Source organism: Zootoca vivipara, chromosome 1, assembly GCF_965207765.1.
Source record: "Zootoca vivipara chromosome 1, rZooViv2.hap1.1, whole genome shotgun sequence".
Classification (NCBI taxonomy): domain Eukaryota; kingdom Metazoa; phylum Chordata; class Lepidosauria; order Squamata; family Lacertidae; genus Zootoca; species Zootoca vivipara.
In genome coordinates, this window is record NC_142582.1 from 121,951,868 (window position 1) to 122,240,225 (window position 288,358).

Here is a 288,358-nt window from a genome sequence, read left to right on the forward strand (position 1 = left end):
ATCTGGTGGGAGGGCATTCCACAGGTCGGGTGCCACTACCGAGAAGGCCCTCTGCCTGGTTCCCTACAACTTGGCTTCTTGCAGCGAGGGAACCACCAGAAGGCCCTTGACACTGGACCTCAGTGTCCAGGCAGAGCGATGGAGTATACTTCAGGTATACTGGACCTAGCAGTTCGAAAGCATGTCAAAGTGCAAGTAGATAAATAGGTACTGCTCAAATAGGTTTCCGTGCGCTGCTCTGGTTTTGCCAGAAGCAGCTTAGTCATGCTGGCCACATGACCCGAGAGCTATACGCTGGCTCCCTCGGCCAATAGAGCAAGATGAGCGCCGCAACCACCTTTACCTTTTACCCTTTACTGCATTTTTATTTATGTATCCATTTATTCAAAAAGGTGAAATAAATAAATAAATAATATAAAATTAATAGGGTTGAGCTCAAGCAACCCTTATGAGGATTGGTTGGACATATTTAGCCGGGAAAAGAGGAGACTGAGAGGAGATACGACAGCCATCTTCAAATATCTGAAGGAAGATAGCGCAAGCTTGTTTTCTCCTGCTCTGGAGGGCAGGACCTGAACCAATGGCTTTAACTTACAAGAAAGGAGATTCCAACCAAACACCAGGAAGAGCTTTCTGACAGTAAGAACTGTTTGGCTGTCGACTTTCATTCCTTGGAGGCATCTGTCCTGGATGCTTTCGCTGAGATTCCTGCATTGCAGGGAGTTGGACTAGATCAGGCTTCCTCAACCTCGCCCCTCCAGATGTTTTTGGCCTACAACTCCCATGGTCCCTAGCTAGCAGGACCAGTGGTCAGGGATGATGGGAATTGTAGTCTCAAAACATCTGGAGGGCCGATGTTGAGGAAGCCTGGACTAGATGACTCTTGGGGTCTCTTCCAACTCTACAATTCCATGATTCTGTGACATTACCGATGGAATCATGGCCATCCCATGGCTTCTGCAGGGGTCATCCTAGCCTTAGCAGATGCCTTCACTAAAGCCATCTTGTTTCCATCATCATGGACTGCAGCTGCCGGTCTAGAATGGAGGCTGTTGTACACATCTCAAGGCAGCAAATCTAATTGTTTGCTATGTTACACTCGACAGGGAACAGCAGCCAATCCTGGCTCTCGGATGAGAATAATGGGATGGTGGTGCGTGACTTTGCAAAGACCTCGACTCTCATTCATGTAGATTAGGGCTGGGCAACCTTTGCCCCTATGAGAAGAGAAGAATCCTTGGAAAAGACCCTGATGTTGGGAAAGATTGAGGGCACTAGGAGAAGGGGACGACAGAGGACGAGATGGTTGGACAGTGTTCTCGAAGCTACGAACATGAGTTTGACCAAACTGCGGGAGGCAGTGGAAGACAGGAGTGCCTGGCGTGCTCTGGTCCATGGGGTCACGAAGAGTCGGACACGACTAAACGACTAAGCAACAACAACAACAACCTTTGCCCCTCTGGATTTAACTGTACTACAACTCACATCAGCCCTAGCAAGCATGACCAGGGATGAGTTGCAGTTCAGCAAAGATCTGGAGGGGCCAAAAGTTCCCTTACAGCAGTGTTTCCCAACCTTGTGCCTCCAGATGTTTTTGGACTACAATTCCCATCATTCCTGACCACTGGTCTTGCTAGCTAGGGATGATGGGAGTTGTAGTCCAAAAACATCTGGAGGCACAAGGTTGGGAAACACTGCCTTACAGTACACTTACTCTTAAAATCTAAGAGCAAGGTTTGACGCTTCCCATACAGTCCAATTCTATGTGGGTTTACTCAGAAGTAAGCCTCGTCAGTTTTAGGTATTTATTTATTGCATCTGCATCCCACCTTTATCTCCAAGGAGCCCAAGTTGGCATATATGGGTCTTCCTCTCCTCACTGAATTCCAACAATAGGTTTGGCTGACAGGCATTGACTTCTAAGGTCACCCAGTGAGCTCCACAGCCGAGTGGGGATCTGAACCCCAGGTCCCAGGCTGACACTATAATCACTATACCACACTCACTCCCAAAGAGGAAAAAGCCTGCAGAACCCAGAGGTCTCCCATCCAGGTTCTAACCAGGCCTGACCCTGCTTAGCTTCTGAGAGCAGCCAAGATCAGGCATGTTTAGGGTAGTACTACTGTGATTCTATAGGATTTTCTTCCAAGTAAAGTATGGAAGAGTGCAGCTTTTGTGGGGGACAAAAGGCTAGAGAGTGAATTGCTCCGAGGCTGGCAGCGGCATCTCTTCTTCAGAATGACTTATTGGCAAAAAAAAGGGGGGAGGTTGACTGGCCCCCACTTACCCTTTTTAGTTGTGTTTAGCAACTGGGGGAAGGGGTAGACCCTAAGACACATTGTTGATGGCCGGGCTGGAAGTTTGCAGGGGCTGGGACTCAATGGGAGAGACCCTACCTCCTACTAAGGGTAGCAGTGATAGCATCAACACACCTCCCAACGGCACTGCTTTAAACACTTTCTGACCTGCTGAAACCAAGGGTGGGGAACTTCAGGCCTGGGGAGGGTCAATTGTGGACCCCTGAGTTTATCTAGCCCCTTGGGATGCTCCCCAGTCACACCCCATCTCCCCGGGACACACCCTGCCTGGGCTTGCTCCACACCCTAATTGGGCTACTCGAAATGTGTCCTTGCTTTCTTGGATGGAAGTAGAGAGAGAGAGGGATGTGTTGAATTTGTGCTCAGGCACCAGCCTACCGCATACAGGTGAAATGTCTGCGTCTCGCTCTTCCTGTTTTGCCTCTGGCCCCCAGAAGGAAATATGACCCCTGAGCTGAGAGAGGTCCCCTACCCCCTGCCGGGGGGTCTTATCCATAGAGGCTAGTGGCGCGGGGCGCCAAGTTCTAGACGGCACCAGGGAAGAGGCGGAGGTTGGACGCAGCGCCTTCCGGCATCAGCTCGCCACCCTTGCCCGCCTCCACCATGCCACACCGAAGCAGTGCCGCGCCCGGAGCCTCCGTCTGCCGTGGCCACTGCAGCACAAATAAGAATAACAACAATTTATTATTTATACCCCACCCATCTGGCTGGGTTTCCCCAGCCACTCTGGGCGGCTTCCAACAAAACATTAAAATACAAGGATGGCGATGATTATGGCGGACAATTTTATGGAGGTTGGTATTGGTTTTGTTGGTAAAATAGTAGCTAGCTGTTAGGCGGCTTCCAATGGTGAGACGAATGAGGGGGCTAGCAAGGGTGGGGGCCGTTTTGTTTATAGTTGATGTTGTTGTTCGTGGTGTGTTTAGCAGGACATAGAAGGTTATTTGTATAGTGTAGGGCACTTTTTGCCCTACAAATTGCAAAAAACAACAACAACCTGACTTATAACTACAAAACGATTAAAACACCATGAATTTCCTAATCAACTAGGCTTTTCCTCGCCAGAGGAGCTGCCCTCCAGCCGCTGCCCGCCTCCTCCAGCCCTGCCCTCCTCCCCCCAAAAGCTCTGGGAAACGGGGGGGGGGAGGGGCGGAGGGAGTTTTGCACCACGGCGCCGGATATGCTTAAGACGGCCCTGCCCCCTGCACTAAGCTGAATGAAAATGACTGAACAATTCTTGCTTTGGGGCTTCAGAAGTGGGCATGAGCTCTTGGCAGCCACACAGGAGGCCATGATCTGGGACTGGTGGGCCGCAAGGTGGTTCTACTGGGCAAATGCAGACTTTGGTAGGGCAGTCGTGTTTGTGGCCATCACAGAATTCGGGAGTGTAAATGCACCGAGCACACGAGCTGGGGCAGCTATCTGGGCATGCATGCCTCCCCTCTTTTTATATGCTCACAACTGCAGTTAATACTGGTGCATATGTGGCAAACAACACCATTGTGTTAATAATAATAATAATAATAATAATAATAATAATAATTTATTTACACCCCGTCCATCTGGCTGACTTTCCCTGGCCATTCTGGGTGGCTCCCAACAGAATATTATCAATAATAATAATAATAATAATAATAAAGCGATAAATACATCAAACATTAAAAACTTCCCTAAACAAGGTTGCCTCCAAATGTCTTCTAAAAGTCAGATAGTCGTTTATTTCCTTGACCTCTGTTGGGAAGGTGTTCCACAGGGCGGGTGCCACTACCGAGAAGGCCCTCTGCCTAGTTCCCTGTAACTTGACTTCTCGCAGGGAGGGAACTGCCAGAAGGCCCTCGGAGCTGGACCTCAGTGTCCGGGCAGAATGATGGGGGTGGAGACGCTCCTTCAGGTATACTGGGCCAAGGCCGTTTAGGGCTTTAAAGCAGTGTTTCTCAACCAGTGTGCCTCCAGATGTTTTGGGACTACAACTCCCATCATCCCTAGCTAGCAAGACCAGTGGTCAGGAATGATGGGAGTTGTAGTCCCAAAACATCTGGAGGCACACTGGTTGAGAAACACTGCTTTAAAGGTCAGCATCAATACTTTGAATTGTGCTCGGAAACGTACTGGGAGGCAATGTAGGTCTCACAATGTATTGGAACTAAAATATTGGAGGGTTGGTGCCGGCTAGAGTGGGTTAACGATTTGGATCAGTGTGGGCAGCTTCTTCCTGACCAGGGGATGCTAATCAGATTAATGAATCTGATCTCTTCTACATGGGTATTGTGTTGTATTTTAATATTGTGTTGGAAGCCGCCCAGAGTGGCTGGGGAATCCCAGCCAGATGGTTGGGGTATAAATAATAATAATAAATTATTATTATTATTATTATTATTATTATTATTATTATTATTACCTTAACCCTGCAGTATCAGACCCAGGGTCTATCTTGCCCAGTATCCTGTTTCCAACAGTGGCTAGCCAGATACTTCCAGCATCCAGAGATAGACTACCTCTGAACATGGATGCTCCATTTAGTTCTCATGGATAATAGCTGTTGACAGGCAAATGATTTTAAAACCAGCCATCACGCCGCTTACTCCAATGGAAGCCCCCAATAAATCCGCTGAAAAGCCACAAAGTATGCAGCCAAACCATTAAACGTGGGCCTTCTTAAAAGCAACACCCCCCCCAAAAAACCAAACAAACCCAGAGTGATTCGCCTCGGTTTGGAAGCCAGGAAAGTGCAGAAGGAGGTTTAACTCGGAAGCTTGCTAACCTGAGCCATCTCTCTCTCTCCCCCTAACACTCCTCTCGGTTTCCACGTGCTCCGCTTGCCCATGAACTCAGTACTGTATCCCGTTTCTTGGGAAGCTGGTGGGGTGGGGTGGGGGATGAAGGGGGGGTTAAGTCCCTCCCCCCTCCTCCTCCTCCTCTCCCTCCCCTTTGATGCCGTCTCCTCCCATTCTGAGCTCGCTCCCGGGCTGCTGCTTTAACTTTGCAACCCTGAACTTCCCCCGCTGGTTTTGCCACTATGGGAGGAAACATCGCGTAGCGAGCAACAGGAGTCGGAGCAGAGAGAGTTTTGCAGCAGTTTTTTTTTCTTCAATCAGTGCACGACTTTATTTCGCTTGCACAAAAAAGTGTGTATGCGTGCGGGGGGGAGAGACAGAAGCGAGGCTCCGTTTCTGCAACAGGAATCCTCTGTCCCGGGACGACTTCTTTAAATTTTGGTTCGCGATCATGGGCACGCAGCAGGAGAGCCCGGGGTCGGGAAGCGTCTCCAGCCCGCCGTCATTCTCCTTGTAACTGGGAATCCGCTTGTCTGCAGAGCCCGGGAGAAAGCTGCGCGCTCCCTGGACCGGGCTCTAACATGCCAGTGCTGGGGGTAAGTAAATTTGTGAGTGTGATCTCTCCTTTCCCGATGGGGTCGTTGTTTGCAGCAGCTGGGACCCAGCTCAATGCTCCCTCGGAGAGATCTCGCCGGCCTTGCACGGCTGGAAGTTTGCCCCTTTCGTTCCCGGAGCGGAATTTTGCAATGCGCGTTTTGCAAGAGAGAGAGGAAAAGGGGACCCGCTCCCGGAGCTCTTTTACGCAGGACCCGCCCAGGGCAGCCTCCTGATCGCGTCTCCCGCTTTGCTCTCTCCCACAGGTGGCGGAGGGGAGCCCCCTGCGCGAACCGGCGCCCCTCTCCTTGGACCTCCCGCCGCGGAAGAGGTTCCTGCAGCCCGCCGCCCCCGAAGACCGCTGCGGCAGCCGCCCCGCTCCGGAGGGCGCCGGGGCCGCCTCGGGGGGCGAGCTGGGCCACTTCGAGAGAGCGGCCAAAGGAGGATGGTGCCGAAGCTGCCAAGCCAAGCTGGCCGAGCTCAAGAGGCAAGCGGTGAAACTGGCCTCAGGCTGCAACTCCCTGACCCCGCCGGTAGGTCTGCGCCCGCCTGGGATGGGGTTGGAGAGTGGGGTTGGCCCGGAACCGGGACGCTGGATTGGCTGGTGCTTCTAAATCCCAAGTTTGCAAAGGCCTCTCCAACTTTTTTGCGCAGCGCTAAATGTCCCCTCTTTATCAGTTGCCCAACTACAGGCGCGCACGTTGCTCGAATACTATTATATCCGTGTACATTCCTTGCTTGGTATATCTGTGCCCGTTGCTGCGCACTGGGTGGTATACTTGCTCGGCTAGATCTCCCAACGCTGGCTTGGATGCACTTAACGTTCGTTGCGCTTGCAGCAAGCAGTGTATTCCTCAGCAACCTAAAACTCCCACCCCCTTCCCCGTGCCAGTGAAATGTTGCTGCCTGTAGCCTTGGTAGCTGTGTACATTCCTTGTACACCTCTGTTTCTCTCTGTCTTGCTTCTGTTACATAGTTCCTGCAGGACACCTGGGATTCATAGCTGCAGCTCATTGCACTGTGTAGCCCTCCAAGTTTCACTTTCTTCCACCATGTGCCATATTTTGCCAGCTGAAAAGAAAAGAAAAGAAAAACCCTCAACTGCCCACGTTTCTGAGAATTCTGTGTACACCGTTGCACACTGTGCAGTGCGGTTTATCCATCCACATGGCATAGCGCCCAGATGTGCCCTGTGAACAGTGCTCTGCATTGTGCTGCTTCTCCTTGCACCAAAGTGTTGAATTCTCTGCTGTATGATTTGCACAAAGTGCCCAGCATTTCCTCTACCCAGCTGGTGAGGTGCTGTCTAGATTTCTGGGAGCTGCTTGGTGTCTTGTACGTCATCCTCTGTGCTGCTGCACATGGCTTTGTGCTTAGCTGGCTTGGCAAGAGTTCTTTGTTCAGCCCTGTGTTATACTCAGACCCGTTAACCCCAAAGGATAGATTTGTACACCCCTGGGAGAGTCGCTCAGAACACTCAGATAATCTCCAAACGTTGCCTAATGCCGTGATATGTGTTACACTGCATGATACCTGCATATAATGCTTTGCTTTACTTCTCCATATCTCTGAATGTTGGCATAGGGGGCCCTTTTGTACTCTTGGTCCTCCGTATGCCTATGAATACTTCTCTTTAAAAGCACCAACAGATCGCTGCATATTTGCAGAGAGAGAGGAGCTGCTAGACTTCCAGAGCATGGGACAAATAGCCATAGCTACCTTCGTGCTGGGGATGCGGGTGGCGCTGTGGGTTAAACCAGTGAGCCTAGATCTTGCCGATCAGAAGGTCGGCGGTTTGAATCCATGCGAGGGGGTGAGCTCAGTGCCAGCTCCTGCCAACGTAGAAGCTCGAAAGCACGTCAAAGTGCAAGTAGAAAGCACGTCAAAGTGCACGTCAAAGTGCAAGCGCCACCAGGGACCCAGGTGGCGCTGTGGTTAAACCACTGAGCCTAGAGCTTGCTGATCAGAAGGTGTGCGGTTCGAATCCCTGTGACGGGGTGAGCTCCCGTTGCTCGGTCCCAGCTCCTGCCAACCTAGCAGTTCGAAAGCACGTCAAAAATGCAAGTAGATAAATAGGAACCGCTACAGCGGGAAGGTAAACGGCGTTTCCATGTGCTGCTCTGGTTTGCCAGAAGCGGCTTTGTCATGCTGGCCACATGACCAGGAAGCTATACGCCGGCTCCCTCGGCCAATAATGCGAGATGAGCGCGCAACCCCAGAGTCGGTCACGACTGGACCTAATGGTCAGGGGTCCCTTTACCTTTACCTCCGTGCTGTTGTACACGTTCTTGTTAGAAGGATGGCTACTTGTTTAGAGCACGCTCCATATCTCTGTGTGAATGCTGTGTACAGATCAGTATGAACTGAAACCCTATTGTAGTGCTGGGGAACCTGTGCCACCCACCATAGGATGATGTTGGACATCAGTTCTCATTCATCCAACCAACGTGATCAGTAGTAGTCAAGGATCATAATGAGCTACAGTCCAACAATATCTGGAGCCCCACAGGTTCCCTACACCTGCCTGTGAGGTCTGGGCAGTGAGCAGGTTTTGCCTTCGGCACAGTGTTTCCCCCAGGTTTAGTGTTTGTGTAATAATGATAACGATGATAATAATTTGTACAGTATACAGGCAACCCCCCAATTTTCGTGGGGGTTACGTTCCAGGGAACTGCACGCGCCAGTGAAATTGCGTATACAGTGGTACCTCGGTTTAAGTACACAATTGGTTCCGGAAGTCTGTACTTAACCTGAAGCACACTTAACCTGAAGCGAACTTTCCCACTGAAAGTAATGGAAAGTGGATTAATCCATTCCAGACAGGTCCGCGGAGTACTTAAACCGAAAGTACTCAAACCGAAGCGTACTTAAACCGAGGTATGACTGTATTTGAAACACCATTGGAAAAGCCAGCAAAAACCCTGTTCTGCCCCAGCCCCGCCAGGCCACACCCCTCCCCAGGCCACACCCCTCACCAGCTGCATACTATTTTCCCAGGCCACACCTCATTTCCCCAGCCACACCCCCTCTCCCCAGGCCACACCCCTCACCAGCCCAGCTTCCTATCCCTGGGAAAGCCTGTGGTTTAGTGCTTAATTGCATCAAACGGCAATCAGGTTTTCTGCAGATGGCTGTTTGTTCCGATTTAGGGCTAAAGAGCGGGATTTTTGTGGGAAAGGCAAAACCACTTGGATCGGTGTTTTCTAGGCATGGGACGAGCCCTGAGTGTAGAAACTAGCCTTTCGTACAACAGTAAACTTCACCTCCATTGCCCTGCTTACTTTTGCCCGTGGCCCTGCTCACCCCTGGTATGTGGCCCTCGGTAGGTCGCTCAGAAATGAATGAAGGCCCTTATCTTGAGAAATGGTCCCCGCCCTTGTGGTAGATCTTCATGTGTTCAGCTGAGTGCCTGAAAGAGCCTGCCAAACTGTTTTAAATATTCTTTTTCAACACTTGACAGGAAAGTACGGGAGTCCCATACGCATCCCATGATAAGGTTTGTTGTCTTCACCTGCACTTCAGGTATATTGTAGTAGTTTGCTATTAAAGGTTGTGCTTTGAGCCCAGGGGGGCGTGGTATGAAGGCACACAGTTCAACAAGCGTGATGAATTTAGGGAGGTTGGAGTCTTGTCAGCTCCTGGGGTGGGAGGCGACCTAGGGGCTTACTCTTGTCTGCCACTGTGGGCTCTATGGGAAATATTAGATTTACAGTGGTACCTCTACTTACGAATTTAATGCGTTCCGAACGCACATTCGTAAGTCGAAAAAAATCGAATCCCATAGGGAATGCATTGGGAGAAAAAAATTGTAAGTAGAAGCAACCCTATCTAAGAATTCGTAAGTAGAAAAAATCCTATCTAAACCGCATCCAAGATGGCGGACGGAGCTCCATTCGTAAGTAGAAACATTCGTAAGTAGAGGTACCACTAAATATTTTTTAAATGGAGATTTTTTTTTCAAGCGGCAACTAGGATAGAGATGTGAGCGGCTTCAAGATAAAGTCCCAGAGTGTCTGTGTCAGGGAAGACTCTTGGAAAGCCAGATTTAATTTTTTTTAAACCTACACATAAAAAAAAGTAATTGTTAAACTTTTCAAGTTGAAAAATTAAGTAGTTAAAGTTAAAAGCTGGCCATTTCTTTACGATTGTAACTAGTTGTTCGTTCTAATTTTATCTTGCGGACTGCCCTCAGATCTTGTATATAAATCTATATTTTTTTAAAAGAAATTAATCCCCATGATTGCTGATTTATGCACAGTCAAGAGTCAGTAACTAGTTTATGCCAGATCTTTATCACAAAGTTTCAGTGATGGTTGGACCCCCCCAAGGATGTGAAGAGCCTAGCATTTTATTTTCAAGACGCCCATACAAATGCATTTGAGGTGCTGGGTTTTTTTTTTTAGTAGTAACAGTAATAATTAATAAATAACAGTGGGAGTATATTGTTTTCTAAACAATGCTTATTTGGATATTTGAAAGAATGAGGAGGGAGAGAAAGACGCCCTGGCAGAGGAAGCTAACCCACCCCTGCCCTGACCTTCATTTTCATTCAAAGATTTCCTGTAGGATCATGTAAAATTCCCATGGAATCTAAATATGTGTCTTTAAGTGGGGGGCAGGGGGGGTGCACCTTGCAATCCAGTGTCAGACTGCGGGGATCGGATGTTCGCTGTTTCAGAGTTTGATGCAAAGCCTATTGATATCAGGGACTGGGAGAGCCCTTCTTAGGTTGACTTGATGTGGGCTTCTGTTTCTTCCATGTGAAACAAGAAATGTCAAAGGCAGGACTGTTAGACTTTTGTGTTGTCCGGTCAGTGAATAGGAGGTTAATTTCCTATTGTTCGCGCATAGGGTATAATGGCCTTCCAGAGAACACACAATGCTTAAATGATTCCTGGTTCCTTCCTTGCAGGTAATGGGAGTTTCAGCTATAAACGGGTCTTTGTCAGGGGAATGAAAAGAATAGTACTAACTCCAGAAAGTTAGTGGCTCTTGCTTAGGTGCTCAGGTGAGGCGACCTTCCCTCTCCTCTGGCCTGTCTGTGTGGTCTCCTTTCTCCCCGTCTCAGAGGAACACCCTCTGATAAGTACTTGATGATAAGGGAAATGAATCTCTGCCTCCTTTTCTTCTGGGTCTCAGTAATGCACTAGCTGCCACAAGAGCACCGGAAATTTAACAAGGTTTTTCCAAAGGCAAGATTGCATTCCACTTCCTTCCACTTGCTTCCGAGTATCGACATAAGAAGACCATTGCTGGGTCAGACCAAAGGGTCATCTCGTTCGGCTAGCCTTGTGCTCTGTGAATTTGTCCAATCCCCTTTTAAAGCCATTCAAATTGGTGACCCTGTGGAAGTGAGTTCCGTAGTTTAACCAAGTACTTAACTTTGTCTTTCCTGAATCTTCCAATACAGTTTTCAACTTGGATTGGACAGCTCCAGGTTCTAGGATTAGGGGTGAGGAATACCTGATTTTATAGAATTCTTTCATGCCCCACTTTACTTTTTTCAAACATAGAAGCCCACAAAGTTGTAGACTTCCTTCATAGGGGAATTGCCCCTAGATCATTCTGGCTGCCCTTTTCCACCTCTAGAAATATCCTTTCTGAGGTGAGCTGACCAGAACCGTACACAGTATTCTAAGTGTGGCTGCACCAAATATTTTCATTATGACATTGACTGTTTTATTTTCGATCCCTTTCTTAATGCTCCCTAGCATGAAAGTCACTTTTTTCACAGCCGGGGGTGCTGAGGTCACGTGATGTGTCACGTGATGCCGCCTAGTGTGGGATGCATGGAGGGTGATCTCCACACTGGCTCTTCCCAGCGCCCGCCCGGCTGTTGGGCTACTGGGCTGCAGCTGGGACGAGTGAAGCAAAGATCTTCCCCACTTGTCCCAGCCGCTGCCTGGATCCTGGGCTGCCAGGTTGGGGTACGCGGGGGTGGGGTGGGGTGGCGGCCCCCTCAATTTTCGGTGGAGCGTTGACCCCTACTGGGCGCCGCTGTTCACAGCTGTCACTCACTAGGTTGGGATCTGCGTCAAGTCATTCTCTGCCACGCAAATGTCTTGCTCCTGGTCAGTGAGCAACAGATCAGATCCCATGATATTATATGTAAATTTAAGGTTGCCCCAATTGCATAACCTGCTTACATTGAATTATATTCACCATTTTACTGCCCGTTTGTCCAGTTCAGAGAGATCCTTTTGGAGGTCTTCACAATCCCTTTTTTGTTTTAATGACCCTGAACAACTTGATATCATCGGGAAACTTGGCTGCTTTAGTTCTCACTAACTCTAGATAGTGCACAACTTAAAAAGCATGTCTCAATAGCTATCCTTGGGGGGCTCAACTTTCTACATTCCTCCATTGGGAGAACTTTCCATTTATTCCTGTTCTCTGTTTCCTATCTTGCTGCTGATCCATTAGCTCATACATGATTGCTAATCTTATTTTGGAGCCCCTTTATCAAAGTTTTATCAACACTTTCAGAGAACCATAAAAGCTCAGTGAGGCAGGACTTCTCTTTGCAGAAGCCATGCTGGTTCTGCTTTAGCAAGACTTGTTCTTCTGTATACTTGGTAATTGTTTGGAGGAAGTGACATGCTTTAATGTTCTTTAAAATGTATGGTGTGGTATTTGTATGTATTAAATCCGAACATCTGTTATGTGGACCAGTGTTACACAGGTGCAGGGCACTTAAAAAAAACAAAGAACAGTTCTGATGCTGCCATGCAAGCCAACCCTCAGCTTAGTATATCCACTCAAGTCCTATTGAATCCAGTGGGGTTTACTCCCTTTTAAGTGTGTCTGAGATTCCAGTCTTACAGTTCAGTCCTCTGAACTCAGAAATCAGTGCCTCCATGTTCAGTGGGGAATAGTCTCAGGTAAGTGTTTATGGGAGTGTTGCAGCTTCAGCAAGCAAAAAAGGAGTCAAGGATGGTCCTTTGTGGCTTGTTCTGGCTTTCCGGTAGGCAGAGTAAACACAGGAAACCTACTGCTTTGAACTTCGTCTATATACTCAAAAGACTTGTGTCCTTTGCCACGATAATTAAGGGATCTTTCATCACAAGTGCAGAAAGGTCTCCCCACCTGGTCCCTGATGGTGGGTGGGTGCTTTGGAGATGAAAGAAGGGCGAGTTTCTGCTGCTGATTATCACTACTGATGAAAGAAGGAAATTGTCTTCCTCGACTCAGAGCTGCTGATAATGGCTCCAGATTCGAGCTCCAAATGGTACGGAAATCAAATGACTTGTTTGCTGGCCAAAGATCAGTTTGTAAAATGGGTTTCTCAAGGACCAGCAAACACACAGATTCCTTGAGAAACCTGTGACTTGTTTAACCTCATTCCTTCTTGTCCTTTCACAAACAGATAATTAAAAACGAAATTACCCGAGTCCCTTGTCATCTATCTATTCCCCAAACTCCCCTTGCAGTCTTAAGAGGAACCAAGGTGTCTCCTGTCAGCTCCAGTCAGCGTGACCAATTGTCAAGGACGATGTGAGCCGTGTTAGAAACTCAGATATAAAAAGCCAGGCGAAAAATGGCTCCTTAAACCAAGGCTTCAGTCGCCCAAACAGAATGTTTAATTGTCATTTTTTGGGCAAGATGGCTCTAAAGTCTTATTTTTCAAGTGATGGACTGACTAGTAGGATTGATTATCAGTTAAACTTCTGGCTAGTTCAGATGACAACCCTGAGCTAGGAACTTTGAGAACTTAAAGAAGAAAAGTCACTTAATTCACATAAGTATTTGCCTTTCCCCATTTTTCTTAATTGGACCATTCCTAACGTAGGGATATTCTTCACAACTGTGAACAGGGCAGTGTGGTATGGTGAGTGAAGACAAGCGACAACAATTCACCATAACATTGTTCACTGCTCAGACTGCACAGAAAAAAGCTTTTTGGTTCCTGCAATTCAATCTGCGCAGATAAACTATACCTGGTAGAATTCTACAGGGTGAGGTCTTAGTATGTGAAAAAAGTCAAGATCCAAGGATCCCCAGACATGCACCTGGAGACGTCGGGCATCTTCACTTGGTCGCGTGGCCAATAGCCAGGTGCAAAATGGGTCTGAAGGGCCACCATACTGACTATCCTTGTTATAGCGTGACCAAGGATGGAGCTATGAGGATAAGGTCAGGCTTGGTTCTCAGTAGCACCAGAAGCAAAGATTAGCTTTAGTATCCATCCAAAGATTTGTAACAGAGTATGTCGTTACCTCCTGCCATAGAACTGAATGCATACCATGCGCTCTCTTCTTTTTGGTTTTCTGAAGCTGCTGTGCAAAATTGTCATGTGCAAGTGGAACCCACAAGTCGCTGTTCCGTTTATTGTTCATTGTGTACTGCATCACACCCTGTATAATTGTCCTAGGGATGGATTTCTCAAAGGGATCCTTCAGGGAGTTTCTTATTTAAACAGCGGGGAGGAAATTAGTTAACTTGCTGATGATTTGGGGTGGGTGGGTAGTAGTAACATGCAAGGTTTCTGTGTTTGCTTTAGCGGCTCAGTGGATTAGACAAAATGTCATTGCACAACGTGGGAAAAGAGCTGGCACAATCTGGACCCCCTCTGCATTTATAGTTACAACGTTTGCAGATAAATGCACAGGGACTAACTGCTTCCTGACTCCATAGTTCCTATCTGCAACAAGACCCATTACATGCCAGGCCTGCGTGCGTGTTGTTGGATTATTGTTGGCAGTGCTAACCAACTGTTGGAGGACAGGGATTGTGGGTAGATGGATGGAAATCAAGCCTTATGAGGAACAGTCGAAGGAGCCGAGCATGTTTAGCCTGGAAAGGAGGAGACTGAGAGCAGATATGATGGTCATCTTCAAAAATCTCAAGGGGCTGCCACATGGAAGGTGGAACAAGCTTGTTATCTCCTGCTCTGGAGGGTAGGACTCGAACCAATGGGTTCGAGTTACAAGAAGGGAGATTCCAACTAATAATTCCAGGAATAACTTTCTGATGGTAAGAAAGTAGAACGGTCTCCTTCGGGAGGTTGTGGATTCTCCTTCCTTGGAGGTTTTTAAGCAGAGTTTGGATGGCCATCTGCCAGGGATGCTTTTAGCTAAGTTTGCAGATGGACTTAAATGACCCTTGGGGTCCCTTCCAGCTCTACAATTCTATGATTCTATGATCTTGATCCCCTCTCCTCCCAGAAAACGGCTATAACAGCACTGTTGTGCATGATCTTTTGCCCGCAGCTGATTCTGGGATCGTGTTGTGTTTACATAGTCTGTCTCGGGAGACCATGAATGAGAGCGCCTTTGGGGGTGAGGTCAAGCTGTTGGATGGTTGCAGCGTCTGTAGAGACCGATACAGGAGAGAAATGTTTTGTGGCAGTGGGGGCAGATGAAGGTGTCCAGTTGTGCTGCTGCAGATGCATCGGGGCGTTTCTCCTTCCTGCGCTCCTCCCAGTAGCCATTCCTCCTCTGCTCACTGCTATGGAAATGAGAGATGGGGTTTGGCTGGGATATCAGTGCTCTTGGGGATGGTGCGTCGGAGACCTTCATAACCCTTTGTCCCTAATCGTGCTGATAAAAAAACCCCAGAATCAAATTGTGCGCTGTATCAGGGCAAGCCATATTTTATGTCCAAACTGTGGGTTGTGGTTAGCGCAATTGTTTAGCAACCTTCTGAGGGCCATATGCTAATGGTGGGCGGAGCCAGAGGCAAAAGTGGGTGGAGCAACAAATGCAAATTTTTCCTTGGTACAGTAGGGTAGTTCCTAGGCACATGCACCTATCTCTCTTCCAGACAAGCAAGAGGCATTGTCAGAGGGCCAGTGAGGGAGTTACAGGGGCCACACAAAGTGGCCCAGAGGACCACAATTGCCCCCCCAGCATGGGCGTAGCCAGGATTTATGTTGGGGGGGGGGCAAGGACACCCACCTGTCATAATCCTCTGTCTGGCTCTGTCTAGCATATTCAGAATGAAATGTCTCAACAACAGTTGTCTCAAATTACTTTCTTCTGACCCCAAGTGCTCAGAAAAACCTGTCAAAATCTTTCTACAGTTTCTACTTTCAGTTAAGTATTTTTTTATTTATTTACTTGATTTTGGGTGGAGGGGGCAGCTGCCCCCCCCTGGCTCCACCCATGCCCCCAAGCCTGAGGTTCCTCACTCCTCGGCTAGCCAAAATAACAAATCACGCTCCCTGATTCGGATGTGATGCTCAGCCCAAGGGTTGTGCATCGTTTTCCCCTCATTTCGTGAGTGGGGACGAGCAAAGCGTCTGCGGCCGCCTTAGGCACAGTAAACCGTAGTTTGCGGCTACAGAGCCATAGGCTGGGCATTGGCTGAGTCCAGCGGTCCCTTGGGCGTAGCAGGGCCGTATCAATGCGGCGTCTGCCCATCGTTGCCTGGCTCGAGCTATGGGTCTCGGGATCCTTCCCCTTTGGCAAGGGAGATCTCCGTCACCCCTCCGAAACCGAGACGAGACGCATTTGGCAATCCTCGCGGCAGCTGTGCAATCAAGGCGGAGGACTGATTAGACCTGTCAGCTGCTACCCTTTAAAAGCCACCTAGGGGCTTGGCGCCTCCTCTCTATGAGTTTTGAGCCCTGTCGGAATGAGAGCCGTGCCGAGCATTTTCCCTCCTGGCCGCTCACTTTCATAGAGGCAGGTGAAGTGGTGTCACTATGCAACACTGACCCCCAGGGCAGCCTGGATTCTTCCCAGTGGGGGATCCAGGCTGGAGGAGGCAGGAGGAGGCTGCAATTAATAATGAAGGCCTCCTAGGCTGGCGGTGGGAGGGTAATTACCGTTGTTCTCTTTCTTTCCCTGGCTAATTTCTCCAGCACCCTGGCTTATTAGAGGGAAGGGGAGGAAACACTCCAACCAGTTCAAAAAAGTCCTGGGGGATACGCCGGGACGGGCGTGTGTGCAAAAGAGAGCATCTGCTGCCGACATCTGAGGTTACTTTGAACCTGTTGAAATATGCGCTTGCCTGCTTTATTGTTCCTGCCAAGCGTTCAGCGATGGCGATTCCCGACTTCTCAGACATGTTAAATAGCACAGCTGCTGGAGGAAAGAACTCACCCCGGGTGACTGCAGAGGTTTCTTAACACCGGCGTTCTTCTCTTCCAGTGGAAACAGAAGCCCCATTTTAGGCAGTATTGCAAACTGGAAATCTGGCGCACCTGCGGGAAGAAGTGGGGCACGCAGGGATTTGTGGGCTAGCTCTTCCCTCCACCCTTGTTCGAATCATAGGTCTGGAGTAGCAGGAAACAAGCTTGCTCCATCTTTCCAGCGACATCCCTTTGGACATTTGAAGAGGGCTATCTTAACACCTCTCAGTCTTCTCTTCTCCAGGCTAAACATATCCGACTCCCTCAAATGCCCCTCCCAAGGCTCTGCTTCCTTGATCATATTTGTCACCCTCCTCTGTGCACCTTACAGCTTTTCAAAATCCTTCTTAAACTGTGGTGCTCAGAACTGGACACAGTAATCCAGGTATGGTCTGACCAAGGCAGGATCGAGTGGTACTATTGCTTCCCTTGATCAGGGTGCCGTGTTTCTGTTGACGCAGCCTATAATTGCGTTAGCTTTTTTGCTGCTGCATCACACTGTTGACTCATGTTAACCTCGTGGTCTACCAAGACTCCCAGATCCTTTACGTTGTCTTTCGTAAATTTGAGGTAAACTGTCTGAAGCAGGGAGCCTCATTCTCCTTCTGTAGGGGCCGCACACAGTATCTCTATACTGTCGAGAGTTTTGCACAGTTATGCTATATGGGAAAGTTTTCCCCCTTGAAAATTTTCCTGTTCCATAAGTTCGTTAGTAACAATGAATGGATGGATGTCAATTGCAAAAAGGAAAGTACTGGGCAAGCATGTCTGTTTTCGAAGTTTCCAGCTTTGTTTACTAAATCAAAGTAAAAGACGCATATTGAATTGAATCACTCTCCCTAGAAGAGCACCAGAAGATTTTATGTTGGAAAATGAAGAAGAGAAGAAAATCTCAGAGCAAATTCTCCCAATAGGGAAATTTGTGTAGGAAAAGGTTCCAGAAAATGCCTCATATATCATTCCATCTGTTTTCCCCGAGTTGCTTCCCATGGAAGGCATGTGTAGGTTGTAGCTGGGTGCCCACCTGTATCTTCAGGTTGTACGTAGCTGACCCAGGTGTCTTTGTATGCCCCAATAGCATACCCTCCAACATTTCTCCAATGAAAATAGGGACGTCCCATTCCATAATGATAATTTTGCTATGTATACTCCACACATCTTACTGGGTTGCCCTAGCCAAGCTGAGCAGCTTCCAACTTACATAAAAACATAATAAAACATTAAACATTTTAAAAAACCTTCCCTATACAGGATTGCCTTCAGACGGACTCTGGGATCAGATAACTCCATACCCTCCAACATTTCTCCAATGAAAATAGGGACATCCTAAGGAAAAGTGGGACATTTTGGGATGAAATCAGAAACCGGGGTGGCTTCTCTAAATCAGGGATGTCCCTGGAAAATAGAGACACTTGGAGGATCTGCAATAGCTTATTTGCAACCCTCCTCTATTCTTGTCTCCCCCAATATACCCTGCACCTCTCCCTGCTCAAGGTTCAGGGTGACCCACCTCCCTGTTCTGCCCCACTGCTGACCTACACAGCTGAGGGCCTGCCCTGCTCCATTCCCCATATAAGTTCGCATGTTTGGGGTCTGTAGCTGCTGCTGCTGCTGGCAAACTGTAGAGAACCCGAGGAGGCGAGGTTGGCTGCAGGTGGACCAGCTAACGCTCCAGGAACTGCGGACAAAGGCAGGAACCCAAGGAAACAATCTACTGGGTTAGTTCAACTGATTCCAGCCTAAATATAGACCTGAAATTTGACTGCAGCTAGCATTGTTGGAAAGTCATCGAGTGAGATGAAGAGCAAGTTTCTGTTTGCAGAATCTGCTTTTTGTTAAGTGAAGGCAGCGGTTTCCTAGTTAGAAACCACATGCAGCAAAGTGTCGCAGTGTGTACTGCTCCTCCTCAGGCTTAGAATCATAGAACTGTAGAGTTGGAAGGGACCACGAGGATCATCTAGTCCAACCCCCTGTGATGCAGGGGTCTTTTGCCCTACATGCGGCTCGGACCCTCGACTCTGAGATGAAGAGTCTCATGCTCTACCAGCTGATCTATCTTAGCTTGGTTTCTAGCCACTTGGGCTATTTCCCAGGATACTTCATTCCATCCCCTTCCTTGGTTTTCTGCTTCTCCCCCAAACAAAATGCTTAGTCCTAATTGGGTTATTTTGGGGGTTGCAGAATCTTACACGTGTCTAGTCAGAAGAAACGGCCAATTGAGTTTCATTGGTGAATATGAAAAAGCAGCGCAGCTGAATGTTGAAAAATAGAAGACAAGTCAATAAACGAAGAAACCAGCACAGGTTTCCAACCATGGTTTACCAGCTGGCTGCTGGAATCTGATTTTGCATTTCTTGTACATGCATTCCTAAACCATGGTTATTGGCAACAGGAGAAGTGATGGGAGAATTTGTTTCAGGGAGGGCTGCAGGGATCTTCAACTGCAAACCATGGTTTACAGCAGGGTTGGGGAACCTCTAGCCCAAGCATAGGCCAACTCCGGCCCTCCAGATGTTTGGGACTACAATTCCCATCATCCCTGACCACTGGTCTTGATAGCTAGGAATGATGGGAATTGTAGGCCAAAACATCTGGAGGGCCAGAGTTTGCCTATGCCTGCTCTTGCCAATGGACCCAATTTGGCTTGATAGGGCTCCGCATTTGGCCCGCCAGGCTGTCTCCTGCAAGCCATGCCCACCTGCCCGCCCTATGCCTGATGATGTCAAATGTGCCATGGGTATGGGGAAGGTAAAGGTAAAGGTGCGTCTTGGCCAAAGGGAGCTTTGAGGGCACTATTAACTGGCAAAGCTCCTTCCACAGCACTTCCCATGTTCCTGACAACTAGCTGACTGTCGTGGTCTTTGGAAGCACTGCACATTGACAGGTGTCAATCACATCTGTGCATTGAGAGGTGTCAATCATAATCATGGCAGACCATTGGCTGATGGGTAGTCTCATCAGATTTGATGCACTGGGTCAAAAGATTTCCCCATTCCTGCCTAATTGGGAACCAGCATCCAATAGGATTGAGCCTTTTGGTGCAAAGATCTGGATTCTGTTGAAATGGAATCGTTTTTATAGGACTATGACGTACGTTTACATCTCTAGTAACTGTGCACATTAAGGCCACAAGCAGTATTCACTGACCTGGGCGTAAGCCTCATCAGAATCCTTGTGGAGTTTACTTCTGAGTTGGCATGTAGAAGATTGCACTGAAAACCAGCATAACATTATTCATATTTCACCATTGTTATTCCAAGTCTTCTTCCCCTCAAACAGATTTCTCTGTACGAAAGCACTTTTTTTTTTGGCCTCGCAAGCTCCCCTTTCCTTCCTTGAATCCAGTCCAGCCTGGAAACGAATTGTGCTTTAAAACCAGGCTTTTTATCAGTGTTCCTGGGTTTTAGCAAATGCGTCCCAGTATTTCCATATGCCACTATCTGTCCAGAATTGATTAAACTGAAGACCAGGCGGGCAGGAGGGGAAATGATCAATTTTCATTTAGCTCTTAACGCATCTTCTGCTAACACTGTTTGGAGGGTTTTCTATGCTGCTCTGTGAATACGATGCTATGAAAACCCATTTCGAACAAAATGTAGAACGTGATATCTCTGTTGGAAGTTCAGCGTTGACTAATGGCAAGTGTGTAAGCTGTGAAACACAAAAGCCTTCATTCGAGCGTTCGAAGGATTTTGCAGGGCTGGGTTTCCAGCTCCACTGCAACACTCAAATGTGTCAGGAGGCCTTCCACAGTGTTAAGGGAACGGGAATATCTCCACGAACTGACAGAGGTTGAATATTGATTGCTGCCTTGCTTTCAGTTTTCGCCTGGGCTGCTTACATGTACAATAGAGCGTGATCTTTAGCCCACCTTGTCTTCACAGGCCCTTGTTGTGGTCACCTTAGGCTATTTTCTTTAGCATTCTGCTACTCAAACTTTCGAGTTACCGTTGCTTCGTGCTCCTTGCTTCCCTGACCACTTCAAAGTTTGCGATGAACCTTTTACACGTTCAGCTGTGCGTCCGTACTTGGCAGGATTCACAAAACAGATTGTTGTGATTTTGATCGGAGTTTGATTGGTTGGAGTTTCCTTGCTGCCTGGATCAGTGAACTGGCTGTGAGGATCACGTCTGACTGAAGGACTCTAGTGTGGCCACCCAAAGAGGGTGAAGATTCACATAAAATGTGAACGCGCTCATTTGCATGTTGTCGGGCATCCGTCTGTCTCAGGAGGCAGTGGAGGAGTGTGCCTTTGGGGATGATGTCAAACTGTTGGAGAGTTACAGTGCCTGCTGTGGCTGTAGAGATATGGATGGGAGAGACATGTTTTGTTGCATCTCGGGAAGATGAAGGCGTCCGGTTGTGCTGCTGCATATTCATCATGACATTTCTTCTCTCTGCGCTCCTCACAGCAGCCATTGCTTCATGACATGTTTGCAGACATCCTTGCAGCACAGAGTTGGTCTGCCAGTGGGCCTGGTGCCTGAAGCCAATTTTCGAAATGTTTATTACAGCTCCCAATTTACGCGGGGTTACGTTCCAAGGCATTGCATGTTTAAGTGAAATTGCATCTATTGGGAACACCATTGAAGAAGCCTGCAAACACCCTCCAAACTTCCTTTGCTCAAACTCCCAACTCTCCACAGGCCTCAGAGGGTTGGAGCAAGGGATCTTGGGATTGCACTTGCAAAGGCTTGTGGGATTGCTTGGCGCTGTTTCTAACCATTTCCATGCTCTTTTAGGGCCTTTTTGCCCCTTTTCGTGTGACTTCGCGGATTCACAGTTCAGTTGTGGTGCCATTGGGGCAGGAGTTTGCGACAGACGTCCAGGGCTGCAGTCATCAGAATATTTTGAAAAGAGCGAAGTACAGTAATATAAATTATCATCTAGCAAGCCCCCCACCCCATACATAAGACCTTTCCATAGCTGCCAAGTTTTCCCTTTTCTCGCGAGGAAGCCTATTCAGCATAAGGGAAAATCCCTTTAAAAAGGGATAACTTGGCAGCTATGGACCTTTCAATCCGGAGTCTGTAATTGCCTAAGTGCAGCGCTTCCTAGGGTCCCTTATCTTTAAACTGGATTTGGACGAGATAGTCCTTTGAATAGAGAACTATTTCAAACAAAGGACTCTCTTCTGACAGCCTTTCAAACAGAGGACTGTCCTCTGTAAAGGAGGACACATGACCACCCTTAATAACTCACCAAAGTTAGCTTTGGTGTTACTAGTCTTCCTTACTGGTTGGGCTGGATTCTGTGTGTTTAGTTCCCTCTTTAAGCTAAGGCTTTGTGAAAATTTACAGGCTAAATTCCTGCATGGCAATCATGGCCCAGGTTCAGCGCCTTGATGTGGGTCTGGGTCCTGGCGGAAAAGGAAGATTGCTGTGCCTGGCATTCCTTCAGCAAGATGTGGGCATGCTCTCTTTTGCCTGTATGACTGAATAGCAATGAAATCCATGGCGCTCCTGTTCTTTTGTGGATTTTTCTAAGGAGAAGCAATTTATAATACATCCAGGATCCCTGCAATCTGTCGGGAGAACCGTTTCCTACAGCAATTTACCTACAAGATAAAGTAAAAACCATGCATTATTGATACCCATGTTCTGCATATTGCAGATATTTCTCCCAATGTTGTTAATTTTTTATCTGCAGCTCCGAAGGAGCACGGGGGGGGGGGAGATGAATGGAGGAGGAGAGGGTGGGATATAAGTTAGTGTATGTATTTTGCATAATTTTACTATGATGGATATGTGGCTTTTAATTAGATTTTAACGGCTAGTCTTTTGCATTGGGGAAACATTGCCCCTGCTCTTTTTTATATATAAAACAACAAACAAACAAACAAATGTGGATAGGATTTTCGTGCTTGCGGATTGAACTGGTCGAAGTCTGAACTGGTCTGAAATGCTTTAACCTGTGACCTCAAATAATGATATAGTTTAGGTCATTGAACCCTGGTGGTAAGTCTACAATTTATGGCTGGGTTTGATAGCTGAGTGTTAGTTTCTGTTTGCCAGCTTTGAAGTTAAGTCCCATCCTGTTGGGGAACAATAGATCTATTCAGGTGTTGATGCTGTGTTAACTAAACACAGGAGGGGATGAGCTCTGCTCGCCTTTCATCTTTTTTCATTACCCTCTATGGATAGGGAGCATCCTGTATTTCTAGAGGTTACCTTTGACTTTTGGAACCCTAATTTTTTAGAACCCCTATTTGGATGGATTTGCATTCCAAAGGGAAGGGAGAAATCTTGGCTACACTACCAAGTCTTTCATTCTAAGATAGCAGGGATCAAACCTGCGACCTTGCTGTTATCAGCACCACGTTCTAACCAGCTGAGCTATCCAACAGTGTGGGCCTGTCCTAGCTAAACTACGTACATACCTCTAATAATGAGTATACAGTATTCTCCTTTCTTCTTTTTAGTAATGTTTTTTTTGTGCAGTTTGCTCTATCTGCCATAAAAGGCTTAGAATGAAGCACCGGCTCGGAAGCTAGACCAGGCATAGGCAAACTCGGTCCTCCAGATGTTTTTGGGACTACAACTCCCATCATCCCTAGCTAACAGGACCAGTGGTCAGGGATGATGGGAGTTGTAGTCCCAAAAACATCTGGAGGGCCGAGTTTGCCAATGCCTGAGCTAGACAATACTTTGTTATCTCTCTTACACAAAAACTTTTATCTCTCTTAAACAAGGAAACTCCTGATGGCACCTAGATACAACTAAGTTCAGGGTCGCCTGCTAACTAAACTTAGCCGCACAATGTCATTGATTTTCTTTTTGGGGTGGGGGTGACAATGTAACTACCAATGCTCCTCTCAACATTGCTGCTCATCCCCACTGTCACCCCCCCGACCTCTGGTAAGCTCACTTTGCATGGGAGAAATTCCGCCAGGGTGGCACTTGCTCCCCACCAAGAGAACATCATGTGGAGAGTCTTCTCCAACTTTAACATTCCCATGTAAAAGTATGCCCTCCCTGCACTGGTCCAGAGGCTTCCTGTGGCCAGTATTGGTGCACCCTTATGCCATAAATGCAGTGGCGCAGCAAGGGGGGGGGCACGGGTTGATAGTCCCGAGTACAAAATTGTTAAGGGCGCAAAACACCCGGTGCTGCCTCAATACAGTTGCGCGCTTCCATTGGTGGGCTTTGTTGAAAATAGCTTCTCCAAGAAACGACTCCTCCATGCAACAGTATGACTCTTCGTATCTCTGTGGTTGCAATTTCCTGGGTCATGCAGAAACCATTAGGCAGTTGAATGTGCGTGCGTACTCTGTCCATTTCCCTTCCACCCATCCTCCGTATGGCCCCGGGCACTGGCAACCTATGCTACGCCACTGCATAAATGTATGGAAACAGTTTGCAAAGGACCACTTTGTTGATGGTGATGACCAGGGATGCCAGGCCTCCTGTGATAGTTACTTGCTGTTCCCTCCCACATCGATAAAGGCTTCTTTCTATAGCAGTGGATGGAATTACCTTCGTTTTAAACTAGCTCCATAATAAAACAGAGAATCATCTGGATTTGGCTCGCATTGCTTTTGATTTTGTACCAGTGAAATTGGCAAGGAAAGCCAGCCCACAGATTGTCTGTATTCCGTAGTGGTCCTCATTTGTGTGTTTTTGTGCCAGCCATATGCCTCATTCCGGCTGGCTGTTCCAATATAATTTTCATACTGATTTTTTTGGTTTTTTTTTGCATTGGATGAAGATCATGGTAATTATGACTAACAATATGTGACTGGTAAACAATGACATGTTGTAATGTTGTAATGCCGAGTGGAGGGGCTTAAAATAAGATGATTATAAATTGGTGATTGAAGAGTTTGTTCTCACAGAACATTTAGCGAAAGTGCATCTTTTGCTGTTTGCTTTCTTGTTGGATGTTATCTCTTAGATCAGGGATGGAGGAATTTTGGTCCATCAGATGCTGCTGGACTCTTAACTTCCACCAGCCCCAGCCAGCTTGGCCAGTGGTCAAGGATGACCATTGTTTTCCTTGTTTTAGTGATGTTTTATCCTTGTTTTAGCGATCTCCATGCCCATTGGCATTCTGCAATGAATAGTAGTGGGTAAGTCATTGCTCAAGCACAGAGTTGGAAAAAAAGTGGCTCAGTCACTTTATGGATAGTCTTTGTAGAGGAATTTGACCATTTTCTACACCCAAGTAGCATTTTATGAAGCACAGCGTTTTAAAATTAAAATGGGGAGCCAGCCACAAGGATGAAGGAAGTTTATTTGCAAAGTGTTGAAGCATCATGAGCATATAGATGGTTTGGCGCAGCCTCAGATTTGATGTGAGTGAAGGTATCATGAGAAAACAAAGATGCCTGTTTTTGAAAGCATGAGTTGGAGGCAGGTTCAGCAGAAACATGCTGGATTTCTTCTTCTTGTTTAAATGGCTGTCACAAGTATTCAGAGCTTTGACTGACACTGCTCCCCCTATTAAAAAACAAACAGATGTTGCTCCAACCGTTCCCGGCCTGCTGTTCCTAGCTCAGTTACACTAAACTTCCATCTCTGTACTATATCACTCCCTTACTTAGCAGTAGTCCCTTGAGTGAAATCTGGACTGTGTTCATATCTGGGTGTCTGAGGGAAAAACTCAACCTTGCAGTCGACACTGGGCTGCTTCCCAAAGCAGTCATATGTCATCACCTGTCACGTCGCTGTCAGGCAAGGAATGCCCAGAGTAAGGAATTAACTATTTATACGCTTACAAGTTAGCGAAAGGCACGTCCCTCAGTCCTACGCCTCTCAGCTGCTCCTAGGTGTGCACCCAATGAGGCAGTTGCAGCAACAGAGAGGCCCCACTGCCGACCGCAGTTGATGCATCTCCCCCACCCAACTGCACAGAAGCAGGCAAAGACGACGCCTGCATGTAACCTGCTCCTGCTCCTCCCTCTTCATTTCTCTCCTGGTCCTGGAAGACAGCGGAGCAGGAGAGCTAGTGCCAGGAGAAGGTGTGGAAGCCCTTGACTCTACACCAGCCTGACTTATCACTCCCTACTCTTGCACCTGTTCTTCACTCCTTAATCCTGCAGCTTCTCCTGCATCTGACTCTCTTCTCCTGGCTGTTACACAGGCTCCCCCAGCCCCCTGATCCCTTCTTCCAGGTTAGTCTCCAACCCCATTTCTCTTAGTTCCCACTCTTCTGTATCCAAAAACCACTCCACAGTGTCCAGCCAGTCCTTGACATCACCCAACTTTAAGTCCAGTGGTAGCCAACATCAGCCCCAGCTGGGATGTGATGTCGCAGCCCACAACATCTGAAGGGAGGAGCCACATTGGCTACCCCCGGTGAAGTGCAATTTAGCTGTATTCTAATGTCACAGTGCGATTGAGTCCTCTCCCCCACCCTCCACTTCACATCTGCTTTGGGCAGGGGCTCAGGTGGGCAAATGCAGACGATCATGATGTCGGCATATAGAATAAAGTTGTAGTAGATCTTGCAGCGGAGCCTCCGAGGAGAAGGAGCTAGATGCGTTGCTGCCATTTTCAAGAGCAGCCAAATGTAGATTGTGATGCTTCATTTGACCCGGAGGATGAGAAACCAGACTACTAAAAATACCTGAAGAAGTAATAATGCAAGCAACAGTAAGAGTGACAGAAGTGTGGACAGTCACATTAATAGTAGATTAGTAGTAGTGGTAGTAATTCATACAATGCTACAGCAATAAAGAAAGTTTGCCCATCACAGTAATTCCTGTTCCAACGCATCGTTGAGGCTGATCTGCTTTTGTGCCGTGTTAATTAGATTGGGTTGAGACATTTCATACCATATGCCGTGAAATGTGTATTATGATGTACTAACTAGCTTCTTCCAGCCTGAAGCTCTTTCATTGAGCATCCTGTTACCGGTGAAAAGCAGTAAGTAAATCAGTGGGAACTCTCCAGACAAAACAATTGTCAGACAGTATAACAGGAATTTTATTCTTAGTAGTGAAGGCAGAAACAATATCTCAATTGTTGCTCGCCTGGGCCGAGGCTCTGTCATAATTATAATTTCCAGTGCTTGAGTTTGATGTTGTCCGCTTTGTTTTTGTTTCTGGGCCAAAGGAGCGACCCTTTGCCAGACTTGGAAAGTAACGCAAGGCTTCCTTTATACGCACACAAGTTGGGCTCCGGCTTCCTTTTCTGCTGAATAGTGATTGAGAATGAAAGAGGAGCTGTACAGTATTATTAAGTGTAGTGAAACGAGCAGCTGAACTCCTTCCAGGTGAAGTGAGCTGAAAAATTAATATGACTGTAGGAAGATGCCTTGTACCAAATCAAGCCATTGGTCCCTATAGCTCAGAATTATCTAAATGGACTCGCAGAAGGTCTCTAGGGCTTCAGACATGAGACATTGCCAGCTCTGTTTGGAGATCCCAGGGGATTGAACCCGGGTCTTTCGGTTTGCAAAGCAGATGTTCTACTACTGTACAGTACTGAACTACAACGTTCCCTCATTCCCTCCCATCCCTTTTCATTGAGCACATTGTCTACATTGAACAGACAAAGCAAAAGCAAAGCATTCAAAGACCCCTATCATGAACCATTATTAGTGTAAATGAAAAGCCCATTTTCACCTAGAGATTGTCTCTAGAATGTTTCCAGCCCTGGAACAATAAGACTTGATTTTGATAGTCTTGTAATAAATACAGGGGTGTGGTAATCTTGTTTTTTTTCTTTTAGATTTTTGAGCGATTATTAAGACACATTATCCTACAGGCTCCCGTTGAATAACCATCAATTAATGTCTTTATCTGCCTATATAAAATATTCAGCTACGATTTAATTAAAAAGAATTAAATATACTGCATTAAAGCCGCAAACGGCAGCTCAACCTCCAAAGTGACTTTTTAACTTTTATTATTGTGGTTATGATAATAAAAATCAAATATGCACCATACAACACACAAAAGGTCACCACCTTTTGCTGAAGTGAAGCAGGTTCGGTTCTGGTCGACACCTACAACCCACATGTAAGCCATCACGGGTTTTATGAAGGAAGAAAAGTGAGGTATAAATGTAATGAAACAAATGCAGTAAATAAAAGAAATAAAATCCTGTTTCCTGAACCTTTTGGGGGGAAATCTGAAGCAGACTTGAACCTCATGTTGAAAGACTTGTGTCTTCTTCATTCCACCTTAATACCGTGTCTCTCCAAAAATAAGACACCGTCTTATATTTATTTTTCCTTAAAAAAACACGCGGTGGCTTATTTTCAGGGGGTGTCTTATTTTTTTTATATTAAGTATGGTACAGTTTAACCTACAAGGTTTAAACTGCCTATCACTATGGCTTATTTTGGGGGTATGGCTTATTTTTGGGGTATGGCTTATTTTCGGAGAAACACGGTATGTAAATAAATATTTGCAATACCCATAATGGATATGGACAACTTAACTTCAGCGGAAATGAGGGAAAAAAGAGAGAGGTGTGTGTAAAAGACGCAGTTCATTCAGACAGGAATATTTCACAATATATCTTATCCAAGAAAAAGCCCAGCTTTTTAGGTCTGTGATACTAGAATATTTTCCTCGTAAAGGAATTATTGAAAGCAGATTTATGCCTCCCTGTCAGTTCTGTTTAAAGCCTCAGAACAAAGGAACTGCATTCCAGACAGTTATATTTGTGTTTTGGGTTGTTTGTGGGGTTTTTCTAACATTCTTTGATGGTGGGTCCTTGGTGATTTTTTTTTTGTCTAGTGCTTTATCACTGATGACTGTAGAGTAACTAGATACGCAGAACCAGGGGAAATCCTGACATTTATGTGTTTCTTATTCTGGCAGAACCTTAGAAAAGATAACAACGACACCGTTTATGTTTTCCTAATGAGGTAATGCGAGGGTTACATTTTTTTTTAAAAAAATGCATGTTCCTTGCAGTAAAAGGCAAAGGGAGCTTATAGACAAACTTTTCTTCCTGTTTTCCCTCTAGAAATAATTCGGCCTGTCGGAGGACACTTCCTTTTTGCTGCTCATTTGGCCACCTTGCACTGTCGCCATTTTTTTTTAAAAAAAGAAACCATGGGAAACGGGCGCCATTTACCACTCCCGTTGCAAAACGTCTTGGAAAAAAATGTATTTCGTTTGATGGACGGACTCAGCGTTCCAGTTTTCCCTGTTGCGCACGTATTGGGCAGGGCCTCCTCACTCCAGACCTTGAGAACAAGGAGAGTCCTGCAGGATCAGGCCAATGGCCCACCTAGTCTAGCACCCTGTTCCTGCAGTGGCTATCAGTCACTGAACCATCAGTCTCTCTTGACAGTGCATGTGGTCCAGCATCTGTGGCTGGCGGGTGAGACATGTTCCCTACAGGCCCTGGTTTGTGCCCTCTTTGCGTGTTTCCGCCTCTCTGTAGCATGCCATTGAACCCTTCAAATGCTTTGTGGGTGGGGTATAAATAATAAAATTGCTATTACACTTGCCTGGACGGAATTCAGAGGAGGATGTTTGAATGTGGAGCAGCTAGCCTTCTGCACAAGGGTAAAATTTACATCCGGCGGGTAGGAAGGCACCAAGCACCTTCCCAGTCCCTATATAGCATGAAACAAAATAGAAAAATTCCTTCCAGCAGCACCTTAGAGACCAACTAAGTTTGTCATTGGTATGAGCTTTCATGTGCATGCAGACTTCTTCAGATACACCAACACGGCTACCTACCTGTAACTAGACCTAGATAGCATGTTCCTTCTGGATGGAGCCCCCATACATACATATACATATACATATATACATATATATATATATATGTGTGTGTATATATATATATATATATATATATATATATTATATATACACACACACACACACACACACACACACACACACACACATATACATACATACACTATTGTTCTGCCTGCACAATAGAGAATCCTTGAGCGTAGAACCCCCTGCCTTTTGTATAACTGGAATGTAGCTTAACACTCTTATTGTGTATTACATTTATATACAGTGGTTCCTCGACCTACGAATTTAATCCGTTCCGAAGGCACCTTCGTAGGTCGAAAAATTCGTAAGTCGAAAAGCGCCATTGGAAACGCGGTTTCCCATAGGAATGCATTGGAAACGGAAAAATTCGTTAAGTCGAAGCAACCCCATCTAAAAATTTGTAAGTCGAAAAAACCCTATCTAAAACCACCGTGGTTTCCGTTTGGATGTCAAGAAATTCGTAAGCGTGCGGTCATTTGCCCCATTCGTAAGTTGAAAAATTCGGTTGTCGAGTCGTTTGTAAGTCGAGGTACCACTGTACCAGCTTTATTCCCCCAGCATGGTTGTCCTCTTGCCCATTTCATCCCCACAACAACCCTGCGAGGCAGGTTAGGCTAAGAGATGGTGACTGGCCCAAGGTCACCAAGTGAGCTACAAGGGTGCCCTGCCCACATTTCCTTTTAAGATGTGGCCCCCAGAAGGTTTTCATGGCGGGATGCGGCCCTCAGATTGAATGAATTTCCCTATCCCGACTCTATGCAGCTTGGTTACATTTTTGGAAAGGGGTTCGTGTCTCAGCAATGGTTGAAGACGTCATCAACTGAGTTGGGCCTAGCAAGGCCTAACACACTGTTTCTGTCACTAAGGCAGCCCTGTATAGCGAAGTTTTAAAAGTTTGATGCTTTATTATGTTTTTATATGTGTTGGAAGCTGCCCAGAGTGGCTGGGACAACCCAGCCAGATGGGCGGAGTATAACTAATAAAATGACGGCCACGATGATATTGATGAAGATGTGGTCCCTTTTCCCGGGGCGCATTTGAGGGGTGGATCTTAACAACTCTCACACAGTTGTGTGCCCCATGATGGGAACTTTGCATTTAGGAAACATCTGCCCTGCAACCACACTTCAGGGCTTTTTGTGTCTTTTTGTAATATTTACAGAGCCTGGCTGTTAAAGAAGGTTGCTTCAAAGTACATTGAAAGAAAATAATCTTTGGGAGGAATTTGAGACGACTATACGGCTCTTGTTACACGAGGCCTCAAATGGCTCTTGTTGCAAGCCGTCTTTTTTTGGATTGTTCCTCTGGTGCTGAAAAGCCTGCTCTCTTCGAAGTAAGGGCGCCACAGTTTTTAACTTGGAGGGAGAGTGGCAATAGTGTGTGGCAGGATGGGGAATGCTGCTGTTGGGGTTTTCAAAAAGCAATTTCCTCCAGGGATGGATGGATAGATAGATAGATAGATAGATAGATAGATAGATAGATAGATAGATAGATGTTTGTGTGTGCTACGGCTGCCATCAGGCCTTGTCAGCTAGCGGAGGGAAGAATGTTCAGACATGCTTATCAGAGCAAAGGAAGGTGTGGAATTTCTGAGGGGGGTTGCAAAGTCTCTCCTCTGTTGGATAAGATAGTCCAGGAATGAGAGTGATTTAGAATGGGTGGCAGGCAAGCAATGGATCTACGCTAGCAGTTGTCAGCACAAGAGTTCTATCTTGATCCAAGGATATTTTCCTATCTCTGTTTGGGGTCGGTATTAACACGTTTTCCGCTGGGAGAAGAAGCACAGGTGCACGAAGTCACAAAGTGTGCGGGGTGTGCCCCTCTCTCTCTCTCTCTCTCTCTCTCTCTCTCTCTCTCTCTCTCTCTCTCTCTCTGTGTGTGTGTGTGTGTGTGTCTGTGTCTGTGTGTGTGTGTGTGTGTGTGTGTGTGTGTGAGAGAGAGAGAGAGAGAGAGAGAGAGAGACAAAAGATTCTTCATTCCTTGCTTTGAACGCACAGTGCACTTTCATTGCAATTCTGTGATCCGTCGTAGCCCTAAACTCTCTGTTTGCAGTCCGTTTGTCTTCAGTTTGTCAGGGAGTGTTCTGGGTTGGAAAAGTTTGAAAACCACCACTGTAGGTAATCAAAAGTAGTGTGGCTTCAGTGATCCGGACTTGATGGACTCTGGATAATCGTGGCTTTGGGGATAAGGTGTTTACAGGAGGTTTCCAGTTATAGTAGAGCTGTGAGAGAAAACATTATTTCTGCTCTGGTGTTAGATGCAATATGCAGAAGAAGGAAAATGATTGGTTACTTTGGTGATTGTGCACAGCATCTTTTGACACGAAGATAAAACTGTCCGTTGGGAGCAATTTTTCAACAGTCCTTTGGAACGCACCTTAATTGGGTGCAGAACCTTCTCGTGTGCTTTGTTCCGCTGTGATGGAAATGTCAATTATTATCTTGTAATATTTTCGAGAGCAAGGTGAGTATACGTGCCCCTGCGGATGACATCCAGTGTCTGCAGCAAGATTAGGAGATGCGTTTAGGAAATTAGCAGCAAGCGCAAACACTTAATTAAAAAAACAACAACAAAAAACAGCACCAACGTGCAGAGTCCTCCATCTTCAGCTAGTTTGCTGGAAGCAGAAAGGGTACCTCACACAATATAGTGAGGTGGGAAAATATACTTGATATTCTACATTTTCAGCAGGAAGCATCATTTCCGCTAACCCTCCCCTGCAAAAGCAGGCGTTCCAGTAGCTGTCATCTGCTTGGGAGCTTCCTAAGTGACTGAAAACCCAGCTTTTCATTAAGATTTAACTATCACTGGGGTTGTGATTGGTGTCAGCGCCTTGTCTTTTCACTATGACTATAAGCATACCTGGTTTGACATTTGAGGAACTGAGGCAGTCATGGAATAAGAGGAGTCCTGGTTAAGTAGCAGGAAGCAGAGAGTAGGAATAAGTGGGCAGTCATCTTAATGGAGGGATGTAAAAAGTGGAGTTTCCCAAGGATTGGGACTTCACCTTTCCAAACTGAGTGAATGGGCGAAAAATGACAAATGTAATTCAATGCAAACAAGGATAAAACAATGCATGGCCCGGGGGGGGGGGCAGGACGGGGCTCTGAATTTCACATATATGCTCATGTAGTCTCGAGTGATGATGACTGACTAGGAATGAGAAAGTGGATAAGATACTGATTAGAAAAGATACTGGAAACTGATTGGATGGGGGAAATGGCATGTCCGCAGGATGAAGTCATGGCTGGGTGTCTGGCTCCTAGGTGAGGACATCAGGATTTTCTGTTGCTGGTCTTACTTGTTTTCAGTATATTCACCAAACTGGGATTTTATAGGGTTATTATGGTTCCTTGGAAACAGCTAAAACCATTTGGATTCCCTCTTTAATTTGCCTCTTCCTGCTTCCTGCTTCACACAAAACCACCTGCTGTTTCCCCCCCAATCTGTTTTTTCTCATTCCAGTCCTCAGGCTCCAATTCATGGTGCTCCCTATCCCCTGAATGGCCTGCCCCACCAATCACTCATAGACCCGCCTGTACAAATCAGAATATATTTGTGTCCCTGGCAGTGACAGCGTCATAGAAAATACTTGCAAAGCATCCAGCTTCAGATAATTCTATCGTTTCCACTTCAGCCTGTTCGAAAGAAGAAGAGTTTGGATTTGATATCCCGCTTTATCACTACCCGAAGGAGTCTCAAAGCGGCTAACAATCTCCTTCCCCCCCCCCCAACAGACACCATGAGAGGTGGGTGGAGCTGAGAGACTTCAGAGAAGTGTGACTAGCCCAAGGTCACCCAGCAGCTGCATGTGGAGGAGTGGGGACGCGAACCCGGTCCCCCAGATTACGAGTCTACCGCTCTTAAGCACTACACCGCACTGGCTCTTTAACTTTTTGCCTTTAAGAACTGTGTGCTGGAACAAACCAAAGGTCTTAAGGTTTAGTAACACAGTCCAGCATCCTTTTCCTGCTGGCTTGGGTGCACTAGCCCCCTCTTGCTGCTGCACTTAGCGGCTGATGTTTGTTGGCATTTCCCTGCTGATGTCCTATTTTTAATAATTTCTTCCCCCCCCCCTCCCAGGGGCGTACCCAGGATCAAAACTAGGGGAGGGGGCAAGAGAGGGGAAGAGAGAGGGAAGGAAGAAGGAAGGGAGGGAAGAGAGAGAAGGAAGGAAGGAAGGAAGGGGTGGGTGGGTGAGAAAGAGAGAGAGAGAATGAAGGAAAGAAAAAGAAAGAAGGAAGGAAGGATGGAGCTCCCGTCCGCCCCCCTCCCCAGCTCAGGCTGCTTCTCCCCCCCCCCCACGTTCCTGTCGCTGGCTGCAGCCGCAGAGGGGGTGGAAACAGCCCGATTTCCATAACCCGCAGCGACTTTCCCCCTTCAGTTTTCGGAGGGGAAAAGTGCGGGTTATGGTCCGTAAAATACGGTATTTTTTTTTTTGCTTCGGGGGGGGGGGCAGCTGCCCCCCTCTCTGGGTACGCCCATGCCCCTTCCATTCACTTTATATGCTATGCAGTGGGGGGAACTTGCAACACGTTACCCGGCATGTGCCCACCCTAGTAGAGACTAAAGGAGAAGTGGAAGCTAGGACCCAGGGGATCACAGGCAGGCTCCTCTTGTAAGGTCTGCTGTTGCCTACTAAAACTTCCACTGGATGGCCTGCAAGCAGAGGAGCGAGGCCTTGAAAGGTTCACGTAGCCGAATTTTGCAAAGTCTCCAACCTTCCCCATCCCCTTTTGTCTTCTTTCATAATCCTTACCTGCTTCAGGCAGGAACAGTTTCCAACCTCCCCTTCCCCCCATGTACAGTACACCTAGTATAATTCAGTATTTCTATAAACTTTATATGATTATAATGGTGGTTTCTTGATTCCAACCCCCCCCCCCCGCGAGATCAAATTTCATTAACATTGACCCCCTAAGATTCAGATTGGTCAGGCCAGTACGGGTTAAACAAGTCTGCTTAATCTAACACACATTTTCTAAATATGCTTTAATGAGGCATGCAGAGTCCCGTTAGAAATGGACAATATATTCCACACTTTTCTCAGCAAAGAGTTGGTTTGATGTATCAGTGCTTGGCGGGTCTCGTAGGGTTTTTGCTTTGTTTCAAAAGCCTAGCAAACCATCTTTATCAGTGTGAGTGTGTGAGGAAATAAATATGTGTGTGGATCTTGGAATCTGAAATTACTTTGGTTGTCCTCAGAAAAGCTTCAGCAAGTAAGAGTTAAGGTAGGATTAGTTCGTGGCAACTGCATGGTTAATTTTCCTCCCGCCCGCCCCCCCCCGTTTCTCCAGGAGAATGTCACTTTATGTGAAACATCTTAAATCCAGTGTCTGCTATACTGTCTGAGCTCTTCATCCCCAATGGCCATTATAAAGTTGCCATATGCCTAAAAATATGCTCGGGACAACTGTGGTGTTTCAGGCTCTGAATTCGTTTTTCATTTTATTGCAAGATCCTCAGATGAAAATAAAAATCCTTCTTCTGCTGTGGCTTGAAGGCTGTTTGGGCGCATATGGCTCATTATAAAATAAGGGAAAAACTTCAAGTATTTAAAATATTGTGCAGAATTTTTACAGCTGTTTTGCATTTGTTTGGTTTTCTGTCTTTTCTGCTGTGGGGGTGGGTGGTTTGGTAACCAATCAAATGTAACCTTGTCATTTTTAACCACGATCAATCCATAAAGTTTGTTACCTTCCTCTTTGGTCCAACTTAGGAACACATAAAAACAAAGCAGATGTCAGAGCAATAACCAGGTGCATGGTTTCAGCTGCTTTTCTAATAGGAGAGGGAGGATGGGGGACTGGGAGGTTGCTTCTATCACTTGCAATAGGGCAGGTTGCTAACCATTGCTGGAGAGTCTGCAGGCTTCTGCTTTTATTCAGCCACTAGTTGGCCCTGCCACGCGTTGCGGTGGCTCAGTTTGTTAAATGGAGCCTCAGAGTCCCACTTCACACTCCCCTCACCTTCAGAGTCCCCTTGTTTTTGTGTGTTATGTTTACATAGGTGCATCCCTGTGTCTCCCCCCACCCTGTTCTGACCCATTACCTATCCCTGCCCCATATTCGGCCCCCTCCATCCCCCCTACCTCCACTTGGCCTAGTCTGGAAAGCGGCCTAGTCTGCTGTGACCTATTCAGTCTGCTGGGCAATGTTGGGCCTTGATTGCTGCAAAAGGCCTGTTTTCAGTTGGTTGCTGTGGAATTTTGTGATGTCATCTGGTGGCGCAGCTTTGGAGGCAGCAGCGTGCAATCTGTCTTTCTATTGGATGCTGCTGGAGTCTTCAGACCTTCTGCTGGTGGTGTCTAATTTGGGTGCCACTTTTTGTGTGTTCAGTCATTATTTTAAGTGTGAAAGGTGTGGTTTTTTGAATTTTTTTTAAAAAGCCAGATCCCTCCCTGATAGGCAAGGTACGCTTTGTCCTAATTTGATGCAATTTGGTTCAGCGGTTACGGAGCAAGGCTGTGATCTCCGCGCACGCAGTGGGAAAACACACACACACACACACATTAGCAGACACTGCATGACTAGTGCAGTTCCTCCTGCAGCAAGGTACAATCTGCATTCTTACATCTATAAACAGCTTGTGACAAACCATTGCAGCATTTTGAGACTCCAGAATCCATGTGCTCTCAGATGACACAGGCCCATGAAAAGATGAGTTCGTAAGCAGCCCTAAGGTTCCAGCCTTATTTGAGATCAGTGTCATGTGAAGCGCACAGCCATGTAGTTTGTGGTCTGTTGCCTTCCAACTATAGCACTGTTCAGATGCCTCTTACAATTCTGAGTGCCTGGCACTGATTGGGATGGTGATTAAAAAGCAGTGGCTTTTTAATATTGGGTGCTTCACAGGGCGAAGAGGAGTCACTTTCGTTAATGGCTTTTGCTTTAGGAGGACAGAAGTGGATTAGAGCGGTGCCTTCAAGGACAGCGGATTGGCTTGAGTGTCAGTGCATGAAAATATTTTGATCCCATTGTAACTACGGTAGTAGCTGCTAGTTCCTGTTGTTGTTGCCGGTTTGATTAAGTGCCCAGTCTGTTCATTGCAGGAGTGGTGGGAGGAAGGGGCAGGGAGAGGAAGTAAATTTCCAAAGTGTATCTCCCAGAGGAGAACAAAAAAAATGTGATTAGGGTGGTGCAGTTGGAAGTGTGTGTGTGTTTTAAATCCTTTCCCCTTTTTGGTTTGTAGAGTATATCTATCCTGTGCAGTTTTCCACATGCTGCTTAATGGAATATTGGGTGGCCCCAAAGGAAGTTCTCTCTGTAAATCAAAATTGGGATTGTGGAATGCAAAAACAAAACCCCAGTCACTTCTGGGTTATTAATTGGTACGCACGATCGGAATTTCCTATACTGGATGATAAGTTAACTACACTTCTCCCATCCTGCAGCAGGCACGGCTGGCTGTTTAGCTGGTGATATTCTTTCCTGGTTCTGATGTTAACACAGGAAAAGGCACTAGGTCACTTACAGTTACACCCAGCTTGCCATATGTTTTTAAATAGAATGTTTTTGTTTTTAAAAAAAGGAGATTTGGGCGAAAGGAAAGAAATAAAAGTTTCCGTTTGGGTATCTTCATGTCACTGTGAAGTGGTAATAGGCGAGTGCTCACAGCTTCACAATAACAACCCGGACTAATATACGCCTGTGTTTAAGCATTTTACATCTCTTGGCTTGTGTTCGCGCCAGTATTTCAGCAGCATCTGGCTTGTTGGAGGGTTCGGCAAATGGTTGTTTTGATGACTCAGGAGATGCCTTCAGGCAACTGTGTAGTTAGGTGGCTCTGCTTATTAGCCGTTCAAGACAGCTGCCCTTCCCTCCTGCCCTCTTCTCTTCTTCCCACCCCTCGGTGGAGCTGAAACTTAAAGGCCAGTAGAGGGCAGGGAGGTGCAAGGGGGGCAGTAAATAAATAAAAATACTTAACTAACTGACCAATTGCATCACAGAAACCTCAGTTCTGTCCCCCACCCCCAACATAAAGCCTGCCCCCTACAATAAATCCTGGCTACACCCATGACCACATTCAGATGCAACACCAAACCATGGTTTGGCACTATGTGAATAATGAGACTTGTGGCCCTTTGTTTCTCCTCCACGCTTGCATTCAGTGATTCCTTCTCTCCGTTGCCGGGGTTTCAGCAACCTATAGTTTACCATGCCATCCATATTAGGCAAGCGATGGCTAGTGTGCACCTTACGTTTGCCTGGTTTGGATGAAATGACAGACTATGGCTTGCCAAGAAAACACCACCAAGAACCATAGAATCATAGAGTTGGAAGAGACCACAAGGGCCATCCAGTCCAACCCCCTGCCAAGCAAGAAATGGACAGAAATGGACAGTGGGGGGAGGAGGGAGCACATGGGCTCATTGACATAATGCCAAATGATGGTTTGATGTTATATCTAAACCAGTCCAGTTTTATGTGTCATAAGCTTCCATGAAACAAAGTTAGAGTTAGCTGTGAGGTCAGGAGAGCGTGGTGTGATGCTCTGTGATCACATGAGTATCTTCCACAACTTTTCTCTACCTCTTCCGTGAAGGATTTCTTGGAGTTTACTTTTGCTTTGCTTTTATTAACCCAAAATCTTCCTCCCCATGGTGCACCTTGGGAAAGAGGGCAGTCTGCTCTTCTTTTCCTCCCACTCTGTTCTCTCCCCACAACTGTTACTCTACATTCCTTGGCTGCCGAGTGTTTTTTGCAGACCTTGGGGTTCATCCAAGCATGCTTCTCCCTTGCTCTCATTTCTTAGTGGCGCCATTTTGGCTGCAGACTTGGTTTGTTGAGTTTGTTATTAGAGGGAGTGTTGGTCACTGAAGTTTGCAAATTAGATGCAGGCTTGTATCTCCTGGTGCTTAATGAAAGACGTCACATCTGCCAGATTTCCAGCATTTAGGTTTAGAAAATATATCTATTCTACTCTTGTGTTGGTGGGCTACTCTTGTGAACAGCCAGGAATATCAGAAAAGTTGTCCTTTGAGCGACTGCTTTTTCTAATTGCAAATAGGAAGGTTTGCAACTCCTTCCCACCCCCTGCCAGCGTAGCAAAGGACGCCTTTACAATTCTAGACACAATTGAAGTGGTTTCTCTAGCTGTCAGAATGTATCATCCTATGTTAGCGAGCTACATTAAATGTTCATGCTGCTCTCCTTTAAAAAAAATATGAATATTTGCCTATAACAGCAGGAAGACACTTTAAAGAGTGGATCTTAGAAGTGATTTATTGCACAGTTGAGACAGCGTAATCTATTGCTACAAAAACCCATTTGTGGAGTGGGTGGAAATTTCTGTTTTAACTCGACTCGACATCTAAATTCTGTACATATTTTTACTGCATGAAATCCTTATAAAAATCAATAGGCAGTCCAAATGAAAGCAGCAACGCTCAGCACTAATCTGGTGCCTTATAATCTAAGGGTGTTTGAACTTTAAAGCTGGAATGTATCAAATGGGTCTTTTGTATCTGTTTTTTTTTAATCCAGTGATTGCACATTTGGGCTGCAATCTAGCTAAAGTTAATTAGGACTAAAGCCTGGAATCACCTGCACACATATCTTGGAATAAGTCCCATTCGGAGCCACATACTTTTGAGTAAGCATGTTTAGGGTTGTGCTATGTTTTCTATGATTGTGATAGCAGTACTAATACTTAATACGAGTAATGTACCTTCTGCTGTTCCCCTCAGCTCCCCCCCTCCATTCAATTCTTCTGCCCCATCTGCTTTGTGTGCATGTGTGAGAGAGAGATGGAAAATGTGCTTTTTTGGGTACAGTAACTGTTGCTCTTGCAAGCGTCCACCAAAATATCTCTGGGTCAGCTGAGCTATATGTTTACCCAGCAGATTCTTCAGAGAGATGCCACAGAATCCAGCTCTAGGAGTAGCACTTCAGGGAGGAGAAGATGTTAGATGGGTCCATTTTTCTCATTCCACTTTGTTGTCATCATTACAATTCATACCTCCCTGGTACAAACTTTCCCTGGCCTGGTGCTCTCTGTACATTGTTGGTCTACATAAGACAAGTCCAACATCTACAATGGATGCTGGTGGGAAGCTTGCAAGCAGCATCTGAGTGTCTTCTTTGGGCGATCGCTCGTAGCCGAGAAAGATTGTCTTCCATAAACACAGTTTTAACAGTGAGTCTGCAAGTGACTGTGGAGGCCAATTCTGGATCCACACGTCCTTCCACAGTGGGGACATAGGTTTCCACGTAGGACTTGATCATGGTGAGGGTTTGCCAAATGTGCCTTCCTCTTAGCACTTTTCTCCCATTCGTCCTGAGTTTGAGCGTCTTCAAAGCCCATAACACCTTTGGTAAAGGCTGTTCTCCAACTGGAGTGCTCACAGCCTCAGGCCAGTGTTTCCCAGTTGTACTACATTTTAAAAGATTTGCCTTGAGAGAGTCTTTCAACCTCTTTTGCTGACCACCAGCATTACACTTTCCACTTTTAATAATAATAATAATAATAATTTATTATTTATACCCCGCCCATCTGGCCGGGTTCCCCCAGCCACTCTGGGCGGCTTTTGAGTTTGGAATGGAGTAGTTGCTTTAGAAGACGATAACCAGGCATCTGCACAACATGACTAGTCCAACATAACAGTGAGTGCAAACAGTGCTACCATATCTCCACTTGTGGCTCCAGGCAACTGGTGCTCAGAAGCATCTTGCATAGCTGCTATCCCACTATCCTCCACTCACTCATATTACCCTCTTTTAAAGCCATCCAACTGGATTGATTTCCATTTACTTCTGAGTATCCCTGAAATATTCCCAGGGCATTCAGCAAGGGCTGGTAAATCACACCTTCAGAAGAGCCTTGCTGGGCCAGGCCAAAGGCTCGTCTAGTTCAGCATCCTGTTCTTACAGTGGCCAGCCAGGTACCTACAGGTATTCTGTAAGGAGGACCCAAGTACAACAACACCCTCACCACTTAGAATTCCCAGTGATTGATGTACAGTACAGAGGCATGGCGCCTTCATCAGTGGAGGTAGACCGTAGTGATCATGGCTCGTAGCCATTGACAGCCTTGTCCACCAGGAATTTGTCTAACCACCTTTTAAAGTTGTCTGCCCTGAATCTTCCAATGTTCAGCTTCATTGGATGACCCCGGGTTCTAGTATTATGAGATGGGGGGGGGATGTCTCTCTTCACTTCCTCCACACCAGGCACGATGTTATATCTCCCCACTATTATCCCCTCCCTGTGTGCCGCTGCTGTTGCAGCCAGTAGAATAGGCTGTGGTTTGTGCTTGGTTGCGAAGTGTGTGCTGTGCCCAAGAGAGTTTCTGCGCTTGGCAAATGTGAACACAGGTCCCCAAAGGTTGGCAATCCCTATGCATGGGCTACATGGGAAATGGCACAAAATCAATCTCATGGTGCGTTTTAGCCAGGATAGGACACCGTCTTGTCTTTACATTGTGTGTAGATGTAAATGATGTAACTCATTTAAACCCATGCATCGAGAGGTACTGTGTTCTCTATCAGTGATTGGTGCGGGAAAACTTATTTGCCATGCAGAATATTATGAATATGTTCTATTCTAGTCATTTGGCCAAAGTCTGAAATAGATCAGATGAAGAGAAGAACAGCAGCTAGATGTTCAACTTAGCAAGCTGGTTATCTTGAGGACTTGGAAACACCTCTGTGAGCCATGCAATGCCATTCTATATTAAGGATTCTCCCCACTGCCGCCACCCCCCCTCAAGCCCCCCATCATAAGACTGTGACTCTGGACAGCTGCCACAGAGAAGCTGACTCTATGTTAGCAATGTGCAAACTTTCTAAGGACCCTGTGTGCTTTGAACAGCTGGTTGATAGGCAGAGGTTCAACACGTGGAACTTTCCCAAGCTTGATGGTGTGTTTATAAGCTGCACCTGTTGAATTTATGCCTGTCTTGCGCCGCTTAATGAATGCAGTTGCAACAGTCTTAGCTCTTCCCTCCCATGTCATCTTATGAAGAGAGAGAGAAAGAGACAAAAAGGATAACCCTAATGATTTTTTGTGTTATTCTTCTCCCACCACCCCTGCTGAGATATGCCCCTTCGTAGGAAGCTACGAAGCTGCCTTATGCTGGTCAGACCATTGGTCTGTCCAGCTCAGTATTGTCTACACTGACTGGCAGCAGTTCTCCAGTGATTCCAGGAATTGAACCTGGAACTTTTCTGCATGCAAAATGGTTCTGCCACTGATTGCCCTTTTAGCAGCTTCACAATTTCGCAAGGCGAGTTCAGCATTGCATGAATGTTTTCTATAGTAAATGTGCGAATGAAAGATGAATGTCTCCAAATATTCCATAGACATGCATTGGGCAGTGATGGGCAATGGTCCAGAGTCATGTGTTCTTAATGCGGTTCTTAAGACCTATTTACATACTTCTAAGGTTTTTTTAAATTTTTTTAAAAGTGTACACATAAATCCCGAAAGTGTTGACTACTACAACATACAGACCTTTGAAAGCAGATACTCTCATACAGGTGAGAGAGATTGGGCTGAGGGCAGACCCACGCCATACATTTAAAGCACAGTTAACACCCATCTAAAACACACAACATCCCCCAAAGAATCCTGGGAACTGTAGTTTGTTTAGGGTGCTGGGAACTGTAGCTCAGCGGGGAAGAAACTACAGTTCCCTGGATTCTTTGGGAGTAATGTGCTTTCAAGTTTGCAGTGGATGTGCTTGAAACACTCTGTGGCAAGTCCAGGCTTCTCTGAGATTGGATAACGATGTCAATGTACTTTGTATGTCTCAATGTCTGAAACAAAGCTTGTCTGTTATCTGAATGAGGGGCTACCTTAAAATCCTGTGTACAGGGGTATATTACTCTTGAGCTCATTAAAGGAAGGGTGGGCTTTCAGCACTGCAAAAGAAGACAATAGACAGCCCCCTTTCCCCAGGATCTGGTGGAAATGGCTTTGCAGTGTAAATTACCCCCTGGGATACTTCGCATGCTTTTGCGAACAGGGCATAATGGCATTTTTTCCTTCAGCAGTTAATGCTGTAGCTGTGATGCTCTAATTAGCATGCAGGATGAAATGCAAGTGACGTTTGCTCCCAGAGGTAGGATGGGCTGGTGAGCTAAACGCTTCCTCCAAATGGCTTGTGGGAGGAACCGAAGAACAAGTGGCTCACCAGTGAATCAATGCAGACTACGCCCTCTTTACTGTTCGCTTTTAAAAGGTACCTGCCCTCCAGATGTTTTCAGAATACAACTCCCATCGTCTGCAGGTCTAAAGGGATTTGTAGTCTAATAGAGCTGCCATGTTGGCTGGGGCTGATGGAAGTTGTTGTCTTAAACACCTGGAGGGCACCAGGTTGGGGAAGGCTGGCCTACACTGACTGGCAGCAGGCCTGCAGGATTTCAAAAAGGTGTCTTTCTACGCCTTAATTGGAAATGGAACCTGGGTCCTTTTGCATGCAGAGAATATGCTCTTCCACTGAGCTCTCAGTCCTTTCTGTGGGTACGAAATCCCCCTTTAAAGTTTCGTGTGCCTGCTATGCACCAATCAATACAGTGGCATAGTCCTATGATTTTAATCAGTTTCCAGTAATGGCTTTAATAGGTGCAAATTGATTATTGTTCATGTTCACAGTCACAGGTGGGTAACTCTTATTCCCATTTCCCTTGAAACCACAAAAGAGTGATTAGTTTCTGATGTTGCACCATGAGTCCATCTCGCTCTATAGGCCGAGGGAGCCAGCGTTTGTCCGCAGACAGCTTCTGGGTCATGTGGGCAGCATGACAAAGCTGCTTCTGGCGAACCAGAGCAGCGCACGGAAACGCCGTTTAGCTTCCTGCCGGAGCGGTCCCTATTTATCTACTTGCACTTTGATGTGCTTTCGAACTGCTAGGTGGGCAGGAGCTGGGACCGAGCAACGGGAGCTCACCCCGTTGCAGGGATTCGAACCGCCGACCTTCTGATCACCAAGCCCTAGGCTCTGTGGTTTAACCCACAGCGCCACCTCGGTCCCATGCAAGTTTGGTACCTAGGGATATAAAATGGGGGACCATTTCCATGGCACATGAGACTTGCATTGCTGTGAGATGGCTTGAAAAGATTCTGCTGTGTTCACGTAAAGGATGCCTAGAACATATACAGCCCCATGTGGAAGCTTCGCCCGTGAGCCGTCATGTTCCCAAAGTTTTTGCATCAGGCCTGCTGGGAAGTGTAAACTGGCTTCCAGTCTCTTTGGGCTTCAGCAATCTCCAAAGCAGTATTGTCCAGCTTGTTCCCCAGCTGCAAATAAAAATAAAAAGAGGAGGAGGAGAGGAGACAAACCTGGAGAAATTGAGTTCCTTTAACACCACCTGGGGCAGAATTTGTGATGTGAGTTGCAGGTTCTAAAGCAAACTAGCTCAGTATCTCTCTCACCAGCCTCAGAGAAGGGAACAGTTTTAAAACAGAAAACCTTGAGACTCCTATTTAAAATTCTGTCAGAGCATTCTACAGAAATGCAAATTTAGAGGGAGGCCTTTGAAAACACAGCAGGTTAGCTTTGAACGTGGTGATGGCTTTATGATTATTCCCCCCCCCCAAATGCACAAGTTATAAATGGCAGCAACTGTGATAAAGATAAAGCAGTATATATGGGTTTTGCATGAAAACACTGCCACATTTCCCCACAAAACAGAACCGGGGTAGGTGGAATCAGCTCTGTAAAAAGTTACAGTAAGTCAAGGAGCAGCGAGGGGGAAAAATAATAATGCAAAGATTACTTAAAACCAACAATAAATGTACAAATTAAAAGTCATAAAATTACTGACTAGTTTGGGTGTGTGGTTTATAGAATATGTGGAATGTTAAAATTGATTCAAATTAAGTGGAAAGAAACATTTTGCAAATGCGAAGTAAAATATCTGTTTAATTAGATCGTAAAGAAAAGAGATTAAAAGTAATATTTTGTAGGATGGTAATTACTGTTTTTCAGAGTAGTCTGGTTTGTGTTTTGCTTTACATTTCAACGTGATAACTGATCTCTTTGGGGTTCTGGGCTTTCTTTGTGTCTTTAATTACTTTAAAACCGCAGCCATTGCCTTTATTTTGTTTTCCTTCCCCTAAATAAACTCTACAATGGCTTGCTGAAATTCCCTGTCTGTTTGTGGGGGACAACCCAGAAAGATTAGGCCCCCTCTCCACCCCCCAGCATGGCTCGAGGTTACAAGCCAAGTCATCAGAAGGGGGACTCTGACAGCAAGATAAGAGGAAAGGATGTTATAGCAATCAAGTTACTGACAGGCACCTGAGATGTAAAGATACTAGATTGCTCTCATTTCCTGCTTCCAGCAGAGTTCACATTCCAGTAGCTGGGCTGGTCCCCCCCCCCCCCGTTTTTTTAATACTTTTTTTATAGTCGACACATATAACTTCAAAACTTTACAGGAGACCACCAAAGTACATGAAAGCGTTTGAGAGGCTTTTGAGTAACTCGAACACATTGCAACAGAACTGGGTTGCCAGACTTGACATAAAAATAATAATAAAAAAACCCCTCAGAGACAAAACACACTTCATAGCAGGGGCTGTGGGAGGTGAAATTTAGCTGGGCTGATTTTGGAAAAGAGGTGGGCCTGACCTGTGAAGCTGCCTCATACGTTGGCCTGCAAAAATGTAAGGGTAAGCACATTCTCTCCCCCTTCGTTGGCCGGGGAACCAAGGGCTCCTGATTCATCCAGGTAAGACCACCAGCAAGGGAAGACCAACCTTGGCCCCAGGTGCTTATAAATTCCTCCATACAACTCATCACCTTTTTTTCCTGGCGTTGTCAGACTGATCACCTTCCTCTGCTTCTTCCTTCCACTCCCCTTACCTTAGAATCATAGAACTGTAGAGTGGGAAGGGACCGCAAGGATCAACTAGTCCAACCCCTTGCAATGAAAGGAATCTTTTGCCCAATGTGGGTCTTGAACCCACGACCCGGAGATAAAGAGTCTCCCACTCTACCAACTGAGCTGCCTAGTGTGCGTCTTGAACTTTTGGTTTGTAAGCCTGCTTCTCTCGGTCTCTCTCTCCCCCTTTTTGAAACAACGTGAACCATTTCGGGAGGTAAGATTTGCCTGAAAAACGGGATGAAAATGCCATAGAGCAAATAGTCACCCCGTTGGTCTAGCGCCTTCCCCAATTCTGTACCCTCCAGAGGTTTTGGTCCCACAGCTCTCCTCATATCTGATCATTAGTCATGGAGCTGATGGGAACTGTAGTCCAACACCATCTGACGGGCACCACCAGAATGCTGAAGGTTACATCTGTCCACCTAACTTAGTATTCTCATGACTGATTGGCTGTAGCTCTCCAAGGCACCAGGCAAAGGTCATTCCCAGCCCTGCTACTTTGGACCAGGTCTAGACATTATGGCGCCGAAGGCAGCCATTTATCTTCCCCTCTTCTCTCTGGGATAACGTGGCACAATTGCATTGCAACTTTCCCTGGCCTCCACATCACATGTGGGTTAGGGGGAAATTAAGCATTATGCTCATGTCCTGTATTCTGTCTTGCTGGATGTTGCTGGGAGAGAGAGAGAGAGAATGAGGATCTCATGGAGGAGAAGACTTATCACTGTTGGAGGCAGTATGTCTCTGAATAACCGGTTGCTCTGAATAACCAGGTGGGAAGAGACTGGAGCTGCACTCTGGTCTTGGCTTGCCCACTTGCCATAGGTATCTGGTTGGCTACCTGGAGAAGAGGATGACTTGACCCAGTAGGACTCTTCTTATGTTTGTAGCAAGGTTCAAGTCTCAAATCATTTATGAAGCTTACTGACCATTGGCTATGGGTGGTTGGGACTGATGGGAGGGAATTGGAGGACCATACTAGGTGTAAAAGATTACTTGAAGGCAGAATCTTTGAATTCCACTGCAACAGAGCATTGATATTTTTTTTTAAAGTAGCTTTCAAGTCCTTTATTCGAACCTTTGTGGCTTTTTTTATTTCACCACTCTGCATTTACTGGATCTTTCTAAAGCAGTGAGTGGCACAAATTTACAGCGCCGTTTACTTTTAGATACATAACTCGTATTCTTGCTCTCCTGGGAAAATGGGCAAATGCCTTTTGATGCTACTTGTGTAATGCATTTGGTAATCTTTTTTTCTTTTCTTTTTTTAAAAGCAAACCATTAATCCTCCTCTTCCCCTGATTGCTCTGAATTGCCTCTGGTTTTGCTGATCGCCCTACTCTGTTTTCTGTCAAGGAATAGATAGCAGGAAGCAGGACTCTCCCTTCAAAGTGTTTATCAATAGAGAGCATAATCATGGATACTGCAGCATGTCATGTTAGGTAAAAACTAATTTGTAAGCAGCACGGCATAAAACTGGGAAGACAATTACATTTAAAAAGTCATTAACATTGATCTTTTTTGCTTTCTATATCTGTCCATATCTATCTATCTATCTATCTATCTATCTATCTATCTATCTATCTATCTATCTATCCACACACACACACAGAGAGAGAGATCGAGAGAGAGAGATCTATCTGTGTGTATTTAAGAAAGCAGTTTTGAAAAATAGGCCCTTAAGATTTTTTTATGGGAGGGAAGGGCGTAATAATAACAACAACATAATATTAATAATTTTAGTTTCTTTAATGAAACATTAGTTTAATACAAACATTTGAAGGAATGCACCTAGACACGAGCAAAAACCCCAAGCTCTGGATGAGAGAAAGTTAAATAGAATTTAAATTACCTGCCACCAACTTTCCCCATGGATTTATCTGGGACTTAAAAACACGACTTGCACAGATAGAATTCCAGTGGATGATCAGAAATCCTCTGTGTGCTCCTGTGTTTTAATGGTTTCTCACTTGCTTGAATAAGCATGGTCTCCTGTTGTTGGTTCACGTTTATTTGCACTCACATTTTCACCGCATGATGTTTTATCTACCATTTTATTTACATAGGCTATTGTTTTTTACGGAGTTGCATCTCCAGGCACATTTGTGTAGCATGCAAAGTCTCGCTGCGTCATGAGGACTCCACTACAGCAGTGATCACTCACAGAGATGCCCATAGGCTTATGAATGAATAAAGCAACCATCTACCTTGACTTGCTTTTTGCGTTATTTGCGCTATGGGGAGTTTGGAAAAAGGAGCTTAAAGTTTTCAGCTAGCAATGAAATGTGAAGAGTTCAACAGGTCTGCCCAGCCCAGCAAGCCAAGCGCAGCCCACCTGCCACATTTTGTCACTTTTAGCCCCTCTGTTTTTGGAGTACCAGGGGGCCAACAGAGAGCTTGGAGGTTTATCAGGCTCTCTCTGTCATGCTGCTCTATGTTGCTGTTAAGTCGCAAAGTGTGCAGGCCTGTTTTCTGAGCTTTGGAGGGACGCGGGTTGCGCTGTGGTCTAAACCACTGAGCCTCTGGGGCCTGCCGATCAAAAGGTCGGTGGTTCGAATCCCTGCGACGGAGTGAGCTCCCATTGCTTTGTCCCAGCTCCTGCCAACCTAGCAGTTTGAAAGCACACCAGTGCAAGTAGATAAATAGGTACCGCTGCGGTGGGAAGGTAAACAGTGTTTCCTTGCGCTCTGGTTTTTGTCACGGTGTCCCGTTGCGCCAGAAGCGGTTTAGTCATGCTGGCCACATAACCTAGAAAGCTGTCTGCGGACAAACGCCGGCTCCCTCGCCCTGAAAGTGAGATTAGCGCCGCAACTCCATAGTCACCTTTAACTGGACTCAACCGTCCAGGGGTCCTTTACCTTTACCTTTACCTTTCTGAGCTCGACTTGCTCACACTGAACCAGTGGCTAATATTTATAAGGCTTCTCAAATAGCAATTTCTTAAATCTCTTTTCGGTAGTAGCCTTAACTTAGCTATGTATTAAACTCATTCTTGCAGCACCTATGTAAGATTAGTCGTAATTCTCTTATCTTTCTGCTACTTATCAGCAAGTATCTCAGAGGATGACCTTTCAGTGGCCCCTGTATAAATTCATGCTGGACAAGGTGAGCAAACTACTGTAGCTCAGTGTAAGTGTGGTAGAATGCCTACTTGTGAAACTTTACACTTGGGTGTGGTTTGGCTATAATAGATGGTGCTACTAATGTGTTTTGGGGGGTCTTCCAATCTGTCACTTCTCCCCACTCATTTACCTAGCTGGTGGTCCAGATGGCTCCATTAAGACCTTTTGGTGTATATATGCATATTAGAGTTGTCGACTTGACCTTCTCTCTTCTCTTTTTGGCAATTGCCTACCTTGCTTTTCAGTGATTGACGATTCAATTGTGTTTAGACTCTCGTCTGAAACCCTGGCGAGACACTGCCAGTCACGTGTTGACCATACGGGTCTAGATGTACCAGTGGCCCGACAGCTTTCTGTGTTTCATCTCATGCACAATTCCCCTGGGCTTCCTAATAACCCCTCTGATCCCTGATTCTTCCTCTTCCCTGTCGCCTCCCCGACCTCAAGCGCAAAGGCAGCAGCAGGCTTAGTGGGAAACCCAGAATCAGTGTAGGAATACCTATTAGTTTGACAGAAAGCCATGGTCTCACCAAGGCTCTGCTTTGAAAGCAGGGAGGTAGCAGTGGATCCAGCTGCAGACAATGACCCAGGAGATGACCATGAAGTGGGAAAGTTGACCGTGGGGTTACAGGTATCAGTCTACTAGCTGTTCTCCAGGATTTCAGACAGTCCCTCCCAGCCCTACCTGGAAATGCCAAGGATTGAATCCTGGACTTTCTGCATAAAAAGCAAATGCTCTACCACTGAGTGCCTACCACTGAGCTTGATTCCCCCCCTCCCCCATTAACAGCTCCTCACTCCATTTTCCTTCCACCCTAGGTGTTGGTCATTGAAACAGCTTAGCCACCCATGTCCTAATTTAAATCTGACTGAAACAACACTTCTCTCTGAATTGTAGCACATTTTTGCAGTTCAATCATATGGTTGATTGATTCCCTTTTCCTCTCTGAGCACTGACACAAAAGGGAATAACTGTAGCTCGGTGGTAGATTTATAGATCTATAGGAAGAGCACATCTGTCTGTAGTTCAGGTGGGCGTGTGTCGAATGGTGTTCCTTGGGTGTTGCATCGAAGCACATTTTAACCAGTGTATCTGAAAAAGTGTGCATGCACATGAAAGCCCATACCAATGACAAACTTAGCTGGTCTCTAAGGTACTACTGGAAGGAATTTTTTTAAAAATTTTATTTTAACCTGCATTTATGATGAGCTACAGATGTGCAATAGTGTGGAAATGCTATTAGATAATCTTGAAGCAGCAGACCAGAATTACGGCGCAAACACAGATGGTCCTCAGCCTATTGAATATGTCATATAAAGCAATCAAAATGCCCCCACAGCGTCCCCTGCAGCCTATTTGATTACTCATGAGCAAGTCCCACTAAGTTCACTGTGGCTTACTCCCAAATCAATGTGCATAATGTTGAAGTCCTCCAGCCTGAGCCTGGGCACGCTTACTCATGATAACATTAAGAAGAGCCTGTTGGATCAGGCCCATGGCTCTTCTAGACCAGCATCTTGCTCTCACACGGCCAACCAGATGCCTGTGGGAAACCAAGAAGCAGGACTTGAGAACGACAGCACTCTGCAGCAACTGGTTCTCAGAGATATGTTGTCTCTGACAGTGGAGGCAGATGTTCATCATGGCGTTGATAGCCTTCTCCTCCCTGAATTTGTCTAATCCATCCGAATTGGTGTCCGTCACTGCTTCCCCTGGGAGGAGAATTCCATAGTTTAACCACTTGCTGCGAAGAAGTGCTTTCTTTTGTCTGTCCTGAATCCTCCAACCTTCATTAGAAATCCAGCATCTCAAAAGTTCTAGGTCAAGCTTCCCCAAACGTGGGTCTCCAGCTGTTGTTGGCACTACAAGTCCAAGTCCTCCTTAGCTGGCAGTACCACTGGTCAGGGATGATGGGAACTGTAGTCCAAAAACAGCTGGAGATCTAAGTTTTGGGTCTCAGAAGTAACTACCACTGTGCTTATGGCTGCAACTTCACAATACTATGTATGCTTAGTCGGGAAGAAGGAAATTGAAATTCGACACTGGGATTTCAGCCTGTGGGAGTCAGTCACTTTCAAGTAAGAGTGCATGGTGTTGCAATTGTTGTTGTTTAGTCGTTTAGTCGTGTCCGACTCTTCGTGATCCCATGGACCATAGCACACCAGGCACTCCTGTCTTGCACTGCCTCCCACAGTTGAGTCAAACTCATGTTCGTAGCTTCGAGAACACTGTCCAACCATCTCGTCCTCTGTCGTCCCCTTCTTCTAGTGCCCTCAATCTTTCCCAACATCAGGGTCTTTTCCAGGGATTATTCTCTTCTCATGAGGTGGCCAAAGTATTGGAGCCTCAGCTTCACGATCTGTCCTTCCAGTGAGCACTCAGGGCTGATTTCCTTCAGAATGGATAGGTTTGATCTTCTTGCAGTCCATGGGACTCTCAAGAGTCTCCTCCAGCACCAGAATTCAAAAGCATAAATTCTTCAGCGATCAGCCTTTTTTATGGTCCAGCTCTCACTTCCATACATCACTACTGGGAAAACCATAGCTTTAACTATACGGACCTTTGTCGTCAACGTGATGTCTCTGCTTTTTAAGATGCTGTCTAGGTTTGTCACTGCTTTTCTCCCAAGAAGCAGGCGTCTTTTAATTTCGTGACTGCTGTCACCATCTGCAGTGATCATGGAACCCAAGAAAGTAAAATCTCTCACTGCCTCCATTTCTTCCCCTTCTATTTGCCAGGAGGTGATGGGACCAGTGACCATGATCATGGTTTTTTTTTGATGTTGAGCTTCAGACCATATTTTGCGCTCTCCTCTTTCACCCTCATTAAAAGGTTCTTTAATTCCTCCTCACTTTCTGCCATCAAGGTTGTGTCATCTGCATATCTGAGGTTGTTGATATTTCTTCCGGCAATCTTAATTCCGGCTTGGGTTTCATCCAGTCCAGCCTTTCGCATGATGAATTCTGCCTTTCCCAATTTTGAACCAATCAATTATTCCGTATCCAGGTCTAACTGTAGCTTCTTGTCCCACATAGAGATTTCTCAGGAGACAGATGAGGTGATCAGGCACTCCCATTTCTTTAAGAGCTTGCCATAGTTTGCTGTGGTCGACACAGTCAAATGCTTTTGCGTAGTCAATGAAGCAGAAGTAGATGTTTTTCTGGAACTCTCTAGCTTTGCAATTACTGGTTTTTTGTTTTTTTAAGATGTAGAATTGGAAGGGACCCCAAGGGTCATTGTCCGACCCCCTGCAATGCAGGAATCTCAACTAAAGCATCCATGCCAGATGGCCACCCAACCTCTGCTTCAAAAACACTGGATCTCATTTGTTTGTCTCTCCCTTTTGTCTGCAAGGTAGCTTTTGTGGGCAGCTTCTTCCCCGACCCACCCCCCTCTTGGCTCATAGCACCTTTGGCACCATTTGGTTGCAGACTCCAGTGCCTTCCTTGTGCAACTCCAGACGGGGTAACCTCCATATAAGGTTTTATATGGAAAGAAGGCTGTTAAAGTGAAGATTCACTAGGGCTGTGGGGTAGGGAGATTAGGTGTGTGGATTGGGGCGGGGATTGTCACAGGATAATAAAACCCCTTTAACAGGGCCGGCTTAACGTTTTAAGTGACATTTAATGTTTCTAACAGTAACTTGTGTTTCCGTCACGCCCATCCATTAGCCAGGTGTTTTTGTTGCACCAAGTGGAAAAAAAAATAGAAGTAATCTCACCACACAGCTGGGGCCTCTGTGGGGTGTGGGGAATAGATGGGGAGTAGGCCCCTTGCTACAGGGAGCTGGTTATTCTTATTTTATCGTTGATAGTTTACGGAAACCAGCCGAGCTGTTTGTAAGGGGCTCATCTTGAGAAGGTTTTTGCCCCTGTAAAATGAGCGAGGGGGACAGTCAAGAGGGAACATGATTGTAGTGCATAAAATCACGTGTGGGGTAGAGAAAGAGGACAGAGAGAAGATTTTTTTCTGCTCGTTTCACAATACTGGCGCCCCAAATAGTTGAATGCGGGGGCTTGTTGCTCATCCTAAATTGCCTTGAGGATCACTTTATTGAAGGGACAGGTAGAAATCTTATAAGTAAATAAATAAATGTGAATTCTTACAGGAAAACTGATCTATCAAGGGTGTGGGAAGATAACATGCGTGCAGGAAATCCTGCTGAGATAACTGCTGGTGGAGCTGTGAATTGAGATGAAGCTCCCAGTGATCAAAACTTAGCCCTCCAAAGGTTTGCTTTGCTTGCGGATTAATACCTGCATTAAACATTAATACCTACTGGCCCTCCAATTAATAATACTCCTTTGGTGTCGTCACCATAGGAAGGCAGCAGTGACGTTGGTAGAAGTCGTTCCAGTGGGTCTATATTCCACAAAGGTGCTGTATCTTATTTCTGGGCTGCAACACTCCAGATTGTAGCTGAGGATTCATATGTTGTTCTATGAAAATAAATAAAACCTTTTCACATAGATAACTAAATGTCACGGAGAAGGCTTCCACTATAGCCTTCTCTGCGGCATGCTAGTTGTCTCTTATTTTGTGTGTGGCTTTTGGTGTTGCAATCTTGATGGCATTGTTTTGTCGCCACTTTGGGAGGGCTGTTGGTTTTAAAAAGTGGTTGCATGCCTTCCTGGGCGAAGTCAGACTGTTGGAGAGTTACAGCGCCTGCTGTGGCTGTGGAGACCGATATGGATAGGAGAGACATGTTTTGTTGCAGCTGGGGAAGATGAAGGCGTTCGGTGGATGTACCTTACACCTGGAATTGCCTTCCTCTTCAAGTTACCCTGAATTTGCACCTCTCCCAGACACAAGGTGACTTTTCATGTACGGTTAAGCATTTAGCATAGGGGTATATAACCTGTGGCCCTCCAGATGTTGTTGAACCACGCCTCCCATCACCCCTGATCATTGGGTGGGGCTGATGGGAGCTGGAGTCCAAGAACATCTGGAAGGCCACACCTTCTTCAGCCTCGCTTTAGAAGATTGGAGATACACACGGGTTTATAGAGCAGCATTGCCGTGCAATTTAATGAATGTTTGCTTATGACAGTCATCTTGAAGGCCAGTTTATCCAAGGGACATTCCTGATTGCATCTCGAGTGGTTTTTATTTTTAGTTAGAAGCAGCGGTGGATGCCCTGATCTGGGTTTAATTTTCCCTGTGTTTTAGAAAATATCTTTGTAGAATGGGGGGGAGGGGGGAGGGAGTTTCCTCTGCCCTGAACATAAGCAACTTCCTCTGAAACTTCAAAGTCTCTCTCTCTCTCTCCCCCCCCCCTCCCCCAGTGCAATAGGGTCTCCAGCCACAGAGAGAGAGAAGCCATAATTAACATGCCTTTCAGTAGAACCCATAAATCATTGTACAAGGTGTGTGTGGAGGGGAGAGGCTGAAATACCGGGGGGCAGCAAGAAGCTACAACTCTAGTGAGCTACGCAAGTATACAGAATAATCCATACTTGACCCAGGTCCCCAGCACTTCTGGAATTACAGTGGTACCTCAGTTTATGAACACAATTGGTTCCGGAAGTCTGTTCATAAACTGAAGCGTTCATAAACTGAAGCGAACTTTCCCATTGAAAATAATGGAAAGTGAATTAATCCGTTCCAGATGGTCCGTGGAGTAAGCATTCATAAACTGAAGCAAACTTTCCCATTGAAAGTAATGGAAAGTGGATTAATCCGTTCCAGACGGGTCCGCGGAGTACTTAAACGGAAGCGTTCATAAACTGAAGCATGGGTGTAATTGGTTCCGGAAGTCTGTTCATAAACTGAAGCGTTCATAAACTGAAGCAAACTTTCCCATTGAAAGTAATGGAAAATGAATTAATCCGTTCCAGATGGGTCCACGACGTTCATAAACCGAAAATTCATAAACCGAGGTGTTCATAAACCGAGGTTCCACTGTACCAGACTGTTCTTGACTAACTCTGCAAACAGCAGCACTACATTTAGAGCAGGCTCTGAAATCAGAGCATGTTTATTTTCTGGCGGGTATTTGTGTGTTTTGTTTACTTTTTCTTCTTTGTTGGATTAGATGCTTTAAGGATGTGTATGCCTTTGTTTCTTTGTGATTTCAATATGATTAAAATAGCCACAACAATGATTTTCCATTCTTGTCATAATGGTTTAGGGGAAATTGCTAATGTTTCTATTGCGATTTCCCCAGAATGTAGTGCAGGAAAACGTGTAATATTTGTAGTTTAACCCCTCACAGAGCTACTTTTCCAAGCACCCTTAACAAACTACAGCTCCCAGGATTCTTTGGTGAAAGCTGCATGCTTTACATATATGGAGCATACTCACCAGCTTGAGTGAAGCAGCTCACTGCGGTCTGTGAAAGACCCGAGAAGACAGAAAAATGATGCTTGAGAATTCCTTGGTCAGATACAAAGAAGTGCATGATCACCTCCAAACAGACATTATCGAAAGATGATGCAAATTGTGTTACATTACTGCATGCTGATGTTTTATCCTTCTCATCTTGGCTGTACGGTGATACCTTAGAATCATAGAGTTGGAAGAGACCACAAGGGCCATCCAGTCCAACCCCCTGCCAAGCAGGAAACACCATCAAAGCATTCCTGACAGATGGCTGTCAAGCCTCCGCTTAAAGACCTCCAAAGACCTCCTTGGTTCCCAAACTTAATCCCAAACTTTGGAAGTCTGTTCCAAAACCAAAACGTTCCAAAACCAAGGCGTGCTTTCCCATAGAAAGTAATGCAAAATGGATTAATCTGTTCCAGACTTTTAAAAACAACCCCTAAAACAGCAATTTAACATGAATTTTACTATCTAATGAGACCATTGATCCATAATATGAAAGCAGTAATCAATGTACTGTACTATAAAATAAATAAGACAGTATTGTAGATGATAAAAAAATGATAAAAAATAAAAATCCCCCCCCCCAGATGCACTGATGATAGTCATTGTTTGGATGGGGGGCTTTTATCCATTTCTGCAGTCACACAATCCATCAGTAGCTGAACTGGGTTCCACACAGTCACAAAAACAAGTCACAGTCAAAAAAATGGAAAAGCCACACAAACGAAAACACAAAAAATAGCAAAAACAAAAGCTCCAAATATCACCTCTGTGTTGCGTGGGTGCTCGGGATTCCACAGCCGACAGACTCAACAGGAAGCCTCTGATTAGCAGCGGGGGACTCAATTTGAAAACGGAACACACTCAACAGGAAGCGGAACATGTTCAGCTTCCGAGGCAAAGTGCACAAACTGGGTTTGCAGCGTTCTGTTTCCAAGTTGTTCATAAACTAAGCTGCTCTAAAACCAAAGTGCCATACTACAGTGGTACCTTGCAAGACGAAATTAATTCATTCCACGAGTTGCTTCACATAGCAAAAATTTCATCTTGCAAAGCACGGTTTACCATTTACCCGGTTTACCCGGTTTACCCATTTAATTAATGCGTTCCTATTCGTCTTGCGAAGCGCAGCCATAGGAAACTTCGTCTCGTGCAACGCAAAATGCTTTCGTCTTGCGAGTTTTTCGTTGCATGAGGCATTCGTCTTGCGGGGGTACCACTGTATTAACTTAGGTTCACGCCCCAGCCCTTTAAAACCAGGGCTTGCAGTTGTCATAGTCTTATGGTGCCACTTCTACCTGGCAACATACAGCGCAGCACTATGACAACTGCACACACTGAAGAGCATTAGTCAAAGAGAGAGAGGGTGTGTGTGTGTGTGTGTGTGTGTGTGTGTGTGTGTGTGTGTGTGTTTATGGCCAGATAGCACTACACTGTTTTTACCATGGAAGGTAAAGGTAAAGGAGCCGCTGACCATCAGGTCCAGTTGCGGCGCTCATCTCGCTCTATAGGCCGAGGGAGCCAGCGTTTGTCCGTAGACAGCTTCCGGGTCATGTGGCCAGCATGACAAAGCTGCTTCTGGTGAACCAGAGCAGCGCACGGAAACACCGTTTACCTTCCCGCCAGAGCGGTCCCTATTTATCTACTTGCACTTTGATGTGCTTTCGAACTGCTAGGTGGGCAGGAGTTGGCACCGAGCAACGGGAGCTCACCCCATTGCAGGGATTCGAACCGCCGACCTTCTGATCAGCAAGCCCTAGACTCTGTGGTTTAACCCACAGCGCCACGCCACCTGGAAACATAAATACAAGCCATAAGGAAACATAAATACAAGTCTATGGCAACTGTTAAGCTCAGTTTAGAGGACTTGAGCTGGCAACTTGAGCTGTGGCTGAGCTGGCGGCAATAGGAGCAGGTGTGTGTTGGGTGGGGCTCAGGTGCAGTTTTCCACTTGGTCGCTTGCTTGCAGGTAGTCTCTGCCCACCTGACACATAAGCATGTGAATGGCAAGATGCATGGCTGTATACCTACCATAATTCCATTTTTCAGGTTCAAGAGATAATTGCAAGTAGTGTGCTCACCCATTTATTGCAAGAAATGATCCTCGAGTGTAAGAGGGTAATGAGTAATTCCAAGTATCGGTGGCAGGGCAGTAAAAAGGAGGAGAAGCGTTAGATGTATGTCCTAATTAAAGTTGGAAAAGGTGGGTTATAATGGGATATTCACTTCCTGGTGAGCATTCACAGCTTGTCATTAAAGCAGCAAGACTTTGGGGTTGTGTATGTGTGTTTTGAGAGGAGAGCTAATTTGGGGAGGGTGCTTTAGAAACAGTCCTAATTCAGATAGGTGATCTGCTTTGTCTGCCCTCATTACCAACGAGTGAAATTAAAGCACCCCTCTCCCCCACCCCTCCCTCTCCTTCTTTGAATTAAATACACAAGCCATCAGCTGGGCTCTGATCTTTCCATTTAAAACCTTAATTGTCTAAAGAGCTCAACGTGAGCCCTTGAAGTTGGCCGGGTCTATTGCAGGGCATTAGTGTTAGCTGCAGATTTACAAGCAAGCTGGATTTAATCTTTTGCTTTAATCCCTGCAGATAGTCCTGTTTGGAGAAAGCGAGCCTTTTGCGTGTTTTAGGAGATAGGCAACAAGAGTTTCTGAATGAGGGGCTCCAGGAGCTTGGTGACACAAGGTTACGTGGGGAATCTGCCGAGCCTTGAAACGAATTAAATTATGAGGGAGGAAAACTCGGTGGGAAAAGAATAGGTGGTGCTTTTAATTCAGCACCTGTGTGCGTATATCTTAGCAGCTCAGAAGGTAGCTGCAGGCTTCAATTGTGTTTCTCATCAAGAGCAGTTATAGCGTAAAGATTTATTAGCTGAAATGCCCAGGTTCCGTAAGTGACTGGAAAATTTAGAAGACATACTTTCAAAGAACCATTGAAAGTGGTTTCCGACAGGTTATGCTCACATATTTTGCCTCCCTGTTGCCTCTGGTCAAAGTAGCTTCACAGGGTTTTTGCTTGTTTGTTTTAGGCAATATGAAAACCCGCTGACCCTGTTTATCAGAGGCAGAAGTGTGATTTGTCGTGAATAGGGGTCGCTCATTCCTCCCATGCTTGATTCTTTGAAAGTGTGTATCTTCCGCTCTGGTCCCCCGATAAGAGATGTGGAAATTGTGGATGGAGATCATACCCACTTCTTTCTGATTCCTTGCTTTAGGCAAGAAGGAAACAATAACAGTACAGGGAAGCCGTCCATCGGGTCATGCTATAATCTCTTTTTAATGCTCCAAGGTCCAATTTTCATGGCTTGAATGTCGTTGTGAGCCTTTGAAAACGAGTTGTGATATTAGTTTTTTTTGGGGGGGGGAGGATGGAAGTCCCAAGGTTGTTTCTGAGCATGAAGAAGAGATGTGTGTATTAGATTTTATTCTTTATTTTTTAAATGGAGAGTTAATTAAAAAGGTAAGTAGACGAGCAGCTACTGAATGCACCATAAGTTCTGCTGTTAGTGCCTGATAATCATTTTCACGCTGGGCATTGCAGAGTGACGCTGCTTATTATGGTGTATTAATTAATCAGCCATGGAGAGTCCGTTAGGGAGCTCAAGAGGGTGATAGTCTTATGCATATGCAGACCATCATGGGTGAAGATGAGGCCATGTTCGCAAACTGCGAACAGCTACATTAAAAGAAGCATAGTTAAGCCAAAGGCTCATCTCCTTCAGCCAACAAATTTCACGTGGGAAGACTGCAGGGTGGACATGAGTGCAAGTTACTCATGCAGAGGCACAATGACCACCTCCTCTGAACATGGGTGATTCTGCCATGTCTCTTGCTCTGGAAATTATTGCGTAGTTGGTTACTTTCAGGCGCAGAAAACTAGCAAAACCACTTGCCCCATATGCAGCAGGCAACCAAATTTGTGAATTGGTGCTTTTCTCAGTGGAATAGGACATTTATGTTTGGGGAGAGGGTCATAGCTTGGTGATGGAATCCATGCTTTGAGTGCAGAAAGATCCCCAGGCTGGATCCCCAGGATCTCCCGTTAAAACTGGCAAGTGATGGGAAAGTTCTCTGCTGGAGTCCTTGGGACAGCTGCTGCCAATCAGAGCAGAAAGTACTGAACTAGGTGGAGCAGTGATTTTGGCTTGGCTTTATGGAGAAGGACCGCAGCTCAACGAAAGAGCGCCAATGTTGTGTGCAGAAAATGTCAGGTTCAGTCCTTGCTCTATCTCCATTTGAAAGGATCAGGTTACAGGTGATGTGCAAGACTGGCGATTCACTGCCATCCAGAGTGGACCTGGCTGCGTTAGATGGCCAAATAGCCTGAAACTTGTCTAACAGAACTTGGTTGGATGCAATGCAACCCTTTGCCCTATATCAGCGTTTCTCAACCGCTGTTCCGCGGCACACTAGTGTGCCGCGAGACACTGGCTGGTGTGCCGCGATGTGCAGCGACGAGAAGGGCGATTTGCATTGTCACGTGCCTGGCGGCCGCCTGTCGCATGCCTGGCGCGCCCGTGTCGTGACCCGGCCGGCTTCCTTTCCGGCGGGTCAGTGTTGTACATTGGCGGCCGCCAGGCACATGACAATGCAAATCGCCCTTCTCGTCGCCGCACGTCGCGGCAAAATTTAGACAAACTAAACTAAAATTTAGACAAACTTAAAGAAGTTGGCTGGATGAGCTCAACCTGAAACTTGCTGAGCAAAGGATTGTGCTGGCAGAGAAATCAGCGGCTTGTGAAGCCTTATTACAGGAGATTGCAACCAACACAGCAATTGGCAAGTGTTTCTTACAGTCATAATTATATAGTCAATATAGGGCGGCACAGAGTTAAATTTTTTAACTTTTTTAATGGTGGTGTGCCTCGTGATTTTTTTCATGTAACAAGTGTGCCTTGGCCCAAAAAAGGTTGAGAAACACTGCCCTATATCATGGGTCTAGACTGCATCATCGTAGGCTTGTTTTGACTTTCTCTCCTTTTCCTCGTCTGTGTCTTTGACTTATTTTGCTTCTCCTTTTCTTTCAGGACCCCCGATTATCAGCTTTAATTTTTGACAAGCTTCAAGTGCCTGAATACTTACAGAAACCCAGGAGCGAAGGGGAGAGCAGGTGTGATGTCTGTGCAGCCCACCTGAACCAGCTGAAGCAAGAAGCCCTCCAGGCCATCCACAACCTCGACCAGGCCAGCTGCCAAGACGCAGGAGACCCCACACAAAGTGCCGCGGCAATGGCTGCTGTGTTGCCAAGGCTGACCTCCCAAAACGTGGTCACTGTGTCCTCTCAGAGGGACGTGTCTCTCATGGCTGGGCAGGTGGGCAGGCAGCCTGGCAAAACTGCAAGCCTTTTCTCCGGGACGGAGAGGAAGAAGGGAATTGGATGGCCGCAAGGTGCAGGCGGGTTCCCAAACTCTAGCGTTCAAGTGACAGTGGCTCCCGGTGGCCTTAGCGGAGCGTTGAGCTCGGTGACCATCCAGGCTCAGCAGTACCTTGAAGGGATGTGGAGTATCTCCAGGATGAACAGCTTCCTCCCTCAAGCTTGCCTAGTAAGTAACCGAACACTTGGCCTTTGATGTTCCAGAAAGGATGTGTTTTCTTCCTGCTTGGTGGGTTTCGGAAAACTCCTCTGCAGGTTAATTCCAGAGCTCCGGCTGCCCCGTTTTAGCCCCAGAATGGGTCTTTCCTGGAACGATGCTGGCAGTGCGATGCTTGTGCTGCCCCAGGGAGGATGCTTTCTGTTACCTGTGGTTTTAGAACAGGAGGAAGGAGTGGAGCAGCAGCTTTTTAAATGTAGAAACAAATGGGAAGCACCCAACACCCCTAAAACCAGCAGAGTTACTTAGGCTGTTAGGTCTAAGACAGCGGTGGACCAATGAGTGTCAAATTGGGGGTGTTTCACTGGAGGTCTTTAGACATTATTCAGACAGCTGATTCCTTTGTGTGGTGGAGTGCCTCCTTTCCACCATTCTATGCGACGCAGGTCTTCTTAAATAGGGCCCCATTCACTTGATCCTTCCCTCTCAAAAGGTAAGGGAAAGAACAACAGTTGTGTGAATGTGCTGCCTTCTTAGAACGCCCTGCAATTGCAGGTTGCTTTGGATGAATGCTGTAAGGCAGGCTTCCTCAAACTCGGCCCTCCAGATGTTTTTGGCCTACAACTCCCATGATCCCTAGCTAGCAGGACTAGTGGTCAGGGATGATGGGAATTGTAGTCTCAAAAACATCTGGAGGGCCGAGTTTGAGGAAGCCTGCTGTAAGGCAAGACGAAGCACCTGTTCCTCCATCATGCAGAAGAGTCAATTGACCATGTAAACTCTCTATTGGCACCAAATAAGTATGTTTAGAATTGCATCCTAAGGCTGCAACTGTGGGCATGATGACTCGGGCATGAATCCGCGAGATTTACTTTTAAGAAAGCATGGTTAGGATTGGCCTGAAATTCTGTGTTTATATAACTGGCTGTAGTATTTCTTTGTCCCTGTGTTAGTTTTGTACCAATGACCGTGTTTGGTATTAGAACTGTTCAAGACAGGCTTCCTCCAACTCAGCCCTCCAGATGTTTTTGGCCTACAGCTCCCATGATCCCTAGCTAGCAGGACCAGTAGTCAGGGATGATGGGAATTGTAGTCCAAAAACAGCCGGAGGTCTGCTTTAAAGTGGTCTTCTCCAGCTGGTGCCATCTAGAAGTTTTGGACTACAACTCCCACCAGTCCCAATTCCTGATGGGAACTGTAGTGCGAAACATCTGCAGGGCACGAAGCTGCGGAAGACTGCTTTAAAAGGGGGTGGGGAGGTTAAGCTGCCTTTTGTCCAATTTTACTGCATTTGAGCTGTCAGAGTATTGAAGTAAAACTACTCCTCTGTAGCAGTTCCACTTTATGTGATCAGGCTCTGAACTTGTCATAAAGGTAGCCTGGTAATCCCCCTAGACGCCTGTGTAAATAATTACCGTCTAGAACCAGTGCATTTTCTTTGTCCACTGAAGAGTGTAATTATGAATGCTACTTTTTCGTAATAGCTTTTTATTCGCCCCAAAGTTAACAAACTGGAATATAAACTGTACATGGTTTAGAGATAATCCTCGCATGAAGTATGACAGCTGTTCAGAACTGAATGGCTTCACTAAACTCTAGGAAAATATTGAATTAAAAGTGAAGGATTTTTTTTCTAAATTAAAAAAAAATGTAATTACCTGAGTTGGGCTTTGGTTGGGATTCTAATAGATATAGATATTAATCTCTGAGCCTACTGGAAACATGCAAATGGATGAACAGCCATTGGGGGGGAAGGTTCCTTTGTATATTCCCAGGTAAACTGTATTTAAATGCAACACAAAAGAAAATGGATAAAGTGATTGTCGCGAGGGCAGGAAAATCTTCATAGTAAACAGAGCATGGTTTGCAGATGGCTTTTTCATGCAATATGTGCCAAAAAAAGTAATGGCATGATCTAAGGCCCAAACTTTTTTTCAAAGAGGGCCAGATTTGATGCAGTGAACATCATGCGTGAGGGCCGACCACAGTTGTTGACCTTTTTTTTTTTTTTTTACAGTTTTACCCCAAAGTTCTTGAGCTTTCTTTTAGGATTGAAGTTTACCCCAAAGTTGTTGGGCTTTTAAAAAGGATTTTACCCCAGGACATATACTGCCACGGGCTGCATGGGTTTCTGCACAGAAACGTGGGGTGCCTGAGCATCCCTGTGCTTATCCCAAAAGGGGTTCAGGGAGTCTCCACGCTGACATTATTTCACAGGATGGATTCAAGTACATGCTGGGACTTTAGTTTGCACAGGTCAAGTGGATTAAAAGGCTCTGCTCCCCTAGCATAACAAACCCACTCTAAGGAAGAGCTAGACTTTTTGTGTGGTTTGGAGAGTGGAGGGGAAATGGATTCAGAAGTGTGGGATGCATGAATAACTGACGGGAAGATATTAGGTTCGCCATACACCCGGGAAAATCTGGACATGTCTTCTTTTGGGGGGCCAACATTCCCATTTCCCCAGCTTGGGCTGGCAGCGGCTCAGACTGTCCTAATTTTTGCTCTTCAAAAGATGGTAACCCTAAGATACATAAACACCCCCACAAGCAAATCAGGATGAATGCTCATTGCCATATTGATGGTCCTCTACTAAGGAACGTAATGGCAGGGCAGGTTTGTAAAGGGCCGTTAAATGTTTTCTAAATACAGTCATACCTCGGTTTAGGTACGCTTTGGTTTGAGTACTTTCAGTTTAAGTACTCCGCGGACCCGTCTGGAATGGATTAATCCACTTTCCATTACTTTCAATGGGAAAGTTCGCTTCAGGTTAAGTACGCTTCAGGTTAAGTACAGACTTCCGGAACCAATTGTGTACTTAAACCGAGGTACCACTGTACTTGAAATACAATTTAAAACCAATCACGATAAAGCATGTCTACATGTTTCTAACATCTCTAGCCAAAAACAGAGCTATAGAGGTTTTCTCAGATGACACTGAGCATATGTCGATTAGGAATGAAGGCTGAAATTGTGTAAAAGGAATTAGGATGAATTAAGTTACTGGGGTAACTCCCCCCCTCCTTTTAAGCGTTTATGCAGGGTTTTTTAAAAAATGGTGCACTGCCTTATATACAGTCTATTGAAAAAAGCTGTATGATTTGAAAGCATCTAATAAAAATAATAGTATTGGGATTGAAAACCAACACAGCTAGCTACCTGTAACTGGTGCCTCTTGAGTATTTGAAGATGATCGTCTGCTCCCTTGATCCAGTGATCTTGACCACTGCATTATGGGGTGTGTTTTTTCGCTCCCAAAAAGGCTTCTCCATGCACTCTGTTGGAGGGAGCAAACTCATATAGCTCTTTGTTCACTTAAACCCAATTCTTATCTTACTGGTGCCTTGTGCTTGCTGCTTTCCTGTCGCTCTGTTCTGTGCTGAGGGGCCTCAGGAATCATACCCAACAGATACTTGGGTAATCAGATGGATTGAGTACCCATGCAGGCTCTGGGATCTGTAGCCTGAGGGTAGCTGTTAATGGTGATAGAGCAGAATGTGGTCCCCGTTAGTCATGTTGACGGTAAGATGAGATGAGACGATAGTCAGTGTTATGGAGAGCCAGAATCCCTTACAACAAATAGGGCAAACTAACAACTTTTCAAGAAACACTGAGGCAAGGCAAGGTTGCTGTACTGCTCAGCTGATGTTTACCTAGTCAGCAAGTTAGCTAATAGACTTCGCTGGTAGGATTTGGGTTACAGAAAGGCCCTGCGGGGACAAAGAAATAATGAAAATATGTACACTGCCGCATGGAAATGAAGTAATGAAAGGAGAAGACATGTCTCTACCTCCAGTATGATTCATGTTTCACAGAGTAGAGAAAGTAAATGTAATGTGTCTTGATATCCCACAGAACCTCAACTGAAATCTCTCTCTTGTGCATGAATGCTGTGGTTGGATGCATACCGGTACATAACTGTCCAACACTCACAGAACTGAGATAGACATTATTCCGTATGATTTAATGGAAAAATTCAAGGATAGAGAATTTGTACTAGTTAATACAAATTAGAACTTGCAATAGTTCTCAAGATCATTGGTTGGAAGGAGTGCAAAGGAGTGCAAAGTGAAGTGTCTTGAAAAACACAAACATTACCCTTCTCCATGGACATTGGACATGCCTAAGGTGGGTGGGAAGTCATAATCTTGCCCCCCCCCCAACCAGGCACAGCCTCTCTTCTCCATTGAATTCTCTGGCCCGGCCCATACTGTTAGAAAAGTGCAGAATTCAGTTTAATAGGTACATTTGGCCATTTGTCGGATTGGTCAGGAAGCATGCAGCAAGGACGGCCCTTTTCGAGAAATACTTGACTTGGTTTCCTTTTTCCCAGTACAGTAAGGAGGGTGAATGTCCTGAAAACGTCTTCATCCCAGGCATCCTGCCAACGAAAAACCCTCCCAAACAAACAACCCGTCCATTTGATCTTTTCTCACCTGCAGGCCAAGTGGGTATTATTACAGTCTCTCGTAAAGGGACATGTCTAAACTAGCTGCGGCAGCCAGTTGAGCCAACAAGCACCAGTAATCATACCGAAAATGGTTGGCCTAGATTTTCACCTGTTCCTATCATGGGCAGGCTTTCACACCAGGTGTGCATGAAAGAATATTCAGAGAAGAGAGGACATAGAATGAGGCCCTTGCGTCAGGCAGTCATGGTACTAAAAATGTGCATGGCTTGCGTATGGTGGGACTGCGAGAAAATTAAAATTTTCTGGGGATGTATCCACGAGGAGCTTAAAAAGATGTTTAAAATCTCTATAGAAAAGAAACCAGTGGCGTACATATTAGAGATCCAAGGAAATGACATCCCTCAGGATAAGAAAAGGCTCTTTCTGTATGCTACAGCCGCAGCCAGACTACTACAGGCTAAAAATTGGAAAGGGGGTGTTATCCCAACAAAGGAAGATTGGATAAGTAAATTATGTGATTTTATAGAATTGGCGAAGTTAACGGGAGCCATAAGACACCATACACACCAGAAATTAAGATTAGAATGGCGGTGTTTTGAAGAGTGTATGAAAAAACACTGTTCCAAAGACAATATTTTGATATGCATCGACTAATCCTTCCAGCAGCACCTTAGAGACCAACTAAGTTTGTCATAGGTATGAGCTTTCGTGTGCATGCACACTTCTTCAGATACACATGCACACGAAAGCTCATACCTATGACAAACTTAGTTGGTCTCTAAGGTGCTACTGGAAGGATTTTTTAATTTTTTTATTTTGTTTTGACTGCATCAGACCAACACGGTTACCTACTTGCATAGACTAAGTTTGTAAAGAAAACAAGGAGACAAAATAACTAAATTGATTATTTATAGAGTAATATTTAAAAGATGCAAAATTAACATGACACTTAAGCATAAAAATGTTGGTGGAGGGAAGTCACATGGGTATAAATTTTGTGGGCATTGGTTATTATATGTATTGTGGATGTATCTCTTTTTTCTCTTGCCTCCCATTCTACTTCCTTTCTCTTTAGTATTTGTGCTTAATTTGTATGTGAACAATAATGAATGAATGAATGAATGAATGAATGAATGTGCATGGCTTGTTTCAAGAGTTCAAAGACTTTTAGGCCAGTTGTTTTTCCATTTGATGGCTGTGGGTGAAGCTAAGGCTAAGCTAATAAGGCAAATACAGCAAAAGTTTGTGTGTGTGTGTGTGTTTTAAAGAACATGGTAGTTCTTTAAAACAGTATATTTAAGAAATTCACGTTAAGGCAAGATCGAGTGTGCTGCTAAAGTTCACTGCTCTTTTGTTCAAGTTCCAATAAATATATTTTCTGTGTATTACTAACACACAAACGTTTCTTGGATACGGGATGCCTGGCTAGTTGTGATAACCCAACTTGTGGAAGAGGCCGCACAGATCATACTTGAGGGCTTCATAGACTTTTCCAGCATTTTTCGTAATCATTCTTTTTGAAGGAATTTATTGCAAAACTGACGAACAATTCGGCTGTGCTAATTGGAAGAGATTTATTGCGCTGCTGCTGCTAAATGATGTAGCATTGTTTGATGGCAAAAAGTGTATAAAATAGTACAGTGGGATGCAATGGCGTGGCTGTTAGTTGCCCCTTTCTTCCTTTTATTTGTATTATTGATTTTATTTCACTGTTCAGGCAGTAATGGATTTATAATTAGAATACAGTCACAGTAATCAATGATGAGATTATTGGGCATATAAATAGAACTTTTGAGACTAAGATGAGGTCATTTCCTCCTGTAACCAAGGATCAATCATTGGGGGGTTGCTGAGAATTTTTAAGTAGCACTTGCAAGATTTAAGATTGAAATGGCTTCAGAGAAATAAATCCAGACCTACAGCTTACTTGTAAAAAATTCCCAACGGAAAGGATTGCTTTATATTTCTAGAGCAGGAGTGGGGAACATCTTTCAGCATGAGGGCCACATTCCCTTTTGAGTTGCCTTCTGAGGGCCGCATGCCAGGGGTGGGCAGTGAATGGAGCAGCAAATCAACTCTACAAATCTATGATTTTATGATTCTCTGATCATGGCAGATTAACACGATCCTAGATTCCCCCCCCCCCCCCGGTCATTTAAAAACCACGAATACAAAACCCCGAAATTTCCCTTTTGAATTTAGAGCAGTGCAGAAAGCAGTTTGGGATATCCTGCAGTTTGGGAGGTCCTGAGAGTGCAGCTCATAGACACATCTGAACGTGCTTGCAGATGTTGGGCTTGTTCCTTCTCTGGATCTTGGCCAACATATGTATCCGATTACATCTGGTAAGATAACTTGAGCAAGGATTGAACAGCTTGAATTTTGAACTGTAATGAGGAGAAACAAAATAAAAAAATTCCTTCCAGTAGCACCTTAGAGACCAACTAAGTTTGTCATTGGTAAGAGCTTTTGTGTGCATGCACACTTCTTCAGATACACTGAAACAGAAAGTCGCCAGACCCATTTATATAGTGAGAGGGTGGGGAGGGGTATTACTCAGAAGGGTGGTGGGAATGGGTGATTGGCTGGTAGGTGTGGTAAATCTGTGGATGACTGTTAACGACTGCAATTGGTCTTACAGGAAAAAACAAGGGGTGAGATGGCTAAAAATAGCTTTATCATGTATAATGAGATAAGAATCTAATGTCTCTATTCAGACCAGGTCTTTCCATGGTTTTACGTTTGGTAATAAGTTGCAATTCAGCAACTTCTCTTTCCAGTCTATTTCTGAAATTCTTTTGTAATAAGACAGCTACTTTGAGATCTTGTATAGAATGTCCTGGGAGAGATTGAAGTGTTCCCCTACTGGTTTCTCTGTCTTGTGATTCCTGATGTCAGATTTATGCCCATTTATCCTTTGGCGTAGGGTTTGGCTTGTTTGCCCAATATAGAGAGCTGAAGGGCACTGTTGGCATTTGATGGCATACACAATGTTAGAAGATGAGCAATTAAATGAGATGGTATGTTTGATGTTGTTGGGGTCACTAATGGTGATGTCCGGGTGAATGTGGCAGCAAAGTTGGCATCTGGGTTTATTGCAGGCTCTGGTGAGGAGGTTGGTGATGTAATTAAAGCAAGCCGAAAGCAAATGGCACTTCCTTACAACCTTGGAGGTGTTTGCATTGTCCTCCCACCCACCCCACCCCTCCTCCTTTATCAGTAAGTAGAGTTAAACGACAAAAGCGGCGACAAAACTGGTGGCTGTGTATTTTTGTGTGCCTCGGATAAGTGATTCATTTTGATCAAAGTGGCTTTGTGGAAGCATATTGAGCAACCGGCTTGAAGGAGCAGCGTCTCAGCTCAACAAAAGCTGAATGTGTCTTTCTAATGTGTGTCAGTAAATAGAGGTCAGGCAAGGTTTCTTTTCCCAATCTCTCTCTCTCTCTCTCTTTCTCTCTCCCCTAACCCCCCCCCCCGCAAAAGCAATTATAGCAGGTTACATTACTCCAGCATAAATGCTTGGGATGGAATTGGACTTGAAATGATTGTTAAATCGCTTTGAAAGCTTTATAGGGAGTGATTAATAAATGGAATAAATACATGTAAATAAACAAACTTTGTTGTTGTTATTTGTTAAACATGTATGCCACCCTTCATCCTGAGATCTCAGGGCAGTTCATTGCACACAAAAACAACCACAAAATACACAATATAAACAACAATAACTCCCCCATGTTGATGCATGGCTATCTCATATTGGCATCCCTATCTCTGTCCCTTGCTGCCTGCCCACTGGGCAGGATGCCGTCTCATCCCAAAGTAACAAATACTCTAAAAAGAGAATGCTGAATTGGATGGTAGGCAGATTGCACAGGGGAGCAGAAGCTCTTGCCTGCATTCTTCCTTATGCATCTTTGCCCGCCTCCTCATTTAGCAACTAATTACCTCTGCTCTTCCCGTCTTCCTAAAGGAGAGACAAGAAGAGAACAAGCAAGATAGAAGAAAGGGAGCCAGAGGCACCTGCTTTCCTGTGTTGCCTGCCTAAGATCTTCTCCAGCTTTCTCTGAGTCATTTTCAGCAGAGTTCTAAAAGACCAGGAAGCCTAGTTTGGCTTTCACCTAGCCAGCATGTGATGCAGGACATGTTTTGTTTAGAAAAGCCCCCAGATTCAGTCCCTCCAGGTAGAGCTGGGAGAGGTTTCTGCCAGAAACCCTGGAGGAGGGCTGCTGCCAATTAGTGTTCCTTAATCTCGTGTCCCCAGATGCTGTAGGACTGGGACTCTTATCATCCCCAGCCATAGAATAAAAGAATTGTAGAGTCATCGAGTTCAACCCCCCCCCCCCCCGGAAATGCAGGAATTCTTTGCCCAACATGGGCCTCAAACCCATGGCCCTGAGATTAACCGTCTCATGCTCTACTGACTGAGCTACTCATAGAATTGTAGAGTTGGAAGGTACCCCGAGTGTCATCTAGACCAACCCCCTGCAAAGCAGGAACCTCAGCTAAAGCATCCATGACAGATGACCATCCAATCTCTGCTTAAACACCCCCAGAGAGCCAGTGTGGTGTAGTGGTTAAGAGCGGTAGACTTGTAATCTGGGGAACCGGGTTCGCTTCCCCGCTCCTCCATATGCAGCTGTTGGGTGACCTTGGGCTAGTCACACTTCTGTGAAGTCTCTCAGCTGCACCCACCTCACAGGGTGTCTGTTGTGGGGGAGGGAGGGGAAAGGAGATTGTTAGCCGCTTTGAGACTCCTTCGGGTAGTGATAGAGTGGGATATCAAATCCAAACTCTTCCTCTTCCAAGGAAGGAGAGTCCACAACCTCCTGAGGGAGACCGTTCCAGAGTCGACAGCCCCTAGTGTCAGGAAGTTCCTGCTGAAGTTTGGTCAGAATCTCCTTTCTTGTAACTTAGCCAGTGGTCAGGGAAGATGGGAGTTGTAGTCCAAAAGGGTCTTTCTTGGGACCCAAGGTTGAAGAAGAAGAAGAAGAAGAGGAGGAGGAGGAGGAGGAGGAGGAGGAGGAGGAGGAGGAGGAGGAGTTTGGATTTGATATCCTGCTTTATCACTACCCGAAGGAGTGTCAAAGCGGCTAACATTCTCCTTTCCCTTCCTCCCCCACAACAAACACTCTGTGAGGTGAATGGGGCTGAGAGACTTCAGAGAAGTGTGACTAGCCCAAGGTCACCCAGCAGCCGCATGTGGAGGAGCGGAGACGCGAACCTGGTTCCCCAGATTACGAGTCTACCGCTCTTAACCACTACACCACACTGGCTTGAAGAAAACTGCTGTGTATAATTCTGAGCTAAATGGGCCAATAGCCTGAATCTTCAAGAGGAACATATAGTAGTAGTGCGAATAATATTTTTTTAAAAAACACGTGCTGCGTAGAAATAATAATAAAAGTGCAGAACTCTTCTTGGAGGGATGGCTTCTGTGGGATTGCTCTGTGGGTTTTATTCACCCGGGGCGCATCGTATACATAAAAGTCTGAGAGGTGCATGTTTAGGCACAGACACCAAAGACAGTTTTCTTGTTACTGGGCCACAGCTGCAGGTACTAAAACAACTACAGAAGTGAATTTTAGTCATAAAGTGCCTCTTATGCTATTTTATAATGAGCCCCGATGGAAACATTGTCAAGGAGCAGTAAAAAGTTTATGCTGGGAAATGTTCCCCCACAAAACGGCATAGGCTGCGCGCTTGGCATACTTTTTATGACGATCTTCTTGGTCTGTCAGGGAAGACTATTCCTTGGCCAAGTGCGTATGCATGTCTCATGCTGGCAGGGAGGGAGGTTTTACAGCTTCTGGAATTACCCATAGGGAGTCGTGATTTACGTCACATTTGTTCTCATTAATGGTGGTAGGTCATAAGAGTTTTAAGGTAAAATATGTTGAGGTGAGGCCATTTATTGCCGTTTCATGCGCAAGCCATCGTTTCTGTGAGGATGCAAACTTGTTCAATTAGCTGTGGCTGTGGGGTGCTATATTAGCTAAAGTAAACAAAAGCTCTTCAAATTTGTATGCCAGGGTGCTAGTCAGAACTGGATTTTAAAAAATCTATGAAAACGTAAACCGTTGGGGCTTCTTTTCACATTGCTTAGGGCTTGCTGATCAGAAGGTTGGTGGTTCGAATCCCTGCAACAGGGTGAGCTCCTGTTGCTCGGTCCCAGCTCCTGCCCATCTAGCAGTTCGAAAGCACATCAAAGTGCAAGTAGATAAATAGGGACCGCTCCGGCGGAAAGGTAAACGGCGTTTCTGTGCGCTGCTCTGGTTCGCCAGAAGCAGCTTTGTCATGCTGGCCACATGACCTGGAAGCTGTCTGCGGACAAACGCTGGCTCCCTCGGCCTATAGAGTGAGATGGGCGCCACAACCCAGTAAGAGCTGTTCGGCAGTGGAATTTGCTACCAAGGAGTGTGGTGGAGTCTCCTTCTTTGGAGACTGATGGTCTTTGGACCTGATGGTCAGGGGCCCCTTTACCTTTACCCTTTTATTCCTGACTTGCAGAGTAGATTCAGTGCTGTGAGGACTCTTTCCAGACTCTTTGAAATAATCCAATGATTCCTTGGAAACTGATCAGGGACAATCCAAGACATTTTGCTCACTGGGCAAAAGGCAAGATTCCCCCTCTCCTCTTTGCCCATGTCATGTACAGAAATCAGCTGGTCTGACAGCCGAATCTTAATTCAACACCGGAACAGGACAATGCCCACATCACATTTTTATGTTTTACTGGGGTGTTTTAAAAATGATAATTGTGCATCATCTAGATCAGGCACCCCCAAACTTCGGCCCTCCAGATGTTTTGGACTACAATTGCCATCTTCCCCGACCACTGGCCCTGTTAGCTAGGGATCATGGGAGTTGTAGGCCAAAACATCTGGAGGGCCACAGTTTGGGGATGCCTGATCTAGATGACATATGTTTATGGGCTGTATAAGATGCAACCAGCCAATGAAAATTAAGTTAGCAATGGAGTGTAGTCAGCACATGGAATGGCTTCCAGTTGTTTAGATCAACAAGCCAATTCTCAGTATTGCCTGATAGAAGGTAACAGGCAACCAGCTTGACCCAGCAGTCCCATGTACCACAGGCTAGTTTAGGGGATGTGGGGCAGGCTGTGGGACACACACAACTGCCCTCCAGTAGAAGGCTGTGGGCCAGGGGCTCATGAGGCACAGCTGGGTGTGCGGGTGTGGCCCTTTTCCCACATTTGCTTATGTGAGATGTTCTCCTCACTCTGCCTAGTGGTAGGGCTAGCCATGTTTGGATTCCCAATGAGATGATCTGTCATGGCGGACTAGTTTCCTGAACGATAGCTTGCTCACATTATCAATTTTCTCTTGCAGTATTCAGCCACAGGAGGCGTGTTCTTCAACCTTAGATTACCCGACTACAGTTTCCACTGTCCATGACCATTGAATTTGCTGGTTGAGGCTGATGGAAGTTGGAGTCCAACGACACTGAAGGGCATTGAGTTGGGGAAGGCTGCTTTAGAGCACGGTCCTTTGTTGGTCTCCTTCTCTGGAAGAGTAGAGCAGCCAAATTTCAGCAAGAAATAGCCAAATGGGCTTGTAGAAAATGAGACGGGGTTTCCTGACATTAATTCCTGCTAGATCGCTTTCTGCCAATCACAAAGGCACCTGTCATCAGCTTCTGAACAACTAACACCCAAGTGCATCATTGTATATTGCTTTAAGCCTTGTCATCATGAGTGATGCCTGAATATTGCATTGATTGACACATAGTAAGTGCCAAAGATACAAGGAACCCCCAACGGCGGTTTCATTCCATGTCTTTTCTGCTGCTTCCTGCAGTGAGACATGGGGCGGGACACATCAATATTGGCTTCCCTTGTTCTGGGTCCAAGTTTGATAGTTCCCACTTCCCCACTCCTGATGCTACCAAATGCAGGACCTCCTCAGAATGGCAGTGTGCGTGGGACAAGGATTAATCTTGCTTACTGCACAATAATATCCTGATTCTGTTCACCTACACCCCTGCCTAGAAAACAACACCTTCCCATATTGGTTAAATGTGACCACACATTTAATGTAAGGTGTACTTAGCTCTCATGGCACTCTAATCGTGAGTTAAGCCATGAATCAATCCTCTAAGGTAGGCCACTCCTATTATCTTCTCATGAGAGATAGGATGGCAGGCCTGGAAGAACTCGGTGTATCTTGAGAAGTTCAGGAGAACCTTAACTGGATCACACTCATCTGGTCAAGCAGCCTTTTTTCCACATGGTGGGCAACCATATGCCTATGTGAAGTCCGTACCCAGGACACGAGTACAAATCCCCTCCCCACAGTTGTTCCTCAGTGACTGGGATTCAGAAGCATATTGCCTCTGATGTCATCACTTAGTAGGTGTTGATAGGCTCATCCACCATGAATTTGCCTTACGCCCTTTTAATGTCACCGAAGTTGGTGGCCACTGCTACATATTGTGCAAACAAATTCCATACTATTTTCATTTCATTTCAAATTTATATCCCACCCCTCCTCCCAAAGGAGCCCAGGGTGGCAAACGCACAAGCAATATAACATCTAAATACAATGCAGACTGGGAAAAACCTCTATTTAAAAGTTTTGAGAAGAGAATGTCTGCTCCATGCATCCAAGGCAGATTTGGGCTTGTGTTTCGCCAACATTAGCCCTCCATGCCACATGTGCTGTGTGAAATTCTTTCTCTTGTCTGTCCTGAATCTTCCAACATTCAGCTTCATTAGATGACCCCAGGTTCTAGTATTTTGAGAGAGGGAGGAAAAGCTTCTCTTTGCCCATTTTCTCCACGCTGTGAATAAATTTAGATCCACCCCCCACTTTTGGGTTGCCTTAGACTACCCAGTGCGCTCATGGCTGAGATGAGATTTCAACAAGGTTTTCAGGACACATACAGGCCTGCATGTTATCCTTCCTTTACTGCTAGTCCGCAGTCATGTCCCAGGGAGGCTTGATAGTCACCATGTGCCGGCAATGAGGGACCCACAGTCTTATCACGCTGTTACGAAACTGTTGGAGAGGATCCTTCAACTCTGGGGCAGGGGGTGCCGTATTTAATTTCTCCCTCACTCTTGTCAGTACATGGCAAAACTTGTTTAACCCCTGACTTTAAGGGTGTTAATTGAGTAATTAAAGATTTAGTGGAGTGATATGGATCATCTGTAGATGTGTTATTTCGCTAATTAATTTATCTTGGCAAGCCCGAAACCATTTCCCCTCCTCTTTCAGCAATCAATGCACACACACTTGGAAAAAACCTTTCCGTTGATACAAACCAGGCTTGTAGAACTAGGTTTTGTTCTCGGCAGTTGCTTAGGCATTGTTGTATGGGCCTGTGCATATTTTGGGGTGATAAAGGTATGTCTGTTGACACTGGAGATGTCTGCCCTACTATTGCATTTGGTAAACAGGTTCCTTTGGTTTTCCTGTTTAGTCAGAAATGACAGTGGGACAAGAGAATATGGTGTGATCTGGTCTTTAGCTCAGAAGGTTCTGTGTGTATGCAAAGCCCCCTTTATACTCATTACTTGACTGAAGGGGGCATTATGTAATTACTGGTGAATGGGGGTTCCTCTGGAATCAGGCACATGGCTTGTCATTCATGTATTAGTATGCTTGTATGCAGTGGTGAAAGCTACACGTGAGCAACCACTTTTGTATAGGCTTACAGATGACCGTGTTAACATGTGGATCTGGACAGAGAGCGTGTTTGAATTTTTCAACCTTCAAATTCCAAAAATGAGGGGTGCTGAAAAGTTTTAGCATGACTTGGGAATTCAAAACGTATTTTGGTTAAACATAATTTAGTTTTGCTTGGTAAGTAAAATGTGTGTAAAATGCCCAGAAATAATTAAAAATGATTGCCAAAAACTTGCAGTTATATTATTATTATTAACTTAGCATTACCTGACATTTTCAGAAGGTAAAATTAAAATTATTCGGTCTTCCAAAAACAGTTTATGTGCTTCTTCGTCAAAAGTAGGCTTACCAAGCTAAATGCCCAATCAGAAAAAATAGCAGATTTGAATTCCTCACACCCAAAAACGTATTTTGAAGACCTCTGACTGAAGAAATTTGCAAAAAGTACACTTCACCCCCTAAAAATGACACTCCCTAGTGCCCCATGCCAAGGCTGGAGCCAAGAGTATGGCCCCAACTCCCAGTAATTGTGTGACGCCTCCTTCACTCAAGTAACACACAAAAAAGGGCTTATGTTTCTGTGCAATAGATGCAGAGCAGTGCATTTAACTAACTATAGAAAAGATCTAGCATGTCACCATAGGAGACGGTTGTAAAACATGATCTATAGCATCGTGGATTTTAAAGTTTGGTGGCATCCCGGGGAGTATTTAATTGCATTTGTGCTTCATTGCAACGCTGTCTCTTTTTGCCTAAATTTATTTTAACTAATTAGTTTGAAATGTCAGAGTAGTATTTCAGATGGCAGAAACATCATCCATTACCATTCATGGAGTCGTTAACCCTAGCTACAAATATGTATTGTGGCATCTCCTCTAATTAAGAATTTTTAAAACGAATTCCTGGACTCTACTTTTAGCAGTCCTTCCTCAAAATAGTTTTAAAATGAATTGCGTTGATCTCTACATTCGCATGAATAGTGTCCTGCACTGGGGGAAATCAAGACAAAGGATGAGGTTATGAATGACTGGTAGTCATGATGGCTATATGCTTTTGTCCACTTTGATGGCTATTGTCCACCTTGTGAGTTTCACAGGCACTTCTGGTTGGCTGTGGTAGGAAACTGGATAATGGACTAAATAGGCTCCAGAGTGTTTTAGCATGTCCTAAAGCAGGCACCCCCAAACTTCGTCCCTCCAGATGTTTTGGCCTACAATTCCCATCTTCCCCGACCACTGGTCCTGTTAGCTAGGGATCATGGGAGTTGTAGGCCAAAACATCTGGAGGGCCGCAGTTTGGGGGTGCCTGTCCTAAAGACGTGCAGACCTTGTTGTTGCTGTTGCTGTTGTTAATTTAATTTATATGTCGGCCTTTTTCATACCTGCCAAGTTCCTGTCGGAGAAATAACGGATTGGACCGGAAGTAGCAGACCGGAAGTCGTACTGCAGCCATTTTGGAACTGGGCAAAGCAGCATCAAGAGTCGCTTCTGAGCATGCTCTGCACAGTTCCAAAATGGCCACTGCGCCAGAATAAACCGGGGAAAAACAAAAAAATCCGTTTTTTTCAGCTTGGAACAGCTTGGAAAACGGGGGTTTCCCGGGGAATACGGGAGACTTGGCAGCTATGGCCTTTTTCAGAAGATCCCAGGGCGGTATACAACATTACAAGCGCATTACAGAACACCAATGATTAAAACCTAATAAAAACCTAATAACAAGCATACTGACAGGCAGCCTAATAATAAAATAGTCATAATAATAACAGCCCTCTCCTCCACACTTTCCCAGGCTGTAGATTATTTAATAGCCATAGGCCTGGGTAAAGAAGAATGTTTTTGCCTGGCATCTAAAGACATGTAATGATGGCGCCAGGCGAGCCTCTCTGGGGAGAGCATTCGGCAATCGGGGAGCCACTACAGAAAAGGCCCTTTCTCCTGTTGCCACCCTCTGAACCTCTCTGGGATGGAGGGACATAGAGAAGGACCTCGGATGACAAGCACAGGGTCCGGGTCTGATCATATGGGGAGAAGCAGGGGGTTGGAGTAGATTTGGTCCTTTCCAACTCTATAGTTCTAAGTGGATAGACTTCATTGTGGCTGGAGAGACTGTAGCTTTGAGGTTAGAAAGCTGGGCGGGAGCTGCAAGCATCATCTCTGTAGAACGCCTCTGGGTTAAATACGGAAGGGTTGTCTTAAGTTAATCACAATGCCCTCAATATAAATAACTAGGTATTTGTATAACTGGGCGTGTGTTCCAAATCAGGTTGCCAGAACAGGCAAAGATCCATTTGCACACATGGCTTTGCAGGAGGTTAAAAAAATAAAAATAATAAAAGTAGCTATCTCCTCTGAGAATGAAAACATTTGTGAAAATGTGAGTTATATGAAATGTGGTGTGTATCTGTGAAGGCTTTTATATGTTTGTTTGTTTGTAGGTGTCTCTCTCCTCCAACCCCCCAAAAAGAAATCAATGTTTTTACTCGGTTCTTTTGGCTGCTCATGTGGAAAGCTGCTACAAATGTGCCCGCTTGGTTTGTTCCTCTTAAAACAGATAGTGCTTGTAGATGATGCGCGACTGAGAAATAATTCCTGACAGTTATAACTGAAGCAGATAAACCGTTCTGCCAGCCACCGAATAATGCCGTAAAACAAAAAGGGTTCTGCTTATCGTTTTCCATGTTTTCATGCTTGTCAGGCAGTTTAACAGTGCATTACCTATAACAAAGGGTCTCCGTTTTATTCCTCTTGTCTGCCTCTGGTCATGGTTTTAACCTTGTCCAGCATGGACCTTTGCCGACATGGCTTCCTTTTTTATTGCTTATTATTGTGGCTGGGTACAGAATATAGGAAAGACAAAACGGCTTGTCAGGCAGACGTGGTGGTTTGGGAAACATCTTACAGGACTGTTGGGCTTAGATCAGGTTCCCCACCACTGCTTTAGATGATCCATTCAAGTCACCTGATCCAAATCTTTGTGCTGGTAGGACTCCCAAGACCTGCTGATGAGGCCTTCCAGATAGTAGCGTAAAGAGGATGCCGTCCAACGTCCTTATGTACTGCTTTCTGGATTTGTGTAGGATTTGTTCCTTAGCCTTTTCTTCCCCCAAAGATGTCGCACAACGCACTGGAGGTCTAGGACAGGCATCCCCAAACTTTGGCCCTCCAGATGTTTCGGACTACAATTCCCATCATCCCTGACCACTGGTCTTAGCTAGGGATCATGGGAGTTGTAGGCCAAAACATCTGGAGGGCCGCAGTTTGGGGATGCCTGGTCTAGGACCAGAGCTTTCCTTCTCCTAGATTGCCAAGGTTGCCAAGCTCCATCTGCCCCTTATTTCCCTCTACAGCATAAATTGCCTTCTTGACTGTTGGACCCTCTATTGGTCTTGTCTGCTCAGTCCACCGGAGCCTAACTGTGCAGTTACAGTTGGAAATAGTATTTATTTTATTTTAGTTTATTCGGGGAATTTCTATCCATTGTAACCACCCCCCGGAGCTGGCTACAAACATACAAAACCAATATGTAAACTATATCGTAATAATACACTAAAATAAAAGATAGGCACCGGGAATCAAATCTGGATAAGGTTCATGGCAAAACTGACAAATGCTGTGAACTGCCCCATAAAAATTAATTCAGTCACGGAAAGCTTGGTAAAATAAATGGGTTTTTAGTTGCTGTCGAAAAAGCCAACAGTCTGCAGCAGCAGGCAGTCTTTGTGAAACACAGCCTTGCAGTCATCTTTAATTCTTTCCTATCAATTTGATCAAGGTGTCTTCCTCTCTTATTTCAAGCCCCTTGTCAAAACCCACATCTTTAGTGTTTTCTGAACAGTCACTATCACTTCTATTGCTGTTTGATGCTGTCATCTTCCCTCGTCATCCTTTGTCATCCTCTCTCATCATTTCATTTCCCTGACATCCTATCCTCATCCCAGTTCTGTAGTCTCCTGGGCCGGAATTGCCTAATATCTGTGTCCCACACAGCATAGGTACTAAATAAATATGGTAGTATGGGTTGTAGTAAGAGATCTGAAGTCTCCCAGACAGGTAGTCATCCTGTCTCTTGTGGCTCATTCACGTGGGAGTTCAACATGGATTTGAAGAAAAAGAAGACGAAGAAGAGAAGAGAAGAAGAGTTTGGGTTTGACATCCCGCTTTATCACTACCCGAAGGAGTCTCAAAGCGGCTAACATTCTCCTTTCCCTTCCTCCCCCACAACAAACACTCTGTGAGGTGGGTGGGGCTGAGAGACTTCATACAAGTGTGACTAGCCCAAGGTCACCCAGCAGCTGCATGTGGAGGAGCAGAGACGCGAACCCGGTTCACCAGATTACAAGTCTACCACTCTTAACCACTACACCACACTGGCTGCTTCCTTCTCTCTCTCTCTCTGCGTCCACATGACATCCTCTTCATCCACGTGGCAGCACTAAATTCTGATTTTCCTGTCTGCAGATAATCCAATAAGGGAAAGACATTCAGCATGAAATGGCATGTTACCCAATTGTGAACATACTGAAGCACATTGTGTGTGCATGGCTGTTTTTATTATTATTAAAAAACACACACCTGTGTGGTGATGTTTCGATGGGTGCCATCTATCATCATGGTTTCCACCAGCTCAAAGGGAAGGATGTGGCCTGCCCTTTTTCTACTGGTTGTTTCTGAAGAAACGTTCATTGCGGTTGTAGGTGTATTTTTAAAACCGCTCATTTGAAGTGCTGTCGCACAGAACAGCTGTGTAAAAAAATAATATGTGCACTTGCAGTTATGGGAGGTAGGAAAGGAAAAGGAGAAGGAAGGAAGTGGCCGTTTTTCGTGGGAGCAACTCCAAATCTATGCTGGTCTTGAAGCAAGATACTTTTTTAATGGACTGCTCTTTTGTGCGAGTCAGGTATAGTGGGAAATAAAATAATAATAATAATAATAATAATAATAATAATAATAATGGTATATGAATGAAGTTAAATAAATACCCAATTGCATGCCCACAGTTCTCAGGTGGGTGGAAGTAGTATTAGTCTTAAGTTAATATATTTACAACTCCCTGTTTTTAATTTTGCTTTTTCTTCCTCAGGAGGCAACAGCAGCAGAGTGCGGAAGGGAAGGCTCCAATATTCAAGTCACCTCAGGGCAAAACAACTGTGACCAAACTGGGACCAATGGCCCATTGGCTTCTCAAAGTCTGGTTGCCCCGGCCGGCGTCTCTGCAGGGACTTCAGCTGCAGCGTCATTCTTCATAAGGTAGTTTTCACCATTACGATTTACATAGTTGCTCTTGCGTATAAAATGACCGCAAACCAAGCGCTTACTGGACAGTTGGTGTTGGTGTTGCAGATGGAAACTCGGGCAGGAGAATTGCTTGGGTAATGAATGGGATCACTATGCAATGGAAGCATGAGCTTGCAACTTCTGCTGGGGGAAAAGATTGTGGGTTGGGAGCAGGGTGGAGTTGTAGCGGAAAAGCAATGGGTAGGCACCTTCCACCTCTTGCTTCTCTACTGGAAATCTTGCTTACCTGTGCCAGGAAAAGTGGGAGCTGTGTTTTGGAAGCATGTACAAAGGTGCTTTCTTTTCTCACTCATTGACAGGGGTGTGCGTGGACAAACAGTAATTCTCTTTACACTCAGCGGTCTTGGGAACTGTAGTTCCATGAGTAAGGCTAGATATTTTCATAGCAGAGGCTTGTAGTTGCCGCTCATCTGTCTTAAGAGACAATGGAGGGCGCCTCTGGGGGTGAAGTCAAACTGCTGTGTTAGCAGCACCGAAGGGAAGCCCGGGCAGTGTGCATGGAAGACCTGGGCTGCCCAGATGGCAATATTTCCCTTCTTGGCCTTCCTAATGTGTACCAAAGGAAAGCAGAGCAATACATTTGGCACCAGCTTGGCTGCAGGAGTTGCCGGAAGCAGACGTACAAGGCGCCACCCAACTGTCTTAAGAGACTCCACTCCAAATTTGCTTAAGGCAGGGTTTCCCAAACTTAGGTCTCTAGCTGCTTTTGGAATACAGTCCCCATCATCTGTGGCCCCTGGCCCTGCTAGCTAGGGATGGTGGGAGTTGTAGTCCGGCCACAGCAGAAGACTCAAGTTTGGGAAACCCTGGTGTAAGGTGTACTCTTTAGCCTTTTCTTCTCCCGAAGATATCCTGCAAAGCAGCAGAGGTTTCGGATCAGAGCTTTCCTTCTCTGGTGGTATGGTCAGTGCTGAGCTACAAGGACCGAGTGATCTGCTTTGGTGTGAAGCCGCTTCCTGTGTTTCCATCCACTTCTCTCTGTAGCTACTGGGATACCTGATATTGCCGGGTTCCAACATTACTCCTGTGGACTTCTGTTTTTTTGTTCTTTCTCACACTGATTCTATCTCTTGTAGATAGCGCATACAAGCTGTTACATAACTTGGGCAGATTTTGTTTTGTTACGCTCTGTGAAATGTACGCAGGCTGCATTTGCATATTGACTCAAGGGTCCTTGCTTAAAAGTGGTTGCTCAACTTCATCAGGCTTAATTATGCAACACTCTTACATTTAACTTTGATATTTTTACTCATTAGCCTCAAGAGGAAGCGCGTAGTCTTCCCCTGGTCTCGCGCACGTGCTATAATACAATCTGGCACCTAAACAAAATTTGAGACAGAGTTTAACTCCCCCAAATTCCACTCTCTCTCAATGGAAGGGAATGTCTAGTGTCGGAATGCAAGACAAATGCCACCCCAGACTCCCGTTCCTTAATCAGGAAGATGCTTCTGGCTGAGAAGGGCTCACAGAGCTTGGCAGAAGCAGCATTTTCCCATCAAGGAACTGGCACAAGAAGAAAGAGTTTCTTTTGTCAAAATCTTAAGATGTTAGATAGAGGCCCAGATGCAATAAGAGAGGGTCCTGGTTTTCACAGGTGCAAGGGCACAAATCCTGTCTACCACGAAAGGTGCTTGCTGGGAATTTAAAGAGGTTTTAAAGGATCTTGGAAGTGGGGTGAACATTCAAAAATGCACAGCTTGGGATCAAAGAGCAAAGAATGCTCACTGAGAGGCAGCGTGACCTCATGGCTAGACTAGGGGACGAGGACTGAGGAGAGATCTGGATTCGAATCTGTACTCGCCAAATAAGCTTCAACTGCAGATACAATCAGGGATGGTTAGGACAGGATACAGTATACCTGAGCTTCACGGAGGAAATGTTGGATATTGGTATAATAAAAAAGAAAACAAGGTTGGGTCCAAGTTGGGCAGAATTAAGAACAAGACCTTGTGCTTTTTTCCTCTTCTTTTTTAAATGCTGGTGTCTCTGTTGTGACTCTGTAAGGCTCCTTACTTTAACACTCCCCACTGCTGTAAGCCATTTATCCCAACCTAACTCTGATACCCAATGTGAGAAAATGGTTCAAAGCAGCAGAGCTCAAAGCAGGACGACTTGGGAGAGGTGATTGTTTGCTCCCTTTCCTTGCGTGTTTAGTATAAAAGTTACACTCCACCACCACTATCAATGTTTAATGGTTCTTTAATAGATAATTATTTTTCTATGTTTTTAGCTGTTCTTATTTTTATCCGTAGACAAGTCCCTGTCAGGGAAGAAAGGTGGGGTATAAATAAATATATATCAATAACAGTAATCATAATAATGCATACAAATTAATTTTAATTGTGGATGAGACTTCTATAGGTGCCATTGTTGAGCATGAAAAATAAATTGATCTCAGAGCAAGAGAGGTGAGAGCTTTCACTGCTCAGCTAATGTGGCTTCTATTGTATTTGGGAACAAGTGGATATATAAATAGATGCAATGCATAAAAAAGGCGTTAAGAATCTCTAGGGATAGGATTTTATGCTTCTAGAAAGTGCATTTAAGCTGTATATGTACATCCATATGAAGTTTATTTTGAAGGTACTAACTTTCATTATTTGTAATTAAATATAATTGTTTGTTACCTTTTTGTATGTTATTTACAAAACTCCAGACCTTTATCTACCCAGCCTCATACTGTGACTTGTGTCACTAGAATGTGGCAGAATGCTGAGAGAGTAAAGTGGGATGTTGAAAACCAGCTTAAGAAATATTTTATCTTCTTGCCTTACTCAAATGCTTTCTCCCCACTTAGCTACAAATGTTCTTTTACAATTTCAGAGATTAAAAAAACAACAACCTCAAATCTCTTTCCGGATAGGACAAATCTCTTTGAAACCACCTGCCGTGTTGCAGATTTCATGCCCTTAGTGTTCAAATGCCCAGAACTGTATTTGGACGTTTTATCTTCAAAGGAAATATTTAGTAGACTTATTTCTAGAACCAGAATGCTCAGTCATATTTGCATGCCTCTGAGTTTGCGGATTAAAGAATCTAATTATTCACTAATGAGCATTAATGGTACATATAAACTGGGGGTCACTCTCCTATTACAGGCACCTGATGGTTTGCTGATAAGCATTTGGCCATTAGATTGACCATAAAATACAGTCAATAATTGAGGTGACTGGGAGAGCAGGCACCTTATCAAGTGTAGCCCTAGCAAGACAGCTTGTCATGTCTCAGGATACTGGCTGAGCAGTGACTGAGCATATGATTAGGCCATTGGAACATTGTGCCCCTAATGAAATGGGAAGAAGAGCATTGCAATATTAGCACAACTGCTAAATGACTAATGTGTTTTTCTTCCAAGGCTCAGGCGCTTCATTTAGTTCTGATAAATGGTTCGCTTTGCTGTTTATTGTGAACTGGGGAGCTGGGGGGGAGGAGGTTCGGGGGGGGGGGCTTGACTACCTTTGAGACATGAGAAGCTTCCTTATCACTGGTCCATTTAGCTCAGTATTGTCTTACTGTTTTAACCCACTGTGGGATCTTTGGGTGAAGGCTGGGTAAGGAAAAAAAATAAAAAAATCACAGAATCATAGAATTGTAAAGTTGGAAGGGACCCCGAGGGTCATCTGGTCCAACCCCCTGCAATGCAGGAATCTCAGCTAAAGCATCCATGACAGATGGCCATCCAGCCTCTGCTTAAAAACCTCCAAGGAAGGAGAATCCAGTACCACCCGAGGTAACTTGCTCCTCTGTCAAACAGCTCTTACTTTCAGAAAGGTTCTTCCTGATGTTTAGTCAGAGTCTCCTTTCTTGTAACTTGAATCCATTGGTTGGAGTCCTACTCTCCAGATCAGGGGGAAACAAGCTTGCTCCATCTTCCGAGTGACAGCTCTTTCGATATTTGAAGATGGCTATCATATCTCCTCTCAGTCTCCTCTTTTCCCCAGGCTAAACATACCCAGCTCCTTCAACCATTCCTCATAAGGCTTGGTTTCCAGACCTTTGACCATCTTGGTCACCCTCCTCTGCACATGTTCCAGCTCGTCGATATCCTTAACTCCTTCTTCTTCATCACCTGATTGACAACTGCTCTCCAGAGTTTCAGACGGGGACATTTCTCCCAGGCCACCTTGGAGACGCTGGGATTGCACATGGGATTGTGCAAAGGTGCATACAGGTGCATCTCCATCCAAACATGAAAGAGGCATTATTGCAATTGAGGAACCCATCCCAGCCAGGCAGAATAACTTTAGAAGGGTCAGTGAGTCGTGTCACCCTGGAGAGATGTGTATGGTCTGAGCAGAGTCCCAAGAAGCAGGCAGAAGGTCCCAGATGGCTTTATTTGGCACCTGGTCTGAGGTTCCCCATCCTTGATACTGTATATCTAAACATAACATAAACCACTTTCAGATATAGGACTAGCCAATTATTGGTTCACTCATGCATTATGGTACACAGTATTTATTTACCATACGTTTATATGGTGTTCGTGGCTTATGTGACCTGCATTATGTCAACGACCAACAACTTGAACAAGAGACTCAAAACTATTCAGAACAGGCAAAAACAGCTTCAGGTCATTTGGTCTGGAGCGGAAAGTCCTCCTCTATCTCAGTTATGACTATAATTCTTACAGGTGTGAGCACTAAGACTACAAACTGGGAGCAATCCCCATTTAATTTAGGGTTTATTTCCAAGGAAACATTCATGAGACCGGGATGCCCAACTTCCGAAAGGAAATTTGGGGCAGGTCCATATGTACCTCCAGCAAGGAATCTCCTTCATCTTCTTCTGCTAAAGTGTCCTTAGCAAAATAGTTATTCCAGCAGATCCCTCTCTCGGATTTTTCAGCGATTTGCCCATGCAGATCTGAGGTCAATATATATATATTCTTGAGCATTTGTGCCAAAAGAAAATTCATCAAAACACTCTAAATCATTAACATACTTCATGTGCTGCCTTGGATAACAGGGACCCCTGGACTTAGGTGTGCATACAATTTTCTTTTTCGCCTCCCCCCTTACCCCCCCTCTCCACAACGTGAGTGCCTTAACATTCATACATTATTTAATACAGCAGTGGATGTGAACTGCCTTTTGTCTTTCTGAACCGCTTGCTGTCCAGGCTTCTGTGATGTGACCTTGGGTAGTAACCATAGAAACGTGTTAAAAGCATCAGCCTAAAAAGAAAAAAGAAAAAAGAGGAAAAAATCAGTAGTTTGGAATGACAGGGATTCAAATTCCGCGAAAGGAGGTTATGATGTATTAAGGATACTAGAAGCATATATTACTTCTAACCTGTTAAACCTGATTATTCTGAGATGATCAGCGCTTTTCATAATTTTCATGGAGGGAAGGGAAAAAGTGTATGGAGACGTACTATGCATTTTAAAAATAGCCTGCTTTAGAAATATTTGCAGCTAAATCTTTGAAAGCTGTCATCCTGAGTCTTGGCTTAGCTGTTAAATGTAGGCATTGTTTCTCCATTGAGTTGCTGATGTAGTCCTCCAGTTTTCTATATTTAATAGCTAGAAACATTTGCTCAGCGCCCCCCCCCCCGCCCCCCGGTCCCTCTGGGAATAACTTGGCACCGCAGCTTTTGCACACACAGAGCTGGCATGATTTAAAACCCGTCTTGACAGATGGAGAAGAGATAACTGGGTTAGTAGTTAAGTAGGTCACTAGAAGCAAATGGATTCTGTGACTCATCAGATACCAAGTTAGCCCTTTTAACAGTGCTGCATGTAGAATTTCTGGAGGCTGTGCAGCGAACCTGCATAGACTTTTGGTGGTGGTGGGAGTTTATATGGTGGTCCTTAAGTGTTGCTAATAGTGCTAACGGGGAAGTCTCTTTAAATGAGGGGTGCTTGTTAAACAAAAGGCAGATTTTTCACACCATGTGGTCGAGCCAGCCCAGGGTGACTTTGACACCATGTTAAGATGACGAAAATGTCTTCTGAATGCAATCCCCATGTGATTTGCCAGGCATTAGACGATGCTAAAAGTTCTGCAGGGTAAGGTACGATGGATCTCGGTTCTTGCTGTGCGGAGGAGGTGCATCCGGATAAATGGTTTGCTGCATGAAAACCGCAGGTGGAAAGGGTGTCAAGTACCTCAGTTAGAATCCGCCTGTGCACAAAATTCCTCCTGTGCCTTCAAAAAGGAAAACCTGCACTTTCACTGTACTGCAGACAAAGCAGGATGGAGTGTTTCGTCTTCACGTACCTATTTGATCAGGCAGGAATGGGAAGGTCCGGCCCACACATGATGCAAGGTGAGGCAACTGGCTCAGGTGGCAGAATCTGCAGGGGCAGTAGAGCCAGCCTCCCAAGTTTGCTTGCCGCTGCGGCTGCTGCTATAGTGGCAGTGATAGCTGTGGCACCCTCCTTGGAGGCCGGATCTGACGTCTCATTGGCAGTCCCCCTCCCAATGCTGCCTCTACAAGCTTGTAAAGGTAAAGGGACCCCTGACCGTTAAGTCCAGTTGTGGACGACTCTGGGTTGCGGCACTCATCTCGCTTTACTGGCCAAGGGAGCCGACATTTGTCCACAGACGGTTTTTCCGGGTCATGTGGCCCGCATGACTAAGCTGCTTCTGGTGAAACCAGAGCAGCGCACGGAAACGCCATTTACCTTCCCGCCGGAGCGGTACCTATTTATCTACTTGCACTTCTTGGCATGCTTTTGAACTGCTAGGTTGGCAGGAGCTGGGACCGAACAATGGGAGCTCACCCCGTTGCAGGGATTCAAACCGCCGACCTTCCGAACGGCAAGCCCTAGGCTCTGTGGTTTAGACCGCAGTGCCACCCGCGTTGTAGTAGATCTTTATTCCCCACTTGTTCCTGAGGTAGATCTTCATTCACTTCTTCTTCTTCCTTAGTGTGGAGGGGCATTTTGCGGTTTGCCTCAGGTTCCAAAATGTATGGGGCCGACCCTGGGAATGGGAGGGGATGAGATCGAAACTCTTTTCTATACCTGTGTGCTTTCTTAGTTTAGCAATAGCAAGGCCTTCAATGAGCACATGTTTAAAATTCTGCAAGGGGCCTCACCACCTGTCTGCTATGTCTGTAGTAGTGGGTTAATCAACTCTTAAGACATAGGAAACGCCACACTTGGATATACACTGTTTGGACCTAAGGTGCAACATTCACTATCGTGCTGGATTAGGAACATCATCAAGTCAAACCATTGGTCCATCTAGCTCAGCATTGTCAACACTTGGCTGGAAGCAGCACGCCAGAGTTTCAGGCAGAAATACTTCCCAGCCATACCTGAAGGATGCTGGGGACCTGGGGATCTTTTTTGTACAAAGCCTGTGTTCTCCCCCTTCAGGTGTGAAGCTCCTGGTGTGTCCTTGGGCAATTCACCTTACCTTGAAGCGTTGTTGTGTAGCTAAAACAGCCTTCTGATTCCTTTGCACATAGGACAAGATTGAAAGGTGACAGATAAAATACTTGGTATTACGCTAGAGCAGCCCTGCTGGATCAAAAATAAACCCTATTTAGCCCAACATCCCATATTCTACAGTGGCCAAGCATACCCACAGTGGATGCATAGGTCTTTGGAGGCCTTTACAGGACTCATATTTGTGCTAATTGTGTTTGCAAGGGGACTTGAGGAATTCTGGCCTGGCTTCCTCCCCAAACAAACAAGCAGAGGCTCTTACTTGTGAGTAAAATAAACAAATAAATAAAAAATACCTTATTCAGGCATGTAATGGTACAGACTCAGCAGCAGACATTGGGCTAAGGAGTCACATTTCAGGAGCAAGGCAAGTAGTTCAGAACTGGATAGAAGCAATGAAGATGTCCCAACAAGTTGCCGTGCCTGCCAAGCTTTTAAAGGCTCTTATGAAACTCATTCACACTGCAGGTATGTGGGGATTGCAAACATGTGCTCTGTCAGGGTGAGTGGGTCTGCTCTCATCTGTGAAGGCAGCACCTGGTTCTAGGTGACAAGACTGCGCCCTCCTGCTTGGGCTCCTGTCTAGTCGCTGCCACCTCTTGTTGTGTCTTCTCTTCTGGCTAATTCAGGCCCTCCCAAGTCTTCACCGAGACTCCACTGTACCGAAAGGGTTTTTTTTTGGGGGGGGGGGGTAAGAACTGACATCCCTGCTCCCCCTCCCAATGCGACTGATTGGGGGGGGGAGGGAGACCTCCTCTCCTCCAACCCAGGTTCCCGCCATTCATTCCCCTCCTCTGTCACTCCCTCCTCCTGCATCAGAGCCCTTCCTAAGCAGTTGTACCGTATGATCTGAGACATGTTGCCCAGGACCTCTTGCACTGTCGCATTAAATCCCTTGGGTTGTTCAGAGGGTTGTACCCTACCGTGCATAAGATCTTAGGCGGTTCTTCTTGGACTGCACACTGACGCATTGAGGCCTTTAAAAGTGTGGTCACTCTTGGGTTGCATGCACAGTCTGGTTCATTGGCGCCTTGGAATGACAGAGAGCAGCTAGCCAAGGCAGCATGATTGTTTGGAAATTGCCATCTCCTTTCATTGTGCATGGCCCTTGTTTTCTTCGTTGCTGTGGCACTCAAGTGGCGTCTCTCCCTAATGAACAGCAAACAGAATAATGTTTGCCTGGCTTGTATTCTGTTTTATGTTAGCACTTGTCGGGGAGAGGAGAACAGTGCTTAATCTGAATAAGCTTTTTGCGCCTAACTTGGAAGCCAGCAACGAGTCTCGGAAAAGCGATTTAACCTCTCTAATGCAGCTTTGCACATTTTCCACAGTGCTTTATGAATGTAGAGGAGAGGAACTCCCTGCTAGGAAGAGTTTATATTCTGAGGGTAGGCGAATCAAATAAGAGAGGATATGTAGAATAATAACCGGTCAAAGGCACAGTGGTAGTGGAGGAGAAAAGGGAGATTAGGTGGGGAGTGGACCTGCAGGAGACGTTCAGGAGTGGGAGGGCTCGAGTTGAACATGTTTGCAGATGGCAGTTGGGGAAAGGGAGGGATTGCGAAGGCTGACAACCACGGAGAAGTCAGGGAGGTTAATAGACTGAATATCAGGAGGGGGACTGAGGGATCAGGCAGGAGGGAGGGAGGGACGGACAGGAGAAGCAGGCAATTTCAGACCAGAGCAAATGGCATCGGAACAGAAAAGAACAGCCAGGAGGGGGGCTTGCAGCAATGAATGGGAGAGTCAATCCAAAACTGGAGATGGGGGTTAACAAGGGGGCATGTGGAGCCAATGGGATCAGAGGGGCTACCGGCGTAAGAGAATGAGCTCAATCTGGATGCAGGAAGGTGTGTGAATGTGTGGCTGGTGGCTGCAGTTAGGAGACTGGGAAAGAGAGCAAGAGGATTGTGCGCGTGTGGCGACAGGAGAAAAGAAAGGAAGGAAGGTTTGGACAAGGAAGGAAAAGGCAAGAAATGAATGTGCATTGGAACTGGGAGGCTGAGTTTCAGCAGCCAACCAGAGTTGTAAACGAGTGAGTGGTGCAGCCATCACTTTCTCAGCCTTCGTTCCCTCTCCCTCTGTAAAATGGGAATATTTGAAGTCGGCTTCACAAGGGAGTAAAACCACCACCACTTCCAGCCATTCAGTAATGACATAAGAAGAATGCTGCTGGGTCAAGCCACGGGTCCATATAGCCCAGCATCCTGTTCTCTCAGTGGCCAGCCAGGTGCCTGTGGGAAGCCATCAACAGGACCTGAGCGCAGGAGCCCTCTCCCCACCTGTGATTCCTTGCAACTGGTGTTCAGAGGCGTAATACTTTTGACAGTGTTTCAGGACTTCTGGGCATGCCACAGTCTTGCCTTTTTTTTCTTTTCTCCAATGCCGATAATTGTTATTACGCTTCCCTCTCCATTCTGCTCAACAGGCTCAGTTGCACGAGTATTTCTCCTTTTCTTTCTGGGAATCCGCAATAATGCTGTTGGAAGCCTATTCTATTAGCTGCGCTGTGAGCGCTTGCCTATCTCAGCGAAAAGGTAATCCTAGACTAAGCCAAAGGCGCGCGCGCACACACACATAGAGGCACCCTTTGCAGTGCAATGCGAACCCAGCGCTACAGCCCAGGTGCTCTGCTGAGACTGCCACTGTGTCAATCATCCATCAAGGGCAGGGCTGCTCTGTTTTCTTAAAAACAAAAAGGTGGCAGTCCTAATTTGTACAGGTCCTTAAGGCAAGTGAAGTAATACTTAGTTTTTATTAAACACCGGCAGGATAGAAACCAAAGGGAACAGGATGGAAACTGAAATGTTTTCAGGGGCTGGATCTGCACATTCAGGAGAGGGAAGTGATACAACCCTCCAGGGGCTTTTTCACTTTAGATCACATAAGGGAAAATGTTCCCCTTTCTCAGTAACTCCCTGCCTACGGAAAGCTAGTCCAACTAGAGAGAAGCGTTCCTGTTGCTTCATGCGCTACTTTTCTTGTGGTTCCCCCTACTTGCATTCAGACGTAGGAGTCGTTTTACCCCACATGCCTAATGTGAAACTGAATTGCGTGGCAAGGCTCCGAACCCCCCCCCCCTTATATTGGAATAAAGACACTTGACACCAATTCCCCTGGATTCCTTTAACAGAATACCCTTGAAATAGGAGGGGTAGGTGTTGGCCACTACCTCTCCTCACCTTCAACCAAAAACTCCCAACGCCTAACCGAAAAAACCTTGCATTGTGACGAGGTAGGCGAAAAACTAAATGGCTGGTGCCAATTTGCCAAGTGGAAAAAATTCCTACCAGGCCCCTTCAACAGGCGACCAACCGAGGTCCATAGCAAGGTCAAAGCGTTAAGAGCCTAATCTTAGGGAGGGAGGGAGGGAGGGAGGGAGGGAGAACTGCGCGAGTGGGAACCAGAAAAAAGGGCCGGATTCCCGCCCGCGGGCTGCTTAAATGCTGGATTGGTCGGCCTAGGGCGTGGCGCAGAGGGGACTCCCTATGATGCGGGGGCTAGCTACACCCGCGCAAGGGGCGAGATCGTGTCCAGCCCGCAACTCCATTTCCCTGGGGAAGGGAAATGGCTTTGGTAAAATCACTGTTTGGAAAGAGTCTTTGATCAGCATCTGCCAAGGATAGTAGGCAGCAGACAATAGTAAGTGCAACAAAATGTTGCAGCGCTGAGTGCTTCCGCTCAGATTCCTGTCACTCCAGCCCCCTGCGCCCCGGTTTTCTGTTTTCTCCTCCCAATAGTTAACATTCTGTGGCGCCTTGGCATAATACGTCTTCAGTGGCCTGTTTGGGTGGCCCCCTTTAGGTAGGAACCCCCCTCCCCCTTTCCCCCCTCTTCTGCTCAAAAATGATTTACTACTTAATTCAAATTATTGTGCTTCTTGGGCTAGAGATTTGCTTGTACACATTTTTGTTTATTCATTTATTTATTAAGAATGTTAGAAGCCCCCCTGTGCATGGGCTAGTGCACCTGACTGTTAACCAGAAGGATGGTGGTTCAAGCCCAACCAGGGATGGCCGTGGGCAGGATTCCTGCATTGCAAGGGGTTGGACTAGATGACCCCTGGGGAGCCCTTCCAGCTCTACAGTTCTATGATTCTAAGAGCCTGCTGGATCTTGCCAGTGGCCCAACTAGTCCAGAGTCCACCCAGATGCCCTCAAGCAGGTCCCAATTACAGGAGTTATGTGCCACTTAATAGACAAACTTGTAAGTGGGTTTACATAAAATGAAATAGAATATTTGTTGGGGAAATAGTGGTAGACGTTAAAAACCAATTGCCTCGCACCTCCTCCTTTCCTTCTGCAGTGTCTGCAGTGTGGCTGGTCCTTCCTGGACTCTGCTCTGGGAGAGTGGACACACCTGAAGGAGAGACAAGATTCAAGAAAACTGAAAATCTACAGATGAGGCTAGTGATGAAGCCAGACCATCAATTGCCCACCCTAACCCACACCCCCGTGGCTACCACCCTGAAAATCTGAAGCGTGGGCTCTCTCCCCAAGCCCCTACCCCAACTCCCGTAACTCATCTTCAGAGGTTCTCCTCAACCAGAGGTCTTCGTTTCTCTTGCACCTTCCATTTTTATTTTTCGCTCTTTGTCACCCTGCGCTCTACCGACGTTTGGGTGTGTGATCTCAAAAAAACAAACAAAACAAAAACCCTGGCCTGTTTGCTACAGCCAGCTTTTCCCCCACTTCCTCCTTTGACATCCCCCCCCCTCTCTAACCTCGTTCCTTGCGCCGATCTCGATATCTCCCCGCCTGCCCGCCCTCTCCCCTTCTCCCCTCCAGGTCTGGGAGCACCAGCTGTTGTGTTGGAGGGGGGTGGGGTTTTTGCTTCCCTGGGGATTGTAGCATTCCATAGTTAAAGTGATAATCGTGACTTTCCAAGCGGGCGGTAATGTGACAGTGTGCACCTGTTTAGTCTCTCTCTCTCTCTCTCTCTCTCTCTCTCTCTCTCTCTCTCTCTCTCTCTCTCTCTCTCTCTCTCTCTCTCTCTCTCTCTCTCTCTCTCTTATTGGTGACATTCCGGCTCTTCGGTACCATTAGATATTTAACTATTGTAATGCCTCTCTGGGGCTGACAGCCTTGACAGACTGAGCGATAAAACCCCGACTGCGGCTCATTGTGGCTAGATATGTATATATTTGTTTCTTACTGCGGAATGATAGAAAGTGTTTCGGCATCCATCATATATATACACACTTGTAGAGCCTGGAGGCCGGCCTGGTTCCTCAGTGGCTCCGACTTTGTTTGCTTGCCCCTGGGTGCTGTTTGCAGGAGAGATGTTAATCTTTGCATTACAGATGATGCTGTAATAACATACTTTATGTCCGTCTCCCACGTTATCATTCATAGCAGCAACAGGATTAAAAAGGAGCGTGGTTTCAGTGCCGCCGACTGCCTTTGTCCCATGCGCTCTCCATGTGGGACTCCCGGCAGCCTTGCCTCTCCTGTTGTTATTGCTGCTATTAATCACCCTTGGCACTTACAAATAAATGCACCCAGCACTTTAGACTTCATGGCCGGGCTCCAGATAGCTACTTAGGTGCTCATAAGCACTTCATTGAATATATTGGTTCGTTACCAGTAGGGTTGGCATCAGGGATATTTGCTATTTTATTGGGTTAAGTACATTTCTTACCATTTCTCCTTGCAAGGAGCTCAAGGCAGCGTACTGGTTCGCTTTCCAATCTCCATTTTATCATCACAACAACCCTGTAAGGTAGGTTAGGCTCTCTCTCTCTCTCTCTCTCTCTCTCTCTCTGTGTGTGTGTGTGTGTGTGTGGTTGACCCAGGTCACCCAGTGAGCTTCATGACTGAGCGGATATTTGAACCTGGGTCTCCCCGGTCCAAATCTAGCACAGTTCCCACTATACAACACTGGCTCCCTATGTTAGAATTGCTGGCTCCCTATGTTAGAATTCTCCATCTCTGGAAGGGCCCTGTCATCAGCCTCTAGAGCAGGCATCCCCAAACTTCGGCCCTCCAGATGTTTTGGACTACAATTCCCAGCTTCCCCGACCACTGGTCCTGTTAGCTAGGGGTCATGGGAGTTGTAGGCCAAAACATCTGGAGGGCCGCAGTTTGGGGATGCCTGCTCTAGAGCCTCTTTGCCTCCCTCCTCCTCCTCTTCCTCCTCCTCTTCCTTGCTGTTGCTTCTCTCTGCAGTTGCACCAGACATTCAAAGCTATATTCTGCAATTTTAACAGAGAATCCCGAAAATTGTACTTTGTTATGGCTGCTGACTTCACACCCCTACAGTTCCCAGAATCTTTCACAAACTACACTTCCCAGGATTCTCCATAACTTAAATTTGGTATAAGAGTGCCTTAAATGCGTGGGTGTGGATTTAACAAGGGGGAGTAGAGTGAGCAGCAGTACCCATTTGCCGTCTCCTCTCTATTCAGACATGTGTACAGGTTGGACCTAGAGAGAGAGGGCAAACGAGTGGTTAGCTGCAGGTGGAAGCAAGGTCCATTCAGGCCCCACTAAGGGCCATCTTCAGGTTCCAAAACCTGGAACCAGCACTAACTTTGAGGAAGCCCGTATTTCTCAGCATACTTCCTTCCACTCTGGCTTCAGCTCCTCATGCTGCTATAGTGAGCGAGCTGTAAATCCCATTGATTTCACTGACATTCTACTGGGTGCTCAATGCAGGCCCCCATCTTCGGACTAATTAAGGTTTTGGTGCATAGCCTCAAGGGGCGGTGAAGTAAAAAATGGTCAGAGGTGTATTTGAAGGAGATAATTGGTAGCTGGAGAAAGGCTTGAACACCCCCCATCCAGGGTTGATAACTCTGTGTTTACCTTATAATGTCTACTTTGGTTTTTAGGCACCCCTAATTTCACATGGGTTCTTCCAGAACTATCAACATATTGCCATGTTGCTCTCAGAAGAGTTTGTGCCATTAAAGTATATTCATGTAGGTTGTCATGGGAAACAAATGACAATGTGAATAATTTTGGGTGGAGAATTTGGTTTTTAAATACTCTGAGCTTTAATTTTAATATTGCTTTTGTCTCCAGTTGCTTAGAAGGTCAGGTGCAATCCTGTGTAAATTGGTCATGCCCAAGTCCCATTGAAACTATTGGAGCTGAAGTTGTGTAAATGGAAGGCTCTCGATGGGATAGAGGCTCTAGAACAGGCATCCCCAAACTGCGGCCCTCCAGATGTTTTGGCCTACAACTCCCATGATCCCTAGCTAACAGGACCAGTGGTCGGGGAAGATGGGAATTGTAGTCCAAAACATCTGGAGGGCCGAAGTCTGGGGATGCCTGCTCTAGAAACTTTCGTTGTTGTTCCCTTTGTGCTCAGAACTACTACATCACAACATAAAATTTAGAGAAAACTCCGTTGTCACCTGGCACGCCAGCGCAGCTATGATTTGTAACGCATCGTTTATTGCTGTCAGTGCCCATTAAAACCTATAAATCTGAGAATAATTTAAGTATCCCCTTGAGTAAGCCATTTGGCTGTTGGTCCAGAAAATGCCAGTGTTATGATTGAAGACTCCCAGGCATAGCCCAATAAAGCTTGAGGTTTGTCCACTGGTGTGCTCTGTGTGTGTTTTGGTGTGACTTGCTCATGTGTCTGGCAGAGCAATTGTATGGTCAGAAGTGAGTCCCACCGAATTCAATGGGACTAAACTTCCAAGAAAGTGGATCTGATTAATCATAGAGAAAGGATGTCAACCATATAGTGGTTGGAACCCAGATTGCTTTCAAAGTTCGCTCTGGTTATCACAATACCATCCAGCCCCATACATTTTGGAACCTGAAGCAAACCACAAAATGCCCCTCCAATAGTCCATACAGTCATACCTCGGTTTAAGTACGCCTCGGTTTGAGTATTTTCAGTTTAAGTATTCTGCGGACCTGTCTGGAACGGATTAATCCACTTTCCATTACTTTCAATGGGAAAGTTTGCTTCAGGTTAAGTACGCTTCAGGTTTAGTACAGACCTCCAGAACCAATTGTGTTTGTAAACCAAGGTACCATTGTATATATGGTGGGGTTCTGGCCCCATGCAAGCTTGTTCCCCTGCATATAATGCGATGTGTGATGCATTTTGGGACTCAAAAAGTCTGCAAAGATGGGATAGCCAGATCAGATATAATTCTTCAACATCCCCTGGCCGAATTTCCCCCCCAGCTTTTAGAAAAGGCCCACAATCACCTGAAATGTTATCTCCTGTATTCAAAGCATGAGTTTATTCTAATAAAACTTTAAAGCCCATATTTCATGGCATTTTCTTGCCACATGGTGCACCAAATTGTGCCACTCTGTTTTCTGAATTTTGTATTCGGAAGATAGCCATTCCATTGTGATTATTGCACTTCTTAAGCACCTGCTGTGAAATATATTTTATCTGTTAAAATGTAATCGCCCCTCCCCTGAAAGCACTTTCATATCATTGCTCTTATACTTACCATATTGAATATACTGTAGTTGTAGACTTGAGTGCCTTTTGCACCTGTTGGGGGTATGTGATCTGGTACCATTTTGAACGAGCAATGCTGCTCCGCTTCTTCCCAGTCACATTCTGCACCATTTGGCTTTATGTTTTTAGTCCATTTGGACGTTCAAGAGATTGCACATCCATCTCCATTTCCTGTCTTGCTTCTGAGTACTCACTAGCATCTGGACAACAGATGTTGGACATTAGATGGACCTTGGTCTGATCCAGCAAATAAGTTATTATGCTCCTCTTGGTTTGTTTGTTTGTTTTAAAGTCCGAAGCAAGAACTCCCCTTGCACCCATCGATCACACTAACAATCTGCAAATTTGCACGATTATTGCTGAAACATCACTCTTGAAATGAACTGAATGTAGATGGAGCACACAGGAATACAATAGACCAGCATTTTTATTTATTTACTTTTTTTGCTTTTTGGAATAAAAGTGAAGGCAAATGGGATAGACTTTAATAGTTTCATTGTGATTTATGAAGTCTGGTTATTCCCCAAATCTTGGTCTCAGAAGATCTTGATTTTCCTCATTGCATCTGGGAGGAATGAGGTCTACGTCTCGTGTTACCATTTAAATACACAGGATAAAGCTCATGTCTTTCAAAAAGCATGCAAATGTCTTTCTGGAATGGGGGGGGGTAATATGCACATCTGGCTCCCAGCCAGAACCACGAACTGCCAAAACTTCTCTGCAGTTTTGAAGTTCACGGGTCTGGCTGGGGGCCAGATAAATGTATTACTCAAACAAAATAGTTTGCATGTTTTTCTTTTTCTTCTTTCTCTCCAAAGAAATGGAGGAGAGTTCTTTGCTTTTGAAACGCAGTGTGAGAAGTGGCCTTCAGTCAACATAAGATGTCAATCAAAATGCCATCTTGGTCTCTTGTCATGCTGCGTATGCTTTTCTGTGAGCCGTAATGTAAAGCAGCGACTTTGTAGGACAAGTAATTGGAACTGCCAGTAAACTTTCTGTTAGAAGTGGCTTTCCTCTTCAGTGCAGTATTGTGGGCCAAAATGTCAAGTGCTCTGCTTGCAGAGTTGACTTTGTTAGAAAATTGTTGGTAATGCAACTGTTGCTGTTGTTCCATTGCTTTGCGGTCACTTAAAGCAACAAAAATACATGCAGAGAGAGCTGAAGTAAGGATTATCCTTACTTTAGGGAAGGACTTCAATGTGGCTGTCATTCTCAGCCCCACTCACCTCACAGAGTGTTTGTTTTGGGAGAGGAAGGGAAAGGAGAATGTTAGCCGCTTTGAGACTCCTTCGGGTAGTGATAAAGCGGGATCCAAACTCCAAATCCAAACTACTACTCCTTCTCATTCATTGGTCCCAAGCTGCACCCACAAATGGGTAGGGCTTGGAGCATGTGACCAACAGCCGGAAAACTCTTCAAGTGGGAACCCTATGATTGCTCACTCATACCTCTAGCAGGCATGGCCAAACTTGGCCCTCCAGCTGTTTTGGGACTACAATTCCCACCATCCCCGACCACTGGTCCTGTTAACTAGGGGTGATGGGAGTTGTAGTCCCAAAACAGCGGGAAAGCCAAGTTTGGCCATGCCTGCATGTCATCCACTTACTGTTTGTGCCTGTGGGGCTCCAGTTCAAAAAAAAAGTTTTCTTGGTGGAATTAAAAACTAGGCTCAAGGTGTTCTGCCAACTTCATGCTGGTTGTCAGGGAAACAAGTGGCACATTAAAAATATATGCAACTCCCTGCTTTTTTGGGTCCAGAAGTAGCATGCTTCGATTGATGTGCTTTTGCCTGCTCTAGCATGGCTTGTTCATTCAGTAGGGTGTGTAAACATTGTTGACTTTGCAGTAACTGCATTTTCAATACCTCATTAAGTGTTCCCTACGCAGATCAGGAACTGACATAGACTCTAAGGCTAGATGTTGACAGTTCTGCTTATCTAAAGATTAAACTACATGGGCTTTTTCTTTGGGGGTTTGTCTTGTGGTGAGGGAACAGCCTTCTGTGTAAGAGTACAGCAGGTTTCTCCCCCATCTTTCAGGTACAGATTTGTTGTGCAAACTTGAAGAGAAGGTAGAAAGCCTTTGCTGTGTTTCTTGTGGTTCCCCATTTAGTTGCAGGTCACAGTGTTTGCAGCATGGGCTGGGTGTGGGTGTATTTTAGGGGAATAACTTTACCCTGTTTAGCTATGCAAATGTGCTAGCAGTTTTATTGCTGCACCACTAGGAGTGTGCTGCACCACTTTCCTCCAAGTGGTGCAGCAATAAAACTTGCTAGTTCATTTGCAAAGCTAAGCAGGGGCTGGTGTGGTTTCAAATTGGATGGGGCACTGCGTGTTGAGATCCCTGCATTGCAGGCGGTTGGATTAAATGACCCTTGGGGGTCCCTTCTAACTCTAAAATTGTATTTGTAGAAAGGTGTGTACTATTTAAATCCACATTTTTAATGTGTGTTTTTAAATTCACAAAAAACGGAACCAAATGGACCTAGGATTTAGGTGCATATGAAACTGACATGGAATGGAAATGGGCAGATGCATCCATCTGTAATGAAGACAGACAAAATATTTGAAGAAAAGTCACAGCAGCTCCTTCAGTGTGAGTCAGCCTTCCTAGAGGCGCCATAATTTCCATGTCAGCTGGATCAGCCATCATTCTCATTCCTCATCAGTGTTTCAATTAGGTTGCCTGCTTTTAAGAGGAAGTTTAGAGCATCCTGTGTGTGTTTACTTTCCCTTAAATTCTTTCACCTTGTGTTAAAAAAAAAGTGGAAGTTTTTTTTAATGGTTGCAAAACTGTTCTAGAGATTGGTATGTGTTTGTGTGCATCCTCTTGGTTAATGTCACCAGATGCTGGCTTATCACTACTAGCCATACGCGACATTTTCTTCAGGCTTGCAGAACTAATTCTGTCCACCCACCCCACAAACTTAGAATCTGATTCTGAAGGAAAAAAACGCTACCTGTATTCAATGAACCTAGGATGCTTGTCAACTTTCCCCACCGCTCTATAAAGGTTATATCTGTCTTATCTGCAGGCAGATTTCGAACAACACTCGGTGACTGGCGTTCTTTTAGTCTATTCCTCAATTGCCACAATGATGGCATCTGTGCCTTTATTTGGGGTGGGATGGACAGAAGGCTGATCTCTGGGTGATGTGCAGCAGATCAGCAAGGGTTATCGACGGCTAGCCCTTCAACAATTGCAACCGCAAAATTGTTCCACACCCACACCCTAAATTAAGCTGGTGAAATAAAGAGAGCTTAAGAGGAAAACCAGTAGTGAGAGATGACTGTGATCTCAGTCCAGGTACTGTAAACAAATTCCTAGGCTACGTCCTTAAATGTGCACTATTCATAGGAAGCTGCCTTATATCAGGTGAGATTATTTTTCTGTCAAGCTCGGTATTGTCTATACTGAAAGGCCTCGGCTCTCCAGGGTCCGAGACTGGGAAAGTTATTTTCTATCATCTGCTTTCAGATCTTTTAAAGAGGCACTACTAGGAATTGAACTCTGCTCCTTGTTCATCAAGTGTATGTCTTCTGGCACTGAGCTAATATCATTCTGCGTCCTCAGTTCTAAGTGTGCAACTGCCCCTCTGAGTGCCTGGCTCATTTGCATCCAGTAAACAAACAAACAAACAAGCAGCCTTACCTTTACCCCTGTTCTGGAGCTTGTTGACCAGGCTCAGAGACATATTTCAGCAGACATTTTTGGCATGTGTCATAGTCTCGTGCTGAGCAACGATGAGAGAACTCAGTGGATTGGGAGCCCAGCCAACCAACAGAGTCTCTGGGGTGTACCTGCCTATTGGCAGAGTCTGTATCCAAAGTCAGGTCCAGTCCTAGGGCCGGGCAACATGGTCAGACAGTCCAGGGGTCAGTGAATCCAATGATCAAAGGACAAGAGGAGCAAAAAGCAGCAAGGTCAGACCAGGCCCAACAAGCATTGACAGGATCTGAGTGAGGCTGGAAGCCCTGCTTAAGAAGGCTGAAGCCAGCTGGTTCATATCAGCGCCTTCTCCTCTGAGTCCTTGAAGGCTGATCAGCTGCAGGTGGAGTCACTCCGCCTTCTCCCTCTTCAGGCTGCTGTTCAGCAGGCGAAGCTGACTCCCGGCCCATGACAGCATGTAACACAAAGCCATTGTCTCAAACAAAGCATGGTTTATCATGATTGAGCAGCATGCTGTTGCCCATTGCCCATTCATTCCACTGCCCTCTCCGTGTGATGGATGAGAGAGGAAGGAAACCCAAATGTATGGGCTAAGCCCATACTCTAGTTTGTTTCTTATACTGCACTAGCTGTACCCTGCCACGCGTTGCCGTGGCCCCTCCCCCCAATCCCCCGGCACATCCCCGTGAGTGAACCCCCCCTCGGCTCACCGCTGTGAGTCCCCCCCCCTACCTGTATCCCTCCGGTTCATGGGGGTGGTGGGGTTGTCGCACGGGGTGTGGAGCGGCCTGGTCTTGGGGCGGCCTGTTCTCTGTCAGCAGCGAGATCTCTGGGACGGGAAGGCCTGTGGAGCGGTCTGCTCCATGGATGGTGGCGATCTCCGGGGCAGGTGTGAGATGGGGATCGGCATAGTCCCTGGATGGTGAAGGTCTTCTGGGGTGGTGAGGGATGGGGAGCGGCCTGGTCTCGGGGCAGGCGGTTCCCTGGCGGCGACGTGATCTCCGGAGCGGGTGAGGGTTGTGGAGCAGCCTGCTCCCTGGGGATCAGCCTGTTCTGGGGTGGGTGTGGTCTCTGGGGTGGGCTGGGTTCCGGGGTGGTGGGAGTCGATGAGTGGGCGGGATTGTGGCAGTATTTTTGTTGTATGTAAGTTTGATGTCCACTGGAGGGCGCAATTTTTAAAAAACAGAAATCCAGGTTTTTTACCTGCCCTAGGTGTGTTCTGTCCAATGTAAGTGCATGGAAACACTCCCGCAGCCGCATGTGAGGTTGTGGCCGAATTTGAGGCCGATTGGGTAAGCGGTTTTGGAGAACATTGTGCTTTAACAAACATGGACCTTCTACATTTTTATACAGTGGTACCTCTACTTATGAATAACTCTACTTACGAATGTTTCTACTTATGAATGGAGCTCATCTTGGATGCGGTTTAGATAGGATTTTTTCTACTTACAAATTTTTAGATAGGATTTTTTCTACTTACAATTTTTTTCTCCCAATGCATTCCTATGGGATTTGACTTACAATTTTTTTCTACTTACAAATGTGCATTTGGAACACATTAAATTCGTAAGTAGAGGTACCACTGTATATATAGATGGAAGACGGAGGAAGGAGTAACCTGAGCAGCATGCACCAGCACACCAATCATTTGCAATAAAGTTACTTGGTAAACCATGGTCTGTTTTAGACCATGGTTTTGTGTTACATGCAAACCAGGCCAGTGTGAACCTATTTCTGTATCTGGGCTTGTCACCTCCTCTTCCGTTTTGTTCTCCAGATGCAGGCTATTAGTTAATTGGTCTTCTCCGGCTCCCTGTGTGCTTTGCCTCGCCTTCCATGTGCAGCAGCCAACCGAGCAACCTGTAAATTGTGCAGAGGAAAGAGCGGGTTAGAGGCCTGTCCCTTGTCACTTGATATTTGAGTGCTCCTCCTTGTGCCATATATTCATTTTTTATTTTCTGCTGTGACACCTAGCTATGAGCAAAGAACTCTCTGGAGCATCTTAAAAGACAACTTCTATTAAAGATGAAAAGTTAAGCAAAATGCAGACAGTAGATCTCACAGTCGGAGGGGAAAATAATATACAGCGGCATTTCAGAAGCCTTAATTGGGAAAGCTGTTGAAAGTCTATGCCTTGGCTTCTTTTTCTGGAGTCTTTTTAGAAGACTAGATAAGCACAAGGAAATGAATAGTGTGTGCGTCTTAACCTTAGTCAGAATTTGAGGAGCTTCCTCACCGGGAATCAAACGTGGTCCTTCCATCACATCATTGTCCTCCTTGACTTCTGCATCTTTTCATTTCTCAGCCTTGCGGATTGTGTCTGTGAATTATGCTAGGGATTGAACAGAAGGAGAGAACTAATTTATGTCACGTGCATGAGCTAGAAATCAACCACAGGCTCTTTCTTTTGAAATATGTAAATGATAAGCTTAAAGAAGTTAAATGGAAACCACGTTATTGCTCATTTGCCCTCGTAATTGTGTTAGATTTTAGGCTGTGTACACATCACGTGGGTGGCGCTGTGGGTTAAACCACAGAGCCTAGGGCTTGCCGATCAGAAGGTCGGCGGTTCGAATCCCCGCGATGAGGTGAGCTGCTGTTGCCCAGCTCCTGCCAACCTAGCAGTTCGAACGCACGTCCAAGTGCAAGTAGATAAATAGGTACTGCTACAGCGGGAAGGTAAACGGTGTTTCCGTGTGCTGCTCTGGTTCGCCAGAAGCAGCTTTGTCATGCTGGCCAAATGACCTGGAAGCTGTACGCCAGCGCCCTCGGTCAATAATGTGAGATGAGCGCCGCAACCCGAGAGTCAGTCACGACTGGACCTAATGGTCAGGGGTCCCTTTACCTTTACCTTACACATCATATATTCAAAGCACACACACTCCAAAGACTCCTGGGAGCTGTAGTTTACACCAAGAGGGTTGCTGTTAACAAACTACATTTCCCAGGATTCCTTTTTTTGGGGAGGAGGGGGAAAGGTGCTTTAAAGGAAGGCCTGCAGCCTTACTCTTTCTGTTTTATGTAGAAAGCCACCTTATTTGAAATCAGACCATTAGTTCATATAGCTCAGCCTTGTCTTATACTGAATGGCAGATAGATCTTCAGGGTTTCCACACCTTAACTGGAGTTGGCAAGGATTGTACTGGGAACTTTTACATGGAAAACATGTGCTTTACCACTGAACTATGGCCTTCATCTTACTACATAAGTGGTATTCATCGAAAGATTCCAGTGCAGGCTTTCCTTGTCAGATCTCCATGACCACCATATGCACAAATGGCTGCACCTGGACAAAGCAACGTTCTTTTTGTGGCAGATATTTGGCGTGGCACAGCCGGCTGCAGTCACAGAAAAGTCCGGCGCCTAAACAGAACAATGATTTGGAAGAAGCTTTCCGAACATCTTCTCGTTTTCTCCTAGTATTGCCATTGGGTTTCACCCAAAGAGCAATTCTGCCACAAGTTGGTATGACCCACCTCTGTTGACATCCGAGGGATTTGAAGGGAAAACAAAACAGATTTCACTTACTTTTGTCATGGGGCTAAGCGCTACCCTCGTTCCGCCATATGGGTGAACTGCTAAGCTTGTTCTGGAATCGGTGAGCACTCTGGGAATTAAAATGGCTTGCTCTCTCGGTTGCTGTTTCAGGCGCGGTGCCATGCCAGTTTTGGTTACAGCGTAGCTTTTTTAATTCCTCCAAGGAAGGCCACCAAGGTAGCAGCTGCTCATTTTTTTTTGCTGCAAGAGGCATCCATGTGTGGTCCAAACTGCAGCGCTGCCTCTTGACATTGTCCCAGTGGTTCAGAAACTCAGTAGATGCTAGGGGAGCAGCTGTCTTGCATTTAATGTATAAATAGTCTAGGTTCTCTTGTGGTCATCCCAAGATCCAATGGATAAGTGGGTAATCCTTGTCTTTTTGATCATTGCATTCCATGCATCTAAGTCCTCCATCTTGTTTTTCAGCCGGGGCTCCCTTTCTTTCTTTTCTTGCACCGAATCTGCTGCTGGAAATTGTCGGTGCCAGCAATGCTGCTATAATACTCTTCAGAAGTGACTAAGAAGGCAGATGATGCTCTTCCAAATGCTTTCATGTACAAATGGGTGCTCGGAGGGCACTGTAATGTCTGGTATATATTTAAAAGATCCGCGTGAAGTAAAATTAGCATTGCATTTGGCCTTTCTTATTGTTAATGGCCCTCTCTAGCAGCTGCTTCAGCTTTCCCCCTAAAATCGTTTGAGGCTTTTTTAGTTCAGGAAAAGGCGAGTTGGAATGGGCGATAGGATAAGGGGCACATAAAATTATGCATGATGCAGAGAAAGCGGATAGGAAGAAGTTTTCCCCTCCTTCTCTCAAAATGCCAGCGTGCAGATCAGTAATCGCACAGTTCAAAGATGGAGTTAACTCTTTATTAGCAAAAACACGATCTCCACAGACTTGGTTGAGCTTCAGGCCTAATGAGCAGAGCAGTTCATCCCTGGTGGTCTTCTTCCATGAAAATCAGTTGCTGAAACTGACATCCTCCCCTAGACATCCTAGACATGGTTTAACCCTAAACATCCTGCCTTCTTATGCAGCCAATCCAGGAGGCAGACCTGGCTGTCAGTTTCCTCCTCCTTAGCCTCCGTTTTGTCCCTGTAGAATTGGCAGAGAGGAGGATGGAGGAATACCTAGAATTAATGGGCTCTGCCTGTCGTTGGCTAGAATTCTCGACTTTTACCCTACCAGTTCCAGTGGGCAGCTTTGGCCCTTGTTATTTTAAAAAGTTATGCCATAATCCAACACAGTCAGGTGTGCTTAAGTCCGTTGATTTCAGTGTATCTGAGCACGGCTAACTTGGTTTGTGGCCTTGGCTTTTATGGCAGAACTTACACCTTTACAGCATACTTGACCTACATTTTTCATCCGTAGATCCCCTTGTGTATGCTAAACGTATCTGGCTATTAACACTCAGCCTGGGTGTCTGAATAAACATTGGATGTGTAAATTCAATCTTGGCATCCTCTTTTATATATTTCTCCCAAGGGGGACTCCATTTGCAGACTGTATTGAAGCAATCATTAATCTATCAGAATTCCGTGTACATCCCTTCGTAGAGCTTTGAAAGTATTCACCAGAGCTATTTCCCCCCTGTTTGTTATTTCCATGTTATAGCACATAATGGAAGCTAGAATATGCATAATATTCCCTATTAATCAAAAATATGGGAAGTGTCGTTTATAAACCCGGGAACATTTTGAGATGTGGATGTTTGGCCGTAGAGAATAAACTTAAGTATGAGGACCAAAAATGCAGCAGTAATGTCCCTGAATTGCAAGACGTCCTCATGGCAGTTGTCAATCACATTTATGTAAACATTATGTAAATTAAATTGTGCTTTTATGATGGAGCTGTTTGCTGTGGCTCCTTGGTTCACGCTGCCTTTCAGCCTTACTTTTGTTACTAGCTCATCCCGCGGGCTAAAGATGTCGCTTCAGATTCTGCCATTTTTCTAGTGGGCAAATGTTTCTCTTAATTTTGGACGAATGGGAGTCAAGCTTGGTGATGTTCATGCATTTCCCCCTTACTTATACAACTCTGTGCACACTTCCTTGTAAGTCCATTGTTCTTACTTATACAACTCTGTACACACTTCCTTGTAAGTCCATTGTTCTTATGGACTTCTTGCAAATACAAATACAGATGCTTTCATGGTTAGGGTTGCCAGACTCAATAGAGGACAGGACTTCTTCTGCTTGGAAATTAAACAAAGGGTCTGCTGGTTTCTCTTTAAGGTTTCCAGACTCAAAAGAGAGCAGGGCAATTAAAGGCACAGAAGTCCTGTCCACTATTGAGTCTGGCAACCCTATTCACAGTTATTGTTGGGATCAGGTGAATGGGCCGCTGAGGGAAACAGGTCTGAGAGTGGAAGAGCCGAATATCAGCTTAACTCGGCCAAAGCTAAAGGAGTTGATCTTGCTGTATTCTCTCCCTCATAATTGCTGGTATTGGGAGACAGTTCTAGGAAGGGAGGAATCACATGACAATTGGTCCCAGCTGAACTTCTTGAGATTCTGTGTCTGGAGATTATGTTCTGCTCCATCAAAGCAAAATAGGCATTTTACACATTGTAGGCCAATTTCTTAATGTGGATGTAAAGCTGTAGTCTGGGCTCAACCAGATTGGACGACAGGTTGGAACTCTCATGACCCAATGTTCCTCCTTGCAGAAATGTTACCTGCACATGAAAAATTAGGGACGTTGAGTTTGATCCATTTTGTGTTCTCAAAGAACCAAACTGAATTCTGCCGTGGGCTCTCATTTTTGTGTGTGCTTGAAAAGGCAACTGTCTCTCCCCACCTTCTCTAGTGGGGCTCACAACCCAACTGGCTTATGCTATAGCCAGAAGCCACTTTGTCTCTTTCCTTGTTAAATACAAAATATAACTCCTGTGTAAACCATAGCCAGAAGTCATTTCCCTTTTGTCTCTTAAATTGTTAGGTACAAAATATAACTTCTTATAGCAGCGGCAAAGTCCATCTGGGCCTGCAAGTGACAAGGGGATGATTTCAGCATTTAATGACATGAGGCTTTGGCAACCTTTGATTGTTCTTCTTAGCTCTTGCCAAAAGTCTTTTTTTTTTTAAAGGGATATAATTGAAACTCTACTGGAGAGAGAAATTGCACAAATGTCATGCCAGCCATATTTTGGCCCCTGTTTCCTTCTATTAATCTCCTGATGAAAGGTTCTCATGAAATCTGATTGCAAAAAGAAATGGCTTGATTTGTTCAATAGGCAGCGATGGCACCGAACATCTGGTTTACTGGCCTAAATTGCTCCTCCTAGGTAATAACACTGTCCTTTTTTCTTTTCTTTTCTTTCTTCAATATTACTTTGTTCAGAGCCGCCCAGAAACTTAACCTGTCCTCGAAGAGAAAGAAGCATCATGCCCCATTGCTGCACTCCCATGAATTCTCCATCTACGCCACTAATTTTAGTGGCATCCTGCAGATGAGTCCTCCTCCTGCACCGCCATGCCTTTTAAGAGCTGTGTCGAAAGTCAAAGAAAACCCGGGGATTGGGAAGGTATTTGAATCTCTCCATCGCTTTGTCACTCCTTCATTAGCATTTGAAACCCAACAGGAAACGTAAAAATTCAAATGTATCTGGAATCAAGGCTGGATAGCAATGATGTTTCTGCCCCTTAGGAGGCTGATCTGATATATCAAGTCTTTGCAACCGTTGGACAAGGATTAACAAGCTGTGGGTTGCTTAGATTCAGATCACAGTGGATAGGTTTTGATTTGCAGTTGGTGTCTTTATACAGTCGTACCTCGGAAGTCGTACCTTGGAATCCATTCCAGAAGTCCATTCGACTTCCAAAATGTTTGGAAACCAAGACACGGCTTCCGATTGGCAGCAGGAAGCTCCTGCAGCCAATCGGAATCCCGCGGAACCCACGTTGGACGGTCGGGTTCCAAATAACGTTTACAAACTGAAACACTCACTTCCGGGTTTGCGGCATTCAGGAGCCAAAACGTTTGAGACACAAGGCGTTTGACTTCCGAGGTATGACTGTACCAAACTGAACTGCACGTTGCAGAGATTTTCTCTCTTTTTTAATGGGTGGGCAGGATTGTCTGGTATGAGTGTCCAGCAGTGGAACAGACTGCTTCAGAGGTCAGTCCCCCAAAGAATCTTGGGAACTGTAGTTTTTTAGGGTGTTGGGAATTATAACCCTGCTTGAGAGAAACTATAATTCCCAGGATTCTTTGGGGGGTGGGGGTGGTCATGTGCATTAAAATGTATTAAAGGTAAAGGACTCCTGACAGTTAAGTCCATTCATAGACGATTCTGGGGTTGCGGTGCTCGTCTCGCTTTACAGGCCGAGGGAGCCGGCGTTTCTCCGCAGTTTTTCCGGGTCATGTGGCCAGCATGACTAAGCCGCTTCTGGCACAATGGAACACCGAAACCAGAGCAGCGCACGGAAATGCCGGAGCGGTACCTATTTATCTACCACTTTGATGTGCTTTCGAACTGCTAGGTTGACAGGAGCTAGGATCAAGCAACGGGAGCTCACCTTGTTGCGGGGATTCGAACCACCGACCTTCTGATCGGCAAGCCCAGGAGGCTGTGTGGTTTAGACATATAGACAGCTTGGAACCATATACAGTGACTTCAGTCATACGCTGACTAATTCAAGTTGTGCTATTGCAGTTGATTGGAAGGTCTTTCACAACAAAGCTGCAACAGGCTTCTTTCAGCAAGGAAAATGACAAGAGAATACACTGGAAAGTGTGAGAGAACATTTACTGTGACACACCATCATCTAACGTCCCTATAAACAAATCAGAATGAATGCTCAATAATTAACAGGTTGTCTGGAAGTGCACTTTATGCTACTATAGGATACTGGAACGGATCGAAAGCTTTAGGTCCAGCTTCTTTCAATGATCGGGGGGGGGGGGGCGGGGGGAGGCAGCAAACAGTGTACCTGAACCCTGGCTTTTAAAGGAGCCTGTAGCAGTGGCTTTTCTTAAGTTTTTCTTTCTTTTGAACAACAACAGAAAGGTTTGCTGCTGCTTGGAAAGTGGTACTAGAAGTTCTTCCAGCAACCCCTTGGTTCCTTCTGCCCAACACCCTGCCATTTTGGGTAGAAGAAAAATGACGCCCAACTAAGCGTTCATTGAAGCATTTTGGCTTGTCTGCTGCGAGAGGCAAAATGGCAGGTTAAATGGATCATTGGACTATGTCAATAAGGGGAACCCTGCACAATCTTAATTTAAGGGAGGAAGAAACATTTCCAGGGAAATTTATCTAACAGGAGTGACTAATACCAGGTATGACAAGGTTCCCAGAGATGTTTAGCTGCTCTTATGGCAGCAACCTAAACCTAGACAGCATCTTAAAAAGCAGAGACATCCCCTTGCCTACAAAGGTGTGTATAGTTAAAGCTATGGTTTTCCCAGTAGTGATGTATGGAAGTGGGAGCTGGACCATAAAGAAGGCTGATCGCTGAAGAATTGATGCTTTTGAATTATGGTGCTGGAGGAGACTCTTGAGAGTCCCATGGACTGCAAGCAGATCAAACCTATCCATTCTGAAGGAAATCAGCCCTGAGTGCTCACTGGAAGGACAGATAGTGAAGCTGAGGCTCCAATACTTTGGCCACCTCGTGAGAAGAGAAGACTCCCTGGAAAAGACCCTGATGCTGGGAAAGATGGAGGGCACAAGGAGAAGGGGACGACAGAGGATGAGATGGTTGGACAGTCTTCTCAAAGCTACGAACATGAGTTTGACCAAACTGCGGGAGCCAGTGCTCTGGTCCATGGGGTCACGAAGAGTCGGACATGACTAAATGACTAAACAACAACAACAACAACAACAACAACAACATGGCAGCAACGTTTATTATTTACTTATTTCATTAATTTGATATACTGCTTAATAATAATAATAATAATAATAATAATAATAATAATAAACAATAAACCACCTTCAAAGTGGTGCTCAGGAGTGATGAGTTTGCTAGCCACATCACACCTGAGGCCCATGGGTGTGGGGATTAGATCAGGTGATCCACTGGATTTATCCCAGCTCTGTGTTACTATGGTCCCATGCTTTGTGTTTTTGATATGGAAGAGACTTGCAGGAGCGCTCCTAGGTCCTCAAAATGCAACATGGAATTCGGGCCCAAGAACAGAATCGCAAAACGAAGTTTCTTAACGAGTGCCGTGTTTTTGCAGCTGAAATCTTGGAGTGTTTAATTCACTCTCCCAAGATTTAGAAAGAACACGAAGTAGCTTTGGAATGCATAATTATACAGGTTACTGCCGATTTCCATTTCAGGAAGTTACTAAAGTACCAAGTAGCGCTTCAAGGAAATCCCCACTGAGTGATCATACAAATTGGAACCGAGGTCAAGAAGCTTTAATTCCTTTGATATTCTGCATCACACTGTATATGATAAAGTCATTCTCGGTGAAAAAGAAAGATGATATGCCCAGGGCCCAAACTAAAGGTGCAAAATGTGGATGGCTGAGATGGCTCTTTAGGGTTCTGGAGAACAGCAGAGAAAATTAATAGTGGCTTATTTCCCTATACTTGAAACATATTTAGACTTTTATTTTTCGTCTTAACTGCAGTGAGGTAGGACACATTTCTGTGGCCACGGGTGTTTGTGAGTAGATCTACACATCCCTCTCTTTTCTTGGAGCATTTATAGGGAAGAAATGAAGGATGTTCAGGAATCATGCTTTGAGGGAGGGGCTCCCTCTCCCTGATGAGCCTCTCTCCTCTGCTTACTTGGAGTGCCTTGCAGCTTCATTTGAAGAAGAGGAGTTGGTTCATTCTGGTATCTAAAGAATTGAGGCAAGGCTGAGATCTCAAGTGCTATTCATCTTCCCTTTATATATTTTTGGTTCTCCTGGCTGATGAGTCTTTGTTGTCTATCCAAAGTACAGTGGTGCCTCGCTAGACGAATTTAATTCGTCCCACGGGTCAATTCGTATAACGAAAAATTCGTCTAGCGAATCCCATAGGAATGCATTGAAATTTTTTAAAATTATTTTTTGCCCATAAGGTAAAGGTAAAGGGACCCCTGACCATTAGGTCCAGTCGTGACCGACTCTGGGGTTGCGCGCTCATCTCGCATTATTGGCCGAGGGAGCCAGCGTATAGCTTCCAGGTCATGTGGCCAGCATGACAAAGCCGCTTCTGGCAAACCAGAGCAGCACATGGAAACACCGTTTACCTTCCCGCTATAGAGGTTCCTATTTATCTACTTGCATTTTGATGTGCTTTCGAACTGCTAGGTTGGCAGGAGCTGGGACCAAACAACGGGAGCTCACCCCATCACAGGGATTCGAACCGCCAACCTTCTGATCAGCAAGCCCTAGGCTCAGTGGTTTAGCCCACAGCGCCACCTGGGAACGCATTAATTGAATTTCAATGCATTCCTATGGGAAACCACGATTCGCTAGACGAATTTTTCGCAAAACGAATTCGTCTTGCGAGGCAACCTCCGCTAGAAAAATATCTTTGTTAAGCGAAAAAATCGTCTTACAGGGCATTCGTCTAGCGAGGCACCACTGTACCTATAAGTTAAGCAGCCCACCACCACCACCACCAAAGTTTCCACCAGCAAGCTCCTATTTCTTTGCTCCTAGACGGTGTGATCCCATCCTGCACATGGATCTTTCACATTTCTGGGGCTGTGCTGCAGTAAGCTAGTTACAATCCTATCCTCTGCTTTGTCTACGGGTTCGAGTGGGAGACAGTCATCTTGGGCTCTCTGTTTTCTTTCCACTTGCACCACTTATTTTGAACATGTAATGTTACGGCATCATCAACAGCACGACTGACTCCCGCACAGACACAGGACCTGCAATTAGATTCTGCTCTTCCCATTTCATGCCTAGAACTATATCTAGAGGCATCGCTAAGCTGCCTTGGCCAAGGAGACGTTTTGGCATTCCCCATTCCCTTCTGGGCAAGAAGATGTATATGTGCCCCCTCCCCCCCGTCCCTTGTGCCTTTGGCAAGGAGATGTTGGCCACCCAGAGCAGTGTAGCAGCTGCCTGGGGAGTGTGTGGATGCGCAGGTAGTCTCCTAACCATTTTGAGCCAGAGTGGAGAAGCATGATTTTTTGTGCCTCTTGGGCATATGTCCTTGGGTGAGGCCAACCTGGCCAACCCCTTGGTAAATCCAGAATTTCCTTCACACCAGTTTTCCATTAGTGTAAGAGTTTACAGCCAGGTAGATTTCGTACACTGGCAATTTCAGGTTTCACCGACAGACGTGGCATTGGGAACAATCGTATCCAGGCCCAGAGGGCATAAATCAGGAATAGCATTGCACAGCTTGTTGGCTACCACTACAGATTCAGCTCCTTGCTAGAGATTTTGCAGAGAGATTATTTTTGACTACATAAACATACATGCAGAATAGCCGATCCTGAGGGATTCTTTTGTTAAGAGTGTAGAATCTAAACATGTGTTGTTCTTTAGCAAATTAAGCCCCCATTGATTCGATTACTGTCATTCATTGGATTTCCCCTCTCTTGTGAAAGAGTGCCTTAAAAAAACCAACTTAATAAAGGAGCGCAAGAACTAAAGAAACATATTACAACTTGCAAGAATTTCCCCCCAGTGTATATATCTCTAAATTACCTTGTCAGATGAAAGCTGGCTCTATGATTGAGCTAGAGAAAAGGTTACCGCTTTAAACTTCAGAACTCTGCTCGTTTCTGGAGAGCTGAAAAAGCAGCATAGAGTTGTGTTAACATTTTAAGCACAGTTATGTCAGAATTAATTCATGGAATCATGGAGCTGGAAAGAGCTAATTTAGTGTCATCGTCAGCAACTAGATTTGCTGGAAGACCACTTTGAGAGGTCAAAGTTCTCAGACCGCACCAACCTTTAAGGTGACGTGCTAGTAACCCCTGTAGCCACAGCTGTCAGTCATGCCACACCTTCTAGGCTGGTTATTTTGGGACCCCATAATCCTCTTAAAAGGGCTGTGTTTGGCACCAAAGACCCCCAGTTGCTCATTCCCCAATCTTCCCTCATGTCTCTCCCATCTAAAAAATGTTCCCTACCCCAAGGTTTCCAGACAAATGCTCCCCTCTCTTCCTCCTCCACCTCTTCTCTGGCCTAAATTCTGCTACCTTTACCCTCTTGACTCTAACCATAGTTTATTGTAACATTTGCACTAAACCAGGCATTGTGTAAGACCAGAGTAGAAGTGGACTTTCGTTGCCTAGTTAGGGTTAACCAGTGGTACCTTAGTTTAAGTACGCAATTGGTTCCGGAAGTCTGTACTTAACCTGAAGCGTACTTAACCTGAAGCAAACTTTCCCATTGAAAGTAATGGAAAGTGGATTAATCCGTGGATTGATCCGCGGGTCCGCGGAGTACTTAAACTGAAAGTACTCAAACTGAAGCGTACTTAAACTGAGGTATGACTGTACAGTGGTACCTTGGTTTATGAACACAATTGGTTCCAGAAGTCTGTTCATAAACGGAAGCGTTCATAAACTGAAGCGAACTTTCCCATTGAAATAAAATAAAAAAATTCCTTCAGTAGCACCTTAAAGACCAACTAAGTTTTTATTTTGGTATGAGCTTTCGTGTGCATGCACACTTCTTCAGATAGGAAAGTAATGGAAAGTGGATTAATCCGTTCCAGACGGGTCCGCGGAGTACTCAACCTGAAGCGTACTTAACCCGAAGCATGGGTGTAATTGGTTCCGGAAGTCTGTTCATAAACTGAAGCGAACTTTCCCATTGAAAGTAATGGAAAGTGAATTAATCCGTTCCAGATGGGTCCGTGGCGTTGTAAACCGAAAATTCGTAAACCGAGGTGTTCGTAAACCGAGGTTCCACTGTAGTTACAAAGATGATGCCCCGTTATGGTTAAACTGGCTTCTGCAACGAACCTATAATTAAGCAGATAGCAGAAATATTCAGAGGGATGGCTTCATTGCTAGTACAAACATCCCAAGTCGCCAAACTCAGTGGAGTGTCTCGCTCCATGCTGGGCACCTGTGAAGCCTTCTACACAGGCAAAGTCAACAGGTGATGCCATTGTTGCTCATGTTTTCCTAAATTTATGTCCCAATACAAATGTCCACCAAATGGTGCTCAGGTGAGGGGTGCATTTGTACTGGAAACAGAAGAGAGGAAGAATGCACAAGCCTGTGTTCCCAGTCTATTAGCCATGCTTGAGAGGTGCAACTCTGCACTAGGCCACACACATACAGCATGGAATGCTTATGGCCCTGTTAATTTGGTTAATGTTACACAGCAAATTACTTATCTTGTTCCCTACAAGTGCCAATAACCTCGGAATTCACATCATTTCAACTGGATCTCGGTTAAGAGGCAATGATCCGATAGTGCTGTAGTTTGGGTCCCCCCCCTTTTTTTAAAAAAAGAAAGAAAACCGAAACATTTTTTTTCATGTCTCTTTGAGTGCTATTAAATTTAATGTCAGACTAGTAGGAAAGATGTTTGAAAGCCATTTAATGCTGCTACCAAAAGAAGTTAGATTATGCTCAATTTCTGACGTTAATGTGCTACTTAAGATAATTTATCAGATTGTGGTATTAAAAAAAAAGACATCCTTTTTGCAACGGCTGCTGCATTGCATTCTAATTTGACTCCCCCCCCCCCCACCACAACCTATGTAGATTAGTAACTTCCCTCATCCCCTGTGAAAAAATGTTGTTTTTCCTGGGGTTCTATTCTGTACACGCTTTGTAGCACAGCATCGCTTACCAGAGTAACTGTAAGTGCCTGTCTTTTTCCTAAGCTCCTGTCAGGTTGTTTTTTTTTTATAAAAAAGAAAACAACAATCGTTGGAATGACAGAATCCTTTGATGTCAGACAATTGAAGGGTGTGCTCTGTGCATGCCTGCGCATGCCCATGACTGCATGAGAGGGAGAGAACTTGAATCACCCAACAGTGTACTTGGAAAAATCATGTGTTTTGCCTTCTATCATTTCTTAAAATGACATTTGGTGTTTTTTTGTTTTCTTATTCATTTCCCCAAGCCATAGCCAAGTCCCACTAACATGATTTACTGATCCTGTAGGCTTTTTCCTAAGCTGCTTGTATGCCCTAATCACTTCTCCTTATGATAGTTGTTTGATGGATAACAAATAGCTACTTAATTTTGTCATCTTTATTGCCGCTTGTTTCCTAATGACTGGAATGCAGCTTCCAATATAAATCATATTGCTCCCTGGGAAAAAAAAATTCAGTCCATGCCTACGGTTGGGTCAAAGGCATATCCATCTCCCTCTCCTCCTTTGAATGCTGAAGACGCTCCATATCCCTCTCTGGAAAATGAAACTCGCGGTGATCTCCCTCACAGGATTGTTGTAAAGCGGAACAATAATAAATAATAATAAATTTTTTATTTATACCCCGCCCTCCCCAGTGAGAGCCGGGATCAGGGCGGCTGACATCAATAAAATTGCAATAAAACGTAAAAGAAAGAAAAAACAATTGATTAAAATGCAGATTAAAATACAATTTAGATTTAAAAATTGTTTTAAAACAAGAGAAAACAATCCTTAAAAACAGCCCCCAGTTCAGTTTGTGTTCATTATAATATGAATGATTAATGCATACAGTAGGATGAAGTCACTCCAGCTAATATGTTCAATGAATGAAACCAAAGGTGGAAAATTGTATAGAAAATACATATTTTCTTCTATTCTGCTCCTGCTTTGAAAATAAAATAAAATAAAATGGTTTTGTGCACACCTTTGGGGAAGCGGGGAATCAATTTTTGCTTAATAGAGGCCACTTTCTAACGGCGACAATATAAAAGTGCTCCTTTGACGTTCTCCCATGAGAGTTTGATAGTCTCTCCTAGCTTAGCCATTTTTGCATATAAATTTGCCATATGCTATCAGAAGCAGTACATGGAGGGGCGTCTGAGAACTGCACACAGTAAACCAATTTTGCACGGGTTATATATCTGCCAGTTGCAATTAAATCCGCAAAACACCTTTAACTCTGAACTAAGGCTGTAACTACATGTTATGGCGGCGCGTGGCCCATTGGTTAGAATGTGGGCAATTTCAAGTGGGGACACAGAAAGAGCAGGAGGCAGGAAGGGAAATGCTAAACCCTTTCCCCACCCAGTGCAATTACGGACGCTTTCCCGCAGACATTCTCCAAAACACCCCGGGAGTGTTGTGGGCAAGGGAAGCGCTGAGCACCCTCTCCCTTCCACCCCTTCTGGGCCTTAAATCCTGGACCTCTTTGCTGCTGCCCCCACCCACCGCTGCTTTCTGGGTGGTTGTTGGAGGCCCCTTGGGTTGAATCCAACTAAGTAATACTCATCGTAGACCCGTTAGACTCAGTGGACAAGAATAGCCCAGTTATTGTTGGCATCAGTTTGTCTCAAGAGACAATGGAGTGCGCCTCCAGAACTGAAGTCAAACCACTGCATTAGCAGCACCGAAGTGACCCCTCTGGGGCACAAGCCTGGGCAGTGTGTATGGAGGTCCTGGGCTGCTGATGTGGTCCAAAGCAACATGTCTGGCACCAGCTTGGCTGCAGGAGTTGCCTGAAGGAGGCGTACAAGGCCTTAGGGACTCCACTCTGGATTTGTGTAGGGTTTACACTTTAGCCTTTTCTTCTTCCAAAGATAACCTAGAAAGCCGCGGGGTTTTTGCACCAGAGTTTTCTTTCTCCTAGATGGACTACCTTCCCAGGTGGATGAGCCCCATCTGAATAGCCCAGTGGCCCGTTGATTTCAATAGGTCTATTCTGAGCATGACTTCATTGATAACAACCCTGTGCTTGTTTTGTGCCTATACAGTCGTACCTCGGTTTACGACCCGCTTGGGTTGCGAACAGTTCGGGTTATGAACTCCACAAACCCAGAAGTGTTTTCGGCGCGCCCCCCCACGCATGCGCAGAAGCGGCGCGCGCGCTTTGCGCATGCGCAGAAATGGCGCTCGGTTTGCGACCTTTTCGGGTTACGAACCGCGATCCGGAACGGATCACGGTTCGTAACCCGAGGTACTACTGTATTGGACTATTCCCTTAGGAAAGTAAGAAAAAATGCTAAAAGAGAATTGTCTTTTTCGTGCTGTTTACAAGTCTTCTTTAAATGTTTTGCTGTGTACGCATAAATGAGTGTTTGAAAGGAAGGGGAAATCTTTGTTCTCCCTTTGTTTTTTTGCTCACTTCAGCATATATCCACCTAATTTGCCCTTAAAATGGCAGGAACAGGAGGATTACAACTTGTGTGCATGTGTGTGTTTTGCTTTTGTGACCTTTATTTTTCCCTGACTCCTGCTATATGTTGACAACCAGATCAATGAGAGAAAAGGACATTCCCAGGATATCTTCCTTCCATCCACTGCATTGACATTTAAATGAACACCCAGTTAGTTACCAGATACACCCTGACCCTCCTGCCCATCCATTTCCAGGACCTTTCCAAATTATTTATTCACATGAAAACCCCTGTCCCTTGATGCCTTTTCAGTATATGCAATTAACTTCTTCTTTTTCCTCCTCCTCCTCCTCCTCCTCCTCCTCCTCCTCCTCCTCCTCCTCCTCCTCTTCTTCTTCTTCTTCTTCTTCTTCTTCTTCTTCTTCTTCTTCTTCTTCTTCTTCTTCTTCTTCTTCTTCTTCTTCTTCTTCTTCTCCTCCTCCTCCTCCTCCTCCTCCTCCTCCTCCTCCTCCTCCTCCTCCTCCTCCTCCTCCTCCTCCTCCTCCTCCTCCTCCTCCTCTTCTTCTTCTTCTTCTTCTTCTTCTTCTTCTTCTTCTTCTTCTTCTTCTTCTTCTTCTTCTTCTTCTTCTTCTCCTCCTCCTCCTCCTCCTCCTCCTCCTCCTCCTCCTCCTCCTCCTCCTCCTTCTCTCTCTCTCTCTCTCTCTCTCTCTCTCTCTCTCTCTCTCTCTCTCTCTCTCTCTCTCCAAACAGGCTTGGAATTTAATAGGATTTCCCTTAGTAATTCTACTGACCCCCCTCCCTCCCTTCGACTCTGGCTCAAATATATAAATCTGGGAAGTTCAGCAGTTTAATGTTAACCTACAGTGTACAAAACCCACATGAATTACAGAGGCAGTTAATTAGCAAGATAGTTGTGTGATTTGCATAATACAGACGGCTTCATGAATAAGGACAAGCATCCGTTCTTGTGAGGATGCTTAGTAGTGCTGCCTTGCGTGCGTTTGTTTTAGGGTAATTTGCAGAAATTACAACTCGGTTCTTAGCAGAAAGCCTTCCAAAGAAACAGGCTAGTTGAAATTGCACGGCCGATGTGGATTTAGGTATTTGAAAGTCATGTCTGCCATATTGCCCCTTGCCCTGTGTTAATGGGCGGGGACTACTTTTTTCAAACAAGGCCCAATTCAAGAGTGGCCATCCCCACATGAGCCTCATAGATAGGTGAGCAGTCTTTTTTTCACCTGATGGCAGGGATGGGTCCAACTCCTGCTGCACTGCAAAGGAGCACTTGGAAGCACGTGGCTTAGAGCAGTGGTCCTCAACCTTGGGCCTCCAGATGTTTTGAGACTACAATTCCCATCATCCCTGACCACTGGTCCTACTAGCTAGGGATCATGGGAGTTGTAGGCCAAAAACATCTGGAGGCCCAAGGTTGAGGACCACTGGCTTAGAGTACTGTAGTTTCCCAGTTATTCCTTTGCAGGGCGGTTTGTGTTTGGCGCTGTTTCAATTTGGCGCCGAATACAAGTTGTGCTGCTTTCAGCCAGATATCAGTCCCACTTGGGTGCTCCGATATCTGCCGAAAGCAGTGTGCTTTGCATTCGAAAGCAGATCGAAACAGCACTGTATGCCAGCCAGCCACAGCTGAAAACAATCAGGAGCACATTCCTAAGGCTTCAGAGTGCAGCTGTAGCTTTACCTGCCCCGCACCTGATGCCACATGTCAGGCGAGTGTCAGGAGGGTGTGCCCTGGCCAGAATTAGGGGGGGCAGAGGTCCCCCACCAGCGGAATAGTGTCAGCAATATACAGTAAAAAAATTCCTTCCAGCAGCACCTTAGAGACCAACTAAGTTTGTCATTGGTATGAGCTTTTGTATCTGAAGAAGTGTGCATGCACATGAAAGCTCATAGCAATGACAAACTTAGTTGGTCTCTAAGGTGCTGCTGGAAGGATTTTTTTTTTTTGTTTCGACTACATCAGACTAACACGGCTACCTACCTGTAACTAGCAATATACAGTGTTAGAAGTCCTTCTTTCTGATTACCCTGACATCTCAGTTTCGTCATTTGGTGACTTACTACTTTGTATGACACAGAGGTGCTACCTCTGGCTTACCTGCCCTAAATGCCTACAAGACATTTGGTATCAGGAAAGATGGTATCTCAGGCTTGAGTCTGCAGGGCGTGGGACCAATAAATAGCTTACCAACAGGCTCTCCCAGTTTCTTCACTTGCTTCTAACACCAGTTAGCACAGTTGGTTTTAATGTATACTGCACTGAATGTTTTACAGTGGTACCCCGGGTTATGAACTTAATTCATTCTGGAGGTCCGTTCTTAACCCGAAACCGTTCTTAACCTGAGGTGCGCTTTCGCTAATGGGGCCTCCTGCTGCCGCCGGTGCATGATTTCCGTTCTCATCTTGGGGCAAAGTTCACAACCCAAGGTACTACTTCCGGGTTAGCAGAGTTGTAACCCGAAGCGTTTGTAACCCGAATCATTTGTAACCTGAGGTACCGCTGGATATTGAAGAGCAACACAGAAGTCTAAACAGAAAACTAGCAAACCAGACTGGTTCTCCACTGTCAAACAGCAGTTAACTGCAGTTACGTACAGTCATGTAGACTTTTGCTAGGGATGAGGACTAATGGGTTAAGCAAAAAGGCACATCTGATTTAGGTCCATTTTTAAAAAGGCAGAAAGAAGGGAACCAAAAACCAAGGAATATTCAAGTGTGACGGAAAAGGTCACCATATGTTTCTCTTCAGATTTTAATGTTTGTCAAATGCACAGATGGAGATATAGATATATATGGTATACAAATGCATGCTCTGAACAAATTTCGGCAGACATCTTCAATATCTTTCTGTGACTGTGATGGTGTGAATGAAATCATTTTGCAGTTCTCCAGCTCTGTGGTCTTCAACATGGTGTTCTTCAGATGTCGTTGGACTGCAGTTCCCATCAGCCGCAGTCCGAAAGGCTTGTGGTCAGGGATGATGGAAGTTGTAGTCCAACATCTTCTGGAGGTCATAACATTGGTTACCCTTGCCCTAGCCTAGCTCTTCAAAGAGATTGCGTGGCTAGGTAGCCTTGTTGTTGTTTAGTAACAACTACTCCAGAATGCGGCAGCTAGACTGGTGACTGGGAGCGGCCGCCAAGACCACATAACACCGGTCTTGAAAGATCTACATTGGCTCCCAGTACGTTTCCGAGCACAATTCAAAGTGTTGGTGCTTATCTTTAAAGCCCTAAATGGCCTTGGTCCAGTATACCTGAAGGAGCGTCTCCACCTCCACCATTCTGCCCGGACACTGAGGTCCAGCACCGAGGGCCTTCTGGTGGTTCCCTCGTTGCGAGATGCCAAGTCGCAGGGAACCAGGCAGAGGGCCTTCTCGGTAGTGGCACCCGCCCTGTGGAACGCCCTCCCACCAGATGTCAAAAAGAAAAATAACTTCCAGACTTTTAGAGGACATCTGAAGGCAGCCCTGTTCAGGGAGGCTTTAAATGTTTAATAGATTATTGTGTTTTAATTTTCTGTTGGAAGCCGCCCAGAGTGGCTGGGGAAACCCAGCTAGATGGGCGGGGTATAAATAATAAATTATTATTATTATAGTCGTTTAGTCGTGTCCGACTCTCCATGACCCCATGAACCATAGCACGCCAGGTCAGGTAGCCTTACGCTCTATGAATTTGTGCTGTTCAGATAGGGCTCATCCACCTGGAAAGGTAGCCCATCTAGGAGAAAGAAAACTCTTTCAAAGCCACCAAAGTTGGCGGCCATCACTGCCTCTTGTTTAATCATTTCAGAAAGTAACTTTTGGGGAACGTTTTGAGTTCTTCAAACATGTGCACACCAGAACCCAATTCAAACTTGTTTTCAGTGTTTCTGTGCAAAGTCCTCAGTTCTCTCACTCTCAGATGAGGTCACTTGTTCTTGTTGCACAGGAGGAGGAAAAATGTGTTGTTGTTTTTTTTATAAAAACGCTTAATTAAGGGAATAAAGGCACTTGAATACATGGCAGGTGTTTTCATCCCCTTAAATTTGTTCAGTCATCAGTGTGCATAACTGGGATTGCATACTTGTGAGACGAGAGGGGAAGGGCAAGGCACAATGAATTATGAAAATTAGGGGCTCGGTGTCAGGATGATGACGACGCATCCTATTTTTACTCCTTGAAATTGCTAGCTTTCTGCCGCTGACTTTGCAAGTGTATAGCTTTTTCTCAGCTCCCCTGGATTCGGGTGGTGATGTCCTCAAGTGTTAAAGTCTGGGCTTTTCCTCTTCTTCTTGTTGACTGGGCAGGTTGTGGCCTCTAGGGGAATCACCTTTATCCCTAGGGCGATGAATTGTGATTGAAACACTTTAATCACCCCCATGGTTAAGGGCCTGTAAGTCTCTTTAAAAAATAGAAGTTTTCCCCTTGAGATGTCCTTTTGATCTCCTCCTCACCTGGTTTCCTCCACCCCTTCTCACGGCCTCACATCTCCCTGCAGAGAGCTGGAGGCAACCCCAGGAAAATAGAACCAATGGCTTACACCCACGAAACCATGGATTCTGCTGCCTTTCGCAGTTGTCTGGCTTCTTCCATGTTGCTTTGTCTGAGAGACTTACTTACCTGAGCCCACAGGCTGTACAAAATCGCTTAAATCGTGGATCATTGGCCTTGCTGGATAGGCCTGATGTTTGTAGTTTGTAGTTCCAAACTTCTGGATGGCACCAGTTTGTGGAAATCTGGATTTGATCAGCACGTTGGTTGGGTGTAAAAAAATGTGGTACCTTGGATACCAGTTAAGAGTATATGAGCCGTTATGGGAAGACCTATTTTAGGCTCTGGGTGTGAAAAGAGTTCTAGTTACAGGTAGGTAGCCGTGTTGGTCTGAGTCGAAGCAAAATAAAAAAATTCCTTCAGTAGCACCTTAAAGACCAACTAAGTTTACTTCTTCGTGTATCTGAAGAAGTGTGCATGCGCACGAAAGCTCATACCAAAATATAAACTTAGTTGGTCTTTAAGGTGCTACTGAAGGAATTTTTTTATTTTGGTGTGAAAAGAGTCAGCCTTGGCTTACATCCTTTCATACAGCCAAGTAATTGTTTTTAAGACACGACCGCAGATTGCTGCTGTTGAAGGTAACATTCTTCTTAAGGTCAGGATGAAACTGTGATTCCCTTAGCCACCACTGTAAAACTCAGTGCAGATAAACGCAGTTTACCTGTGTATTTGGAGAGCCAGCATGGTGTAGTGGTTTGCATCTCCGCTCCTCCACATGCAGCTGCTGGGTGACCTTGGACTAGTCACACTTCTCTCTGAAGTCTCTCAGCCTCACTCACCTCACAGAGTGTTTGTTGTGGGGGAGGAAGGGAAAGGAGATTGTTAGCCACTTTGAGACTACTTAGGGTAGTGATAAAGCAGGATATCAAATCCAAACTCCTCCTTCTACGACGTGTGCTTGCAGTTTCCTTCTAATTCGGTGCATTTTTGAAGTGGTGTCCTCTTCTTTGTATATTTTTGCACAGAGAGGAGCGTTTCCCCGCCCTCTTGGCGATATGTCAAGGTCGGAGGAAGCTCTCTAGCATGCATGCACGGCTAGGAGCTCCACGCAGCCTTGAATATGTCACTTCCCCCCCCCCTTGAAGCAACTGCTTCTTTTATTTTAAGGTTCGCTTATTTTCTAGGACTGTCTTTTCATATTCATATCAGCCTAGGCGCTGGGGGAGGCGGAGAAGGGAAAGAAAGCCAAACAGCAGAAGAATAAGAGGACCACTTTGCAGAGCTAACGTGTTTGAGTGATGTTGCGTTCCTGAGAGCAACATTTTTCCCCCCTAGCCAAGGAGGCCTCAGTAGATATTTAACCTCTTTGTTATATGGAAGAAAGATGTACAGTGCTGCATGCCAAGGAACATTTCTTGAGATGGCTAAAATAAGCAGTTCTATCTGGGCACAGAACAGCGCTCTGAACTGGTGCTCCTTTTAGAATAGAGGGGAAGGGGGCAGCTAGAATGTGTGGGTGCTTTGGAGTTCCTGTAGTTGGATCAGGGCATCTGCATAGGAGATGGGCAGGGCTGGGCGAGATATCAATATATTGTCCAAAACGGGTTTGAAGTCCATATTGTGATACCTGTTTCATAATTTTTGACATGGCAATGTATCAAGAACTGTGTGTGTGTGTGTGTTTGTGTGTGTGATGCAGAAATCACAATGTGGAGAAAACCATGAAGCCAGTCAGTGTCTCTGCACAGCTCCATTATTATTTCAGACATCGTGATTTATCGGTATATCATGATGTTTAGCTGGTGATATATCGCAATGTTGAAAACCTGATACTGCCCAGCCCTAGAGATGAGTTGGAGGAGTAATGGCTATCACAGATACAGTGGTACCTCGACTTACGAATTGAATGCGTTCCAAATGCACATTCGTAAGTCGAAAAAAATTGTAAGTCGAATCCCATAGGAATTCATTGGGAGGAAAAAAACCCTATCTAAAAATTCATAAGTCGAAAAAATCCTATCTAAACCGCATCCAAGATGGCGGACGGAGCTCCGTTCGTAAGTAGAAACATTCATAAGTAGAGTTATTCGTAAGTCGAGGTATCACTGTACTACAAAAACTGTAGGCTAGTTCACACTTGCATTTGCACAACTTAATTTCTCCCTGCTTGACAACCATGTGCTTTTAAATGATTGGCAGCTGAGTGTGTGAAGGCTCCATGGAAAAGCACAGCATTTGAAGTGATGTCAATGCTCTACATACAAGGCTATTTCCCTATAGCCCCATTCATTCTTGCAAGCCAACACTTGTCACAGACTTCAGATGATAAATACGCAAACCTCCCTCCATTCTGTTACTTAGGGGGAGGGCCATAGCCCAATGAATAGAACAGAACAGTGTTTATTGTGCTAGCCCACAGGCCATAGGAGAAGATAGCTCTGTGGTAGAGCACATGCTTTGCATTCAGAAGGTCCCAGGTTCAAATCTCCGACATCTCTAGCCAGGGCTGGAAAAGAACCCTGTCAAAAATCCGCTTCCAAGTGACATAGACAGCACTATGCTGGGTTAAGCAGTGTTAGAAACTTAAGATATATAAGCTAGGTGCCAAATGGCTCCTTAAACCAGGGTTACAGTCACCAAAACTGAATGCCTAGTTGTCATTTTGGGGCCGGATGGCTTGAAAGTCATATTTTTCAATACAACTTTTGGGTTCCTGAAATTCATTCCGGTTGTGTAGATAAAATACAACAGATAGAATTCTACTGGGTGTGTTGTTAGTGTGTGAAAGCAGTCCAGATCCAAGGATCCCCAGGCATGCGCCTCCAGATCCAGATGGTGGAGATGTCAGGCGCCATTCTGGTGCCCAGGCATCTTCACTTGGTCGCAAGTGGTCAAGAGCCAGGTGCAAAATGCGTCTGGCACCCAGCAAATTTCGAACGCTGACCAGCAGTCTGACTTCGCTATAAGACAGTTTCCTGTGTGGGTGGTGAAATTACCGAGAGACAAAGCAGTTTGAGCTCAGTTTTCGTTTGGAGTTAAAAGAGTTAAACCCATGCATTTTGACAACTTGCAGGTAAAAGTGATGGTGAGAATTTGCCCGTCGCAAGGAACGCATGACACATCGGAATCCATGTCGTTTTTGAAGGTGGACCCGCGGAAAAAGCAGATCACCCTTTATGACCCATCTACAAGCAGCCTTTCCAATGCTGGCCACCGAAGAGGAGCAGTGGCCATCCCAAAGATGTTTGCCTTTGATGCTGTATTCCCCCAGGATGCTTCCCAGGTACCAGAACTGAGGATATAATGCTAATAATTTGGGTCGCTGCCATGGCATTTTAATTTCAGCAGGAGAATTCTTCGCAGCTTTTAGGATGAATTCCCCCCCCCTTTGAATTAGTTGGTTTAATTACTGGGAAGGCATGCTAATTAATAGTCAGTTCGCAAGGTCTCACGCTGTTTTAATTTAGCCCAGATGTGAAATTAAGAAGCAATATCTGCGGAGATAATTCTGCTCTATGAATACTTCCCTGCTGTACTTCCTTGTGTTATTTAAAGCAACATGCACACACACAACCTGCAAATTGCAGTGGCACAGTTCACAATAACATGCCTCTCTAAGCCTCAGGTCTGGGAGACCATTTATAGATATTTTAGGAGGCATTCCACATCTATCACATCTTCAGGTGTTTAGTTGAGCAAGGACACAACAGAACTTTATGCTGTGTTTTAAGGGTGGAGATCACGTGAATTGAAGATCACGGTTTCCAAACTTCAAACTCTTAGCAACACGTAGCTCCAAAACAACATTCTGGTATTCTAACCCTTTCACTCCATCACTGTTCCTATTGCCCTCCATAAGTTGCAGGGGTAACTGAAAGCCTGTTGTACTCACATAGGTTCCCCACAACAGTTTGAAACCTTCATCTCTCAGGGTTATTTTCATGGTATTATTTTTGCAAACCACAGTTTCCCCAACTCAGATGCATGGCAAACTGTGATTTGCTCAAACCAGGAAGTTAGGCTGGGCATCAGGGTGCACATGCAAGGGGAGGGAGGAGGTGGTGCATCCCCAAAAACGGCCCTCCAGATGTTTTGGGACTACAACTCCCATTATCCCTAGCTAAGAGGACCAGTGGTCAGGGATGATAGGAATTATAGTCCCAAAACATCTGGAGGGCCAAGTTTGGGGGTGCCTGGACTAAGGAAAAGTGGGGGTGTCTGACAGAAGTAGGCTGAGACTGGGGGTAATGGGCCTCCCTCCTCCCCAAATCTCCCTCTGCAGGTTCCATGTATGCCAATGTCTCTCTTTCATAGCCGTGGAGACCAGAAAAGAAGCACGTATAAAGCTTGAATTAATTTTTTGAATTTGGGATTTGAACGGTGCAAAAAGATTATACTGTAGACTTCTGATTTCTGTCAGTTTCAAAGCTCTGTCAAAACATCACTTTTTCAAAATGTTAAGCATTTGGCAAGCTTTAGCGTCTGACAGACATCAAAGTAGAGCATCTAGTTCTACCATATTATTTGATATCCCGACACGCAAATGGATTGGAAATGCAAGGCAACCCAAACTTCCCTGGAAGGCTGGAAGTAATGCAAAATGTGCTCTGAAGTGGAAGCCAGAATGCAGTAAGAGAGCAAGTGTGAGTTGACTTGCACCCCCCCCCCCCGGTGCCCCTGTCTTGTTTGAACTGGTGAGGTGTGCCTTTCTGCCACGGGGGGATAGCACACTCCCTTCCCATTTTGCTCACAAGTTTCCTAAGTTGCTCGGAAACTTTTCTGTCTATCAACCAACTAATAAGTTCAAATAATAGCAGGTGGCAACCAGTGCTTCACACACACAACATATTGGGGTTTCCATTCCCTGTTCTCTCTCTGCACCCCCCCCAAAAAAATCTGTTCTGGAGGAGACCCTAACCCTCCCAAGCTTATTTGAAGGTGCATGGTGGTGGGGCTGGGGGAGGGGACAGCAGAGGAGGCTATGTTGCATTGGATGTGGACCAATAGTAAGAATATTTTTTCAGGGTGTGGGGTACATGACACAAGCATCTTCCCCTGTAGACAAGACCCAAAAGTGTAGGGAAAGTTTGCACAAGAAACTCATGCTTCCCCTCTCTCATTATTTCCGTGCATTTTCCCCCACCGTGGGTTCCAATGGTATAGTTCCCGTAGCTAAGATAAAACAAGAGAACTTTCAAAATTTTAATTTGAAGCTCCGGAATCCGACCCCCCCCCCAATCCCATCCGCCTTCCCTAAGCCAATGTCTGGTGGAGCTCCTTAGCAGTCAAGCTGCTGCTTATTACTAAGAATGCATGGATGAGATATTATATTAGCCTTACGCTTCGATGGAGAGCATCTCCTTTGTTACCGAGGTCATAAAATTGATACTCCATGGGAGGTGGGATAATGGGATACGAAACTATTTGTGGGCTTATATAGTAGCTTTTATTATAGGGGGCAAAAATGGGATATAGACACTAAAATAATACGACTAATGCCATGAAATGCGCAACAACATTCTGTTTGGGTTTTTTTTTCCCTCGTGTCAAAAGACATGGGAAAGCACTTGCCGATTACATGCTCCGTGACGGGTTTCCAACTTCCCTTCCAGGCTGAGGTTTGTTCCGGAACAGTCGCAGAAGTAATCCAGTCTGTCGTGAATGGTGCAGATGGCTGTATCTTTTGCTTTGGCCATGTCAAGCTTGGTGAGCTCCCAAATTCATTACAGTTAATTACTATGTCAGTCTGGTAATTACATGCTGTCAGCCCTTGGAACAATAAACCTGGAGTATATGAATAGATTAGAATTTCTTTTTAATTAGCTTTGCAAACTTCTCCTGCTTTATTTTTGCACTGGGACCTTAAGGTTTCCCCCCACTTTTCCTTTCAATCCATTGGGGGGGGGCAGAGGGAAAATTCAGACACACAAACATAAACACTCGTTGCTTGAGGAACAGCTCTTTTTTGGGGGGGGGTGTAGGGAAAGGTGTGACAAAAATCAAAAGACCCATAAGGCTTCAGGAAATTAATTGGCTGGGGAGGGGGAGGGGAAAGTTAGCCAAGACTGGGAGAAATTAATTGACTTTAATACCTAAGGATTAATAATGACATACGCGAAAGGCACTTTTTACATCTGTTCTCTCCCGTTGTCTGTGTAAGTGTTTGGAGTTATCTATAATCCAAGGTAGAGCTGCCCAACCTTTCATACCATGTGGGCCACAAGAGTACTTTAACATGGAGCCAGTGGGCCGCACACTGTCTTGTCATGCGGACATGAGGTTGAAGAGAAGTGAGGCCAAAATTTGAGACCCCTCAGGCTGCCTGCCCAAAGCTGGCTAAGCTAGGCGCCCGGCTTTAGGAAGGAGGTGTAAGGCTCTGGCAGCGTCCTAGAGCCCTCGCACCTTTTCCTCAATTAAAAACGGGCAAAGTACCAACTAGCCTTGGGGAAGGAAAGGGGAGCACTCTAGGACCCTGTCAGGGCGGGCAGGGGCCTCAAATGTTGCCTAAGGCAACCAAAGAAGGCTTCGAGGGCCACACATTGGAGCACCCTGATATAAGGGCATGTTCGAACGGGTATTTTTTTCTGATTCCTGAAAGATAGATGCTTTTTTCTTATGGCCGATTGCCGATCCCTCAGCTGCAGATTGCTGCATGGGCGATATAGTTATGGGTTGTGGAGTTCACAGTCAATCCCCGATCACCACAAAGCGGAGAAATACTTCAGACTCTTAGCCTCCACTTCCAGGTTCGATGAGGGGAAAGTCATTCACCTCATAGTGTTCCTTGAGGCAACTTGAGTGATGTCATCTCTTCCCCATCAGCAGAGTGGCAGCCATCTTTCCCTTGAGGGAGGACTTCCAGGGGCTGCATGCCAGGGGTCAGCAGGGTCTGAGGTAAAAGCGGGCAAAACAAATGAGGGGAGTCCTAACTTTTGTATAATTGGCGACATTTCAGTCACTCGTAAGTTTCTTCATACGAGTGCATGTCCAGCTCCGAGGGCCTTTTGGCAGTTCCCTCCCTGCAAGAAGTGAGGTTACAGGGAACCAGGCAGAGGGCCTTCTTGGTAGTGGCACCCACCTTGTGGAATTCCCTCCCATCAGATGTCTAGGAAAATAAACAACTTATCTGACTTTTCAAAGGCAGCCCTGTTTAGGGAAGTTTTTAATGTTTGATGTTTTATCGTGTTTTTTTATATTCTGTTGGGAGCTGCCCAGAGTGGCTGGGAAAACCCAGCCAGATGGGCAGGGTATAAATAATATACCATCATCATCATCACCATCATCATAATCTCTGTCCGTCCTCTCTGGGTGCAGAGGAAGGCCAGTGAGGTTTGTGGCCTGGGTAGAGTTTTGATGGGTGAACAGAGAGGCCTGGTATTTGGCCCCTGTGACTAAGGTTCTCTATGCCATGAGCTGCACAGCAAGCGCAACACAGGAACCTACAGGGACAAAGAGAGGCAAAGTGGAGAACCTCCCTCCCCTACTTCTTTCTCTTCAGTAAGAAGAACAGTGTTGATGCGCACACCCGTTGCCTTCCGGAGCAAGACAGCGCCGGGGCTACTGTTGTGTGCTTGATGATTATAAAATTTCCGCTTTCCCTTCCAGGCAAATCCTACACAATGATTGGAAAGGATAACTCCACCCAAAGTCTCGGCATTGTTCCCTGTGCCATCTCGTGGCTCTTCAAACTAATCAATGAGCGGAAGGAGAAGACCGGCACTCGTTTCTCCATTCGAGTGTCTGCTGTGGAGATCAGTGGGAAAGATGAAAACCTTCAGGATTTGTTAGCTGAAGTATCCACCGGCAGCCTGCAGGACGGGCAGTCCCCAGGGGTCTATCTGCGCGAGGATCCGATATGCGGAACTCAGGTATGTGATCTCAGGGCAGTTTTGAAATTCTGGTTTCCCCTTGTTCCCTGGTTTAATTATGTAAATATTTTTTAAGAATTCCTTTCATCTGACAACAATTCTCACCAATTTTAAAGACGATAATTTTAATTGCTTTTTTTCACTTTTAATCCCTAATCCCAGAGTGTACATATTTGTTTCCGTTAGCACCCTTGAGGCTTGCTCTGTTCAGGGGGGGGTCAGTTACCCCGTCTTAATTAGCCGTTTTCTTGTTTATATTCCAGCTTCAAAATCAAAGCGAATTAAGGGCCCCGACAGCAGAGAAGGCTGCTTTCTTCCTTGACGCAGCCCTGGCAGCCAGGAGTACCAGCAAACCCGAGTGCAACGAAGAGGATCGGAGGAATTCGCACATGCTCTTCACCCTCCACATATATCAGTATCGCATGGAGAAAGGCGGAAAAGGCGGAAGTACGTTGATCTGTCTCACATTTAATTCGTACTGCCTTCGCTTATTTTAGAAGAGTGAATCCATGTGGAACCAGGTTGATATTAGCCAAGAATTCATTTTGCTGGGTTGGGGCAATTGTACGCCTTTGCAAACAGTCCCATCTGCTTGGCCAACGGCATTTTGAAGGAAGTTCTACTCCTTTCTTTCAACAAGCTCTTCCCTTTGACATATCCTTGTGCCTTTTCAAGTTGGTTCATGCTGTATGAAAGTAAGCTGAGTTCTTTGGGAGTCATGACTTAAATCATAGGTGCCGGATTGAAAAATCCGGGATCAGCAGCACCGCGGCACCGGAAGTCGCTTCTACGCACTTCCAGACATGCATAGAAATGACTTCTGATGCCGCTGTGCCCATTTCCAAAATGTCGCTTCTACACACTTCCGGACATGCATAGAAGCGACTTCTGGTGCTGCAGACATTTTGGAAATGGGCAGGGCGGCGCCAGAAGTCGCTTCTACACACTTCCGGACATGTGTAGAAGCGACCTCTGGCACTGCGGACATTTTGGAAATGGGCACAGTGGCATCGGAAGTCGCTTCTACGCATGTCCGGAAGTGCATAGAAGCGACTTCAGGTGCCGACGCGGCATCAGAAGAACATGGCCGCTGACAGGAGCTCCATAATCTGGGGGAATAAGGGGTATTTTGCCATTCGGGACACCTGCGGGAAACGGTAAGAAAATACGGGGGTTTCCCGGGGAAAACGGGGTACTTGGCAGCTATGACTTAAATACCGACTGCTCCTAGAATTTGGTGCATTGGTCAGCTAATTCTGCCTGTTCACTGAAGCTTTACATCCATCCACCCATCACCATTTAATTCCATGACGGATGGACATCTGTCATGGATGCTTCAGCTGAGATTTCTGGATTGCAGGGGGTTGGACTAGATCAGGCATAGGCAACCTTGGCTCTCCAGATGTTTTGGAACTACAACTCCCATGATCCCTGACCACTGGCCCTGTTAGCTAGGGATCATGGGAGTTGTGGTTCCAAAACATCTGGAGAGCCAAGGTTGCCTATGCCTGGACTAGATGATTCTCTTTCCAGCTAGGGTTGGATCAGCGAGTGTTGTGTAAATGGTGTTGTTGTTGTTTTTCAGTGTCAGGTGGACGCAGCCGTTTACATCTCATTGACCTGGGAAGCTGTGAGAAGGTTCTAAGCAAGAGTCGAGATGGAGGGGGCTCCTTCTGCCTGTCTCTGTCTGCCTTGGGCAGTGTCATTCTGGCCTTAATCAACGATGCCAAACATGTGCCCTACAAGTAAGTGCACTGTTCTATCCATGTCAAACTCGTGGCCTCTGACCTGATTTTCAGATTGCTTTTCAAAGCCTTATCACCTACCTAAAGACCGGGTCAGATGGTGCTTTAAAGGTGTTGCACTGTTGGACGTTATGGCCCCAGCTTTAATTACTTCCTTCTCCAAGCAATCAGAAAGGATTCCGCTGTGTCCGGATAATGTCCACATGTAGCTGCTTCCTGTTAGTTCTTTTCCCTGACCTCCCAAGAAAGTCTTTCCCCCCCGAGTCTCTTGTAAGGCCAGCGTTGTTTTGTTCCTTTTAGTATGAAAGCAGTGTGAAAATAGCACCAGTCTTAACAAAAAATGGGGGGAATTCATAATTTATCTCGGAGACCGCTAGAAGCAAATGAAAACATTAGCAGGGTTACAATAATGCTTGTAATGTTGCAAGTACTATGGAGACAATGGAGTTATACAAAATATAGATTATTTGGAAAGATGCCGTAGAAAAGATTTAATAATAGGACCCATGGAGTGGAGGTGGGAAGTCAAGAGATTTGGAGGAATCTGTAAATGTGTATGTGTATGATTGTATTGTTACAGTTTTATACTTGTAAAATCAAATAAAAATTATTTCAAAGAAGGAAAAAAGAGAATAGCACAAGTCTAGAATAAGGTGCATGCTATTTTTATTTTATTGCAAAATTGGGCTGGATTGCTTTCTTCTCCTTGAAGGTTATACGCGAGCATGAGATGGCTCAGGCATGGAAAATCTCACACTCGCATATAACCTTAAAAAACAAACACAAGTGTAATAAACTACAAGTGGGGCTTAGAAAGCCTAAGGAAAGAATTGTCAGCCCTGAGTGCTCCCTGGAAGGACAGATCGTGAAGCTGAGGCTCCAATACTTTGGCCACCTCATGAGAAGAGAAGAATCCTTGGAAAAGACCCTGATGTTGGGGAAGATTGAGGGCACTAGGAGAAGGGGACAACAGAGGACAAGATGGTTGGACAGTGTTCTCGAAGCCACGAACATGAGTTTGACCAAACTGCAGGAGGCAGTGCAAGACAGGAGTGCCTGGCGTGCTATGGTCCATGGGGTCACGAAGAGTCGGACACGACTAAACGACTAAACAACAACATAGACACTGAGCCATTGAACTCAGGTCCTGCTTAAAGGCTTCCTTTAGCAGCTGGTTGGCCATTGTAAGGATAGGGTGCTGGAGTAGACGGGCTGTTGTTCTGCTCCAGCTAAACTCTTCTCGTGTTCTTATTTGTGTTTCTCTCGTGTTCCCCAGGGACAACAAACTGACCATGTTGCTGAGAGAATCGCTCGGGAACATCAACTGCAGGACGACCATGCTAGCTCACATATCGGATTCCCCGGCTAATTATGCAGAAAGTCTCACAACAATCCAGCTTGCCTCCCGTATCCATAGGATGAGGAAGAAGAAATCCAAGGTTGGTGGGCAAAACCATCGAAGCAAGAGTTCTGTCCTCTACCCCAGAATTCCGAAACCTGGGTCCCCGTGTGTTAGACCGCAGGTCCCATTTCCCCTGACTATTGGCTTAGCTTGCAAAGGATGATGGGAGTTGTAGTCCAAGAACTTCTGGAGACCAAGGGTCGAAGAACAGTGTGGTAGACTATATAAGTCTAGGTTGCCATACTTGACCCCCAGGGATAATGCCTGCTGTTTTTACATCTCTAAAGAGTGGAGATGGTTTGTGGCAGCAGCATGCCCTGAGTCTGTCTCAAGCATTAACTCATGTACAGTGGTGCCTCACTAGACGAAATTAATTCGTTCCACGGGTCTTTTCTTATAGCGAAAAATTCGTCTAGGGAATCCCATAGGAATGCATTGAAATTTTTTTGAATTTTTTTTTGCCCATAGGAATGCATTAATTGAATTTCAATGCATTCCTATGGGAAACCGCGATTCACTAGATGAATTTTTCGTAAAACGCATTCGTCTAGCGAGGCAACCTCCGCTCGAAAAATCCTTTCGTTAAGCGAAAATTTCGTTAAGCAGGGCATTCGTTAAGCGAGGCACCACTGTATCTTACTTGCCTGATACAAGCTGCAAAGCAACAAGTGCTTTTTTAATTTTTTAAAAAAATGCAGTAACTCAGTGACTGTCCCATTACACCCAGCAATAAAATCACTACTCTCAGAAGGTAGCAGCACAGAAGCAAATCAGATATTGGAACTGCATATGCAGGTGTTATGAAATGCTCCCCACTGAACTTTGCCATCCCTTTTGTAGGCAGTAGGGCAGGAGGTGGGTGCATTTGAGGGCTTTTCAAAGGGATGGGAAACTTTACTGGCACTTCTGCTCCCAGGAGGCTGCCTCTAAAATCCCCTGAAGTTCCCTCAGTATTCTATCCATAAGCTGCCTTGAGTCCTGGTCTGGGAAAAAGGCAGACTATAAATAATAACAATAGGATACTACAACAAACCAGAAGTTGCCAGGGTTGGTGCTCCTGCTGAGGCATAACGATGCTTAGGGCCTTTTCAGTTGTGGGTGGCTACAGTTTCTGCGTTGCTTGAATGGACCAAGTGCTCTAAATCCGTTGCGGGGAGCCAAGCAAATTTTCTGCAGCGTGATAATTTATAAATGTTGCTCATAAGATTTGGGGTGTGGAACTGCAAATGCCACTGGGCGGGAGGGACATAGCTGCCTCTCACCCTACTTAATGCATTTAATGCGAAAAAATGCATTTTATTGTTTTGTGCAATTGACAGTACGCATCCAGCTCTTCTGGAGGAGAAAGCTCGTGTGAAGAGGGCCACATACGGAGACCTCCCCACCTGAGGCCATTTCATCCAAGGACTGTAGCTCTTGACCCTGACATTCCTGTGCTGAACCTTTCCAACGAGCCTGATTATTCCTCAAGCAGCGAACAGTCCTGCGACACAGTCATCTACGTGGGTCCCAATGGCGCAGCTTTGTCGGACCGGGAGCTGACAGATAACGAAGGCCCCCCAGAGTTTGTTCCAATCATCCCTTCCCTGAACAAGAAAAGAAACAAGGACACTCCTGGCCTCGCAAAGAGTTCCGACCAAGACCTTTTTAAGTGCAACACTTTCGCAGAGCTGCAGGAGCGGCTGGAATGCATCGACGGGAGTGAAGAGCCTGCCAAGTTCCTTTGCGGGGAAGCCCCCGGCACGTCTTGCAGCGGCACCGTCCCGGCGAGTACAGAAAGCGAACAGTCCAAACCCAAACCGCCGTCTCCTCCTGGGGGATTTAAGAAACCGGCCTTGCAGGAAACGGGGCCTCCCAAAAAAGGACACAGCCTTTACTTCCAGCGCAATGGCAGCTGCCCTGAGAAAAAGGCCCCTCCCGCGAAGGTGGAACACGCCAAACAGCAAGCCAAGCCTGAAGGCAAGAGAGCGGACTCAGACGGAGAGAAGGAGGACTCCTATAAGTTGCCGGCATGTAATACTGCTAAGGATCAAGAGCCAAGCCAAGCCGTCGCTGAGCCGGTTGTAAAAGAGAAGTCTTTGTATGCCAAGAGGCCGTTGCCCAGCCCTGCACCCCCACCCCCTCAGCAGCAGGAGTCTCCAGTGAGGACCAAGCAAACGTACCTGAAGTTTGACCACAGTAACGCAGTCAGGACGCCGCCCGTGGGAATGAGCAAGCAAGTGGGTAGCGAATCTGAATCTAACCCTGAAGGAAGCACATTTTCGGCAACCAGCAACACAGAGCACCAAGGAGATGGCATAGAGGTCCATAGGTTCCGGTCATCTTTCCGAAGCAAATGCTTCGACCGGGATATCCTGACGACGACGGTGACGTTGCAGCAGCCCGTGGAGCTCAACGGCGAGGATGAGCTTGTCTTCACGGTGGTTGAGGAGTTGTCCATCAGCGGGATCTTGGATAACGGGAGGCCTTCCAGCATCATCAGCTTCAACAGCGACTGCTCCCTGCAGGCCCTTGCGTCTGGATCCAGGCCAGTTAGTATCATCAGCAGCATAAATGATGAGTTTGATGCTTATACCTCCCAGGCAAGCGCCACCGGTGTCAACATTGATATCGTCGTGCCTTTTGCTGAGGACCCGTTCTCGAGCAGTAGCAGACGTTCCTCCATCAGCTCGTGGCTAAGCGAAGTGAGCATCTGTACGATCGAGAGCGATGGCTGCCGGTCCGGCGATGGTTTTCTTGCTCAGTCCTCTTACAGCTGCAGCAAGTCTGAGGAGCCCTTTGCCACGGGTTCTCCCAACGCTCCTGTTCCCTTGCAAGCCGCCCTAAACGACAGCGGCTTCTGCTTTTCGGAGCCGGAGAGCAAGAGCGTGATTTCCATCAGAGCGTCACCAGGTGTCAACAGGAGTCCTCAGAACTGCGACGTAACCAAAGCATCTCAGGCGGAAAGTGCTCTTTGCATCACCGACCAGCCAGCATACGCCAAGCCTTCCAGATCTCAAAACACAATGGTGATAGAAACAATACACTCCAGTCTTCCCCGGAGAACAAAAGCTACCTCATCCCCAACCCACAACAACAACAACACCCTCAGCTGCAAGGAACTGCAAAAACCGTGTGTGGTGTTTGAAGACCCCTGGCTGGTTCGTACAGGTGATCATTTGGAAGCAGACTCGCTGATGTCTCCAAACTCTCCCATGTTTAGTCCTGAGAAGCAGTCGGCGAAGACTGCCCAACATTTAGATGGCTCAGCTAGGCCAACAAAGTCCCAGACAATGCTTGCTTGTTCACAGAGGGTTGTCGATGGTTGCGAAATGGCCTGCAAAACGTCCAGCGGAGCGGCTAAAAAACCCGATGCCGTCACAAAAATGCCACAGCTCAGGAGAGGCGCTACAACACTGGGTGTGGTTCCTGTGTCGCACAGCAGCGGTGCAGCTGCGGAAGCTATGAGCAGGGGAAGTTGTGAAACTGTTTTTGCCACCGGAAGCCTGAAAAAGAAAACCCTACAGCAGAAGTCCAGCATGTTGCCCAGGCCAAGTGGGACAATACCCCCAGCACCCCCCGTGCGTAAATCAAGCCTTGAGCAGAAAAATGGCGGAATACCAAATGGCGGGGGGAAGGCCTCAGGATTGGACCTTGCTAGGGCCACTACATCGAAAAACGAGGACGAGGTCGATTTGCGATTGAGAGCTGGATTGTGCGCTACCGAAAGCAGCGGCGGCAGAGGCAACCTCAAGGCAGACCACTCCTTGCCCAAAGCGACCTCGAGTTTGAAGGCAAAGGCATCCAAAAACGAAGCTGTCCATCGATATGGGAGCCATATGTCCCTCGAGAGGTGTGACAGCCTGACGTCGGTCGGATCGAAAGCCAACCTGAGTAGGGAAAATGGCAGCATTGGGAATGGCAGGAATGGCCGGATGGTTCCAAGGCTTGGAGTTCCCCCTGTCCCTTCTGGCTTGACGTCGCCTCCATCGCTCACCACACCCTTGCCTGGCAAAAACAGCCAGGCCAAAGGTGCCGCAAGCCAGAAGGCACCGGCCAACGGGAATAAGAGCCGCAGCCTTTCGGCGAGCGGGTCCAAATCTTTGAGCTCCTCTGTGAAATCGTTGGCTCCGTCCGTTGGGAAGACCTCCGGCATCCCCTTGAGTGGGAAAGCCGTGCCACGGTCTCTGCAAGGCGTAAGCAGCAAACCCGGTCGAGGAACCATCATGGGGACCAAGCAGGCCATCAGGGCAGCCAACAGCCGCGTGAACGAGCTGGCGTCGGGCAGTTCGGTCAAAATGAGCCACTTCCGGGTGTCGACGGACTCCGACAGCGGGAACGACAGCGGGATTAACCTGAGCGACGAGAAATCGCAGGTCCCAGTGCTGCCGTCTCCGTACAGCAAGATAACTGCCCCAAGGCGGCCTCAGCGCTACAGCAGTGGGCACGGGAGCGACAACAGCAGTGTCCTGAGTGGGGAGTTGCCCCCAGCAATGGGCCGTACGGCTCTTTTCTACCACAGCGGCGGCAGCAGCGGCTACGAAAGCATGATCCGCGACAGCGAAGCCACCGGCAGCGCATCCTCGGCGCACGATTCCATGAGCGAAAGTGGCATGTCTTCGCCTGGTCGCATGAGAAGTTTGAAATCCCCAAAGAAAAGATCAACAGGTAAGGAAAGGAGCTGGACACACACACACACACACACACACACACACACACAACTATCCTAATGTGAGCATTCCCATTTCCTTGGATTTAAATGGTTCCATTGTGCATTACTCCAGATGTGATACTTGAAGCAGGAAATTGGAACCAAGCACCAGGTGGGGGTGGGGGTCTGGATTGGGACCCTCACGTGTCAGGAGGACAGGTTTCACCTTTCTCTTCCTTGCTACTAGCCTGTAAAAAAAAAAGTTATATTGATGCCTGAGGCAGGTGGTCCCCCCATCACTGTTTATTTTGCAAGGAGCTCATTTTTCCATGATCGCAGTAGGGGAAGCGGTGGGGCTTTAACCTCCTCCTCATGCACAGTGGTCCCAATCAGATCAGAGCCTCATACTCTGTTTTAACTAAGGGGGGGGCACAATCTCTCTGAGATTGCTTCAGCTTTGCTTTGCAACCTGAATGCGCTGTTTTCTGCCCTTCATCCCCATCTAAGACTCTGGTTTTTGAGGTGTGGTTGGAGAGGAATCCTTTATTCCTTTAAGATGCCGTGCTTCATTTCAGAATTTCATTCATCTCTTTGCACAACTCTTTGATTGGCAGGTCCCCCAGTGAATATGAAAGAGATATAAAAGAATTTTTTTTCCAAGAAAAAAAGAATGCAGTAAACTTTGTGATTAATGCTGCTAATTAGCTACAAACCTAAGGCTTTCATTAGTTTTACAATGCATTTAGACAATCAACTGAAATTAGAAATAGATTGGAGATTCACTAGTGTAATCAGTTCCAAGCGGCTTCGTCTCATATAAGTGTTTACTTAGACTAGCATCCCCTCCAACTTCTGGAAGAAGTGAGTAAGAGATTATCTAGTTTGATAGTGGACAAGCCAAGTTAGAGAGCAATTCATTGGGGCTTATTTTGCTGAAGTAGCTTTCCCCCCTGAAGCGTGTCTTGCTAAAGTAGCTTTTGATTTTTCAGGTGGGGGCAACAGACATTTTCGCTATGAGTACTAACAAACAAACAAAAAATGAATGTTATGACAACAGTAATAACAATATCAACTTTCCTTCTCCACCCAACCCCTCAAATGGTTTACAAGTATAAGATCATTTACAATAGTCCATTATGCATTGCCAAATTAAACACCTCCACTCTTCACACTGTATTGGTCTTCCCCAAATTGCCCAAAGGGGCCCTCCAACTACCTGGAGGTGATTTTGGAGGGGCGCAGAATCCTTCAGTGGAGTAAACAGGCTTTCCGTAAGCAGAGAGCTACAATTGGGTGCAGACTTATATATTGAATTAATCATGTTTATTGTCATTGGAAACACCAGACAGTGAAAATGTTAGCATTTTCAGAAATTTCAGACTAAGAAAACTGAGAGATTGGGTTCCTGTTCATGTCAAGTCAGGCCCTTTGAATTAAATGGATTGCATTATCAAAATAACAAAGGTCACCCACCTTAGAAGCACGGAAGGAGCAAGAGAGGTGGAGCTCTCCATCCTTCTTCTGCCTGCCCCTGGCAGGTTAGTAAACAGTGGACCTTTTTGCTCCTTGTGATAATGAATGGGAGTGGGCAGGAACTGATGCAATGGTACCCAATTTCACAACTCATGAATGGTTGTGAATGGCACCGTTTCGTATCAGTGTTTATACACACAAACACATATATTACACAGGTGTGTGTGTGTGTGTACAGTATTTATATTTATCTATCATGATGTGCTTCCTGGCCTCAGTGACCAATTTGCTTCATTGTAGAGCAATCAGTTTAAAGACCTGGCTGCAGCTGGTTCTCTTTTCATAGCACATCAACCTCTTAAGTCTCTCCCACAAATCAATATTAACAGCTGTGTAAGGTTGCACACATATTGAGAAGGTATTTCTGGCTGATGGATTTGTATTTGCTTTTGCCCCAGGAAATGCTTTCTAAGGTCTTGCCTTTTAAAAAAATAAAATAAAAAATGACAAACAGTTCCTTTTCTCAATTGGAATTGTCCTCTTGTCAATAAATTACTGCTTCACTTTTGGAGTGCTTAGAGAGCTTTGACACTCCTATACATTCGGGCATTGCTCTGTGTTTTAGTTTTTTTGGGGGGGGGGGGCGTCGAGGTGACTAATCCCAACAGCACAATGCTATGTATGGCTGCTCAGAAGTGAGCCCATTTTGTTCAAGTGGACTTCATTCTGTGGGATCGTGGCTATGTTCCTCTAGATAGCAATGCATTTATTATAGAGCAGGAGATGCTTCGTCTCAGGGCCACGCATTTGAGCCCCACGTTGGGCAAAAGATTCCTACATTGTTGGGGGTTGAACTTGATGGTCCTCACAGTCCCTTCCAATGCTGAAATATAATTTTTATAACTATTAACTGCCTGCAGGTGGATGTAAGCTGCCTGCTTGTCTGGCTTGGAATGCTTATGGATTTACTAGATGAAAAATGCAAAAAAAAAGAGCTCCATGTTTTGCTTTCCCCCCCTTTTCCTCAAATCATCTCAGGTTTCCAGCGCCGTCGACTGATTCCAGCTCCTCTTCCAGATTCTGCGTCCCTGGGGAGAAAGCAGAGTGTCACCGGCCAGTGGGTTGATCTGCCACCTTTGCCGGGCACTTTGAAAGAGCCATTTGAAATTAAAGTTTATGAGATTGATGACGTGGAACGATTACAGCGGCACAGACAAGAGGAAACTGAGGTCAGCACATATTTTATAGTAACTCCGGACAATTTAAACGACACAACATTCGAGGCAGGGTTGTTGCTCGAAATCTCACGCATGGCGCATTAGGGGAGAATGGAATGGAATTAAAGCGCTTCCGTTATCCCTTTTTTTAAAAATATATTAAAAAATCGTATGTTGGGGTGCCATATCCATAGGAAATAATTGCTGTCTGCCATTAATTGTGTTTAACGTAGCTGATGGAGTGAGTGGAGAATATCAATTAATATGTTACGAGAAGGCTTTATAATCATTGCCTGCTTGATGAAATTTTATGGGCTTTCTTCACCAAAGGGTCATTAACTCTTTATGTTAATGGCATAAAGCATCCCGGTTAGAATTCTGTTAAATTCAAGATGTTGTGAGTTTAATTTACTTGTAATTGAGAAAACAATTCAGTTAATTCCGAGTTGGTGACAGGGACTGCAGACATTTGTCTGGTGCCCATAGCTGCCAAGTTTTCCCCTTTCTCACGAGGAAGCCTATTCAGCATAAGGGAAAATCCCTTTAAAAAAAGGGATAACTTGGCAGCTATGCTGGTGCCATTTTCACCCCCTTTAAAAAAACAAAAAGGTAATTTTTCTTCTCCTTTTTCTTCTACCAACAGCCTTTCCAGGATGTTGAAAAGGTAAGTCATATCTTTGGATCTTCCTTATACCAACCAAAACAACCAAAACAGAATTTCCAATTGCCATGTTTGCTAAGGAATGCCAAGCGAAGAGGACGAGTTCCAGCCAACCCACTTCTATTCAAGAGTCAGACCCATTGGGAATTAATGGACCTAAAGCAGGCATGTCCATAAATTTCAATGGGTCTACCTTGAGTATGGGTAGTATTGGATATGTTGTTGTTGTTTAGTCGTTTAGTCGTGTCCGACTCTTCGTGACCCCATGGACCAGAGCATGCCAGGCACTCCTGTCTTGCACTGCCTCCCGCAGTTTGGTCAAACTCATGTTCGTAGCTTCGAGAACACTGTCCAGCCATCTTGTCCTCTGACGTCCCCTTCTCCTAGTGCCCTCAATCTTTCCCAACATCAGGGTCTTTTCCAAGGATTCTTCTCTTCTCATGAGGTGGCCAAAGTATTGGAGCCTCAGCTTCACGATCTGTCCTTCCAGGGAGCACTCAGGGCTGATTTCCTTAAGAATGGATAGGTTTGATCTTCTTGCAGTCCATGGGACTCTCAAGAGTCTCCTCCAGCACCATAATTCAAAAGCATCAATTCTTCGGCGATCAGCCTTCTTTATGGTCCAGCTCTCACTTCCATACATCACTACTGGGAAAAACCATAGCTTTAAGTATTGGATATAACCTGATGTAATTTAGCTTTTCCCAACCGTTATTGTTCTTACAGATCACTTAGAGAGAGAGAGACTCTCTAATCTCAGGCTTGCAGTCTGTTAAAACAACAGCAAAAAGAGAGAACCCTTAGGGTGGGTACAAAGTGGGGAGCATTTGCATCAAAGAAGATGTAGGCAGGAAGAGTGTGTGCGCATAGCAACATGGTGCATTTCTCCTGGAGAAGCCAAATCAGGGGTGTGTTTATGTGAGTCTCAGCCCTTCCCACCCACTTTTCTTCTGCAACACTTCCCTCCTCCCAATCCCATCCCCACATTCAGATATGAATCTGCGTTTCCCAATCAAATGGAGAAAAAGCACCTGGGGTAAGATGCTATGGAGGAAACAAGGTGTGTGTGTGTGTGGGAAGGGTTAAGCAAGCACATGAACATCCTCCCCCTCCCTTGCAGATATTCTAGCCCAGTCCTCCTTTGCATGGCAATATATTACTGGGCTGGGTTCAAGGCGCTTGTGTTGGAATACAAAGCCCTGAAAAACTTGAGTCCAGGGTTCCTTAAGGTCCAGCCTGAGCCCTTAGATCCCAACTTGATCACTGGGCAGTGCTTGTTGTTGTTGTTTAGTCATGTCCGACTCTTCGTGACCCCATAGACCAGAGCACGCCAGGCACTCCTGTCTTCCACTGCCTCCTGCAGTTTGGTCAGACTCATGTTGGTAGCTTTGAGAACACTGTCCAACCATCTCATCCTCTGTCGTCCCCTTCTCCTTGTGCCCTCAATCTTTCCCAGCATCAGGGTCTTTTCCAGGGAGTCTTCTCTTCTCATTAGGTGGCCAAAGTATTGAAGCCTCAGTTTCAGGATCTGTCCTTCCAGAGAGCACTCAGGCATAGCTGTCAACTTCCCCCCCTTTTTTAAGGGAAATTCCCTTATTCCGAATAGGATTCCTCGTGAGGAAAGGGAAAAGTTGACAGCTATGCACTCAGGGCTGATTTCATTCAGAATGGATAGGTTTGATCTTCTTGCAGTCCATGGCACCCCCAGAGTCTCCTCTAGCACCAATAGGTGCTTAGGTGTCCCCAATGTGACAAAGGCCCAACTGGCATCAAATAGAAGTTGAGCACTCGGCATCACCAATCTCACGCTGTGCGATATGCTTCCAGCAGAGATTTCTTAGGCATCATGGCTTATTTTGCAGCCTTCCTTTCCCTTACTAAAACATATTTACTCTTTTGCAGTATTGAGGAAACCATTTCTGTAACTGCTGGAATTTAAGAGTTTCGTAGGGAAGTACATTAGCTGGGAGAGTGGCAGTAAATGCTTTAAGTGCTCATATAGCATGTTGCTTTTATTAGATTAGCATCCATGGAAGTCCACTTCCAGCAAGGGTAGCAGGGAGGGAGAAAACCCTTCTGCTGTTTAATGTTCCGTGCTTGTGCTGCACAACAGTGGTTGAAGCTGAATGATAAGGGCAATAGGTTTTTGTGGGTTGTTTTTTTTTTGTGGAGAGTAGCAGGCAGATGGCCAGCGAAATTAACAAATCGGTAATTTTCATCTCCCCCAAAGGGCCTGATATATTTTAATACCAAGCTGAAAATCCTGGAGAGGCGCCACCAGCGGATTAGAGAAGTGAAAGCAAAGCATGAGTTCTTGAAAGATGAGTTGGAGGAAACGAAGTGTAGGTTGATGTTGGACCCAAGCAAGTGGAAAGGAGAATGTAAGTATTACCCAGCAAGTCGCGATAAAGATTCTGTGCGTAGATGGTGCAGAAATACAGACTAGGGGTGGGCAAATCTTGCCAGTTTCTTCTGGTTTCTCATTTTCCCAGTCGTAAGTTCAGTTCACCCCATTTCTGCATCAAGTTTGTGGCTTTGTGATATGATTTTCGCTTTGTAACCAATCAGTATTTATTGATGGTTTTAATGGTGCTTCCCCCCCAGTTAGGGACCCAGGTGGCACTGTGGGTTAAACCACAGAGTCTTGGGCTTGCTGATCAGAAGGTCGGCGGTTCGAATCCCCGCGACGGGGTGAGCTCCCGTTGCTCGGTCCCAGCTCCTGCCCACCTAGCATTTCGAAAACACATCAAAGTGCAAATAGATAAATAGGGACCGCTCCGGCGGGAAGGTAAACGGCGTTTCCGTGCGCTGCTCTGGTTCGCCAGAAGCAGCTTTCTCATGCTGGCCACATGACCTGGAAGCTGTACGCCGGCTCCCTCGGCCAATAACACGAGATGAGCGCCGCAACTCCAGAGTCGGACACTACTGGACCTGATGGTCAGGGGCCCCTTTACCTTTACCTCCCCCCCCCAGTTATGAACGTTTTGACTGAATTGTACTATAACTTTGTAAGTGCTGCATGCCACCTTGATATGGTCTCATGAAAAGTGTGGATCATGGAACACTTCAGTAAATAAATAAAATAAACGATAATAGGCAGTGCTGAGCTAAATAGACCAGTAGCCTGAGTCTGTGTAGCTTCCTGTGTCCCTAACATGCACCAGAGCCAGTGTGGACTTTAGGATGGAACTGGGTTTTCACTGTGACAAATGGATGTGTCCGTCCCTGTCCCCCCCGGCATGTTTTTGCGTGAGTTGATAGAAGCTCTTAAGAATATTAGACGAGCCTGACAAATCGGGCCAGTGGCTGGACTCTGCATCTTGTTCTTGCAGTGGTCAACCCAAATGCCTGTGGGAATCCTGAAAGCAGGAACTGAGGGCACCAGGACACTCCCCTCTAGCGATTCTCAGGAACTGGGATTTCTAAATTGGTTAGAAGTTGGGTGCATTTCCTTAACCAGTTGCTTGCTAACAGAACAGTGGTTGTCAAACAAAACAACAATATCCCCTACACAGACAATCCTGTCTTATTGGAGTGGCTATTCCTCTGAACAACAAGGTCAGGACATAGTTGTTGCCACTGTCCATTGGACAGAAGCCCTCCTTCCACCATAAAAATAGTGGAAGAGGGTGGCCAGGATACGCAAGAGAGGCTAGCGCCAGACTCTGCAAACTCCTGATGCAATTGTGTGGTAAGACACAGTGTGGGGAGCATTGCTTGAGGGCAGCATCATGCAACTGCTGCTTGCCTGTGGCATTTGCAGGCAAACAGCTTCAACAGTGTTGATTCCGAGAGAGACTGCTGTTTGGATAACAAAGCCACTTCTGCTTATCTCTTTATGCTAACAGTTGAGGTTGACCCTGATCTCGACAAGGAGTCGCAAGATTACCTGGAGGCATTGGAACAAGTGACTGAGGACCTGGAGCAGTGTGTGAATCTGTGCAAGTCGCACGTCATGATAGTCACCTGCTTCGACATTGGGGTGATCTGTGACACCCAGGATGGAGCGCGGGAAGTGGAAGTTTGAAGGTGGGTCTGCAAAGGGACGTGAGCAGGTGGAGCCAAACTTTCAAAAGATGGGCGGCGGTGGTGGTGGTTGAAGTATTGGAAAGCGGAGGTGGAAACATGAAGACTTAACGCGACAAAGAATGTTCTCGGAGCCTGGAGGAATTAGAATGTTCTAAACCTTTACGGTGCCTCAGCAACCTATGAAATGTACAAAGATCAACCTGATTTTCTAATAGAGGAAAGCAGAAAAAAAGTCTATTAGGAACCAACTCTATTTGCAAAGCGGAAGTGCCTTTACTGTTCATCGTTGACTTGTTTTTTCAATTTTGTATTTGTTGCTAGAATTGAAACCAGCAAACCTAAACAGACCATAAAATGTATTCCTATGAAATATTTTATACTGTATAGTGTAATTTATGACTATATGTAAAAAACAAAAATTGTAGCAAAAGCAATAAGTAAATTATGTTTTCATACCTGAATTTGCCTCCTTGTTTCATGGAAAAGCTGGTTTATGTAGCAGAACAACAACAACAAAAGATAATTGTATTATAATTGCTTTTTCATGGTTTAGGATTCGAGATATTTTTATGAACATTTATCTATTGGAAAGGTGTATTATGAAATTCCAAATAGTCTGGTTTGTATTCATTTTTTTGTACTCTTCCTTTTGCAGATCACGAGGAACATGTTTTTAATTCCACGTTTTGTATACAAATAGTAGGGCTGAACTGTTTGGTTGCTTAGTCGGTTGGGACAATCGATTAAAAACCTTGCAATTGATTAAAAAGGTGCCTCCTGATTCATCAAAGGGAAGATTTGTAAATGCTGTTTAAACTTCTTTTGAATACAGATACTTGGCAAAAGATGAGTATGGCAGACACCCTCACAGGGGAGAGAGTGCTCCCTGTTCTCTCATTCAAGAAGGCAGGAATTCCTCTTTCCAAGCTGCAACACACATGTGCGCAATTTTTCAATGGACGTACACTTCCCCCTGCTTTGAAACCACTGTTTTTAATTTGTTATTCAAGTGTACGTGGTTTTTAGCCCATTATCTGATCAATGGGCTGAAAACTCAGTTAATCAACTTAGCCTAAAACCACTTACTCTAGAATGGCCCATTTGGGACGTTCTTGGGAAGCGTTAAAGCACGTGAGTGGGAAGAGCCTTGGTAAGCAAGGGCCAACCTATGCCTTATAACACGCATTAAACAGCTGCATTAAAACAGCAACAGCGTTTTCCTAATCAAAGCCACTTTGGGATTGGGTAGTTTTCAGCAGAGAGGCAGCCACAGGGGAAGGTGCTTAACCCCTTCCCTACCTGCTGCTTTTTAAAGGGCAATTCCTCTCTGGGGAGGAGCTAGAAAAGCAGCGGGTGGATGTGGGTTAAGTGCTGGGAATTGCCTAAGGTGGCTTTGAGTGGGGGGGGGAAGCAGCTACTGGGTCATTAATGCAGATTTTTCTTTTGCATAATGTGTAGTTTGGCCCTCACTTTGATAATGGACCTCATTCATCACAGATCCCCTTTTTTCTAGGATTTATTGACCCAGGGGGCTGGCATCATAAGGCCCTACATGTTGTATCCATCAGAGTAAGGCTTTTCATTGGAAAAGCTGCCTCTAACCCCCAAATGATGACCCTACCACACATGGCATGGGGTGCCAGGTGGTTAATCTGGCCTCTTTGATTTGAAGTTGCCAATGCCTGCCTTAATGTAATCTAACCTGAGAAAATCTGTAAACAACACTGTGGCTTTCTCCCCCTCTCTCTTTCTCTTTCCGAGAGCAGGAATTAAGTTTATTACCAAAATCGCAAGGAAATGAGGTTTTAATAAAAAGGTCTTTTTTCTTTTTTAAAGTAAATATTAAGTTAGGTCCATATTTTTGTATAGTTTTGACAATAAATATAGCATTTGCATTTTATGAACTTTTAAAGGCAGATATATCTTTTTACAGTTTTTTCTAAGGAAGGCAAACTCTCAGGATTCTTTCTATACATGCTGCATGAATCTTGTGCTTTCTTTCTTTCTTTTTTTGGAAGGGAACCATTTTTAAGGTTGATAGAACTGTTGATAAAACTGTTGCCAAACAAAAATAAAACTTTCATAATGGTTTGATAGTGTATGTAATAACGGCATTTCATAAGGAACCATATTTTCTGATCATCTTGCTTTGTATGGGGGTTGGTTTTTTTCCGCCCAAAATCCTTTGTAAAAATGTATACTATAATGGCTTGCTTCAGCTTTTCCATGTGAATAAAAAATATGCATCTATTGTTTATGTGTCTCCTGAGTTCAGTGACTCGGTACTATTCTGTCCAGGGCTGCCTCCAGATGGGTGGGGTATAAATTATTATTATTATTAAATTATTATTAAATTATTGAGTGGGCTCCTTCCTCTGTTAGTTGCTGCTGACAGGCTTGCCTTGAAGAGGAACGTAGACAGGGATAGCTGCCATTTAAAAAAAAACCCACAATGCCCCAGAGCACAGCTGTGTCAGGGGCATTGTGGGAAATTTAAATGACTACATCCCATACAGTTCAGAGCACGGGATCAGAGCTTTATTTTGTTTTGGCTCCCAGTACGTTTCCAAGCACAATTCAAAGTGTTGGTGCTGACCTTTAAAGTCCTAAACGGCCTCGGCCCAGTATACCTGAAGGAGCGTCTCCACCCTCATCGTTCAGCCTGGACACTGAGATCCAGCTCCGAGGGTCTTCCGCTGGTTCCCTCCCTGCGAGAAGTGAGGTTACAGGGAACCAGACAGAGGGCCTTCTTGGTAGTGGCACCTGCCCTGTGGAATGCCCCCCCCCATAAGATGTCAAGGAAATAAATGACTACAGTATATGACGTTTAGAAGACATCTAAAAGCAGCCTTGTTTAGGGAAGTTTTTAATGTCTGATGTTTTAATGTATTTTTAATCTTTTGTTGAAAGCTGCCCAGAGTGGCTGGAGAAACCCTGCCAGATGGGTGGGGTATAAATAATAATAATAATAATAATAATAATAATAATAATAATAATAATATATTATTATTATTATTATTATTATTATTATTATTATTATTATTGTTTTGTTTAAAGAGGGCCAGGGAAAGTGTCAGCGATTGTCCTGCTGCAACACCAGGAGTTGCCCGACGATGTGAAGCGTTGTAGTTAAGATGTTTCTGCGCACCACCTAGAAGCCTTGTTTTTGTACATGGACCCATGTATCAACAGAGCCAAAATTTCGGGATCAGCAAACACTCTCCTCACTTCACCTCAAACAGTCCGCTTGCGGGTTAGTGCGGATTTTTTGAAACAAGTTTTATAACAAGATTTGTAACACAATTATAATATTTTACTTGCAGTTTAAAGAACAGGCTACAGCGTCCTCGTAACTGCAATGGAAGGATGTACAGTCATACCTTGGTTTAAGTACACTCCGCTTTGAGTACTTTCAGTTTAAGTACGCCGCGGACCCGTCTGGAACGGATTAATCCACTTTCCATTACTTTCAATGGGAAAGTTTGCTTCAGGTTAAGTACGAACTTCCAGAACCAATTACACTCAAACTTCGGGTTAAGTACGCTTCAGGTTGAATACTCTGCGAACCTGTCTGGAACAGATTAATCCACTTTCCATTACTTTTAATGGAAAAGTTCACTTCAGGTTAAGTACGCTTCAGTTTAAGTACTCCGCGGACCATCTGGAACGGATTAATCCACTTTCCATTACTTTCAATGGGAAAGTTCACTTCAGGTTAAGTACACTTCAGGTTAAATACAGACTTCTGGAACCAATTGTGTACTTAAACCGAGGTACCACTGTACATGGAGAGGTTTGATCTCTTAGGACGTGGACAGGAAACAGCCCCATGGGCCGAACGCATCTTGCTAAGCTGCTCTGTTTGGCCCTCGGGATTCTTGCCACACCATAATCCTTCCCCAGAGAAAACCGTAACAACAAGAAAAACCCTTCTCCCTTACCAGCCCAGTCCTTGAGGGTTTCGGCCTGGCTTGAATGTGTCCTTGAATTCTGATAATGCCGTGTGTGTGTTTGTGTGTGTAAAACTACCCTACTAAGGTAAACAACCCCCCCCCCCAACTTGCTCCCCTTACTTTTGTCTCTTGTCCAACTCGCCAGTCAGGTAGCCCCCAGAAGGGAATGTGGCCCTCTTAAGCAAAGTATGATAATCTATTGAAGGTATGCCCTGGCAGCATTGATGCAAATAAAATTGGTGAGTTGGCCCACCTCTAGCCATTGCTCCTACTGCATTCGGAACTTTTACATCTGAACCGAATGCCCAAAAGGATGGCCATGGTTAGAACCGTCAATCTGAAAGGATGGAAGGGACCCCAAAGGGCCCCTGGAATGTAGGAATTTTAGCCAAAGCATCCCTGACAGATGGCCACCTTACCTCTGTTTAGAGACCTCCAATGATGGAGAGGCCACCACATTCAGAGGGAGTCTGCTTCTTTTTATCAATATCCTACAGGATTCACCTTCAACTATTCAGGCCACTCCTGAATGTGCATACAGTGACGGCAGTACGATCTGCATCCGTCGCAGATTCATTAGCAAATGTTTATTTGTACATGCACTAGCAATGATCCAAACAGCCAAACATTTCATCTCATATCTCAGGTGTAAAACTGTGTTTCTCACAGGTAAAACCAGGGGATCTTAGGCCACTTTCACGAGAAAATATCAGTCATTCCCAGCTGGTTATGCCAAACATGGCCTCCATCAGCCACCATTTTGTGACTAGCTCTGCCCTCACACCACCATTTTGTGACAGGTGGGCCTTAGGAATTTCCAGCCATCTCAAGCGGGCCCTGGAGGTAGAAGTATGAGAGCCCCTGGGGTGGGTAGGAAATGTCACCAGTGCCCCCCCCAATTTAATGGCTAGTCAAACTGCAGAGGACCTGGAGCATCATCACGAGGACCCCCTTGTTCAGCGGAGCCTTGTTTCCTCATCGCTTTTCCTCCGATCCAGAGGTCTGCACCTCAGCCTGGGACATGAGATTGCAATCGGCTTAGACAAGCTGTCAGAAGGGAAGTGGATGGAACAGCCTCAAGAGGACATTGGAAAATTAAAACTATGTAATTTTAACTTTTAATGGATTTAATCTCCTCGTTCTATATTTTATTTGAATTATTCACTATACGGGGTTTAATTATGCATGCCTGCCCAGAGGCATTTTGTGCGTTTAAAATAAAAAATAAACAACCACAGGACAGTGTAGACCGGAAGAGGAATTCCCGTTAGATATTGGAAATTGCTCTCATCCCCAGACATCTGCAAAAAGCTTAGCTGACTTGGGCTCCCCAGTACCACCACCCCCTTCTGTTTATAGCAGGGCCATTTCACAAATTGCATTCGTTTTATCTATACATGCATGTTGTTCAAGCTGCACACTTCAAAATATAAAAATGTGCATGTATCAAATGTATCCTATGCAAAAACAGAAGTGTGTGGCACCTTCAATGTATAGATTTCATTGTATGCTGAAGATGCATCTCTAAAACCTAAGATAATATATTTTCAAGACCCACCCTATTCTTGTGGTTGTTGTTTGCTTTAAACTATTTTTAATACTGAATTTTAAATTGTTCTATGATGAAGGGGGGAATAAGAAGTAATAATGATTGTAATTAATAAAGGTAAAGGGGCCCCTGACCATCAGGTCCAGTCGTGTCCGACTCTGGGGTTGCGGCGCTCATCTCGCTCTATAGGCCGAGGGAGCCGGGATTTGTCTGCAGACGGCTTCCGGGTCATGTGGCCAGCATGACAAAGCTGCTTTTGGCGAACCAGAGCAGCGCACGGAAATGCCGTTTACCTTCCCGCCGGAGCGGTCCCTATTTATCTACTTGCACTTTGATGTGCTTTCGAACTGCTAGGTGGGCAGGAGCTGGGACCGAGCAACGGGAGCTCACCCCGTTGCAGGGATTCGAACCGCCGACCTACTGATCAGCAAGCCCTAGACTCTGTGGTTTAACCCACAGCGCCACCTGGGTCCCTTAATAAATAATTAATAAGTAATAAGTAATCCCTTAATAAGTAATTAATAAATAATAATAATAATAATAATAATAATAATAATGGTTATTATTATTTACAAAGATGGAAATTATGCAGGGAGATGGGATTGGCTGCAGATTCTTGTTGAGCATAGACCTTGTGACATACTAAAGCAGAAGGGCTGACCTTCCCTGACCACCCATCTTCATGGCTCTGAATTCATTGGCAAACCCACACCGTGATCAACTCCCACCTGGAAGCCAATGTCCCCACTGTGAAAGGACGTGTGGACCCAGAATTGGCCTCCACAGTTACTTACGGACCCATTGTTAAAATCGTGTTTATGGAAGACAATCTTACTCGGCTACGAGTGATCGCCAAAGAAGAAAGAAAAGAAGGTTCATGGCTCTGAAATGGGGAGGCCAATTTGTTTTCCTCCTAGGTTGAAGGGGAAGATGAAATGATTTGGCGTGATTTGGGGTGGAGATGGGGTGCTTTACATATTACAGCAGCTGTGGCACTATTGTGTTCTGAGCAATGGCCTCAACCGTATGGGGTGTGTGAGGTGAGACTTCATTGACATCCTGGATGGCTCTGTGCAGGACTCAGGCGAGAGATTACGTAAGAGCAGAGCTCAGATGTTGTTTCAGCAGCATGGCGGTGAGGTGAGACTTCAGTGGCACCTTGGACAGCTCCAAGCAGGGCTGAGGCTGGAGTATGTGCAGAGCTCCACTGTTGTTTCAGCGGCAACCTTCTTCAGATGAACGATGCCTTTCGATATGTGCAACCTTACTCTAGTCTCCTTGAGAAATTAGGCTAGTTTTACTGGCGAGTGTTTGACTTGTTTTGGCATTCCAAATAGAGGACTATGGATGGTGCTTTGGAGTCAGATAACTGAATCCTCTGTGGCCTACCTCCAAAGGAACAGCGTGTGAACTGGCAGAGCATGATGGAGTACTTAGATTTATCTCTTGTTGATCAGGCATTGGGAAGCCAGCATGACCAATGGTCAGAGGGAACTGCAATCCAACAGCGTTTAGACCAGGCATAGGCAAACTCAGCCCTCCAGCTGTTTTGGGACTACAATTCCCATCACCCCTGACCATTGGTGCTGTTGGCTAGGGATGATGGGAGTTGTAGTCCCAAAACATCTGGAGGGCCGAGTTTGCCTATGCCTGATTTAGATGGCCATGGTCTCAGATTAATAGCTGCCAAGTTTTCCCTTTTCTCGCGAGGAAGCCTATTCAGCATAAGGGAATTTCCCTTAAAAAAAGGGATAACTTGGCAGCTATGCTCAGATTTACTTCACACAGCAGAATGCGTCCATGTCATTTGCATCATAAAAGTTTATATTGCCAGTGATGAATGACTTGGCTAGAGCGTGCTACAAGGAGAAGATAGACTAGAGTTTAGTTTTTTTAAATGCTTTAGAACAGTGGTGGCCCATCACCCCTAGCTAACAGGACCAGGGGTCAGGGATGATGGGAATTGTAGTCTCAAAACAGCTGGAGGGCCACGTTTGGCCACCACTGCTTTAGAGGAACAAGTTGAACTTCCAGCTGTTTTCTGTGGAATTAGTACGGACCCTACATCTATAAGCATAAATTCCAATTATTTGTCTTTTTGTAACCATACCATTATTTGCAGAGATAGCAATTACTCAGAAGGTAAACAGCCCAAATTACAAAATCGTTATGCACAAGGCTATCATTTAAAAGAGATCAATCCAGGTGGCTGTTGTTGTTTTTTAAGCTAACCAAACCCTACCATAGAGAAAGATGGATCAATTGGCTGTGAATGAGGCAGTGCATCTTGGAAAATTCAAATTGGTTGGTGCAGAGCTGGCTCTCCTACTGGACAGCAGGAAGGACAATATGTTCAGGGCCATGTTAGAAAATCAAGAGTTGTAAATGTAGACTCAAGGACAAGATTTAGAGTCAAGCAGACAGGTGGCCTCATGGGCAGATTTGCCTTGGCAGACGACCCCCAATTCATGTTTGACTCATTAGCACAAGAGTTGGGTAGCCCTGTAGCCCTCCAGATGTTGCTGGACTACAACTCCCATGGTTCCCGACCATTGACCATAGATGGGAATTGGAGTGTGACGACAGATGAAGGGACACAGGCTCCCCACCCTGCCACAAGGCTTACAGAAGCACCCCTCCTCCCTCTCTTCCATTTTAACAACCTGGGAGCTGTTGTTCCTCAAGTGGGCATGGAGTTCTGGGACGGAGAATTTTCAGAACCCTCCTGTGTGCCCAACTGTCTACTGTAGTATTATTAGATTTTTTTAAAAAAATGAAAACCAAAACCTGTGCTTTTGTTAGTTGCTTGTCTTCCATTGGAGGGGGAAATGCGGGTTATAAATTTTATGAGAAAAAAAACACCAAAAGTCCCAGGCTATGTCTGTGCCATCTCCATGTTAACTTAGAGGAAAGTCAGAAGCTTCTGTACACTTGATGGGCAGCGACCCAGTGATGTCTGTTCTGACTTGCAGCAGCTCTCCAGGTTATTTTCTTTCTCTGGCTAGAGTTGCCAAGGACTGAGCCTGGGATTTGGGCTAGGGTAGAAACTCAATTTGTGTAGGAATTATTATTATTATTATTATTATTATTATTATTATTATTATTATTATTATTATTATTAACCTTCTTGTTTAATCCTCACAACAACAAAACCTGCAAGGAAAGAGAGACCATCACCTTTCCTGGGAGTCTGTTCCATTGTTGAACAGCTCTTACAGACTAGAAGAGCTTGTCTAGTCCCCTTTTCAAGCCACCCACTTTGGGGCCATCACTACCTCTTGTGAGAGTGAATCCCACAGTTTAACTACCAGTAAACACTGCTAGAAAAAGCACTTTCTTCTGTCTACCCTGAATCTTCCAACCTTCAGCTTCTAGTGTCACGAGAGAGGGAGAAAAGCTATTTTTCCATTCACTTCCTCCGTGCTGTGAATAAATTTATAGACTTCTATCATGTCACATCTTACTTTTCTCTAAACCGAACAATCCCAGGTGCTGCGCTCTTTCCTCATGGGGCATTGTTCCACCCCCTTGATCGGATCGGATCCAGGCGACGGGCTGAGCTCCCGTTGCTCTGTCCAACCTTCTGCCATCCTAGCAGTTCAAAAGCACACCAGTGCAAGTAGATAAATAGGTACAGCTGCAGCGGGAAGGTAAACGGCATTCCCATGCGCTCTGGCTTCCGTCACTGTATTCCGTTGCACCAGAAGTGGTTTAGTCATGCTGACCACATGACCCAGAAAGCTGTCTGTGAACAAACGCCGGCTCCCTCGGCCTGAAAGCGAGATGAGTGCTGCACCCCATGGTTGCCTTTGACTGGACTTAACTGCCCAGGGGTCCTTTACCTTGTTACCTTTTATTGTTTTTGCAACCCTTCTGGAGAACCTTCAGCAGAAACAGGGCTGGGAGAGGCTAGGCTGTGCCAATGCACAAGGGATATTAAAGACGCATTGGACTTGCCCTGGGGCTTGGGAGAGGTGCTGCCAGCCAGAGAAGAGAGCGTTGAGCTAGATGGAGCCTGCTCAGCGTAAGGCAGGTTTGTCCTCATATATTCTGTGTGGGAATAACTTGCCTCCTGCAGAGTGCGACCTGCAGGAATCTGTTTGTAAAATATGCAGAGTGAGACATAACCCTGACAGGGTGTGTGTTCCACAAGATTTATGCCTACACCTTAGGGGAAACTGACTCCGAGAGGTGTGCGCTTGTACTGTAGATCTTTACGACAGCTCACTTTAGAGTGCATGATCTCCCACGTTTCTGTGGATCACTGTGTCTGGGGTGGGGGTGGGGAGGTGGACGGGGTCTCTGGAACATATGGATCTACGGCTGCCGACTGGATATGCCAATGAGTTGAATGGAACGGAGGGCCAGAGAGAGGCCAAAGGGGTAGGAAAATATCAGTGCTGGTCCCGTGGGTAATCCGAGAGGCGAGGTCCAGGTCCAGTCCGTGGTCCAAAGAGTCAACCCGATGTAGACAAAGCAGGGTGCGGGAACCAGGCAATGTCAGGAACAGGAATACAGGCAGGATCTGGCAAACAGCAATGTTGCTCCCACAACCTGGGGCGGGGTTTGACTGCCTTTTATCTCTGTTGGGGTAATGGTCGGTCCCGATACCCCGAAGACTCACCACCCTGTCTACCCCCAAGGTGAGCACTCCTCCTGCAAGTACTCAGGTATCTCCTTCTCTCAGACCTGAGTCTCTGCAGCCCGGGAGACACCGGTGGGTTACTAGACCCAGGAGCCGCTTCAGCCTCTCCTGACTCAGCCGGTAGTCAGCTGTCGGTGATGACCGAGCTGACAGCAATGAGGTATTCCCCGCATCTGGAGCCAGGACAGGCTCAGGCCCCTGACTCGGCCCAGCTGGTGCTTGTTGCAGGGGAATCTGTGCAGACTGAGGCTCCTCAGAATCAGGCCCCAGACTTGGTTCAGCCAATGCCCAAGGCAGCCGATGCCCGAGGCAGAGGATCTGGTGCAGGCTGAGACTCCTCTGGTTCCCAGACCATCACATCTCTCTCCACCCACCATTCCCTGACTCAAAAGGAAATAGCCCCATTCTCAGCACCTGTCGTCAATGACAGAGCGTGTATCAGAGAAGAGATAGAGAACTTATAGGAGTCTTAGCTCCCATCAGTTCGTGCCAGCATTTTCAGTCGTTAGAGGTGATGGGAGCTGTAGTCCAACAACATCTGGAGGGCTCCAGAACATCTGTTGCTCCAGAAGGTAGCACCAGAAAAGGTTTTTCAACTAAACAACAGGAAGACATGTGCAGAAGAGGGCAACCAAGATGGTCAAGGGTTTGGAAAGAATAGTTTGGAAGAATAGTTGAGGGATCTGTGTATGGTTAGACTGGATAAGAGGAAACTGAAAGGAGCTATGGTAGCCATCTTCCAATATCTCAAGACTGTCACTTGGAAGAGGGAGAAAGCTTGTTTTCTCCTGCTCTGGTGGGTAGGACTCGAACTAATGGCTTCAAGCTACAAGAAAGGAGATTCCAACTAAACATCAGGAAAAAAACTTTCTGATGGTAAGAGCTGTTCTACCGTGGGAGGTACTCCCTTGGGAGCTGCGGACTCTCCTTCTTTGGAGGTTTTTTTTAGCAGAGATTGGGTGGCCATCTATCACGGATGCTGTAGTTGAGATTCCTGCATTGCAGGGGGTTGGACTAGATGACCCTCAGGGTACCTTCCAACTCTACAATTCTATGATTCTAAGAACTTCCTGGAAGTACAAACCCCTATCCCTCTCTCTGCCTCAGTAGGCTGTGGTGATGTGCGGCCACTCCACCCATCCATTACTGCAGTCAAACAGGCTGCCTGGGATGGTTCGCGGACTCCCTTTTATTTGAGGCTTTTAAGCAGAGGCTGGATGACCACCTACCAGGGATGCTTCATCTATCAGGGGTGTTGCAGTGGGTATCCTGCATAGCTCAGGGGCTTGAAGTCTTTTCCAGTCTTCGTTTCTTTGGCTGCAATCTTCTGCCTGCTTACTGGAGTCCTGCACTGCTTGGTGCAGTTTGCTTCTCGGAAAACATGCACAGTTTGGGGCCAGTTTCTTTCAAATGGGCAAGTCCAAGGTATCAGACATGCAGGAAGAGGCTTTATACTAAACCAGACCATCAGTACATCCAGCTCAGTATTTTTCACACTGACTACCAGCTACCGCTTCTCCAGGATTTCAGACAGGTGTGTTACCTGGAGATGGAACCTGGGACCTTCTGCATGGAATTCAGATGCTCTACCCAGGTGGCGCTGTGGGTTAAACCACTGAGCCTAGGGCTTGCTGATCAGAAGGTCGGTGGTTTGAATCCCTGCGACAGGGTGAGCTCCTGTTGCTTGGTCCTAGCTCATGACAACCTAGCAGTTCGAAAGCATGTCAAAGTGCAAGTAGATAAATAGGTACCGCTACAGCGGGAAGGTAAACGGCGTTTCCATGTGCTGCTCTGGTTTGCCAGAGGTGGCTTTGCCATGCTGGCCACACAACCTGGAAGCTGTACGCCAGCTCCCTCGGCCAATAACGCGAGATGAGCTCTGCAACCCCAGAGTCGGTCACGACTGGTCCTAATGGTCAGGGGTCCCTTTACCTTTACCTTTTTACCCATGAGCTATGGCCCTTTCCGTTATTATCAAATAAGCAGAACTTCTCTTTGGCAGCCAAAACTGGTGTGGAACAAGTGACTGCGGTCCTGACTTACTGACGTCTGAAAAATATTCCACCCATCTTATGAAGTCTGCTCCAGAAGCACCATGTTGTAGGTTGTGTCCCCTTAAATGCCTTACCAATGAGTCTCACTGACAACAGTGCAAAATATCTCAGCAGGGCAGAGCAAACCGGGGAGGAGGGAGGCAGAACCCCAAGCACAGCTTTGACTGACATACTTCAGTTTTAGAAAGCCGATAACTCTGCGGAAGACAAGCAGAAAGGAACGGAGGCAGAGGTTTCCCTCCTTAAAAGCTACCGGGGGTGTGTGGGGGGGGGGGGGAGAGGCAAAAACAGAAAATAAAAGTTGAAATAAGCTATAAAAACAAATCTGTAAAGAGGCAATGCCAATAGCTGATGTGTGCATGTATTTATCCAAACGCATGTGGTTTTTGAGTCATTGGGGTTTGTTTTACTCCCTGCTGCATAGGCAGAAACTTTGGCTTGTCCCTTGTTACTAGGGCAATCGTGTGTTTGTTCCTAACATTTTAAAGCTGCTTTGCTTTCTTGCACCGACATTCCCAGCTCCCACTTGCTCCCACGTCTCAACCTCATGGGATAGTCAGCACTTAGAACCATAGAATTGTAGAGTTGGAAGGGACACCAAGGGCCATCTAGTCCAACCCCCTGCAATGCAGGAATCTCAGATAAAGCATCCATGGCAGGTGCCCCCCCCCCGATCTCTGCTTAAAAACACTAGAGAAAGGGCAAAGGAGAGCAGTTCCTGCCTGTTTTATTTAGAGACATGGAACTGGAAAAGAAAAGCAACAAGAGGGTGCATGTGCCTTTATAAACACACACATATAGCTAACATTTCATACTCCAAGGGATACTATTCCATAAAGCCTCTGGGAATTCGAGTTTATTTTTATTATAAAGCTGCACCATCCCCCCCCCCCAAAAACCCCCGGTTAGATCACACAGCAGCAGCAGCAGCAACAACAGGGCTTGGGTGGGGAAGGAGGTGAAATGAAATTAAATAAGTGCTGCGATCTTTCCAGGACTGTTGGCTATTAGCGCCTTGAGTGTTCCAAGAACATAAAATGAGAGCTTGCTGATTTGCAATGTTGCTCTTTGTGGTTTCCTTGCAAAGGGAACATTAGACAAGGAGCCAAGCCCATCCTTGAATGACGAAGCCAAGAAAAGCAGTTTGGTTTTCAGAATCCAAACCTTGTGCTTAATAATGGTTTTCCCAAAACAGACACATGCAGGGGAGGAGGTGCAGCCTGGTACAACTTTCAGTGCTCAATTTATCTATGCATCAACTTGCTTGCTTGCATGCATGCAATGCAGGATGTGGAGCTCACTCCAAAGCTCACAGTCTTGCATTTGACAGTTGGAAGGGTGCTTTGTTCCCCCCCAGAAACAGACTCTCTTACTGCTAATTTGGGTTCAGGCTATTGGGTTTTGGTAAGTGCTATTTTTCTCGAAAAAGAGGTGCTGGAGCTCACCGTGAACTTTTCCCTTGTTCTCTTAGAATGGCAATTGCGCCTACCTGAGAGGTGCCGGAGCTGAGCTCCTGTGAGCTTTGGCTGAAAAAAGCTCTGGTTTCGGCCCAAGCTACCTGGATTGGAAAGTCGGTGGTTCGAATCCCGGAGTCAGAGTGAGCTCCCATTGTCCTGTTCCAGCTCCTGCCAACCTAGCAGTTCGAAAGCACGCCAGTGTTTCCGTGCGCTCTGGTTTTTGTCACGGTGTCCCGTTGCACCAGAAGGGGTTTAGTCATGCTGGCCACATGACCCGGAAAGCTGTCTGCGGACAAACGATGGCTCCCTCGGCCTGAAAAGCAAGACGAGTGCTGCAACCGCATAGTCGCCTTTGACTGCACTTAACCATCCAGGGGTTCCTTTACCTTTTTTTTTACCTGGAAGATTGTATAAGCCATTATCAGGATTTCAAAGGCAGAATTGACATCCGGGGGGGGGGAATTCCAAAATGTGGCATGTCCTGGTTTTTACTTTTTGAAATATATCAACCCTACTATATGAACCTGCCCAGGTGCTAAGATGAGCACCTTCTCCTGATCCCGTCAACATCAGAAGCATCTCCCATTTCCTTATTTTGACAGGCCTTCAAAACTGAGGTGATACTGACCACTGGGCTGCCTTCAGGATAAATGGTATTTTAATTACAAAAATGCACTACAATGGCGGTTATGGACTTTAATACATATAGGTCCTTGAAATATACTCAGAGTCCTGTAGTGATTTCACGCTCTTTATTGCAGCTTGTAAAACAGTGAATGAAATGCCCCGCCCCCAAACATCAGGCTTTTATATACATTATTTACACAAGGAGTCCCGTTTGATTGGCTGATTATGCTTCTCTCCTGGGGCCTGATTGGTCTTTTCCTGCAAGCCAATCAGTTGTTGCATTCTAGGATCCTACTTGCCTATTGTTCTAGGATCCAAGCTAAGTACATAAGAGTCCTGCTATCCGTGTGTGCACCGTGTGAAAATTCTCTTATCCGAATGTAAATAATTATGCCCAAAGCTTGCTATGCACACAATGGATTCAGATATCCAAACAGATAGAATCTGCCCACTTTCTTGCTAGTTTGTGCTTTGCTGCAGCCATTTCAGGAAGAAACCATGGGGGGGGGCAGAGAAATCCCAGATTAGAAATGTTCCCAAAGGAATCAGTTGAAATCATGGATTCGTTACACAAATGTTCGCGTAACAAATGTTTTCCAGGGAACGTATTGTACAGTAAGTGGGATCTGCGGGTATATGTAACATGAGCTCTGGAACTATTTTATCCCTATTTTATCACTATTATGATGTGTCTTGTATATTGCCCTTTGTTGTATTCCCTTCCCATCTTTTTTTTTAATAGTGGTTTTCAAAATAATAAATAAATACATTAAGGAAAATTGCTCTGCCAAAATGTGTATGTTAGGAAAAATTCACACTAAAATGGTGATGAATTTGCACAAACTGAGGTGGACGTTTGGAGAACTGAGCTTCAGATTGGCGAAACTGAGAGATCTGGAACTCTCTCTATGCCATGCTTGTTGCTAGAGGTACCTAGTTGCTGTATCAACCTGGGAGCCTATTGCTAATCTGGCCAATCAGATATTCTTAGCAGCTTCAGATGAATTTCAGTAGCAATTAAAGAAGAGGAGGGGGAAAAAACCCCTCTCTCACTAATGGTAGAAGCCCATCTGCTGGGATGAAAATGCTAGGTATTGTCTTAAGTGCATAATCCAATTTTTGTGTGTGAACGCTGCCTTTAATCTCTGCAAGGCTCACAAAACAAGGCATCTGTTTCAGAATTTAAGTAGCTGAGACTAATCAGACTAATTTGCCTTTTTTTCCTGCAGTCGGCTTAATTGATCAACCTAATTTTGCTGCAGAAAAAGGCATAAATTGTTTGTTTACGTATTTCGGGTTTTTTGTTTGTTTGTTTGTTTCGCCTGCGGAAAAGCACAGAGGCAAATCTTTTAATCGCTTTACATGGGGATGCCCATTGGAAATCTGGCACTCATGTGTCTTTCCTAAGTCCACGGAAGGAACCCCGGTTTGGATTTAGCACCCCAAATTCTAACTGCAGCTCTCCCTAACTTGATAAGAGCGCCATTATTAAAGACTCCGTATGCTCATCTGCACACAAGTTGGGGGATGACCACGGCTCATGGCATCTGTTTTGTGTGCAGAAGGCACATTGGCATGTCCAGGACAGTCACTGTAATACTGGACTAGATGGTTCTAGATTCAGGTAGGTAGCCGTGTTGGTCGAAATATATAAAAATAAATTAAAAAGTTGTCCAGTGGCCTCTTTGTTGTTGTTGTTTAGCCGTGTCCGACTCTTCGTGACCCCATGGACCAGAGCACGCCAGGCACTCCTGTCTTCCACTGCCTCCCCAGGTTGGTCAGACTCATGTTGGTAGCTTCGAGAACACTGTCCAACCATCTCGTCCTCTGTTGTCCCCTTCTCCTTGTGCCCTCCATCTTTCCCAACATCAGGGTCTTTTCCAGGGAGTCTTCTCTTCTCATGAGGTGGCCAAAGTATTGGAGCCTCAGCTTCTGGATCTGTCCCTCCAGTGAGCACTCAGGACTGATTTCCTTCAGAATGGATAGGTTTGGTCTTCTTGCAGTCCATGGGACTCTCAAGAGTCTCCTCCAGCACGATAATTCAAAAACATCAATTCTTCGGCGATCAACCTTCTTTATGTTCCAGCTCTCACTTCCATACATCACTACTGGGAAAACCATAGCTTTAACTATACTTTGTAGGCAAGGTGATGTCTCTGCTTTTTAAGATGCTGTCTAGGTTTGTCATTGCTTTTCTCCCAAGAAGCAGGCATCTTTTAATTTCGTGACTGCTGTCACCATCTGCAGGGATCAAGGAGCTCAAGAAAGTAAAATCTCTCGCTGCCTCCATTTCTTCCCCTTCTATTTGCCAGGAGGTGATGGGACCAGTGGCCATGATCTTGGTTTTTTTGATGTTGAGCTTCAGACCATATTTTGCACTCTCCCCTTTCACCCTCATTAAAAGGTTCTTTAATTCCTGCTCACTTTCTGCCATCAAGGTTGTGTCATCTTAGAGACCAACTAAGTTTGTTCTTGGTATGAGCTTTCGTGTGCATGCACACATCTTCAGATACACTGAAACAGAAGTCACCAGACCTTTATATATAGTGAGAGGGTGGGGAGGGGTATTACTCAGAAGGGTGGTGGGAATGGGTGATTGGCTGATAGGTGTGGTAAACCTGTTGACGACTATCTCATCCCTTGCAGACTAATTGCAGTCGTTAACAGTCGTCAACAGGTTTACCACACCTATCAGCCAACAACGAGGATATAAAAATGGGGTGTGTGTGCGTAAAAATGAAAATAAATGAAATTAACATACAGAAATGCGTTATAATAGCAGAGATGGCTTGCAGGAACGTGTGTCAGGCACAATTTCACACACAAAATTGTGCACACAGTCAAACCTCGGTTGTTGAACATAATCCCTTCTGGAAGACCATTTAACTTCCGAAACGTTCAACAACCGAGGATCAAAGGGCGGCCAGCAAAGTCAATGGAGAAGAAAGAAAGAAAAACTCCGCAGAAGCTGTTTGGCTTTCGAAAAATGTTCGAAAACCAGAGCATTTACTTACGGGTTTTTGGCATTCGGGAGCCAAAACATTCCAAAATGGAGCCGTTCGGGAACTGAGGTTTGACTGTATTAGGAAACGCAAACACTATACTGATGGATTTTTGTGAATACTTTTTTTTTAAAGCACACTGAACTTAAGATTGGAAAACTGAAATATGGAGTGAAATTGAAACAAACAAAGAAAAAAAAATCATCGCAGTAGCACCTTAGAGACCAACTAAGTTTGTCTTAGTTGGTCTCCAAGGTGCTACTGGAAGGAATTTTTTGTTTTGTTTTGTTTCGACTACATCAGACCAACACGGCTACCTACCTGTAACGGAGAGAAATTGACATGGACAGTTTTGTCTACTTCCACTCTTTCTGTTAGGAATGAGGACCACAGATCCTCCTTATATTTGTTAATATGATTTCACCTGAAGATATTTATTGAGATTACTGAGAATTCAGTCCTGCCAAGTCTGGCTGTGCGCATGTGTGCTGGGAACAGCCTCGCACAGCCCAAACATAGGACTACCTGTGAACCCTTTTGCAAACAGCCCGGGCTGTTTGCAGAGGCTGCTTGCCTCTCCTTCTTCCTCCCTGCCACCTGACTACCCTGGTTGCATCCACCTGATGCAGCTGAGGCCCAGTTCTGCCCAAATGTGCCTGATTCGATCCAGGCTTTGGGCTCTGGCCGAAACCGATGCACAACTCTGCTCCTCAGCTTTCTGTGCCAAACTGGAGAGAGAGAAGCAAGCTTTGCACCTGGGCTTTCCTGCATGCCAGGGCAAAGCTCTAGCAGTGGAGTTATGGCCCCTTGCCGGCCAGGGCCACGGAGGGGCATGGGGAAAGTGCCAGGGGAAAGCTATGTCAGCCAGCCTCCATGTGGCTGATGCAATGTGGGAGAGCGTCCCTCAACAACTCCGGGCGCTCTGCAGCTGCCGCTCAGCTCTTTCATGGCTGTCAGTGACTGGCAGCAACAGCGAGACCAAAGCACTCAGAAGAGCTACATGCCCTCAGGCAGGCTTGGCACAGTGCGAAGACGCTCCTGACAGTGTTTGCTTTGCTTCTGTCATTTGATGCCGAAGGGGAGGATCACGCCATGGGCTTGGCAGAGGCACCAAAGCTGACATTTGCCAGCCTCACCTGATGCAGATTCCATTCTCTTTTGTCGCCAGGGCAGATTCCAATCTTTAGCAAGGCCCAGCTTCAGAAAATCAACAAGCAAGCAAGCAAGCAAGCAAGCAAGCAAGCAAGCAAGCAAGCTATAAACTGGGGGAGAGGCGGCCTGTCTCTGGCCTTTATTTTTTTAAAAAATCAGACCCTCCAAGTGTCCCTGTTTTCCAGGGGACAGTCCCAGATTTACAGAAGGTTCCTGAGCTGATCCGCTTTTCCTTGTTGTTGTTGTTTAGTCGTTTAGTCGTGTCTGACTCTTTGTGACCCCATGGACCATAGCACGCCAGGCACTCCTGTCTTGCCGCTTTTCCTTAGGATGTCCTTATTTCCATCGGAAAAATATTGGAGGGTATGAAAAATACAGTGTGGGGATGGAGAACCTGTACACCCCCCCCCCAATTCAGCTAAATTTGAACTCCCATCAGTGCCAGGAAACACCTGGAGAGCCACAGGTCCCCCATCCTGAGGTAGAAGTCTTTTCAAATGTCCCTGGCCATTTAATGCCCACCTAAGCATTGGATCTTACGGCTTCCTGTCATGTGAGGGGCAGAAAGGCCTGCTCTAGGCAGGCAGAGCATGCATTCATTCACATACTACTTTTCTACCCTGCCTTAAGGACATAAGAACCTAAGGCCCATCTAGTTCAGCATCCTATTTTTGAAGCGGCCAATCAGAAGCCTGTGGGAAGCCTGCAAACTGGGCATGAGAGCGACTGCCCACCTGCAATTTCCAGCAACTGGTATTCAGGGGTAAAATGTCTTGGTGGGTTAAGGACTTCCACTGCATGCGAAGACAGGCTACGGTGGATTGAGTAGTAGAGACCAATAGTGGGTCCAGTGGTCAAGAAGGCGGTTTTTAGCACATGCTTTTAGAGGAGTGGTTCCCAACTTATTTATGGCCATGCCCCACCTAAGCATCTCTAAAACCCCAATGCCCCCCCCGTGACATATACCGCATTTTCCGTGTATAAGACGAGGTTTTTTAAAAATAAAATATATGCAAAAAAATTGGAGTCATCTTATACACGGAGAGTGCAGAGGGTGGACTGGCAATCAGTTGCTGCCGCAAGCAAGAGATTGTCAGCGGCGATAGGGCGGGTGATTGGTGGCTATGGCAAGGGCTGCTGTTGATAGGCTGGTGCCGTGGCAATTGTGGGGCGATTGGTGGCTTCGGCGCCGCACGCTATTGTCAGCGTTGGTCAGGCCAGTGAGTGATTTTAGGCAACCCTTCCAAAAGCTCAAAAACTGTGAGCAATCCCCTCCCAAAAAAGTTCAATAACCCTGGGCAATCTGCCCCCATTTGCTTAATTTGGAATCCCCCAAAATAGGGGGTGTTTTATACACGTCGGCGTGTTATACACGGGAAAAATACGGTAATTCTTATTCAGAAAGTGAACTCCTGTTCACGTGGAGGAAGCCTAAAAGGCCATTCGTGGTTAATAACTCACCCTCTAATTGCCCCACTTAAAAATCAAATTGCCCCCTGTGGGGCCTGTGTCCTATGTTGGGAACCACGGCTATAGAGAGAAGTGAGGGGCATGTGGGGCTCGTCAACCTGGGAAGGGAGCCTGTCTAGGAGAAGGGAAACTCCACTGCCTCTCAGGATATCTTCAGGAGGAGAAAAGGCTAAGGAGTAAGTGCTACACAAATGTGGAGCGGAGTGCCAAAAATGAATCATAGAATCATAGAATTGGAAGAGACCACAAGGGCCATCCAGTCCAACCCCCTGCCAAGAAGGAAACACCACCAAAGCATTCTTGACATATGCCTGTCAAGCCTCTGCTTAAGGACCTCCAAAGAAGAAGACTCCACCACACTCCTTGGCAGCAAATTCCACTGTCGAACAGCTCTTACTGTCAGGAAGTTCTTCCTAATGTTTAGGTGGAATCTTCTTTCTTGAAGTTTGAATCCATTGCTCCATGTCCGCTTCTCTGGAGCAGCAGAAAACAATCTTTCTCCCTCCTCCATATGACATCCTTTCATATATTTGAACATGGCTATCATATCACCCCTTAACCTTCTCTTCTCCAGGCTAAACATACCCAGCTCCCTAAGTCGTTCCTCATAAGGCATCGTTTCCAGGCCTTTGACCATTTTGGTTGCCCTCTTCTGGACACGTTCCAGCTAGTCAGTATCCTTCTTGAACTGTGGTGCCCAGAACTGGACACAGTACTCCAGGTGAGGTCTGACCAGAGCAGAATACAGTGGTACTATTACTTCCCTAGATCTAGATGCTATACTCCTATTGATGCAGCCCATCATGGATGAGAGATGATTACCAGGGATTATGTACAGGGGGGAGATTTGATTCCATTCACATTTAAAGACGAACTCCCCTCATTAGCACTTTCTGAATTGCAGTCAACATCCACCCACCCACCCACCCACCCCCGGTTTCCAAATGTTGCCGTGCAGTTCACCAGCCAAGTGATGTGAACCCAATGCATCTACCAGGGTGTAAAGCATGTATAAAGATGCATTTTTTGTTGTGTGAAAATAAGATCCAAAAGTGCATTCCATCACGGGAATTATTTTGCAAAATAATGTTTATATTCAGCAAAATTTCATGCAAAGGTTTTCCTTAGGAGGAATTCTTGCTACAATGCTGTTAAACTGCAAACTGATATGGAAATGTGGAGCAAATGAACATAAGAGGGGTGGGGAAAGAGAAGTGGAGAGATACTGAAATCGACAGATTTGCTCATCGGGGTGAGCGCCTGTTGCTCTGTTCCAGTTCTTGCCCACCTAGCAGTTCGAAAGCACATCAAAGTGCAAGTAGATAAATAGGTACCACTCTGGTGGGAAGGTAAACAGCATTTCTGTGCACTGCTCTAGTTCGCCAGAAGCGGCTTAGTCATGCTGGCCACATGACCCGGAAGCTGTACACCGGCTTCTTCGGCCAGTAAAGCAAAATGAGTGCCACAACCCCAGAGTCGTTCACGACTGGACTTAACGGTCAGGGATCCCCTTTACCTTTACCTTTACCAGGGAGGGGTGTCAACAAAAAAAGGTCTGTCCCTCGTAAACAGGGGGAGCTGGAATGTATGCAGTGCAGACGTAATAGATTAGGAGGAGCAAAGTGAGAACATTTTCCTATTCCTCTCTTGCTCTCTCCTTAGTGAAATCCAGGCATGACTTCTCACCCCCTGCTTCCTATCCTCCCCTGACTCTGGAGACTGTGCCACTACTAACACATTCATCTTAAATCTGCCACCCCAGCAGACAGATCCTTTAAATGTCCCCGGTATTCCCGAGCCTCCTGGGAATGCAGGGGGACTTGGTTTTGCTCAACTCAGCAGCCTGCAAAGCGTGCGCCTGTGAGGCAACGAGCATTTCCCCCCACTCTGAATAAATTACGACATGTGCTTGAAAATCAGGGTCCTAATTAAAATTGGCATTTTGGGGCTGCCTGCCGGTTCGCGGGGGGGGAAAGTAACATAATTTGTGACACGGGAAGTCTGTGGCAGGCAGACTGCTGAGCTGGGTTCCTCCCTTGGGAACCTCGTAGCCGGTGCTGGAGAGCAGACGAGGAAGAAGACAGGTGTCCACAACCAAGGCCCATCCTCACACGAAGCACCTGCTCTGAGGTGCAGGTAGAGGGCAGGGCCACTCTGGGCAGGAAGAAAGGGGGAGAGGAGAGAAGTGCAAGGAGTCTTTAAAAGAAATGCTTCATGCATCTGGGTCTAATCTCACCCCCCTTCTAAAATTTATTTATTGCCGTATGTTTTTATTTTTGTACATCTACCAAAGAATAAAACAAAACAGGGATTAAGGGGTTTTCTTAGGACGGTGAAAGGTGTGCATGTTGTGGCCCAGTGGTGGAAATGCTGAGAGGGCGGACAAAATTGGAAGGACAAGGAGGGTCAGTTGGGAGAGAGTGAAAAATGTCCCTATTTTCATCTGAGGAATGTTGGAGGGCATGGGCTTATCATCCACGTAGGTTAAAGGTAAAGGACCCCTGGACGGTTGTTGTTGTTGTTTAGTCGTTTAGTCGTGTCCGACTCTTCGTGACCCCATGGACCATAGCATGCCAGGCACTCCTGTCTTGCACTGCCTCCCGCAGTTTGGCCAGACTCATGTTCGTAGCTTCGAGAATACTGTCCAACCATCTCGTCCTTTGTCGTCCCCTTCTACTTGTGCCCTCCATCTTTCCCAACATCAGGGTCTTTCCCAAGGATTCTTCTCTTCTCATGAGATGGCCAAAGTATTGGAGCCTCAGCTTCAGGATCTGTCCTTCCAGTGAGCACTCAGGGCTGATTTCCTTCAGAATGGATAGGTTTGATCTTCTTGCAGTCCATGGGACTCTCAAGAGTCTCCTCCAGCACCATAATTCAAAAGCATCAATTGAAGTCCAGTCAAAGGTGACTATGGGGTTGCGGCGCTCATTTTGCTCTCAGGCCAAGGGAGCCGGCATTTGTCCACCGACAGCTTTCCGGGTCATGTGGCCAGCATGACTAAGCCGCTTCTGGCACAACAGGACACCGTGATGGAAACCAGAGCGCACGGAAACGCCGTTTACCTTCCCGCCACAGTGGTACCTATTTATCTACTTGTACTTTGACGTGCTTTCAAACTGCTAGGTTGGGAGGAGTTGGACAGAGCAATGGGAGCTCACCCCATCGCCGGGATTCGAACCGCCGGCCTTCTGATCGGCAAGCCCAAGAGGCTCAGTCCCTTGTCATCATCCATGTATTTTTCCATTCACTGCCCCAGTCTGTGGGTCTTAAGAATATAAGAAAGAAGAGCTTGCTGGATCAGGCCACTGGCCAGTCTAATCCAGCATCCTGTTCTTACAATGGCCAACCAGGCAGACATGTGCCACAGCATGTGCAAAACACACAAAGATAGAAAATTGTCTTGAAAGTTGCCCTTCAAGAATGAAAGTCGCTGTTGCTGTTGTTCCATACAAAAATTATGGAATATACAGAAATGGTGAAACTTACCGGAAAAATAAAGAATCAAGATAACCAACTGTTCATAAAAGAATGGAAATGGTTTATTGAATATTTACAAGTAAACTGTAAACAGATAAGAACATTGGCAGGATTATTGTAACAACCTGCAGTTTTATAAGAGTATATATCTAAAGCAGATGAATAAATGAGCAAATTAAGTTAATTTGGAATATGCAGGAAATATAAAAAATAAATTTAAGGAACCGCAGAAAGAGGGGGAAGGAAGTTGAGTTTTGAAATGTTAAAATTATTGCAAAATTATTGAAATGTATAAAACTGAAAATCATAAAAAAAGAAAGTTGTTGTTGTTGTTGTTGTTACACTTATTCATCACTTTTAAAAAACAAATGTAAGCTACAATAGAACAGAAAGATGAAGATCAATATAAAACAAACAAAAGAAAAGCTAAACAAAAACAAAACCACGTTCATATACATATCCCATCTACTAAAGGAGGCTGCAATATCTAAAACTCTCCAAGCTGAAGGCCAAAGTCTGGCTGAAAAGGAACCTTTCCTCCTTGCATCTAAAAGCAGCTGGTGATGGAGCCAGGTGTGCCTCCCTGGGAGGGAGCATTCCATAAGCAGGGAGCCACCACTGAAAAGGCCTGTTCTTGTGTAGCCAGCCTCCTGAGAGGACATGTGGTAAAGAACCTGACTAGATAACTGGTCCAACTTTTCTTCAATGCTGGTGAAATGACAGTGTCCTTCACCGTTCCTGAGGACAGCAAACTAACTTGAGGAACGCAGGCCAGGCTGTGTGGCACACAGCTCCATGCTTGTTCCCTGCCCTTCAGCCTCTGCTGTCTGAGGCGACTTCCTCCCTTTGCCTAAAGATAGGGTCGGCCCCAGTGTGAGCATCAGCCTGGTTTGTATTTTGGAGATCTGGGCAGAGAAGAGCAGGAGCCAACCTTCCTCAGCTGTCTCCACCAGAGTTTTTGCTGCACTCGTTCAGCGTATGAGGTTTTTGATATTTTGCTTTAAATGTGATGGTAAACCACAGTCAGAGGTTGCCTCTTTCTATAAAGAGGCATATCAAGGTTGGAAAGAAAGGAAGTGGCTTCTCTGCTCTGATGGGGGAATCAGTGGCAGTAAAAGCATCCCAGGGAGCTGGGCACCATGTGCTTCTCTGCCATCCGCACATATGGCTGTCCAGGAGAGCGGCCAAACTAACTAAAGAAAATTATTACACATCTGGCTGATCCGTCTGATGCAACTGAATGACTTTCGCTCTGACCAAGGGACACTGCTCCGCACTGTTTTAACAGGGCATTCATTGCCTTCTAGTGCCACATGGCATTCGTTATTGGCATCTCCCTGCTCCCTGCCCAGCACATGTGGCCTTCTAGGACAGCAGCGCATGCGCTCTCTCAAAACCTATGTAGGATTGTATAGGGGAAACGTATTCGTGCTTTAAATTGTGTTTTAAAAACAAGTTCCTTCCTTCTACTTCCTGGAGATGTAAAGATAGGTAAATGGTTCTGCGTTAAATCTAAATTCCATTTGGCCGTTTTTGCATTCAGTGTAAATTATGTGCGATGGTTGGGAGATGAAGAATTCGCTTGGCTTAAAGGCTTCTTTTGATGTTAGAGGATCTAAAGGAGACTCTAATGCGATGGGTGTGATGGCACCATGTTTGCTAAAGTCTGAGATGCAGCCAGGTGTTTCATTAGAAGCTACTGCTTTGAAAGTTGGGCCAGATTCTACGCAGGAGTGATTTTACTCTGCCGAAAGCGAAGACTGAACCCAGGAGTTATACATGCGACTCTCATTTCAGTAGGTGAGAAATTGAGAATGCATATCCTCCAACATTTCTCCGATGAAAATAGGGGCTTCCTATTCATCATCACCTGGAAGCTATACACCGGCTCCATCGGCCAATAATGCGAGATGAGCGTGCAACCCCAGAGTCGGTCACGACTGGACCTAATAGTCAGGGGTCCCTTTACCTTTACCTTATTCATCATCAACAACAACAGTTTTCCAGTTTATGCCCCACCCATCTGACTGGGTTGTCCCAGCTACTATGGGAGGCCTCCAACATATATTAAAGCATAATAAAGCATTAAACATTAAACATGAGAGCCAGTATGGTGTAGTGGTTAAGAGCGGTAGACTCGTAATCGACTCTCCACTCCTCCACATGCAGCTGCTGGGTGACCTTGGGCTAGTCACACTTCTCTGAAGTCTCTCAGCCCCACTCACCTCACAGAGTGTTTGTTCTGGGGGAGGAAGGGAAAGGAGAATGTTAGCCGCTTTGAGACTCCTTCGGGTAGTGATAAAGCGGGATATCAAATCCAAACTCCTCCTCCTCCTCCTCCTCCTCCTCCTCCTCCTCCTCCTCCTCTTCTTCTTCTTCTTCTTCTTCTTCTTCTTCTTCTTCTTCTTCTTCTTCTTCTTCTTCTTCTTCTTCAACATTAAACAAAAATTTACAGGGCTGCCTTCAGATGGCTCGGAGGGGAGCAGATAACTCCATACCCTCCAACATTTCTCTGATGAAAATAGGGATGTCCTAAGGAAAAGCAGGACATTCCGGGGTCAAATCAGAAACCAGGACGGCTTCTGCAAATCCAGGACTGTCCCTGGAAACCAGGGACACTTGGAGGGTCTGAGAATGTCTCCGTGGCAGTGAACGAACAAAGCCCTCAAATTTCAAAAGTATTGGAGTAGAATGCAAAGCATCTTTGAAGGATTGATGGAATAATAGGTCCACGTAACTAAAAGCCTAAGGAGTCTTGGGCTGATAAGATGCTAGATCAGGATTCTACCACATAGCCCTGAAAGAAAACTTTGGGCAGGGCTGTGACCATTTCCGTCACGTTTACACCCATGCGTCTGTGTAGGTAGCTTAGTGCGGGCAGGTCCTGTGGGCAGATTTAGCCCTGAAGTGACTGATCTCTGCTATAAATGAAGTGCAGCTGCAAGCAATCAGTACCAGCTCCAGGATCTTCAGATGGTTCCTTCCTTGCCATAGGGAGGTCCACTGTAATAAGAATTGAGAAGACTTTTGGGAGAGGCCAAACTTCAGTGTTAGCAAAATCAACTTCTGGTCTTTATAATAAGAAGGTTTTCAACTAGGAGCACCCTCTGTCCCCAACTCCCCCTGCCTGAAGACTTATTCATTATTACTATGACATTTATATTCCATTTTTTCTCCAAGGAGATCGAGATGGGATACATGGTTCCCCGCTTCCTGTTACCTCCTCAGAACAACTCTGTAAGTTAGGCTGAGACACAGTGCTTGGCCCGAGGTCACCCAGTGATACTCATGGCTGAGTGGCTATTTTAATCCTGGTCTCCCTAGTCCAAATTCTACCCACAAATTCCAGCCAACAGGAACTTGGAGTAAACCATAAGCTGAGCAAAGCATTGCAGCAGCTAAAAAAGCCAATGCAATTCTGGGCTGCATCAATAGGAGTATAGCCTCTAGATCAAGGGAAGTAATAGTACCACTGTATTCCGCTCTGGTCAGAGCTCACCTGGAGTACTGTGTCCAGTTCTGGGCACCATAGTTCAAGAAGGATACTGACAAGCTGGAACGTGTCCAGAAGAGGGCAACCAAAATGGTCAAAGCCTGGAAACAATGCCTTATGAGGAACGGCTTAGGGAGCTGGGTATGTTTAGCCTGGAGAAGAGAAGGTTAAGGGGTGATATGATAGACATGTTCAAATATATAAAAGGATGTCATGTAGAGGAGGGTGAAAGATTGTTTTCTGCTGCTCCAGAGAAGTGGACACGGAGCAATGGATTCAAGCTACAAGAAAGAAGATTCCACCTAAACATTAGGAAGAACTTCCTGACAGTAAGAGCTGTTCGACAGTGGAATTTGCTGCCAAGGAGTGTGGCAGAATCTCCTTCTTTGGAGGTCTTTAAGCAGAGGCTTGACAGCCATCTGTCAGGAATGCTTTGATGGTGTTTCCTGCTTGGCAGGGGGTTGGACTGGATGGCCCTTGTGGTCTCTTCCAACTCTATGATTCTATGCTCTGTTTTGAACTTGTTCTCTTAGACTTCGAAATTCTACAGACCTGACTGAGATGAGGTAATCAGAGATACCTTTAAATACCAGCGATTAACAAGATTCTCTGCGCCACGAGGTCATCTTGGTGATTGATTGATTTCTTTGATTGCTGTTCAAAGTGCAGTCATTATCTACATTTAGAATAATCAGCAATGAGCCCTGGGCGTGTGTCCTCCTTCTATATTTAGATCCAGAATAGCATGAGATGGGGAGAGAATGTTGACTTAAACCACAAGAGAGAAGGCTGAGGTGATCTAAGGGAGACACACAATTCTGCACGAAATTAAGGTCTTTTGGGCTCATGGGAATTAAGTCATTAGGAAGCAGGCAAAGGAACACACAGCTCTTTTTGTAGTAGGTCCTAGAGGTGAAAAAAGGCCACAGATCTTTCCCCAAGCATCAATAGTAGAGTGTAAATAGCGGTGATTTGTTTATTTATTACATTTCAAACTTCTCCTTTCTTTTGTAGAACTCAAGACAGTATGCACGGGGTCTTTGCAAGGTAGAGGCGTGTTCGTCACAGACTGTCCAAGTGTCCCTATTTTCCAGGGACAGTCCTGGATTTACAGAAGCTGTCTCGGTTTCTGATTTGATCCCGGAATGTCCCACTTCTCCTTAGGATGTCCATATTTTCATCGGACAAATGTTGGAGGGTATGGAGTTATGCGACCCCTGAGCCAAGGAAATAAGTAACTATACAACCTTTAGAAGACATCTGCAAGCAGCCCTGCACAGGGATGTTTTTTCAATGTTTAATGGGTGGCGTATAAATAATAAAATTATTATTGTAATTATTATGGAATTGGACACCCCTGTTTTCATCGGAGAAATGTTGGAGGGCATGCCGTCAATTTCAATTTCTCATTTTTCCAATCTTAAGTTCAGTTCCCCACATTCGTTTGTGATTTTTCTTTCTGTGATGCAGCAACTAAAAAAGCCAATGCAATTCTGGGCTGCATCAATAGGAGTATAGCATCTAGATCAAGGCAAGTAATAGTACCACTGTATTCTGCTCTGGTCAGACCTCACCTGGAGTACTGTGTCCAGTTCTGGGTACCACAGTTCAAGAAGGATACTGAAAAGCGGGAACGTGTCCAGTGGAGGGCAACCAAAATGATCAAAGGCCTGGAAACAATGCCTTATGAGGAACGGCTTAGGGAGCTGGGTATGTTTAGCCTGGAGAAGAGAAGGTTAAGGGGTGATATGATAGCCATGTTCAAATATAAAAAAGGATGTCATATAGAGGAGGGAGAAAGGTTGTTTTCTGCTGCTCCAGAGAAGCGGAACCGGAGCAATGGATTCAAACTACAAGAAAGAAGATTCCACCTAAACATTAGGAAGAACTTCCTGACAGTAAGAGCTGTTCGGCAGTGGAATTTGCTGCCAAGGAGTGTGGTGGAGTCTCCTTCTTTGGAGGTCTTTAAGCGGAGGCTTGATGGCCATATGTCAGGAATGCTTTGATGGTGTTTCCTGCTTGGCAGGGGGTTGGACTGGATGGCCCTTGTGGTCTCTTCCAACTCTCTAATTCTATGGGTTTTCTCATTTTTCCAATCTTAAGTTCAGTTCCCACATTCGTTTGTGATTTTTCTTTCTAAAGTCCCCATGAAAATTCACCAGCATTCAGGTGCAAATTTTCCTAATGTACACATTTTTGCAAAGCTATTTCCCCTAACATCGTCCTTGAGAAAATTCGCATTGTTCATCCCAGCTGATTGGATTACAGAGCAGTGATGGTGAATGAAGCCAAGGACAGTGAAGGCAAAGGAGAGGAGACGGTATATGCAATGAGCAAACACTATCAATGCAACCTTAATGCTTTTGCTGTGAATGTTGGAAATTGGAGCTGCTTTTCAACTAGCACAAAAATGAACATGAAACCAGGCTAAGCTCTAGTTTATACTTCACCCGTGGAAGCTCAGCACTCAGCTTTAGCGAGAAAATCCAGAGGTCGTTTGCTACCTTTTATAAGTCTTTAAAAAATGGGATTGTGTACATAAGCCTTCGGTTTCGGCTTGCAATTCCAGCTTGCGGCTCTTTGGGCTGCATTGTCTGTGATAAATGCCGTCCCTTCTGCACAAAAATTTGCGCTGGGGATGACAAAAGTGTTAGACTCTCAGAAGAGCTTTTTAAGAGACATTAGAAGAAGAGGATCAGTGTATTTTTACAGATGAGCTGTCAATGGAGAGGTTATTGTAGCTCTGCAGAGTGCATTATTTATAGTGCTTGGGCCTTGTGAATAAAGGAGAGTATAAATCTCTAAGCATCGCTTCTAACCCTGTTCCATTTATACAGTTCGTTTTCATTGGAATAATTCTTCATCACCCTCACATATTGCAGTCTTAAAAGCTCAGATCCAGAGAGGGCAGCCCTCCCCTACCACATGGTCTCCCTTCCACAGGGACCACAAACACAATAGCTTAAGCCTTTTTGCAATATCAGGGTCTCTCTTTTGCAGGCCTGCGATTCACACAACCAAATGCCGTCCAAGAGCCACAGATAGTGCCTTGCCACATGCTTAGAAACCCATCTGGGTTTAGCCTCCGCGCCAAACGCACCAGGCTTCTGAGCTTCATTCAGCTTGATGACTCACACAAGTTGTATAGCCCTCTCTGTCTTCTGCTGTGTGTCTCCAAGTAGGGGTTGGGGAACTCCCATTGGGCTGGCTGCCTGTCAATCACCTGTTGACTGGTTTTTGCACAGAAGCCCCATTGATCAGTAGGCAGCCCCATACTTACCTACCACACACTTGGTGCTGCATATGACATCAGGTGTTGGGCTGGTTGATGTGGCTTGACCAGAGCAGCCAAATGAGAAGGCCTTGTGGGCCTCAGGTGGTAAAATGTTTTGAGCCATCCAACCCTTCCTATTTAGATGGGATGCAACTGCCTCCGATTGCAAGCTGTTATTGGATGGGATCTTAGATCTGGTACGCAGGCTGAGACCCTACCTGCCTGCAGACTGTCTCGCCAGAGTGGTGCATGCTCTTGTTTGGACTACTGCAATGCGCTCTACGTGGGGCTACCTTTGAAGGTGACCCAGAAACTACAACTAATCCAGAATGCGGCAGCTAGACTGGTGACTAGGAACGGCCGCCGAGATTTCCATTGGCTCCCAGTTTGTTTCCAAGCACAATTCAAAGTATTGATGCTGACCTTTAAAGCCCTAAATGGGCTGGGTCCAGGATACCTGAAGGAGCGTCTCTACCCCCATCGTTCCTCCCGGACACTGAGGTCCAGCACCGAGGGCCTTCTGGCAGTTCCCTCGTTGCGAGAAGCCAAGTTGCAGGGAACCAGGCAAGAGGGCCTTCTCGGTAGTGGCGCCCACTCTGTGGAACACCCTCCCATCTGATGTCAAAGAGAACAACAACTACCAGACTTTTAGAAGACATCTGAAGGCAGCCCTGTTTAGGGAAACCCAGCCAGATGGGCAGAGTATGTATAAATAAATAAATAAATAAATAAATAAATAAATAAATAATAAATAAATAAATAAATAAATAAATAAATAAATAAACTAGTGAAGAAATAAGCAAATGCATTCTCTGCATACACACAAACTCGCCATAATCTTTCAGTGACATTGAGCATAGGAACACATGCCAGGCTAAGTTCAAGGTGCTGGTACGAAGGTGTGCAAAGTCCTATACAGTATCGGAGGATAGTCGCATTCCTCATATACCAAACAATCAGTGACTCTGCAGGAGAGGACCTCCTGTAGATCCTGTCCCATCAGGAAGTCCGTTCCATATGATGTAGGAATCATTAGGCCTTTAGTAGGATTGCATAAACCCCTTCCTCTCCTGTTGCATTTCAATGGTGTATTTTCGGTGCTTACTAAAAACCCCTTTAAGTGGAAATCTTCATCCCAGCCTGCCTTTGTACTGAATTTATTTATAACTGTCTTTATTCTGAAGCACAAATGCCGCACCAGCCCTGCTTTCCACAATTCTCGAGTGTTCCTTTGAAGATGATTTTTTTAAAAAAAATCCAGTTCGTATCTGCACTTGAAACAGTGCATGTCTTTTATTGGTGTGTGTGTTTTTTTATTATTAAAAAAAAGATTATTGCTTTATGATGAATTGCTTCTTCATAGTATTTTGGCCAGGCATTTTCCTTCGCGAGCATTTTCATCAGTATGAAATGTGCACAGTTCTGCTGCAATGGCTGACTCACAAGTCCGACATTTTAAAACAAAACCCACATCTTACAGCCCTCATGAATCTTATCAACCACAACCTAGGACACTGAGGAGAATCTCCCGAGTGAATGCTTGTCTGTGTAATGTAACCTCCAACAGTGATAAAACGGTCAGTGTGGGTGGAAAATTCCTATAAGCCTTTCAGCCTGCAAGATTCACAAACATATGGTTCAGGAGAGTCAGGTGGTGGGGGCCGGCCCACGAACTTAATAAAAATATCCAGAAACCACCTATAGTTCAGGTCCATATCCCGTTTTGATGTCTCTCTCCAGAGGCTGGAGGTGTTCAGATGAACCACTTCATATATGACCATGGAATCATGGAATTGAAATCATGCCCTAACAAAAGTGGCTCCTCATGAGGCCGGAGGAACATCGTCCGGCTGTGAGGCATGAAGGCCGCTCCCTACAAGGCCCTTTCCACCTGGCCTAGAGGGCTGGGCCCACACTCACCAGCCGTACTGAAGAGGCTCCTCCTGAGGCCGGAGGGACACCGTTGGGCTATTGTTTTATTGTTTTAATATGCTGTAAACCACTTTGAGATTTTTTATTAAAAATATAAAGTGGTATAGAAACAAACAAACAAACAAACAAACAAACAAACAAACTGTGGAGTTGGAAGGAACCTTGAGAGTCATTTAGTCCAACCCCCCTGCAATGCAGGAATGATGTCACATATGACCAGTGCTTTTTTTTTTTCTGGGGGGGACGGGACGCAGTGGAAAGCATACCCCTAAACCAGGCAAAGGCAAACTCCGGCCCTCCAGATGTTTGGGACTACAATTCCCATCATCCCTAGCTAACAGGACCAGTGGTCAGGGATGATGGGAACTGTAGTCCCAAACACCTGGAGGGCCGGAGTTTGCCTATGCCTGCCCTAAACATTTTGTGAATCTAAGTTTGGCCTCATTGAGGGGCAGTATTTCAATATGAGTAGGAAAATGACAGTACCCATAAACATTTATTTAGGAAAAAAAAACCTACTGGGTGCAGGAAAGGTGGGCGTGGCTCACCCAAAATGGAATGGCGGGCCAACTTCCTGAGGCCTTGTCGATGTAATTGGTTTCATGGACCGAGGATTCCCTACCACAGGCATCCCCAAACTTCGGCCCTCCAGATGTTTTGGACTACAATTCCCATCATCCCTGAACACTGGTCCTGTTAGCTAGAGATCATGGGAGTTGTAGGCCAAAACATCTGGAGGGCCGCAGTTTGGGGATGCCTGCCCTACCACTTCCCAGGAGCAACAACCCAGTAATGTCACTGTGATAAATCTAATAGGGGTTTTTTTTGCTGACCTTGTAGCTGGTTTGTCCTGCCAGGTGCTGAGATGAGGCCCAGGGCAGCGGCAGGTATGAAAAGCAGGCCTGCCCCTGCCCCTCCTTGAGGCAATGGAGCCAACAACTGCTGGGAAGGTAAGGAATGAGAAATGGGAAGCCGAGTTGGAGAGAAGACCAGGTTTCTCCGCTCTCTCCTGCATTCTCTTCCTTGCAAACTCAAGGACCTTCAGCTAGTTTATTAAGAAATAACGGCTGCACGGGATAGAACTAGGTTGTAGAACCAGTTGCGAAATGAATCAGATCTAAATCAGCAACTCTTCCCATGGAACAGGAGAACATCTGCTGCAGGCCTGTGTTTTGGAGACAGGCCAGGGAGCCGTATATAGTCCTCTTTAATAAGCTCATTACATTACCAGCAACTGTGTAGACTAGTCTGAATCCAGCGGCCAGGATTCAAGAGGCCTCAGAACCTTTCCAAGGCTTTGGAATGTTATGTCTGGGAAGATTAGGAGATGCCCTGCTTTATCTGATTTTCTGTAAGGCCTTTCATGTTGGCTGGGGGATCTAATGGCTGGAGTTATTTAATTGCTCTGTTGTTCCCTCCCCCTCCTTTTCTTGTTTCTTTCATTTGGGCCTCCACCGTTTTTTTTTTCTAAACTGCTTTGAGCATTTTGGAATGGTGCATTAGGAAGATTTCCCACTAATTCTTCCGCGTTGCTGGCGTGAGCATCTGTAGGAACTTTTCTTGGGGCACGGGGCAACAAAAATATGATAAACAAACAAACAAAGAAAAACATGTAACTGCAAGGTTACAAGTTTCTAACAAGAGCAATGAGGAGGATAGTGGCTGCCTATTTTGCGGCCTCGTATCTCGGGTTCTACGAAGGCTAGAAACTTAGATCACATTCACACCGCACATTGAAAGCACATTTAAGCATACATCTTCCCCTTAAGAATCCTGGGGACTGTAGTTTGTGAAGTATGCTAGGAATTGTAGCCCTCTGAGGGGCAAATAACAGACCTCGGGATTCTTCAGGAGAAGAATTATTATTATTTAAATAATATATATGTATATATTTAAAAAGCACAACCAAATCAATTACAAATCCATATGAAGAGAATCTCAAGACTTTCCCCCATCCCCTCCATGGGTCCTAATATCAACGTTTACAACTGCATATCAACCCGTTATCCACCTTTTTTTATCCATTTGAATTATCCCTGCTTTTTGTTACCTTAGAAGTGAGATTAAAATCCTGCTAATGTTTTCATCTGCTTACAATGGTCTCCTAAATAAATTATAATCCTCCCCCATTCTTTTTTTTAAAAGTTCTTGTCTTCTTGGTTCCTGAGCTTTCCAGTCAATTTTGCCATTTTGGCATAGTCCATCAACTTGGTTTGCCATTCTTCCCTGGGAAGTTGCATGCTTTACAGTACAGTGGTGCCTCGACTTATGAATTTAATCTATTCCGAAAGCACCTTCGTAGGTCGAAAGATTCGTAAGTCGAAAAACGCCATTGGAAACGCGATTTCCCATAGGAATGCATTGGAAATTGAAAAATTCGTAAGTCTAAAAATTTGTAAGTCGAAAAACCCCTTTCTAAAACCACCGCGGTTTCCTTTCGGATGTTGAGACATTCATAAGTGCGCAGCCATTAGCCCCATTCATAAGTCGAAAAATTCGGTTGTCAAGTCATTCGTAAGTCGAGGTACCACTGTAAATCTATAGCGTGAATCTGCCCATACCGTTTTCTTTTTCTTTTTAATGCGAAAGTTAGGAATATGGGGGTGGAGCCGGGAGGAGCGAGGGCTGCCTCCGTGTTCCAGGGGAGACTCTTGCCCAAAGAGGACAGGGGTTTTCTGCCTCAGTGCCCTTGGCAGGCTAATAATATATGTCAAGAATGCTTTGATGGTGTTTCCTGCTTGGCAGGGGGTTGGACTGGATGACCCTTGTGGTCTCTTCCAACTCTATGATTCTATGATATCCAGGGCTCCTACGTCTCTCCAGCAAGTGGCGGGTGTTATATCAACATAGGCCACTGGTATACAGCAACTTTTGAATTATGGTGCTGGAGGAGACTCTTGAGAGTCCCATGGACTGCAAGAAGATCAAACCTATCCATTCTGAAGGAAATCAGCCCTGAGTGCTCCCTGGAAGGACAGGTCGTGAAGCTGAGGCTCCAATACTTTGGCCACCTCAAGAGAAGACTCCCTGGAAAAGACCCTGATGTTGGGAAAGATTGAGGGCACATGGAGAAGGGGACGACAGAGGACGAGATGGTTGGACAGTGTTCTCGAAGCTACGAACATGAGTTTGACCAAACTGCGGGAGGCAGTGGAAGACAGGAGTGCCTGGCGTGCTATGGTCCATGGGGTCACGAAGAGTCGGACACGACTAAACGACTAAACAACAACAACAATACAGTAACTGTCATGATCCTGCTGGATGTAGTCGAGTGATAGGAGGCACAGGCCAGGGAACCCCCAGGGGGAGAAGGCTCTGAGCCAAGGGATAGATGGTGGGATGACAGTGAGTGGCCAGAGGGAGAAGGAGCAGACTGGGAGGAGAAGGTGTTGGAAGCTGAAGAGGTAACAGGCTTTAGTGAGCATGAAGTGTCTGTGGCAGACAGCAGATCAGACTCTGAGGCTGAAGCAGAGGCTGGAGGCGGGGAGGGCCAAGAGGCAGAGTGGAGACAGGTTGCTGAAGAAGCCAGGGAGTCTCCCCCTCCTTCTGTGACCAGCTCCCCTCTCCCCTGGTCTCCCAAGACTCACAGAGAAATGAAACAGGCAGAGCACAGGCACATCCTGAGGCTGTGTGGAAAAGACCCTGGGAAGGAGGAGTCCTAGTGGCATTGGGCATTCAGCCCTCGCAACTGCTCCAACAGGGCAAGACCTCCTGGAAAGAGTTGCTGAGACCGCTAGGCTTGAGCTATGGTTCTTTCCTTGAATAAAGAGTTAACTAGACTGGCCTTGGGTGATTTACTGCTTTGTGGATGACCTACGCTTGACTCCAGCCCTGACAGCAACAGGCACGAAGGAGGCGACTCCACAAGTGATTTTATATACGGTATAGTTGCTTCTGATGCAACACAAGCACCGCAGCTACAAAATCTCACAGTGGCTGCCGTTTACGGGAGCCAAACATGATGGGGAGCGGCTTGGGTTGGAAGAGGGTTGTGGAGGGTCACTTCTCTCCTCCTTTCCCTTCCCTCCTTTTGTAGCTCCAGGGTTGTAGACAGAAGCAAGGTAACAAGGAACACACCCTGGGAGTGGCCATAAGTGCCCTGCGGGCAGAGGCAGCTGCAACAGGGCCATCCAGAGACAGACAATGGTTGGAGGGGATTAGTTGTCCCTCCTTGCCTCGACTGTCTGTGAGCTGAAACTAAGCCGAGGGGCAGGGAAAAAGGGTTTGGATGCTAATTTGCTAAGAGTCCCCCCCTTCCCAAATCTGGTCTGGACCACATTTTTTCTTTGCTCCACCCCAAATTCTCTGGCCGCCGATGGTCGGGGAAGCCTTCCAACGTTCTGAACACCAGCTCTTCTTGGGCTCAGCAAGAGGCCTCGCTTAATTCCTCCTCCAGCCACATCAGAAGAAAGAGCAAATCTTTGCAAAACTCCCCTTTCAGATACTCAGCTCTCAGATCAGAGGCTGCAATAAAAGAGGCGAGCAGGCTGCCTCTGAGAGCCGATGAGAGGGGAGGTTTTTTTAATATATATATATATATATATATATATATATATATATATATATATATATATATATATATATATTAAACGAGCATACTTTCATTAACTAACTGCTATGATCTTGCCTACTGAGTCTTGAAATTAAAGTGTAAGGCGAGTGGGGCGGGGGAGGGGGGATGTCCATAAGCAACCAGGAACCAAATTGGCAGTGATTAGTTGGATTATGACCGAAGCCCAACAAGTTGCTATCTGTTTGGTGCGCTTAGCACATTTTGTGAGTGCGCACAATGAAAACCGTACACAGCGGGAACAACGCAGAGGGGAAACCAGAAACCGCTTGAAATGCTGCTTGAAGAATGTAAGCCGGGTGGAATTTGCAGGCGAGCCCAATTGCACACCCACGTGATTGCTGGCCGACGGTGCAGTCATGCTCGCTGCTGGGGTGAATACAAGGCAGTGGCTATAGAGTCCCTGGGCAGGAAACCAAATCCCCAGGAGCTCTCTGCGTGGCTTGGATGACCCAACACTTGAGAATGAGTTGCTGCCACATTCTACTTTGAAATGTATTTTATTTATTGAATTTATATCCCACCCTTCCTCTCCAGGGAGCAACTGGGTGGGAAAGAGTTACGTAATTTAAAAGCAAAAACATTCTAAAATGGTCAAAACGTTCTAAAAACATGGGATTAAAAACATCTTAAAGCAGTTAGACTTAATGAAAAATTCTGAAGGCAACTACAGTACAGTTAAATTTTTTCTTTTAACCAGTGATTTCAAGTTTAGCAGGAGCAGCCACCAAATGCTTGGGTAAACAGGAATTTTTCCAAGTTCTTTCTGAAAGTTAATAATAATGGCGATAGGAAGATGTGACCCTTCCTTCCCTGACAAAAGGGTTGTTTGCAAGCTATACTGGGCTCCAGGGAATTCGAATCCCTGTTCAAGGAGGAGCAGAATACTATAATTGCCACGTTGGAAGGACCATAAGGGTCATCTAGTCCAACCCCCTGCAACGCAGGGATCTTTTGCCCAACATGGGGCTTGAACCCGCAAATCTAAGGTTATGATTGTCATGCTCTCCCAACTGAGCTATCCGTTGTAGGGGAGACACCATTGCTTCTATCTTGTGCATGTTTTTTTTTACTGGGTGGATTCTGTGACATCATCATGGCTCGCCAGGCACCACTGCATGTTGATTGGTGCCTTCATTGGATGGCCCAGTTGGAGCATCATCGGCGAATTTCACTGGCTCATTGTAACAGGCAGAATTGCTAGGGTCTTTGTGTGACTGGAGGGACGCGGGTGGCGCTGTGGGTTAAACCACATAGCCTAGGGCTTGCCAATCAGAAGGTCAGTGATTTGAATCCCTGCGACGGGGTGAGCTCCTGTTGTTCAGTCCCAGCTCCTGCCCACCTAGCAGTTTGAAAGCACGTCAAAGTGCAAGTAGATAAATAGGTACCACTCCGGCAGGAAGGTAAACGGCATTCCCGTGTGCTGCTGCTCTGGTTCGCCAGAAGCGGCTTAGTCATGTTGGCCACATGTTGGCTGTCTGCGGACAAACGCCGGCTCCCTCGGCCTATAAAGCGAGATGAGCGCCGCAACCCCAGAGTCATCCGCGACTGGACCTAATGGTCAGGGGTCCCTTTACCTTTAACTTTGTGTGACTGGTGATCAACACCACGAAGCTGACTCTTGTTTATGCAGCCTTTGCTGTGTTTTCAGCTTTCAGCTGTGCTAACCAAGCCTGGGCTTTAAATATTGCCTCAAACTTCAGACTATGGAAGATGAGAGATTTTCCAAATTAGGCTTGCTCGAACAGCCAGCTAGAAGGGGGGGAGAGAGAAAAGGCTTCATTTAAAGACTCCTGGCTTGCACCAGTGATTAAGTGCATTCATCACCATTGCATGTCAGAGATATATCTGCTGCAGACACCCACAAAGGGACAGATAAGGAATGGGCTGCAGAACACGGACATTAAAATGGAGATGGACCTAATTCATAGCTCCATTTGCTCTCCCATGGTTCAGAATGCTGAAACATTCTCACTGACGGCCGCTTAATAGAATTGTCTTGGCAAATCAAGCAGAGACACCCACCGACATTTCCAGATGAAGCTACGCTTTCGAAAGCAGTGCATCTTTGTATGGCTACTAAGGCTGTGTTCTACCTCCACTGTCGGAAGCAGCGAATTCCTGAATTCCAGATGCTAGGAACCACAGGAGGGGAGAGCACTGCTGCATTCAGGTCCTGCTTGTCGGCTTCCCACGGGCATCTGTTTGGCCATTGTGAGAGCAAGATGATGGTCTGTTGATGTTTAGTCATTTAGTCGTGTCCGACTCTTCGTGACCCCATGGACCTGAGCACGCCAGGCACTCCTGTCTTCCACTGCCTCCCGCAGTTTGGTCAAACTCATGTTGGTAGCTTCGAGAACACTGTCCAACCATCTCATCCTCTGTCGTCCCCTTCTCCTTGTGCCCTCCATCTTTCCCAACATCAGGGTCTTTTCCAAGGATTCTTCTCTTCTCATGAGGTGGCCAAAGTATTGGAGCCTCAGCTTCACGATCTGTCCTTCCAGGGAGCACTCAGGGCTGATTTCCTTCAGAATGGATAGGTTTGATCTTCTAGCACAGCGTTTCTCAACCACTGTTCCGCGGCACACTAGTGTGCCGCAAGACGCTGGCTAGTGTGCCGCGACGTGCGGCGACGAGAAGGGCGATTTACATTGTCACGTACCTGGCGGCCACCAATACTCAACACTGACCCGCCGGAAAGCAATATTTCTCCTCCTCTTTCCCAAAGCTCAGTGCAAACGAGCCTGGCGGCTGCCAATACACATCGCTGACCCGCCGGAAAGCAATATTTGGCAAGTGTTTCTTACAGTCATAATTATAATATAGGGCGGCACAGAGTTAATTTTTTTAACTTTTTTAATGGTGGTGTGCCTCGTGATTTTTTTCATGGAACAAGTGTGCCATGGCCCAAAAAAGGTTGAGAAACACTGTTCTAGCAGTCCATGGGACTCTCAAGAGTCTCCTCCAGCACCATAATACAAAAGCATCAATTCTTCGGCGATCAGCCTTCTTTATGGTCCAGCTCTCACTTCCATACATCACTACTGGGAAAACCATAGCTTTAACTATACAGTACGGACCTTTGTCAGCAAGGTAATATCTCTGCTTTTTAAGATGCTGTCTAGGTTTGCCATTGCTTTTCTCCCAAGAAGCTGGCGTCTTTTAATTTCGTGACTGCTGTCACCATCTGCAGTGATCATGGAACCCAAGAAAGTAAAATCTCTCACTGCCTCCATTTCTTCCCCTTCTATTTGCCAGGAGGTGATGGGACCAGTGGCCATGATCTTAGTTTTTTTGATGTTGAGCTTCAGACCATATTTGGCGCTCTCCCCTTTCACCCTCATTAAAAGGTTCTTTAATTCCTCCTCACTTTCTGCCATCAAGGTTGTGTCATCTGCATATCTGAGGTTGCTGATATTTCTTCCGGCAATCTTAATTCCAGGCTAGGTAAAGGTATAAAGGTATGGTAAAGGACCCCTGGATGGTTAAGTCCAGTCAAAGGCGACTATGGGGTTGTGGTGCATCAATGGGCAGGAGTTCTGCAGGGTTTTGGATAGGAGTTTTTTCCTGGAGATGCTGGAACCTGGAACCTTTTTCCCGCGGGGCAAAGAAAGGCCACCTGAAGGATAAATTCCTGCATCCTCACATCCCTGAAGATGAAGTGTGCAGAGCTAACATCTGAGTTAATTCTCAATCCTATTTGGTTTGAACTCGTGGGTCAATATATTTTAAGGATGCTGTATGCCACCAAATGTTCAAAACATAAAAGATAAACAGCTCCCTGTTACAGGACCAATTTGCTTTGTTTGCAAAAAGAAATGGTGGGGTGGGGGAAAACTAGGCACTTAGCGTCCAGGAGGTTTGCTCTTCCAGGAGCTTTGGGACTATCCATTTAAGTAAGATTTCCAATTGTGCTGCATTAAAGTCGACAGAGGAGAAACAAATGAACAGCCATCTGCTAATCAGTTTATTTGTTTGTAAGGGCACAGAAACTTGACCTGAAGAAAGTGAGACTGAGAAAAGGGGGCTAGGTTTCGTGGGCCAAAAGGGGCAGAATAACAGCATTGTTAGGCTTGTGCACGATGGGACAGGGTTTCGATTGCCATTCCCAAAGTTGGGTGAGCAAGTGATGGTCACAACAGTCTGTTTGGGGCTCTCTCGGATCCTCATTTTTCCAGCCTTAAGTTCAGCTGCATCATTAAGAAGGTTCTTGTGAAAGTGGATCAACATTTTTCTGCACAGTTCTCCTTGCACACGTTTTTAGGTGCAGTTTTGTCTAATGTCTGCAAACACTTTGCAATGTTCTTTGCTTTGCTATTCTCGCTCCTATGTCCATTTTAATCCACACCTCCACAGGCAGAAGAAAGCACTTCTTTTGACAGTGCGTAGTTAAACAGTGGATGTAAAGGTAAAAGACCCCTGGATAGTTAAGTCCAGTCAAAGGCGACTAGAGGTTGCGGCGCACATCTTGCTTTTCAGGCTGAGGGAGCCGGCATTTTTCCACAGACAGCTCTCTAGGTCATGTGGCCAGCATGAGTAAACCGCTTCTGGTGCAACAGAACACTGTGACGGAAACCAGAGTGCACAGAAAAGCCATTTACCTTCCCGCTGCAGTGGTACCTATTTATCTACTTGCACTAGTGTGCTTTCAAACTGCTAAGTTGGCAGGAGCTGGGACAGAGCAACGGGGATTCAATTCCATCAAGGGGATTCAAACCGCCGACCTTCTGATCGGCAAGCCCAAGAGGCTTAGTGGTTTAGACCACAGTGCCACCCACGTCCTGATGGGCTCCAACTTAGATGGCTTTAAAGGGGATTAGATAAATTCATAAGGTTACTCTTGGCTGTTAGCTGTAATGGATATTTTGCCTCTGAATGCTAGTCGCTGGGAGAGAGCACTGTTGCACTCAGGTCCCACATGACGGCTTCCTACAGGCAGTGGCATAGTGTGGGGGCCCACAGGGGCAGTTGCCCCGGGTGCAAAATAATTAGGGGTGCAAAATTTGAACACCCAGTGCTGCCTCAATACAGCTGTGCACCTCTATTGCTGGACTCCATTGAAAATAGTTTCCCCATGAGAACCAGGAAGTGACTTCTCCAGACAATGAAATGACTCTTCTTTTCTTATCTCTGCACCTGCGATCTTCCGGGGGATGCAGATGCTGTTAGGCAGTTGAATGCACATGTCCGTTTCCCTCCCGCGTAGCCCCGGGTGCTGGCAACCCATGCTATGCCATTGCCTACAGATAGCTGACTGGCCACTGTGCAAACAGGGTGTTGGACTAGATGGGTCCAATAATCGGAGAACAGCACCACTAAATCCAGACAAGTGTGAATTTTTAAGGGCAGTTGTAGGTTCACATCTTGTCCCACACTGGAGACAAGTGTTGCTCAGTGGAGGAGTCACCTAGAAGGGAGTTTTTTATACCCTTCCAACCCAGAAGGATCCAATGGGTAAGCTTGTGTGTGTGTGTGTGTGTGTGTGTGTGTGTGTGCGTGTGTGTGTACAAAGTTCACTACCAAATATTTCCATCCTCAATTTTCAAGACAGCAGAGTGGGCTGCATTTCAGGGTATAGCTATATGGCAGACTGCCTCCTAAAACAGCTAATGATTTCAGAGTGCGTGAGCTCGCAGAAATGGAAAGCTCTGAGATCTGTGAGCTGATGCCTCGTACATTACACGATGCACATGAAGGGACGACTCTGAGATGTGGGGGGAGAACCTGCCTCCAGTAAAAGGTGCACGTTGATTCAGTTCTGGAGCGAAAAGTGTCAAATATCATTACTCCGCTACCAAATCTTCAAAGCTTGGAAACACAGTTCTTGTTTTATCACCATGCTGGTGCCTGGGCAGCATTTGAGTGGAATATTCCAGGGTGTGGAGCATTCCTTGCCAACAGACTGGGAATATTCCCTGCACCCCCCACCTTCCAGACCACTGGTGCAAAGAGACACCTTCTGTTTTGACTTATCTCTTGCAAGCTATGCTGGGCAACATATCTCAGCCACATCCCAAATGTTTCCAGAAAAGACCCAGATCAGGTTTCTGTTTCTATAAGGAGCATTTGTCTGGGCAAACGCCGTTGTGTATGATGAACACACAGAAGCTTCACTGAAGCAACACAAGGCTCTGGGTCAGAGTCCATTGCTGGTTCGTGGCTGCTTTCCAAACTCCTTGAGATCTGGAGCAGACGGTAGGGAGGGTGGACTGCGGACCCCACACCTACTTTGGACCAGGGAGGCCAATAGCAGCTGGAGAGGGAGGCAACACCACTCAGCTCAGGGTGCAAAGCGCATTCGACGTGTGCGGAAAATGTGCCATTTCATAAGGTTCCAAATACAGCCGGGGAATGGGTTGGTTGGCGATAGGAATAAATCAGAACATGCAGATGTTTATGTTTTCATGTGGCAGTTTGGGTGATGGATGTGCACTATACCCAAGCACATAAACATTTTATTTTGGGAGGGCGGTGTGAAGTTTTCCACGACTGGAATATCATCTAGTACGTTATCATTCTGTCACACGATGATTAACACCGCCCCTGTCCTCTTCTTCCTCTACCCCTGAAAACAAGGCCATATATATGTGTGTGTGTTGCCTACTGAACCTTGACTATTGAATTCAGGCTCTATGCAGGTGTTGGAAGCTAGACTGATACATTTCCAAAGTTATATAGGCAGTTCCCTGGCAGGGCTCTTAAACACATGCTTGCAGCAGGATGCAGAAGGTGCTTCCAATGGCATCCTGATTTGTTTGCAGGAAGATTAGACAAACCTGGCTATTTAATGAGCATTCATTCTGACCTATTTGCAGGGAGGTTAGGTGATGTTGTGTCAAAGCAAGTGTTACCCGACACTCTCTGGGGCATTTTCCCGTCACTTTCCTTAATGCAAGCAGGCTTATATTTTGAGGAAGCAGGCTTTTTGTGTGTGCCAGAGCTCCCAAAGAGCTATAATTCCACAACCTGGATTTGGGAGTCCCACCTGAAAGCAGCAACAGCATGGAAGTGCCCTACAACCAAAGGAAGAGAGGGTGGGGGGTTAAATCTGGAGGATGGGGAAGTCCTCAAAGGGGCCGTGCACAATTAATTCACTGCCCCTCCCTGAACACAAGACAACACTTCTGCTGCATTTTTCAAATGTAAATGGCAGAGGTAAAACAAAACTATTTCAGATACCGCAAATGAACTTCCATAGGGGTGGGGGTGGTGATTATAGACAAGAACATCTTGCCGCATATGGGTGGACATTGCCCCCTTTCATCAAACCCACCAACATAATGCAATTCAGGCTATTGCTCTCCAACTGCTGGCTTTCCACCCTTCAGGCTTAAAAGAGAAAACAACCAAATGTCTGTGTTCCACAATCTCAGTTCTGCAACAGGAAAAAGCAGAATTCTGCAAGCTGCATGCATTATACTTTAGCAGATTTGCATGGCTCTTCTTATATTGCAAAATGCATCGCGCAAAATTTACTATTCTGCATATCCCCCGTCCAATTCCCATAGTCGTGGAGAAAGGCAAAGAGTTCTGGAACGCACCAGTTCCACCAATGAGAGAGATGGATGAATCTGTGTTTCTCTCTGTTTGCCATTCTTTTCAGCCTTAAGTTCAGTTCTCCCCATTTCCACATCAGCTTCCTTTAATTTTTTTCTGCATGGAAGCAAAAGGTAACACAGGACAGATCCGAGTTAATTTAAGCCACACATACTTAGGTGTTAGTTCAGCTGAGGGCGAGGACTAGGACCATGCGCTCACAGAGTATCCCCACCGAAGGTGGCTGTTAGTTAGACCCTAGAGACGATGACCTGTGTTTGTTTATCAATCCCTGCCCACATCAGTTTCTGCAGAAGAACTGGAGCATGCATCTTGAGGCTCGGGAAAAAAATAAATCAATAGCATTTTTTTCTTGGCATGTGTGCCATTTGCCACTTAAGGCCACAGGGAGTTTTCAAAAAGTGAAGTGCAGTCTCTGCACAAATTGTCAAGCCTGGAGTTCCCCTGCAGTTCTTTTACACACAGAGGAAAAAATATCTCTGCAATGAAGAGATACTTAAGAAGGGAAGTTTCTCGCTGAAACTGAAGAAGCTCAGAAATGCACTTGTTAAAAGGATTTTTTTTGTCGCTAAGCAGAAAAGTGAAGGCTTTGGAGAATAATTTTTACAAGTGACAAGTTTTGAGTATTGAGCGCCAAGGAATTTGCAGGCTTTGTGGCAGGGCCAGGTGGGGTTTATTAGAAGTTTTGCAACAGGTTCTCTGTACTGTTTACCCATTTTTGATTCAGAAACTCCCTGATGGTTCAAGTGTTAATGTACATGTCTTGACCTGTAGAGTGAAGGTGTGCTCTTAAAATTGCCGACCCCTCCAGTGATCTCTTCAAAGGTTCTTTCTTAATTCATGATCCGAGCACCCAATTCTGTGCAGGATTACTCAGAAGAAAGTCATGTTATTTTGGCTACTTCAGGGGCGTAGGCCGGGGAAATGTACGTGAAATCTTTAAACACTCCCAAAACTCTCCATTTTTAAAAAAGCATTGATTTACTATTATTATTGCTTGGTAAGAATAAAGGAAGGGGGAGCACAAAAACAATAGCTGCATTGATGAGAAGTTTAGGATCTTTCAGAACATCAAGAATCAGTCACAGCAAGGAGACAACAATCCCAAATATGCTACAAATCGCTGATATGAAACACACCTTATTTTTCACCTTGGCAGAGCAGACAAGATCAAAAGGGTATAGCCAAGAGGTATAATTTTCTCCTCTTCTGTCAGATCCCCAAATGTTAAGTGCGCGTCCTTTCCCAGCAACTCCCTTACAAGAGGATGAAACGATCAGCAATGAACTTCAGTCTATTAAATGTCACCCCCCAAAATAGGTAATTACTATATGCATATTAAACTGAAGCAGTCCTTTCCTGATGAGGTCCCATTTTTACTAGCAAAAGTATTACAGAATCTTAATTGGCAAGGCAGCAAAACCTCCTGGAGCTATAAATCAAAGAAGGACTCCCCCAATTTTTACCAAGTGCATGCTGAATCTAAACACAACTGCGTTGGTTTTAATCAAACGAAATCAGACAAAAACAAAAGAAATCTTCTTTCCTGAAGAATTTGCCAAAGGGCGTCAAAGCGGTTCCCGGAGAGAGGTGCAAAAATATTCGGAGACATTAAGCGGTGCTTGCAATGCAAAGAAAGTTTTGAAAGACTGTCTGGGGCAGCCTTCCAATAATCAGGACAAAGGAGGGAATGTCTTCCAGTAGAACAGTCCAGGTTGCTAATGGACAGCATCTTCCAACTATGGAGGGCTGAAAGAGAAAGCAGTACTGAGCTCTTACACATTGCTTGGAATTATGGACATTTCATAGCCCAAAGTTAGTGTCTGAGTGGGGCTTGTAGACCTCAGTACAGTGGTACCTTGCAAGACGAAATTGATTCGTTCTACGAGTCGTTTCGTATTGCGAAAATTTCGTCTTGCGAAGTGCGGTTTCCCATAGGAATGCACTGAAATTTAATTAATCCGTTCCTATGGGCAAAAACCCAGGTGGCGCTGTGGTTAAACCACTGAGCCTAGGGCTTGCTGATCAGAAGGTCAGCGGTTCGAATCCCTGTGACGGGTGAGCTCCCGTTGCTTGGTCCCAGCTCCTGCCAACCTAGCAGTTCGAAAGCACGTCAAAATGCAAGTAGATAAATAGGAACCGCTACAGCGGGAAGGTAAACAGCGTTTCCATGTGCTGCTCTGGTTTGCCAGAAGCGGCTTTGTCATGCTGGCCACATGACCTGGAAGCTATACGCCAGCTCCCTCGGCCAATAATGCGAGATGAGTGCGCAACCCCAGAGTCGGTCACCACTGGACCGAATGGTCAGGGGTCCCTTTACCTTTACCTTTTATGGGCAAAAAAAAGTCAGAACAAAGTCAACCCTCAGCCTGATGGGGACATAAGAATGTGAGGGGGGCATGAGGCGCCGCCGCCCTCCGCTGTTCCTGCAGGCCCGTCCCCATGGCACACTCACTTCCCCTTCCCCCAGCTCTCCCTCCAGCCTCGGGAGCCGGAGCTCTTTCCCACCCCCCATTTCCCCCTTTCTGTGGGTGCACGTCTGGTGCCGACTCACCCGCCGAGCCCAGGAGCAGCCACATTGCCCCCAAGCACCACGGCCGCTCTGGAAAGTTTTAAGGCTCTGCCGAGCGCCTCAGCCTCTCGGCCCAAGCCCGGCCCAGGTCCAGGCGGCTGTGCGGGTGGGGAGGGGGAAGAAGGAGGAGGGCCAAAGAGAGGCTCCCTCCCTCCTTCCCCAGCAGTCGGACCCTCGCGACCAACCAGACAGCCAGCCTGCCTGCCGTCAACGTGCTCGCTCTCCCGTTTGCGCACAGCCTCTGGAGCGCAGGGTGGCGAGGCTACTTCGTCTTGCGAAGCACGGCCATATAAAACTTCGTTTTGTGAGACACCTCGCACAACGCAAAGCGCTGTCGTCTTGTGAGTTTTTCGTTGCGTGAGGCATTCGTCTTGCGAGGTACCACTGTGATATATTCTCGGTCGATGATCTGTTATGGTAGAAGTTTGACCCTGTAGATATTGGAAGTGGGCACCTAGCGAGCTAAGCCCCAGTATGGTGTAGTGCAGGGATGAGGAATATGTGGCTTTCAGATACTGGGACTTTAGTTCTCACTGTCCCTGACTATCAGCCTTGGCTGCTGGGACTGTCTGGAACTGGAATCCCACAACATGTGGAGGTCCATACATTTGCCATCCCTGGTGTAGTGGATAACATGCTGGAACTGGGACTTGGAAAGCTAGTGTTGAATTTATTGCGTAAATTTGAAACTCACAGGGTATCTTTGGATGAGTCGCTATTTCAGGAAAGGCCTTCCATATCACGTTGGATAATGTTGAGTACCAGTCTCTGGAAATTGCAGGAGGGGAGAGTGCGGTAGGGTTCAGGTCTTCCTTGAGGGTTTCCCATGGGCTTCTGGGTGGCAACTGTGGATTGCTGAACTCTATTTGGTTTGATCCAGCAGGGGTGTTCTTGTGTTATGGTTAAGTCAAAACCTTCATGGAAGGGGTGGGTTTTGAAGGGAGAATCATTGAATCATAGAGTTGGAAGAGACCACAAGGGCCATCCAGTCTAACCCCCTGCCAAGCAGGAAACACCATCAAAGCATTCTTGACATATGCCTGTCAAGCCTCTGCTTATAGACCTCCAAAGAAGGAGACTCCACCACACTCCTTGGCAGCAAATTCCACTGCCGAACAGCTCTTACTGTCAGGAAGTTCTTCCTAATGTTTAGGTGGAATCTTCTTTCTGGTAGTTTGATTCCATTGCTCCGTGTCCACTTCTCTGGAGCAGCAGAAAACAACCTTTCTCCCTCCTCTATATGACATCCTTTTATATATTTGAACATGGCTATCATATCACCTCTTAACCTTCTCTTCTCCAGGCTAAACATACCCAGCTCCCTAAGCCGTTCCTCATAAGGCATCGTTTCCAGGCCTTTGACCATTTAGGTTGCCCTCCTCTGGACACATTCCAGCTTGTCAGTATCCTTCTTGAACTGTGGTGCCCAGAACTGGACACAGTACTCCAGGTGAGATCTGACCAGAGCAGAATACAGTGGTAGTATTGATCTAGATGCTATGCTTCTATTGATACAGCCCAGAATTGCATTGGATTTTTTAGCTGCTGCATCACACCGCTGACTCATGCCAAGTTTGTGGTCTACCAAGACTCCTAGATCATTTTCACATGTACCGCTCTCAAGCCAGAAGGAAGGGTGGCACCACATAGGTGCCCTGTGAGGACCTAGGGAGAAGGAAGGAAGAAATGGAAAGCATGTTTAAGAGAGTAGTAGACTTTAGGGCAGCTGGGAGCAGCTGAGTTGCAGAATCAAAGGTCACAGGCAAGGTTTCTTCTCTCCTTTCCATTTGTTGTCCATCTGGGTCTGCTTTTCTTTTGGATTGCTGAGAGTGAAGAGGCCAGTCCCTTCCATAAAACACCGTGCTTGTTGAAGCGCAGCAGTTACATAACAATGGCCTATGCTCATTAAAGGACCCCCGTTCTCCCCAAGTGCTTTCCCACTAAGCCCGGGGGATCATCGACAGAAAGAAATGTCCTTCCCCAATAACGCAGGATTTTTAAAATTTTCTTCTGTTGCTTTTAGGTGAATCATTTTGCGATGTCAGCAACACCTGGCCTGAAACTACCGTCCTGCAGAGGAAAGATCAAACACTTTCCCCCTCTACCGGCAAGGAACGTGGTTATTAAAAGGTTTCTTGAGTATAGCTTGTCCCTGTCAGAAATCGAAGGTCATAAAAGAGAGAAGCCAGGGTTTATTTACTTCCACCCTGCTGCTCTAATTAAAGGGTCAGTAGCAACCCAAGCTCGGCGGCCCCATTCGCTTCTCTCTATAAACCTTCACAATTTATTCTGAAAAGTGAGCGGAATGGACACAACATCCTTTAGCTGGTGATCAAAGTCTTTGAAAGATCAGCAAATTTGCCCACTGTTGTTTGCCCACTCCTTCTCTCTGCTTCTCTTGGGAAAGAATATTTTACAATTAGATTAAGTAGCTGCATTTAAATAATAACCAAACACCTGACCTGAACCGAGGGGAAAGGGCAGGAAGCGATTCCCCCCCTTCCCAGCAATTTGCACTACAGCGAAAGTTCATTAATCATCTTTCTTTTTAAAAGCTTAATGTAATTTTTAGTGTAAGTCTTTTCGAAAAGCAACAGCTGCAACAATGTGGTTGTTCAAAACAGGAAGAATTGATTACCAACAGAGATGAAGGAATGCCATGTACCATTTCGCACAAATGTTTTTCGAACTCCTTGCAAAGACACCATTCGTTTAAAATGCCCTTATTTGTTCTCACTGTCAGTTGCCTTCAATGACTTCATAACATAACCAAATCTGATTGGTTGTATCAACCCACAAGGTTTATTATTATTACAGTGGAACCTCGGTTTATGAACACCTCGGTTTATGAATTTTCGGTTTACGAACGCCGCGGACCCATCTGGAACGGATTAATTAATTTTCCATTACTTTCAATGGGAAAGTTCGCTTCAGTTTATGAACGCTTCAGTTTATGAACAGACTTCCGGAACCAATTACACCCATGCTTCGGGTTAAGTACGCTTCAGGTTGAGTACTCCGCGGACCCGTCTGGAACGGATTAATCCACTTTTCATTACTTTCAATGGGAAAGTTCGCTTCAGTTTATGAACGCTTCAGTTTAAGTACTCTGCGGACTGTCTGGAACGGATTAATCCACTTTCCATTACTTTCAATGGGAAAGTTCGCTTCAGTTTATGAACGCTTCAGTTTATGAACAGACTTCCGGAACCAATTGTGTTCATAAACCGAGGTACCACTGTATTTGATTGATATTTAATGACCTCATCATCACATTGTGACACAATACTGGGCAGCTGATTGCTATGAGAAACACCTGGCATTAAACCAGTTTTCTGCAGCAAACACAGAACAGGTGGATATGATAAGTAAAGGTTCATGTACACATAACTACAGTGCTACCTCGACATCCGAACGACTCGACTTCCGAAGGTTTTGACTTCCGAAGTAGACAAACCCGGAAGCCTTTTCGCCGCCTGCGCAGAAGCGCAAAATCGCGCTTCGCGCATGTGCAAAACAGGCACTTCGACAACCGAAGACTTCGACTTACGAAGAGCGCTGCGGAACGGATCGCCTTCGTAGGTCGAGCTACCACTGTATTTATGAACACCTGATTTGGAACCTTGGCATAATCGGGTTTCCAGATCTATAATAAATAAATATGTAAATAAATAAATAAATAAATAAATAAATAAATAAATAATATATTATTTATACCCTGCCCATCTGTCTGGGTTTCCCAGGCACTCTGGGTGGCTCCCAACAGAATATTAAAAAAAAAGGATAAAACATCAAACATTAAAAACTTCCCTAAACAGGACTCTCTTCAGATGTATTCTAAAAGTCAGATAGTTGTTTATTTCCTTGGCATCTATGGGAGGGCCACCACCGGGAAGGCCCTATGCATAAAATGTGTATATCTATTCATGTGACATACATTATGTTATTTGTTAGGGGAAATACCAGTGTTCTATGCAGCAAGCATAAAGCTTGCTTCTTGATTGGCAAGATTTCCTGAAAATGAATGAAAAAAGCAGCTGGTAGGAAATGCAAATGGTGCCAAATAGCACTACAAACAGTCAAACAACGTATTCCCCAACCCAACGAAACATTTGTAAACCCCACCCCTTCAAACCACTGGTTAATATCTGATGTGGCCTTAGTTATCAAGCAAAAACGTATTATATGTTATTTGGATCGGCGTATTCATAGGTACCCAAATCACCTTTATGTCAACAAAAGAGTTCAACTGTTGACACTCTTATGTTTAACAATATGTGTTGCGGTGGCCAGTTAGGGGACGAGCTCAAGAACTTTTTGGACTATCATGCAAAAAAAGTGCAACGCCTTTTTTTTGGTCTGGATTTTTACCTCTGGCCCTAGCATAAAAGTAAAGGGTAAAGGGACCCCTGACCATTAGGTCCAGTCGTGACCGACTCTGGGGTTGTGCGCTCATCTCGCATTATTGGCCGAGGGAGCCGGCGTATAGCTTCCAGGTCATGTGGCCAGCATGACAAAGCCGCTTCTGGCAAACCAGAGCAGCACATGGAAACGCCGTTTACCTTCCCGCTATAGCGGTTCCTATTTATCTACTTGCATTTTGACATGCTTTCGAACTGCTAGGTTGGCAGGAGCTGGGACCAAGCAACGGGAGCTCACCCCGTCACAGGGATTCGAACCGCCAACCTTCTGATCAGCAAGCCCTAGGCTCAGTGGTTTAACCACAGCGCCACCTGGGTCCCTAGCATAAATGATATTTATTAGTGTTTAGTTTACCAATAAAATATTCCCTCTTTAATTTTTCTGGGCACACATCTCCTAAGGCTTCTTGCTCATGCACTGCTAAAACCGACAATTGCCTTTCAGTTCACAGCCAGGTGACTTTCCCTCAAAGAAACCCAGCAACAATTCCCAGAGTCCCCTGGGAAAAGCTACTCTGAGAACTATTGGTCTGTGATGTGAATTGAGGTTGCCTAACAACTCTCAGCACCCTTAAACTACAGTGCTTGGAAAAGCCATGACTGTTTAAAGTGGTGGGATGGGATTCAGAACTTTAGAATGAAGCCCATTTCATATACAGCATGTGCTCAGATGCACGTCTGATGATCAAAAACTCTGCAGAGTCAACCTCGCTGGAGCAACCCTTCTAGCAAAACAAAAACAAACAAACTTGTGCCTTGTTAAAGTGCTGACGCTCTGTCCTTTTAATTAAAAACAAGCTGGCATTTACAACCACACACAATCAAGAAATGGAAGATTTTACAACCTCTTTTTTTTTTAATCTCCCAACAAGTGGAGGAGGAAAATATTGCCTGTTCTGCTTCACCCAGAAAGATTACCTGGAGGGAGGGCAAACACAGCTGTTTTATAGGGCAGCTGAGCTTTCCCCTCATTCCCTGGTTTTCTGTGAACTGCCGGACCTCCTGACCATAGGCATGTCTGAAGCATAGCTGCCAAGTTATCCCTTTTTTTAAGGGAAATTCCCTTATGCTGAATAGGCTTCCTCGCGAGAAAAGGGAAAACTTGGCAGCTATGGTCTGAAGTACGGCTAATCACAGATTTGTCAGCCGATGAGCACCAAGCTTATGCAGGCTTCTGTATAATAAACATGCACTCTAATAGCATGTTCCAGATCATTTTCTTCCAAGTATCTTTCGTTTCTGCTCATTTTTGAGCTCCCCTCCCCACCACCTCTCCTTAACATGCATCAGCTTGTACAGGAATCACGCTTTGCCCCCAGGATCCCATCTGAATGGCAGATGGTAGGACTGAGCAGAAGCGAAAGGCCTGCAATTCATTGGTTTACTTTTGCCTTATGGGTTATTTACTGGCAATGGCATAGGAGCCAACTCCTAGGGGCCAAGGTCCCTTCGCCCCCACAGTAAAATATTTGAGGCGCCCCCACTGGCCAGACCCCCCCCCACTCAAAGTCAACGGGCATTGCCATCCACCACATCTTCCGATTGATTATGTGGGGAGGGGCTTACCTGGGCCCCCACAATATTTTGTTCAAGTTGGCACCCCTCTCCCAAGGTAAGCTTTTGGTTTACAGTCATACCTCGGTTTAAGTACGCCTCGGTTTGAGTATTTTCAGTTTAAGTACTCCGCGGACCCATCTGGAACGGATTAATCCACTTTCCATTACTTTCAATGGGAAAGTTCTCTTCAGGTTAAGTACGCTTCAGGTTAAGTACAGACTTCTGGAACCAATTGTGTTTGTAAACCGAGGTACCACTGTATTTTATTTTATTTTTAAAAAATAAAAGTTTGCTTTCTCCATTTCGGCAACTGTATTTTGTTCAGATTTATTAACACCTGAGTTGCATCTTCTAAAAAGGCTTTTATCTTGTGAAGCACCCTGAGATCATGTGATGAAGGGGTGGTATATAAACAAAAAACAAAACAAAACAAAACAAGAGCCTGCTGGATCAGGGCAGTGGCCCATCAGCTCCAACATCCTGTTCTCACAAGGAGTCACCCAGAATTCTGTGGAAAGCCTGTAAGCAAGACATGAGTGCAACAGGACTCATTCATTCATTCATTCATTCATTCATTCATTCATTCATTCCCTAAACAGGGCTGCCTTCAGATGTCATCTAAAAGTCAGATAGTTGCTTATTTCCTTGACATATGATAGGAGGGTGTTCCACAGAGCGGGTGCCACTACCAAGAAGGCAATCTGCCTGGTTCCCTGTAAGCACACTTCTCACAGTGAGGGAACCGCCAGAAGCTGGACCCCAGTGTCTGGGCTGAACAATGGGGGTGGAGACGCTCCTTCAGGTAAGCAAGACATGAGTGCAACAGGACTCTCCTCGCCACCTGCAATTCCCAGAAACTGGCCAGCTGACACCAGTGGGGGTGTTATGGGTAGGACTAATCGGGAAATGGCTGTGGCTCCACCGTACGGCACCTTCTTATCAGGCAGAAGGTATCAAGTTCAATCCCCAACATCTCCAGGTAGGACTTAGAGTGAATGCTGCCTGAAATTCTGGAGAACTGTTGCCAGTCAGGATAGAGCCCAGGGCTTTTCTTCAGCCCGAGTTCAGTTCTGGCACCTCTCAGGTGGGCGCAATTGCCATTCTAATAGAACAAGTTCATGGTGAGCACTGGCACCTCTTTTTCTAGAAAAATAGCACGGGTAGAGCCTACCGTAACAAGCCAGATACATCAATGTTCTGACTCAGTGTAGGACAGACTTCCTATGTTCCTATCTTGTTCCTAACCTGGGTAATGTTAGCTGGGAGGTGGCAACTGGCAAGCATATATTTCCTTTGGCTGGGCTCTAAATCTTCCCCTCTTTAACCCCTGGCACACAAATGGAGATGATCTTGTTAATGGGAAATTTGAGCCAGCTCCTCAGCTGCTAGCGATCGCTGCTTCATTGACAATAGCAGCCTGGCCTCCGTTCTTGCAAGGCAATGAATGAAAGCCAGCAGCAAGAATCCTCTTGCACCCCAACCTAATTTTCCAAGAGACGGGTGTCAGCTGCTGCTCTGCCATGCATTCACAGCTGACGGTTGGCACTTCATGCCTCAGTAAGTGATATTGGCTGGGAAGGCAGCTATTTGGCGGCTCTCCTGGCTCACAGGCAGAATGTTAGCGGTCACATGGCTGGTAGGAGTGGAGCTATAAAATGAGCATATAATTTTTTTTCAAAGGTAACTGTCTAAGGGTCGCAAAATAGTGCAAATAATGGCATATTGTCTTAGCGTCGCCCAAGTTCACTCTTTGGGTTATTGGTTCATGGGGCCACCGTTGAGATTGTGTCGAATAGGGTTGCCAAGGGTAACTGAACAAGTGTATTGGACCAAATTGTCGTAGGACTCCAACTTTTGCTCATCTACATTGGCTTCTGGGCTCAATTCAAGTTGCTAAACAGCTTGGGCTGTCTTGCACCAGGGAGAGTCATTTCCCTGAACAATATCATATCATTGGGAAAAAGGAATCTAAGTTTTCCAGATTGTTTTTTTCTCTTCCCCCTGGAAGAACTGGGAACTTTTCCCAAATTCTGTAAAAAAGTAATATATATGATGCAGAGACCATAGTGAAGCTAAGCAGGTCTTCTCCCGGCCAATTACTAGATGAGAGGTCTCATTGGGAACCTCTAGCACTTTGCTCCATGGAGAATAAACATCATTGCCATCCTATGTTTGATAGCTTGCAGATGACTGTGCAAGTGTTGTTTAGTCGTTTAGTCGTGTCCGACTCTTCGTGACCCCATGGACCATAGCACGCCAGGCACTCCTGTCTTGCACTGCCTCCCGCAGTTTGGTCAAACTCATGTTCGTAGCTTCGAGAATACTGTCCAACCATCTTGTCCTCTGACGTCCCCTTCTCCTAGTGCCCTCAATCTTTCCCAACATCAAGGTCTTTTCCAAGGATTCTTCTCTTCTCATGAGGTGGCCAAAGTATTGGAGCCTCAGCTTCACGATCTGTCCTTCCAGGGAGCACTCAGGGCTGATTTCCTTAAGAATGGATAGGTTTGATCTTCTTGCAGTCCATGGGACTCTCAAGAGTCTCCTCCAGCACCACAATTCAAAAGCATCAATTCTTCGGCGATCAGCCTTCTTTATGGTCCAGCTCTCACTTCCATACATCACTACTGGGAAACCCATAGCTTTAACTATATGGACAAAATCAGTACAATCCCTCTCAAAAGTTCTTTTCCTGTCTAAGCTGTTGGGTGTCCTGCACCACCCCGCTCTGATACCTGAAAAGCTTTCACAGCAGCCCCTCAGGTGCCTAGGAGCTAGGTCAGGGTGACTACCATTTACAGTTTGAGGAAAACATTCCCCTCTAGTTGAGCTTCTGTGAGGTGGGGGATAGAGGCAAAGTCAAGAGTGAACCATGCGTAACATTTACCTTTGTACGGTAGGTTAGTGTCTACATGCACACCTCTCTGTACTCTCTTCAGACATTATCGGAGTTCAAGGGTGCATTCCCACAGATGGGGGTTTAGGGGAACGCAGCCCATTCCCCGGCACTGTGTGCCGAGCCAAGAGGAAGCCACAGGAGGTGCTGCAGTCAGTGATGTAGAATGGAAGGCACCAAATTTTGACGTCACACAGGGCACTGTTGGAAATTGAAAGCCCCAAGTCTGTCACTGATTCCAGTCAGGCAAAAACACTCAGAGGGGGCAAAGCAGGGCTGGACGAAGGGTGTGTCTGGGAAGAGTGGACAGGGGGTGGTGGCAAGAGATGAGGTGTGGTCTCAGGAGAGTTGGGGGTCAGACAGAAAAGGGGGGCATTTTCAGCTATAAGAACAGAAGATTCCCCACCCCCAAGCTTGGGAAATTTTGTCCCCCCGAACAACAGACTCCAGCTAATGAACTCCAGTGCCCTTGGAAATCCATGCCTCTAAGGTGCTACTGGAAGGAATTTTTTGTTTCCAGTATTCCTTTGACATGGGATGCTACTTAGCAGTTGATCCTTTACAGCAGGCATCCCCAAACTCCGGCCCTCCAGATGTTTTGGACTACAATTCCCATCATCCCTGACCACTGGTAATGTTAGCTAGGGATCATGGGAGTTGTAGGCAAAAACATCTGGAGGGCCGCAGTTTGGGGATGCCTGCTTTACAGCATGATGGGTGCCTAAATTTGTTATGGTGCTGGAGGAGACTCTTGAGAGTCCCATGGACTGCAAGATGATCAAACTTATCCATTCTTAAGGAAATCAGCCCTGAGCGCTCACTGGAAGGACAGATCCTGAAGCTGAGGCTCCAATACTTTGGCCACCTCATGAGAAGAGAAGACTCCCTGGAAAAGACCCCGATGTTGGGAAAGATTGAGGGCACAAGGAGAAGGGGACGACAGAGGATGAGATGGTTGGACAGTGTTCTCAAAGCTACCAACATGAGTCTGACCAAACTGCGGGAGGCAGTGGAAGACAGGAGTGCCTGGCGTGCTCTGGTCCATGGGGTCACGAAGAGTCGGACACGACTAAATGACTAAACAACAACAACAACACAGCCAAGCATTTCTAGTGCAACCTATTTATATTCCAAAGCAGGTAAGGATGAATTTTGATGACATCACTACTGTGAGCCAGCCCCAGCTCAGAAAGGATTTGGAGACACCGTTGGCAAAACAAACCAACCATCGGAAGGTCTTCCCGCCTAGCTAATAATTAATGTCTTGTTTGAGGGGGGGGGGCAGGAATGACCTCTTTTCTTATGCACAGACTTACGATCTGAGGCTTGCCCAAAAACCTCATTAGCTTGTCATTGCCATTGCTTTTAGAGGCTTCGCGCTATGTGTCCCCACCTCCAGCCACCTCCAACGGGCTTGCAATTCCACCAGGTCTGTGGCCTAACAGATGGTCCCAACTAATGAAAAGAGCCCTTTTAATTAGCTTGTTTGAAGATGCTCGCTCACATTGGTGGGAGCTTCCAATAAAGTTTCGGTGACCGGGCTCTGTGTCGCTGGCATCCAGCAGTTGCCATCTGCTTAGTGGCAGAAAGTGGCGAAGGGGAAACCAGCCACATTTCCCCCTTCACTGAGCTGGAAATAGGTTTTAAAGGGTGTTGCTGCAGAACTTGGAGGGGGGCTGGGTGGGCTGGGTGAAAGGAGGTCTCCAAGGGACTGCCGGCAGCAGTCTGAAAGCTGCTAAAACCCCTCCTTCCAGAACCAGGATTACAACCGTCTATGCTGCCATCTCAAACAATAGTTTCTCAAAGCTGATTTATTTCAAGATGGTGTTTTTAATAATACAATCATACCTCGGTTTAAGTGCACCTCGGTTTGAGTATTTTCAGTTTAAGTACTCCACGGACCTGTCTGGAATGGATTAATCCACTTTCCATTACTTTCAATGGGAAAGTTCGCTTCAGGTTAAGTACAGACTTCCAGAACCAATTGTGTTTGTAAACCGAGGTACCACTGTAATAACAAAGTACAGTACATCTTTTGACATATTTGCTATTGCTCTTACTGATGCCTCTGCTACTGGCTTCTTAACTTGAACATTATTATGACTTTTTTTTAAAGGGAGAGATTCCAGCCTTACTTAGTCTAAAGCAGAGATAGGGAACCTGTACAACTTCCATCTTTGCTGATCACTTGCCATGCTATCTGGGCTGATTCAATTTGCATAAGAACCTTGTTGGATTTCATTGTTTCTCAAACTTGGGTCTCCGGTTGTTGTTGGCCTATACAACTCCCATCATCCCTGACCATAGCCTTGCTAGCTATGGGATTATGGGAGTTGCAGTCCAACAACCGGCACTCAGAAGTACTCACAAGCACTGTGGAGGCAGAGGCAAATAACCATTGATAATCTTCTCCCACGTGAATTTGTCTAATTTGGGAAAGTTAATCTGGGAAAATGGGGGGCACAACATCAGTCTGCCCCCAGCCAGTCCCCACTGAACTGCCTTCTTACTTGTACATTCATTGTACATTCATTTCAGTCCCCGTCCTCTTTCTCCTCCTCAGTCTCAACACTGCCTTTGCAGAACTCAGCAGGGAGGAGGGTGGGTCCAAAACTAGAATTCTGCCAGCTCTACCTCTCATTGGCGGTAGTCTCACCTGTCATTGCTTCTGGCTCCTCCTATCATTGGCCTACTGCTTTAAGCCCCACCAGCTTCAATGGGCACCAGCCACCATAGAAGCCAGACATAGGCACCTCATAAAATATTTGAAGGGGCTGTGGGCCCTCAAAGTTGAAAGACATTGTCATTCAAATGGTGGTGTGGGTGGGCCACATCTTGTCATCGATTATGCAGGGCGGAGCTTGCCGCCTCCCCATATTTTGTTCAAGTTGGCACCCCTGAAACCAGTCCTGTGCTGAAACAGCTTTTGCTGCCTGAAAATTCCATGAGGCATGCCACAAATGAGGCAGTAATATATAAATTAGGACTTTAAATTTGAAATGGCTCTTGGAGGAAATGTAATTTATTGTAGAATGGCAGGACAAATCAGGTTTCAGGGACCTGGTGTGTTTATCAATATGCTTGCAACCACCTTCCTCGTCACACACTGCGATCGGTGTGCTTTTTTTTTTTTAAAAAAAAAAATACCCGTGTCCCTTCCCTATGATTAAGGTTTAGTATCTTTAAATGGGAATTCCTAGGCTGTGGACTCTGCTGGGTTTTACGTGCTCATAAACTGAGCACGCGCAGCTTTGAAGGCAGAGTGAATTAAGGAAAAAACAGCAACAGCCGATGATCTGTATAGTAACATAGTTCACCTCATTCTGGTGCTGTTGACACTGTCTCTGTACCTCAGACCACAAACATGGTAATAAAAACAGACACCCCCTTTGCTTATAATGGCGGCCATGTCAAAATAAGTGGTTTGCAACCCTTTGTCATGGCAGCCTTGACTTCTGGGAAGCAGGCCGGTATAAAACTCCTTGGCTGGCTGCCCAGAGCCTTGGTGGAGCCTCTCCAACCAGGGCTGTTCTGAACAGATCATTCTTAATATAGTGAAGTGCCGTTGTCTCAGGGTAGAAATATAAGGTGTGATTTATGCACCTACTTAGCTTGGCTTAGGCCCAAAGTTGATGAGACACACTTCATGTAGTTCAGAATAGTGTCACGGGGTTCCGTTCTAGCAAGGAGCATGTGTGAGGTGAAGCAAGGGCAAGATTGCGACCATGGGGAGAGGTGCCTGCCCCCATCAAGTTTCTGATCAGAATTGGGGGGCAGGCGGGCATTGATACTATTCAGAATGGAAGGAAAACTCCTGTAAATGCCAGTGGGAACTTTCATCCAATCACCAACAGCAGCTGTGTGCCACCCCCCCACCCCCGCTGTTCTGATCAGTAGCATGATGGGGTTAAAGGCAGTGTTCGAAACTGAAATATGAAAGCTAGGAGCTAAATGGCACCTTCAACCTAGGTTACGGGAGAAAGAACGGAATGTCTAGGTCAGGAGTAGGCAACCTAAGGCCCGGGGGCTGGATCTGGCCCAATCACCTTCTAAATCTGGCCCGTGGATGGTCCAGGAATCAGCGTGTTTTTACATGAGTAGAATGTGTGCTTTTATTTAAAATGCATCTCTGGGCTATTTGTGGGGCTTGCCTGGTGTTTTTACATTAGAAGAATGTGTGTGTTTATTTAAAATGCATCTCTGGGTTATTTGTGGGGCATAGGAATTCGTTCATCCACACTCCCCAAAAAATATAGTCCGGCCCAAACACATGGTCTGAGGGACGGTGGACCAGCCCACGGCTGGAAAAAGTTGCTGACCCCTGGTCTAGGTGCACTTTTTAATAACAAGAATACAAAGCTGAAAATGAATGAACTGCAGCTAAAATAAGTTCATTTTTCACATGGTGTAGTCCAGGCACCCCCAAACTCTGCCCTCCAGATGTTTTGGGACTACAGTTCCCATCATCCATGACCACTGGTCCTGTTAGCTAGGGATGATGAGAGTTGTAGTCCCAAAACATCTGGAGGGCCAAGTTTGGGGATGCCTGGTCTAGTCTTTCTTCTGCTCCCCCCAGTATTCCTAAAAGGGTCTCTTTTCAGAGAGTAGCTGGACGTAGAGAGGCAGAAAAAGGTCCTCCCATCCTTCCATTCTGCAATTTGAAATCTTAGAGCTCAGATGATGAAATTCCCCGTCACAAAATGCGCCTAGAGCAATGGGAGTTTCGAATAATAATAATAATAATAATAATAATAATAATAATAATAATAATAATTTATACCCCACCCAGCCACTCTGGGCGGCTTCCAGCCGAATATTAAAAAGAATACAGCATCAAGCATTAAAAACTTCCCTGAACAGGGCTGCCTTCAGTTGTCTTTTAAAAGTAAAACAGTTGCTTATTGCCTTGACATCTGCTGAGAGGGCATTCCACAGGGCAGGCGCCACTACCAAAAAGGCCCTCTGCCTGGTTCCCTGTAACCTCACTTCTCGCAGCGAGGGAACTGCCAGAAGGCCCTCGGCGCTGGACCTCAGTGTCTGGGCAGAATGATGGGGGTGGAGATGCTCCTTCAGGTATACCGGACCGAGGCAATTTTAACACTGGTTAAAGCCCCCACTCTCACAAGTCTTGATCTTGATCCATCTCTGGCTCTTTGTTAAACAAAAACAAAGCTGGGCAACCCAAACTACAATGGTAAAAGTCATACCTAGTACCATAGCTGCCAAGTTTCCCGTATTCCCCGGGAAACCCCCGTTTCCCCAGCCGTTTCCCGCTGGCAGCCCGGACTTTAAAAAACCCCGTAAATCCCCCGGATTCTTTCCGGCCTGGGGAGGCTCCTTCTGCGCATGTCTGGAGTCTCTGGACATGCACTGAAGCGATTTCTGGCGCTGCGGCCATTTTGGAAATGGGCAGAGCATGCGTAGAAGCGACTTCCGGTGTTGCTCTGCCCAGTTCCAAAATGGCCGCAGCGCGACTTCTGGCGCTGCGGCCATCTTGGAAATGGGCAGAGCATGCGTTGAAGCAACTTCCGGTGCTGCTCTGCCCAGTTCCAAAATGGCTGCAGTGTGACTTCCGGTGCCGCGCCGCTGCCGATCCCAGATTTTCCAATCCGGGAGTTGGCACCTATGCCTAGTACTTTCTGCTTAGATGGCATGTGTGCTGAAGAGGGCAACCAAGATGATCAAGGGTCTGGAAACCAAGCCTTACAAGGAACAATAAAAGGAGCTGGGTATGTTCAGGCTGGAAAAGAAGAGACTGAGAGGAGATACGATAGCCATCTTCAAATATCTCAAGGGCTGTTTTCCCCTGCTCTGGAGGGGCTGGGACCCGAACCAATGGATTCTCGTTACAAGAAAGGAGATTCCAACTAAACATCAGGAAGAACTTCCCAATGATAAGAGCTGTTTGACACTGGAACAGACTCCCTCAGGAAGTTGTGCATTCTCCTTTCTTGGAGGTTTTTTTTTAGCAGAGTTTGGATGATCACCTGTCCTGGATGCTTTAGTTGAGATTCCTGCATTGCAGGCTGTTGGACTAGATAACCCTCGGGGTCCCTTCCAACTCTACAGTTTTGTGATTCTATGATCCTTCGTTCTCTAAGCAACCCAGAAATACCCAACTCGCTGCTGCTTTCACCGTTGAAGATCCAGCCTCATTTGTCCACTCTTCTGAAAACAGAGCCCAACAAGGGCTTTAGGAACTGTGGCCGCCTTAGTCATTCATCTGATCCCATGTTGCTTTCCCATTTCAGCTCTGCAGCTTGGGAAATAGCTCACAACTCTAGAGAGCCTCTTTTGGTTAAAAGAATTGATTCCTTGATGTAAAAACAAGAAAATGAAGAGAGAGAGAGAGAGAGAGAGGTTAAGTCCAAAGTCCACATTTATTTACTTCTTTTGTGTGCTTATTAACATGCAATATTTCTCTGTTTCCCTGCCTCTGTCTATGAAATCGCCTTGAGGCAGCTTGCAGTAATAAAATGCATTAAGTACAATTCTAAGTAATGAGATAAAACAGCAGATAACGTATAAAATCAGGAGATAAAACCGGTAGATAAAAAGCCATTAAAATTGCTCATATTAAAAGACTAGGATGGGCATTGTCTAGTACCTAGACTTCCCATCCAGCCTAACCAGCATAGACAACGGTCTTGGGAGTTCTAAATGCCTGGAGGCCACCAAGTTGTTGGGGACTGGCCTGTAGGATGTCAAAGGGGGTTCCTGGTCAGGGGTGAGAAGCCTTTTTGAACCAGAGGGCCACACCATCTTCTGGGCAACCTTCCATGCAGAGACGGGCAGGGCCAGAGGCAAAAGTGAAGTGGGAGGAGCGACACATGCAAATTTTATACAGTAGGCTAGTTTTCACACACTAATGTTCTTCTCTTTCTTCTCCACCCAGGCAAAGGAGAGGCGTTCTCAGAGTACAATGACATATTGTTAGCATGCAAAAACACATGCGGAGGGTGGAAAGCAGGGCTAGTAAGAGGTCCTGCTTGGGTGAGAGAGGTGTGGCTTGAGGAGAGTCTCAAGGGCCAGGGAGGGAGGCTTTGAGGTCCGCATTTGGCCCTTGAGCCAGAGGTTCCCTTGCCCTGGACTGGGTGAACATGTCTGCACTGGGGAGGTGGGGAGGTGATTCATAACTTGGCACCATCACAGAGAAGGCCCCGTCTCTGGTAGTCACTTGCCTTCCACTTCCTCTGCCGTGCACAGATTGAAATAGTCCAGCCTATGACTATGATGGATTTTTATGATGAATCGTCTCAGAATCTCATATTCTCCGTAGACCCGTGTTAAAATCCAAATGCAAATCTGCTTCAGCCAGCCTTGCTGTCCTTTTTGTAAATGTTGGAAGGATTAAATCCTGCTTGACCCTTGGAAGTCTGAAAACAGTTTTACATGCTTTGGTAACATCCTGATTGGATTAGTCTAATTCCTCGTTTGTAGCTCTGCCAGGCTTCATTATTACACAGAACCTCTGGCTTCAGAATGCAGTGTTAAGAAGCCTCTCTGGCTCCACCAAAAATGAGCAAAATTAAACAATCCAGATGTCTCTTCAGTGGCTCCCTGTTTTAACCAAATTGACTACAACATCTGTTTTTGTCTGATGCAAGTCTGCAAGGATTTGGTCTTTTAAGCGTCTGATTGAACGCTTCAGTGTCTGTTTGAAACATAAATGGTACAATGGAGACTGGAACTTGCTCCTTAGGGAGGTTTGTGGGTCCCCGCCTGTGAGGGACAGGGGATATCGCGAAGTCCCTCCCCTCCTGAGTTCAAGCCCGTCCCCGAGCAAAGGGGAAAGCAGGGAGAGTTCCGATTCCAGTGGGGAAGCAGGAAGTCGTGTCCGAGGCTCAGGCAAGGTAGAGGAGCCAGGGTCCCAGGTGGGACAGGAAGGGGCAAGTAAGGGGGGAAGACCCATCCCCCCAACTCCAGAATTACGCAGGAAGAGGAGGGGCAAGAGGATGGGTCTGCCAAAGCTTTTGTGTTGGAGAAAGACGCGCCAAAAGCCATTAGGAGGTTCTGAAACCGACTGACAACATCGCTCCGTGTAAATAGCAATGACTTGAGCACTGTAAATACGCAGCACCAATAAAAGAATAAAATGCAGAGCTGCGTAGCGTCGTTACTCTGAAGTAGTCCACTCCGGCCACTGTGACAGCAACCTCCTAATCATTTTTGGGCTACTTTGGAGTTGCCGGGATGAGCGTGTCAGAGGCGGAGAAGTGGCGGCAGATCGCTGAGCAAGCCCAGCTAGAACTGCAACAGCTGTCGCTGCAGGCGCAGGGAGAATTGAAGGCAGCTAAAGAGGAGACTAAGAAGGTCCAGGACGACCGGCTACAACTTGCGGAACAGGTGAGAGAGCTCCAGGAAAAAGAGCAGCATTTAAGGGCGGTGGCGGTAGACCTCCAAAACAAGCTGGATGCAGAGAAAAACAAGGCGGGAGGGGCACCCCAAGTCCAAGTGCTGCCAGGAAGGAGAGCCGGGACCCTAGTAAGCAAGTTCAATGGAGACCCGAAGGAGTTTCAGGGCTTTGAGACTGAGATTGTGTATGCTCTTGAGCTGCACCACGATGAGTTCCCTGATGATGAGCACAGAGTAGCGTTTATTGTGGAGCACCTTACAGGGGCGGCCAGGGAGTGGCTAAGACCGTTAATTGCAACAAGGAATCCTTGCATGAAGAATGTCAAACTATTTCTAGAAGGTTTAAAAACGATGTATTCGTCCGATAGTCATATGGACCAGACTAAGGAGGAACTTCATAATTTACGCCAAGGAAATATGACAGTGCGCGCGTATTGGGCGAAATTCACCATGCTGGTGCACAGATTGGGGTGGGATCTGCAGTCTGCCCCAATGCAAGCGGCGTTTTACTTGGGGTTGCATGAGGAGGTGAAGGATGAGCTCTCGAGAGGTCCAAAGCCCAGTAATATGGATCAACTGAGCAAAGCGGCTCTAGCGGTGGGGGTGAGGCAGGAATCCAGATGGAGCGACAAGCAAGCAACGCGCGCAAAGCGGGCTTGGTTCCCACGGTCGCAGGAGAAGCCACTCCCTCAACAACCCTTTCAAGCCACGCCTGGGGCCAGTCAGGACCAGGAACCCATGCAGATTGATAGCGCGCGCGCGCGGGCTTTTCAAACCCCAGCGGCGCCAAGACGCAAGGAGGGAAGGGGTGGGAATTGCTTTCTCTGCAACTCCCCCCAGCATCTCGTCAGAGACTGCCCACATCGCAGGGAGTGGCAAGGAAAGGCGGGAACGGTTGTGCCCTCCCCCACTGACGCAGCACCACAGCAGGGAAACGGGAAAGCCTGGCTGCAGGAGACAAGGGGCGGCAGCCAGGCACAGTCAGCAGACAACAGCCCCAGCCCACCCACCCGCACAGAGAGGAGCAGAGCCAGCCCACCCCTCCCAGAGCAGGAGTGGTTCTAGAAGTGACGCTCACGCTCCCTAATGGCTATCCCCTGACAGTCCTCGCCTTAATTGACAGTGGGGCGTCAGCGAACTTCTTCTCGAGGAACTTTGCAGAAGAGCACCAGATCCAGCTTCTGCAGCTGGATTTTCCTCTGCACGTGGCAACCATTGACGGCAGAGAGCTGCTGGGAGGGGCCATCACTCATCAAACTCCCCCCATGAGAATGACGGTTGGAAGGCACTCAGAGACACTGGCATTCAACGTCACCACCATCTCAGACCCCCCAATCGTTTTGGGCATGAGCTGGCTGGCGCGCCACGACCCCTCCATAAGTTGGCATCAGAGATGCATCACTTTTGGATCGGACTTTTGCCTGGAACATTGCATGCAGCACCAACCAGGGGAGGGGCCTCCGATAGCCACGGTGGCCACCATGCACGTCAAAGGGGGTGAGGCGATACCCAAACCATACTGGGACCTGCAGGAGGTCTTCAGTGAAGCGGAGTCCGACCACCTGCCCCCACACAGGCCTTTTGACTGCCAGATCAACCTGGTGCCTGGGGCAACTATACCCCCAGCCAAGCTGTACGCCATGTCAGACCAGGAACTGGAGGATCTGCGCGCTTTTATCGACAAGAACCTCAAGCGGGGGTTCATCAGAGAAAGCAAGGCAGCAGGGGGCAGCCCGGTCTTCTGGGTGGACAAGAAAGACACGCAACAGCGCCGTCTTGTGGTGGATTTTAGACGGCTGAATTCGGTGACAGAGCCAGTGGCTTTCCCCATGCCCAGAGTGGATGATCTCCTGACAGCGGCACGCAGGGGCAAGATTTTCACCAAGCTAGACCTGAGGGGGGCGTACAACTTGATCAGGATCCGGGAAGGCGATGAGTGGAAAACCACGATGTTCACGCCTCTGGGCTCTTTTGAATATCTGGTGATGCCCTTCGGGTTGCAAGGGGGCTCAGCATGCTTCCAGGCCTTCATGCACCACGTCCTGGGGTCCCTACTCTTCAGGAAATGCTTGGTCTTTCTGGATGACATCCTTATTTACTCCAACGACCTAGTGCAGCACGTGAAGGACGTCAGGGAGGTGTTACAGCGCCTGAAGGAGAACCACCTGTATGTGAAGCTGGAGAAGTGCAAGTTTCACACCAAGGAGGTGGACTTCCTGGGCTACAAGCTGTCAGACAAGGGGCTGGCAATGGACAAGGACAAGGTGCAGACCATCCTGGACTGGCACAGCCCCAGGACGCGCAAAGATGCCCAACGCCTACTAGGCTTTGCCAACTTCTACAGGAAGTTCATCAAGAACTTCTCTCGAGTTACGGCTCCCATCACTGACTGCCTGAGAGGCAAGCAGAAGTTCAGGTGGACACCAGAGGCGCAAGCAGCGTTCGAAAGCCTCAAGAGGGTGTTCGCCTCAGACCAGAACCTGTTCCACGTGGTTCAGGACGCGCCCCTACGCATTGAAACAGATGCTTCTGATAAGGCTGTGGGCGCCATTTTGTTGCAACTGGACGCCAACAGAGAGTGGAGACCCTGTGCCTTCTTCTCCAGGAAGTTGACCCAGCCCGAGCGAAACTACACAGTTTTTGATCGGGAACTTCTTGCGATCCACGCGGCGTTCCAGCACTGGAGACACTTCCTGGTGGGCGCCAAGCACCCCATCCAGGTGTGCACAGACCACAAGAACCTGGAGTTCTGGAGAACTGCCAGGGTGCTCAACCAGCGGCAGATACGGTGGGCGGAGTTCTTCTCGAACTTCAACTTCTCCATACACTACATCCCAGGAGAGCAGAATGTCAGGGCGGATGCCCTCTCCCGCAAGCCAGAGTACATGGAGGAGGAGGCGCCACCAGCCCCAAGGCACATTTTCCCCCCGTCGGCATGGTCCTGCGGAGCAGCAGTGGTGAGCGAGGCAGAACTCACAGCACTGACGGCAGCGGATGAATTTGCCAACCGCATCTTCAGAGAACTGAGAGGGGGGAGGGAGCAGGCAAAAGACTTTGCAGAACGCAGAGGGCTGCTTTTCTACAAGGGTGCGCTGTACCTACCCACCACCCAGCTTCGACGTACGGTCCTCAAGCAGATGCACGACAACCCTACAGCGGGGCATTTTGGAAGGGACAAGACCACTCACCTAGTCATGAGACACTTCTGGTGGCCAGGGGTGAGAGAAGATGTTCGAGACTATGTAAGGGGCTGTACCACCTGCCAGCGGGCGAAGGTGGTCAGAGCAGCGCCACCAGGGTTGCTGGAGCCCTTAGCCACACCACACAGGCCGTGGGAAGTGGTGTCCATGGACTTCATCACAGATCTGCCTTCGTCCAGGGGTAAGACTGCAGTGTTGGTGGTGGTGGACCTCATGTCCAAAATGTGTCACTTTATACCGTGTGCCAGGGCAGTCTCGGCAGAAGAGACAGCCAAACTGTTTGTTGATCACGTTTTCAGACTGCATGGATTACCTTTAAGGGTTATTTCGGATCGTGGCCGCCAATTTGTTTCCAGGTTCTGGCGGCGGCTCATGAACCTCCTGCAGGTGGAGGTCAGCTTGTCGACGGCTAGACACCCGCAGACCAACGGACAAGCGGAGAGGGTCAACGCCATTCTGCAGCAGTACCTGAGATGCTACGTCAGCCAGCGGCAAACGGACTGGGTGGATCGCTTGCCACTAGCAGAATTTGCCTACAACAATGCAGTGCACGTCTCCACAGGGGTGTCGCCCTTTAAGGCCAATTACGGGCGCGACCTCAGATCTTTCCCAGAGAGGGAGAGGGAGGAGGAGGAGGAGGGCCCACAGGCTGAGGATTGGGCAGAGGAACTGGAGACGGTGCACCAGCAGCTCAGAGAACACTTGGAGAGGGCCAAGGAAGCGTACAAAAAGGGGGCAGATCGCCACAGGCGACAAGGGGAGGTCATCAGGGTGGGGGACAAGGTGTGGTTGTCCTCGGAGGGCCTTCCCACCAGAGGGAGGTGCAAAAAGCTGGCACCCAAATGGCTGGGCCCCTTCACGGTCACGCAGCAGGTCAACCCGGTGGCATACAGGCTGGCACTGCCAGAGGACATGAGGGTGCATCCAGTGTTTCATAGATCGCTGCTGTCGCCGTACAGGGAAAGCAGCAGGCTCCGAGACAGCGAACAAACCCCCGAGGGAGGGGGGGAGAGGGAAAGCAGGGAGCAACTCAATGAGGCCACGGCCATCCTGGATTCAAGGTGGGGGGTGGGGGGCCTGGAGTACCTCATGGCATGGGAGGATGCTCCACCGTCCCAGAATGAATGGGTTCCCGCCACTCAGATACAGGAGGAATTCTTGGTGGAAGAATTTCACGCCCTCTTTCCCCACAGACCCAAGCCCTGGCACATGGAAAGGGAGGGGGAGGAGGAGGAGGCACGGGAGAACAGCTCACCATGGCGCTGGGAAGCGGAGTTTGAGGAACCAGAGGATGAGGTATGGGTGTCGCCAAGATCCACCCAGTCAGAGGAAGGAGCAGATTGGCAAAACATTTTTACCCCCACCAGCTCTGACGCCACGGACTTTTTGGGATTCCCGTCCTCCCAGGCGGAAGGGGGGGGCTCGCAGGACTGGGGGGAGGTGTTCACACCAACGGGCTCGGAGAGCACCGAGTTTTTAGGCTTCCAGTCGTCACCGACACATGGGGGGGCCTGGGGAGGGGTGAAGGAGAGCTTGGGAGGGGGGTGGATGTGAGGGACAGGGGATATCGCGAAGTCCCTCCCCTCCTGAGTTCAAGCCCGTCCCCGAGCAAAGGGGAAAGCAGGGAGAGTTCCGATTCCAGTGGGGAAGCAGGAAGTCGTGTCCGAGGCTCAGGCAAGGTAGAGGAGCCAGGGTCCCAGGTGGGACAGGAAGGGGCAAGTAAGGGGGGAAGACCCATCCCCCCAACTCCAGAATTACGCAGGAAGAGGAGGGGCAAGAGGATGGGTCTGCCAAAGCTTTTGTGTTGGAGAAAGACGCGCCAAAAGCCATTAGGAGGTTCTGAAACCGACTGACAACATCGCTCCGTGTAAATAGCAATGACTTGAGCACTGTAAATACGCAGCACCAATAAAAGAATAAAATGCAGAGCTGCGTAGCGTCGTTACTCTGAAGTAGTCCACTCCGGCCACTGTGACACCGCCCCTTGCTGAAGTTTTTTGTTTATGTATCTGGTTACTGATAAAAACATATTTATCTCAAAAGGCGCTTTTGCTTCTAGGATTTCTCCTTGTTCTATTAGTAATCTTTTACGACTGATAATGGATTGAATTATATTTTTATTGACTGCGTTTTATGATGCTGCCATTATTTTTTAATTCGTTGTGCTAAGCTGCTTTGCAGGTCTTAAGGCGGGGGGAACATACATGTAAATGTAAATAATAAAGAAATAACTTAACGCAGGAACCTAGGAAGAACTGTGTTGTCCGGGCTCCTGCCCCAAAACACACAAGCTTCTCCTTCTTCTTGTAAAAAGGTAAAGGTAAAGGGACCCCTGACCATTAGGTCCAGTCGTGACCGACTCTGGGGTTGCGTGCTCATCTCGCATGATTGGCCGAGGGAGCCGGCGTATAGCTTCCAGGTCATGTGGCCAGCATGACAAAGCCGCTTCTGGCAAACCAGAGCAGCACATGGAAATGCCGTATACCTTCCCGCTGTAGCGGTTCCTATTTATCTACTTGCATTTTGACGTGCTTTCGAACTGCTAGGTTGGCAGGAGCTGGGACCAAGCAACGGGAGCTCACCCCGTCACAGGGATTCGAACCGCCGACCTTCTGATCAGCAAGCCCTAGGCTCAGTGGTTTAACCACAGCGCCACCTGGGTCCCTTTATTCTCAAAGCTTCTCCTTTTTTATGTCCATGGAGTTTTCTTGGCAAAATACTGGAGTGGTTTGCCAGTTCCTTCTCCAGGTGGATCACATTTAGTCTAAACTCTCAGCTATGACCTGTCCGTCTTGGGTGGCCCTGCATGGCATAGCTCATAGCTTCTAGGAGTTATTCAAGCCTCTTCGCCACAACAAGGCGAATCCATGAAGGGGAGGCCTCTTTTAGAACAGTCTAAAAGAGCATAAAGAGTCTTCCCTCTTGTGTGTGGAGGCTGTTGTTAGGGCTACACAAGGATCCATGGTTGGAAGAGGAGAACTCAATGTAGGCCGGCCGGCTGGCCCTACCATTAGGCAGGTGGCATATGCTGTGATGTTGGCAGTAGTAGCTCCACAGTCATTCCTTCTGAGCTCCCTGGCCCTGGGTATCCTCTAGGCCAGCCTGGTGCACTCCGACATGGTGGAGGATGCTACTCTGCCATCAGTGTTGAAGCAAGATTCAACAGCCAGCCTAGTTGGCTTCTAAACATGGAATGGGATATGTGTGTGTGATCTTGTCCCTTGCCTCAGGCAGCAGAATGTATTGAGTGGTTCATTTGTATTGGGCAGGCCCAGAACATACAATCATCAAGATAACAATGGGGGGAAACAAAGTGCAATGCAGCAAAGAGGAATGTGTCGCCACAATCTCTCTCTATCTCTCTCTGAAAATGCTGAAATAACTCAGTGGGGAAACGTAGTATGGTGATGAGGGCTCTGTTTGGAGAAGTAGAGAAAGGTCTCTATTGTTTCTAACTAGTTTCATCTGCTAGTTTCTCACCAGCTCAAATGGCTCCGTCTTCTTTCAAGAAAGAAAATAGTTTCTGTTTTTTAAAGAAGGGAGGGTTTTTTAAAACAACAACAACAACACCCACCACAATTTTAGGCATGATTTCCGGCCCCCAATAGGGTTGACAATGCTAATGTAGATGTTAACAATGAAGCGATGCTCAGGAGATGATGACTTTTGAGCAATCCAGTCACTCTGCCATTCAGAATTGCGGGGTGGCTCGACTGAAATTTGTCCTCCTTTCACATGCCCCGGCTTCTCCTCTCAATTTGTCATGCTATTGGGACTGTCGAAAAGAAATTTCATTGGGTTTTAACTGGCTTAACCCCTTTCACACTCTTTGAATGGTTCATTTGCAGAGACTGCCAGGAACCCCAGTTTAGCAGGAAAGCATGGAGGGGGAATAAAAACAAACAAACACAAACAAACAAACCCTGTTCGGCTAAATGGATGGCGAGGAAAATACTACAATTTGAAATGGACAGAGAACGGTGCATCTTTTGTGTCAAGCAACAAAGGAACTTGTGATTTGAAAGCATTTCTGCTATGCTTGTGGATTGGAAGGTGGCCTGTATACTAATCTCATGTCTGGCCAAGAGGCAGTTGTGACAGAGGAGTGGCCTTCTTATCAGGAGTTTTTATTTCGATGTCAGAACTTCTGAAAGCGAGATGATTAAAAGAAAACCCAGGAGGATTGAACTGCAGCAAGGGCTCCTATTCCCTTCCAGAGAAGTGTGATTTCTCACTGCTTTGTGGAACATAGGGAATTGATGTGTGGGGGGTATGTTTAATTTGTATCTTAATGGGATCAGATTCTGCGCTTCCCAAATCAGTACAAGAAACAGCACACAACTCTCATTTGAAATTTGCACTTTGAATTCTGCAACGCAATTCTCCCACAAAAGGATGAAATCAAAAATGTGCCTATCGGTGAAAACAACATTCAAAAAACCCACCCTATTCATGGCGAAATAGCTTCAAATAGCGTACAGTATATACTAGGCAAAGCGCATACAAAACAATTGTATCTTAGGAGAAATGTGCATGAAAATTAGCAAAAAGAATTCATGCTTTTTAAAAACAACAACCTGCACACATTTGAAACGAACTTAAGACTTGAAAAATGATAAATGGGGAGAAATGGAATGAACAGATTCCTAGTGGAGAACGAAACTTTTTTTAAAACTTGAAGCCTGCCACCGAAACAAATCACAGCTCTTCACTTGTATTGTGTATGTAAATATGGAACCCGCACATTCCTTTTCCCTGTTTCCTTGTTTGACAATGACTATGTGGTACTTGGGACCCAGGTGGCGCTGTGGTTAAACCACTGAGCCTAGGGCTTGCTGATCAGAAGGTCGGCGGTTCGAATCCCTGTGACGGGGTGAGCTCCCGTTGCTCGGTCCCAGCTCCTGCCAACCTAGCAGTTCGAAAGCACGTCAAAAATGCAAGTAGATAAATAGGAACCGCTACAGCGGGAAGGTAAACGGCGTTTCCATGTGCTGCTCTGGTTTGCCAGAAGCGGCTTTGTCATGCTGGCCACATGACCTGGAAGCTATACGCCGGCTCCCTCGGCCAATAATGCGAGATGAGCGCGCAACCCCAGAGTCGGTCACGACTGGACCTAAGGTCAGGGGTCCCTTTACCTATGTGGTACTTAGGGTTGATTGTCACGTTGTTCATTTCTTCTGAGGTTGAGAAAGATTCAGTCAGATCTGTGCATTTTGTACATAGGTTGACAGCAAGTATGATTTGTGCACCCTTCCTTCCTTCCTTGGATAGCTGGAGATGTGATTGACTCCATCTGCATAACCCAGAAATAAGTAACGTGACAAACAGCCCTCTGATGCACAATTCTCATCCTCATCCATTTCTCACGGTGAAAGGCATCCAATTTTAGTTTCCATTTTAAAAATGGGTCCCAGGTCTAGACTTTCCATGAGGGATAGTGAGGAGACAGCGGCCTCAGAAGGCAGATTTTAGGCTCCATCAAAAAGTAGGGAATTGTCAATGACTCCACTTTATTATTATTATTATTATTTTGCTGGCTGTCATTCTATTTCCTGAGCCTACAAAGGGTCTGTCTACCAAATGTATATCATCAGGCTCAGATATAAGGTCAAGGTTCAGGTCCCTTTGCTCAGAATCACAACTTTACAGAGCCCAGGTAGAGTTTGGTCAACTCTCTTAATACTGAGAAGGCCAGAAAATAATTCTGAGCCTTGCCAAGAGAACTGTCAATAGAAATACATCACTCAGGCACAGTCAAGGAACATATTTTACAGGGGTTATACCTCAACAATGTTACACATCAAGCAGTAACCCAGTGGTAAATTACAGAGTAACTGTGCTGAAGCTAAGCAGGTCTGGATTTGGTAAGTGGCAGGAAGGGATCCTGCTTCAGAATGTGATGTGAGCTTCAATAACTCACTGGTCCATGATAAACCAGACCTGGACATCTCTGTGAGAAAATACAAAATACTGAAGAAACAGCCACTTGCATTGCTAGCAGGCATGTTGCAAGACTCTCGTGAAGATGAGCACCTTTCCCCAAGAGAGCATGAGCAGGATACAGTGGTACCTCTGGTTAAGAACTTAATTCGTTCTGGAGGTCCGTTCCTAACCTGAAACTGTTCTTAACCTGAAACACCACTTTAGCTAATGGGGCCTCCTGCTGCCGCCACGCCACCGCCGCACAATTTCTGTTCTCATCCTGAAGCAAAGTTCTTAACCTGAGGTACTATTTCTGGGTTAGCGGAGTTTGTAAGCTGAAGTGTTTGTAACCTGAAACGTTTGTAACCCGAGGTACCACGTGAACACAATCCTTCTTCTTTGCCTGGCCTCATTCGTTCAATGACAGCGATGGCTGTCATAACATCAATAGATGGACCTTCAATAGCATTGCTGCCACGGGTTCATAGGAGTCAACTTCTAGAGACCTTCTTCAGAGAATTGAGGGGGCCTGACGCGTTGTCCTGATGTCACCTATTCAACATTGCGCACAGGGCCCTCAGACCTTTGAGGGGACCCAGCCCTTTCAAAAAAGAGGGGGGCTACAGTACCTTGACCCCCAGGAGCCTCCACCCTTGCCTCTCAATAAATATTTGAGGGGCTGGACCCCCTAAGAAGTTGATGGGCATTGCCATTCAAATGGTGTGTGTGTACCACATCATCTGATCGATTATGCAAGGTGCAGCTTACCTGCTCCCCCCCCTCAATATTTTATTCAAGTTGGAACCCCTGCACAGATTGATGGTCTTCTTTTTCATCTCAACTATGATTGGCTAAACTATGATTGGTTAAACCACAGAGCCTAGGGCTTGCCGATCAGAAGGTTGGCTGGTTCGAATCCCCGCAACAGGGTGAGCTCCCGTTGCTCGGTCCCAGCTCCTGCCAACCTAGCAGTTTGAAAGCACGTCAAAGTGCAAGTAGATAAATAGGGAAGGTAAACGACGTTTCCATGTGCTGCTCTGGTTCGCCAGAAGCGGCTTAGTCATGCTGGCCACATGACCTGAAAGCTGTACGCCGGCTCCCTCAGCCAATAAAGCGAGATGAGCGCCGCAACCCCAGAGTCGGTCACAACTGGGCCTAATGGTCAGGGACCCCTTTACCTTTTTATGATGGGCTGATTCACCCAGATTCCTCCTGATTTCTCCAAGTTGCACAACGAAACAAGACTGACACAAGCATGGGAATCTAACTGTACCACTGAGGGCTAGGGAGGTAGGAAGGCAGGGAAAATGGGATGTTTCTAATTTGTTAACAACCCTTACTTATGGCTTTCCTTTTTAGCTTCGTGAACTTATAAAATCCCATGAAAAAAATTGTTTAATGCCCCCCCTCAAAGAATTGACTAAAAGAGGGGGTGCATCTTCTCAACCAGAAGCTGCCTTAGTTCTTATGTTTTGCTTCAGGGCTGGAACCTATAAGGCCCCTTTCTGGTTTCAACATCTTGTTTAATCCGGTTTGCAAAGAGAATTTCGCAAGAAATTGGTGAAAACAGACACTTTCCCACCATGGAATACGACTGATTTGAGAATGTGTAAGAGGCTGCTCGGCAGCAGGGGAAGACTTTATGTAGCTAACCAACCAAGGAAATGACTATGCATTTGGCTGGGATGGCAGAAAGATAAGCCCTGAAGGATGAAAAATAGCAGCTCTCCTGAGTTCTCCTGTGGCTTATATAAGAAGTATATTTTGGGTACAGGACAAGAAAAAGGGTGGAAGCCATTATGATATATCTCCAATGTTGTCAGAGAAAATACACTTTAGGGAAATATTAAACAGTCATTGATCACTGTAGATTTAAATTATACCCTCCTTATTGACTGGGAAAATAGCTGCATATGAAAGGCAAATGAGGCACTGAGAGACTGGATTGAAGGGTGTTCTTTTTCTCTTTCTTTTACAAATGCAATTTGCGAAGTGGTCAGTGTCACCTGAGGCCGTATTACGTTGGCCCTCATCCCGAGAAGCGAATCAATGGCAAGCACAATGAAGAAGGTTGGGAATGGGACTCTTGAATAGCCTGGACTCCTGGCGCTACTGTCTAATTAGAAAGTGAGAGGAAGCAGTACCAAAATTGCCAAGATAAGAACTGTGCAATTCCTCAGAAAGAGTGTCTTGATTAAAATTCAGCAGTCATTTTCATCAGAGATGGTGCAGAGAAATTGGGTTTGTCAGTCTTGCTGTGAGACCTCCAAGAGCTGCTCTCTGCATTTGTCTGGTCTGTTTTCACCTGGCCAGGAAGGGTGCAGAACTGCACTTGGAGGCTGGGAGAGAGACTAACCATCATTGCCATATACATACACCAACATTTGCCCTTTGCTGCTGCCAGACTCCTCTGAAGTAAATATATGGGAGCCAGCTAAATGTCAGCTAGCTTGGTGAGAGCATTCCTCCCATTTGAATAATAATAATAATAATAATAATAATAATAATAATAATAATAATAATATTTATACCCCGCCCATCTGGCTGGGTTTCCCTAGCCACTCTGGGCGGCTTCCAACAGAAACATTAAAATACACTAATTTGTTAAACATTAAAAGCCTCCCTAAACAGGGCTGCCTTCAGATGTCTTCTAAAAATCTGGTAGCTGTTTTCCTGTTTGAACTGTATGGTTCCTTGGAGGCTAGGAAGACTAGCATCAGAAGCTTTATTGTTGGTAATTGTAAAGGGGAGGGCTTATAGAGAACCCCCCCTTCATCCGAAGCAGCCCGTCTCCCAGCAGTCATGAGAGCGAAGGGTCTGATGGAGGGAGTCAGGAAACGGAGAGGGAATGCCAGCGCTCTGGCAACATCCAAGAGACCCTGCTCCAAAGGCAGGAAGAGAGGGAGGCGGAAAGAGAGGACAGGAATCCGTCCCCCCCCCCCGACGCCGGAATTGAGGAGGAGGAGGAAAGGGAGGCGCTTCTCAGTTCCGAGGCTTTTATGCTGGTCCAGAACGCGGAGGGGGGCAGTGCAGGAATCTGACTCGAGTGGGTAGACATGGAATCAGTAGTTCGTTACACTGTAAATAATGTGCACCAATAAAAACGTCTGAAAGACAAGCATGTGGAAGGTCGTTACGCAAGAGTAGTCACCACATCCCTGACAATAATAATAATAATTTATATGCTACCCTTCTGACTGGAAGCTGCCACTCTGGGCAGCTTCCAACAAATTAAAAATGTTAAGTGCACTAAAACATTAAACATTAAAAACTTCCCTGCACAGAGCTGCCTTCAGATGTCTTCTAAAAGTCATATAGTCATTTGTTTCCTTGCAAGAATATGGCCAGTTGGGTCACAGCTAGGAGTGGGAGAGAAATTGTGATTAAGTTTGTGTTTAAATGAAAACTTACCCAATTTGCCATTTCTGAAACAAGATGTGAACCAGAATGCAGCCACCCTTCCAAATTTGTGCTTTTCCGAATTTTGGAATGCATTTCTCCAGCCAAGCAATGTCTTCAAAAATGCATGTGGGGGGTGGTGGTAAAATGTGCATATAAACACTATATATTATTGGTGAAAATAGCATACAAAGATGCCTTGTATTAGGCAAGACAGCTTTGTGAAAATGTGCATGTTAGGCAAAATTGCACACCAAACCAGGAGAGATTTCTGCTAAAATGCTGATGAATCTGCATGAGGACTTTTCTTTTCTTTTTTTTAATCACAAATTGCTGATTTGGAGAAGTGGAGACCTGAAGACTGGAAAAATGAGAAACTGAAATTGAAATATTCGCCCACCTCTACGTCACAGACAATGCATGACTTTGAAGCAGATGAACAGTTGCCTGTCTAAATATGCCAAAGTAGCAGAAGATAAAACACAGGACTGATAGGAATGGCACATTTCAATCTGGGACCAAGAGGTTTCCTGAGAGATTGATAGCAGAAATGCGGGGAAATAATTTCAACAGAGAACTGTAAGCAGAAGAAAAGGAAGTACTGGTACTGGTAGTACATGTTTCTTTTGTGCTGTTCTTCTCTGAAGTGGGTGAGATTGAAGCTCTCTGGGATGAAAAATATGTGAATCTGTGGTGTGAGGAGAGAGGCAAGTCTGGACACGGGCAGAGAATTGATCCATGGAAGGAAATGGCCAAAGAATTACCTGTTACTTTTTAGGCCATGGGAAATTGAAATTGAAATTGAAATTTAATCACCACTGTTTTATTAACATGGACTGCAAAAAGGACCATTCACAATAGTATTTTTTTTCTAAATGTATAGTATGTGTGCAGCCTATATAAACAGAATTGTTGTTGTTTAGTCGTTTAGTCGTGTCCGACTCTTCGTGACCCCATGGACCAGAGCACGCCAGGCACTCCTGTCTTCCACTGCCTCCCACAGTTTGGTCAGACTCATGTTCGTAGCTTCGAGAACACTGTCCAACCATCTCATCCTCTGTCGTCCCCTTCTCCTTGTGCCCTCAATTTTTCCCAACATCAGGGTCTTTTCCAGGGAGTCTTCTCTTCTCGTGAGGTGGCCAAAGTATTGGAGCCTCAGCTTCACAATCTGTCCTTCCAGTGAGCACTCAGGGCTGATTTCCTTCAGAATGGATAGGTTTGATCTTCTTGCAGTCCATGGGACTCTCAAGAGTCTCCTCCAGCACCATAATTCAAAAGCATCAATTCTTCGGCGATCAGCCTTCTTTATGGTCCAGCTCTCACTTCCATACATCACTACTGGGAAAGCCATAGCTTCAACTATACGGACCTTTGTCAGCAAGGTGATGTCTCTGCTTTTTAACAGAATACTCTGATGCAATTCTAACTAGATTTCTAAAAAATAAAAACCTCTCATCCATCATTCATGCTTATCCCCAAGAAGACCCGTTACCTTGTTCCCTGTAGCCTCACTTCTTGCAATGAGGGAACCACCAGAAGGCCCTCAGAGCTGGATCTCAGGGTCCAAGCTGAATGATGGGGCTGGAGGGCCAAAGCACCAACACTTTGAATTATACTTCGAAACATACTGGGAGCCAATGTAGATCTTTTAATACCGGTGTTATATAGTCCCAGAGGCCGCTGCCAGTCACCAGTCCAGCAGCTACATTTTGAACTATGTGTAGTTTTCAAGTCACTTTCAAAAGCAGCCCCATGTAGACTGCATTGCAGTAGTCCAGGCATCCCCAAACTTCGGCCCTCCAGATGTTTTGGACTACAATTCCCATCATCCCTGACCACTGGTCCTGTTAGCTAGGGATCGTGGGAGTTGTAGGCCAAAACATCCGCAGGGCCGCAGTTTGGGGATCCCTGCAGTAGTCCATGTGGGAGACAACAAATAAAGATTAGTTTTTGCTTCAAATGAGGTGAAACCAAAGACATTTCTTCAACATAAGAACTCATGTATAAATAGTGAACTGTACTCTATGGTCGGGTAATCTCCACTTTAGTTTATTGCAAGGAAGACCTGGAAACTTCAACTGGTCCAGAACATAGCTGCCAAGTTATCCCTTTTTAAAAGGGATTTTCCCTTATGCTGAATAGGCTTCCTCGCGAGAAAAGGGAAAACTTGGCAGCTATGGTCCAGAATGCAGAGGTTTTTGGGTATAAGTTTCCTTATCCCTGGCCAACTTGGTTAAACATTAGAGATGATGGGAATTGCAGAGCAAACCATCTGCAGGGTGTGTGTGTGGGGTGTGGCACTAGGTTGTGAAAGGCTGCCCTAGGGCAATACATTTAGTTGAGACTGGAGGGGTGGGCGGGCTGAATGCCGGCTAGTGGGGTCCTTGAAGCCACAGGAAGTGGTCCATCAGTCCCTTCAGCTTTCTCTCCTGACTGGAAATAAAAGAAATGAAACCTTTTGCCTCAGGGCCGTCTTTAGCATATGTGCCGCTAGGGTGCAAAGATCCGCCCAGCACCCCCAAATTTAGTTAAGCCGCCCACAAATTAACTTTTATTGAGGGGGGGGGGAGCCAAAATTGTTGACCTTTTTTAGGGGGGGAACTCAAGTTGTTCAGCTGTTTTTTTTGGGGGGGGTGTCGCTCACCTGTAACAACAATGCAGCGGGAAAAACTGCTTTTGTTTCCTGACTCATCGGGAATATTTGACGCTGTGGAGTAACAGAGTGATGGAGGAGGGGGGGCGGGGACTTTTGCTCCATTGCTTTTCACTGCCGCCGATCAAGAGGGACCGGTATACAGTAGGTATACATTTGCCACCCCTCAGAATTCGGCACCCTAGTCATAGGTGCCAACTCCCAGATGGAAAAATCTGGGATCGGAAGGCGCGGTGCAACCGGAAGTCACACTGCGGCCATTTTGGAACTGGGCAGAGCAGCACCGGAAGTTGCTTCTACGCATGCTCTGCCCATTTCCAAAATGGCCACAGCACCAGAAGTTGCGCTATGGCCATTTTGGAACTGGGCAGAGCAGCACCGGAAGTTGCTTCTACGCATGCTCTGCCCGTTTCCAAAATGGCCGCAGCACCAGAAATCGCTTCTGCACATGTCCAGAGAGTCCAGACATGCGCAGAAGGAGCCTCCCCGGGCCAGTAAGAGTCCGGGGGATTTACGGTTTTTTTTAAAAAAAAAATCCGGGCTGCCAGCGGGAAACGGCTGGAAAAACAGGGGTTTCCCGGGGAATACGGGAGACTTGGCAGCTATGACCCAGGTGCCCCGCACCCCTTGCACCCCTGGGTAAAGACGGCCCTGCTTTGCCTGTCCTTTAGAAAGTGATCTCTAAGGAGTTGCAAGGGCTGCTGCTTCAACTCCTGATCAGGAGACAAATGATCCCTCTGGCTGCCCTTTAGAGACTATCTCTTCTCCCAGCCACTGCACTGTATATATACATATTATTAACCATCCATCCGGTTCACTGGGAAGTTTTTAATTCTTGCCTACCCCAAGCCCTTTAAATTTAATGTATATATTAGGTAGTTGCTATATCTTTTATTTGTGGAACATAAAAGTCTGGTTATGTCGAAGTATATTTTGCTAGTAATTTCATGCCTCCTGCTCAGTTTTTATTGTCTTTTAAAAAAAAGGGTCTAGAGGAAAGAATGTGGTTTATTGAAGTAATGGACCGAATTAGGGAGTGTCTATTTGATGGAACTGTCATGCTAAGCCAGCTGGGGAAAATGTTGGCGGACTGAGGGAGGAGGAAATGGAGGGATGTTGCAGAAAACTCCCTGAAACCACCAGCCTCATTTATGGTGGCAGTTAAATAAAGAAAAAGGTAACACATATACCTATACCCACTTGTAATCTTAAGCAACAGAAAACCTGAAAGTGTGCGTGTTTGTGTGTGTGATGCTTAGGCCTTGTCCAAAACATTTTGTTGCCTGAGACCAGGGATGGAGGAGAAATTCAATCCAATTCTCACTTAAAAATGAGCCTACCAAATTCAAAGCAGAGGTCTAGGATCACTGTTTTCCTTCTACGAGATAGGCTACCTTTCCAGGTTGATGAGGGGACTTTTGCAGAAAACAGGCATGGCAGTATCTGTCACATAGCAGGACAGTCTCAAAGATGTGCTCTCCTAAGCCCACATTCTCAGCATATTTGCAGCAATGTCTACACTGGCTTGGTGTTGTCCCGACTGAATCTACATCCCCCCCCCATCTATCCCACTTCATCATTTGTCACTTATACAGGTGCCACATGCCGAACTGTTTCCATTTCACTGCAGTTCATCTGCTACCAAAAACCTTGTGTTTTTTCCTCACTTTCCACTGCGGCAAAATTACATAACGTAAGCATTTAATTACATAAATTATGCTGCCTGTAATTTTTTTCCACTCCACTGGTTTCAGTGCAAAGGAAACACAATGCAAATGTAATCAATTACGTATTGTTTGCAGACTGAAAGCAACAACAATAGAGAATAATGATTGTTATTTGCCGGATTGATTTGCATCGCGGACACGAGATGAATAAGTAAACATTGGCAATTTCCACTCCTGTATCTGTTTTCACCAGAATTCCCTGACAATCCCAACTTGTGAATACTATTCAGCAATGGATCTAAAATGTGTGAAAGAAAAGCACTGTAAGGAGTCAAGTTGCCGAGTGAAATGTTTAAGCTGCTTATGACAGATATATTGGGGCAATTGGTGTCTTAATTAGCTTCCCTCGTTATCATTAGCTTGTGGAAATGGGTGCTATCGATGGCAGGAAAAGTTCCCCTGACTTCATCACAAAATGGCCGCCTTTAATTAGGTGCCCCTGAGAGTTCTAAACAACTGTGTAAACATTGGGCCTCTGCGCATAAGAGATAGGTACCAAGTTTCTGCAGGAAAACCATCGCAATTGTCTGCGGACAAGATGAACAGCAAATTAGTGAGGCAAAAAGTGAAATATATCAGGAAATGCTGTCTGTTTTGTAATTACTTGCTTTGCTGTGAAGGGGAGATACGCAGTACTGTGAACGGACAGCAAAGCAGTACGGGGCCGTTCATCAGCCCTGCCTTTAGCCATATGTTGTTACATAATAAGTGTGAGTGAGATGTTTTAACATCCCTTCTGTTAGGAGAATGGGTGGCACACAGCTTGACAGCATGGGAATAAAACCAGCTTTCTTATTTTTCACTGTGAGAACTGTACTGTTAACTATGGTAGGCTCTTTGTACACTCCCAGTTTCTTTCTTTCCTTTTTTTCTTTTTAAAAAGTGTTAATGATTATCCTTCAACACAATCTAGGTCAGGCACCCCCAAACTGCGGCCCTCCAGATGTTTTGGCCTACAACTCCCACGATCCCTAGCTAAGAGGACCAGTGGTCAGGGAAGATGGGAATTGAAGTCCAAAACATCTGGAGGGCCAAAGTTTGGGGATGCCTGATCTAGGTAGCTTGAAGTATATATTTATTTTTAATCTGTTAGATAAAAGTGATGAGCAAAATGGTGCTGGGATGTGAAGATTATTGATGCTTAAAGCTCAGGATGACACCAGCAAACAGCACATGAATCTGCTTCAGCTGTTTTTATTTTAAATTGCTGTAACCTGCCCTGGGACCTGTTGGGAAAGGGCAGGTGATAAAGTTATTACCACTGCTGCTTCTGCTACTATTTCTGGTACCAAAAAGCTCACTGGTATACCTGCTGACCTCCAGCAAAAGTGGGGCTTCCCATTCACTTCAGTGGAGGCCAAATGAAATATGTACAGTCGCATCTTGGAACCCGGACGCCTTGCGAGTCGAACGTTTTGGCTCCTGAATGCCACAATCCCGGAAGTGAGTGTTCCGGTTTGCGAGCGTTCTTTGGAACCTGAATGTCCAACACGGCTTCCGTGGCTTCCGACTGGCTGCAGGAGCTTCCTGTTTCCGAACGCTTTGGAAGTCGAACGGACTTCCGGAACGGATTCCGTTCAACTTCTGCGGTACGACTGTACATATAATTTTGGGTACCTAGAGGTGCCTCGTCCGCTGAAGTGAAGGGAGGCTCTGGAGCCTCAGTTCTTGCAAGGAATCCCCGGGTTGATGTACAGAAGGGATACATAAACTGGGATTTGCAGAGAGCTGCTTAGGAATTATTTGCAAAAATACACCGCAACTCGAATCCTCTTTCGACTTGCTTGGATGCTTTGCAAAAAGAGCTGTGTGCCCAGAGGTTCCTCGGGAATGACATCTTGACGGCTATATTCCTCGCCCACGGTGCTGCAAAGTACCGTATGGTGTTGTGTACTTGGTAGAAAGTGCTAAACATAATTTGCATTGATTTTCACTGGACTTGCGGGAGCATGGCGGGGCAAGAATGTCTTAAATGCTAATTTGTCAACTCTGGTAATTAGAATTATTCAATTTTTGCAAGTTTATTGCTTGCCTAACAATGGGTGAGAGAGTTCATTAAAAAAAATGCATGTAGCAAATTGTTCTGAGAGATTAACACAAACTACCTCTCATACCCCCAAAAAACAAGCCAGGAATGTGAAATTCACACATAAAATAAATCATTAATCATCCCCAATGAAGGGATGATGAGCTGGTGCATGTGGCTGCCCTGATAATGGTGCCAAGATGTTCTTTTGTTTGTTGAACTCACGATCCCTTCACTAATCATCTAATTTGTCATCTAATTAGTTCACCTCATGCAGAATCAGAAGCTCTGCGTGTAAGGAGAAACCTTCTAAGGTTACAATCCTATACGCAATTACTTGGGAGGAAGACCCACTAGGCACAACAGGATTTATTTCCGAGTAAAGATCTCCCAAGAATCTCTCTATGAGATGTAACTTGAGCTTTGAGTGGCAAAGAGAATTGTGGGTTCTGCTTATGGCGTGAATCATGGCAGAACTAGACGTTACCAGAGATGTCACCAAAGGTTGCAATTAATTAGTCAACGTAGAATACAGATTTATACAGCTTGCAGTGCCTGGATATTGCTGTGAACAGAGCATTATTTTCAAATCCAGCTTGGAATGTAAAATGAGATGTTCCAATTGCAAAGTTAATGTTCAGGCTGATCAGGCTCCTTTGTAAGTGCGTGCAGAAATGCTCTTTAATGTTAGACCCTCACTCTTTAAGGAGGACGTAAACTAATTGGAGTGGGTTTAGAGGAGGGCAATTCTTTTGCCAGAAGGCAATGGATGTGCTTTGAATATGTTTTAAAGGTACGGTGTATCTGCAGCCTAGTTTTCCAGGTGTTTGTTTTAGTGTTGGCAGGGTTGAATTTCCATGTGCCTCTCTGCCACAGCTAGTCATAGAATCATAGAGTCACAGAATCATAGAACCATAGAGTTGGAAGAGACCACAAGGGCCATCCAGTCCAACCCCCTGCCAAGCAGGAAACACCACCAAAACATTCCTGACATATGGCTGTCAAGCCTCTGCGTAAAGCCCTCCAAAGAATGTCACGAGGGTAATCTGCAGAGTCTAAGAACTAGTTGGATGTCTATTTAAGGGTCAGCCCGAGTTTGCTGATTGTTGGAGCAACGGTTAAGCCTGCCTACTAACTTAGGTGCAACTTGAAGGAATCCAGGGCAGTGGTGTAGCATGGGGAGACTCCACATTGGCGGTTGCCCCAGGCTCAAAATTGTTACGGGCGCAAAATTTCAACACCCAGTGCTGCCTCAATACAGCTGGGCACTTCTGTTGCTGGGCTCTGTTGAATACGGTTTCTCCATGCAAACCAGGCAGTTACTTCTCCAGACAATAGAATGACTCTTCTTATCTCTGCGGCTGCGTTGTCGTGGATAAAGCGGATGCCGTTAGGCAGTTGAATGCGCATGCGTACTCTGTCTGTTTCTCTTCCTCCCACCCACACTCTATGTGTGGCCCTGGGCGCTGGCAACACACTCTATGCCACTGATCCAGGCTGCTAACCCACCTTGCTTCTTTCCATTTGGACTTCTGCTTCGCCTGACCTTGCTTATCTCACTTTACTATTTGCTGTATTTCACCTTGCCTTGCTAGAACCTGGCCTGTACTTGACCTGACTTTGTTCCTTGGGTCTTGAACTGGTGCAAGTGGGATGTGATCTGGCGTCCCTGGACTCTGTGTGCAGTAAAAGATCCTTCTTGGCTAGAACACTGTTCCCACCACCCAACAACTGGCACTACTGCTTGGGCTGGAGCATATTAGCAGAGCATGCTAACTAGGGGGTTGCTGTAAAGGTGTGTTTGGAGGAAGGCTTTGAAGGACGTTGGAGAGGTGGCATCACAGAGGTGTTTTGGGAGGCTGTCCCAAGTATAAGGGTGAGATCTTTTAAGGAAGCAAGAGGCCTTTGGATGGTGGAAGCTGGTGGAACAAAAACCACAGGCAACGGTTGGGAAACTATGGCTCTGCTGATGTTGTTTGACTCCGACTCCCATCAGCCAAGGTGGCCAGTGATCAGGAGTGATGGGAGAAGAGGAGGAGGAGGAGGAGGAGGAGGAGGAGGAGGGGGAGTAGTAGTAGTAGTAGTAGTTTGGTTTTGACATCCTGTTTTATCACTACCTGAAGGAGTCTCAAAGTGGCTAACATTCTCCTTTCCCTTCCTCCCCCACAACAAACACTCTGTGGGGTGAGTGGGGCTGAGAGACTTCAAAAAAGTGTGACTAGCCCAAGGTCACCCAGCAGCTGCATGTGGAGGAGCAGACGTGAACCCAGTTCACCAGATTATGAGTCCACCACTTTTAACCACTACACCATACTGGCTGTCCAACAACATCTGGAGGCCCACAGGTTCCTAATCCCTGCATAGGAGAATAGAGAGACACCAGGTGAGATATATATCAAAAGAAGGTGAAAAACTTCTCTTGCTGACTGATCTACTGAGTTTGAGAACCTGAGGAGTTTTGCACATCAAGCTACATCTAACAGCACAAGAGCAGGTTGCTTCTCCTTAGGTCACAAGAGTTCACGGCAATAAACACAGTGTGCTTCCAGAGTTATGAACCTCAGCACAGGTTGATAGAACCTTTCCTAAACTGATTGCAGCCAGCTTGTTGCCAAAAAACCCCTGCAGGATTTAGGGTGGGGGTGGGTTGTTGGGGGAAAAGGTCAAGAAGTTTATTTAAGAGTGGTGAAAAATGATGATCACATTAATTAATCTCATTATTCATTTGCCCTTTGCATGGTCTCAGTGCTCTTAACATAAATCAGGATGTAAATGAATGTGTTACCAGAATAAGATGAGTGCAACAGCATTAACAGACACAGTTTAAATAGGCATCAACTACCTGGCTCAGGTCACAAGAAGTGCATTTGCTATGTATAAATGCTTCATTAAAGTAGAAGGGAATATAAATCTGAATACGTGTGTGTGTGAGAGGGAGAGAGGAGGGGGGGGGGGAGAGAGAGAGAGACTTTACAAGATAGGAAAACCAGCCAGATGGGCAGTATAAATAAATTATTATTATTATTATTATTATTATTATTATTATTATTATTATTATTATCAATATAACTTTAAATCTACCTCTTTCCATCTGCATCTCCTAATTATTTCTAGGACTGATATCTACCTGTGGTGTTGTGTTAGTTTTATATTATATTGTTGAGAGAGAGCAACTACTACTACTACTACTACTACTACTAATTTATTTATATCCTGCCGACAGGGAGTAAGTTCTGTTGAAATCAAGGAGGCTTACTTCTGAGTAGACAGGTATAGGATTTCATGGTAAGAGGATGGGTTTTTACTAATAAAGCTTTTAGCAAGAATATGTTCTTTGGTCTTTTTTTTTAAAAAACTGCTGTGCATAAATTGAAAAGTGAGAAAAATAATAAGAACACAAAGATTCATAATCCACAGCATGAGCTGATTAAACAATCAAATGCACAGTTCATAAAATTGTCCTTCAGTTATTTAAAACTGGCCATTCTCATTGATCATCAAACACCCCTGCTACTTTTGGATTTTGTTCTTGGGTGAAGCTGGTGAATTATTCATGAATTTCAATTTAATAGAGTAATTGTTCTTGCCGGCGATCAGTATCTGATGTGAAATTATCTAAACATGAGTTGCTTTTATCTTTCCGTGATTGCACATCAACTCTGTCTTGCAAATTCTGCTTTTGGCTTGAAAAGGATCACATCGTCTGATTCCTGTGCAAGCAGGAATTACAAACAGTGCCTGAGAGGCAACCAGGAAGTCGCAATATGACATAACCTATGAAGTCCACAGCATACAGTATGTGATGGTGTCAGGATGGGGGTCTGCTCATGATAGGCTAGAGGGCACCTGAACACTCATTACTGATTCTTTTGGAGCTTTTATCTTACTTAGATAATAAAAGGGGGAAATAATTCTATGCATTCACAAGTAGGCATGGGTGGGGTTGTTTTTATTTCGACCTGTGTTTTGTCAGACGCAGAAATGCTGATCTCATGGCACCTTTCGGTCTAACGAATTTATCGTTTGATTGTAAGTTGCTTTGGGTGGCCCTGGGCGAGAAAAAGCAACCAACACATTTAATAAAGAAATAAACAACCTATGACATAAGCTTCCATGCACTAAAGTCCATCTCATTGGGTGCATCCATGCAGCACACACACACAACTTCTCCATACTTTCTGCCCTGATTCACCATTAAGCCTTAAGATCAGGGCGAGTCAATAGGATGACCTCCAGATGTTGCTGGACTACAAGTCCCATCAATCCCAGCTGGCATGACCAATGGTCAGGGAAGATGGGAGCCATGGGATCCAACTCCATATGGGCCAAGGTCCCTTTGGCCCCCCAATAAAATAATTGAGAGCGCCGGCCCCCTCGCCAAAGTTGATAGGCATTGCCATTCAGATGGTGCGTCTTGTGATCGATTAGGTGGGGCTTACCTGTCTACCCCATATTTTATTCAAGATGGCACCCATGATGGAAACTATAGTCCAACAACTTCTGGAGAGTATCTCGTTGCGTGTCCCTGGCTTAAGATACATACATGCCTGTTTCCCCACTATGTGTACAGTCAGAGACAGCATGCCCCTGAAAGTGGTAGCTGTTCACCTTCTTGAACTGTGGTGCCCAGAACTGGACACAGTACTCCAGGTGGAGTAACTAGAGATGCTCAAAGTTGAACCTGAGCCCCTCTGCATGCAAAGCAGGTGCTCTGCCCCTGAGCTATAGCCCTTCCCCACATTTCATTGTCAGAGCAACTGCTTCCCTTCCTCACCAGCACAGAGGAAGAGGCATCTCCTACTGATGCGAAGATCTCCGTTTGCACTGGAGCCCCTGCAAGCACAGCAGGGCTGATGGAACGAAGGGAAGATAGATTGATTAATAGGTTTCTAAATGTCAAGATGTGCATGCCTCCCTAGGAAAAGTTATTTTGCATCACCTTCCAACTCATGCCAAGTGCAAAGGAGAAACACGCCACCTCTAGCTCTAAATCAAGATTGGTATCCTGCATTGCTGTGACTGACCTATTCCTATTTTAATTGCCAGAAGCCTCTTTGCAGGAGGGAAGAGCCTCGCCTTTTTCTCTCCACTGTTTCCTCCCTCCATTCCTTGGAAAAAAAAACAGGCCGTAAATGAGACAGAACCTTGCGGATGAAAGGAGTCCTCATTAGAATACGTTCCTTAACATTCCTATATAAGGAAGGGCAAAAGAGTGAATAAGACGCACTGACAGGCTTTGTGGAGGAACGGTGTACGCTCTCATCATGGCATTGCTGAGCAGGATATGAATATTTTATTGCTGTCACAGCACAAGACGAGCTGTTTGTGGTGTGGAGGTGTGCACACGGCGCAGCTATTCATGTTTACATCCATCCTGCAAACGCCAGCAAAACACTGCCTTTGATAAGCAGGCTCCCCACCCCATTCAGACACAAGCGTGGCTCCAAGATGGCAGCATGGCAGCCGGTAGAATGCAGTATCAGAAGAGCAGGTTACGGGTGGAGGTGAATATTCAAGGGCTTAATCTACCGAGACTCTTTGACACTGACGTGAGCTGGCAGTACAGGCAGCCATGTCTGATGCTAATGAGTCCTGGATCACTGTAAAAGGAGGGGCTCTGTGAATACCCCCAGTTTCCCACTCCCTATGAAAATCTCACTTGTTCATGTAGGTGATGTGAACAGGCACTAGGGGTGCTCAGAAATTAAGTTGCCCAAGCTGTTGCGCTGTTGAGCCAATGATCTGCATTGTGTTATGTCTGCAGAATGGGGAAGGATGCACAGTTAACTATTTTCTTTTTTTGAAGTGAAGGCAACAGTGATGCTTTGCAATGATTTGCACCTGCATTATATTGCTCAAGTCTCCAGTTTTGAAAGGTGGCATGCGCAAGTGAGCCTGGAGTTCAGTTTTTGCATTTGCATGGAAGCCAATGCACAATTAAATCATTGGATGTGCCATTTAAGAGAATCATAATAACAGCAATAATAATAATAATAATAATAATAATAATAATAATAACAATAATAATAATTCAAGGTGTCCTATGACAGCTGGAGCTGACCCGCCTCCCCTAATTCCTCCTGCTAAACGGCCACTTAGCAGAATCCTTCCTTCCTTCCTTCCTTCCTTCCTTCCTTCCTTCCTTCCTTCCTTCCTTCCTTTTTTTTTTTGAAGGAAAAGCTTTTCTGCATGCCTGAAATGTAAAACTTGTTTTTGCACAGAAGATTATGTAAACAGCAACACTTTCTCTGATCTCAGCAGAAGCCCCATACAAAAGATGTACATTTAAGATGGTTATTTGTTCAAATATCTATTGGTAAATAATCTTTGACTTGCTTTCTTGACTCTCAACCCAGGCTTTGTTCATTGACCTCTCCATTTCATCATCACCTTCAGCATACATCTTTTCCAGGAGATTCATCAACGCTTCACTCAGGTCCAAGGTATCAAAGCAGCTTTATCCTTCCCCTTAGTGTCTTTTTCAACTAGTGTTAGACACTCCCATTTTCCCTCATGCTTTTTCCTACAATATCAATATCATATCTGTTTTGATCTTCCATGGGCTGCTTTCCACAGAGATGGGTTTCAGAAGATTGTTGAATGTCATAGTGTAGCTCTTGTTATTCAGATTCTTCACTAGCAGATCAAATGATCTTTCTGTGAAGCGCACCTTCACATGCTCAGCTGGGAGACACTGAACTCCACTTAAAGCGATGTAGATTTTAAAAAATTTAGCTGACTGATCCCAAGCATAATTGTTGATTTTCACTGTGTATCCTGTTGGAGGTGGTCTTTCTTCTTCAGATGTTTCTGCTTTTATTTTGATTGGTAGCTGGTTCTTGATTTCTCTTTCTATCTTATTCTTTTCTGCCAGCAAGACCTCATGAACTCTCTTTCTTGGTGCTTTTTTTCAAAAGCTCTTTCACCTCATCTAAATCTTTCTGTAGCTCTTCCATGGCTGGAACAGGTGCCCGACTTGCAGAATACTTTCTTGGGTGTGGTTGCTGCTATTCCCTGCCCTAGCGCCTCAGACCAACACTTTGTCTGAGACATTGCAGATGATGCAAAAGCAGAGTGCTATTGTGCATGCGCGAAGCACGATTTTGCGCTTTGCACACGTGCAGAACGCGCACGCAGCGAAAATACTTCCGGGTTTGCCAACTTCGGAAGTCGAAACCTTCAGAAGTCGAGGCATTCGGAAGTCGAGGTACCACTGTACAGCCTGAGCCTACAATGGAGTTCACAGCATCAACACCAAAAAGGGTCTTGTTTTTCCCCATAGCCACAGTCTTGGATTCAGTCATGATTTTTTCTCCGCCTTTCTAGCCTGCAGCTTTTTCCTATAGGTTGCAGCACAATAAACTCTGCCCTAAAACTCCTGCTTTGTCCTACTAACCACCGGTATCTAAGAGTGGGAGGAGGAGTTCCACCTATTTGTCATCTGCCACAGTGCCTCTTCTCTTCTCTTCTCTTCTCTTCTCTTAATGGCCCATCACCTTTCCTTTACTTTCTTAATGGCCCTTCACCCAGGTGATCATCTCATGAGGCAGCTAGCTAGCTTTATATTTTAACACTTGCTAGGTTTAAAGGGATTAGAAGTCTGGCACCCACAAACCCAGAACAGCATTATTGTAACGATTAAGCTACAGCAACCAGGTTTTAAAGGCCACCCATATCTGGAATAGTCTCTCGCAGCGCATTATGCTTCCCCTTATGCTCAAGCCATCACACCACTCATGAGCATCACTGCAGAAAATCAGTGCTGATTCAAAATGTATCAACCGGTCCCTTAAATCCTGCAAGGGAAGGCCAGAACACAAATTACCGAGTAAATAAATGAAATTGAGGATTTGACAGTGTGCTGTGTTTCCCACTAATTTGTACATGCCGTACATTTCCCCCAAAGGGCACGGCAGTCTTTAAGTGGAATCAATTAGAAGTTTAATACTTGCAGTGCTTTCTTTTGTGGCACTAGATCATGGGGAAATCCGAAACTTCTCATTAAAACAGCCAGCCAGACATGCAGACATGCTGAACTGCACAGAGGTATATGCTCCTTCAGACCCAGAGAAAAGAAAACGACCTCATTAAGTGAAAAAAGGGGGATGAGCCTCCATGCTCCAACAATCCAGGGCATAAGGTGTCAGAGAATGACTGGTCCCAGGACAAAGGGAGTCTTGTATTTCTAAATACCCAGCCAATGTAAAAGGGGCCACTGTGGCCGAACTGTAGCGCTGGGGTTAAGATTGCATCTCGTGTAACACATCCCATGTTATCGCAGCCTTCCTTCTCGAGTGACGCTTGCATTTTCAGTTTCAACTAACTGGGTGTTTAACAACCTGTGAGCCTTCCAAGCTGGATAAAAATCTTTTATGAAGCACAAGTTACAGAGACCACCTGGACCTCCCCTCCCCACCATATGTGAAGCACAGGTGAGGAACCTCAGGACTGGAGGCTGAATTTGTCCCCTTGAGACTCTCCCCAGGTCACAGCTGCTCCACCTAGGCCACGCCTCTCAGCAGCTCTGCTCCAGGCCCTTGAGTGCTTTTGCTTGGTTGTAAAGTGCCCTTGAACTGTGATAATGATGGAGAGGGGTATGTGTAGAAGTGCCTGGCTTGTGTGGCTGGGGTGTAGCCTACAAAGGTTTGGCTCACATCCATTGCCTCTCTCGCTTTTGCTTGTTGTCCCTGTTGGTGTAATGTGGACAGGGGGTTTAAATTACACAGCACTTGGGACTCAGCTATACAGCTGAAAATGAAACACTTTAAGTGTGTTGTAAAGTACATTATACAAGTGTGACAGCAGATGGCGATGGTGAGCTATGAAAAATTCTATATATTTTTCAAAACTTTTTTTTAAAAAAGCATTTTCACAACAGTTTTTTATATGTGTCTAGGTTCTACCACAGTCTCATGTATTGAGGACCCCCCCCCCACACACCTGGATGTTCTGAGATACGCATGCCAGGTGCACCGGGTTACCATAACAACACCAGCGAGTTTGAGTATATGACTTGCTGAGCAGCTCACCCTCCCATTGGTTCAGGAATATAGAGACTGTTATAATAATAGTCTCTTGGGAATTGCTTTCATTATGTTCTGTTGCATAGCCTGATGCTGTCCTGTTTGCTGTCAGGGTCTGACTCTGAATCTGTGAGAGTCGGGGAAGAGGCTGCGTGTTTTATTTTATTTATTTACTATTATATTTATTGATCTACATTCGTCGATCAATAAATACAGAGAATGCCCACCAAGGAACTGATAAATGTCCTTTTCCCCTTTGCCCACCTGTGACTTTCAGAAGCAGTGTCTGGGCAGAAATTGCTTGAATGGGAAAATCCGGATGTATGCCAACTGACGTCAGAAGTCAAAATAAAGCTCAACCACTTTGTGTCCGGATTTATGGCAACCCTATTGTGTGGTAAAAAATAGTGGCAGCTTTGGACTGGTACTAGATTTCAGGCCCACCCACCCACCCCCCTCACATAGCTGCATCTCCCAGCGCCCTTAGCAAGCTATTATCCCCATAATTCTTTGGGGGAAGCCATGTTATTTCTTGTTGTGATGACTCCATGTTCCTCACAGGAAACCAGGAAGTGTGGAAGTCTTCATGGTCCGCACTGGGCCTGCAGTGTGAGCTGGAAAAGATGCTCTGCTTTTAAACACATAACTTCAAGCTATGGTACATGTGAAAAGAAGAGGCTCGGTTCCTCTTTCTTGTAACAGAGGTTCCACAGAACACTGGTGACGTAGTTTGCAAGTCTTACCTTGATTTACAGGAAAGCTTGTTCAGGGTCTCGGCTCTTTCCAAATGATTAACTAGGAGAGAAAGGCAAGCCGCTAGATATATGGGGGGCGCCATGCAATTTGAGCACTGGAGAAGTTTATTGATTTTCTCTCTCTCTTTCTCTACAGGCTCCCATTTTCTCCCCCTCCATCTTAATAGATTAACAGTGTTAATAATGTGTATTTATTTCGTATTTAGACACAAAATGCAGCATTTTTATTGTGTGATTTACAGTGCACTCCTGGTATGCCTTCTTGGAAGTACTTACTCCCAGGTAAGCATGGATAGGATTATAGCCTTATAGACCAGCTCAAAAAAATTGGGCAGGGGGGTAGCAACCACAGAGTTCTGTCATCTCCCCCTTCAAGTATGATGCTAATTGACATCACCATCATTCACTACGTTCAGAATTTAATTTTTACTCTGATGGAAAAGGGTACTCCTCCTCCATTATTTACTATAATAAAAGCCCTTAAAATAGTTGAAGATGGTTATCACATCTCCTTTCAGTCTCTTCTCCAGGATAAACCTACCAAACTCCTTCAACCATTCCTCATATGGCTTGGTTTCTAAACCCTTGACCATCTTGGCTGCCCCTCTTCTGTGCACGTCTTCCTGTTGTTTAGTTGCAAAACCTTTTCTGGTGCTACCTTCTGGAGCTACAGATGTTCTGGAGCCCTCCAGATGTTCTTGGGACTACAGCTTCCATCACCTCTAACGACTGAACATGCTGGCAGGAACTGATGGGAGTTAACAGCCCCCCTCTGAACATGTTCCAGCTTCTCAATATCCTTCTTAAATTGTGACACCCAGAACTGGACACAGTACCCCAAGTGTGATCTGATGAAGGCAGAATAGAGTGGTACTATTACTGGGAAAGATGGAGGGCACAAGGAGAAGGGGACGACAGAGGATGAGATGGTTGGACAGTGTTCTCAAAGCTACCAACATGAGTTTGACCAAACTGCGGGAGGCAGTGCAAGACAGGAGTGCCTGGCGTGCTCTGGTCCATGGGGTCACGAAGAGTCAGACACGACTAAACGACTAAACAACAATTACTTCCCTTGACCTGGACACTATAGTGCTGTTGATAGAATTTAGAATAGCATTAGTTTTTTTCCCCTTTGCTGCTGCATCACACTGTTGACTCATGCTAAGCTTGTGGTCTACTACTAAGACCCCTAGACCCTTTTCAGATGTACTACTGGCAAGCTAGGTGTCCCCCATGTTGTATTTCTGCAGCTAGTTATCCCTGCCTATCAATTGTTATTAGCAACAATGCAGGCTATCCTCTGCCTCCACAGTTGGGAGTCAGCAATGCTTCTGAGACAGTAGGAGGGGAGGGTTCTGTTGTGCTCAGGTCTCGCTTGCGGGTTTCCTTTGGTTTCCCACTTTGAGAACAGGATGCTGACTAGATGGGCCACTGGCCTCATCCAGAAGGCTTTCCTTATGTTCACCTCCCTATGTTCCTCACGGGAAGCATGGGGTGCAGTCTCTCAGTGGCCCATAGGACCCTGGCAAGGAGACAATATCTCCTATTGATTCTGCAGTACATTGTCTAGGCATTATACATAAAGCAAAATGAAATCCATCAGCCCTATCCCAAGGCTCACAAATCTGAGGCGAGGCACACAAGGGAAGGGAAGTGGCAAGGAATTTGCAAGGTAATTAGTGATATTAATCAGCATTGATATTCATGAGTATTGAATTGGGCTGCTTCTTTGAATGGGCAAGTATCCATTCCTCTCCTCTACTCAGATCATCTGAAGTCTGCAATTACCAATGAGTATCTACGCTTCTGTTGCCTACAGAAGACGTGCTGTCTAAAAACACAGCCACCATTCATCATGAGTCACCAATCTATAGGGCCTTTTTATCAAAGCCTCTCCCAAATGCAATTGCTGTTGACTAGAAGGCGCTGGCAGCAACAGAGGCTTTCCTTTGGTTCCATTATTTCCATGTCCCGTGGATGGATGAATATTCAATACATGAGCTATAGCAGGGCTACATGCAACCCCTTTGGACTGTCATTGTAACAAATACCCTGCACGCTTAGGAGAGGGAGAGAACATGCCTTGCATGCAGAAGGTCCCCAGCTGAATCGGCAGCCTGTGCAGTTAAAGGGAACTCAAGTAGCAAGGCCAGGCTGCTTCACCACTGACCAAGGAGACCCAGAACAGGCAATATTGAGTGAGGTGGGCCAACAGTGGGGTGCCACAGGGTTCTGTCTTGGGCCCAGTCTTATTCAACATCTTTATCAATGACTTGGATGACGGGCTTGACGGCATCCTGAGCAAGTTTGCAGATGACATCAAATTGGGAGGGGTGGCTAATACCCCAGAGGACAGGATCACACTTCAAAATGACCTTAACAGATTAGACAACTGGGCCAAAGCAAACAAGATGAATTTTAACAGGGAGAAATGTAAAGTACTACACTTGGGGGGGGGTGTGAAAGGCACAAATACAGGATGGGAGACACCTGGCTTGAGAGCAGTACATGTGAAAAGGATCTAGGAGTCTTGGTAGACCACAAACTTGACATGAGTCAACAGTGTGATGCAGCAGCTAAAAAAGCCAATGCAATTCTGGGCTGCATCAATAGGAGTATAGCATCTAGACCAAGGGAAGTAATAGTACCACTGTATTCTGCTCTGGTCAGACCTCACCTGGAGTACTGTGTCCAGTTCTGGGCACCACAGTTCAAGAAGGATACTGACAAGCTGGAACATGTCCAGAGGAGGGCAACCAAAATGATCAAATACCTGGAAACGATGCCTTATGAGGAACGGCTTAGGGAGCTGGGTGTGTTTAGCCTGGAGAAGAGAAGGTTAAGGGGTGATATGATAGCCATGTTCAAATATATAAAAGGATGTCATATGGAAGAAGGTGAAAGGTTGTTTTCTGCTGCTCCAGAGAAGCAGACACGGAGCAATGGATTCAAGCTACAAGAAAGATGATTCCACCTAAACATTAGGAAGAACTTCCTAACAGTAAGAGCTGTTCGACAGTGGAACTTGCTGCCAAGGAGTGTGGTGGAGTCTCCTTCTTTGGAGAACTTTAAGCGGAGGCTTGACAGCCATCTGCCAGGAATGCTTTGATGGTGTTTCCTGCTTGGCAGGGGGTTGGACTGGATGGCCCTTGTGGTCTCTTCCAACTCTATGATTCTTCTCTAGGTTACGTAGCTGGAGTGGAACTAGAAACTTTTCTATCCAAGTTATGTATTTCCTGCATTAAAGGACTCTTACCTGCAAGCATCTCTCTATGTGTGATTGCAACAAGTCTTTAACCATGTTTCATGAGCTGAAACACTGCTAAACACTCCTGTATACCAAAAGAGTTTCAATCGGTAATTGATCGTGTTTTCAGACTCATTCTTTTGATATGTGTTCCCAGGGGAAATGCCTAAAAATATCTGCTTATTTGTTACTTGGTTTGGTTGCATTTTACTTCCACTTGCATTTGTCTACATAATAATAATTTAAATTGCCAGCAGTGGTGGTGGGGCAGGGAAGGAGTAACCCTATGAGTCAGCAGGAGCTGCAATCCAGGAAAGTTAACAGTCTGCAAAGTGCTTCATACCCCGTTCCATTACCATGAAGGCACAGGCATGGCTTTTTATTGAATTGTGGCCATTCTCTCACTCTCTTTCTGGCTGAAATGAATCACTAGCAACGTTGCCTTTCTGCATTATTCCTTGGGAATACCAGCAAATCCCCCCACCCCACCCCAGCGCTTTGTAGGCAGACCACATCCACAGATGGCCCTCTGAGAATCTAGGTCAAGACCCCACATCCTCTCTGGTGATGCTGCAAATAGGCATTTTTTTTAAACACTCACTGCATCGCAACAGGTTTCCTTGGAGGGAGAGACGGAAAGAAAAGCAATAGGTGGAGGGGAGACTTGATAGCTCAGCATTGTCTAAATTACATATGTTGGAAGGTATTCCAGGCACTCCTGTAATTAGCCAGGGAGGAAAAGCATTTCTGATTCATTAGGTCAACTTTAATGGTTTCCTCATTAAAAGTTTTTGCTGTTAAGCTGACAGAAGCTAGAATTTAATAGTGGCTCTCGGCACTTTCTTTATGAGCAGATCTCTATTGAATCCGTCTTTATCACCTGAAGGGAGATTTTTAAATGGAAATTCCTTTGCCCTGAGCAACGCAGATTGACCAGAGGCCTGGAGATGGGTTCTGCCCCTGTCTTAATAAACCCAAGGCCTGTATCACTGCAAAGGTCAGCCCTCATTAGGGATGGCCAGGCAGCTTTTAAATGGATTTCGACTCCCTCGTCCACTCTTGTCTTCTTCAGCGTTTAAGCAGATGTTAAGAAGCAGGGGCTATAAACGTGAATCTCGGCATTAAGGATAAGCTTAGCAAAGGTGTAGCAACTCAGATCGCGCCTCTACGGGGACTTTCGAACCATCCCACTTGCATTGTTGTTTTTTGAAAGCAGGAGATGACTAAAGTAATAAAACACTGACCTCTCGCCCATTTGTGAGTCAGGTCATACCATCCCCATGACTCAGTCTGGATCTGTCTTGGCCCTTTGTTCTGTTCCAGTAATGTGGAGAAGAATGCCTATAATGGTGTGGTTTTTTATATTAAAAAATGAAGATAAGACCATTTGAATGGCCTTGCAGGGTTCAGATCCAAGGTCCCTGTCTCCCAGCATTCTGCTTCTTAGAGCGGTCAGATACTTTGGGGGAAATTCACAAGTAGCCACCTCCTTCTGTTTGTCCCCAGTATCTGGGAATCAAAAGGATCCTTCCACAAGTTTGCATGGATTTATTTTGAGTAATGCCACTGAGTCATAGACTCATAGAATCAGAAGGGATTGTGGAGGTCATTCAGTCTAATCTCTTGATCAATGCAGGCTCTGTAGTGCAGGATACAACATCTCTGAGAGATGGTTGTCCAACCTCTTCTGGGATGAATAGCAACCACTGCCAAAATAAAAATAAAATAAAAAGGATAGCCACTAGTGAGGAGCAAAAACCAAAACCAGACAACGGGAAAATGAATGAAAGGATCAGTAAAGGAATGTGAATAATGAAAAGTAATGTAACTTTTATGAATGAATAGCAGAAGGAATGTGATTTTTCATGGAATAATGAAAATGGAGGGCTTTCTGATGACCTGTTTACTGGGCATTCATCCTGATATGTTTGCACAAAGTGTATGTGGAGGTTAGACTGTGGAAAATTCATTCAGTATTAATCGAGCATTCATTCTGATTCGTCTACAGGGCAGTTGTCATGGTCCGGTCGGCGGGCGTCAGGACCAGAGGCAAGATGGTGGGGAAGAAGCAGGAACAGGTGCAGGGCTGAGGGTCCAGCAGCAGGCAGTCGCAGGGTCAGGGAGCAAGGCAGAGGCGAAGACGAAGGTCTGGGAGTCAAGGAGCAAGGCGTTGACAAGGCGAAGGTCCAAGGGTCGAGGAGCAAGGCGAAGGCTCAAGGAACAAGAAGCACGGCGAAGGTTCAAGGAACAGGAAGCACGGCGAAGGTTCAAGGAACAGGAAGCAAGGCGAAGGTCCAAGGGTCAAGAGCAAGGCGAAGGCGAAGCAAGGGTCCAAGGAGCAAGGCGAAGGATCCAGGAACAAGAAGCAAGGCAAAGGTCCACGGGGCAGGAGCAAGGCGAAGGCGAAGCAAGGGTCCAAGAAGCACGGCGGCAACAAGGCAAGGGTCCAAGGAGCAGGAGGCCAGATGCAACCAGGCAGGGATAGCGTTGCTGTGGCAAAGAGCTGAAGGGAAAATGCTGAGCTTTTATCCCTCCCAGCTCCTGCCACCAGGTGCAGTGAGATCTCAAGTGGCCTCACCTGGGTGACTACTCCTTGCCTCTCCAGCACAAGCTGAGGACTTCACCTGTGTGGCCACGCCTTGCTTCTCCAGCACAAGCTGAGGCAGGCCCCAGTCATAGAATCATAGAATCATAGAGTTGGAAGAGACCACAAGGGCCATCCAGTCCAACCCCCTGCCAAGCAGGAAACACCATCATTCTTGACATATGCCTGTCAAGCCTCTGCTTAAAGACCTCCAAAGAAGGAGACTCCACCACACTCCTTGGTAGCAAATTCCACTGCCGAACAGCTCTTACTGTCAGGAAGTTCTTCCTAATGTTTAGCTGGAATCTTCTTTCTTGAAGTTTGAATCCATTGCTCCGTGTCCGCTTCTCTGGAGCAGCAGAAAACAATATTTCTCCCTCCTCCATATGACATCCTTTCATATATTTGAACATGGCTATCATATCACCCCTTAACCTTCTCTTCTCCAGGCTAAACATGCCCAGCTCCCTAAGCCGTTCCTCATAAGGCATCGTTTCCAGGCCTTTGACCATTTTGGTTGCCCTCTTCTGGACATATTCCAGCTTGTCTGTATCCTTCTTGAACTGTGGTGCCCAGAACTGGACACAGTACTCGAGGTGAGGTCTGATCAGAGCAGAATACAGTGGTACTATTACTTCCCTTGATCGAGATGCTATACTCCTATTGATGCAGCCCAGAATTGCATTGGCTTTTTTAGCTGCTGCATCACACTGCTGACTCATGTCAAGTTTGTGTTCTACCAAGACTCCCAGATCCTTTTCACATGTACTGCTCTCAAGCCAGGTGTCACTTTACGTGCAAAGATAGAACTTAGGGGCAGCAGTTGCTTTTCATGAAAGGAAAAGCATCTGGTCCTGGTGGATTGTTGATGAAGGAGTGAAGCAGTCCCAGAGTCGGCCCACAGATCAGGCAGTTCTTTGCCCACCCACCACTTCCGACACTGCCAGAACGTCTCCCCTCTTAACTGAGTTTCGGCAAGTGGGAGGTGTTCTGGAATGCATTGTTTCTGCTTGTCTTCCTTGCCCCTGGAACATGGGTGTGTGTGTGTTCATAAGCCTTGCCTTCTCAATATGCTTTGTCATTGGTACAAAAAGCTGACGTCTTTGCTCCGCAATTGGCACTTGGACAAACACACACACACAAAGAGAGATATTTCCATTCAGCCACCCTAGATTGCACCTGCCCTCAGTTTGATTGCAGTTCCTTTGTGGATTAATAAATAAATAAATATAAAGCAAAATCCAGCCATTCATTAACATTAGAAATGCGAAACAAATTCCACTAAGCCGATTACTGTTAACCGAGTAGCCAAGAGCTCTGTTCAAAATTGACATTGGGAGAAGAAAATGCCTTTGATGCCCTCGGTAACAAGTAGCTGTCATGTTTCCTAATTACAGGTAGACCTCAAAGATATTGCGGGTTTGGTCCCAGACAACGTCAGTAAGGCGAATATCAGAATAAAGCAAGTCAAGCCAATTCTGGGGTTTCGCATTGCATGCAAAAATTAAGGTAAGTCTGCACTATACTGTAGTCTATTGTGCCATGCCTCACTGGCTGCAGGGGCAGGAATGGAAAAACCTGGCTCTAGCCCTAGGCAGCTTCACTCCCGTGGCCAGAAGAGGGGTGGTGATGGTGGTGGGGTGTTCTTCCTCCTGGAAGTGGCTGGGCTGCCTTCATCTACATCTTTCATAGAATCATAGAGTTGGAAGAGACCACAAGGGCCATCCAGTCCAACCCCTGCCAAGCAGGAAACACCATCAAAGCATTCTTGACATATGCCTGTCAAGCCTCTGCTTAAAGACCTCCAAAGAAGGAGACTCCACCACACTCCTTGGTAGCAAATTCCACTGCCGAACAGCTTTTACTGTCAGGAAGTTCTTCCTAATGTTTAGGTGGAATCTTCTTTCTTGTAGCTTGAATCCATTGCTCCGTGTCCGCTTCTCTGGAGCAGCAGAAAACAACCTTTCAACCTCCTTGATATGACATCCTTTTACATATTTGAACATGGCTATCATATCACCCCTTCACCTTCTCTTCTCCAGGCTAAATATACCCAGCCCCCTAAGCCGTTCTTCATAAGGCATCGTTTCCAGGCCTTTGACCATTTTCGTTGCCCTCTTCTGGACACGTTCTTTGTAATGAACGACGTTGGCAAAGCACAGTAAGGTGGAGCACAAAAAAATGAGGTACGTCTAATACCTAATTCTGAAAGCATTAATGTAATGCTGATGTTGAATCACTCACTTCCGTCTTCACTTACAGAGGATTTGCATGTTGGTGTTGACTTTGGTGCAGCACATAGTGCGAGCTGTTACTTTTACTGCAGTGCAACCCTCAACTTGCTTGTTCAGAGTCTAATTCCATTGTGCTTAGTCAGTTAAATTCCAGTTTCCTGCGACATCCAAGCTGGGAAGATGTGGTTTCAGAGGTCCCTACAAACCAAGCTTACCAATATAGCAGGATGCAACTGTGGTCTGCAACCGTGGTTTGGAAGAAGTGTTCAAGCCACAGTTTCCCCTAATTCCAGTAAACCATGATTTATTGCACTTGGAACGTGACAAGTGAGGACCACCTCAGAGACTGCTCCCGCTGGACCTTCTCCTGCCCCCTCCCCATCCAATAGGGCCTTGTTGGAAGAATTCGGGGAGAAAATCTGGGCTCTAAAATGTGCAAAGAGGCGCCCAGACCTTCACCTATTATGAGTTGGAAGGTGATGGAACAGAGCACTCATCCTTGCTGCCTCATCAAATACTTTATCCTGATTGTAATGGCTGAAAATGATAACTCCAGAACTGCACACAAAAACTGTACAATCTTAGAACATGTAGAAATCAGACTAACTGATCTACAGTATCAAGGTCTTTAATCTCTTCCTCTTTTGAAAGACTGGTGCTATAAAAGCTTTTATTCAACCTTTTTCGCCATGCCATTATCTTGCTGACATGAGTGCAACCACATCGCACCCCACCCCCCACATGTGTGCGCACAGACAGAAATGCCCACGGGGTCAAAATCTTTTGCAGCTTAAAATCACCCAAGCACCCAAAATGACGAAGTAGGATTTAACATGTTTTGCAATCTTACAGTGCTGAAAAAAACATACAGATCAAATTAAAGCAGATTAGCCAAATCCTAGCTGCCAGGCCCAATGCAGTCTAATCACAATGGGAATCTTTAAGAAGCTATGCTTTTATTAATTTTTTTAAAATCCGACAAATACAGTAGCAATGATCATATTGCAAGAGTTGCAGGCAGTATATTGTCTAGTTACGTAATATAGAATGAGCATGCTACATCATAGCAGGGTTTCAAAAAACCCAAGATGGATTCCCCACACTGCCCCCCCCCCAAATTGGCGAGCTAAGTAGCTATTCTGTGGGGCGGGGGGGGGGAGTATTGCTTTTGTTTGTTACTATGTTGCATAAAGGTAAAGGTAAAGGGACCCCTGACCATTAGGTCCAGTCGTGACCGACTCTGGGGTTGCGCGCTCATCTCGCATTATTGGCCAAGGGAGCTGGCGTATAGCTTCCAGGTCATGTGGCCATCATGACAAAGCCGCTTCTGGCAAACCAGAGCAGCACATGGAAACACCGTTTACCTTCCCGCTGTAGCGGTTCCTATTTATCTACTTGCACTTTGATGTGCTTTCGAACTGCTAGGTTGGCAGGAGCTGGGACCAAGCAACAGGAGCTCACCCTGTCACAGGGATTCGAACCACCGACCTTCTGATCAGCAAGCCCTAGGCTCTGTGGTTTAACCCACAGTGCCCCTTGTGCTTTTATATTGTAAACCACACTGTGGTCCTCAGATGAAAGCTGGAATAGAAATTTAATAAATAAAAATAGGCAATAAAATAAATATTCACATCCCCAGAGATGTAAAATAAAGCAAACACTCAAATTGGCACCCATCTTATATAAATCATCACATCCTCCGAATCATCATTAGGAAAAACTTCCTGACAGTAAGAGCTGTTCAACAGTGGAATTTGCTGCCAAGGAGTGTGGTGGAGTCTCCTTCTTTGAAGGTCTTTAAGTGGAGGCTTGACAGCCATCTGTCAGGAATGCTTTGATGGTGTTTCCTGCTTGGCAGGGGGTTGGACTGGGTGGCCCTTGTGGTCTCTTCCAACTCTATGATTCTATGATAATGAAAATATTTCCCAGTGCAAGAATGCCTCCCCTTCCCCCCCACCATCCCTGTATTTGTAATCACCCATGTGCTGTGGGTGACCACAGACTATGACCACAAACTATTTACTTCCTCCCTGCTTATGTCACAAGGAGTTTGGGACCATGGTTTCTTGGGTCATCTCAGTGCCCAGGTGTCAGTGACTATGTCGGGGTTTAAAGCTAATACACATAACTTGAAATGCAGTTGTATCAAATAGCTGCAGCATCTTGGAGATAGCTCAGTTGGTAGAGCAGGTGTCTTTTAATCTCAGGGTCGTGAGTTGAAGCCCCACGTTAGGCAAAATATTTCTGCAATCCAAGGGTTTGACTAAATGACTCTTGTGGTCCTTTCCAACTCTACAACCCTGTATTCTATGATCCTTAAGGTTTGCATATTTGGGTATTTGAGCCTGCAACCTTGATAATACTTAAGCACCAGTGTGGCTTTCAAGTATGGCCTAGTGGTTAGAGTGTTGGGCTAGTAGCTAGTCAGAAGAGACAATACTGGGTGAAAGGACCAAGGAAAACATTGTAGAAGGCTTATGCCTCCTTCTCTAAGGATGCAGCCACACTTACCTTTTGCCCTACGCTTCCCAGGTACACACCCATGCTTTAAAGCTCTGTGTCCAAGCGTCCCCCTCCTCCCAGCACTTTCACCACGGAAACTTGCTTTTTAACTCTGAATCGGAACAAACGGGGGAAGCGCTTGGACACAGAGCTTCAAACCATGGATCTGCACCTAGAAATGTGGCACCAAAGGAAGTCTGGATGAGCCCTAAGGTCTTCTGCTTGCAGATTCCATCATTCTACGCCCATCATGAGGGCATCCTGAGCAAATTTGCAGATGACACCAAATTGGGAGGGGTGCCTAATACCCCAGAGGACAGGATCACACTTCAAAATGACCTTAACAGATTAGACAACTGGGCCAAAGCAAACAAGATGTATTTTAACAGGGAGAAATGTAAAGTACTACACTTGGGCAAAAAAAATGAAAGGCACAAATACAGGATGGGAGACACCTGGCTTGAGAGCAGTACATGTGAAAAGGTTCTAGGAGTCTTGGTAGACCACAAACTTGACACGAGTCAACAGTGTGATGCAGCAGCTAAAAAGCCAATGCAATTCTGGGCTGCATCAATAGGAGTATAGCATCTAGATCAAGGGAAGTAATTGTACCACTGTATTCTGCTCTGGTCAGACCTCACCTGGAGTACTGTGTCCAGTTCTGGGCACCACACAGTTCAAGAAGGATACTGACAAGCTGGAATGTATCCAGAAGAGGGCAATGAAAATGGTCAAAGGCCTGGAAATGATGCCTTATGAGGAACGGCTTAGGAAGCTGGGTATGTTTAGCCTGGAGAAGAGAAGGTTAAGGGGTGATATGATAGCCATGTTCAAATATATAAAAGGATGTCATATAGAGGAGGGAGAAAGGTTGTTTTCTGCTGCTCCAGAGAAGCGGATACGGAGCAATGGATTCAAACCACAAGAAAGAAGATTCCACCTAAACATTAGGAAGAACTTCCTGACAGTAAGAGCTGTTCGGCAGTGGAATTTGCTACCAAGGAGTGTGGTGGAGTCTCCTTCTTTGGAGGCCTTTAAGCAGAGGCTTGACAGGCATATGTCAGGAATGCTTTGATGGTGTTTCCTGCTTGGCAGGGGGTTGGACTGGATGGCCCTTGTGGTCTCTTCCAACTCTATGAGTCTATGATTATATGATCAACATTTTATGGGTGAAAACATACTCATACCAGACATCGCCACCTGAACTGCCTCCCTCACATTACATAAACAGGACCCGAGTGCAATAGCAGTCTCCCTGCTTGCAGTTCCCTGGTATTCAGAAGCATGCTGCCTGTGACAGTGGAGGTGAAGCACAGCCACCGTGGCTAGTAGCTGTTGATGGCCTTACCCTCCACGAATTGGTCTAATCCTCTTTTACAGCCATCCAAGCAACAGGGGCATTCCGGCCGAGGCCAAAAGGCTTGCCATTCAGCTGCCGAGAAGAGGTGTCAATTGTTTTGCAGCTTTATGGCGTCCTGTAATATACTTGTCGTTTTACGACACGTCTCCGCTGGATACCGAGCATTTGCCAGACTTGCCATATGTCGATGGGCCCAAATGCTCAGTGCAATCTGTGGGCCATAGAACTTCATTGGTGTGGGGCGGGAAAGGAGGCAAGCAGCAGCAGCAGACCCCTGAGCTGTTTTCTTCGGGAAACATAAAGCCCCAATTTTCTGTGTAAACCTTGAAGGAGTTATCTATTAACTGTTGCACGGAATACACAGGGCAAAAGTTGCAGGAGGCCTATGGGTGCTGCCCCAGTGTTTTCCTCAGGAACTGAAATCGAGAGGAGTTGCATGCCAAGACCCCGTGACACCCCCTCTCCCCCAGTTAGGAGTGAAATAACCAGACAAGACAACAACAGATAGTTTATGGATTCAAACAGGCCACAACTTTATTGGCACAGGCAATTGGTGAAGCCACATTATTCCACTGCAGCCCGTCTGCTGGGAGTAGGTAAAGGTAAAGGACCGCTGGATAGTTAAGTCCAGTCAAAGGCGACTATGGGATTGTAGCGCTCATCTTGCTTTCAGGCCAAGGGAGCCGGCGTTTGTCCACAGACAGCTTTCCGGGTCATGTGGCCAGCATGACTAAATCACTTCTGGCACAACAGGACACCGTGACAGAAACCAGAAGAAGAAGAAGAGAAGAAGAAGAGTTTGGATTTGATATCCCGCTTTATCACTACCCGAAGGAGTCTCAAAGCGGCTAACATTCTCCTTTCCCTTCCTCCCCCACAACAGACACCCTGTGAGGTGAGTGGGGCTGAGAGACTTCAGAGAAGTGTGACTAGCCAAAGGTCACCCAGCAGCTGCATGTGGAGGAGTGGAGACACGAACCCGGTTCCCCAGATTACGAATCAACCGCTCTTAACCACTACACCAGGCTGGCGCACAACACCAGGCAGAGCGCACAGAAATGCCGTCTACCTTCCTGCCGCAGAAGTATCTATTTATCTACTTGCACTGGCGTGCTTTCAAACAGCTAGGTTGGCAGGAACTGGGACAGAGCAACGGGAGCTCACTCCATCACGGGGATTCGAACCGACGACCTTCCAATCAGCAAGCCGAAGAGGCTCAGTGGTTTAACCACAGCACCACCCATGTCCATCTAAGGATAAACCACACCCATGACTTACATTAAATGGGGTGACCCCCAGGGGGTTCCCACTGAAAGAGTGCTATGGCCCTCATGCATGCCTGGGTGTCGGACAGAAGCCACTCCTCACACATCTCTTTAACAGGATACCCTTAACCAAGGAAGGGCACTTCCTCCATGGAAAAAAGCCTCTGTGAAACAACCTTACGTTGCCCTGTGTAATTGCCGAGGGCCGGTGTGTTGTTTTGCGCATTCACCAAAGGGCTTGTTACACTTCTGTGCCCGCATCACTTCACATATGCCAGACCAAATGGGAAAGCAGCTGCCAGGGGAAGTGAAACAATGGCAATGGGGTGTAAGGGAAGGAGAGAGCAAGAGACCCGTAAATTCAAGGCTCTTTGAAATGGCCATATGCAGGATTTGTTACCGGATAGTCCAAGAGACCATATTGCTTCTGAAAGTACAGCCTGAGTGAAGCAGAGGTGATAAATTAGATGTACCCTCTGAGGGAAGGCAAATATTAAAACCATTACTAAAGGGGGGTGAAAATACTTCAACTGCGTATAATTTCATAATATCATGCATCCATATACAAAAAGGCAATTATGGTTTAAGGAGTGCTATAAAACCTACCAGGTGTCCTCGGTTACTATTATCGTTCTAAGCAGAATGTCAAATTGTAGGAGTGAACATAATATAAAAAGGTGAACAAAGACTTCTCTGCTGGACTTGGGAGCTCTGGCAAATGCACCGCCTTGCCACCCTCTGGAGCCAGCCCTGGTGGTCAAGATGATTTAGTTTATCAGGTTTTGTGGCATTTAATAGGTTCAATACATATGACAAAGGGGATATATCATCATCATCATTATTGATTAGATTTCTTACCTGGTCTTTGCTGTTAGGTCCCAGCTGAGGATGGAAGTCCTTTCAGTTTCTCATTCTTGCAGTCTTAAATTCCATTTTCCATATTTCCAGCAAACCCTCAGGAAAATCCACCAGCAATTGGTGTGAATTTCTCCCAACCAACACATTTTTCTATGCAGTTTTGACTAATGTACACATTTTTGTGGGCAATTTCCCCTAATACTGGGGCCAGCCCACATACGCAGCAAAGTGAAGCGTCCACCTCAGGTGGCAGAATCTACTGGGGAAGTAGATACCAATGTAGATCTTCCTTACCTCTTGATCCTGAAGTAGATCTTCCCCCACTCCTTCTTCCCTAGTGGGGAGAGGGTGTCATTTTGGGGTCTGCCTCAGGTATCAGAATGCCTTGGACCAGGCCTGACTAATACAGTGATAGCCATCTTCGAATATCTCAAGGGCTGTAATATGGAAGATGGAGCAAGCTTCTTTTTGCTTGCTCTGGAGGGTAGGACTCGAACCAATGGCTTTAAGTTACAAGAAAGGTGATTCCTACTAAACATCAGGAAGAACTTTCTGACAACAAGAGCTGTTCAACGGTGGAAAAGGCTCCCTCAGGAGGCTCCTTGGAGGCATAGCTGCCAAGTTCTCCCTTATTTTAAGGGAAATTCCCTTATGCTGAATAGGCTTCCTCGCAAGAAAAGGGAAAACTTGGCAGCTATGCTTGGAGGTTTTCAAGCAGAGGTTGGACGGCCACCTGTCATGTATGATCTAGTTGAGATCCCTTCTAACTCTAGGATTCTATTGTTCTTGTATATTATTTTCATGAATATCTTCATTTTTACACACACTCCTTGTTAATGTATGTTTTGTAAACACTGGAGAACCGCTTAGCAAAATTTGGATAGGGATGGCTCTGTTTCAGTCCGCGTGAAAATTTGACAGCTTTGGCATTAAATGCATTCTGAAATTAAATGCATTCTGAAATTTCTCTTCCATCCCTAGTCCCAGGGCAGCTTACAACTACATAAAAAGACAGTACTAAAATCAGAAGAACAGGGACAGTTCTAAAAACATATATCTCAGATGTCAAAGGCCAGGATGAAAAGGTGTGACTTCAGTGCTGGAAGGTGCCAGGTGCTCATCTGTTCAGAAGGAATTCCACAGCTTAGGGGTTGTCACAGAGAATACCCTCTCCTGGGCCACCACTCCGTAAGGAGAGTCTGCAGGATCAGGCCAATGGCCTATCTAGTCCAGCATCCTGTTCTCACAGTGGCCAACCAGATGACTGTGGGAAACTCGCAGGCAGGACCTGAGCAGAAGACCACTCTCCTGTCCTGTGGTTTCCAGCAACTGGTATTCAGAAGCATTGCTGTCTCTAGCAATGGAGGCAGTGTGAAGCTATGATGGCTAGTAGCCATCAAGAACCTTCTCCTCCCTCTGAACCTCTGAGGGTGGTGAAGCCACTAGGAGATACCACTTCTTATGACAGCATCAACTTCAGCATGTGCGTGAATAATCTTTTTCACACATGAACAATTGATGAAGATTTCTTTAATCAGGTGACAGCCCTAGCAGGAGGCAACATCCTTTTCGTTTTGTTTGTTTGGAGCATCAAAGTTTAAGGGAAACATCAAGCAAAAGCGAGCTGGTGCCAAAGCAACCATCTGCCCTAAAAAAAGAAGACCAATACATCAACCCCGACTGTCAGAGAGCAATAATCCACGAGTGACTTTTACAACTTTACGCTTGGGTTCCTTATCATTAGAGAAGCACAAGGCCTTGCTCTCCCAGGCATTGGGGTCGTAAAAATGGAAGCTGTTCTGCTCGTATTGAAATTCATAATTTGATGGGCTCACAAGGAGAAACTGAATTCAGGGTTCACATGTACTTTGAGAGCTAAGTTGACTTGATCCTGGTGCGAAATGGGCACAAGATCCATCTGTAAGGGGAAGAGGAGGAGGAGTATAGTTGTAACACACGTGTGGATAGAAGCCTATCCCATATTTTTAAAATGGGTATGGTTTATGATTAACAGAGGACCACGTGAAGAGCCCTGCTTGATCAGGCCCCAAATAGCTTTGGGCAGGGGAATTGCGCTAAATGGCACATTATTTATTTGTTTGTTGCTGTTATGTATTACTATTTTTAAAATCCTACTCTTCATCTTATGATCTCAGTGCAGGTTGCAATCCAGTTAAATCAATCGAACAAACTACCAGAACAGATAAAATGTTCTTAAAATTAAATGAAAGACCAGCCAAGAGAAAAAAAGCAAAACCCACTCCCCAATTCACCCCATATCCTCGTAACAGCACGAACGGGTACAGTCGTACCTTGAAAGTCGAATGGAATCCGTTCCGGAAGTCCATTCGACTTCCAAAACATTCGAAAACCAAATCATGGCTTCTGATTGGCCGCAGAAGCCCTGTCGGATGTCCAGGTTCCAAAAGAACGTTTGCAAACCGGAACACTCTGGTTTGCGGTGTTCGGGAGCCAAAACGTCTGAGTTGCAGGGCGTTCAGGATCCAAGGTACAACTATACTAGCATCCTGAAAAAGTGTGGGCAAACAGTTGACTTTGGAGTGCCAAAATATCAACGGAATCACAACAAGTTACACAAAACAATAGCTTACTGGTAGACCAACTGCTCTACCAGTTTGAAGGTTCTGCATTCAATCCCGGGCATCTACCACTGAGCTATGATCCTCCCCTTGGTGCTTGTCTGATGCTTTCTGTGGCCTCCAATCCATTCATTTCCAGTTGCATGAGGTTAGTTTCACAGGATTATGCCTTGGATAGGTAGGCCCCTGCCCTTGTTCACCCAAAGACACATCCCACCTGCTCCATAGGTCTTTATGAATACCAGTCATAGAATCATAGAACTGTAAAGTTTGAAGGGGCCCTGAGGGTCATCAAGTCCAAACTCATTGCAATGCAGGAATCTCCACTAAAGCATCCATGACAGATGGCCATCCGACCTCTGCTTAAAAACCTCCAAGCAGTTGTGCATCATTTCTTCTTAATTCAACATGCCAGTTCTTGAAGTATTTGAGCACCAACACCCCAAAAATAGTGATTCTGTTTCCCATTGGTTTCATAAAAGACTGATTGAACACAATGGGTAGTAGCTATCCAAGTAGTCCCACTGAAACCAGACTAAGTTAGGCTCATTCTTCTTAGTGGGTCTACTCTGAGTAAAACTTAGTTGACAAACAATGAATGGCAATTACTTCTGGGTAAGTATATAAAAGGCTGCACTGTTGTAAGAAGGGGTGGACAAATTAGCCTATTTCTATGCTGTGTCAGTTCTGGATGCATTCAGTCATAAGTCCATTCCATCCTGTTTCCCCCTATTGAGTCCATTAAAAAAACCCTGTGAAAATTGCCTTCAAATTGAATACATTCTTGCATGTGTTCAAAAGTGCACACTTTGTATGTATTTTGCATACATTTCCCTCTAAAATATGCATTGTCCTATGCATTCTCCTTTAATTTACACATTTCCCCCATAAAGTATACATTGCTTTATGAATTTTTGAAGTGGAACTGCCTTGTAAAATTGAAAGAAGTGCCCAGTCTGATTGTTGGCTTGTGTTGTGAGCTGCATATTTGTCCAGGAACTGCAGATTAGATTGGTTTGCTTTAAAATGAGACGCGAACAAAATTCTCCTCCAGCCCAAAGATCGTAATACCTCATAATGGTGGCATGCCCTGTGCAATAGTCCTTTCCCTTTTATAAGGTCCGTGCCATGGAAATGAACTGGAGGGCTCTCACGATTCATTAGAAATGAAATGCCCTGTTCTTTCTTGATGAGATGAACGACACATGTGTGAAATCAGACAATGGAATGGGGAAGATAAGAGTTGCCCATCCAGCGTTTGGGAACAAAATTATTCTGTTCATTCTCTTTTTTCCGCACTGTGACCTTTCTGTGTCTTCGTGCTTTCCATGTCCTTGCAGAGAGAGGCAGTGCAATGACATTGGAGTCCCCATAGTACAACCCTTCTATTGCTCCTTATTGCTCCTGTGTTGCATTGCTTCATTCCTTGAGCAAGGTCATTCTTCTTCCCAGCCCCACAGTGCTCGACAGAGGACAGGGAGGAGAGCCTTTAACATTTGCAGCCTGCTTTGAGCTTGCATTATCAAGACTCTCTGAGCTGGAAAAAATCACCAGCCAGGGCTTCTGCTGCAGCAGGCCTTTTTTTTTAATATTGAAGTTGGATGTCGTGCAGTCTTGGGATACTACGGCCGCCTGAAGTCTTTGACATAGATGGATGCTTCTGCTTCCGCTGCTGGGTGTACAATGCATGCTTTTGTGGAGACACTGGAAGGGGTGATGGTGATGAATATGGCCCAGGGAAGCTGGGACGCATGAGAGCTCATCAAATGTGACAAAGTTGAGGTTGACGGCTTGGGAACCAGCCCTTGCTCCTATGTCTGGCCTGTGGGCAGAACATACCATAGAAAGCATCTGCTGATTTCATAGAACCATAGAGTTGGAAGAGACCACAAGGGCCATCCAGTCCAACCCCCTGCCAAGCAGGAAACACCACCAAAGCACTCCTGACATATGGCTGTCAAGCCTCCGCTTAAAAACCTCCAAAGAAGGAGACTCCACCACACTCCTTGGCAGCAAATTCCACTGCTGAACAGCTCTTACTGTCAGGAAGTTCTTCCTAATGTTTAGGTGGAATCTTCTTTCTTGTAGTTTGAATCCATTGCTCCGTGTCCGCTTCTCTGGAGCAGCAGAAAACAATCTTTCACCCTCTTCTATATGACATCCTTTTATATATTTGAACATGGCTATCATATCACCCCTTAACCTTCTCTTCTCCAGGCTAAACATACCCATCTCCCTAAGCCATTCCTCATAAGGCATTGTTTCCAGGCCTTTGACCATTTTGGACACGTTCCAGCTTGTCAGTATCCTTCTTGAACTGTGGTGCCCAGAACTGGACACAGTACTCCAGGTGAGGTCTGCTGTGGATGCACAACTTGGCTGTCTATCTCCAGGCACTATGGTCGCCTGCAAAGGATTCCCACATGGCAGGGTGGATGTTGCCAGCCTTCATGCCACATTTGCAAACATCTTTGTAATGCAAAAATAAAAAAGATTTCAAATTTAACAGTCAGTCAGTCAGTCAGTCAATCAATCAATGACTTCCCCTCCACCCCCTATGGTTTCCACAAAACTCCAATTCTTGCTGCATATTCTAATTAACTTCTTAACTTCTTCACAGAAAGAAAATTCCACTATACCTCACTGCTGTTCTCGCTCAAATCCTATCTGCGCTTTAACATATTCATATTGAGTTTTAAAAATCTGCCTGTTTTCGATCTCTGATTTTTCAAGTCACTCTTGCCAATTCTGTCAATAGCTATTCTGTCCATTTCAGCTGCCAATCTTCTTAAATTGATTACCACCCCATCACACAATTTTTTTGCGCATATAATATTTGTGGGGCCATTGTTGCATAAAGAAATAAATTTACCTGGTGTTTTTTTTTTGGGGGGGGGCATCTGTTCCAGTTATCCCTAATAAAAAAAGGCTTCTGGTCTTTTGGGGGAAAGTTACCTTAAATATCTTTTTCATCTCATTATAAATCATCTCCCAAAAATCCCAAGCCACTTTGCACATCCCTTTGTAATGCAGAGTTGGTCTGCCCACAGGCCTAGTGCCTGAAGCCAGCTCTCCATAGAGCACATTGTGGGGGATCATGACCAAGCCAGCGTAGACGTTGCTGAGACAGGAGTGTAAACATGTTGGGAATGGAGGTTTGGGAGAGTTTTCATCCTGTCCAACCAGAAGCCAATGGGAAGCAGAGAAGCAGGACATGAACACAAGGGCACTCTCTGCCCTTGTACTCCCCAGAAGCTGATATTCAGAGGCATACCTCCTATGATACTGGAGCCAGTAAACAGCCATCATGCCAAGTAGCCATTGACAGCCATCTCCTACATGCATTTGTCTAATCCCCTTTTAAAGCCGTCCAAGTTGATGGCCATCAGTTGTCCTTGTGGGAGCAAATTAACCATGCACTATGTTCAGAAGTATTTTATTTTGTCTGTTTCTGAATCCTCCAACCTTCAGTTGGACGGCCCTGAGTTCTAATACCATGAGAATACTCTGGCAGTTGAATTTTACTTCAATACAGTGGTACCTCGGGTTACAAACACTTCAGGTTACAAACTCCGCTAACCCAGAAATCGTACCTCAGGTTAAGAACTTTGCTTCAGGATGAGAACAGAAATCGTGCTCCGGCGGCGCGGCAGCAGCAGGAGGCCCCATTAGCTAAAGTGGTGCTTCAGGTTAAGAGCAGTTTCAGGTTAAGAACGGACCTCCGGAACGAATTAAGTTCTTAACCAGAGGTACCACTGTACTGGCAAAGGAAAATGAATTTTTCACTACGTCTAAGGATAGCTAGAGCGCAACGGGGAGGGCACATATCACACCCAAAGCTTCGTCTTCTAATACCTTGGTTCTTCTCCCATCCAGCACTTCCCACCTGAAGCAGTTGCCTTGCTTTGCCTAATGATAGGGCTGGCCCTGGTTTTTGTTGGTCTTCTTCCTTCTGTGAGAAAACATTCCATTATCCAATCTCCGCACCTGTAATAATCTGAAGGGGCACAGTTCAGAAATGATGAGCTGATTGTCTAGACTGGAGTTCATTCTCAGGCACCATAACTAAATCTGGGTGATTCCGTTAAGATGGAGTTGGGAGAAATTTACTGTAGAAAAACATTTTAAGTGGTTCAAAAAGTGACCTAATTGTGTTATCCCTCAATCCTCTTCTTTCTCGTATTGATTTCACTTTGTTTCCCACTAGAGCTTCACAATGGCAACTGAATTAGGCCAGTGTAGTTAATTCTGATGTCTTCTTAGTGCCTAGGAAAAGAAAGAAAGAAAAATAACGTGTGCCTATGGAAGCCGTTAGAGCAGGACAATACCTTTGCTCTGCGCTCCCCCCCCTTCTATTGCTGCTCAGAATTACTAGGCCATTACGTATATCTGTCTTCAGTGTAATTTAGGAAAAAGACAAATCCAAGATGATCCGTAATAAAAATATCAAAGCAACATACTGAAGAGGTCATTAGTTTTGCAGCAACATCCATATATTGATTTCACACTCTGTAGGTAGAGTTTGGATAGAGACGACATTTGGAAATTGGAGAGGAAATTATTCTGCTGTGTGTATGTTTTCTGGAAAAAAAACCTCTTTCCATGTGAACATAATCCATAAGACTCTGTAACGTGGCCTGTTTATCAAGTATGCAGAATACTGAAGGGCATTTACATCCAGATAGCCTATCCATTGTCATATTGTGTAACTGGGTGCTCTGAGTGTGACTAGAGACTAGAGAGTGTAGCATAAGACATTACAAGCGCCTCTGATGCTCTGGGTGTGAATTTTGACCAGCTCCCTATTAGGGCAGATCATTATACAGCGAGGATGGGAAACTTGTGGTCACTTGGATGTTGTTGGACTCCAACTTCCATCAGCCCCAGCCAGCATGACCAGTAGGCAGGCATGATGGGATCTGGAGTCAACAACCTTTGGAGAGCCACAGGTTCCCCCATTCCCCTTTCCCAGAGATTCCACGTGGACAGTGATTGAATGATCTAACTTACATCCGGTACAGAGAAATCTCAGCATTCCCCTGCCCTCCATCTCTGGGCGGGTCACTGCAACCTCCTGTTCCTGCAACTAGAAGATGTGTTTCGCAGAGAGTGAAAAGAGAGAAGGTACCCTGTTTCCCCTTTTTTAATATGTAGTCCTAAAGTAAGCCATGGCAGGGTTTTTAAGCATTTGAGAAATATAAGACATACCCCGAAAATAAGCCATACTTCCGCGCCGCGGAAACCAACCCCCACAGGCACCTCCACTCACAGAGTCACTCCATGCAGGCGGCACTGCAGGAGCGCGATCAGCTGTGAAGCGGCGCTCCAAGAGCTCCGCTTAACAGCTGATCGCGCTCCCGCCTTGCTGGCTGCATCCCTGCGCTCCGCCTTCTCGTTCACCACCGTCCCTGCCGCTTCTGTGCTTGCCGCCACTGCTGGGCTCACTGCTTCTTCCTTGCCTGGCCCGGCCAAGGAGCTTGGAGCACCCTGCAGCGGCAGGCAGAGCGCCTGAGCCAGTGGCCTCCGCCTGGCCCGGCCAAAGACGCCTGCCGCTCCGCCACCCGGAACCGGTGGCTGCTGCAGCGCTGAGCACTCGAGAGCCCAGCAGTGCCCTGAGCCAGTGCCCTGAGCCGTAAAAACCGTACTGGTAATAAAAAAATAAGACATCCCACCGAAAGTAAGCCACCCTGTGTTCTTTTTAGGAAAAAAGTTATAAGACGGTGTCTTAAAAAGGGGAAACATGGTAGTTCAGAATAGGTCTGTTCTCAGAGCTCAGCAACTTTGAGAACTGTAGGTCTACAAGGAGAATAGGAAGTCTCCTAACAACTCTCAGGGCCCTGAACTACAGCTCCCAGAATTCCCCTGGGAAAGCCAGGACGGTTTAAAATACAACAAATACTGTTTGAAATGTACTTTATAGAGCAGATGGGGCCTCCCTAACATCAGCAAAAACTACTGGTGAGGTAGACACCGATCTACATCATACCTTCCAACATTTCTCCGATGAAAATAGGAACAACAACAACAACAACAACAACAACAACACCCCACCCATCTGACTGGGTTGCCCCAGCCACTCTGGGCAGCTTCCAACATATATAAAAACATAACAAAACATTAAAGTTTTTTTTTAAAAAAAACTTCCCTATACAGGGCTGCCTTCTGATGTCTTGTAAAGGACATATAGTTATCTCCTTGGCTTGGGGGGTCGCATAACACCATACCCTCCAATATTTCTCTGATGAAAATTAGGGACATTCTGGGATAAATAAAAAACTGGGATGGCTTCTATAAATCCAGGGTTGTCCCTGGAAAATAGGGACACTTGGAGGGTTTGAAAAGTAGTTTAGGAAGTTCTCTGTAGACTGCAATGACATCAAGAAGAGCTCTGCTGGATCTGTACAAAGGCTCAAGTAGTCCAGCGTCCTATTCTCATCGTGTCCAACCAGATGTCCCCATGGGGAGCCTGTAATCAGGACCTAAGGAAAACAGATCTCTCCCTACTTGTTGCAGTCTGTGCAGAGAGAACATCGTCGCCATGGCTAGTAGCCACTGGTAGCTTTGTCTTCCATAAATCTGTGAAACGTTGATATTATGATAGAAGTGCATTGGCACTGCTATTGAAATACATATTGATTATTTGCCCTTTAGCTTGAATACTGTGGGCTCCCTTGAAGGCAATTCCCTTTGTGGACAGGTGGCATATAAATGAAAATCTAATCTAATCTAAAACGCCGACTCAGGAAACAAGCCACTGACAAGCATGAAATTGTCCTCTCTTGTATCCAACCTGGTGCCATGTGGTACTTAATCATCCTCATTAAAAAGCTGTGCTGATCTTGAGCTGCTCGCCTGTTAATAAATAGGGCCTGTTAGCACATTGCTGAGCTGAAAGTCAAGACAAAGGCACTATTGTACTCTCCAGAAGACTTTCTCAAAGTTCTGCTATTTTTCAGTAGTTTTTCTTTCTCAGCTAAAGTTGGAGGCAGACTTCACTCATAGCTGCAAAAGTTTGCATTTTCAGGGCACACCTATTCAGGTCTGCTCATAGAATCAAAGAACTGTAGAGTTGGAAGGGATCCTGAGGGTCATATAGTCCAAACCACTGCGATGGTGGAAAGTGAACTAGATCATACATAAAGGTAAGGTAAAAGACCCCTGGATGGTTAAGTCCAGTTGAATTCCACTATGGGATGCAGCACTCATCTCCGCTTCCAGGCCAAGGGAGCCGGTGTTTTCTGGATTATGTGGCCAGCAGGACTAAACCACTTCTGGCACAATGGGACTCCATGACGAATGCCAGAAGCCACAGAAACACTGTTTACCTTCCTGCCACAGTGGTACCTATTTATCTACTTGCACTGGTTTCCTTTTGAACTGCTAGGCTGGCAGGAGCTGGGACAGAGCAATGGGAGCTCATCTCGTTGCGTGATTCGAATTGCCGACCTTACGAACGGCAAGCCCAAGAGGTTCAGTGGTTTAGACCACAGAGCCACCCGTGTCATATACATGACACATCCAACCTCTGCTTAAAAACCTCCAAGGAAAGAGTCCACCATCTTCCAAAGAAGACAATTCCACTGTTGAACAGCTCTCTGAAGGAGCTAGTGCTTGATGTCATATTGTGCATTATTTTCAGAATAATGGTTCTTCCACCTTCAGAGGCTTGGAGGGTGGCAGCCTAGGAGAGGGAATTCTCTGTGATGGCCCCTAAGCTGTGGAACTCCCTCCCTGGATACCTGGAACATCCATTGTATAGCTTTTGGAGAATGCTGAAGAAAAACCTCTTGGGTAAGACTCGTCTCGTCTTTATGGCTGTAAGTTGTTTTGTTTTGTGTTCTAATGCTGGAATCTGCGCTGGGACCCATGGGTGAAAGGTGATAACTATATATGAAACTACTGTGCTCTCAGGTTCAGTGAATCCGAGTATATTAGCTTATGGAAGTTCATGGAAGATAAGTTCGCCATTCTAAAATTCTCCAAGTGACCAGTGCTTTCTCCACAGCCCCTTAAAAAATTAGATGCCAGTACTCACTATGAAGTTCCTACAGTAAGTGCCAAAAACAGCAAGGAGAGGCAAGAGGGTCTTCTTAAATGAGCAATGCAAAGAAATAGAGGAAAACAATAGAATGGGGAAAACCAGAGATCTGTTCAAGAAAATTGGAGATATGAAAGGAACATTTCGTACAAAGATTACCATAATCAAGGACAAAAGTGGTAAGGACCTAACAGAAGCAGAAGACATCAAGAAGAGGTGGCAAGAATACACAGAGGAATTATACCAGAAAGATATGGAGCTCTCGTACACCCCAGGTAGTGTGGTTGCTGACCTTGAGCCAGACATCTTGGAGAGTGAAGTCAAATGGGCCTTAGAAAGCACTGCTAATAACAAGGCCAGTGGAAGTGATGATATTCCAGCTGAACTATTTAAAATTTTAAAAGATGATGCTGTTAAGGTGCTACACCCAATATGCCAGCAAGTTTGGAAAACTCAGCAATGGCCAGAGGATTGGAGAAGATCAGTCTACATCCCAATTCCAAAGAAGGGCAGTGCCAAAGAATGCTCCAACTACCGCACAATTGCGCTCATTTCACACGCTAGCAAGGTTATGCTTAAAATTCTACAAGGCAGGCTTAGGCAGTATGTGGACCGAGAACTCCCAGAAGTGCAAGCTGGATTTCGAAAGGGCAGAGGAACCAGAGACCAAATAGCAAACATGCGCTGGATTATGGAGAAAGCTAGAGAGTTCCAGAAAAACGTCTACTTCTGCTTCATTGACTATGCAAAAGCCTTTGACTGCGTCGACCACAGCAAACTATGGCAAGTTCTTAAAGAAATGGGAGTGCCTGATCACCTCATCTGTCTCCTGAGAAATCTCTATGTGGGACAAGAAGCTACAGTTAGAACTGGATATGGAACAACTGATTGGTTCAAAATTGGGAAAGGAGTACGACAAGGTTGTATATTGTCTCCCTGCTTATTTAACTTATATGCAGAATTCATCATGCGAAAGGCTGGACTAGATAAATCCCCAGCCGGAATTAAGATTGCCGGAAGAAATATCAACAACCTCAGATATGCAGATGACACAACCTTGATGGCAGAAAGTGAGGAGGAATTAAAGAACCTTTTAATGAGGGTGAAAGAGGAGAGCGCAAAATATGGTCTGAAGCTCAACATCAAAAAACCCAAGATCATGGCCACTGGTCCCATCACCTCCTGGCAAATAGAAGGGGAAGAAATGGAGGCAGTGAGAGATTTTACTTTCTTGGGCTCCTTGATCACTGCAGATGGTGACAGCAGTCACGAAATTAAAAGACGCCTGCTTCTTGGGAGAAAAGCAATGACAAACCTGGACAGCATCTTAAAAAGCAGAGACATCACCTTGCCAACAAAGGTCCGTATAGTTAAAGCTATGGTTTTCCCAGTAGTGATGTATGGAAGTGAGAGCTGGACCATAAAGAAGGCTGATCGCCGAAGAATTGATGCTTTTGAATTATGGTGCTGGAGGAGACTCTTGAGAGTCCCATGGACTGCTAGAAGATCAAACCTATCCATTCTTAAGGAAATCAGCCCTGAGTGCTCCCTGGAAGGACAGATTGTGAAGCTGAGGCTCCAATACTTTGGCCACCTCATGAGAAGAGAAGAATCCTTGGAAAAGACCCTGATGTTGGGAAAGATTGAGGGCACTAGGAGAAGGGGACGACAGAGGACAAGATGGTTGGACAGTGTTCTCGAAGCTACGAACATGAGTTTGACCAAACTGCGGGAGGCAGTGCAAGACAGGAGTGCCTGGCGTGCTATGGTCCATGGGGTCACGAAGAGTCGGACACGACTAAACGACTAAACAACAACAGGAACACAGTAAGTGCCACACTTTAAACATTGGGGGGATGTGCCGCCGGTCCTGCGTACCCTTGAGTACGCCCAGAAAAAAAAACCCTGCACTATGACTATCCAAAAATCTTATCTAGAGGATTACAGCCCCTTCTGAAGGAAATGCAATGGGGTTGGGGGAGGTGGTAGCGGAAGGAAGAGAAATATCTAAATTTATCTTACCTTATGACTGAAATCCAATTTGGGCTGATTCTTCCCTCCTCCGGGAGCTGTTGCAGTATCCTTTAAAGCAGGCATAGGCAAACTCGGCCCTCCAGATGTTTTGGGACTATAACTCCCATCACCCCTGACCACCGGTCCTGTTAGCTAGGGAGGGTGGGAGTTGTAGTCCCAAAACATCTGGAGGGCCGAGTTTGCCTATGCCTGCTTTAAAGGCTACTTGACTTGTTTTAGGGGAGCGGTTGCGAAAGTAACATCCTGGCTTGACTACTGCATTGCAGGACTGCCCTTGAAGACCTCTTTCCCCCCCGATGATCTTTATTTAGTTTACAAATTTACAACCAAATATTTACATCATTTCACTTACATCAAATTTCCTTCCACTTTTTTCTTACATCAAGCAAAAGCTCAAAAAGAAAAAGATAATAAAAAGAAAAAAGAAAAATATAAAAACAAAAACAAAAGGGCAAAAGAGACTACAGTAAACGTTGAACTAATATTAATACAAATATTAAAATATTACTTCCCCTCTACCTTCAATTGCCTTTTTAAAGACTATCTTTAAATTTGCGCAGATTGTCATTCTTTATGTTTAAGGTCATAGATCCACTGTTGTCAATTTCTTCATAATTGTACAGAATTTCCTTATCATGCTTATGTCATTCCAACTGATATGCTTCATATATTTGTCCAATTGTCTTATTATCTAAGACATTGTATTTGTTATTTCTATCTGAATCGCCAAGAAAGAAGTTTAAGCCATAGTTATGAGATTATGATCATTTTGCTGGTTTTGTTTACAGTGCTAACATCCTATCCATATATTTCACAAATTTTCCCCATTCTCTTTCATACGTTTCGTTATCTTGCTCTCTTATTTTTGATGTATTCCACCATCTTCTTGCGCCAGTCATCTTCTTGCGCTAGCCCTTGAAGACCTCTTGGAAATGTCAGCTGATTCAAAACACAGTAGCTAGACAGTTTTGGGGGGGCAGGTGCTATGTGAACCGCATCTCACCAGTGCTTCTAAGACTTGCCTGTAAGACTGTAGGGTCCATCATCGAGCCTGACCTTCCTGTGAGCCATTTTGGCTACCTGAATACAGTGACCAGGTTGCCATTAGTATAGATTCTCCTCCCATATTGCTCCCTCCAGCATATACTTTTTTCAGATTCAAATGTACTTAGGATAAATTTTTCTCCATTATGAATTGATCCCCACACCCCCACTTAAAACCCTCTCTTTCTCGCTAGGTTATCTGCTACGTTTCATATTTCCAAGGCTAATAATACACGTAGCTTTCCCCCCCCAAAAGTGTTTGTGGTGTTGCCAAAGGAATTTTGGTTTAGCCTCTGAAATGATCCCACCTCAAAGATTCTCCCCACCCGCTTGCATGCTACCAATTAAAATATAGCCTGAAATGAGCTATTTATTTCAGCTGCTACTGTTGCTACACTGAAAGAGCCTGTCACTCAATGCAAATTTACAGGACCTGGGGAAAAAAGAGAGAGGAGAGAATAAAATAAATTGCACATGGATTCCAAGCAATTAATTTTAATTTCAATTTTATTTTTTAAAGAAAAAAAGAAAACATTACAAAAATCAAAACATCCTCATCTATTTTCCAGGAGGGACACCGTAAGCATCTTTTCCTCATTTATTCTGCAGTTTTCCTAGCCTAGGAAAATAAAGAGTTGTGCAAATTAGAAAAAAATAAAAAATAAAATAAAAAAGGTAGTCACCAGGATTTCTTGGAAAGTCTCCAGATTAAAGTGTTCTTTCTTTGCTGGCTGGCTCTCTTAATTTCCTAATTTCACACTGTTTCTACTTCATCACCGTCTCCCCATTTTGCCTTCTCAGCTTATTCAGCAATTGCCTGAGGTTCTTTGCCACTTTGTAGTTTTATCAAGAGGCAAAAGGAAGGAGGGAGACCTGAAGAGATGTGAGCTCATTTTGTTTCCTCTTGTTGTGCTGAGGTATTATTCAGCCACAGAAGTTGAATATGTAAATATGATGGAACACCACTCTGTCAGCTCTTTTGCTGGAACACTTTTCTTTTCCTTTTCCTGGTGAGGACTCAAGTTGAGAGATTACGGCTTCTGTGTTCAGGAGCAAGACACTCAAAAGACACCATACGTATTAATAGTGGTTGTTACAAGTAGGGACTGCAACAGAAAATGGCATCATGGAGTGGCCATGTTCAGTACTCTCCTGTCCAACCTCCCTCTCTCCCAGTTTTGCATTGGATTTTTCAGGGGGTGGGGTTTAAGTCCTTATGTGGCTCTTCCTCTGGGGGCTTTACTAGATTCTGCTGATACATCTCTCTAGTTTTGCTAGATAAGCAACAATCCCAAGCTTTCAGGGATGCGGGTGAAGCTGTGGTCTAAACCACTGAGCCTCTGGGGCTTGCCGATCAGAAGGTCGGCAGTTCGAATCCCTGTGATGGGGTGAGCTCCCGTTGCTCTGTCCCAGCTCCTGCCAACCTAACAGTTTGAAAGCACACCAGTGCAAGTAGATAAATAGCTACCACTCCGGTGGGAAGGTAAACGGCGTTTCTGTGCGCTCTGGTTTCTGTCACGGTGTCCCGTTGTGCCAGAAGCGGTTTAGTCATGTTGGCCACATGACCTGAAAAGCTGTCTGTGGATAAACGCCGGCTTCCTTGGCCTGAAAGCGAGATGAGCGTCACAACTCCACAGTCGCCTTTGACTGGACCTAATCCTCCAGGGGTCCTTGACCCTTCTTTTCTTTTTTACCTAAGCTTTCAACTTTGTAAACAGAAGGATTTATTTAGGAATTTCTGAGCATGCAAATTATATTCTTAGAGAGAGGTGGGGTGGTGGAAGAGGTCTGAATCTGAGACAATCCAGATTAATATCCTTTACAGTCATACCTCATGTTGTGTCTGCTGGAGGTTGCATTTTTTCGTGTTACGAATGTGGCGGAATACTTCTGGGCTTCGCCGTGCGCGCATGCGCAGAAGCACTCTATTGCGCTTTCATGTGTGCGCAAAAGTGCCACTCGGGTTACGGACTTTTCGGAGTGTGAATGGCACCCTGGAATGGATCGGGTCCGCTGTATTTATTCATAAGAATTATTCCCCATCCTTCACCATAAGGTCCCAGGGTGGGTTACAACAATACAGTGTACAATTTTAAGATGGAGCTTGGGGTGGGTGGTCCTCACATCCCAGAGAAAGGCAAATTAACCATTCTGGATGGGAGTCTCTCTCTGAAGGAGCTAGTGCTTCATGTCATTCTGTGCATTGTTTTCAGAAACGTGCATTTTTGCGCACACTTTTGGGTTGGAGAACGGCTACAAAGAATTAGGAGAAGCAAGGATTCCCAAGGGTAGGTGTGAATTGGTTGAGTTTGTGGTTCTGTTAGTGTGAACTGGGTAAGTTTGCATGTAAATGGATTCAAGTTGCAAGAAACGAGATTCCGATTAAACCACCAGGAAGAACTTTCTGACGGTAAGAGCTGTTCAGCTGTGGAACAGACTTCCTCAGGTGGTTATGAACTCTCATTCTTTGGAGGTTTTTAAGCAGAGCTTGGATGGCCACCTGTCATGGATCCTTTGGTTGAGATTCCTGCATTGCAGGGGGTTGGACTAGATGACACTCGGGGTCCCTTCCCACTCTGCAATTTTGTGATTCCATGAACAAATTTCTCTCCCATCCCTTCATTCAACTGAAAATGCAGTAATTCTATTGACCAGGGGTCCCCAAACTTACCCAGCTTTGGGCCGGATGCCTGCCGCGCCAATTGCGTGGTGGGCTGGAGGGTGGGGGAGCGCGCAGGGGTGCGCAGCTGTGTGCGCCCATGCACATGCGCAAACGCTATTTCTGGCACACTCCTGACCTGGAAAGCGCCGGAAATAGCTTGTGCGCATGTGCAGAAGCCTCCTCCGACCCGGAAGTACACCAAAAATGATGCTTGCGCGTGCACACAGGCTATTTCTGGCGCTTTTCCAGGTCAGAAGTTGCCACACCGGTAAGAGCGGGCGGTGGCAGCGGGCGGCGGGGGTTCCCAGGGGCTGCATGAAAGAGCCTCGGGGGCCATATGTGGCCCCCAGGCCATAGTCTGGGGACCCCTGCTATTGACCATTTAAAGGTCTGAAACTGCAGGGATGTTGGAGCAGAGCCCATCCCATACATGCCCATGTCTCACCTCCAGTCCTTCTGAGAATCCATGGAAGGAATGGCTGAAAAGGGCTAATCCCCTCCAAAATAATTCATAATCCTAGCTAAAGCAAACAAATGAGAGAGAGAGAGAGAGAGAGAGAGAGAGAGAGAGAGAGAGAGAGAGAGAGAGCGCTTTGCACTCCTTGTCTTCTTTATCATCACTGTGTGGCAGAGAGATGCGCAATATGTTGTCCTAGGATTCCTGCTGTTCTGATAACTCCCTTGTCATTTACTTTGCAACCCAACACTTTTATTCAAATGGCATCTGGTGTATAATAAGACTTTTTTTTTTTAAGCATCAAAAAGGTGATGACATGTTCATCACAATAATTATGGGCTGATGCAGGCAATGGCCAGTTTCATGGTTTTTGTTGCCTTTAGCAGTGGGTTTTATTTGGTCACACACCCAGGAGGAAGACTTGGGAGGCCAGCTTGGGCTGAAGGTTATATTTATATCCCTCTTTTCCCCCACTGTGCCTCCCACAATGCATTCTGGAGGGTCTCCAAGTCTCTGGAACAGATTTTGAGGACCCACAGGAGGGCTTGGAAGAGATGAGAGGGTCTGAAAGAGAGAAGTCCTAACATGTGAGCAGAAGCTAATAATAATAATAATAATAATAATAATAATAATAATAATAATAATTTATTAGTTATACCCTGCCCATCTGGCTGGGTTTCCCCAGTCACTCTGGGCGGCTTCCAACAAAATATTAAAATACAATAATCCTTAGATATTAAAAAGCTTCCCTAAACACTCCTGCACCAGCAGTGTTGGGTATGTCCCTTTGTTAATACATTCACATGCCACACTTCCTGCAAGGAGTTCAGGGGGTATACAATTCATAGAGTGGTCACCCTCTCTTCACAGGTAAATCTGAGAAATGTAGCTCCGTGAAGGGAATAGGAGTCTCCTTAATGACTCTTAGCTACTTTAACAAACCACAGATCCCAGAATTCTTTGTGGGAAGCCGGGACTGTTTAAAGCGGAACCAGAGCATATTAAATGTATGGTGTGAATGTGGCCTAAGTAAATTTCCAGCTTAAACCTTTATAGTCTTCTCTGTCTTCCTTGCAGCGAGACAAAAAAAGCTACTCTGCAACATGGCCACCCAGCAAACGTCATAACCAAGTGGGGATTTGAACCTGATTTGCGCCTGAAACTCCCTAAACCTAACTTGACCCTCTAACTATGCTGGCTGCTGTTCAAGGACCACCATTTAGTTCTATGGGACAAAGTAAATGAGTTGCAATCTGGAAGCAGCTGACAGCAGGATAAAATCTTCCCCAGGGTAATCTGAGTGGGACCCCTGAAACATTAATCTTTTTTTAAAAAATTTTTTTTTGAAAGAAATCTTTATTTGCATACTTTAAAAAATACAAAAATACAAAGAAAACTAAAAAAACTCAACAAAATAATACAACTCAACTTTTTTAAAAAATACAAATACAGATTTACAAATAATGAAATAAAGGAAAAGAAAGAAAAGGAGGAGGGAGGGGGGAGGTCAAACCCAGCTTAAAATGGACCCCTTTGTTTCCCAATGCCCATGGGTATCACTGGTGGCAGAAGTGGTCTTGTGGGTGGAGGGCAAATGAAGGGACTGAGCTTATTTTGTATGTTTTGTATGTTTTGTTTCTATAAAAATCAATAAAAATTATTATAAAAAAAGAAAGAAAAGAAAAGAAAAGAAAAGAAAGAAAAAAAAACAGGAAAAATGGTACCAAAGAGAAAATCAAAAGGAAAAATTAAAAAAATTAACTTCCTATTGTTTGGACATTGCTTTCCTTTTTAGAAATTTAACTTTGTCCTGCTTTATCTTATCCTGCTTAATTTACATAGCTATCTAACTTTGTTATCTAATGCAAATATTTTAATCTATCTTATTTATCTATGTTCTATTCTCTGAGGATTTAAAGGAAAAACCAAAAGAAGTTTTTAATACCGTGTTTCTCATATTATAAGACACATCTTATATTTATTTTTTCCTCAAAAAAACAACACTATGGCTTATTTTCAAGGGATGTATTATTTTTTCCTCCTCCTCCTGCCGCGGCCGGCATTGCTGCTGCGCCTATCACTATGTCTTATTTTTGGGGTATGGCTTATATTCCTTGAATGCTTAAAAATCCTGCTATGGCTTATTTTATGGGTATGTCTTAAAATATGAGAAACAGGGTAATGAATATTTTCTGTATGTATTTCAATCAAAGCATATCACCAAATTTATATTTATATTTTCTTTAATTAAGTAATCTTCTACATATTTCCATTCTGCTTTGCATTTTTGCTTTGGGGTATTCCTAATTGCTGCTGTCATTTTAGCCAAATTCATAAATTCCACTAGCTTTTCTTGCCAATCCAAGATCGTTGGTACTTTCTCTCCCTTCCAATTTTTTGCAAAGCTAAAAAATAAAGAATTATTAGATCTGGAAGGATTTAGAAATATCTCAGGTTGGCACTCATATTTAATGCAAGGGGAAAAAAGGAAGCCTTAAAGAATTTTCAGATCATGTTTTCAAAAAAGCATTATTAAAAATTTGGATAGATTACAAGTATATTTTGGAATTAAAAACTCCCTGAAACATTAATCTATCTGTGTTCTTTATTTTTTTTTATTTTACTCAGGGACAATCAGGACAAGGGTGTGGACTCTAAGAACAAACTTGTGTATTATTATTATTATTATTATTATTATTATTATTATTATTATTATCATTGACATGTTTTCAATGGACAAAAGAATCTGTAGCGTCGTAATGAAGTGTTCACAAACCACGGTGCCCTACCAAGTGACGTTAGAATAGTATCTTCTTGTATGTTCAGGTATGCCCCACGCGAGGAACTAGGAATTGAAAGTGTAAGCAGGTTGAGCTCTTAAATCTTGAGATGTGTCACACACTGTAAAAGCAATCTGTGTTTGATGAGTGTATCTAATGAGCTGAGTCTTGGTAAATCTTCAGCCTTTCATGTCTAAGGACTCACTCCAACAAATGAATGTAGAAAATGTATCTGTTCTCATTTGCATACGTTGCTGGAGAAAGTACTGGAGAGAAAGGATGGGGGTGGGGGTGGGGATGGAATCTGACATAGGATAGCTTCTTCTGTGTTACTTTTTAATTAAGAAGCAGCAGCTCCGATCTTATGCAATTAGTAGGATGGCAGAATCTCTCCCCTACACATTGTTCTAACATGTAAATCCTTGATATAGCACTACATTTATGAAGTCTTGCATCTGAACTATCTTCTAATGATAACGTTTCAGGAGGGGGGGTGGAACCCCAAACCCACCAGCCCATAATATCTGCATGGTAATCGCTGCGGGCGGTATATGAAGTGCTAGACAGGATGTGAAAAGCTGGACCAGAGTGTATGATTAACTAATAATATAGTCAAGGGATTGTATAAAATGATGGCGTGTATGTCTGGGACCCCTTTATTGTATTGCTGGATTTGTAATGCATATTTAAACACTGCTTTTCTTTGCACTTCTTTCAAGATGTCAAATCAGACTCCTGGCACACAGAATCTGCTACAGGTAACATATCTGTCCCCGCTTCTCCACGCCTTGCTATAAAACTCTCCCCTCTGCCCACCTTAGAAAATCAAGAGAGCTCTTAAAAAACAACAACACCATATCCATAAAAGATGAATGGAATCAGTCTTGTTAAATGCAAATGAAGAAGGTAAATGCACATAGCATTCAGCTAATGGCTTGCTAAGGAATGCCATCAGTGTTCCAAGATCTTCTGCAATGATTGAGAGAAATGAGCGCTGCCTTGGCGGCCAGATGCTAAATATATCAAGCTAGTTAAGGAGCTAGACAGATAATATGCATGGTGATGGATCAATATTCTCCAAGGGAGGATGAAAATTCTCACAACACTTCAGGGGGAGCTTGAAAAAAAATACATTTATTTCTTAAAAAAAGAAGATGCTCAGAAAACTATCTTTTGAGACATTTCAACAAAAATGTATTTCATTAATTTTATATCCCGCCTCTCTTGTGTCAGGCAACATGTGGTTCTGAGGCACTCACCCATTTGGGCATCTTTAGCAAAGTGACGGCTTCATGTAGCTTCAGACCATAACCTATCCCTTTTTCCCAAACTTGGGTCTCCAAATTGTTTTTGGACCACAACTCCCATCATCCCTAGCTAACAAGACCAGTGATCAGGGATGATGGGAATTGTAGTCCGCAAAGAGCTGGAGACCTAAGTTTGGGAAATTCTGGCCTAGATAAATCTCTCTCTCTCTCTTTCTTTTAACTTAGGGGTGGAGTACCATTAACACTTCAGAAGGTGTTAGAGTACAACTCCCATCATCTGTGACGACTGGTCGGTGACAGAAGCCAATAGGAGTTGGAGTCCACCAATATCTGGAGGCCCACAGGTTCCCCACCCCAAGAATACGGCAAAAGCAGCATCCCAAGACCATGGCTTAGTGGCAGCGCATATGCTTTGTATATGGAAAGGTCCAAGTTCAATCCCCAGCATCTCCAGGTAGGGACCTGAAGGGACCCCACCTGAAATCCTGGAGCCACTGCCTGTAGACCAGACTGGGTCTTCTAGGTCTAGACCAGGGGTTCTCAAACTTTTTTCCTCTGTGCCACACTTTCAGGGGAAAAAATAAAATTGGTCACGCTACACCAATTTTTTTATCGGTAAGAAATAGATTGGAAAACAAAAACAAACGATTCCCAGCAGTGCTTGATTTATAACGTAGAACACAACTATTTTAAAATATGATCCCGGGACATCCAGAAGGCTAAAACAATGCAGCTACATAAGAACATGAATCATTCCCAAAATATAATTATGAACAAGCCTCTTACACGGCGGCTAACGGGTTGAGGTTTAATCCTGACAAGACAGAAGTACTGGTTTGGGGGGTACAGGAGACGGGCAGGTGTGGAGGACTCCCTGGTCCTGAATGGGGTAACTGTGCCCCTGAAGGACCAGGTGCGCAGCCTGGGAGTCATTTTGGACTCACAGCTGTCTATGGAGGCACAGGTTAATTCTGTGTCCAGGGCGGCTGTCTACCAGCTCCATCTGGTACGCAGGCTGAGACCCTACCTGCCTGCGGACTGTCTCGCCAGAATGGTGCATGCTCTAGTTATCTCCCGCTTGGACTACTGCAATGCGGTCTACGTGGGGCTACCTTTGAAGGTGACCCGGAAACTGCAATTAATCCAGAATGCGGCAGCTAGACTAGTGACTGGGAGTGGCCGCCAGGACCACGTAACACCAGTCCTGAGAGATCTACACTGGCTCCCAGTACGTTTCCGAGCACAATTCAAAGTGTTGGTGCTGACCTTTAAAGCCCTAAATGGCCTCAGTCCTGTATACCTGAAGGAGCGTCTCCACCCTCACCCTCCACCCCGGACACTAAGATCCAGCACTGAGGGCCTTCTCGGTAGTGGCACCCGAGATGTCAAGGCAATAAACAACTATTTTACATTTAGAAGACAACTGAAGTCGGCCCTGTTTAAGGAAGTTTTTAATGTTTCATGCTGTACTGTTTTTAATATTTGGTTGAATAATAATAATAATAATAATTTATTATTTATACCCCACCCATCTGGCTGGGTTTCCCCAGCCACTCTGGGCGGCTTCCAACAGAAAAATGAAATAAAATAATCTATTCAACATTAAAAGCCTCCTTAAACAGGGCTGCCTTCAGATGTCTTCTATAAGTCTCGTAGTTGTTTTTCTCTTTGACATCTGATGGGAGGGCGTTCCACATGGCGGGCGCCACTACCGAGAAGGCCCTCTGCCTGATTCCCTGCAACTTGGCTTCTCGCAACGAGGGAACTGCCAGAAGGCCCTCGGTACTGGACCTCAGTGTCCGGGCAGAACGATGTATATTATTACATATAGAACCATAGAGTTGCAAGGAACTCTGAGGGTCCTCTAGTCCAACCCCCTGCAATACAGGAATATGCAGCTGTCCCATATACAGGGATCGAACCCTACTTGATTGAGCTCCTATTTGCGAGCAGAAATATTGGCTTGTTTCAGAACGTTGCCCCTTTTGCTTGCGGAACAACCAAAGCATGTCAAAGAGCTGAAGCAGAACACATAATTGACTGCTGTTGTGATATACGATGCTACAATTTACTACAAATCACTGAATAGTAAATTTTATTTTGTTTTTATGGTTTTCTACAGATGTTATGACTTATGGCCTTGACAAATAAGGTGATTCACTGAAGCTATGTGCAGATGCTCTTTCTTCTTCCCTCATGCTTAGAAGCACAGGAGGGGAGGGTGTGAAGGATCACCTGTATTCCTATCACCTGGCCCCACTACCCCTTGTGCCATAACAGAAACAAACAAACAAACAAACACACACACAAACAAACAAACAAACACACAAGCAAACTAAAATAACTAAGTATATCTAGAGCTGGTTTGGGATGAAAGTCTTGTCGTTTTGCTCTTAGGCATTGAAATTGCCAGCTAGGGTTTGGCAAATTTGTCAGTTTGGGTTTCTCTCCGTTTCTCATTTTTCTGACCTTAAATTCCCGTTCTCTGCATTTCCACATCATCTTTGCAATTTCTTTCTTTCTTTCTTTCTTTCTTTCTTTCTTTCTTTCTTTCTTTCTTTCTTTCTTTCTTTTTAAAAAATAAACCAGTGCTCATGAAAATTCATCAGTATTTTCTCTTAACATAGGCATTTTACACACGTTTCCCTAATACCCACATTAGTGCTTTTTTTGGGTGGGCGTGATCTCACGGGGGTCCACGTGACTCACTCGGGAGTGTGGCTCCTGAAGATGTCCATTAGCTGATTGGTGGCTACAGTGATTCCCTTTCATAGAATCATAGAGCTGGAAGGGACCCTGAAGATCATCTAGTCCGACCCCCTGCAATACAGGAATATGCAGCTGTCCCTTACGGGGGATTGAACCTGCAGCCTTGGTGTTATCAGCACCACGCTCTAACCAACTGAGCTATCCAGGCTCAGTTGCCAACAAAATCCAAATGGGTCAGGACCACCAAATTCCAGGTATAAATCTATTTAAAATAGATTTCTCCTCCAGGATAAAACCATGCAACTTTGACTTGTCCTCCCCCCCCGCTTCCCCCCCTTTCGCCTAAAGCTTGTATTATCCTTATAAAAGTTGCACCATCTCTGTTCTCTCATTTCCTTCTACCTGCGGCAAAGGGCGATCATGTTATTTTAAATATTTACATCAAGTTACTTTATACGTTACTGTGGTCTTGAGGCACGGAGGCTCCCTGGGGTTGGTCACTGGGCCCTTAGATCCAATTAGCACTCAAGGTCAAGAGAGCATTACACTGACAAAAAGCGGGGAGAGAACCATCCTGGTTGGTTAGAAAACTTGCCTTGCTGATTAAGGGCGGCCTTTGGAGCAAATGAAATTACAGCCCAAGAAATCTGATTGCGTCGGTGCTCGAGTGAGGTAGCGTCTCAGTGCTCAATTTCCCTAGCCATATGCTCCAAGAATTCAAAAAAACTTCACATCAGAAGAAGGCAAAGGAAGAGCCCAAGGCAGTGAATGTAACACTGCATGGAGAATGAGGAGAAGGGTTAGCAGAGGAATTTCTCAGCGGGACAAAGAGCTTTCATTTCACTTATTTATTTTGAAGATGAACTGAGTGTTAAGAACATAGGAATGCAGGAAGCTTCCTTATCCGGAGTCAGACCAACCTAGCTCAGTAATGCCTAAACTGACTGGCAGTCTCTCTCTAGGATTTCAGGGAGGGGGTCTCACCCAGTCCTACTGAGAGATGCTGTTGATTGAACCTATTGTGTTTTATTTTTCTGTTGGAAGCCGCCCAGAGTGGCTGGGGAGACCCGGCCAGATGGGCGGGGTATAAATAATAAATTATTATTATTATAACCGGAGACTTCTACGTGAAGAGCAGATGCTCTACCACTGAGCTGTGGTGCTTCCTCTAAATCCGTATATCCCAAACTTGAGTCGCCAGCTGTTTTTGGACTACAACTCCCATCACCCCTAGCTAGCAGAACCAGTGGTCAGGGATGATGGGATGGGAATCGAAGTCCCCAAACAATTGCAGACCCAAGTTTGGGAAATGATGCTCTAATTGTTGGATGGGGCTTCTGCTGTCCGTCTGCAAGCCACAGTTTGTACAATAACCATTTGGACAGTCATGAGAACATAAGAAGAGTCAATGGCCCATCTAGCCAGCATCCTGTTCTCACAGTGGCCACCCAGATGACCGTGGGAAACCCGCAAGCAGGACCTGAGCACAAGAGCCCTCTCCCCTATGGTTACCAGCAACTGGTATTCAGAAGCATTATTCCCTTTGAATGTGGAGCCAGAGTGCAGCCTTTGTGGCTAGTTGCTATTGATAGGTTTATCCATGTTGGTGGCCATCGCTCCCTCCTGTAGCCCAATACATCTTATTGACCTGAATTGGAACAACAAATGGCACCCCACTGCTCCAAGTTAAGTTACATAGTAAAGGTAAAGGTACCCCTGACAGTTAAGTCCAGTCGCGAACGACTCTGAGGTTGCGGCGCTCATCTCGCTTTACAGGCCGAGGGAGCCGCCATTCGTCTGCTTCTGCAGACAGTTTTTCTGGGTCATGTGGTCAGCATGACTAAGCCACTTCTGGCGAAACACCGTGACAGAAACCAGAGCGCACGGAAACACTGTTTACCTTCCCGCCGGAGCGGTACCTATTTATCTACTTGCACTTTGATGTGCTTTCGAACTGCTAGGTAGGCAAGAGCTGGGACCGAACAACGGGAGCTCACCCTGTCACGGGGATTCAAACTGCCGACCTTCCGATCTGCAAGTCCAAGCGGCACAGTGGTTTAAACCACAGCGCCACCTGCTGAGTACTGAGGACCAACTCCAGATTTGAGAGGGCCCTGGGTGAAATATCCTCTGGTGAGTTCCCTCTTTCATTAGCAGAACTTGATAGGATTACACTGCTGCAGTGGCAGTGATTGAAGCAGCTTTGCCTGGCTAAATAAATTTATTCTGCCCCGCCCACCCACACCCCGCCAATGTTCCAGAGCAAGGCTAGGTCATGGATAGAGATGGATGGATCAGCCTAAGTCCATTCTGCGTCAACCTTGCTAATACTCAGTTGTAGTTACGCTCCATCCCATTTTTCACAGAGTTTCCAAAAGAATGCATGAAAAATCTTAATGTACATTGTATGCATTTTGTACATGTTCTTCCATTAAACTACACATTTTCCCAGTGCCGTTTTCTCTGAAAGTTGCTTTTTGCAAAGGTTTTTTTTTTTTAAAAGCAAAATCCATGTGCACACACTTTGAGGGACTGAAGGTACATTGCTCAAGATGTAGAAGAGCATCATTTGACTGATAGCTGCATTCTGATCTGCAAACAAGTTTGGGAATGTTGATTTGGGTTGGTCCTCTGTGAAATTCAAACTGAATGAATTTGGCCCTCATCCTTAGCAGTGTAGGAAATGTACATCATCTATCCACTTGTTGCTGCTCAGGGTGATGGGTCAGGAAAACAAAATGAAAGGAACCCCAGGGAATGCATTCATTGGCAGAGGACCCTACCTGAGTACTTTCTGCCCGGGCAGCTGGCCAAGGATTCTGGGCATTGAGGCTGACCCTGAGAGCACCTACCACATCTATCCTTCTGTGGTGTTAAGATTGGCACAGGAGCCTCTCTTGATAGTTCCACCAACCTTGAGAACATAGTGAATAGAGACCTGGGAGCAGGGTTTCTCTGTGACAGTTCCTAAGCTGTGGAACTCCCTTATGCAGGGACACACTAGCATTTTGCTTGTACAGCTTCCACTGTATGCTAAAGATGAAGCTCTTTACCCTAATCTTTGGCAGTCAAGGTACATTATTATGTACATTATGGAGCATCTCCACCCCCATCGTTCAGCACGGACACTGAGGTCCACCTCCGAGGGTGAGAAGCGAAGTTACAGGGAACCAGGCTGAGGGGCTTCTCAGCAGTGGTGCCCACCCTGTGGAATGCCCTCCCATCAGATGTCAAACAGATAGACAACTCTCTGACTTTTAGAAAACATCTGAAGGCAGCCCTCTTCAGGGAAGTTTTAAATGACTGATGTCATATTGTGTTCGAATTTGTTGGAAGCTGCCCAGAGTGGCTAGAGTAACCAGTTTTACTTTGTTTTATCTGTTTTTATAACTGTGTCCTGTGCTGATGCAACCTACCCCATACCTGCCAAATCCTGGACGGAAAAATTCCAGGATCGGCAGCCGCGCGACACCGGAAGTTGCGTAGACGCAACTTCCGGTGGCACTTTGCCCTTCTATGGGCACCAGAAAATGCCGGCGCCGGCGCCAGAAGTCGTTTCTATGCATGACCGGAAATGCGTAAAAGCGACTTGCGGCGCTGGTGCCGTCATTTTCTGGTGCCCATAGAAGGGCAAAGCGCCACCGGAAGTTGCGTCTACGCGTTTCCGGACATGCGTAGAAATGACTTCTGGTGCTGCCGCCGCCATTTTCTGGTGCCCATAGAAGGGCAAAGCGGCACCAGAAAAATGGCCGCCGGCGGGAGCGGATTTAAGGGAGAATAATGGGATAATAACTGATACGGGAGACCGCCGGGAAACGGTAGGAAAAAATGGAGTTTCCCGGTGAAAGCGGGATACTTGGCAGCTGTGACCTACCCCTGAGACCTTACGGTGAAAGGTTGGTAAGACATCTTATAAAATAAATAGATGAGATAACACTGTGCACCAAATAGAACTGCTTGGTGGGCGTAAATGAGCCATTAGGCCATAGATTCCCCACCACTGTGGTATATGAACCATTGGCTGAGGAGGAAAGCAGAAGGCCCCTTGCTTGTATAAAATGAAATCAAGCGGATTAACTTAAATTGATATCCTTACTTACATTGTTTCCTAAGCAAGCAATTCTGAGGGGGAGTGGATGATATTTCTCTCAGCCGTGCTGTAATGTCTTCAGTATTTGAAGGATGCTCTTTACTGCACTGTCAGGAAAAGACAAAGGATAAGAAGCATTGTTTAGAAGCATCGAAGAAGAAATCAAAATGATGATGTAATGGCTCAACCCAGGAAACAATTAGAAGATCATTTTTACTAAACATTTTACGATTCCACATTTGCATCTGGGGAATATTAGAGTAAATATAGCATGAGGAAATTAGTCTTAATTTCATGTTAATGGAAAAATCAATTCAGTTCTAATTATGTTATGATTTATAATATACAATCCGGCAGTTCTTTAAATGCTTTGATTAGGTTGTTCAATTGTTGATTTTCTACCCTCAACCTAAATAAGATTAATTCTGTTTCTAATCACACATTGAAATGCATAAATCTATTGGCAGTAGAGTCTACTTAACCTCAGGGAAGCTGGAATAAAAAGAGAAGGAAGTATATTAATTACAGTATTTTCTATACATGAATGTTCAAGAAGGCCTGTGAGCCCACAAGTCTAGAGAACTTGGCCACTGAGGGGAAATGAGTCACATCACAGAAGAGATTGGGCCACCTGCTGATGGTGCTGAAAAGAGTCATGTGCAGAATAAAAGGCCTCATGAAGGCCTGTTTGTGGAGAGAGAAATTGCAGGGAACATTTCACCAAACTTCTCTGCCAGAGAGGAGACGTTCTCAAAGAGTTTCTCAAAGGCCAGGCTCACCATTCGCACAGCTTCTTCCTTTGTTTAAACCTTTTTTATTATTATTTTGCTGTCTCTGCAAGTGGCAGCAGCAACTGTGGTGGCGATGGGACCGCCATTTTGTATCCACCATGATGCCCTGAAGTTAGAGTCATTCTGGGATGCTGATAGAGGGTGTGTGTGAGAGACAGAGAGGGGTGTGGAATGGCAGCCGCCACAGAAAATGGCAGGCAATATGCTGAGAGAATTCTGCAGAGTGGCCTTGTTATTCTAGGGGCATGTGAAAAAGAGACACCTCAGAAATAAATGTCTTCAGCATCTTGTATTCCATTTGTTGAACTTGTCACATATTAGAAAACTTGGTCATGTGATTCTCCTCCTACATCAGGGTAGTCAACATGGAACCTTCTAGAAGTTTTGCACGGCAACACCATAATCCCTCACCAGTGCCCAAACTGGCTGAGGAGGTTGTGTCCACAATATCCCGACATTATCATGTTGTTAAGACCACAAGGTTGTCCTGACAACATTTTTTGGAGTGGGTATGGTGAATATTCTTATCATTCTAGTTTCTGTTTTGTTTTAAATGTATCTGTTGTTTTTTGTGTTTTTAATTATTTTATATGCAATTTATTTTATGTGTAAATCAATGTGAGACAGTGGTTTAGAAGGTGTAATAATAATAATAATAATAATAATAATAATAATAATATTCAAGTAATGCATGATTAAAGACCCAGCGTAAATTATGCTGATCCATAAAGCATGTCAGAAGGGAATTAATATAGAAGATACCCTCTGGCTGAATCAAAATAATGCAGTACTCTGAGTTTTGGTGGGCAAACATAAAAGGGATGAGAAAATAAATAAATAGAGGTTCAAGATTCACCACTGCTGAGAGAATGATGTTTCAGGAAGCTGTGTGAGGTACATCCTGAGGCATTCTGACAGCTTGTGGAGCGGAGAATCTCAGGAGTATTTACATCTCCCTTTCTAATTTAAAACAAAGAAAACAGGGGTGAGGAGGTGTTTTCTAAGCTTGAAATGGGACTTTCGTAAGCCTTGAAGGGTTGATCTTCCTTGTAGCATTGCAGATTGTTTAGACCAGATTTGGACAGATTTTCGACTTGTGGTATTTATTTTGGTTTCAGTTAGAACCCCCAAAGGGATCAAGTGGACCCAGGTGCCAAATAGTGGTTCATGTTGGTGAGCACAGAACACATACCCTCCAACACTTCTCCCTTGAAAATAGAGATGTGCTATTATTACCATATTATTATTATTATTATTATTATTATTATTATTATTATTAATAATAATAATAATAATATTATTATTACCCTGCCCATCTGACTGGGTTAACCCAGCCACTCTGGGCATATTTCAAAATATATAAAAACATGATAAAACATCAAACATCAACAAACCTCCCTATACAGGACTGCCTTAAAATGTCTGTTTGGCTCAGGGGTCACATAACTCCATACACTCCAACATTTCTCCGATAAAAATAGGGATGTCCTAAGGAGAAGCAGGACATTCCAGGATCAAATCAGATACTGGGATGGCTTTTGTAAATACGGGACTGTCCCTGGAAAATAAAGGCACTTGGAGGGTCTGAGAACAACAGGTGCCTCTGAGCTAGAGATGTGGAAGAGACAGGATCCAGTTCTCATTTAAAAGCTGGATCTAAAAACAAGAACCGCTAAAAAGATTTTTAAAAGATCAGTCATTAAAATACAATTAAACATTTGATAGAATTAAAACGATGTACAGCTATAAATTCCGTTTGAAACATACCCATAGTTACAATGAAAACAGCATGGCACCAGACCTTTAATTGCGTGCCGAGGCCCCCCAGAAAATTCCCCCCAATAACTCAGACAGAAACATCATTTTAGGTTTTGTTTTTGGCATAATTTTGGCCACAACTTTATTTAAATTACAAATTTTAAATTGAGTGTTGGCCTTAGGCTTTGGTTAATCTTCTGCCCCACGGTGGGACAGGACCAGCTCTGGCTTTCCTACGATAGGAAAGTCAAGTAAACACCCCATGGGGGGGGGGAGACAGCTGAGTCCAGGCCATCTCCCCTCCACCAGAAATGTTCCCCAAGGCTCGTGCTCTGTATTGGCCCCAGCCTCGCACCACTCCGGGGTGTAAGGACGAGAGCCCCGGAGCCCCAGGATTCCTTTAACGGAATACTTCTATAAGAGCATCATTGAGGGGCATGCACCTCCATGCGATACCCCTCCCAAATTTATCAACCAAAGCCTAACCGCCAACCTAACAAGTTGTGACTATTTGCTGAGCAGTAGGCAAAAACCAAATGGCCATAGCCAATCAGCCAAATGGCAAAATTCCTACTGGCCCCTGAATACAGGCGGCCCCACAGGGCAAAGCAAGGTCACTCTAAACCTGCCAAGGAAAGGAGGTGGGCGGGAGGGAGATTCAATCAGCTAGCAAAAGTGAAACTGGAAGCTAAAACTCTGAGTCTTAAGCACTCACCCTGTCAATCAAAGAACTGATACATGCATTTTACCCCAGCAACACTCAGCCCTCCAATTACCTTATCTCCCTTACTTTTAGACCCACCCTTTAACACACACACCGGCTTTTTTCTGCTGGGCCCTTCCGCAACACTCATTATTCCCTAAGGGGTTAATGAGATTTAAAAGCAGTCTGTTCCCAAAAGCCTGTTGGAACAAGAAAGTCTCCACCTGCCGGCAGAAAGATACCAAGGAGGGTGCCAGTCTAGCTTCTCTAGGGAGGGAGTACTAGATTGGAAGTCCTTCAACATTGAAAGTTCAGTTTCTTACAAGAGGGGAATGAATATGGTGTTGCCTGTGTAACTGCGGTAGTTCTGGAGACCGAAATGGTTGCATGCTCAGTGCAGATCACCTTAGATCACAGTATGATCTCCTTGCCGCTGGATTTTTTAAAGAAAACAGCAGGAACTTTTACTAATGTGGTCACAAATACCCCAATTCTAAAGCACTTGGAGGAGTTGTAGCTCAAGCCGAGAGGCAGATGAAAACACCGCTTGCTTCCTCAACATCCTTCCTCCTCTTTATTATCACCATCTGGCTTTCCTTTATGGCCCCGATACACTGCACAAACTGCCGCTGTTAATATATGACGTGCAGAAAAGCTCCAGTCAGTGTTTGCCCTCCACCTCCAACAGAAGATGTAATGGAAAAAATCAGTGACCTGCTGAATTCTTAGGTTAAGTAAATTGTTACTTTCCTTGAAGTCTGTAGAAGGATGTCTGTTTCCTTTGTGACATGTTCTTACCAGGATCCATACAATGGGGTGTAATGAATGTTGCTAGTGCCTGACCCCAGAAATCACATATTTATGTATTTGGAAACACTGCAAGGCATGTTATTTGTTCCGGTCAGTAGAAATCTCAACCTCTCCTTTCTAAGCTTCTCGAAGTACATCCATCCGCTTAGGTGATTATTTTAGAATGTATGGGCAAGCTCAACGGGGGGAGAGGGGCGCACTGGAGTTTGCAAGCTGCCAAACTGCAGGCAAAATGAGAAATGAGAATTTTATGTTGTGCAGCAAGCAGTATGACCCAGGATTCTCCCTGTGTGCTGTTATCCCAATGCTCAGAAGGCAATTGGGATCAATTTAAAACAGACAAACCTTTTGGGCTGGGTCACATCTCTGCAATACATTGAAAGCACATGACGTCTGCTAAAGCAGTGTTTCTCAACCTTTTTTGGGCCACGGCACACTTGTTCCGTGAAAAAAATCACGAGGCACACCACCATTAAAAAAGTTTAAAAATTAACTCTTTGCCGCCCTATATTATAATTATGACTGTAAGAAACACTTGCCAAATATTGCTTTCCGGCGGGTCAAGCTCATTGCGGCCACAGGCAGGGCAGGAGAAAGTGAGGCAAAGATGGGGGTGTGGGATAAAAGGAAGGAGGGGAGAGGGGAGCGCTTAGTGTTGGGAGAATGGCAGCTGGGCTGGAAGAGCGGCGGCGGCGCCTGCGCGCGCTCCCTCGCGCGCTCTAGCTCTCCGCTGCCGGGTTGGCGCCTCGCACCAGCTCTCGCCTGCGCTCCTCCTTCCCCCCGCCCCCTCTCCCCCCTCCCACTCTCGGCGGCGGATCCCTTTACCTTGGGAGAGGAGGGAGCCTGGGCGCTGTACGGCAGCGCTGCTCTCTCTCGGGGGGTTTTCAGCAGCTGTAAAGCGGCGTGAGAGAGAAGCGGGCGGCTTTCCCTCGGTCTCCCTCCCAAAATTTATTTGCAAAAAAAAAGGGGAGGCTCTGGCCGGCTTTCTGCAGCTAGAGCGAAAGGGGACCATGATGCTGCAAAATCACCCTTCTCACGTCACGGCACACCAGCCAGCTTCTCGCGGCACAGTACCGTGTTTCTCATATTATAAGACATGTCTTATATTTATTTTTTCCTCAAAAAAACACACTATGGCTTATTTTCAAGGGATGTCTTATTTTTTCTTCCTTCTCCTGCTGCGGCCGGCATTGCTGCTGCACCTATCACTATGTCTTATTTTCGGGGTATGGCTTATATTCCTTGAATGCTTAAAAATCCTGCTATGGCTTATTTTATGCGTATGTCTTAAAATATGAGAAACAGGGTAGTGTGCCGCGGAACAGCGGTTGAGAAACGCTGTGCTAAAGAATACAGTGGTACCTTGGTTCTTGAACTTAGCTTGAGCTTCCTGCACTCAAGCGGAAGCCACGTCGGACGTCCAGCTTCAGAAAAATGTTCGCAAACCGGAACACTTACTTCCGGATTTGCGGCGTTTGGGAGCTGATTTGTTCAGCAACTAAGTCGTTCGGGAACCAAGGTTTGACTGTACTGGGAAATACATTTTGTTAAGGGTGCTTGGAATTACAGTGGTACCTCGGGTTACAAACACTTCAGGTTACAGACTCCGCTAACCCAGAAATAGTACCTCGGGTTAAGAACTTTGCTTCAGGATGAGAACAGAAATTGTGCTCCGGCGGCGCGGCGGCAGCAGGAGGCCCCATTAGCTAAAGTGGTGCTTCAGGTTAAGAACAGTTTCAGGTTAAGAACGGACCTCCGGAACAAATTAAGTTCTTAACCAGAGGTACCACTGTATAGTGCTGTGAGGGGGAAACTACAGTTCCCATGATTCTCTGGGTGAAGTCATGTGCTTTAAATGGACTTTAAGTCCATTCAGCACTGAAATATCTCACTACCCTCTGTTTCCTCTTTTTCTTCTTTCACGCAGTGCTGTGCTAGAAGTTCCTTCCATGTGTGTTAGGTGTGGACACTGGGTTAAATGACACAGTGCAAATACCCTAAAGACACCATAATCTCTTCTGACCTTCATTCAAAGGGAACCAAACCCTGAGTAATTGCTTCGAACCCCTAGAATCTCTCACCACTCAGAGATTGGGGCGACATGCAACATGATAAACCTCTCTGCATCTAATTAATAATAATAATAATAATAATAATAATAATAATAATAATAATAATAATTTATTTCTACCCCGCCCTCCCCGGCTGGAGCCAGGCTCAGGGCGGCTAACATCATAAAGCTAACACAGTATACAAAGAACATAAAAACAGGCAATCAATTAATTAAATACATCTTAAAATTAGTTCAGAGCAAATTAAAATCTGGACAGATGGCAGTCCACGGGTAAAATTGAGAGTCCTTAATATTCTCCAGGGCCAACTGTTACCACTGGTCTTATAAAGGACCTGTGAGCGGGCTAGGAGGCCTCTTTAACGCTTGTTCTTATACAGAAAGAGAAGAAATGGCCTCAGTCCACTATACCTGAAGGAGCGTCTCCACCCCCATCGTTCTGCCCGGACACTGAGGTCTAGCTCCGAGGGCCTTCTGGCGGTTCCCTTGTTGCGAGAAGCCAAGTTGCAGGGAACCAGGCAGAGGGCCTTCTTGGTAGTGGCACCTGCCCTGTGGAATGCCCTCCCATCAGATCTCAAAGAGAAAAACAGCTACCAGATTTTTAGAAGACATCTGAAGGCAGCCCTGTTTAGGGAGGCTTTTAATGTTGAATCGATTATTTTATTTCATTTTTCTGTTGGAAGCCGCCCAGAGTGGCTGGGGAAACCCAGCTAGATGGGCGAGGTATAAATAAATACAGTGGTACCTCGGTTTACAAACACAATTGGTTCTGGAAGTCTGTACTTAACCTGAAGCGAACTTTCCCATTGAAAGTAATGGAAAGTGGATTAATGCGTTCCAGACGGTCCATGGAGTACTTAAACTGAAGCGTACTTAACCTGAAGCGAACTTTCCCATTGAAAGTAATGGAAAGTGGATTAATCTGTTCCAGAGGGGTCCACAGAGTACTCAACCTGAAGCGTACTTAACCCGAAATATGAGTGTAATTGGTTCTGGAAGTCCGTACTTAACCTGAAGCGTACTTAACCTGAAGCGAACTTTCCCATTGAAAGTAATGGAAAGTGGATTAATCCGTTCCAGACAGGTCCGCGGAGTACTTAAACTGAAAATACTCTGAGGCGTACTTAAACCGAGGTATGACTATTTATTATTATTATTATTATTATTATTATTATTATTACTATTATTATATAATCAGACTGACCCCCGACCTGGCAGAACAGGTCTTGCAGGCCCTGCGGAAAGATGTCAAATCCTGCAGGGCCACGGTCTCTTGCGAGAGAGCGTTCTACCAGGGTGGGGCCACAGCCGAAAAGGCTCTGGCTCTGGTCGAGGCCAGTCTAATCTCCATGGGGCCTGGGATCTATTCTTCAGGATGTTATTATTTGCAGACCTTTAGGTCCTCCGTGGGGCATACCAGAAGAGGCGATGCTGTAGGTACGAGGGTCCTAGGCCGTATGGGGCTTTAAAGGTTAAACCAGCACCTTAAACCTGATCCTGTACTCCACTGGGAGCCAGTGCAGCTGGTATAGCACCGGATGAAGGTGCCCCCACGGCGAGGACCCCGTGACGAGTCTCGCCGTGGCATTCTGCACCTGCTGGAGTTTCTGGATCAGTTTCAAGGGGAGCCCCACGTAGAGTGAGTTACAATGTAGAATGTCTACAGAAATAAAATAGCATACAGGTGACAACACAACAGCATCAAAATGTTTTAAAAAAACAAGCCAAAATTTAAAACTGCAGAAATAAAATAGGCTCATTTGGGAAGAAAGAAGTTTTGTGCTTTACTGGAAGGACATGTGGCACCATCAACAAATCTTCATCAGCAGATCTAAGTGACTGGGGTGGGGGTGTCAGGGAAGAGGCAGCTATTCACACGCCCTGTTCCACACCAGCTGAGAGCATGACAAGGTGCATTAAGCAATCATGTGCATATGTGTTATCTCGTGCACTTATTTATCATGCAACAAATCTGTTCCCTTTGATAGCATTTTACTACAGTTAATTCATCTTATGTTTCTGCCAAATAACCGAGATAGCTGGTAGAAGTCCATAGGCAGATTTATCTTTCAATTTTCTTCCTCTTAAATTAATAATATTTTAATTCTGATCTCTCTCCCCCCCCCCCCACAAGCTTTCAACTCATTTTCTCCTGTCAGGGCTCCATCTTGAGTGCGAATCAGAAAACCTTTCTCTCATTCCACAAGGCAAGCTCTCAACAATGACAGGCTCACGCATTTCGCTAGAAAAATTAAGGGCACGTTTTATTAATGGTTGTTTTCGGTTTCCTGGGGACGATATGAAGAAGCTGAAGTGTGGATGTTTTCCATGGATCAAGTGGTACTAATTTCTGAAATGGGTCTAACACACACACCCCTCAGCAATTGCCCCTAAATCACCTTTCCCTCCACCACGGTTTAAATATATCTGGATATTAGAAGCACTTTCCCCCGTCCTCCAAAAACCAAACAAAACCAAACAACAAAACACTTATTTGTTCAGGCTAGGGAATCCATTAATTATTCACACCAATTTCTACCTCATTCCTAAACCTCTAGTTAAAATTCATGGCCCAGGCGCACATCAAATATTGATTTTTTAATTTTTCCCCCCAAACCCAAAGTTGATGCTTCCCCTTTAACATTATTATAATGAGGGATAAAAAAAAAAATCAAATTGCCTGCACTGAAACTCAATCATTTTCACATGCCATCTGCATCGATCTCTTTTCAAGGTTTTACCATAAATTATTCTATTCAATTAAGTAAACCCCACACATAATGACATTTTGCAAACTAAATAATTTATTGACTAGTTTGAGCGAGGAATGATTGGGCTCTAATGCGCCATCATTTTCATAAGCATTAATAGCGATGAGAAGCATTTCTGCAATGAAAACATTTGTCAGATTATTTGTTTGGAAAAGGGGAAATCACCTGGAAAGGAGAAATCCTCTGGAACAGAAGAGAAGCAAAACTCTAGCAAAGCAGGCATGGGATACTTTTGGGTGACAAAATAATACTCCTAAACGTTTGAGCAGTGTGAGCAGACATGTGTTTGTGTGAGGGACAGGGTTAAGGAACAACACACTGAAAAACCACATCCACCAATGTATGCAGGCTTCTGTTTGCACAAGATAAATGTTTTCTCATGCAGCCTTATTGATGCAACATCCTCGGCGAAGCAATATCATCCTGTGATTTAATGCATTAGCAGGCCTGCGCCATATGGGCATACATTGCTTCTTCCCTTTCGTCCATAGCTGAAATGATGGGAAAAGAAAGTAGCTCTCCTTAAGCGTTGGTGGGTGTGACCCTTCCTCTCTCCAGATCTGTGGCCACTCAAGGACCCAGCTATGGTTTGAACCTCCCTAAGACTACATACAGGGGTTCAACAAGGGGAACCTCAAGCCCATGACCCTGAGATTAAGAGTCTCTTTCTCTACTGATTGAGCTACATGGTGGGTTTTGGTAGGAAAGTGAAGCAATAGTCCCTGCAATTGGCTGGAAGTAGGGAGCCCCTGGGTTGGCCAAGCCTGGTATAAATGCTAGAGATGTGGGTGGTGTTGTGGTCTAAACCACTGAGCCACTTGGGCTTGCCGATCAGAAGGTCGGCGGTTCAAATCCCCACAACGGGGTGAGCTCCCGTTGCTCTGTCCCAGCTCCTGCCAACCTAGCAGTTTGAAAGCACACCAGTGCAAGTAGATAAATAGGTACCACTGCAGTGGGAAGGTAAATGGCATTTCCATGTGCCCTGATTTCCATCACAGTGTTCCATTGCGCCAGAAGCAGTTTAGTCCTGCTGGCCACATGACCTGGAAAGCTGTGTATGAACAAACACCGGCTCCCTCGGCCTGAAAGCGAGATGAGCGCCACAACCCCAATAGTTGCCTTTGACTGGACTTAACCATCCAGGGGTCCTTTATCTTTTTTTTTAATGTTATAGAGTCCGGCCTTCTGCTTTACCTGGGCAACATAGTGACCTTGTTGGCAACTGTCCTTGTCCCTTGATTCTGGCTGTTACCTATGGGTGTTGGAATCCAACAACATCTGCTTTATACACAGTCCTAGGTTCGATCCCCGGGACATCCCCAGGTAGGGTGGTGGTAGAGCCTCCCTGTCTGTACAGAAAATACTGAGCTAGATGGACAATTAATTCTGACTTTTATGTGGTATTCACCAGGCAGGGCAGTCTAACACGCAGCCCGAGAGACCTTCCTGGGCAGCCCTCTGCAACATTTGATGTTCCTTCCATCAACAGCCCTTGTGCCATCTTCTAAAAGCCAGGTAAGCAAAATGCTGGTCTTTGGGAAGCAGTCATAAGGGCTCTGAAAAGGTCCTAGAGTCCTCTCACCTCATTCCCAAAGCCTAGTTAGTGTAGGATTGCCATACGTCCAACTTTGAGGTCTATTTCTCCCATAAAAGCTCAACAACCTTTATGTCCGGATCTTTACTT

The 288,358-nt window shown here is 45.7% G+C and overlaps 1 protein-coding gene and 1 pseudogene across 1 annotated transcript; one reads left to right on the forward strand and one right to left on the reverse strand.

Moving 5' to 3' along the window:
* The first annotated feature begins 5,250 nt into the window (after nucleotides 1–5,250).
* On the forward strand, nucleotides 5,251–145,578 carry KIF26A (kinesin family member 26A). The gene is made up of 16 exons (XM_035105016.3): nucleotides 5,251–5,688; nucleotides 5,953–6,219; nucleotides 59,770–60,285; nucleotides 79,411–79,577; nucleotides 106,010–106,193; nucleotides 123,372–123,581; nucleotides 125,911–126,004; nucleotides 127,904–128,166; nucleotides 128,430–128,613; nucleotides 129,752–129,911; nucleotides 131,188–131,350; nucleotides 132,633–135,960; nucleotides 138,455–138,645; nucleotides 139,277–139,297; nucleotides 141,525–141,675; nucleotides 143,143–145,578. Exons 1-16 carry the CDS (start codon nucleotides 5,674–5,676, stop codon nucleotides 143,319–143,321), a joined length of 6,093 nt encoding a protein of 2,030 aa, XP_034960907.3. The 5' UTR covers nucleotides 5,251–5,673; the 3' UTR covers nucleotides 143,322–145,578.
* An 86,927-nt stretch (nucleotides 145,579–232,505) lies between these two features.
* Nucleotides 232,506–233,228, reverse strand: LOC118085895 (calcyclin-binding protein pseudogene; annotated as a pseudogene).
* Between the last annotated feature and the right edge of the window lie 55,130 nt (nucleotides 233,229–288,358).

Bases quoted from the DNA above. Each gene is read 5' to 3' on its own strand.
- KIF26A (XM_035105016.3), top strand. The intron at 129,912-131,187 runs GTAAGTGCACTG...CGTGTTCCCCAG, and splicing joins GCCAAACATGTGCCCTACAA to GGACAACAAACTGACCATGT. The intron at 141,676-143,142 runs GTAAGTATTACC...TTATGCTAACAG, and splicing joins AAGCAAGTGGAAAGGAGAAT to TTGAGGTTGACCCTGATCTC.